Consider the following 288,358-nt stretch of genomic DNA (forward strand, 5'->3'; position numbering starts at 1 on the left):
CACACTGAAGTTATTAACATAGCACATGATAGTCCCATGGCAGGGCATTTGGGTGTTAAGAAAACTCATGAAAGAATTCTGAGACATTTCTGGTGGCCCACTCTCAGAAAAGATGTTTCTGAATATTGCAAAACATGTCACATATGCCAAGTAGTAGGGAAGCCAAATCAGAAAATACCTCCTGCTCCATTGAAGCCAATTCCAGCCTTTGATGAACCATTTAGTAGGGTTATTATTGATTGTGTAGGCCCCCTACCAAAGACTAAGTCAGGTAATCAGTACCTTCTGACAATTATGTGCGCGTCAACACGCTTTCCTGAAGCCATACCCTTGAGAAATACTAAAGCAGTGACTATAGTGAAAGCTTTAACCAAGTTCTTCACATTTGTGGGGCTCCCCAAGTCCATACAGTCAGACCAAGGATCAAACTTTACTTCTGGAGTATTTCAGCAGGTCATGTATCAATTAGGTATAGAACAGTATACCTCAAGTGCTTACCATCCGGAATCACAAGGTGCACTAGAAAGGTTCCACCAAACTTTGAAAAACATGATCAGAACATACTGTTTGGAATTTCAGAGGGACTGGGATGAGGGAGTACACTTGTTGTTGTTTGCTGCTAGGGAAGCTGTTCAGGAAACTTTAGGATTTAGTCCTTTTGAGTTAGTGTTTGGACACACAGTGCGGGCCCTTAAAGTTGTTGAAAGAAAAGTGGCTCAATGAGAAATCAGATATCAATTTATTGGATTATGTCTCCAATTTTAAGCATAGGCTTAACAGAGCAACTGATATCGCCAAGGAAAACTTGAAACAGGGTCAGGCCAAAATGAAACAATGGTATGATAAGCATGCCAAAGAAAGAGTGTTCAAACCAGGTGACAAAGTGCTAGTACTATTTCCAATTCCAGGACACCCATTACAAGCCAGATATCATGGTCCATGTGAAGTAGAGTCAAAAGTGGGTGAAGTAGATTATATTATCAAGACACCTGGTAGACGCAAGAGCAGGCAGTTATGCCACATAAATATGCTCAAAGAGTATGTTGAAAGAAGTGACAGTGGCATTTCAAAACCTGTGTGTACAGTAAAACATGCTGATAATGTAGACAAACATGCCGATGTAGACAAAATCGCCAATGTAGACAAGAGTAAAGATGACAATTCTGATGTCACATTTGACCAGGATAGAGAGCTGGAGCACAAAGAGTATAATGTAAAATTGAACAATTCTGATGTGCTCACTAATTTGGACTCAAAGTTAGGTCATCTTTCTCAAGATCAACAAAGTCAAATTGCAAATTTGATTCACAAATTGACAATATATTTCCTGATACGCCAAGTAGAACAAATGCTGCATTTCATGATGTAGATGTTGGTGATACAAAACCAATCAAGCAGCATCCTTACAGAGTCAATCCATTGAAAATGGAACATCTCAAAAATGAGATCAATTATATGCTAGACAATGATATCATAGAACCAAGTAGTAGTGAATGGAGTTCACCATGCATTCTTGTTCCCAAGCCTGATGGTTCATACCGATTAGTCGCAGACATGAGAGCTGCAAATGTTCATTCAAAGACAGACTCGTACCCAATTCCAAGAATTGATGATTGCATAGACAAAATTGGGAATGCAAAATTTGTTAGCAAATTTGATCTTTTGAAAGGGTACTGGCAGGTTCCACTCACAGACCGTGCCAAAGAGATTTCTGCTTTTTGTACACCATTTGGTCTTTACCAATACAAAGTCATGCCATTCGGGTTGAAAAATGCCCCAGCAACATTTCAGAGAATGGTGAACCAAATTGTGGCAGACATAGAGGGATGTGAAGCGTATGTAGATGATTTGATTGTTTACAGTCAAACTTGGGAACAACACATGGAACAACTCCATCAATTGTTTGAGAAGCTGTCTGAAGTACAGTTGACAGTCAATCTGGTAAAAAGTGAGTTTTGCCATGCCACAGTCACATACTTAGGATATGTTGTAGGTCAAGGTCAGGTGAAACCTATCAAAGCCAAAGTTGAAGCAATTGAGCAATACCCCACACCTGTAAACAAGAAGGCACTCATGAGATTTCTAGGAATGGTTGGCTATTATAGAAAGTTCTGCCCAAACTTTTCAGAGATAGCAAGTCCTTTGACTGATTTGTTGAAGAAAGATGCAAAATTCAATTGGTCAGAACAGTGTGAAAATGCTTTTCACAAAGTCAAATCTATACTCATGAGTTCACCAGTACTTACTGCACCTGATTTTCAGAAGCAGTTCAAGTTGACTGTTGATGCCAGTGACATAGGCTGTGGAGGTGTTGTGATGCAAGAGGGTGAAGATCAAGTAGATCACCCCATATGTTACTTTTCAAGGAAATTCAACAAGCACCAGAGAAATTACTCCACAATTGAGAAGGAGTGTCTAGCATTGCTATTAGCATTGCTACATTTTGATGTGTATTTGGGTACCACAGTATACCCTGTGCTTGTTTTCACAGATCACAATCCCTCACCTTCATCAACAGGATGAAGAACAAAAACCAAAGACTGGTGAGGTGGAGTTTGACCTTGCAAGAGTACAATCTGGACATCAAACATATTAAGGGAAAAGACAATGTAATGGCTGATGCCCTGTCCAAAATTGCATAAAAGGGGCTGATAAACAAAAATTCCTTTTAAAAGGGAACTTGTGTGACAAGTAGTCACTGTGTATGATGAGTTAAATACTCAAAGTTGATAAATGTTGAAGTTGATGTAAAAGAAGAAAACATTTAAGAAAGTTTTCATTACATTCGAACTTTCTTCTTTTAAGGGGGAGGTGTGATGTGCCCTGAGTAATTTGATTTAATTTAATTATTTAACTTTGTTTACAAGCTGAAAGTATTTCATGAGATGGGAAACCCCTTGTATTTTGGAATTCCCCAAATTATTGTAAACAAAGTCAGATCTATGTTTGGAACTTGGAAAGCCCCAGTTCATTATTGCACCATCAGGAAAACCCCCCAGGAAGTGATGTAATGTGAATGTGTATAATTAATCTTGGGAAATCCCAAGATTGCAGCAATGTTGTGAAAATGTGATTGAAGTAATGGTTTATTAATAGATGATGGGTTTTTGGCATGAGTACTGATATAAAAGCTGGAGGTTTTTGTTGGGACTTTACAGAATGTCATGTGAGATTGAAAACTCCACATGTGTGTGATGGTCTTCGTGCTTCAAAAAAGAAGTACATTTTAACCAGTTTATATAGCCAATAATTGAGCTAATTTTAATACAGCAACGAAGAAGACAGCGAGCACACAAAAGTGCTCTTCCTCATCAAAGGATTAAAAGTTCTTCTGTCAAATTGCTGGAGTTTGCTGGGTTTGTGAAGGCCACGCATCTGTCAAGAAACAGTGGAGCTGTGTTAAAGAAACCGGTTCCCTGGAAAAAGAGTGATTGGTGAAAGAAACACCATTTTTGGAGAAAGCAGCGCAAGGAGATATATTTGAGGAGAAAGCAGCGCAAGGAGATATATTTGTGGAGATAACAGCGCAAAGGAGATTGGAGAAAGCATCATCATTTTCGTATGAGGATTTTATACGCAAGGATTTATAAGCGCAAGTGTACACTGGACTTCGCAGGACAAGCGAATAAGGATATATTACATCAGTCGTCCAGAACATTGCAAGAACTCTAGGATCACCAACAAGAAGACAGCTGGTTAAGTAGTCATAGAGTAAAACTGTCATTGTGTGATTTTATTGTATATGCGATATTGTTATTATATGTACCAATCATACTCTGTTTTCAATTAAAGACTTAGATTTTGTTAGCTTAAATAAACAGTGTATTTGTGTTGTGCATTCGTGTGAGTTCGGGTAAAAGGTGATTTTGGCCTTGAGTCAAGTACGACTCGTAACAATATGCAATTGAATAATTTGTTAACTGAATATCCCAGTAGTCCGGTGAACTACTATTAACACATGTAAGTCGTTCAATTAAACACAAATCCGAAATACAGGGTGTAACATAATAAAGTATACAGTTGGGAAAATCCCATTAGAATAAAGTATGATGTATTTGGTCAAGCTGCAATATTTGATAGCTGAATCAACACTTTGTCCTCCCACAACTGTAAAATCACTTGCGTGTGACACAGTGGCTAAAAGGACTCATGACTATTTTTGCAAACCGTGTCAAAATGTAGTTGAAGGAGATGGAGAGTAGCTACAAAAATGAGAGAAAGGGACGGTTTAATCTTATTCAAACACACTGATAATCGACATACGAATCCGTTTATTTCATATGGAGCCGCACGAACAGGAAAGCCCACGCTTTAGCCATGGGAATATGACCAAGAATTCCGGCAAATATAGCACATGCATCCGATATCCGGTTTTAGCTGGATTTGCGCATCGCTCGTCACTTTTACATTTCCACTAAACACGGCCATCGCGATTGCAGACGACTGTTCAAAATAAAACAATATGCATTTTTAGGGCAGCCATCCAAGTTCATAATTATTGTTTTGAATAAATTCACTCCCGAAAGTTATTAATCAAGATTTATAAAAACAAATTAATTAGCAAAATAATAAATCTATTGGTAATGTAATAATTTATCAGTGCAGACTTCATGGACTCTTCGGATCAAAGTGTTACACTCCACCCTCACTATATATACTGTAACCTACGGGTTTTTCCATTCCAAGAATTCTTACATCAAATTGCTTGCTCAAGTGACTCCGGGACTAACCCGGAATGGAGAAGGGTCTTTGAAAAAAATTACGTGGATGTGCATCGCAGACTTTCGATTGCTGACTCTATTTGTGTCCACTGAAAACCCACCCATCGATAAACCAAAATCGCTGAAAAGGAACCAGCGAGCACCCCCCTCCCCCCCCCCGGATTTTAGTGCTAAAATGGGACATAAGCGTTCTAGTATAAACTCAGCTTTAGTACATCCCTGCAATGTCTAGATTTACTTGATCACAGACACTCTAAAAATAACAGCGGTTGATATCATCTGTTGATAAAATCAAGTAAGCCTCTACACTCTAGCCGCGCGTTTTACACTTTAAAATTATTGTCTAGTGGCTTTACAATTTATTATTTTCTCACACGGTTCCAAGTCCAAATTGAATCTAATTTGCCGGATGGTCATGTCAAATTTGACTACTTTTGGAAGGAAGTGAACTTATTGACAAACAAAATAATCAAAATCAAAGAAGTCCTCAGCGACAATAGTAAAACTGAGAAATAGACAAAATAAAACTAGCTCCATCATAAATTCAAAATGAAAGAAGACAGAATAGTCTCCTAAAACCACCATCAATATTTTGATCTCAGACGCATCGGATATTCCAGTTGAAACCCACACACCCCTTATGGAAGACATGACCATAATCTCGCACACAGGGGTGTAGAATTCAAGTGGAATCATCCATTCAGGTAACCACAGGATGTGTGGTTTTCAAATGTGGTTACCTGAATGGATGATTCCATTTGAAATCTACACTCCCTAAGGTCATGCCGTCCATTGGGGGTATGGATATATTTTTTTTAAATCTTTTGCGAATTATGTCGAAAACGTTTTGTGTTTGCTGGGTAAGTGAGTTGGTCAGTAATTTGACTTCATTGTTGCGTTTGGCGCATCACTAGCTGCCTCTGATTTCAATAACTTTCAATTAGCGGTTTCTAGATATGGCGGACACAATAGGATGGCGCTGCACGAAGTGGGTAAAATCTTTGGAATTTGCAGGGTTTTACCCAACTTGAAGACTGCCCTCCTATTGTGTTACTGTACGCCATACTTCGAAAAGGCTAATGCGGGTGGAGTGGTAATAATGGGCCACACTCATCAACTGCTATCAATAAAGGCTGGATATGGATAAGTCAATTATATGGAACACCGGGGCTTCAAGTGGTCTTTTAAAAAGCGCCACCCTTACTCATCGTAATAATTCGATTTTACTATTTTTATAGGCAGGATAGCCTACAACAGGTCTGAACTATGTCCGAATCAGATTGATGTTGAACTGCTTCATATCGTCGGACGCATCACATACTGGTCTATCTCGAAAAACACGTATTTCGAGAAAATCGCAATTGAAAATCTTCGTATTAAGTTTACTTTTCTATTATTTAATAAGACTATGGAGTTTCATGAAAGTGGTTTTAAATTAAATCATATACTAATTACTAATAAGATTTATTTAAGTGGAATCTTGAATTATATTTACGTATGCAATATTGCTTAAAACTACACTAAAGTTGTAGTTCTGTATGTGAAATAGTTAATTTCCCTATATCGTATTTAAAGTGCATCACATACTGGTCTATCTTGTGGGCTATCTCGAGTTCGCGATCGGTGACGTGACTTTAGACGCATCACATACTGGTCTATCTCGAAGCAAAGTGCAGTGTATACGCCTATAGGTTAGAAACACATTAATGATTCACCGAATGTATTCGTTCTTATCTCATACATATACTTATTTCAATACTTTAAATAAAATAAGGTAAACGAACTACTACGTAAAAAACCCAATGAGCCTCGATCGACCCACTTTCCACGATATTAGTATATAGCTGGGATTTAGGATTTTAGCTCTCACAGGTGCCTATGGCTACATGTTGTCTGATTGCATGGTTCTTAGGAAAGGCTCATCCTCTTTGGCGCCCCTAGCTATGATGTTAATGAAATTCTCAAGTGCATCATCGAATAGATGTACCGTGTTTGTCTGTACGTGTGCATGTATTTCAGCTTGTTATACATGTGATCGATATATCATCACGAGTACAGATGCTTACTCGGCTCGTTTCAAGATCTTAATGTAAACATTACAACATTCAATTTGTTCAACTTGACCTTATGTGCGGATTATGTTGTAATGTACATGATGTAAGATGATGAAACCGGAAACCTATTACTAGCCCAATATATAATCAGTCTACATTGAGCAGAAGTTACAGAACTCACATGCATATGCATTGAATAACTAGTGTATTTTCGCGACGTACTGCACTGTCTGATTATTGCACTGAATTATTCCATTAAAACATTTATATGTAAAGACACGTGGAATTATCTCAAATCAGATTACATTGTATACACCTTATAATAGATCCTTGGTTATACAAGATAATCACGGGCTTCAGTATAATACAAATGCTCGCTTGGTAATTGTTTCAACTACGGTGCCACAGTTCCATGACCTCCATTTAGTAATTATGATTCCAAACTTGACCTCAAGGTATGTTTGTATTTTTGTACCCAAATGCATGCAAAGGTCATTGAATGAATGTACACGCATATTGCAATCAGTGAACTGTGTCTTGACAGATGAGCATGTCTTATTGGTATCTTAGTGATATACGAGGATGTTAACCGGGGGATAAGTCGAATTCCTAACTAAGACAATCCTTTTACCTATTGCAATACATTCAAAAGTCCAAGGACATTAATGAGATGAATAATTCAAAATAGTTCCCAACTCGGGTACAAAGTTAATTTCATCCACAATAGTCTGATATGTCGACTGCTCAGTGCAAGAAGTGGGTAAGTGCAATAGCTTCCATGTGGTGCTGTCATGTATAGATGAGTACAATATAGTGTGTGTAAATTGTCAAATGTTCACAGGACAGCTATTGCACTTACCCACTTCTGGGACTGAGCAGTCGATGTTTGCTTTTGTGTCGTCATCCGGTATTGGGTAAACTAACATTAGTTGCATTGTTTAACGGCATTCGCTTAGTTGTACAAGCATTTTATTGACTATGATTGTCATTCCATCATAATCATCATTTTTGTGTGGGGTGCAAATAGTACATTTGCCTAAACGTCGATGATATTTATACCAAAGGACTTTAAAAAATTTCTGAAAAGTTTTTATTTAAATCAATCAATCCTGCAGGGTCTGAAAGAACTGTAGCGTCATAAATTGCAGTTTGCTATGCTGAGTATTTTAATTCATGATCCAAATACGATTGAACAATTTAAGCAAATTGCATCACAGGATAACTTTCATATGAGGGGCTCAATATAAAAACGACCTATCCCACATTTTGGTAAAAATAGAGGGCGCTGCTGAAAAATGTGAAGGTCACCAAAGGTCATTATTACAAACATGAAACATCATGAATGTAACTTAGTAAAGTTGTAAAATCAACGTTATAAGATGTGAAATTGTTATGTATTGTATTGAAAATTCGCACACAAAAGTGCAGTTTTCTCAAAATGACCCGAATGTGGGATAGGTCGTTTTTATATTGAGCCCCTCATATACATTTTGAGATTTGAAAATTGATTCCATCTTGAAATATGAGACCTTTATAATGATACTTGTATTTTCATTTTTCAATCCTTCGTCAACATAATCAAGCGAAGTACTCAGTGCAGTATTGTCATGAATGATTCAATACATGTTCCTTTTGACTTGTGAAATGGATTAAACAATTTCAAAATGTTGTGTAATTCAACCATGGATAAGTCCAATTACGAAATTCAAAAAATATCATTACTTAGAAACGAACACTCTTCCGTTCTGTTTCGTTGTGGCATTAAAATACTCAAAAATGTAATTTTCCGATGGCACGGTTCCCCTGTGACTTCGTGTATTCCTGACATATTTTATACTTTTGTACAATTAATGGTTTCATCGTAATTACATACTATTCTTGAGTATTAGTGCTATGTTATAAATCAAATAACAATAATACATGACAATTAAAGTATCACGAAATATGATCACTATATCATAATAGCGTCACTAGCATCCGAATAGAAATTTCATCTACACTCAAAAACTCAACAAGGGCATAATGTACCTTTCAGAGGAGACTAATTTGTATTTATAACATATCCGTAACATATCGAATGACAAATATGCCATTGGTAGAGCACAGGTTTCTTTAACCCTGAAACTACTATGTGTATACCAACCCCCTAAGATTTTTATCCGTCATAAAAAACGCACGCGTTTACATACGACCTAAGCTAATCGTAGATCCAACCATTGCGCTCATTTCATTGATAAAATTTTTACCCCATCAAAAATGACCGGGGGTAGTGGGGCCCACCATTGGTTTCTACAATAAAATCTCTGGAAATAAAATAGGAATAGATTAAATAACGAAGACATGATACATCGAATATTCTACATCCACTAAAAAGTTCTTTTGTCCGAGAACGCTTGGAGTACGAATCAATAGGGCATCCAATGGAATAAATTGCAACTTTTGAATTTGCATCTTCCTTGGTGGGAAACGGGGTCCTTGCCCAATTTCGTTTTCATTTATATCTTTTATATTTTATCGGGGTGGGTGCACTTGTTTCTTTTATTTTTAGTCAGGGGAACACTCTGTCCCCTGTCCCCCGCTGGGTACGCCACTGATCCTACCTGCTATATGGCTGCGATTACTGGATGATATCTACTGACATGGAAGATAAGATCAACGCTTTTTAATGGTACATCATGTTACAGGATAAGGCTGAATATCAAGCGCACTGACCATTTTGGTAATGAAAGGGTCTATACCTTCACCAACACTGTGCCTCTTATCAACGATTCCTGGGACATATCCTGAGGATGCAGGAAGATGAACCATGCAGAAGATATACTCTCTACCCCATTACATGGTAAAAGAAGACCTGGAAGGCAAATAACATCCTACTTGTCTTATGTGCAAAAACTGTTGGGGACTTCGACAACATTTTACTGCCAGATGCCATTACCACTAACTTTGGCTTCAAATCGTAGTACATGGAGAAAATTTGTAGTCGTCTGCTTCGCAGCCGAATGAAATGAATTTATTGTCTATTTTACTATTTCGGCTGTTTTGTCATACGGTTGTAAATTCAATGAACAATGACTTTGCTTCAAGAGCGCTTAGAAATTAATATGCCCCTCCCCCTTCCTTTGCACCCTCTGAAAAAGTCTGGCTGCGGCACTGGATCAACGTCAATCTACTCATACCCATGAACTTGCATGTCTTCTTCATCTAAATTTAATTAACTTCAACGTTGGTTTATGTACTAACAGGAATAAAACAGGTGCGGTTGAAAATGTACAAGGAAAAACAAATGTGACTATATTAATTGCGAAGTGTGCTTTATAAATTTCTTTGAGGTTAAAGGGACATAAAGATAGGAAACAGCGATTTAATTTTACACCCGATTAGTATTTACCGGAGAAAAGCTTCAGCTTTTTGGAACAAAAATATATGGTAACTATATTTAGTAAAGTTAACCTTATTGGTTCGGGCGGTACGAAAACGAAGTCAATTTATTGTGTTATTACTTATACAGGCTGTATCAAATATTAATAATATACGGTACCCGTTAGTTTCCAGTGATTATGGACAAGTGTACCCCATCAAAATGTAAATGTTGTACACTTTGTGCCAAAACAGTTTTAATCACAGTTTCACTATAGAAAACCGTCAAGAACCAAAGTGTCAGTGTTTACGTATTAAGTGTGGTTTGTAGTTAAAAACATCTAGAAATGTTTCACGTTGCGGTGGTAACAAACACCGAGTGCATAAAATGTAGGAATTCAACATGGCGATGTGTTACTCAACACATCTTAGAATAACATCCCAGGAATAACACGCATTTACTCATTAGATGCAAACTATACCTAATTATACTGATAATGTGGAACGGTTGTATTTAAAGAAGGAACATGACTTTGATTTACATTGGATACTCAATTTGATTTACTTGTAGAGCCAACTGTATGGGGAGCAATTTGAGGATCTACAAAATAAAAAGGGTGACAAACAAGCAAACATTTACCCGGGTAAATTTACTACACGAATTATGTGCTACTACTGAACTATTGAAAGCCTAAAGAGATTCAACAGACATGCCAGAGAAGTGTTAAACGCCGTCCCAGCAGGCAAAGCACATGAAGCAGAAACGCAATGTAATTTTGAAGTGTTTACCTTGTCAAAAACGTAGTGTAACTATGACTAACTGAACTCGGTTGTCATGGTTGTTGGTAAAATTATTTTGTGTTGCAAATGGGTAGCCTGCAGAATTTTTGACAGTCTAATTCTGGTGACGTAATACGCACATCTTCATTGCGTACATAAGTTGAATCACGCAGTAGCCTACACTGTTAGAACTGTTAACCAGCATAGAATACCAGGTGAGTCACACAACTGTTAGTTAAAATTTTTAACAAACAAGTTTAAACTTCTGGTAAAGTGGGTTACAATTTTTGGTTAAAATTTTAACCAACAATTGCGTGGTTCACCTGGTAATCCGTGTTTGTTAAGGGGACTGATTTAAATCGTGTGCATTAATTGTGACGTCGTTTTTCGTTTGGTGTACATTTTTAGAAGTGTATCAACATCTTCAAGATTCATTATGACATATGGTGTGCTCAGAAGTTAGAAATAAGTACCATAATTCTTTCTTTTGAATTTTCAACACACCAATTCAAAAATATTAGGAAATCGGCTCGCAGGAAATTTATGAGATGGCGTCTGAAAAAAGTGCGCAAGATGCAACATCACATATACAAGCCTATTTACATAATAATTACTTACACAAGTGATCATGCTCAAATGTTAAACTATAGAGTTTGTCCTTTGATATACACCATCCAATTTATACCTGTGATCAACATTTCTAGGGACAAATTCACAGCAAACATGCAAAAAAGTGCGCAAGATGCAACATCACATATACAAGCCTATTTACATAATAATTACTTACACAAGTGATCATGCTCAAATGTTAAACTATAGAGTTTGTCCTTTGATATACACCATCCAATTTATACCTGTGATCAACATTTCTAGGCACAAATTCACAGCAAACATGGCATCGGCAGGCTCCTCCCATTTCTACGAAATTTCAAGAAAAGTTCCATCATCTCTTAATATAATGTGGGAATTGCTTGTGAAAGTTTATACTGCATATTGAATTGGTGTGTTTTTTTCCTCACTCTAAGAAACTCACGACGTATTTATTGTACAAACTACAAAACGTCGTGATGTAAGGCGTAACTGAGCCGCCACGGAAAATTTGAAAATGGGAAAGGGGGAGATCCCGGGAGGCAAATTAAGAAGTACGCCTTGAAGGTTTGATAATACACTTCATTCACTACGAAAACACAAATTCTATCCGACCAGGGACCAAAAACCTGTGATTTAGTCGCATCCCTGCGGACGTCCTTAAGACTTTTTTTTATCGTACATACGGTATTAAAGTCTGTTTTGTGATCGCGTTGGTAAAAACCAATAGTGCCACTTTTCAGTTGGGATTTAAATCTTGAAATCGACTTTGCATGACATTCAATATAGTATTGAATGAAGCTTAACTGCTTAAAGCTGGTTTATCAATCAAACATGCTTTTCGACAACTCCTTGAAACTTAAGCAGCTCCTACAGCTGCTAATTTTTTAATGTAGACTTTGTTAAATTGTCTATTATTGAAAAGGCTACGTTAGTGCTGCATAAGTATCCCACTGACAGTTCTCCTGCAAATACTCGACACCTATTGTGTTCACTATCTAATATTTTAACCATGTCCAGAATATAAAGCAGTCAATGTATGTTTTCCGAATGGAAGTACGTGGATGTTGCGATTGCGCAGTTTGATCGGGACGCATATGACCGGTCAATAGTTCGTTTCCATGACCGGTCAATAGTTCATTCTTAGGGTATAGCTAATTCAATGACCGCACTTTCAACCAATCAGATGACATTATATAGTATATAATGCTATCTATAAAAGTCTGGTTTGCGTATGACGTCAGGGCAAAGGCGCGGCGTGATTGGTTATGGCATTTTGGCCTGGTTGACAGGACGTCATACGCAAGCTAGTCTTTTTCATTCGTCGGTCTTGGATTATACTAAATTATGACCAGTGGGACGTGTATTACATCTGTTACTATACAAAATGTTAAACTGAGGCTATATTTATACACCACAGTTTCAATATCTGTGATTGCACACGTCAAGCGTGTAAAATCGTAGAATTGGTTCTTACCAATACTTTTTCTTACATCTTTTTAGGTCTAATTTTCGTGTACTCCTCTTTATATTGATAACATTTTTATCGTTATCAATAAATTAAGAACGACGCACACGCTATACTCTGTGATATAGTGTTACACGTCGTGTTGGGATTCTATTCTATTCCCCTACTGTACAAAATGTTACGCTCAGGCTATATTTATACACTCAAGTTTTCAATATATGTGATTGCACACGTCAAACGTGTAAAATCGTAGAATTGGTCCTTACCATTACATCGTTTTAAGTCAAGCTTTTCGTGTACCCCTCTTTATATTTATAATTGATTCTTATTCAATGGGTGCGTCTTGTAAAGAATTCACGTAATTTGATTGGTTTTCTGGTGTATAATATCTCACAATAGTTGATAGTGATATTAGTCAGGGCGCGCGCCGCCACGCAACGGCGGCACGCTTGTTGCTCCTCAATGATCGCGCGATAATGCGTTCGCGTAATACACGTGCGAGAACTAGAACGCGATTCGGCGGCTTAGATTTTCGCGATGGTTTCGTTCATTTAAAACAACGGGGATGTCCTCCCAAAAGTAAATTTATTTTTGTCTGAAAAAGGCAGTTTTTCTCGCAAAAATTACATTAAAACTGAATAAGAATGAGAATAAAAGATAGGATTTTGTCTTTTGCCTATCAATATCGTGTCATAATGGATGGGGTGGCCAATATTTTTATCGTAGTGGATACCGGCTGCGCCGGCATCCACTACTCAAAATATTGGCCAGCCCATCCATTATGACACGATATTGATAGGCAAAAAGACAAAATCTATCATTTATTCTCTAATTAAGAACGACGCATACGCTATACTGTGTGATATAGTGTTACACGTTATATTGGGATTCTATTCTATTTCCCCAAGTATTCATACTAAATGGTGAATAATTGGACAAGTGTGATCACGTTGTTAAACTATCAAAGTATCTCAACTCTTTCATACACCGACATAGAAAGAGTATTAACGCCTTCTATAAAATCGCATTACCTCATATCGGCTTGGAGTGAATGACGTTTCAAATCCCCTTCAGACACTTTATTGAGGAGCAAATGTGATGCTTTAGATACATTATAAAGTGCGTCATGCATCGGATCTCTTTATTCCCACATAAGTCAAGGCAGGGACAGGCGACGGACAGTCAGAGTCCCGTATAATCACATTCATCATGTCCACACGGAGGGTGAACACTTAGAGTGTTAGAAAATCCAAGCAGATGTCAATCGAAGTTTAATCATGCCTTGTGCATGGTGTGGACGCAGAAAAATGACATTTTATATATATTTTTGTTTTCAAGCTCGAAGGTGGACACTTGACTCGGACACTATCTTAAAATCATTACTCGTTGACTGCCGATAAAACGCCCAATAAAGACTTAGTCACCGGACCGCGCCGGCCAGTTAAAGTACATGCCCTATCACACCACTCCACACCATACATAAATTCTCCCAGTCACATTTCCCAAATATGAAATTTAAAAAGTCAAATTTTAATTTACTTCTTTTAAAGTTTGGCAGAGGCGGGGTTCGAACTCACGGCGCAACGCTTAGTACTGATGAGCCTAGCGCCTTAGACCACTCAGCCACTTGTCTTGTTGATATTCATTTGAAACTTATTTAAAAATATAATCGCTACCACGTGACAAGCAAAGACAGAAAACGTATTATATTTTGGAATGTTATCATTAATGTGTATTATAATAGAGCTACCATTATTTATATTGTTGAATTCTCAAGCGCATCATTTCGAATTGGGTTTTTATTCCTAAAGCCCGATACTGACTCCACCTGTACATTTTAATTTCATCGCGGGATGCTGAGATGTTTGAAAAGCATCGCAGCATCGCATACCGCTGCGAAGTGGAGTCAGGATCGGGCTTAATTCGAACCACCAGCATCCATGGTTCGATGTAGAGAGTCTTTCCTATTCAGAGGAAATATTGCAATTACACACCTTATTGCCTTTTAACAATAACCAATGACACTAGCACGTAATTCCAGTCAAGCACCAATCTTTAATCCTATTGTTGAAGAGGATAATAAGCTTATACTTATGTATAGCATTCGTAAAAAAGCTTAAGTCTTTGTTTGCTTTGGTTAAGTCCTGTTCAAGTGGTGGATTAACCAACAATTAACAATGAGAGGACATTCCTGAACCTCGTTCAGTTGGCGATGATTTGAAGTGACCGCCAATTATGACCATTTGACATTTAATAGGGGCCTACCAGCAATGTGGAAAAAAGAAATAATGTAGTGCCAAAATAATGTACCCTTTTACGGAAGGAGCAAAGTTTAACAAGTTAAAACTCCGCTTCTGCAGTACGAATGTCAGCGGCGAATGTCAGGTTATTATTTCCCAGTCTTGAAAAAAAAAATTGCAGGCAGAGGTGGGAATCGATCTCGGTACCTCCCGGTTAAAAAGCACTGTGCAAAACCACTAAGCCAACTAAATATCTGCCGTGAGACGCTTGACATTAATCTTTGATATTGCTGAATGGAACAAATCGTGGAATTAAATCAGTAATAAAAGAAGTAGATTCTTATTTAGCGGCCAAATTGGATAAAGGGGAAATATTTGTCCCTGCTCTAAAGAAACTATAGGTTAGAAAATTATCAAATAAATTTAAATTAAAAATTGAGACTTTATATTTATTTATTTCACAAGGCGGCATTTTCACAGACAAACACTGTATATGCTAAAAACTCGACCCTTATTACTAGATGATGGCATAGCTCAGTGTTAGAGCATCAGACTGGTAATGTCAATATCGTTGGTTCGAATCCGCCTGCCAGCAATGATTATTATTATTTTAATGCTACGCTACAATTTGTTCAATTTTTTTCATTTATTTATTTATTCATTCATTCATTCATTCATTCATTCATTCATTCATTCATTCATTCATTTATTTATTTAAATAATTTGATATATTTGAAAGGGGTATTTGAGCAATTTGAAATTTTTACCCCCGTATAATCCTATGGGTCATTTTGAACCCACCCCCTCCCAAATTGCCAAAACCATACATAATGATCAGTACGTCAATCATGAGTGAACACCGGTTGGTCACTGCATTTATTTGGGAATGGGTAGGCACTGCAGCTTGATTCACCATCCACAACATGATAATGTGTGCACATGCTACATTATATACACTTGTAGGCCTATGTTGTTGTTGGTGTATAAGTAATGGGCCTTGCAATTGAAATGCCTCAAGCTTTTAATCCGATATGCAGATTATCTATTTGTTTTCATGAATTGGAAGACATTCTTTGATGTATTACTGAGCTCAATGATCTGAAATTACTGGAGTGTGAGGTCAGCATAGTATTTTATTAACAGAAAGTATAGAGGCCCTGCATGAAATTATCGATTGGCTCCAAACAAAGGATTTGAGCCGGTGTCCTTCACCGTAGTTATGGCGGAGTGCAGTCCATTCAATCAAATGTTGTCATCAACCTATTTGATTGCAATCATGCTTTTGTTGAATGCATTTGAGTAGTCCGCCATATTTACGGGATGATATGTCACATGCAAGGCCTCTATTCTCCAAATTCATTTCCTAATGTATGTGAGAATGATACAATAATGACATGATGAACATAGTCATTGATGCATCAGTTTTAAAATAGACTAGGCGGTTACCATATTTGGCGGTTCTCGGCTGGGCGCGATTACCAGGCTGATGGTGACATGTCCATATGACAGTTTTACTAATTTGACCTCAGATGACCCCTGGCGACCCCAAAATGACCTTCCAAAAATTTGGCTCTAAATGTTGACTGTACCCACCAAGTTTCATGCCCATACGACAGTTTTTAGTAATTTGACCTCAGATGACCCCTGGATGACCTTGGATGACCCCAAAATGATCTAAACTTATAACTCTAAATGTTGACTGTACCCACCAAGTTTCATGCCCATATATGAGTTTTACTAATTTGACCTCAGATGACCCGTGGTGACCTTGGATGACCCCAAAATGACCTTCAAAAATGTTGTTTTAAATGTTGACTGTACCTACCAAGTTTCATGCCCATACGACACTTTTTAGTAATTTGACCTCAGATGAACCCTGGGAGCGGACCCCGGTGTCAGATGACTTTAAATCGAACATAAACATCTTCTTGACAGGACAGAACTACACCCACCCACCGAGTTTGAGCCCCGTACGACCTAGTTTCATGCCCATATGACAGTTTTTAGTCATTTTACCTGAAATGACCCCTGGGAGGGGGGGGCCCGGGGTCGGATGACTTAACGAACATAAACATCTTCTTGCCAGGACAGAACTACACCCACCCACCGAGTTTGAGTCCCGTAGGACCTAGTTTCATGCCCATATGGCAGTTTTTAGTCATTTGACCTCAAATGACCCCTTGGAGGGGGCCCCGGGGTCGGATGACTTAACGAACATAAACTTCTTCTTGCCAGGACAGAACTACACCCACCCACCGAGTTTGAGCCCCGTACGACCTACGACGGCCTCACATTAGCAGTCACAGACAAAACCTAAATCTATACAGAATAATATCCATTACTCGTCTCGAAAGAGCTCAAAATAAATAACTTAGAAAATTTTCTTGATGTCCTTTAACATGTTTCCATAGTTAACCATCGTTAGCCATGGATATCTATGCTGTAGAACTGACCGGTGACTAAGTCCGATTTATTGGGACGTTTATCGACCATCAACGAGTAATGATCCCGTACATCGGTCTTTGATTTGACTTATTGTATTACCTATTTAATAACTTATACTTATCAATTCGATGATTGGGAGCTAAGGCTTTCTATTTCTCAACCCTCGAAATATGGTTTGAACGTTTTCATGCATTAATTTTGCACTGATTGACCGTGTAAAAAAATTCTTTCAACCAGGTGTTTGGCCATATGATGTGGAATAATAACCCCACTTAGCAAAATGTAATTGCAAATTCACGTCACCAAACCGGACTAAATAACCAAATTAACTCATTTAATCGAGTTATAAAACAGAACCTGACGTTACGGCGTCTTGTGTTGTGTTATGCTTTCATTTAACATGCTTAACTAGCTTTACGCGAGTCTTTGAATTGAATTAATGTCTGCAATTTGTTATTTTCTACCACAAATCATGCACTCTCTTTCAAAAGCACCGAAAATGATTACATATATGGTCAATTCCAGCCAAAGCGGGCCAAAATTCTCTCTGGGGGCCATTTTGAAAATGTTTTCCTTTTCAATTCTAGACTTATCAAATGAGACGATCATGTCTGGTGAATCATCAGGTGGAAGTGCCATCGGATTGAAAAATAACTTTTCTTGCTAGACCAAATAAAGTGTTAAATGCGCATATGCATGTTACCCACGAATTCAAGCATTTTTCACCTGTTGTACGCCATAAAATTTCACTTTCTTTAATATCTTTCAATATTTTATGTGTGATTCATATACACTAGAAATCGGTGAAGACTTTGAACGTAAAATAGAATTTTATTACATATATCTACAAAGAAATATTTTGGTTATTACAAATTTTAAGAAAGAACCGGGTGTACAGTTAAGATTGTGTCAATTCTTCGAACTCTTTCCAAAGTGGCTGTCATTTAACATTACTGTATTATTTCGAAAGATTAGAATAAATGCTTCATATAAATATAAAGTTAGATTTTGTATCTCGTCGCAGGATGAGGATCTCGGATGGATTCGTGGGTAACAGCGTCTGGAAAATAGCAATTCCTATTAATTTTTTAAATAAAAATAAAAATACTTTTCCGTATGTCAATAATTCAGGCTGCAATGGCACTAAAATGAATTTTAATCAAAATACAGACTACATGGAATATTTAGAATGGATCATTATGGCATTTTGGGTATAAAAATTTTGAGAATAATGAAGTTGCCAAATTCAAATAGACAGAGCAAACAGTTTTATATTATTATTTTAGTAAAATCATTCCATATTTTCATGCAGCAATATTCTATTAACTCGTGCTTGACAGTTCCTATGAACTAAAACACTATCAATACATTGTTAACTATAATTTAAGTAGGGATTCGTGGGTAACCAAAATGTTCGTGGGTAACACATATTTGAAGGTATGTATTGGTAAGCGGCAAAATAGAAAATATTACAGAAGGTTGGAAACCACCATGCGGTTATTCCTCCATTGTGATTCAATGATTCCCGTTTCTCTAACCAATTGCATTTACCCAAAAATGGTAATTTAGGATAATCAATCAAAACTTCATGATACAGCTTCAGTATACCTTCAAGAGGACGCTATTAAACAGGACTGTTTTGGAACCTATTTCGCATGTTTTCAAAATGTTAAGATGCATAAGAAACATATAATTTACGAGTAAATCCTTGGATTCGTGGGTAACGCCGAATTCGTGGGTAAAGCTATAAGTACTATAGTACCGTTTGGGGTTTGCGTTTCTTAGGTGTATAAACTGTAAGTACTGTCAAAATTATAGCATACCCATGGCTTGAATATGTGCTGATTTAAACTTAAAATAAACAATCTCCTTATTTTTCAAGGTTAGCATCTATTCGGGATTCGTGGGTAACAAAAGTTTAAACCGTCGTAGATTCTTTTTTAAAGCGGTGAACGTATTTTTACGATTTACAATTTTAAGCGCTTGTCAAACTAAATTCAGTGTCCAAAGTTATTAAATGTTAATTTAAGTTATGGCAATTATATTTGCTGGACTCGTGGGTAACAGTTGATACGTGGGTAACGTCAAATTTGATTTTATGGAATTTTATGGGTAAAACGTATTTGCATAAAATAATCACTTGGACCTCAGAATTATAGAACGAAACTTCGTTTCATGATATAGTCAATTATGGCATATTCACTTAACATTTTTCAGAACGATCATTTTATTTTTGATACGCGGGTAACAAAATTATTAGCCAAATTGACTTAATGGCCTCTAGAGTCCACAAACTTTGGTGGAATTCAATCGTTTTACATATGATGAGAGATCATGCAAACGTATTTCTAGCGGTAATAATTTCATTTTGATTGAAGGACATTCAATGACATATATGGTGCTTTATCTTTGAATTCGTGGGTAACGCCAATTCATTTAAGCTATCATAACTTGTCCCCTGGTATGACTTGCTAGTAAAGGCCTATATGCACAAAGAGAGCACATTGGACGTGACATGATATGCTCCATCAATAACGTGATTTCCTTTATTAATGACATTTTAAAGTGGAAAGTTAACATAGAGAGAATTTTGTCCCGCTTTCGCTGGAATTGACCATATACATGACATACATATCGGCTTTTTATAAAGCATCATTTCACAAGATTAAAGCGGAAGAAATGTTAATACTTTGCGTGATAATCTTCTACAAAATGTTTTTTTGATATGTTCTTACAATATCAAGAGCTATCTCAAGAACCACTAAACCAATACTGGGTTTGTTTAAACCCTTCACATGCATTTTTCATGCTGATTCCAAATAATGGTCATGAAAATGTACTCTCTTAAAGTAATGATTTTTTAGAAAATTTTGAAACTTGTATGAGATAACGCAAAATACATGGCAGACGGCAGTTTAGGGTTAATCAATATTTGGGACAACATACAGATATTTTTTGATTATTTGTTCTGTGACATGATTATAAAAGTGTTCAACTCTAACACTTACATTAACAAGAGAATTTTTTTTGCAAGCATGTCGCATCTCAGTATTTTCTTAATCAGGTTTGTTTTTAACACACGTTGCTTTGTAATTCAGTTTTTCTATAATAATAATAGGAAGACATGGTAAAGTTCCTGTAGCAACTTGATGTGAAATGCACATAATTATCAAAAACAGAAAGAGTTGAATAAACAAATGAGAACAATAGTGTGTTTCGTTTGAAGATGAAACGTTATGTTGGATTTCACAGCAGCAGATTCCACTAATTCCACTAATAATACTCAGATTCGAATCACGCGCTAACCTAATCCCGGGTGCGTCTAGATGATTTGTCCGTACGCAAGCAACGCAACCACATAAACGTCATTCGGGCGCTTGTTTGAGTGTATTAGGGCAACGGAGAAAAAATCTAGCTTATATATTAGGCCCCTTAGTAAAACGAAGTGATAACATATGAATCTTACAATGTATTGATATTGACCAATATAAATTTAGCATTAACACATCGATGAAACAGCATCGATGTTCGATCCAAAGATCGAACGAATTTGGTTCTAACACCCATCGATAAATTTGTGTCTATTTTTGCATTTTTCTCAAAAGCTAATAACACAGTGGTAACAAAAGTTATGTATATGATAGGGCAAGGAATCAATTACTACACTGGAATTTCAGTGACCCAAGACAAGCGGTTCGTTATTTAAGATAAGAAATAAGGTACCGCTAGGATGTACCTCATTTCCTATCATATATACTAAACCACCTGTCTTGAGTCACTGAAACTTCAGTGTAGTAATTGGATTCCTTTCCCCAATAATATACATAACTTTTGTTACCAGTATATTATTATTTTTTGAGAAAAATGCTAAAATAGTCACAAATTTACCACAGGGGTGTAGTACCCCCTTAAAGTACTGGTTTTATTTGTGTGGGGTGGGTGGATGTCCTTTTCTTTAATTGTTTGTTATTAAACTCATGACCCGTGGTGCCTTTCAATGAAACTGTCGCACTGTTTTATCATAGGTTGACATTTACACATATGTTTAATAAGTAATTAAATCACACGCAGCTCAAATTAATTACATTATCGTAATCAAATAATTGCATGTTACATCTATCTTTGACTACACTTTAAAAAATCAAATATAAATGACATTTAAAAAATGAACATAAATGAACTGATGAACGAATTGGTGTTTTTGTAATAAATAAGTAAACTCAAACATACCCAGTTGGGTCGTAACATAAACCTGCGTGATTCTTAAAGGTTGATGAAGTCTGGTGACTTCTTTGAAGGTATGAGAAAGATTTATAATAAAGGAAATTGTATATGAGTTACTACATTTTGTAGTGTAATGGGCTATTCAGATGTATTCCGCACCCCCCCTATGGAAGACACTTCCGGAATTCGGGGCTAAATTGACAGCCGGAATTCACATGTCAGGAAAACCCATGGAAGACCCTGCCGGAATTGTGGTAATATGGCCAGCCGGAATTCAAGTAAATGTAAATGTCTTCCATAGGGTTCCAGCTGGAATTAGAACATTTTTTCAGTTTCCAGCCAGAATTCAAGTAAATTATAAATGTCATTCATAGGTTAATCGAGATGGCGACCATAAGTGAAGATCCTGCCGGAATTGGAGCATTTTTGACCATTTTCTAGCCGGAATATTAAAAAATATGAATGTCTTCCACAGGCACATCATGGCCTTTCACAATCCTCACTCTTGTTTTTTTTTGTTAATTTTAGCAGCCGGAATTTCACCTAATCTCAATGTCTTCCATACCCTCCAGCCGGTATTTGTGTTAAAAATGACTGCTGGAATTCTAGACACATCTCAATTCCAGCTGGAATTGTATTGTTTTAAATGTCTTCCATAGGGGGGTGCGGAATACACCTGGAATAGCCCAATTCACTGTCTATTTAGAGCAAGATAGACAATACTCGTGTACCATAGTTAAGAGTGCCGAGTGCAGAATCAGCTCAGATGCACATCGCCTGTTCTATAGAAAACGTTGTCATTATTAACTTAATTTGAACATTGAGGGCGCTTTTGCTATACACCAATTATTATCGCTCAGAGATGTAGTATAAATTCCGCTTTAGCGTTAGAAATCGCAACTATTACAGCAAAAACACCTCAGAGGCATAATGTCCCGGGTGCGATCCGCGCTGGAGAAAATCTTAATGGCTACATTTGGAACCAGTTCTGATCCAGGTAATACCCGTCTGGTCATAAGTTATACATTGTGCATCATGAGAGAACAGTATCGGAACAAGCAAACAAGGAGAAATAACATCTACCAAGACTATATACCAGTGTCAACATGCCAGATTAAGAGTGTACATGTACAGATGCTTTTTATTGATGTTAAAATATAGCTTGTCCATAAGGCAGCTATTTCAACATCTTATCAGAAAACTGTCTTACTTCACCCTTAAGATGCGATATGATATTTCATATCACAAGACTCTATTTCCCCATAGAGTTACATCATATTGGGCTATTCCAGTTGAAATCCTTACACATCATATCGAAAACCTTAATCGTCCACACATATGAATTTCAAATGGGGTTACCTGAATCGGTGACTCCATTTGAAATCTATACCCCCTCTGTGGAAGATTAAGGTCATGTCTTCCATAGGGAGTGTATGATTTCAACTGGAATATTGTAATGTACACCGTGATTGTACAAATCAAACACGTTTTGTGATCAATGCTTGATTGAGCTTACTATAACACTCACTGGATCCTATAAATATGTAAAACATCATGATGGTTGTCGGCAATTGAAGTACAAGCAAATACGATTTGGAGCTTTGCCTACGGAAATTAATTATTCCTAAATCTTCTGAAACCGAAGTGCTTTGCACCTGTGAGCAAATGAAGGCTATTCAGTTGAAATCCATACACTTCCTATGGAAAACGTGACCTTAATATCCCACAAAGGGGGTGTAGATTTCAAATGGAGTCACCCATTTAGGTACCCCCCATTGAAATGTCCACTTCCTGTATAGGAATTTAAGGTTATGTCTTCCACAGGGGGTGTATGGATTTCAACTGGAATAGTCCAAATGTAGATGGCTTGGTATAAAGGTTTTGTATTACACAGGTAATGCTAAATATGATTACATAGCAAAATTCGATTTATATTCACAACTTTGTAAGTCTTCCGATTTACTGTTGGGATAGATTTCTGTAAACTCGATCAAACTATTCTGAATACCTTTATGCAATGCACAATCGGTTTAAATGACAGTCGAACAAGAATGTTTTTTCATAATTATAGCAATGATAAATTTATATTATGTACATGTATATTATATACATATTTGTTGCAAACATAACGAATGCGAATCATGTACCATAACACATGAATTAGCACAGACATACAGGGTGTCCCAGAAAAAATTACCGAGCAAATAAAATTGAACGTAAGTTGAGAAATAGGCATCGGAATCAAAAAGATTAAAATGTAGTGCATAGCTTATTTTGTTGTACATCACATACAAAACTTTTATTTGATTTGGTTGACTGGTTGCGAAGAAATGAACGATTACATAATGTGTGCATCAATTCAGTTCATTCCAAGTTTGATCAACAGACACTTTTTTCATACTCGCTCACCGCTGCCTAAAGTGTGTGTATCTCATTAAATTTACTCCATATTATCTATTTTATAATCGGACGGTGCTATGTTGTTCATGCATTCACTGAAGATGAATAACAGTTTGTCCATAAAACTTTGATTTCTGCAATTGGAAGCTTTCCAACTTCAATTCTTCATGTTGTGCAAATATGTTATATTTTAACTTTCCAAACAACATTTGAGACAAGAATAACAATGATCAAGTGCTTACAGCTTTACGTGTGATTTTTGATACCATGCAACATCATTACTGTTTAAGTTTTAAAAGATTTAAACTTTGCATTACAGTTTCTTGGAAATATTCCAAAAACATCAATGTGTGTGAGAAATTTTTAAGCCAGCTCGAATTCTTTATGCAATAATTCTTTATGCAACAGTATCATCATCAGAGCATCATCTTATATGCAAGCTTTCAATTTTCAATATCATGCAGGTTTTCAAATTTGAACAAAACCTAATTAAATGTTTTGCAAGAAACAGATTGTTTAAAAAAACGAGGATTTCACAGAAGAAAATATGGAGCCCATTGACAGTTAACAACTAGTGTGCATTATGTTGAACGATCTTTCTTTCTTTCAAACTTGGAATGAAGTGAATTGACACAAGCGTTATGTAATCGCTCATTTCTTCGCGATCAGTCAACCGATTCCAGCGAAATTGGCGTATGAGATGCAGAATAAGATGGGCTACACGCTGATGTTTAGATTTTTGGATTCTGATGTCTATTTCTCGACTTACGTTTAAATTTGTTCGCCCGGTAATTTTTTCTGGGACACCCTGTACATGTAAATTGAGTTTATTCACATTTGTAAACGTCCATACAGCGAACAAACCTCCAAATACGGCAACGCTAACTTAACCTTTGTACCATCACCATGATCACTACCATCAGAAATGTTTCGTGACGCTAATAAAGCATTTGCTTAAATGCTCAAATTTATCGCCAAAATACTTGGAGTAATGATGGGACAATCCTTTGTCCTCATTTTAGCGAAAAAAACCCACACCACAAATAAACGGGCGAAAACACGGGCGAAAACACGAGCAAATGAACGGGCGTATGAATGGGTGTATGAACGGGTAAATGAACGGGCGAATGAACGGGAGTATGTACGGGCAAATGAACGGGCGAATGGACGGGCGAATGAACGGGCGAATGAACGGGCGAATGAACGGGCGAATGAACGGGCGAATAAACGGGCGTATGAACGGGCGAATGAACGGGTGAATGAATCGGCGAATGAACGGGCGAATAAACGGAGGAATAAAAGGGGCGAATGAACGGGCGAAAAAACGGGCGAATGAACGGGCGAATGAACAGGCGAATGAACGGGCGTATGAACGGGCGTATGAACAGGTGTATGAAAGGGCGTATGAAAGGGCGAATGAACGGGCGAATGAACGGGCAAGTGACCGGGCGAATGAACGGACATTAGGCGCAATAAACTGTTGGGTAACAATCATTTTGATACAGCTTGCTAGCCTGATATAGTATTTTGTAGAACCACATAGCAGAGATCTTAAATTTAAATATTAAATTGTATTTTACCAACTTAAATGAAACTCGACACACGCATATTTAAACTGATTTTCGGCATGTTTATTATAAATTTATCGGGTACATGTAAATTGCACATTTCTGCCATCATTATATTGTTAAGAAGGACAAGATGAACGTGAAATGCACAACAGGTCTATTCAATGTTATTAATTCAAGTTTACTTTATTAAAGACCCATTCTCGTCATAAGGATTCAGAAAAAGTATGATTTGACCTATCTCCAATGTTCATTTCTTAAGTGATAGGGGGAAAGATCAAATTTCAAAATTTGGACTGTACATGGGGGCAAACAATTCTCCAGTTTTTATTTTTAAAAATGGTATCATATTGTTCCGCTTGCAAAAACATTTAATAAAAAGAATAGTTTGCCATATCTCAGGTGGATGGCAAACGATTGACCTTGACCTATTTTGTGATTTTACCTATATAATGACTTTTCTCATATTGATTTATTTTTGAGACCAGTTGGATTAAAATTTGAGCATATTTCCATTGTAAACGACTAAGGCACCTAAATTTGACCTTTGACCTTTTTGCCTATAACTCAAGAACTGTATGTCGGAGACTGGTCAAACTATATTTTGTCTCTATCCTTATGATGAGAGCCAGACATTGGTATGGTTTTAACAAGATTTGACCAACTTTGAAATTTCACCCTCTGCATAAGTGGCCATTTTGAATTTATGCAAATTAGGCACTGTTGGACTTTTGGGGACTTTTGAATTTTTTTTTTAATATACTTTTCTGAAGTAAATGGTGATTACATGGTTTCAGTTGCAATTAGTGGTGGGTTAAGCCCTGATTTTCCTTAATTTGATTGGCCTAATAGTTAAAACGTTTTAATCCATGTTCTGTGGGTGATTCTGTCGACATGGATTAACCCTAACGTTACTCGTCACAGTTATGTATTTTATTAAATCATGAGACCTGACCAAAAAGTTAGGTTAGACTTTGCGCAACCTACCAACAACTCTATAGGGTGAAACTTAAAGCTTGCTCCGAATGTGTTACAAATTATACATTATGTATTCATAAGGATTTAGACAATTATGGGCTCTTTATACGGTGTCAAAAGCGTGAAAATGCACTTATATTGACAAAAGAGATATAAAAATGTTCGCTTTGACATAATAATGTATTATACCAATCTAGTCACTTCACTAAAATGATCATATGAAGCATTATACAACTGGTCTTAAAATGATCATATGAATCATTTCAGTACAGTGACAGCGCCATCTGTTGTTATTAATCAATTAATTATTATGTCGTATATACAACATTTTGAAGATAAGTTGACACAATAGAATATAAAAAACTAGTAATTTAATAATTATAATAAGTTAAACTGGCCATATTCAGCAGTTTTAAAGCCATAAATCTAAATAATATCATTCCGTTATATACTTACCCTGTAATTTCCCTCCTTCTTGAAACTCTGCCCTCTATCGGGGTTAATTTATAGTTTAAGCTTGATTACTATTTGTTTCTTTGTAGCCCTGCCCGGGGTGCTCCAAGATTGACTAAAATAATTCCAAAAGTGTATTTATGTTATCATCATCATGTAATATGTTCCTCGGGCAAGAACGATTTTTTAGAGTAGTTGGTTAAATTTTTTTCTTTTATTTACAAATATCTGTGTGACAGAGAAAAAAAGTTTAACAAACTACAGTAAGGATTCGTTCTTCTCCGAGCAACTCGTTAATAAACACATAAAAATATGCATATTAACGAATTTGTACAGTAATAATAATGACTAGGTAAAAAAATTTAACTCAAATTGACCATGTTTAAGCCATAATGTACGATCTTGTAATATGAAATTGGTTAATTTTTTTCAAACCTGATTTTTTTTTGCATATTTGTAATGTTTACACATGTTCCAACTTGCACCTAAATGGAATCGGCCAAATTTGTTGTCTTTGTAGGTTAACAGAGCAAAGTTCGACATAATATCATAATTTAAAAATTATGATAATGTCCTCCCATTGAACTGCATGTCAAATGGCCAAAATAACCAGTGGGATTTCTTTCACTTTACCTTTTTTATTTCAACTTGAAATGGACAGCAACCCTTCCCGGCAGTTATTACTAATATTATTTCATCATTTTGAATGAAGAATAAAAAAATTAAAATTTGATTAAGGCTTTAACGAATTGCTTAGAAAAAGGCGGTAATCATTTGCCGTAGAAGTGATGTAATAATCGGATAAACTACCATAGCAATAGGTTAAAACAATTTGTGAATATATCGCGCTGCACTAAAAGCAGGTTGCACTCATCACCTGTGTATGTCTGCAATCATAGATTGTTTGATGTGATCATTTATTAGTTTTTCAAACAAGACATCATGTACAATACAATTTTACTAGTGTATACAGATGCTTTTGAGTCATTTTCAACTTTAATTATTCACTTTCACAGCATTTTAAAGCTGTTTCGGACAAGATTGGTGGCGCTATTTAGATACTGGAAATTACTCTTTCAGGCTTTTAATAAAAATAATTCCTTTTATTTTTTGGATGAAATATGTTTATAAAATGTCTTTGTTGCTTGTTTCACCTATTCCATCTGTTTAAATGGCAGCATTGATTACCTACCCCTTGCAAATTAAGAAATATGATTTATGATAAATAGCGCCATCTATAGTTTGCATTGTCTTAATAATGAAGCCAATTCTATATACATCGAACAACCGTGATACGACACCGCTCTTTTTAAAGATACTAATCTTACAGGTGTGAGTGATCAGCATGATATGGTTCAATGTAGAGGTACCGCGTGGTACCTAGTGAAGGGCAATATATTGAAAAATTGTTTGATCTTATTGCTATGGTATTTAATCCAATTATTACATCACTTCAACAGCGAATATCCACACACACTCTGAGACCAAGGAGAGTTATGAAATGGTATTTCCCATTTACTCTATACTCTTCATGTATTAGGCTACGTAGATTGGCTTTAGACCGTGCAGTTCGTAACTCTTCAATGTCGTCGGCTCCGTGAGAAAACGTACCTGGGTCTTGATGTGACCATGTAGTCAGCAAAACTGAAACTCAAACCAGGCTTCAAAAGCCTGCATTGAGTAAGATATTATACTTATCAGCTTTGACATTATAATATGCTTACAAAATCGATATATTTTATCATTATAAGCAGCTGATTATAGTGGAGGCCACTAATTACAAATTCTATATTCATTTTAAAACTTGAAAATAAACTACTGTACATAAATTATTACTCTGTGTAAACATTATAAATATTACTACAAAAACAAAAGCATTGTGGTACCTTCGTCACCTACCACTGTTAGTAAAACTATTTTCTTTATGAGAACTATTTGTTGTCGATCCCCCACGTGCATGAATATACCATTATCCAAATCATTGTGGCGCCGGCGATCTGATTTTTCACCCATCGTCATTCGACCGAATGACTGCGATCTAGTGTCAGTTATCGATCCGCGGTCATGTTGAGCAGCTTTGGAATGTAGTGACGCTGTGTGAGTTTTATTTTTTGATTTTGTCACTTTTCTCTCTCGATATAACTTCATAAATGGAGTGTCCAATTTGGACTGATTGTACACTTTGGCTTTCCATGATGGGTGCATAAATGTCATGTTATATTTTTGAGCCCATCGCCCAAATATGTATTTTTCAGTGACGAAAAGATGACCACTGGTAAGCCTTGTTTCGCTCTTGGTGTAGTATTCACACTCAGTCCTGGTCACGTTCTCGCCGTTGCCATAGTAATGATATGGCGTGGTGTCGTTGGGATGATCTCTGCACACACACAACAAAAATGAATGAATAATAAAGAAATTAGTAAACAGTAGGCTTACTACGCATTTATTTATAAACGATGGCTCGGTGGAGTGTTGGTAATTTCGTGTTATACCACCGGTTCAAATGTTGGTAATCTCGTGTTATACGACCAGGGACGTCATCATAATCACGGGGTAAAGATGTACACTATCGTAAACGTTTTGTTAATTCGATTCCGTAAAAATTCAATAATAAGCATATGTGCCTATTCGTTGCTCGAACAAGAATGAGTTTTTAGAGATGTTGCGTAAACCTTATAGATAGTAGTAAATTAAAAGAAACATAATGAAACATTATGAAAAAGTATAAACTACCCTAAAATTTCGTTTTTGTCCGAGAAACTCGTTAATAGGCACATATGATTATTATCGAATTTTGACGGTATTTCGTAAGCTTACCTGTCACAGCTGGCCGAGAAGACATCTTACCCTTCCCATAATGCATTTCTTACATACATTTCAATTTTTGTACTGATTTGCTATCTAATGCAACATAGTGTTTATTCTCAACATGAAAACAAAGGGAACTGTACTTAAAAGGGCACTTCGTGATCCACAGCATCATCCCCCCACTTTTCTCAAAAAAAGTTGAGATTTTTATATCAATGGAAATGTACAAACAATTTCTTGCAGATTCATTCGTTTAGCAAAGATATCGTGGAATTTGAATGAAAAATTGCAACACATTGTGTATGGAGCAGTGTAATATAGATAATCATGCATAACTTGCAAACGCAAAATCGGAATCAACTGACATTTTGGGAATAAGCTTTTTTCGTGGATATCTAATGACAAATGTCATAAAAAGATGATGCCAGGATCACGAAATACTCCTTTAAGTAGTAGGAGTGTCATTTGGGTTAATGAGGTGTTGCGTCATGTTGCAAAGGATTCTGGGAATCTCTGCACGGGTGGTATAATACGAGATTGCCCCAGTGTTTGAATATTTACACAATTAAAATAACAGGGTTTTTCGTTTTTTGTAATTTTTTCCGATTTTCCACAAAAAGAACTATTGGGCAAATCTGAAAGAGGACCAATCAATCAAACTGGTAATTCCAAAAAGACACATTAAGTAAGTATAAAGGAATCCGTTGAAATTCACCTTTGCACGTGTGCACGTTAGCAAATTTATTTGGGCAGAAGGCCCACATTTTGACAATTCCGCACCCCCGCGGCCCCACAAAAGAATCCTGGCTACAGGATCCCGGGCTATGGGCCTGATCTGATAAGGTCACCCTGGACAAAGTGCTGTAAGCTACACGGAAAACATTATGGGATGCTGTGTATAATCCATTGGCGTGTATTAAAGCAATCGAAAGACATTTTGATGGAAAGCTGACAATGTTTCACCTGTGTTATTGACGACGTGGTGTTGATGAACTTAATCGTGAAATGACAGGCAGAGTTTATTAACCTTGTCTGTTGCACATAATACATCTGGTTAGCTGGCTTCTGATACATAGTGATAATGTATTGAAAAGTTGGCAAACGCGGACCTTAATGAAACTTAACATTCTAGCCGGGAATCGTCCTAAAATGCAGAGCGCGTCCTCTATTGTTGAGACAAATATCAGTTCACTATTGATAGGTTAAAAACTGGTCAACGTCCAAGGTTATGCGCAGAAACTCCCGGTTTTTTTTCGTTTGCCGGCAAATACACGTGGGGTGCGCATGGATAACCACGCGGTCATAATGGCCAAAAGGCTCAAAACAATTGATACGCTAGGTTTTTGTGATTTCTGGACATGTGGTCCATTGGTTTAAGTTGGTTGCATCTTGAACTCGAACTATCGAGATTGCATCATGGACGTTCAACATTCCACTGACCTTGGACATTCAAAACGGACCAACGTCCCCGGATATGCGCAGAAAAAAAACCCGTCCGCGTTATATTTGGATAATAAAGATTCCCAGTTTTTGCCAACAACGGTTTTTGTGCGTATGGTGTTTTTGATAATCTATGGTGCAGGTGGTGGTGGTGGTGGTGGTGGTAGTTTTAGGGGTTGTACGTGTACTTACTTGCAATATTCATCATAAACCATGCCATATACTTTGATTTTGTCGCATACATCAAGCGCTAATAACATAGCGTGCCATCCTGTCGTCAGCCAGGTCTTCGCTTGTGTTCTGTCAAGAGTAATAAAAATTCAGATATAAGAAGTGTACGTTAAAATCAGCAATAGGTTTTTTATTTAGTTGGGTAGAAGGAAAAAAAATCAAACCCATCCTTAAGCAGATCATTTGCGTGGAAACATAATTGTTTTCATTAAGTACGTTTTGTTTTGTTTGTGTGTTTAAATGGGAGCTCCGTGTGGCGACACACTTGGGTCCTAACTTGGGTCCAAGCGCAGGCGTAATATACTAAAGTACTCACGCCAGGCGTAAGAGGTCTATAAGCATGTTGGTCTGTAATATTGAAAGAAACAGAATTGCCGAATTGAAAGTAAAGAACAAGAAAATAAAGGCCACTCTCAAATACTCACGTGAACAATTTAATAATTAGAGAAGAAATTATTATTCTAATCACAATTGTCATAGAGGTCTTTTTAGTTCATGTGACAAAGAGAAATGCTATTAGCTTAAAATGCCTTGATGGTCTAAAATTAGTCCTTGCAAATTGCTAATAGAGCACCTTTACATTTTACATTTGCTGAGCAAAACATGCTCAGTGAGGTTTATTAAACAAACTCTTTAGGCCACCGGCCCATGGAGAGAAAACTAAATTATACAGTGTTGTCCTTGGAGGACTTTATACAAAATGCAATATACAAGAATTTGGCTAAATTAACTGAGATTTTTACATTTGTGAAAAGCGAGTATAATTTATTGCGGTTTGGACTTTGCCAGAAGTGTGATGGCAAGAGGGTTTCTCTTTGAGCCTTATAGGCAGGACAAACGAGACAAAAATGAAATTCATCCTCAAGATCGTTTAAATCACACATCTGGCAAAGTCCATTTATTTGGTCTTTACATCTTTTGTTAAAATTCAAATTATGAGAGGATGTCCTTAAGAGTGTAATACATCGCCTGTGTTTGAAAACAGTTACATGCTTGATGTATTCTTCAATATCGAAACCAGTTTTAATTTTTAAATAAAAGCGGCAGTGTTCTGAGTCTGTTATAGCTCTCCAGTCTTGACCATAAACATCCTTACATCTCTGTTCAAAAACACTCAAAAAATTAAAATGATTTGCAACACCTTGATTCAACCAAACGTATCCAAAACCATGATAATTAAGAATTTTACGAATTTTTGAGACCCAATTACAATCAATACCGTTTTCATCCAAACGCTTGAGAAAAAGATAACATTTCAGTGGGATACGATTTGGGTCCATACTGGTGATTTTTAACCAGTAAGAAATCATTCTCTTATAAACCTTAATCCATAATGGAAATCGACCTAATTCGGCTCTTGTGCTATTGTTTGCAGTAGAGTACGGGATACCAAGAACATTTTTACAATATTTTTGTGTGAACAGTTTCATAGTTTTGACATTCATCTTGACCCCAAACCTCGGAGCCATAAAGTAAAATAGGCTTGACCATAGCATCAAACAGATACATTTTTGTCTCAACACCAAGATCAGGAATAGTTTGAGTGAAGTTCTTGATCTTAAAGAGGCCTTTACTGGCTTGATTTGCGAGAGTTTTAATTGCTAAGCAAAGTCCAAACCGCAATAAATTATACTCGCTTTTCACAAATGTAAAAATCTCAGTTAATTTAGCCAAATTCTTGTATATTGCATTTTGTATAAAGTCCTCCAAGGACAACACTGTATAATTTTGTTTTTTCTCCATGGGCCGGTGGCCTAAAGAGTTTGTTTAATAAACCTCACTGAGCATGTTTTGCTCAGCAAATGTAATAGAGCACCATCATGAGACGACGATATCCTTCCCGAAAAATAACAGGCTGGTTAACGGTAAACTACTTTAATTTCATGAGCGTTTGCAAGAAGCCAGAGACTGTTATGATTTGTTAAGTCAATTAGCAACATGGTAAGAATGGTTGTAAGAGGATTGAGTTTAAATCAAAAACACTGTAAGAAAGGTATCCGGAGGTTAACTCACATTGCAACAATACATAGTGACTCAGTGTTGTGTTTAAGACACCTCTTGCAAGATGGCTGAAGTGAATCTAGATGGTTCAGAGCCATAAAGCCTTATTTCACAATGACCAGCTCTCACAAAATGAGCACAAAGTTGACCAAATAACTTGATCAAGTATTCCCGATTTGAAATCCTTATTTTACACCCTTAAAAATCATACCAAACATGCTAGGATGGCTCTTTGCTTTGGTTTTAAAAATCAATATTCCTCCAAAATTTCTTTTGTTTTCTGTCGAATTTTGTCGAATGTTTAATGGACTGTATCTTTTATAGTGTCCTGATGATATTATGCTCATTTTGTGGGAACAGATGATGATAAGTTGCCAGTTAAGTTAAGCTTTCTGGCTCTCAACCCTCGATCTGATTATGCAGCTAAAAGAATATTGAATAAATTATAAATCTTATATTAAAAACAATATTAAACTCCAGAAAACATTTTCAGGTGTCTGTGTTGAACAAACTGGATCTTTCACACAGCAGAGTATAAATTAAACGATATCCGAAAATGCACGTATATTTCTAAAACATGTCTTTACGATAGAGATAAGTGAATTAATTTAGTCGAAATTTTAAAACACTTAAACCACTATCAAACTTCCTTACATATATTGATTTTAAAAACCTTAAAAGCTATATCTTATCAAACTCAAAATTCATATTACCTTCAACAATGTTCAAAATATCATCAATACAATGTATGGCACTTAAGTATAAATGCAATTCATCAAATGTCTTAACCCTCTTCTCACGGATGTCGACTACAGACAGGTTTCAATTTTCTTTTAAAATTATAAATAAAATCAGAATTGTATATTTTCATTACCATTTACAGTATAAAAGGTGCATAAATCAGTACAAACAAACCTAGTATTAGTTCAGTGGTTCTTGAGAGAGTTCTTGATATTTTTAGAAAATATCTGAAAACTTTGACTTATTATGTTGAAGACTATTATGACTACCACGCAGAGCATTAAGGTCGACACATTCTCTGAAAGTGTTGATAACATCCGCCTGTAACATGCCTTGATAATGCATTTGTCAAGTAAAATTGTCGTAAAGGAAGGAAGTTCGTGACAAAAATACTCCTTGGCAAGGGAGGTTATCATTTTATTTTGATAGTTATCGCATCTGTCAAGTGTTTGGAAGATACAAAAATATATCCGGTTGTTCTTTGATGTTTCCCTTAGTTGTATGATATGGTAATTCATCAAATCCATAAACAATAGAAGATATTTTGATCTTAACAGCTTCATTTCGGATAATGAAATAAATTTCAAACGCAGCAACCAAAATAGTTGTTGGTATACTATTTTAAGGTACTTCCTGGCACAGGAACATTGCTTTATTAACAAAAACAATAAAAAATGGTCTAAAATCAAACGCTTATTGCCGGCGCCCAAACTAAAAATACGTGTTCTTACCTTGTAATACCCGTTTCATTATGGAAAACTTCATTATTGTGTCTCATCATCGCCAATGTATGCATGTAAAAAGTCACATTTTTATACATCTGTGAGTAATTTAGCACCAGTCTATACGCAGTATTCTTGTATATATTTGTATTATACAACCAAGCAATCACCACATTCTCAGATCTAGTTCTTTCATCTTTAAAATGCAATTTTTGGATGGGTACTTTATTTTGGAAGATCAATCGGAAGTTCGAGTGTCCAACCACTCTGATCGTAGTTCGTGACCCTACGTCATCTTCGTAACCTTGTGTAGGGGCATCGTTCATTCGGATTACACATTGTGTGTTGTCGATTTCTCGTCCGGCTCCTTTGCCAAGAAGTTGACCGGAACTAGTGACCACTGCACACTCACTGCAATGGTAAAGAAATGGCTGAAATAGGAAAGAAATATATGCCAATATGTTAAATCATTATCAGAATTATAGGGTTCTTATCGCTCGCTATTTTTCAATAGCGTCTTTGAACACTTTTTGATACTTTTGTCTGCGAGAGTAACTGAGCTGTAAATGCATTGAAACTTCGATTTATAATGTGGGCCATTTTAGCCCATTGATTTCAGACATCAAACCATATGGAGGACATCATTTAGGGGCGAAACGCAAGTCCCTCAGAAGGCTATAAATAACGGTAACACAGCCCGTCACCCATAGGAAATGGGTAACGTCAGGTGTTAATGATGCAATTCAGTTTCCAAGTTCTGTGTTATGCTAGGGGCACGTATGACTGGGGTATGAGCTATTACAACCGTTAACCAGATAGCAAAATACTTACCCTATGATCTGGAACTGATATCGGTACTAAAAGCTGCTGTCTATGTCTTTGGAATGTTTCATTTCGGGCAGTGTAAGTTCTTTTCAGTAAGTGGGGATAGCACCTGGGAAACGGACAGGCGGCTGGCCCACGTGCAACAAACATGGCGCTCCCCGAGTGGGCGATACCAACTGTACTTTCGACATAGTAGAAGTAAGCGAAACAGATGAGGAAAAAGAGTAGAAAGAGGCAACGACGAGCATTCCACATGGACCCTGCAACGAAACAAGAAATATGAGACAAATTATTACTTGCTCATAATATTGCTAGTGGAAGCATAGTATCAAAATGGGGAATGAGTAATAGATGGGGGAAGGTGGGTTGTAGGCTACCTTTTAAAATGGCATACTTTGTCTGCATTGAATTTATAATTAAGATTTACGTGCACAGGAACGTGCTGTGTGAACACAAACAACAAGTTAAACCTGAATATACAGGAAGTCGCCGAGCGACTGATTTTTAACCAATAAGGTAGCTCGCTGTTCCCAGTTTCAGAAATTGATTGGTCAACAATTAGCCGCTCGTGACTCCGCAGCAAGTGACAACTAACAACACACCCAGCTGTAGAAACCCTTGAAGCTATCCATTTATCGTGTGTATATCAGCTAAACACATCTTTTAATACCGTGTTTACGAGGATTTCTAAAAGTGAAGTATTATTTTAAGAACGGAAATTGCTCTTTGTATGATCCCACTTTTACTGTCTAATAAATAGGAGATGTGTGGCGGTTTGCTAGTGCGCGCTGTCCTGATAGCCTCAGGAGGACATGCATTATTAGATATATCCTGTCTGAGGTATGAGAAAGCGACTGCATTAAAGACCAACATAGGCTCTATAGTTGCCTTAAGAGCTCTTTGTAACACTATAACCCCCGGGGACTATAACTTGTTCACTCATCATCCGATGGATTGGCGAGACGGCACCGCCTTTCCGTAAGTTTACAACTCTCTCATGTGCGCTATTATGGATTAAAGAAGCAGTGAAAATCAGACAACAGGGCACCATCATGAACAGAGACGAGGGGCAATACAACCTAACTCCTGAATAAACCAACTGGCAACTGCTTTGCTAAGCAACAACTAGTTGTACACAGAAGGTTGTCACAACAACATCAGTGTTGATAAAGAAATCTGACAGCTTTCTAAACGTCCACAGTATATGCTGTTTTATTGGACTAGAACTATGAAATTCGTCTATATTTTCAATAACAGTCCTGATGAACATGTTCAGTAAGGATCGTAAACTGTCTCATTTGCATAACAAGGAACAACATTAATAAGAGCCAACACCCTTTCAATCAATTTAGTTGATACCTGGTTTCTCATGTAGGCCTATGTTTCTTTCTTCTAGGAAGATCCGTAGCCAGGGGATGCGGGGATGCGACGCTTTCGCAAATTGCCAAAAAGGTCCACTATTCAGCAAAAACTATAAAAGATTTTTAAAGAGCCAACACACCTTTGAGCAAGTTAGTTGCTACCTGGTTGCGCATGTAGCAAGAGTCCGCTCTCAAGAAGCATATTATGCACCTGTATTAATGTATCTTCACACCATGATACAAATTGTGAAGTTCTTTGGTACAGGCCTTAAAAAGTGCTTATGTTGCTTACAAATTGCTCACAAATTGCTTCAAAATGGCTTCAAAATTGCATAAAATGAGATTATATAAAAGTCAAATAATTATAGTCATGAATGCTGCACGCTATAACGGCAAATGCTAAAACCGTGCCATTCTTTTGTCATCGTGGATGTATACCAAGTCTTGGTGTTGTAGACACATTAAATATCACTTTCACTGACGCTTTTTGATTGAATATTTTATTAACTCAGATTTCAATTCCTTTGTTGGTATAAGCTTTCTTTTCCACGAGTGCAAATCGAAAACATGTAATAGGAACCACGCGGCCTTTCGAATCAGTATGGATGTGCAACGTTAAACTTCGCCACATTTCATGAACACGCATATATTAATCTTGGTTTATAGTTTAATCGCACATTAATGAGCGACGCCAATGCACATGATTGTTCATTTAGCCACACAGAGTAAAACTACATTTCATTGGTTGGTAATCAATATATCATTGGAATCCATTTGGACCATTAGATTGAAGTATATACCACATAGCAGCTCTTTAAACAGATACACTTGATATTGGAATAAGTTGATTACATTTAAACAAAAACTATGAAAAAAAGTACATGGATTTTATTCAGTGGTACTGAATATTGCCACTTAGGCTGAATTATGGATACAAAACGTGGGGATGATCAAGGCGGAGTATACCATCCTGGCCGATATATCGACACGAACGATGAAGTCTTCTCCCCGATTAAAAACACATTATATGCTTTGTTTATTGCTATCATATACTGCCTTTTACTTTGAGGGCAGACTGTGTCAAAATATTTCGTCCCCTTCAGTACGTCAGTACTTGCTACTCGACTGCAGACGACAAGTTTCCCTCTTTTTTTATTTTAAAAATTTCAGAATTGTAAATTTTCATGACCATTTTGGAATCAGCATGAAAAATCCATTCAAATGAGTAGAAATAATGCTAGTATATTAGTTCAGTGGTTCTTGAGATAGCTCTTGATATTTTGAGAAAATATCTCAAAACTATGGCATGATGGCTAGCACGCAGAGTAATCTTGCAGGTACATGTATATCATTTTGAATGTGTGAGTACTGAGATTGATTCAAAAACACCTGTCTCCTTAGTAAGAAGACAGTATCTATGTTGTAATTTGTACACAGATACTATTCACTTGGTAGAGAAACAATGTTGTTATGGAGCTAAAGGTGCTAATTGAACATTGCTAATAATAATTATACAATACACCGCAGCTGGTGAATTGGCAATTTCGTAGATGAAATGGGCTATTTCAGTTTAAATTCACACACCCCTAAACGACTTTGAATCTCGCACACTATTGTGACGGTTAGATTTCAAATGGAGTCACCCATTCAGGTAACCCCATTTGATATTCACACTCCTTGTGTGGAAGATTAAGGTTATATGTTCCATAGGGGGTGTATGGATTTCAACTGGAATAACCAAATCTGACCAAAGAAAAGTAGACGACATTATATGGGTAACCAAAGGTACATTCAATAACCCCCATTCAACTTCCATAGCTCAAACTTTGACCTCAAGTGGTGGAGTATGAGTTTTTGTACCCAACAGATGAGCATGTTACAGTGATACTTCGGTGTTTACTTTCGGTAATCAAGGCATCGACTGCTCAGTGCCTAAATGTTCGTTATTATTGAGTGGGTAAGCGCAAGACCAATATTGTTGGGTCATTATAGTTAGGGGCTAGATTGCTGCCCTCAATCTATATGCCTATCCATATACAACTGACCAACAGAAAACTGTAATATCTTGATTGGTCTTATGTACAAAAATAGACAATAATACAAATCAAAAGGGTATATTGCAGATTGCTATCTATTCTTAGCTCCTGGTAGAAATACAAAGGTTCAATTTCCTAAGCACTATTTTTGGTTCGTTGAAAAAGACAATCAACAGGTATACGATTTCTGTACTTTACTTGGACCAAACACTCTTAGAGAAAAAATAAGGTTCGACTTGATCTATTTTGTCCTGTATATGGAACCCCTTTCCCAAAATGGTTGTAGACAATACTATTTTCTAAATTGAACCAAAAAGGTTCTATCAGCTTTGTTGGTTTTTATGGGTTTAAGAACTTTTTTGGTTGTATATAGAACCTTTAAAATGATTCTTTGTCAATTGACAAAATGGTTATTTCTAAAATAATTTCTAGAATAATTTTAGGAGAGTATACAGGACAAAAAAGTTTCAAGTCGAACCCTTTCGTGTAGCATAATAATATACCCCCGGAAATATAACACTGCTATAGCCCTATAATATCGATATTTTGAAAGACCAAACAGACAGTCAACAATGATTGTTACTCGTCGTAAATTAGTACGAGTATAATTATAAATATAGCAGCTCTCAAAATAAAATGAAATGGCGGTCACAGTAGCCTATAGTAACCTACTTTTTATTTTCCAAGAAATTAGGAACAAAGAATTCGGTATCCGTCCGTATCTTGTGGGCGAATCTTGCGTACTCAGGTGTCATGAATACTATAATAATCTATTACAGTTGAAATCCATACACCCCTATGGAAGACATGGCCTTAATGTCCTCCATATGGGATGTATGGATTTCAACTAGAATAGCCCAATTGTGATGACGGCATTTGTCTGCCCGTAACACTGATCCACATTGACCTTTAGGTCTTTGATTATAGTATGTGTTTAAAGTCAGTACAAAAACATAATCTGGATTAAAATGGTGTTATTCGTTTATCGTCACCAGAGAAGATGATCTTTTCTCATCATATCTGTCTTCACTCATAGAAATGACCCGCTTGCCTTGTCATTACAACTTATACATACTCTTGTTGATAATACTTGTCATGTATAATAAAACTTAAATATGAAAAAAGTTCATAAAACTGAGACGATTAAGCTCACCCAACAAAGATAAAGCTTTGGTATTTTTGGCTCGACTTGACGCGATTAGGTTTAAGCCAATTTTATTTAGCTAACATTACTGACTTTTTAGTGTTGAAAATACTTCGATCCTATAAAGACAGTTGTTAAAACTCAAGCAGAATGAATTAAAGCCATATTATAACATTTGCTGATGAGAACGCCCTCAAAATTTAAATTCTGGTTTGTACACGATTGTAATGTACTTTAGTCAATAAAGATACTCCGCAAAATTCAAGACTTTAGGTACTGCAGTTTTGTCAAAATCCGAGACTTTGAATAAAACGATGGAACCGGCGTTTTATTATTACGATGGAAATATTAGTCGAACACGTATGCACAGTACGTACACGGCGTGCGGGATACACATACACACACACCCCGAGGATCGTACCGTATTACAACCACGGGAGTAACATGCATGGGCGCTAGTCCAATTTTCTATGCTTTATATCACTTGTTCGGCTCAAAATTAAAAGGGAACATATTTGACAGTAAAAGCTAACATTTTATGGAAAATAAATACTAATCTATTTTTACAGAAATGTTATAATATGGCTTTAATCCAACTTAACCTCCATTGGACTTTGAATTTGTAGATAATTTACCACTTTTTTTCACCAAATTCAGCTTTAACTTTAATTTTCGTAAAACCTTCACCACTCTCTAATGAAGTTTGCTACGCTATGCTTCACTCAATATTCTAAGAATTAAAACAATTGCAAATTATTCTGTTGTAATAACCGATTCAGTTATGTACTATGTTTAAATTGCTTGCTCTTTAGAATTTATTTCCAAGTTAGTGAGTCCAATTAGCAGGCAGCACATAAATAGCCTATAGCTTGTACTCTACCTCAGACATTTCCATTAAAATGAATAATGGTTTCATTTTTTAGACATAGATGGATTTTATTGTCCGCTGACTTTGATTGAAACTCGCTATTTAAAACCATGTACATTAATCATAGTGGACAGTAATGCTGCAATTGATGGAGAGAATACCCTCAGGAGCAAAAACTAGAAAGGATGCTTTCAAATTTGATCGAAAATTGAGATTTTACCTAATTACTGCAAAAGCTATATTGTGTGTAGAATCACGCAACGGCACCACCGTTGAAAAAAGTTTAAAAGGAAGATACTAAATATATCTGGTTGTTGCCTCATGGTAAGGCAAAACTACCATGGATCCATCTACACGCAATACTTAATCCGTATCAGCGTGGTAATCTTAAATGTGGACTTGCGTAGTTTTAGGACTGTCGCATAATCACGCAAAACTACCAACGCACCATAGAGCCATCAGCCATCTGCATGGTATACTTTATAATCCGCATCATATCGGATATCAAGATCAAATGCAGACTTGCGTAGCACACCTTGAAATTGTTTAAAAAACCCTAAAATGGGTTTTTGAAAAGTAAAGGACGATTTGAAGGACTATACAATATTTCTCAGAGTGACCGAAGGTATATTAAATGTGTCCTCTCGAGGATAAAGACCACCCTAACCATTGGTTGGGAGCATGCAATTATCCTCCTTTTGACTGCACTTCCACACTGTTTATTCTCTCCACCGTCTGTGGTTCATCCCCTATACAGACACGACAGATGTAATGCGTATACTTTACATACACCTGAAATCAACTCTCTACCGTGCACTTCACTAAGACATTTCCCAACTAATGATTAGCTTGGCATTTGTCAATGGATTCAGTGCATAGAAACTAATGATTAGCTTGGCATTTGTCAATGGATTCAGTGCATAGAAACTAATGATTAGCTTGGCATTTGTCAGGCACGAATGAGTTTAAGAATCAATATTATCCAACGAATGAGCAGACATGATGCGGAAATCATTAACAGAATGAATTCTAATTTATGCGGCGGCACATCCTATTCAAGAAAACTGCATTATTGCGGAGCCACAGATTGAGTTCATATCTTCCCAACATCTATAATAGTATTCAAAAAGTTATATAAGCAAACCAATATAGTTTTTTAACCATTTGATATTTTACAGCATCCCCAGTTTGGAGAGATGCGAGATTACCTTTTCCATATTCTTTGCTGAATAAACAAAATTTTCAAAACGGGAAGCAGTACTCAAGAGAACAGAATAATAACCAGTATCCCATGTTCATACATACTCACGATATAACGACGTTTCTGATTGGATTTGGGCCCTTTTTTGCTGGTCATAAATTCCGTTTATGACCAGTACGCAGGGCATAAACAAGCTGCGTCACGCAGCGTTGGAACCCAATTAACACGATCCACGATTTGCTAGTGTTGCGCACACGCGTATGTCACCGCGCCCATCTCCCGCGGAGTGCAAAAGATAACGCGTATCACGCGTTGACTCCCGGCCGTTGACCTCATGAGCCGAGCTGCTTCCTGCAAGTAGGCCTACTCATTTCTTCCAATTTATGAAGGAAAACGGTATGGAAATGTTATTTAAACTTGTAAACCCTTATTATTTTCATCTGTATTGAATTGCTAAGAATGTTGGGTATGTATGAACGGGGTTCATTCGTTAGTATTTTATTACGTTACATGGGTTCACCGCCAGGGTGCAGTCACGTTTCTCTCATATAGACGAATCCAATTTCACGCATTCCTACACCTCAATGGCAGCCATAGCTGGGTCCCCGTCGGGTATATCCCACCCTAAAATATGAAATGATGCGACCTTAGTGGGCACTTTTAACCGCATTTCATCACCCGTTTTATACGTAGATAATAGAATGATGAAAGTTTACAACACAATACAACATTTCATCGATTTTTAAGCGGCTTTAATCCACCCAATTGGGCAATCACAACACCAGTTTTGTGCACCGGGGACCCAGTCATGGCCGACTAAATTCTGACCATCATTTGGCTCGTTGGATTCGTCTATAGAATTCATAGCTCGGGTTGAGCATATATAATAATTAATTTGGTTTATTTAAATAACGAACCGAACTTGGTTTTCTTTGAATCCACTTTTATGAATTTTCTTTGATTTCTTTACCTAATAATAAACAATTGTTGTTGTTTTAACACTATTTATCGTCAGCTAGGAAAATAAGAAAACAACATTACCCAGCAAACACAAAAAGTTTCGGACATCGTTCGCAAAAGGTTAGAAAAGGTTGCCAGAAAAGGTTTAAATGTCGGGTAATATAATAAAGGGCATATAAAGGGGGAAAATGTTTTCATAACATTTAAAAGCATTTGTTGATAATCTACTGCAAATATTCTAACAGATGTTATTTTTTTAGTGTTGACAAAATATTTTGTTTGGCAAAAATTTTTGTAAAACATATTTTACAATAACATTTAGAAAACATTTTTAAAATATTGTTGTATTGTGTTATCATACAAAACGCTTTAAAACGTTTTGTATGATAACACAATACAACAATATTTTAAAAACCTAATAACCCGACATTTAATGTTATCAAAACGTATTATCTAAACCAAAACCCAAAATATAACCTTTTTAGAACGGTTCAAAAATATTTTCGTGTTTTCTGGGATGGTCGGTTTTATCATTTTATTGAACATGGCAATGTTTAAATGAATATAACAGAAGGTGTCTTACTAACATTTTCTAATTATGATTGAATACCAGAATAAATATGAATATACCAGATGAGACTGTGACCTTATACGCTTGCATGCATTGACAAAATGATCACGTTATCTGGAGAAGTGAATGTTACCATTCATGATGTTAATCGAGAGAGGATTGAAAAGAGGAAAACGAGAAGATGACAAACAAGAAAAAAGGTGTTGAAGAGAAATAAAGTGAAGAGGAAGTAGAAGACGAAAGCCAAGAAGAAAACAATATATGATAAGGAAGATGAAGAAAGAGGAATAGAAGAGGAGAAGAAGAAGAAGAAGAAGAAGAAGAAGAAGTATGAGATAATATTTTAATTAAGTTTTCGACAGCTAAAAGAAAATTGATTATGTAACAAGTTATGTTGACATTATGACCTAATAAAATTTAAAAAAGTCCGAGTTGTGAGACATTTTCATAAAATATTACGATTTATTTTAAGAAACGCTGAACCAATACTAGGCTTATTTGTAGTCATTTTAATACTTTTTGCCCTTCTGATTCTAGATATGGCCATGATAATTTACAATTCAGAAATTTTTGAATTAATAAAAAATGAAACTTGTCGTCTGCAGTCGAAACCCGCGGAAAAGTATTGAAATGTAGGAAGATGTTTTATTGATTACAATTGCAACATAGACACGCGAGTTTGATGCTGTTTTGGCTGTCTGGGAAATGTAAACATAAGTTTATCCAACTGGGTCCCTAGGTACAATTTACAAAACACCAGCCGGATTACTTTATAAAAGAACTATAATGTCAAATTGCTATCACCTAATTTCTGTGACATTGTTCATACTGCCTATAGGGAAATATACTTTGTTGCCTCCTACCTAACTCAATACTTCATAGTTTATGAACAAAACAACCAGACTTGAACAAAACAGGTTTCTGTCAGGTTTCTGTCAAGTAGATAAAGTATAACCATGGGATAAGATTTTTTAAAATTATCGAAAGCTAAAAGAAAAGTGATTATATGAACGAGTTTTGTTGACAGTATGACCTGTTGAAAAGTAATGGGCAACATGATACTCATTCCAAAACTCTTGTTCTTGTTGCAAATTCTTTCTGAGGTATTATCCAAACTTATGTCCCATAAAGACCACTGTAAACTTGCATAATCATTTGCGTACAAAATCCTTACACAGATGACAATTTCTAAGATAGCGCTACTTTAACCATTTACTCACTCTCTGCGGGAACATTTATGCATCCATTCCGCTTACAAGAATACTTTAAGAAGTCGACAGAAGAGTATATTCCATTTGTGGAAAAGATTTGAGCTTTGGCGTACTTCAAATTTGCTTTGTTATTGCTCAACTAGTAGCACATTGTAGCAAATCAAAACAAACGCAAGTAACCTTTTTTGAATGGAATTAACGTGGCTGTAATCACATTAAACAACACAGTTATACATCTCCCTTTTATAGCGAACTAGTAAACTGGAAAGTCACATAGCTCATTATTTTGCATTCATATTTAGTAACAGAGTTTTACCTTATGATGCAATGATCACAATGTGTTATCAGCGAATTCCCAAGATAATAATAGATCTGACTGACTTTGTTACTGTACACCAACTTCATTACATGAGAGAGAATTCCCATCTCTCGTGAAATAGTTTGAAATGTAAACATATAGTAACTGATCAAATTAAATTACGCAGGGTACATCACAACAGCTTTCCAAAATAACCATTATCATGATTATGACAAACGCCCAACACCTAATTTCTGTGACAGTGTTCATAGTGCCTAGGGAAAGTATACTTTAATGCCTCTCACCTAACTCAATACTTCATAGTTTATGAACAGAGTTATTGATTCAAAAAGACTTCAGCAAAACAGGTTTTTGTCAGGTGGAACATTTAATATTATCATGCCATCGGCTCAGATGAAAAGTTAATGTTGACAAGCTTGGCAAGTTGTGAAGCAGGTACAGAATATCTAACCATGCATCTTCAACAGCTAAAATAAATTTGATGAGATGAACAAGTTTGTATGACAGTATATAGCCTGTTGAAATGGAATGTGTAATATTGAAAATAATGTGAAAAGATGTTTCGTTGATTAAAATTGCAACCTTGACAGCTAATCTAAGTTTGAGTGAATGGTGACATTGTACAGTTTTATTGCACCGTTTTTAAAACCCATAGTCGATACAGAATGAATATGGGACAAATAGTTCAATGGTCCTGAAGGAACAGATGTTTTCTCCCTTTGGGAGTTTGGTTATAGACCTTTTTTTTTTCTCACGAGGGGAAAAGAGCTCTTTGCTTGGAGCAAGAAACAAAATAATCGTTGTCAATTAAAGGAGTTATGAGTGATTCGCTACAATCTAAGTAATTGTCGAAAATCAGAAATTTTTTACACCTATTTGAGCTAGTCAGTGCACCACAAAAGAATATGTGGGTGTAGGGTGCTCTTCTGTCCCTATTATACTGTACTGTGGGATTAGTACAAAGCAGCAAATCAGTATCTGATGTGTTGTCGATACTGCATTAACCATTGTGACACTTAACGTTGGTCTACTTTTTGGCATAGTGGTAAAAGCCTAATAATTCCCAATGATTACGAGCTGATCAAAGTAGGCTATACACCGTTTGAAATGCCTCAATTTATGGTCAGACAAGTAGATAAACCAAACAGAGAAAACTGTTATATGATAATGTTCACATGGAACCTTCACGCCCTCTCTCTATGAATAGGGGATCAGCAGGGAATAACTGGAGTGATTAGTGGTTTTAGATTATTCCTTTTTCGTATGAAAACTTGACCATTAGCGAACGCAGGGGTCTTTCCTACAGGCGCCCTCACCCCCACCGGGTTACAAAACAATAACAAACAACAATCAAATAAAATCCTTAAAGAATACTTCGGAAAGGAAATTATGAAACTTTTAAACAGAAAATACTTACTAAGCTTTTCCCAGTAAAAGGATTTCGGAAGCACATGATTGCTCCCACTTGCACGAAATGGAGCCCGTCGCCTCCAAGCTAGTTGGGGCGATGCTGATGGTATATATGCATGGCTACGCTACGTAGATGATACATTCACATCGGTGGCATTGTACACAGAGTACTGATGTCTGTTATAACTTGTATTTACTGAGACGCATTGGTAAATCAGCATTTCTTTTTGGCTAGGATCTGAAACAAATAAACAGAAAAGAACAAAATACTTATGAGCATTGATTTATCGAAACATTTGAAATGCAATATTCTTCTTCACCCAAAATCAACACCATATTATAGGTGTATTAAGTTGATTGTAAGTCGTTGAATTAAACACAAATCCGAAATACAGGGTGTATCATAATAAAGTATACAGTTGTGAAAATGCCATTAGAATAAAGCATTGGTCAAAATGCAAAATTAGATAGCTGAATCAACATCTTGTCCTCCCACAACTGTAAAATCACTTGAAGGAGATGGAGAGTAGAAAAATGAGAGAAAGGGACGGTTTAATCTTATTCAAACACACTGATAATCGACATACGAATCCGTTTATTTCATATGGAGCCGCACGAACAGGAAAGAGCACGCTATGGCCATGGGAACATGACCAGGAATTCCGGCAAATATAGCACATGCATCCGATACCCGGTTTAAGCCGAATTTTTGCATCACTCGTCGCTTTTACATTTCCACTAAACACGGCGATCGCGATTGCAGACGACAGTTCAAAATACAACAAAACGCATTTTTAGGGCAGCCATCCATGTTCATAATTATTGTTTTGAATGAATTCACTTCCGAAAGTTGATGATCAGAAAGGCAAATTAATTAGCAAAATAACAAATCCATTGGTAATGTAATAATTGGTCAGCGCAGACTTCAGGGCCGGATTTACTCTTTGCTGGCCCCCTGATTGGCCCCAGGTTCTTCGGATCAAAGTGTTGCACTCCACCCCACCACTCTAACCTACCGTCTTTTTCAAGAATTCTTACTTCAAATTGCTTGTACACAAGAGATTTCCACCGTGACAAGCGCACGAAAATGTGCATCGCAGACTTTGGAATGCTGACTTTCTTTATATCTACCATCAGTATACCAATTTTCAACAAAAAACACCAAAAAGCGCCAAATTTACCTTGATTGGGGACTTTTAAGAGGACTTTTGCCAAAATGTGACGAACTGGGCGCATTGATCTCCACTGAAAACCGATCCATTGATAAACCAAGATCCCTGAAAATGTACCTAGGAGACACCCACCAGATTTTAATGCTAAGCATTCTAGTATAAACTCAGCTTTAGTACATCCCTGCAATGTCTTGATTTACTTGATCACAGACACTCTAAAAATAACAGCGTTTGATATCATCTGTTGATACAATCAAGTAAGCCTCTACACTCTAGCCGCGCATTTTACACTTTAAGATGATTGTCTAGTGGCTTTACAATTATCTTCTCACACACGGTTCCTAGTCTAAATATTTTGAATCCAATTTGTCGGATGGTCATGTCAAATTTGACTAAATTTGGAAGGATAAACAAAATAATAAAAATCAAAGAAGTCCTCAACGACAATAGTAAAAAACTGGAATAGTCCAATAGAGCATCAAAATCTGATTACAAACGGCACTCGTCTCACAATATTATTTATCGTCCATCGTATTAAAGAAAAAAGAAAAGACCAATATGAGAAACTGGTCTACCTCGAAGCAACTAATTATGTTTGTGTGACCCAGTTTTGTAGTTATACCCTGCAGATCGCACGGCTTATGACATGATTGTTTTTGCAAGAAAAGGTCGTTTGAATGTTATCCTCATGTCCACTATAATTGAAGCTTGTGTTTTAAAAAACAAAAAGAAACGTTTCCCAGTAGTGTTTTTGGCCAAATTTGACGTAAAATCTCTTGCGAGACCAAAATGATCTCTTGATAATTAGTGATATCGAACCTTAGAGATAGCGAACCTTCAATAAATTATAGTGATAGCGGACCTTATTCAAAATTAGTGATAGCGAACCTTATTTTAAATTAGTGATATCGAACCTTAGAACTAGCGAACCTTATTCCAAATTAGCAATATCAAATCTTAGAAGTAGCGGACTTTTTTAGGTATAGCGAACCCCTTTCTCCATTAGAGATAGCGGGATTCTGATCTCCATCGACTTTACACGTTAGTGATAGCGAACCTTAGAGATAGCGAACCTTAGAGATAGCGGTCCTTTAGAGATAGCGGGATGTCACTCTGTTATCTAGAGGCAGTATACGATCCATTTAGGGGAATGAGCCCGGGGGAATGAGTAATAATGACACTGTACAGCCAAGCTTGTGACTTTCGCATAATGGGTTGTCAAATGTTGACAATCTGTTACAAGTGTTATGCTAGGGCAATATTTGACGCCGGGACTCGACGTGGAGTCGTCGGCATAATATAGAAAACTCGAAATGTTGCGCCTGACGCCAGGGTAGAGGAGTACCGTGATTGGTTGTTAAGCTACACATAAACAGCATATTTCGTCTGATTGACATGATGTCAGACGCAACATTCCAAGTTGCCGTCGACTATTATAGTAGATGATGTTATACTTTATTTCCCCAAAAATCTACGCATTAGCGGTGTTGCTTCTTTCATAAATCACTAGCTATAAAAACAAAATGCAGTGTATACGCCTACATATTAATGATTCGCCGACATGTATTCGTTTTTATCTCATGCATATACTAAATAGTACTTATTTCTATACTTTCAATAAAATAAGGTAAACGAACTACTACGTAAAAAACCAATGTGGCTCGATCGACCTACTTTCCACGATATTAGTATATAGCTGGGATTTAGGATTTTAGCTCTCACAGATGCCTATGGCTACATGTTGTCTGATTGCATGGTTCTTAGGAAAGGCTCATCCTCTTTGGCGCCCCTAGCTATGATGTTAATGAAATTCTCAAGTGCATCATCGAATAGATGTACCGTGTTTGTCTGTACATACGTGCATGTATTTCAGCTTTTATTCTGTCTCGTGATCGATATATTATCAAGAGTACAGATGCTTACTCGGCTCATTTCAAGATCTTAATGTAAACATTACAACATTCAATTTGTTCAACTTGACCTTATGTGCGGATTATGTTTGTAATGTACATGATGTATGATGATTAAACCGATAACTATTCCAAGCCCAGTATATAATCAGTCTACATTGAGCAGAAGTTGCTTACATTGAAATCAGTGTACTTTGAAAACAATTCAAGACGCACTGCACTTATTACTATTCCAAGCCCAAAATATAATCAGTCTACATTGAGCAGAAGTTGCAGAACTCACATGCGTATCCATTGAGAATAATTGTATTTTTCGAGTCGTATGCACTGTCTGATTATTGCACCGATTTATTCCATCAAAACATTTATGTAAAGACACGTGGAATAATCTCAAATCAGATTACATTGTTAGACGGTATACACCTTATAACAGATCCTTGGCTATACAAGATAATCACGGGCTTCATTATTATACGAATTGTTCGCTTGTAACTATGGTATTTGTTTCAGCTACAGTGCCACAGTGCCATTGACCTCCATTTAGTAATCATGATGCCAAACTTGACCTCAAGGTATGGAGTACGAGTTTTTGTACCCAATACGTGCAAAGGTCATTGAATGAATGTACACACATATTATTGTCAATTAACGAACTGTATACAGGTGTATCATATGATGCTGACTGGGGAAAAAGTCGAATTCCTAACTAAAACGATTATTTTACCAATTCGACGGAGAAGTGACGTAATAATCGGATTAACTACCATAGCAATACTAGATGAATATAATTTTTGAATATGTTGCCCTGCACTACAAGTATTACACGTGCCTGTCTGCAATCATAGATCGGATTGAATGCAATCTTTTCAAAGATACCAACCTTACAGGTGCGAGTGATCAACATGATATGAATATTCTATAGAATTGGGAATTCCTTGTGAAAGTTTATACTGTATATTGAATTGGTGTGATTTTCCGCACTCTAAGAAATGTCTTTATTTTACAAACTACAAAACGTCGTGATGTAAGGCGTAAAACCGCCACGGAAAATTTGAAAATGGAAAACGGGGTGATCCCGGGGGGCAACTTAAGAAGTACGCCTTGAGGGCTTGATAATACACTTCATGCGCTACGAGAACAAAAACTCTATCCGACCAGGGACCAAAAACATGTGATTTAGTCGCATCCGTGCGGACGTCTTTAAGACTTTTATCGTACATACGGTATTAAAGTCTGTTTCGTGATCGCGTGGGTAAAAACCAATAGTGTCACTTTTCAGTTGGGATTTAAATCTTGAAATCGACTTTACATGGCATTCAATGGTATTGACTGAAGCTTAACTGCTTATAGCTGGTTTATCAATGAAACATGCTTTTAGACACTTCCCTGAAACCTAATCAGCTCCAACAGCTGCTAATTTTTTATGTAGACTTTGTTAAATTGTCTTTTATCAGTGGACTTCGGGTATATATATAAATGCGCATATATAAATGCGCACGTGACATCTACAAGTCGCCATACCGTGTTCAACGATGTAAGGTACCCGGATGTGCACAAATTCCACACGCAAAAGTATAGGCGAAAATGACAGGTTACAAGGAAAATTGTTTTTGCAAAAGAGTGGCATTGATTGCAAAGGGCAAAATAATTTGACCCGAAACATAAACTCTTTATTTGGATTTTCCATCACGGAAAACAAAAATTCATGACGGAAAAGCTAGATATAGCTGATTTCAAAACTTATATTTCATTATTTCCGTGCTAAATGGGCGTGGCAATTGGCTATATTGATGACGAAATGTGATTCTTACTGGCATTAAGGTCAGAACTGAGTAGCTGCCGATGATGTTATTTGATAATTTTTGCACGTAATGATAGGGAACTTAGCGGGCTGTCATTTTTTCGGAAGGAATGGGTCATGGATTTATTTATTTGGGAGTCACGATAAATATCCCCCACCCCCGTAGTGCCGCCACTGAACAATAACCCTGACCCTAATTTTAACTCTAATTTTAACGTCAATTGACGAAACTATAACTTTAGCCCTTTTCGGAATAATGACCCTCTCGAACTAATAGGGCTAGATGTCCCCGCCCGACCTCCTCAACCCTAACTTACTTATTCGCTCGCTCACATCACAGATGCTCACATCAAAAATGGACAAAAACTAATTCAAAATGTGTTTATAAGCACCTTTTTGTGTCCCCCATGCTAAATCGGTGATCTGTACACCCTTTGACCATGTTGACGTACAATTTAGAGTATAAACACGTAGATGACTGTACATGATCTAATCATCCCGGCTGGAAGATGTTTAGGAAGACTCGCATACTATACATCACGCTCATACGTCATGACGTTATAATAATTATGACAATTTGACGTACAATCACGTATGTGATGCATGGTTTGAGGTTTATTCAGCTAGTAAGTTAGATCTCGTCATACACATTATTGTCATGGTATTATATTGTAATTGTATACGTCAATATTTGTTCAGTTTGATTCAACCGGCTTATAAAGTTTTACTTTACACCGAAGGGGAAAGTTAGCAAAAAACAATTAATTTATGAGTGTAAAAGGGGGAGGTGGTTTTGGGGGAAAGGGGGGGCAAATAATATTTATAAAATTATAAGTAAGGCGAGAAAAAAAGAAGCCTTGTTCTACGGGCGGACGGACCTTTCAAGTAGGGTCGGTCGGTCGGTTGGTATTTTTTTCAATTTTTTTAAATAACCCAAAAAATCACAAAAATCTGTAAATAAATTTTGAGAAAATACCAAAAAAAATTATCCTGAAATTTCTGAAATTTGAGGTCGGCATTCATTAATACAGGAAAAATTTGTTTCCCAATTTGTTCAAAATTGTTCATTTTTCGTCGCCTAAGTACATAAATAAATAATTAAATAAATAAATAATAAATAAATAAATAAATAAATAAATAAATAAATAAATAAATAAATAAATAAATAAATAAATAAATAAATAAATAAATAAAAATAAATAAACATTAGTTATGTTTGTACATGGGGGGGGGGAGGTGCTGTGCAATCATCATGATCCTTCGATATCCATGATTTATCCTTGCAAATTTATAGCATCGAACCTCCAGCCAATGTTCCTTGCCAGTGCTAGCCACGAAACAAGGTCACAACTTTAGCCACTTCTTCAATGGTCGCCATTTCAGTGATTGACAGTGATGTAATGCAAATATGGCGCTGGCCATCTGGTCACGTGCGCATTTATAAATGCGCATTTATATATACAACCGAAGTCTACTGATTATTGAAAAGGCCACGTTGGTGCTGCATAAGTACCCCACTGACAGTTCTCCTGCAAATACTCGACACCTGTTGTGTTCACTATCTATATATAAACGGTATCTTCTCAGAGCCACACCAGGCCGAGTCAGCCGAGGAGATAGCCAGGCCGTGGCCAAAACATGATCCTCCGGCTAGCTGAAATCCTCGCATCCAGCCTATTCCCCATTGCCCAAGTTAGAGTGACCCATCCAGCACCGCGTGGAGGTTTGGGTTGAGTTACCCGCGAGCAATCTATGTGCTAGCTCTGCGGACTTTGCCGGAGTAGAAAGCAGTCAATATTTGTTTTATATACCGAATGGACTGTACGTGGATGTTGCGATTGCGCAGTTTGATTGGGATGCACGTGGCCGCTCAATAGTTCGTTTCCATGACCGGTCAATAGTTCATTCTTAGAGCATAGCTTGTTCAATGACCACACCTTCAACTAATCAGATGACAGAAATATATACATGAAGTATATAATGCTATCTATAAAAGACTAGTTTACGTCTGACGTCAGGGCAAAAGGCGCGGCGTGATTGGTTATGGCATTTTTGGCCTGGTTGAAAGGATGTCATACGCAAGCTAGTCCTTTTTCATTCGGTCTTGGATTATACCAAATTATGACCAGTGGGACATGTAGGGGTGTGTTACATTGTGTTACTGTACAAAATGTTACGCTGAGGCTATATTTATACACTAAAGTTTCAATATATTACGTGATTGCACACGTCAAACGTGTAAAATCGTAGATTTGGTCCTTACCATTATTTTTTAATCTTTTGTAAGTCAAGCTTTTCGTGTACTCCTCTTTGTATTTATAATTAATTAAGAACGACGCACACGCAATACTGTGTGATATAGTGTTACAAGTCGTGTTTGGGATTCTATTCTATTTGCCAAAGTATTCATACTAAATGGTGAATAATTGGACAAATGTGATTACGTTGACAAACTATCAAATTATCTCAACTCTTTCATACACCGACATAGAAAAAGTATTAACGCATTCTATTCATCGCATTACCTCATATCGGCTTGGAGTGAATGACGTTTCCAATCACCTTCGGACACTTTATCAAGAGCAAAATGTAATTCTTTGCTTGCTTACTTGCTTAAGTCGAGTGTTGTCCTCGAACTGTTATAGCCCTCCATATCTTCCTGTCTTGCATTGCTGTTACCATGTCAGTAGATTCAAGTCCTGTGTCTTGTCTTAGGATGTCGACAAATGTTAGGGCGGGTCTTCCTTGTTTTCTTTTCCCATGCTTTGGAATCCAGTGCACCAATTTTGATACAGGTTCTGTCTTGCTTCTGTAGCAGTGGCCAGCAAACTGTGTCCTTCTTTCCCTGATCTTGTCTGATAACTTTGGGTGGTCACCATACAGCTCTTTGTTTGTCATATGCTGCTTCCAGTGGACATTACGCATTGCCCTCAACAGTCTGGTGTAACAGCCATCCAGCTCCTTTGCCAGTTTGGAAGTGACTGTCCATGCCTCACACCCATAGAGCAGTACTGATTCAACTGTTGCTGTAAATAGGCGTTGCTTGAACCTTGTTGAGAGAGATGACTTCCAGATCTTAGCCATCCCATTGCAAGCTCTCCAGGCTGCTGCTTTTCGGATTTTAACATCCTTTTCTGAGCTCTGCATCCATGCCCCCAGGTACTTGAAATTTGTGACCTTCTCAATCTGTGTTCCACTGTTTGTCTTGATTGTGAGACCTTTGCTGTGGTTAAATGCCATGAACTTCGTTTTGCCAGCATTCATTCTCAGTCCGACCTTTCCTACTGATGTTTCTACCTGGCTGAGCAGCTTGCTAGCTTGATCTATTTCCTCTGACAATAATGCTATGTCATCTTTAGAAACATTGAAAAGTGCGTCTTGCATCGGCTCTCTTTATTCCCACATCTAATCAAGGCAGGGACAGGCGACAGACAGTCCGAGTACCGTATAACCATATTCATCATGTCCACACGGAGGGTGAACATTTAGAATGTTAGAAAATCCAAGCAGATGTCAATCGAGGTTTAATCATGCCTTGTGCATGGTGTGGACGGACGCACTTGGAGTGTCGCCTCTCGAATAAAATTCCCGGTGTCAGCAGGTGACAATAATTAATTCGCCCTCTATAAATTTTTACTTGGTGTGTCAGGCGAAATTCAGGTTCTCGGAAGTGGATCATGAAACTCGGGGTTTTAATTGCAGCTTGCGGAACCGATTTTTTTATCACTTGACTTGCACAGGCAGTATCGCCACACGATCTGGGTTAATGTAAGACGTTTTACGCCCGGGTTAATTAATTCACAAGCGACCGCCATTTCCAACGGTAGTCTTCAAGTCTTGCACTCCATGGCTTGCACTGCAACATCCATTGCACTGCAAGACATTATTTCCAAGACTCATAATCGGGATCGGGATCAATATTTCACCTTTTCGGTACATCCCATAATAAGGGAGCACGGTGGCCGAGCGAAACGGGCTCCGACTAATAATCGGAAGGTTGTGGGTTCTCGCTCCGGCGACGCCATCGTGTGGTGCCCTTGAGTAAGGTACTTTATCTCGATTACTCCTCTCCACTCAGGTGTTTAAATGGGTACCGGCATTCTTTGATGCTGGGAAGGTAACAAACTCGCTATGGGGGAGGTGCAGCGACCCTCCTACAGGGAAAAAAATTATGATATGAAAACACGAACAAAAGGATTAATCATGAGACAAGTGACCAACAATAAAACCATTGATTAAATCAAAATGATTAACGCCCTTAATTTCTACAAAATTAGTAAATAATTTGCAAATAAATAGATAAATATGTAGATACTAAAATGGAGCATCGTAAAATAACGTACAAATATCAGGTAGCATGAATTTGATAACTATAATCATTATAAAAGAGTAAATTTTAAAATTGGAGAACAGTATGAACAGGTAAATATGGCGAATAACATCTACCAAGACTATACGAGTACCAGTGTCAACCCAGATGCTTCTTACCCATATGGCCGATATTTCAACATCTTAGCAGAAAACTGTCTTACTTCACCCTTAAGATGAGATATGATATTTCATATCACAAGACTCTATTTCCCATAGAGTTACATCATATTGGGATATTCCAGTTGAAATCCATCCACATCATATGGAAAACATGACCTTAATCGTCCACACAGGGAGTGTGAATTTCAAATGGGATTACCTGAATGGGTGACTCCATTTGAAATATATACCCCCTCTGTGGAAGATTAAGGTCATGTCTTCAATAGGGGTGTATGCTTACAAACTATAATAGCGTAATGTACACCGGGATTGTACAAATCATACACGTTTTGTGATCAACGCTTGATTGAGCTTACTATAACACTCACTGAATCCTATAAATATGTAAAACATCATGATGGTTGTCGGCAATTCAAATACAAGCAAATGCGCTTTGGAGCTTTGCCTACGGAAATTAATTATTCCCAAATCTTCTGAAACCGAAGTGATTTGCACCTGTGAGCAAATGGGCTATTCCAGTTGAAATCCACACATCCCCTATGAAACACGTGACCTTAATCTCCCACAAAGGGGGTGTAGATTTCAAATGGAGTCACCCATTTAGGTACCCCAATTGAAATTACCTCTCCCTGTGTGGGAGATTAAGTTCTTCTCTTCCACAGGGGGTGCATGGATTTCAACTGGAATAGCCCAAATGTAGATGCCTTGGTATAAAGGTTTTGTATTACACAGGTAATGCTAAATATGATTATATAGCAAAATTCGATTTATATTCACAACTTTGTAAGTCTTCCGATTTACTGTTGGGATAGATTTCTGTAAACTCGATCAAACTATTCTGAATAACTTTATGTAATGCACAGTCGGTTTAAATGTCAGTAGCACAGGTATGTTTTTATCATATAGCAATATTAAATTTATATTATGTACATGTATATTACATTATTGCAAACATATCGAATGCGAATCATGTACCATAACAGAGAAATAATCACAGACATAAATTGAGTTCATTCATATTTTGCGGCTGTAATGTGTAAACGTCCATACAGCAAACACACCTCCAATTACGGCAACGTTGTGTTAACCTTTGTACCAACACTACCATCAGATAGTTTTCGGCACACTACAGAGGTTGTGCATATGACGTGTCATACCGTAAATATGGCGGACTTCTCAAATGCATTCAACAAAAACATGATTGCAATCTACCGCGGCCGCGAGAGTTCCTCTCACACACATAACAAATGCACTACGATCAAATAGGTTGATGCCCTTGATGACAACATTTGATTGAATAGACTGCGCCATGATTACGGTGAAGGACATCGGTTCAAATCCTTTGTTTGGAGCCAATCGATAAAAGCATGCAGGGCCTCTATAAAGCATTTGCTAAAACGCCCTAATGTATCGCCAAACAACTTGGGCTAATTATGGTGCCATCCTTGCACTTATTTTAAAATTGACCCACCGCCTTACTCTTAATAATGAATTATGCGAGGGGCGAGTTCAAACTATTTAGATTAAAATACCGTATAGGGAGGGCGAGTTAGCGCAGCGGTATTTCCCTCGCTTTGCACCACTGAGGTCCCGGGTTCAAGCCCCGGCGCGGCCCAAGGACTCATGTGCACTTGGTTTATCCCGATCCATGCTCGCTCTCGCAGGTTTTCTCCGGGATCTCCGGTTTCCTCCTGCTTTCAAAATCGGTGATTAGTTGTTTCGTTATCAAAACTTCCTTCACCCAATGGAATTTGGGGAGCTGCAGAAAATGGGTGGATGTTACAATCTAAGTGCGGATAGGTTTGCGCCAGGTTCGGCTGCAACTAGCCTAGTTGATGCGATCTGATTGTGATGATTCACCACGCAGCGAAATTACAGCGCTTTGAATCCTCTGGAAAAAGCGCTATATAAATTCCGAAATTTATTTATTTATTTATTTATAGACCGTGGTACTCATTTTGGTATCAATGGATAAAGGTGATTCCCATCTATACATTTATATCAAAAACAACAAAATAATAATGCTTAGACTCCAAGCTTCGGTAGACGTGTTACAAAAAATTACTTTGATAGACGAGAGTTACACGATAGCACCAGTTCATATTCACTCTTGATTCTACTGGCGCCCAATCAAGTCAGGGAATCACGTGAACTCGAAAATGAGTACCGATATATGACATGTATGAATATGCTGCATGTTGGTCCCGATTTAACATCTACATAAAAATCAACAAGAAACTAATCCTGGGTGCGACGGTTAAGCCTAAATAAGTTGGATTAGATTAATAGCTGCGTCTGAGACCTATATCCCTGGATTATTTATGAAGCCTCTTTAGTGACAAACAAAGTTTATTTAGTACAAATGGATTCGGCATAATTCCAGTATAATACCATTTTTTCAACTACAATAACTCTGATGCTAGCGGCTTTGTATACTTGGTATGAAATACGGTATCAAACATCAAAGTGTCTAGAATGCTTTTAAGTGCTATCCTTGCTGAAGGATATCCACTCATACCGTCATATTACTTGCAGTATGTATGAACCCGAACACAAATAGCAGAACGTGTTCTAAATAAACCTGTAGTATTTTTGAAAGCATGTTTTAAATCTTGACTGCGGGACTAGAATTGTATTTTGTTGAAATTATTGTCGTTGGTATTGAATCTACAGTCAGTGAAGTACTGGTGTAGGATTACTAGTCTCAAATGTTCTTGTGTCGCCTCATGTGCTTCCCTTTTAATAGCGATTCTAACCTATAAAATGACTCGCTTTAATATGTTCATAATACTTTCAGAATATGCTATTTAAGAAAATAGGTACATACCCACAGAGGAATTCCAAATTGATTGCTTCCAATCATGATTACTTAAAATTCGAATTAGTAGAAATCAAAATTATACACCTTACAAATCATCGTTCAAATTTAGGGGGATGGCAAGCATGTTATTTTGGTTTCGGTTTATTGGTACATTTGTGTGCGAAGCGCGAGAAGAATGTTGGACTATTCTAGCCCAAAAATGAAGGTGAGTTGTGTTGTTTGCTGGGTAATTGTGCAATAATTATTTTACCACGTAAACACGTTTTTTTTCGGGAATTAATTATTGTGGGGAAAAAGCAAATTGAGGCAGTGTGCAAACCATTGAAGAATATAAAACTACAAAAGTAAAATTGCAAAACCACATGGCTGGTAGACAAAAGCTAACAAAAAGGACGTTTGGAACAGATATACTGCTCTTCCTACAAAGCTGTCCATGGCATCGTTTTCTATATCATACGAATATTATATACGCGTAGTATTTAGTATAATATACAAAAATATAATACTGTACATTGTTTTCCCAAGTTAGCGACGCAAAAATATAGTATACATAAGTAAAAACGGTTTTTGCGTCAAGTTTGTCCTTTTGACCGCTCAATTTCTGGATTTACGATTTAAAAAAATATGTTTACCAGAGACGTGTATAGGCTCAGTCCATGTCAAAACAGACTGAGTGTACACCCACCCTCTTGGATTATGCTCTCCTTTGGCTCAGGGGTACCTTTCATGGACCCCTAGGTGAGGTCACAAGAAAAAAATTCAAATTCAATTTGGTTTCCGAATGGCGGGCCATCTAAGTTTGGCGACCTTGACCAAAATTGGGAATTTAAGGTGTCCAAATGACAAAGCGCTCTCTTTGAGAGGCATTTTCTTCTTAATTAAATCAGTTGTGACCCTCTTTTTGAATGTGGTCACTCACTGGCTGTGTGTGAAATGCCTAATGCCAAAAAAGATTGATTTCGGAATTTCGTTGGGATTTCAGGGGGGGTCAAAATCAGCACTTCATACTGTTCAATCAAATTATCTTTGATTTTGAAGGACCCATGATAATGCCACAGTGCACTTATAGGTCCTAATTATGTTCAGAATGGATTAACCATGTGCCAATGTCTATGAGCAATTCAAAAAAAGAGAAATTTCTAGACCCCCTACAGAATTTTAGGCCCCCTAAAGTGGTTCAGCCACAAATGGCGCTTAAAATCGGCAAATTTTGACTCCTAATAACTTTAGGTGTACACCAGATATGAATTTCTAGTCTTTTGCATCTGAAAGAATGTAGTCTAATGTTACTTGGAACATAAGATTTGTTTTGTATTTTTTGTGTTTTGATACTTTCAAAAAGGTCGTTGACCTATGGACATTTTTCGTCATAGCGCCCTCCTGAAAGGTCTGACACATAACAAACTATACATTTTGGAATCCTCATGACCATACGAGTAATTTGATATATTACTTGACATAATTGGGAGCATTCTGAAAATTTGACTCCCATAACCTGTACTTTGCATGTGCATCGTTGCCAGGAAGTGCATTTATAAAAAAAAAAAAAATCCATACAGAGGATTAGAAAGTAGTTTTCTTATTACTTGACTCAAGAGCAACTTGAAATATCAGGATAAATAATACAAATGGCTATAAAGTGATCAAAAATATAAAAAATATCATACTAAAATTGGCATTTTGTACCGTATCCTGTATGCATGGTATGTTAGGCAAAACAAATCTTATGTTCCTAGTAACATTAAACTACATTCTTTCAGATACAAAAGACTAGAAATTCATATCTGGTGTACACCTAAAGTTATTAGGGGTCAAAATTTGCCAACTTTAAGTGCCATTTGTGGCTGAACCACTTTAGGGGTGGCCTAAAATTCTGTAGGGGTCTAGAAATTTCTCTTTTTTTTTAATTGCTCATAGACATTGGCATATGGTTAATCCATTCTGAACATAATTAGGACCTATAAGTGCACTGTGACATTATCATGGGTCCTTCAAAATCAAGATAATTTGATTGAACAGTACGAAGTGCTGATTTTGACCCCTCTGAAATCCCAACGAAATTCCGAAATCTATCTTTTTGGCATTAGGTATTTCAGACACAGCCAGTGAGTGACCACATTCAAAAGAGGATCACAACTGATTCAATTAAGAAGAAAGTGCCCTCAAAGAGAGCACTTTGTCATTTGGACCCTTAAATTCACAATTTTGGTCGAGGTCGCCAAACTTTGATTGCCCGCCATTCGCAAACAAAATGGAATTTGAATTTTTTTCTTGTGACCTCACCTAGGGATCCATGAAAGGTACCCCTGAGCCAAAGGAGAGCAAAATCCAAGAGGGTGGGTGTACACTCAATCTGTTTCGACATGGACTGACCCTATAGGTCCCTAGGCATAAAAGTTACATGTGGGTTCTCAGATAACGGCAGTGATCAAAGTTTCGCCAGTATATTAATATATTATGATAAATTGATGAGTACTTGTCTGCAGTAGTAAAGATCTTATACAAAAGAGATGGCCAAAGTACAGTGCTAGTGGAAAGAATCTGGAAACAGGCGATGACCTTGATATTTTCAAACGTTTGTGTTGCTGTTTAGATTAACCTTGCGGATATTCGGGCGCATATTCCATGTTTTAACGTCCTGACCTGAAGTATGAAAAAGTTGTTGGTGCTCGCTCTGTTAATGCAAGGCTAACCATCGCTTATGAGACCATGCTAAATATTCGAGTTGACATTATGACATCTGGCCCCGCATCGTGTAACTATAAAGATCATGAACAGACGACGACAAATGACACACATGTCGAGACAAAGGGCACCTCGCAAAATGGCAGTATTTTAATCAAATGTGACATTTAGGCACAATTGCACGAGATATAACTACCCATTATAATTAATCACATATCGCTATTAGTCTACGACTATTGTGCCATAGTCACATAATGTTTGTTAGAATTGTAGCATTTCCAAAATCTTTAAGAAACATAAACATGGTAAAAACGCTCTTGGAGCAAGACAAAGATTCGATTTTTCTGTTAAAAATAAGGCAAGTTGAACGTATTGTAAATCAACTTATTCAGGGAACAGTCGTACATGTGAATTTGGTGATATGGCAAGGGATGGACATGATGAGGGGACGATAATAAAGTTAAGGGAGATAGAGATATATATATAAAGCGAGATACAGAGGGAAAAACAGAATGAGATAACGAAGGAAGAGGAGAAAAATAACAAGGAAGAAAGTTGAAGACGACGACGAAAAGAAGCAGATGAAGAAATAATGTATGTAAGGCACCAGAGCCAAATTAGTTTGATCTTTAGATCGACAGTCGATGCTACTTCGACGCTTGGTAAACAATGGAATATCAACTAATTAATGAGAATAACTGGTTAATTTGTATTGATCAATATCCTAACACAGAATCATATGTAATGTGTAATCACAATAATTAACAACAGTCAATTAATTAATTTGGTAAATAATAGGGATCGACCAAGCATCGATGGTTGATCAAACTAATTTGGTTCTATTGACTAATTGTAGAAGAAAGTGATGGTAGCAGAAAAAGCAGAAGAAGATAATGACAACGAAGGAGGAACAGACGAAGAAGGCTAAAGGAAAGAAAGAAAGAAAGAAACTCAAAGACCAAAACACGTACGAACACTACTTGACTTCTTTGGTGTCCTATATATGCTTCATATAATCCACAGGTAATTTAGATTGACTAATAATACCTTCGTTACCCCAATTTCTTTTCTTATCCGGTAACAAAATAACACATCCAGGATTATGCTGCAGACATCGGATATTGTTGACTACATCACATGAATTAAACCATTTGGGCTATTCCATTTACAGTCCATACTCCCTGTGAAGATTTTGAAAAAAACTTCCACAGGGGAACTATGAATTTCAAATGGAATAAGCACATTAACCAACTTTATTTGCAACTCACCCTTCCTCTGTGGAAGATTCAGGTTTAATATTCCTCACAGGGTGTATGAAATTCAAATGAAGCTGCGTGTGTTTATTCCATTTGAAATTCGTACTCCCCCCTGAGGAAGATATTTCTAAGATCTTCCACAGAGGCAGTGTGTATTTTAAATTGAATAGTCAATTGAAAAATCTAGATTTACACCGGCCTACTGATCTATTCAACGACCGACTTAAATGAGTGAAATTTAGCACCGTGTATCAACCCAATATTAGATACGTCAGAATGGGAGACAGAATGCTGTCAGATAAGATTACGTGCTTAATGTATCATCCTTGAGTTGACACAATTGGAGTACCTGTTTCCCGCCTAACGAGGATATCACGGGAATACAGGCTCTATCAAAATGATTTGTACCCAATCAATGTAATACACGGCTTTCGGCTTAACCACTAGCGGGCTATACATCTATGTTACAAACAAAACCGAATTTTGGTGATTTTTACGATCCTCAAGATAAGCAAATCACTGATTAGGCCTTAAACTACGTGGATATATTTAGGTGTGACTTACATTTTAGCGTGTGTTAAACAATGGAGGTGTTAACAGTTTTGGTGTTTTATTGAAAACTTCTAAATGCAACATTGGATCCCTTTGTGGAATTACCATAATTTATACATTCATAACGTACATGTTAACATATTTATCTTCACATTAGTTAGGTACCCAGCAAACACAAAAACGTTTTAAAAACGTTTTAAATAAGTTATATTTTGGCTTTTGGTTTAGGTAAAAACGTTTTAATAACATTAAAATGTCGGGTTATATAAAGGTCATGATAACGTTTTAAAACGTTTTGTATGAAAACACACTACAACAATATTTTGTTAATGTTTTCAAAAAATGTTCTTTTAAACTATTTTTGCAAACATTTTTGCCAAATATTTTGTCAATACTTAAATAAGATTATGTTAAAATATTTGAACCCAGCAAACACAGAAATGTTCTTAAAATGTTCTTTTCAAAACCTTTTAATAACATTTAAATGTCGGGTTATATAAAGGTCATGAAAACGTTTTTAAAACGTTATTGCAAATATTTTGGGCAAACATTTTTCGCAAAATATTTTTTCAACCCCAAAATAACATTCTGTTTAGAATGTTTTGTATCAAGTTTTCAAGAATGTTTTTGGAATGTTATTAAAACGTTTTTATACCCTTTATATAACCCGACATTTAAACGTTTTCTGTAAAACATTTTTTGTTTGCTGAGAGGTAGATTATCAAAAAATGTTTTTTAAGGTAAAGAAAACGTTTTATACTCTTAATATACCCTTTATATAACCCGACATTTAAACGTTTTATGACAACCTTTTGTAACCTTTTGCGGATGATGTCGAAAACGTTTTGTGTTTGCTGGGTAGGTAGTTGTATTGTCCATAATGAATGGTTGGTACTCATTATTTTGATGCATCCTGTATGAACTTCCACATTGTAACATCCACGCGTTTCAGCGGCGTGTACTGAATTAAAATTAATTATTGATCACGTGATTGATTACGGTTGACTTACCCGCCATCGAATTAATGATGTCTTTGACTGACTGATGGGTTTAACATAATAGTTACTGTAATTCAAGAATATTTTTGTGGGTTTCTAGTACTGGTTTTAATGTTGAAAGCAAATTACATGTAATACTAGCCGATCAATACGCTGTTTGTAGCAAGTGCTTGCACCAAAAAAAAAACGCGGGGAAATACGTAGATGGCTCCTCTGCTTTTTTTTTTCCATAGAAGTTAGGGTTTTCTTGTATTCTCTGCCTGTTTATCTGGTTATTAAGGCATTCATCATAACATTGTTAAACATTAGTAATTACGTGCTTTCAAAATAGCCCCTGGTTCATTGAAAAGCCCTGGTTCCCTGTAAAACCTCGTGAACCTGGGGCTATTTTTTACAAAGCAGCCCCTGGTCCGGCGCTTCTTATCTCCAGCCTGTGCTAGAGTACATATTTTGTTTAGATGCGTATCTCGGCGAGCGTGTTTAATAGTACTGTTGGTGTATACGGAAAATTTGTTCTGCAATATCCATTGATTTCACAATGCTAAATAAAAACTGATGAGTATAGTAAGCCAGTGCATCCGTTACTTACCGTATAAATACTGCGAAATCTAACATTACTGAACATGTTCATCAGGACTGTTATTGAAAATTATAACAAGGTTTCATAGTTCTAGTCCATGAAAACATTACTCACTGTGGACGTTTCAAAGTCTAGCATACTCCTTTTTCAACACTGTTGATGTTGTGACGATCTTCTGTCTACCGCAAAGGATGCTGGTTGCTTAGCAACGCGGTTGCCAGATGTATTTTTCTACTGTCAACAAATCGGCGATTACAGATCATGTGCTGAAGCAAGATCACATCATAGATAGGGATGAGGCTAGGGTACTGGGCAAAGAGACATACAGATACACACGTTGGATCAAAGAGGCAGTAGCAATATCAGAAAGCAGGGGACCACCATGAACAGAGACGAGGGGCAATACAATCTCAGTCACGTGTTTGACGATCTTCTCAAGAAAAATACATCTGGCGTTGCTAAGCAACCAGCATCCTTTGCGGTAAAACAGAAGATCGTCACAACATCAACAGTGTTGAAAAAGGAGTCTGCTAGACTTCGAAACGTCCACAGTGAGTAATGTTTTCTTGGACTAGAACTATGAAACCTTGTTATAACTGCGTAATCTAATCTAGTTATCATGGTAATCTTAAAATAAGGAATAAACAAAAAAGTGTGTGCACACAACAATGGACTGTTCCAGTTGAAATCAATACAACCCCTATGGAAGACACGAACTTAATCTCCTACACAAGGTGTGTAGATTTCAAACAGAGTCACCCATTCAGGTAACCCCATTTGAAATTCACACTCGCTGTGTGGAATATTAAGGTCATGCCTTGCATAGGATCTGAACTGCAATCGATGTGTGAGTATTTGTAAGTTAACATTGCCACTTTCAACATTGTTCATACTAAAATATTTATAAAATGGTTTTCTTCCTGACACAATAACAAAAATTGTTAAAAAGCTGGTATACCTGTTATCCGCCGTTGGAAATCCCCGCACAAATACCTAATTCAATCATTCTATATCTTCCAGATATTCTCAAAATGTAAACATAATCTGCCACTGGGTTTTGCAAGGCAACTTGTTGCAGCCGTTCAGCATATTCAATTTTATTCCATTTGGTAGTACGGGTAGGCATAGACGAAGGCACGGTCCTATGGCTATGTCGTAATGTAAGTGACTATGGCGTCGATCTGAAATTCGGGCTCCCGTTAAACATGAGCTGCATTTCAACTGGGCCGCCAGTGGGCTATGTCACTAAAGTGCCAATCTTTATAGTCAACAGTGTATAAATCCAAGAGGAAGAAAAAAGAGCTGCCACTTAGGGTGAGTAGCCTAATATCCACGACAGTCAACAGAAATGGACGAACGACAAAATAGCTGCCATATGGCAGGTGGCAACTTCTGACAGTCAATAAAAATCCACAAGCAACAAGCTACGAAATTGCCTTGTAGCAACATGAAAATCCATAAGCATCAAAAAATGGCTCACATCAGTGTACCCAAAGGGACATTCCTGGTAGTCAATACAGAATACGGAAACAACAAAATAGCTGCCGTGTCGTCCATCACTGTAGTGGGCGATGGGCGACAGAAAGTTTTCATCCATAATTTCTAGGCCATATATCGGAACATTTTCTTTAAAAGGATACTCGGAGGTTTTTCTGTACGGATTTGTTCAACTGCTCCACCCCGGGGCTCCACCAACCGATCAACAATCATGTAGAATCTTTATCAGAATATCTCACGTTTATTTCACAAAGCGTTGCAAATAACGTGTAATTGTTACACAGCGTGAGCTGATCACTCACACCTGTAAGAAAAGGTACCAGAAACAAATGTGTCCGATCTTTGGATCGACCGTTGATTCTGATTCGATTATTGTTTCAGACTAACACCTAATTAATCAGAATTAATGCTAAATTTATATTGGTCAATATCAATACATGAAAAGATTCATATGTTATCACAATTAACAATAGTCAATTAATTGATTCCATAAATAATAAGGATCGACCGTGTATCGATAGTCGATCAAAAGATCAAACTAATTTTTTTTATATATTGCCTTAGTATCTTTGAAAAAAGCGGTATTGTATTCAATCTATGATTGCAAACATACACAGGTGATGAGTGCAACCTGCTTGTAGTGCAGCGCGATATATTCAAAAATTGTTTTCACCTATTGCTATGGTAGTTAATCCGATTATTACATCACTTCGACCGCGAATTGTGACGTGGTTATGCGACATTCGCTACGGCCAGTCTGATCTTTCCAGACATAAACAAATCGTCGTCCGTATTCCATAGTGGCGTATAGTGGGGCGCCGCGAATAAACAACTTTTCGAGAAAATCGGGTTTGAAGAAATGCCAATTTAAAATCGAGTTGTGTAAATCAGACATTCATTATATTTTGTAAATGATGTGAAATTTCTGTAGTAAACTAAATATATTTTATTGTTATATATTTTTCAAAAGAAATAAATACATACTTTTGCTGGCAAACTGACAATAAAACTATACGTCACTATGGAAAACGAACAAAACGCAATACCCTAACCTTACGTTAACCGTACGCCACCTCGGTCGCCGTGTAATCCCTATGGCGTTACTTTTCGTCGTTCGTATTCCATAGTGGCGTATAGGTCCGATACGCGTACGCCACTATGACATACGATGTTTTTCATTTTGCCGATATTTCATAATTATAAAATGTGTATAAAAAGTGGCGTATGGTCGATACGCCACTATGGAATACGAAAAATGTAACTTTGTAACTATACGCCACATTTAATTAATTAATTACTAATTAATTAGCTAATTATGACTGATGAGACTTAGAAAAAATGAAAGAGAACATCATTAAAAACATATGTGCCAATTTTCAAAAAAATGACCAAAAATCACTATACGCCACTATGGAATACAGCCGACGAAATATGCTATATCTTATGGGTTAACCAAAACACTTATCGCTAGCGATACATTAAAGACATTTTGTAACATTTGCTGAGGAGGATGACCTCGATGTTTAGTTTTTTTTGGTTCATAGTCTGAATTTCACACATTGTTATGTACTTTTAGTAAACTAACATACCCTGCAAAAATCAAGACTTTAATGTGTCAAAATGCGAGTTTTTGAATAAAACGATGGATTACGTCATTTAATTATTACGATTGCAATATTAGTAGAACGCATACGCGATATTCATAAACACTGTACGTACATGGCAGAACGGTCGATTGCAGATCCGTCGGATAATACTTTTTCTATGGGAAAAGAACTTTGCTGCTTGGATGATGTCACGATGAGGTTAGCATTTATTCCGTATTGAAAAGCGTATCCCGACGGATCTGCACTCGACCGGCCTCATGGTACTAGTGCGGAAAGGTCATTACACATTAAAATGACCGACCTTTCGATCGACAGAGAGATACGCATTGGCCACATTGTGGGCTGGTATTTAATAGCGATTATCCTTGTTTTATCTATGTTCAGGTCCAAATTAAAGAGGGCATATCTGACAGACAGTGAAATACAATTCTATTTTTATAGAAATGTTACAATGTGGCTTTAAGTAACATCGTTAATTAACTGCTGCACTCTCCAAATGTGAAAAGATGTAAAAACAGACGATAATAAAAGGACATTAATGTTCACTGTATACATTAATAGAGCGGTAATGTGTTTTGTCTATGTTGTTTCAATAAATACAATTTTAATGACACGTTGCCCGAATAGTGTTATGAATGCATAAAACGTTTATCTTACTATGAATGTGAATGATAGACTAATGTTATGCTTTAGTCTGTGTTTTTCCAAGGTGTATATATTTAATAAATTGACGCTTTCGTGGCGTTTGAAATACTACAGGGGATCCCTTTTTTCGTATGGCCGCACTGTAATAAGTATATGGGTGGGTTGTTTTTTTGCAGTATCCGCTGTTTTTTTAAATTTCAAACTTGGCGTTTTTTAAATACACACAAAGAAGCTAGCTAAGGATATAACGTGGTCTTTATTATGCAAATAATTGATTACCACGCGCGCAGCACAGGTGTAGGGATAATCATTAAAGAACACAATGTAGCGTATAAATTGCCAATTGGGTTAAGATATGACCGCTCACGCACGATCTGTAAACATGAATTCATTCGCTCATGTCTTTCTGTTACAGGTAATTAAAGTGTAGATGCAGGGGAACAAAGTGACATTTTACTGGTAAGAATCTAACACGCATTCATGAATCGTTGATGAACTTTAAAGAAGTTTAGAATATATCTAAAAACGATACTATGCACCAATACACAACCCTTCCTATGCATACATGTACATGTACATCTACCTGCCTACCCAAAATACTAGGCATGTAATAGTCCATTTGGCTTCCTCAAAAGAGTGACGTCAGTAAGTGCTCCCGTGCTAGTAGTATTAATTGCCGCGTAGACTCAAAAACATGAACACGAGTGATCATGATCGCAGGCGGTAGAGTAGGGCCCAAGCCAACACACCACGCTTTCACGATGTTCACTGACGTTGTACTTAGGTTGTAATCAGGTAACGTCGCACAGTGACGTTTTTACAACGTTATTTTAACGTACCTGGATATGATCTAAAAAGTCTTTTTTTTAATATTCGGTAATGACGTGGTAATTACGTCTAACTTCGTACGTGTTTAAAAACACGTACAAAGTTCACTTTCTGTAATTTATACGTTGTTACAACGTTCGATCGGACTTAAAGCTACTTAATAGGGATGTTTGAATAATAACGTTCACAACTTGATGTCGAAACAACGTCATAATGACGTTATATCAATGTCCGAAATAACGTTGCCACAACATGAATACGAATTCACAAATATACGTTACAACGATGACTTTTACAACGATGACTTTTATACGACGTTGTAACAACGTAAATTTGTTGACTGGTGCATAGCTTTTAATGTGAGCCAGTAGCATAATACCTCTGTACTCAACATGGGATGCTATACCCCATTGTATAGAATATCAATTTTTTAGATATCATGTTTGGTACTGTATTTTGTCCACAATATAGTACTTTCCACAAATGCAATCATGAAAACAATCTAGTGCTTGGAACTTTCAAAATTGGCATGATATTAATTGGAGCAGAGTATTTCACCATGCTGTGCGTGCTTGAATAACATATCATGAGCCTATTTGTATTTTGAACATTTCAAATTGAATTAACCGAAACTGTAAAATTTAATACGTGATAAAAATGCACGGCATTGATGGAAATGACAAAGTACACGTACCGTGCTTGTCTCACTTTTTAAGAGATAGGAAATAAATATTTTGAGAATAATGGTTATTCGTTGCATAGAGCAGGGGCAAACGCTATTGCAATTTTCGCAAATATTTGAAATAGCAGATATAGCATAATACATTAAGGTATTTGACTATTTGTAGCACTGCGTTTTGCCTTCACGGTTGTTGGAACAAAACATTATATAATGTTCAATAATGTTCAATTCTAGACCCGGAGAATACAGCATAGAAGGGACCGTTCACAAACACTAGTAACGGCAGGGGCTGATGCTTAAAAGGTGGCCCTGAGTTTTAAAATATCACCTTATTTAATCTTGTAGAACATGAGTTTACACTATTTGTATGGGGTTGACGTTCATTTTTCATGGCCAAAGCGGAGGCCCTGAAAATAACATGTAATTCATTCTTTTTGCATCAGGCCCTCTGTTTGTGAAAGGTCCCTAACACACATATATTTGTAGCCATTTTTAACATAGATTTTCGTTTATATATCAAATCAATCATCTTTTTCTGCTTTATTGTTCTAATATTTATTCTATTAACTGTACATTTGTGTGAAAATTGAGGGCGCTATTTATATATATATTATACATTTATATTATTCAAATAATATGAGTTAATATTCTTTAAATTTCATGATAAAAAATTTTGAAAGCTTTCGGCTTAATCACTAGCAGGCAATGTTAGCACATGATTGTTGCGATTCTCCGTATGCGCAAATCACTGAATAGGCCTTTAAGGAGGGCTCCCTTTAAAGCCGAACTAATGTACAACCTTTTTAAATTTTTAGATTTTTCTTTTTTTCCTTCCAAAATGATAAAATAATTAATATGCATTCATTATTAAAGTTCCCAATACATTTGGACCCGAAAAACATAGAACATGTGTAAGTATTACAAATATACCCAAAAATCGGTTTTGAAAAAAATAAAGGTATATTCTGAAAAAAGATCGTACATTAAGGCTTTAATCTATAGTTTTTCCTCTTTACCTCTAACAAATTCCATAAGTTACACCGCAGCCATCTAATATTAAACTACACCTTTTTGCCCATAATAGGATCTATAATAATATAGAACAAGGTATGTAAATACCAAGACGTTCCTTCTCAGTTGGACTCATCGCAAACTTGTCAAAAGTGCTCCTAAGTCAAGGTAGGATCTATTTTGTTACTTATTGGCTGATACGTGTTCTTCCTAGGTAGGGCAGAGCTATGCAATTGCATTATTTAATTCTATGATGATGAACTTATAAAATTGCATTTTATAACCGAGAAGAGTACGTTTACCTATTGGGAATGTTTTTAAAAGTATTTGCAATAGAGCTCGTAAAGCTTATATAAGGTTTTTTTACAGTTCATATAATGTTCATGCAATATTGGAAACTCCATTAAAGCTCCAGTCGGAGAGCATTAGCTATTGAATAATCATGGAACCTCAAGTATTTGATGACATTTGAAATCACATCTTGTACGTGCCCGCAGTACCCGGCACACTCTTTGTTTAATCAAAGGTTTCAGGTAAAGCCCCCTTGATATTAAAAGGTTTTAAGTTGGTATGAACCACTCAGTGACGCTCGGTGGCTTACCGACAGGCGCAGACCCCTGGCTCGAAAACGGACAAAATTGAACAAAGTTTCTGATGTGAATCTTTCTTTGGGCATAATTAATGGCATTTTGGTACACTTGAACTATTTTACCGCCTTCTCTCTCCTGTTCGATCCACAGTAAAATTATGGACATGACCTTCTTTTCCTTGATCTTTATCCTCAATTCTGTTCATTTTCATTCAGTTTCTATAGGCCAGCATTTTTCTTGGCATTTTGTTTGTTTTGAAGCCTGCTGGTACCATTAGGACACTAGTGTATATCCCTATGGATCACAAACAAACAAGCATTTAAGTATATTTACAACATAATCGCCAGCAATATGGCAAAGTAAGGCATAGCATCGTTATACATAAACCACGACACGGCAGATATTAAAACTAACAGGAACATTTTAATTGGCTTAAAGGAGAGATGTATTTCTGAATGTGCTGATGTATACTATAGAATGATAGCCGCCTAACTATTGAAACACGCTCTAATGACAGCAATTACTTTGCATCTAATTGTAAAATCACATACTTTGATCGTTTGCTTGAATTAGTTTAGTGTATGCCATAATAATCGTTTTAATACGTTACTCATAGTATACCTTTCATAAACGATGTCTACAATGGTTCCGGAACAACCAAATTTTTAACTGGCAAGCAATTATGATCAAACTAGCACTTAAACATTTTCATTCGTTCTGACAGCACGAGACGTCAATGATAATGCAACAGTCATATTTAGCCACAAACCATAGTAACGTTGGAATTACACTTTCGTACCATTCATGTTTTTGAATAGAATCCCTACTCTTTTATTTTGATCCCGAAAATTATTATTTTGATGAGATATACTGTTCATTTTATTAGGTTTATTGTCACTTTAAGCCGACAAATCTTTTCAAAATGAATAGATTCCGTTAACAAGTAACTATTCAAATTGACAAGATCTCCAACTCATTATTTGGCAAGATTAACCATTTCATTTTGACAAACTTCTGTTATGTCCCCCCCCCCAATACAGAGTCTCCAGTGTACCCAAGCGAGACTGACTACAATAGTGTTTGTCACGCTCCACTTCACACGCTCCATTATGTTGGTGTATCCTTGGTGTAAGATATTCATGAGTTAGACTAGTGTAAAAACTCCATTGTGGAATTAAGCAGCTTACGGAATAAAGCTGTATAATCCTTCAATAAAAGATTGTGCTAGGCTAATTCCATGCAGACCATTATGTTGCATTCAATTGAGTTTGATGAATGACCTCGGTAAATGATCTCGGCATGTCATTTTGATGAGTGATTTTGAAGAGTGTTATGTCCCCCATTTGAATAGTTTCCTTTGTCAAATTTGACAAGTCTCCATTAAAAACTGGGTAGATCGTTTAAGAGTGTACGCTTCTTCTCAATTGTGAGGACTGCAGCGTCTGAGGCACTCGAAGAAGTGATTTCATACATGTCATACGCGAATCACACGAAAAAGAAAATATAAAAGATGTAAATAAAAGCTGAGACTTACAATATGACGGTATCATTCTGTATGTAGACAACACTGCATTACGCTCACCACTACACACCAATGTATTGCATGTGTTGAGTGTAATTGGGTTAGATCCCATTATTAAGACACGGATCATTTCACCATGTACTCGTTTTATATATAAACCCTCCTAACTCTGTGCGGTTGTCAGGCAGGAGATATTTCAAAATCTATTTTTATTTCGGAGAACAAAATTTATCTGTATACAATTTCAAGATGAACTTTACTTTAAACTGACTTTAAAATAAATTCAATTGAGTACAAACATACAAGCCTTGGTCTTGATTATAACAATCGCTGTAAATTTGCAAATCACATAACAATATCAACTAACACCATGTACAAATAACGTATACAGACTTATAGTTCAATGTAAGCGATAAGCGACTGCATTTAATTTAGAGAATAAACGATAGGAATTTTATTTTGCCTATCCTCTACCGTGTGATAGACGACAGGCAGGTCCAATATTTTGAGTAGTGGATGCCGGCGCAGCCGGTATCCACTACGATAAAAATATTGGACCTGCCTGTCGTCTATCATAGGTAGAGGATAGGCAAAATAAAAATTCCTATCGTTTATTCTCATTCTTAGTCAGTTAAATATTATTTTAATAACTGTAAACAATTTTTTTAAAGCAAAACTAAGTTACCGTCATAAAAACTCCCCTCATTATAAGATGAACGAAACTTGTTTACAACTTCACGTATTCTGTTGCGCGTACTGCTAGCGCGTCGCGTATTCCGCACTAGTCTACGCATACATCGCGATACATACGCGCACCTCTACAAGCGTGTAAGGCATTATCAAGACGCATGATGACGTGGGGTCGTCTACGGCCTGATAAACGGCACCCGAAATCTTGCGATTGTCCAATCAAAAATGTGTATACGAACTAGACCACTCCCACTGACTAAGAATGGTTGATAAAATACATCAAACCTTGCGGGGCAAACATTAAATAGTAACATCATCATTTAGTGGCAAATAACCAGAAGGGGATAGCGATTGGACTAGAAACTTGATGAATTTCCTCTTAGAAGTGAATTAGAGCGCGTAAGAGAAATTGGAACTCAGTGGAGCGACTGAACAAAGCGGGCTCCGATTTGGACAACATTTTAAAGTAAACATGTTTTCAAGATACATTAAGATTGCATCCGTCAACATGATGAAGCTGAAGTTTTTAACTCTTTTTACTTTTGTGATGAAAATAATATAAACTTGTAAAAAAGTGATGAATCAAAATAATATTACGGCATTACGCAATTTTAATTAAGGGCTCGGATAGCGACGTTTGCACTGTATTTTGGTGGGTCATGAGAGCACATTAGAAACACCAAATTGCAATCTGAATATCCTTCTGTTATCAAAATAATAATTTTGATATGTATAGTGATATGTTTTGTATAACAATGTACACTTATGTTTCAAGGTATGCACAGTTAACCCCGTATGAACTACCTGCCTATTGGTCAAAAAGAAGTTTTCATTATCAATTACACCAGTAAGCAACAATGTTAGAATAATTTCACCATGCAAAAAAATGGGGTGAATTATTTGGAAAGCTCTATTCTGATTGGTGATTAAAATCGTTGTTTTACTTTAAATAATGATGTGATGTCGCCCGTGTTATATGAGACGATAGATACACTCCAGCGACTAAAAACAATACCTTTATTCTCTAAGTAACCGCCAAACTATTAAAACACTCTCTAATGCATTTTGAATGACAGCAATTACTTTGCATATAAGTGTAAAGTCACATACTTTGATCGTTTGCCTGTCCTAGTTTAGTGTATGTTGTCGTTTTAATACGTTACTCATACTTAAACGATGTCTACAATAGTTCCGGAACAAACTAATTTTTAACTGGCATGAAATTATGATCAAACTAGTACTTAAACATTCTCATTCGTTCTGACAGCACGAGACGTCAGTGATAATGCAACAGTCATATTTAGCCATAAACCATAGTAACGTTGGAATTACACTTTCGTACTATTCATGTTTTTGAATAGAATCCCTACTCATTTATTTTTGATCCCGAAAATTATTATTTTTGATGAGATATACTGTTCATTTTGATTAGGTTGATTATCACTTTAAGCCGACAATCTTTTCAAAATGGATAGATTCCGTTTTATTTTAACAAGTAACTATTCAAATTGACAAGATCTCTAACTCCTTATTTGGCAAGATTACCCATTTCATTTTGACAAGCTTCTGTTATGTCCCCTAATACAGAGTATCCAGTGTACCCAAGCGAGACTGACTACAATAGTGTTTGTCACATGTTCACATTCTCCATTATGTTGCATTCTATTGAGTTTGGTGAATGACCTCGGTAAATGATCTCGACATGTCATTTTGATGAGTGATTTTGAAAAGTGTTATGTCCCCATTTGAATAGTTTCCTTTGTCAAATTTGACAAATCTCCATTCAAAACTGGGTAGATCGTTTAAGAGTGTACGTTTCTTCTCAGTTGTGAGGAATCAATCTCATATTTTTGCAGCATCTGAGGCACTCGTAGAAGTGATTTCATACATGTCATACGCGAATCACACGAAAAAGAAAATATAAAAGATGTAAATAAAAGCTCAGACTTACTATATGACGGTATCATTCTGTATGTAGACAACACTGCATTACGCCCACCACTACACATCAATGTATTTCATGTGTTTAGTGTAATAGGGTTAGATCCCATTATTAAGACACGGATCATTTCACCATGTACCCGTTTTATATATAAACCCTCTTAACTCTGTGCGGTTGTCAGGCAGGAGATATTTCAAAATCTATTTTTTTTTATTTCGGAGAACAAAATTATCTGTATACAATTTCAAGATGAACTTTACTTTAAACTAACTTTAAAATAAATTCAATTGAGTACAAACATGCAAGCCTTGGTCTCGATTATAGCAATCGCTGTAATTTTACTAATCGCGTAATAATAACAACTAACACCATGTACAAAATACTATACGTATGCAGATTTATAGTTCAATGTAAGCGATAAGCGACTGCATTTCATTGGTCTTTCCAGGGCAAACATTAAAGAGTAACATCATTAGTTAGTGATAAATAACCGAAATGGGATAGCGATTGAACTAGAAACTTGATAAAATTCTTCTTAAAAGTGAATTAGAGCACGTAAGAGAAATGGGAACTCGGTGGAGCGACTGAACAAAGCGGGCTCTGATTTCAACAAAATTTTAAAGTAAACATGCTTTCAAGATACATTAAGATTGCAGCCGTCAACATGATGAAGTTTTTAATTTTTTATATTTTTGTGATGAAAATAACATAAACTTGTAAAAAAAATGATGAATCAAACTAATATTACGGCATTACTGTGTCAAGTGTGCTGAGGCTTGTGGATCAACGTCTAGGCGTTGTGCCTGTGCGTAGCGCACTATAAATCACTGCGCTAATAAAAATAATAATAATTACGCAATCTTAATTAAGGGCTCGGATAGCGACGTTTGCACTGTGTTTTGGTGGGTCATGAGAGCACATTAGAAACACCAAATTGCAATCTGAATATCCTTCTGTTATCAAAATAATAATTTTGATATATATAGTGATATGTATTGTATAACAATGTACGCTTATGTTTCAAGGTATGCACAGTTAACCCCGTGAGAACTACTATGCCTATTGGTCAAAAAGAAGTTTTCATTATCAATTACACCAATCAGCAACAATGTTAGAATAATTTCACCATGCAAAAAAATGGGGTGAATTATTTGCAAAGCTCTATCATGAATGGTGATTAAAATGAAGATATCATGTAATTGACCAATCAGGAGCAATGTTAGATCGACAGGTAGTGCTCAGGGAGTTAAGCACCTGAAACACATACCAAAGGCGTAATAACCACTAATTCATTCATTCAATTTATTCACACATGATTTCACATATATATAGATAACAATATTTCCAAAATCATATATATATATATATAATATGTATTATATACAAAATTTAAGCATCAATAACAAAAACAAATTTAATTAAGTTGGTAACATAATGAAATGTATCTGAAGGATAATACAGAATTAAATGGTTATATTACAAATCACAATCGCAATTTCCGAAATTATATATAGTATAGGACAAATTTATATAAAAATATTTACACAGCAAGATTATGATTAAATAGCAATTCAATTAATGATACAAATTTAATTTGATACAAATTTAATTTGTACAAAAAGTTAATTAAAGTACCAGTAACTCAGTAGATTTTGAAAACGAAAGAGAATAATATGAAAGGGTGAAAAAAAAAAAAACATGTGAAGGAGAGGCCAAATAAGCCCAAAGGGCTTTAAGGCTGGTCCCACCTTAGCAAATTTGAAAGTGAAATATTAGAATAGGGAAGGGGTGAACATGACAAGACAGAACAGTACAAGACAGGACAAGACGAGACAGGGCAGGGCGGGAAAGGATCAATCAGGACAGGGATAATACAATGCAGTACCAGTCAAAAACCAAAAAAGTTGACAATGTAGTGGATCGATTTCAAATAGGCCTATTTAAAATAAGCGCACGTGCACGGTACCGAGGCCTATAGCCAAAACCAACATCGGGATTTGACGGCAGTATTTGTTAAAACATATTGAACTATTTATAAGATGAAAGAAAATGATATATGATACTTGAAAATTATATAATAGGTTTATTTTATTTAGATAAGTACTTTTTAATCAGGCGGTCCTTCAAGCTAGTTTTGAAGCTTAATATATTCTTTGAGTTTATTATATCTTTGTTTAATCCATTCCAGGTTTTAGGTCCAGATACTTTAATCGAGTATTTGATTAAATTAGATGTGTGTTTAACTGTAGTAAAATGCTCAGCATGTCTAGTGTTGTAGTTGTGAATGTCACTGTGTTTTAAAAGAAAGTTGGAGAATGATTTTGGAAGGGTTTTGTTCTCATAGCGGTACATAAAGAGACCTGTTTGTAATTTATTTATGTCAAAGATATTTAGTGTTTTTAACTTATGGAAAATTTGCTTTGTGTGGGATAGGTAACCAGAGTTGTTAATGATACGGATTGCTCTTTTTTGGAGCTTAAATAGTTTGTCCAATTTTGTAGAATTAGGAGAAGTCCATGGACAGTGGTTAAGGTCAAGGGTGTTGTCAGATATCGCCCATGCTATGTTGCTGTAGGATATGTAAGGCAGGATTAAGGTGTTGTAGAGTGAGAATAGTATATGTGTGGGTAAAATGTGACGAAGTTTTCTAAGAATCCGATGTTCCTAGAAATTTGATTTGTAATTTTGTGGATGTGGTCTTTCCAGGAAAGATTTTTGTCAATTATTACACCTAGAAATTTTGTGTTATCTACAGGATGAATTGCAACGTTGTCTATAATGTGTGTTGGTGGAGTGGCGTGCTTTTGCTTTCGTTTTTGTTTGGTGAAATGGATGTACTTAGTTTTGCTGACATTTAGGGATAGTTTGTTGGATTTGAACCAGTTTGAGACATTGACTAATTCTACGTTGAATGTGTTTATGAGAGTGTTAAGGTTTGGGTGAGATAAGAAGATGTTCGTATCATCGGCGAAAAGGACAAAAGAGAGGATTTTGGACGAAGTGGGGATATCATTAACATAAAGAAGGAAGAGCAAGGGACCCAGGATAGAGCCTTGAGGAATACCACAAGAGACTGGAAGAAGATCAGAGAAATGTGAGTCAAAGGAAGTGAATTGATATCTGTTACACAGATAGCTAGAGAGAAGATTAAGGGCTGTTCCACGAATACCATAGTGTTGGAGTTTGGTAAGAAGAATGTTGTGATTGATGGTATCAAAGGCTTTGGAGAGGTCGAGGAATATGCCAATAGTGTGATGATTAAGAGCAAGAGAGGAGGAAATATTGTTGTAGATATCTAGAAGAGCAAGATCAGTGGAATGCTGTTTGCGAAAGCCATATTGATTGTTGTGAAGAATATGAAAGTGAGAGAGAAATTTATCAATCCTATTGTAAATGATGCGTTCAAGGATCTTGGAAAAGCAGGGTAGAAGAGAAATGGGACGATAATTAGAGAAGGTGTGGGGGTCGTCTTTTTTGAAGACAGGGATGACTTTCGCAATCTTGAGGGCTGAAGGGAACTAATCATAATTTATTGTATGCATGCGAACATTCCAAGCAACACCCATAATATTATAAACTTTATAAGGCTGCAATCTTTGATTTTTATATCATTCGGTAAAAAAGCTATTAGCAATCAAAAATAGATATTAATATTACTCAGGCAATAAACATGGGTTTTCACTTAATGTATTTCTAATTTAATAAACCGATATATATAATGTATTTTAAAACGGATTTTCAATACTTAATTGACTGCCTCATATGATACTAAACCATTCCAATATATTATATAGCTGCAACTGTAGGTTGGTTCTGATATGTTCCGTTATTACCCTTTCTCCCGGGGGGGGCACTCCCATTGTGACCTGTACACCATCCGCGATAATGAAAACGCGTTAAAAGGGTAAGTGGGAAGGCACGATACGCGCGTAACGCGTTTAGGGTGTCAAAAACATGAAATATTGGAAAAAAAGGGTAGCAAAATTGCAATTGCTAATACGCGGAAATGAAATTTAGGGTATGAAATTTGATGCAAGGTATAAAATCCCTGTTTAGGGTATCGTTTTAGCCAAGAGTTAAATCTTTGTTTAGGGTGCTTTTCAAAAGTTGATTATCGCGGATGGTGTACAGGCCACAATGGGAGTGACCCCTCCGGGCCATTTCTGCCTTATACCGACAATACCCAAAGAAGATTATCACCACATCTCCACAATCATGACAATGCACCATGCACTATCATTAGGACATTCCTCGTATTCAGAATGCAATTTGGTGTGTCTGATGTACTCTCAGATCCCAGAAAAATACTGTGCAACGCTATCCGAGCCCTTAAGGTGGAGGGGGAGCATAATACTGTGTGGTCCAAAACAACCTTACCAATTTCAAAGGTTGATTTCTCATAGTTAAAATAATTAGTTTCAAGTCTTGTTTGCATATCCTAAAAGAACATCTTTCTAAAAGTATTTGGTGAAATATTGACTGAAAAAGACTGTAATTTTGGTAAAGGGTTACAACAAGGAGGAATACATACACAGGAGGAATGGTATTGCTTATATATATATGAACCCAAGGCTTTGACATATTAAGGGGTGTGACCCGGTCATGTGCAAGTTTTTCTCCAGGGGGAAAATGCGTAATATTTTCGCTTTTGGCGGAATATTATTAGCTTCAATTCCTATCAGATCGATTCATTAGTATTTAGGAGGTACACTGTAATAAAACTGGAAAATAGGGTTCCTGACATCCCACTCGCTTTATGCTATCAGAGTCTATCACGTTTAAACCCCACAGGAAAACAGAAAAGGAAAACTAATTAATTAAGCTTAAAATTGCTATGATGTTACAACGATAATCAGTGTGTACGTATATGAAGAGGTTATTTCCAAACCGTGTTAAGTCCACATATTGCGATGGGTTAATAGGTATTATAATTTCAGTTGGATGCACCATTACAAAGCAAACAGTGCATGGATGCACAGTAGTAACAATACTGTGTGAGGCTTTGATTCCAAATTGAGAACAATAGTCTGCATATTGTTAACCAGCATTGTTATGGTAAATAATGGCTTGTTGATGGTACAACTCGTTGTTGCTAATGGCAAACTTTTCAAAGTAAGTGTGATTGTATCACCCAAATAAATGAGAAACATGTGGTTGTGGACTTCACACGGTTTGGAAATAATATAAGCTCTTCAAAATGTTCCAAATTAAATGAAATGATTGATAAGTTTCACTCGAATTCGTGATTACAGCACTTCACATACTTATCATCAAATTCAATCAATTACGTTAACAGGCAAATTAACAACTGCTATTCAGACGGATGAGGTATATATTTTTACGCATTTTGTCTTCTCATGTACAAATGCAGTTTCTGGTATAATGGTACTTTGTTTTACGTTGGAACTAAAGTGACAGATATTATCCGGTGTATATGATTTTGACTGCTCAATGCCATAAGTGGGTAAGTACAATAGCTGTCCTGTGAAATTTACACATATTATGTAAATTGAATCATCTACATATGGCAGCTACACATGGCAGCTATTGTACTTACCCACTTCTGGCACTAAGTAGTCGATATATGATTTACTTCATCATTGTTCATAGTGCTTATAGATACTACTCTAGATTAAAAAAAACCAAATATATAGCACTAATTCTTTGGGATTAAAAAACTGTTATCCTGTTTTGCAAAATGAAACACAGCAAGTAGGCCAATCCTAATGTAATCCTTCAATCACTCCTAACTAGCAATACAAGTTTTTTGTATGATGTATGGCAATCAAGCCCAAAGGCTTATATACAAAGACTAATTTCATGTTATGCATTCTTTTGGAAAGCGTTCTAATATTTTTCATATTATCTAAAATAACATAATTTTATCAAAATTTATGAGTTAATTCTATACGCAAGATTTTGGATGCTTAGACATATGCCAAGTTTCAGAATTGTATGAATAAAATGATAAAAAAATATTTTTTAATTCAATGCAAATTAGTGCTGTATTTTTCTGCAATCGGGAGTACATCCGACTTTAATATGACTAAAAATAACCTGAGCTATAAGGCAGTATATATTTTGCCATTATTTACATATACCGCTTTTATACGTTAGGATGGCAACACCTATGTTATTTTAAGTCAATTCCGATCACATTTACTTATAGATCTTATTAACTTTAATTATGCATAATGGAGCTGTTACGGAGAAGATAAAACCACGCTAATACCTGAATACGCTCTCTGGGTTTCCCATGTCATCATAGATTTGCATGTTATAAACATTCGAGTGCACTTTACAGATTTTCCCATCGGCACTTTGTAACATTGTGTGACGCCAGATGAGAGAGCGGGATCCACATTAGTCCGCATCATTGCGATCTCCTGGGTTGCGCATCCATAAATCGAAAGTGTCCACAAGGTACTCAGATATTCAATTGTTCGATTGTGCCATGTCTAACAATCACGCCAGCGTTGCGCGTATACGCGATAGAGCATTGTGTGTCTTCGCGATTACGCGATAGACCGTAAAAATACGAGGTAAGTGCGTAGCAGTTTTGCCTGTCCCATGTCATAGAACAATCGGCCCTCACCGGATGATGCTGAGACTTTGACTGCTTGTACGCGGTCTGTTATCTTTTTTGTCCATGGTTTCAAGTGCGTTGCAGCACGTTGGGGTGTGTGCGTACAGCGCTCATGCCGCGATGCCGTGTGCGTGTAGGACGCCCATAACGCGATGCCATCTGCGCACACAAGCGGAGATCACAACCCAAGAGTTCGCATTAATTCGGATCCCACTTGCTTTGTAGAGTCACCTAATATGAATGTCTAATTCGTTGCTATCAAGTTTAACAACTCATTCAAATCCAATCAGGGTTATATCAATAGTGATATCATCCAAAGCACAAAGACAGTACCTGCTTTGCTTAATGCTAACATACACTGCCTTTTACTTTAAATGACAGACAGATTCAAATTTGCCTCCCAAATCAAAGAATACCATCTGCTATGTTATGTATTTGTAGATACAGCATTTTGACGTTGTTAACAGACTTATTCAAATACACCTGTGTTCTAAGTTAGAATGCAGTATACATTGTCTATTTTGTTCGTAGATACTACGTCTTTATATTGAAAGGCATAGCGGACCGATATAAAAAGCATTAAGAGTTCATTTGACTGTTTTTCGCATACATATTTACGGAACCTGTAGTCGTAATTAATTGAAATGCGCATTTACGCAATGGAGATAAGTGCTTTAGGTAATCTTATTTAGTATGTTTTATTTATGTGTTTTCTAATGCGTTGACTAGTTCAATTTATGCTCCTGAATGAATATCATTCTACAAATTGAGGTTGCTTCATTTGCTAAATGCACTACGTAAATAGTGGTGAACTTTAACATTTCGGTGGGTGAGTGTAAGAAGGTGCTATCTACAATAGCTGCCTACAGTTCTGCCTACAATTGATGCTCGTGAATGAATATAATTCTCCAAATTGAGTGTTACTGTATTACGTAGAGAATGGTTAACCCCATGTGAACTACCTGCCGATTGGCCAAAATGAATATTGTGTCCAGTTTTTAACCAATCAAGGAGGGTATTAATAAAATCATCTTCAAATGCAAGTTTGTCCATAAACAGTTTAAAGCCTAGTCATAATTGGCAAGTGAAATGAGCATTTCAAGTTATCAACCAATCAGAAATGCTGTTAGATGACTAGTATTGTTCAGGGGGTCAACTTTAACAGGGGTTAGCGCAAGAGTGTCCTATCTGCAACAGTTGTCGTATAGACATTGGATAAAGCGCAATTCCATGTATAGTTCTCTACATGCCAATTTGGACCCACAATTTTTGATGGCCGCCCAATATTTTCGGCCTTACTTACGGCCCTGGGAAAATGTCTGCATATTGCATACATAACATAACACCTGGTAGCTATTACGGATGAGGCCTTCTTGGGCTAACCCTCGATTTCATAATAGTTTATGATTCATATTTTCCTATAGGGCATGTGGCTCGTCATGATGTACTCCATTATCAAATTGAGTAAGACGTTATGCGATCAGTGGATAGATTACATTTATGAGTGCTTAGGAAAATCACTACCAATTCTAAATGGGCTACTAAGTATTCCATTTGAAATCCAAATAGCCTATAATAAGACATTTTTATATTCATGATCTTTATATAACTCGATGTTATAATGTCGAGTTATTAGAGATCATGAATATGTTTTTAATACGTTATTGTAAAATATTTTAGGCAAAAAATTCTGTCAACGTTTAAATAACATAATGTTAGAATGCTTTGTATCACATTTTCTAAAAAATGGTTATGTGGTTATAAGATTGTAAGAATTGCTAAAAAATACTGGCGTTTATTCTACAGGTAGACTGATTCAAAATATGTGTCTCCTAGATAACAAACTGAGTCAGAAATCCAAATAAAATGCACCTGTTTCAAGATACTGCATGCTTACTTTCAAGGTTATCTGCATTTGTCTGCAGGCTGGATTTCTTGGTTTGTATTTGGCCCTTTTTAAACTGCAACTTTTTAAAATTAAGAATAAACCAAATTGAACATTATTGAGAGAAAAATTGGTAAGTAAAACGACTGTGATACTGAGATAAAAGCAATATTATAACATTTCCATAAGAAATAGAATTTGTATTTCTTTTCCATAAAATTTTAGCTTTTACTGTCACATATGCCCCCTTTTAATTTTAAGTTGAACAACTGAGGTAAAGCAAACACAATTGAAATTTACTAAGAGCGCTGATGACGCTAATACGTGTCATTTTGTCTGTCGTGCTACGGTACGGTTGTAGGTACTGTGTTATGAACATCGCGTACGCGTTCGCTTTTATTTCGACTAATATTTCTATCGTAACAATCAACCGTAAAGAGTTCAGACGGTTTATTTTGACAAACCTACAGCATCTAAAGTCTTGATTTTTTGCAGGGTATGTTAGTTTATTAAAGTACATTACTGTAAATTGTAAGAAACAGAATTTCTAAAAAATATTGAGGGCGTCCTCCACAGCAAATGTTACATATGGCTTTAATGATCCGTAACTCCGGTACGTTGTTGTTGAGAAAAACTTCCGTGCCCTTGTTTTCGTGAAATATGAAATTGTTAGTCATGTAACTATAGAAGATACAAGCTATATTACCATATTAAGATCGAGGAGTACAAAATGACATTTCATTGTTTGGAACACATTAAAAATCTGCAAGTTGCACTATATGCTGCACGTACCTTTAAAACGTTTTTCGCTCAGTAAGCACGGGAAAAACACATTTCGATCGATACATTTTCTGAAGAACAACCACAGGCATGACATTTGCCTTATGTTCTACACAATGTCAATATTTAGTGTTTTTATATACGACAAGATGCTGAGAAACAGCTTGATTTCTTGGGGTATTTTGTTACAACATGTTTGAGACATTTTTATTAAAAACAAAATTGTTCTATAATTTACATTTTTTTCCAAATCACTGCAAATATTGGTAATCAATTTATTTTTTCAGTCATGTTCATAGATTAATGTAATATCGACTTGCGTTAAAGTACGTTTTTAATTTACATTGCACCTTTCAAATCCTTTCCGATATTCAAATCGTCAATATTTGAACATTCAAAACCGTTAATACAAGCATATTCTTGAATTTATAGTTGTACAATTGTGTTTGCATTAAAATATTGTGGTAAGCCTTCATAATACATAAAAGATGTTTAAATCTTATTTCAGGAAGATGACATTGTATGCAGCAAATATGATTCCACTTGTAAAGGGTTAACTCGTCACAACTGGGAACAAGAGGCACCCAAGACTTTTCCCTGATTATTTTGCGAGAGGCCTTGTTTACAGATGTGTAGCATTGCTGCAAATGCGCATAGTTTGCATGTGTTGCACCTTGACTCAAGCTTGTTTTATAATATTCCCTAGCTAGGAATGATGTGCGTACTTCAGGCTTTTAAGAAAATTAAACAAATTTGACAAATAGTTTACACACGTATTGGGCTATTCCACTTGAAATCCTCACAAGCACTATGGAAGACTTATAGGTTAATAAATGCGTATCACTTGTTGAGAGTGAAATTGTACAAAATAATGCACGCGTACGGAGATGGTAATGCGTCTCATGCACGAGCCCCGAAGGGGTAGTGCATTAGACGCTTCAAAATCGCAGGTCAAGTGCATTATTTTGTACAATTTCTCGAGCAACAAGTAATACACATTTATTAACCTATTTCATACACGAGAAAAAAGCCGTGATTTTGTGCTATTGTTTATAACAAAATTGTCACTAAAAATACGAGCAAATATGAATGCATCAACCCGCAAGAAAAATGAATCAATCCTACGCGATGCGAACGCGTGCGAAAGGACTGCGTGTAGTACGCGGAGTGCGCGCCCGTGCAATCATACAATATTAATGCACTCCGCGTATTTTTCTGACGGCTTTTCTTATTGGCTATGTGGTTATAAGAGTGTATGAAATATCTTAATATCCCCTAACAAGGGGTGTAGATTTCAAATGGAGTCACTCATTCAGGTAACTCCATTTGAAATTCACACTCCCTGTCTGGAAGATTAAGGCAATATCTTCCATAGGGGGTATGGATTTCAACTGGAATAGCCATTATTAGTGCACCTGTCCTCTCAAGTAAAAATGCAGTATCTGTGACAAAATATGAGACAGATACTGTCTTTTTTCTTGGCAGACAGGTGTTTCAATCAGCCTATTTACAACCCCCAGTATCAATGAAAAACCATCAAGGCCGCAAGGTCGGCAGGCCCGAGGCCGGAGACTCCCATACGACGTCTAAACATTCCAAGTGAGTCCCATAATAAAAGCTTCCAACAGGGCAAAAATGCCCAGTTACATTGACACCATTACATTGAAAGCTTCATAAAAACAGCAGATAGTGTATTTTTACGCGGGAAGAAAATATTCTGAATATGTCTGCTTTCAAAGTTAAAGGCAGTAAATATAAGTAATAAGCAAAGCAGATAATGATTTTTAACTTAGAAGTTCAGGGATGTACGATCTAGTATTCGGGATGTATCACGCCACACAATCATCACAATTTCCCACAAGGAGAGACCCATTTTTTTAAAGAACTGAGAATTTCCCGATCTGATGATTTTCTTCTCTCGCCTTTAAGGGTCTTGATTCTGAATTTCATTCAAAGGAGTGTTTAAAAAAACTGCACAGCACCGTCGAAGACCTTAGTCATGTTAGTAAAATGCTGCTGAGCTAGGGCACTACACGTGTAATGTAGCGTGACTAGGCGATGTACCAATACGCTACCGTGACCGACAGTGCCCAAGTTTGAAATTTCCTACATAATCGACCATTTTTGATTTATGCAAAGTAGGCACTGTTCCACTACTTAGTGTTTCGATGTGTTATTGTGTGAGCATTTGGGAGATTGGTTCAAGTAAAATGGATTCTGTTGCAAATGCAATAGTGGGCCATTTCATAGTTTGACTATAATATTGTATTATTGCCTCTTCGAATGAAAGAAAGGAACTCGTCTTTATCTAAATAAAGCTGCTTACGTACACGTAAGAGAGTAAACGTCCTGGGGAATATAGGTCAAGTTTCACGTAAATATTGTCTTAATTACTGTTGAGAACGATATATGTTTATCAAAATAGCACACACGGATTTACAAGACCCAAACCTATTTATTGGGGCGACAGGTACTGACGTGAATAATGTATTGCACGTGTGACATTTCACGGGCATGGAGATTGACAAATGGAAAAACAAGTATTTAGAGCCGATGTTAGTAAGGAAAAGGTGTGGGCTGATTGAAAACTTAATCAGTGGATTTAAAGGATATAAAGCATATAACGTGAACAGGTGAACTTCCTGCTTTGTGTATTTTCTGATAATATATAGATACTAGTTACACTTTTGGTACAGATAAAGGTATTTGACTCTAGTGCATGTGGTTCCGGGTTCAATCCCCAGCGGTGGTACCATTCAGGGACAAATTGTGAATTTAGTTTGGCACCATCTATATATTATTCATATTCTTACCATCCCCGTTAACATTTGGTAAATATAGCATGAGAGTACTCGGTCCTTCGGAGACCACATTATCTGATTATAGCAACCAGTGCCGCTTGACGGTGTTCAGTCAAAAGAGTTCAATCTAGTCAAACAGATTTGTCAACATACCTTGAAGCAGCCTAAGTTGTGGTCAGTACCACGGACCTTCGGATAAACTAAAGCGTATATTCAGAGAGTACAACATCACTTCCCATTTCAACACCCTCCAACATTCAAGTCCACCAGGACAAGTAATCCAAAAGCAGACAAAGTGGACTGGTGTACGGTACCGTAGTGCGTTGGGAGTTTTAACTGTACGGACACTTACCATGCTTACATAGGAGAAACATCCCAACCACTTAAGAAGAGGCTACAACAACACTGACGCTCTTGTTCGGGTCCCGCGGTGTCTGCTGTGCACATATCTAAAAGCTAGCAAACACGACCGCGAAGCACGCTGGCACGAACGAGGAGTAAGAGAAGCCATCTGGGTTAGGGCAGAACAACCGTCCCAACGGTGGAGGACTCGGAAACAATCTCTCACACGCCTGGGATAGAACACTCAGAACTTTACCTCGCCAAATGACGTTACAAAGGTACCGGGAATCAAGGTGTTTAACATCACAGCCCAGTGATGCTGACAGCATCGTTGGTTGCTCCAAAGTATGTTGGCAAATCTGGTTGACTAGATTGATTTTAATCTCTTGTTCAAAAAGAGTAGGATGTTTTTTATTTACCTCTGACTATCCCATCCATCCATATTGTTTGTTTATGGGGAGCTTTTAAACTTAGACTTGCTAGTTAGGAACCCGTCTGCTGATGCAGTCAAATTGAATTCATTAACATGGAATAAAAATGGGTACGTTATAAATGTTGATATAATTGATATGTTATGGCGTAATTCTAATACGAGAGAGAAAAATAAAAAGGAACAAGGATATAATATTGGTCTTCTATAAACCTCTTTTAACCAGAAATGCAGTAGCCGCTCTGCCTGGCTATACCTCCATGTCGATGACAATACCTTCCGAGTCTTCATCCAACATGTATAGCATCTGGGCTTTTTTGGTTTTTGTTTTCTTTTGTGATCTATAAAGAGAAAGTATACTTTCCGCAGAGTATAATATTGTCAAATGAACGGACTTCAGGACGATTACACCACTCATCACTCTTAGTTTAAAACCTATATTTAGATCAGATGTTAATAATAGAGAATAAAGGTTCGGTATAGAGGGGAGGATGGTAGGCCTAGCTGAATATTCACCAGCCGAAAGGTACCTTTAAGATTAGAACTAAAAACATTGGCAACGTTTGGTACCTATGAGCTATGGCTCTTATGATTCGTGATGAAGGCCCATGTGACTGGACATAAACATGATGAATGGGCAACTAAAATAACACTGTCTACCCGACTGACTGCTCATTAAGACGGTACGAAATTTAAAGGACAAGAACATTTTGAACACGCAATAAAAGCCCATCTCTTTTGGCGCTCGAGACAAACAGAATTCACGGTGGACTGTTTCACCTCTTCTTCAACCTGTTAAAGAAAACATGTCAACAATAAAGCAATTAAAAGCACAAGGGCTCAAAATGGTCGTTATCAGTGTGCAATGTATGTCATGGTTTACATGACGACTCCTGGGATACGACAACAAACATTGTGTCAGCCTGCTGGGTGGACTGAGGGATTGCAGAGTCAGCCACTGGCGACAGATTTAGATTAGATGCTGCTCCGGGTTTTACATTTGTTATTTAACTTTTTCAGACCACTTGGTCCACCTGAAAAAACCTTTCGTAAACTTTGCAAAAACAATATATTCTATTTACAAAATGGTATCAGCATGGTCATACAGGTATAAAGGTTACCTCTCAACAGAGGCTGTCCGAGCTCCGAATTCGAAAACCACGGGGGCCTACTATGTACAAATATGACAAGTGGGAAAACAAACTATTAATCATGGGACTAAGGGACTTACTTACAATCTTTTATGAAAGACACGTGAACTATTATCATGATTATGATTAAATAACTTTTTAAAGCTTATCTGGAGGAGCAAAATATTAATGATCTCGGTATTGTCCAGCTGGCTACCTTGGGTTGGTACGTGTACATCGCTTTCATGATTCCTGCCTAAAGAAGGCCCATATGACTGGATATAAATAGTAATGAATGAGCTACAAAAACAACGCGACTGCTCATTGAGACAGCTCGACATTTAAAAGGAGAATACTTCCGAACACATATTAATAAAAAGCCCCTCTTGAGGCTCAAGACAAATGAAATTCACTGTGGTTCGCTCTTCCTCTTGTTATAAAAAACATGTCAACAATAAAGCAATTAAAAACACAAAAGCTTAAAATGGTCGTTATCAGTATGCAATGTGTGTCATGGTTTACATGACGACTCCTGAGACACGACTACAAACATTGTTTCAGCCTGCTGGGTGGACTGAGGGATCGCAGAGTCAGCCACTGGCGACAGATTTAGATTAGCTGCTGCTCCGGGTTTGGCATTTGTCATTTAACTCTTTCAGACCTCTGCCTGAAAAAACAGGTCGTAAACTTTGCAAGAACGTTATATATTCTATATACAAATGGTATCAGCATGATCATGCAGGCACTACGGCATCCTATTATGTATAAATATGACAAATGGAATAGCTATTAACGATGTTATGGTCCACAAAGGGACATGCTTACAATGAAAGCATTATGAACTATTATGATCAAATAACTTTCTAATAATAAAATAAGCTATCTAATTATCTAGAGGAGCAAAATATTATGTGCATGATGATCTCGGCATTGTCCATCTAGCGCCTTTGGTTTGGTACACCATTGCTTTCACGATTCTTGCCTAAAGAAGGCCCATATGACTGGACAAAACCATGATGAATGAGCAACTAAAATAACACGACATTTAAAAGGCAGAATAATTCCGAACACATATTAATAAAAAGCCTCTTTTGGGGCTCAAGATAAACAGAAATCACTGTGGTTCACTCGCTCTTCCCCTTGTTTTAAAAAAACATGTCAACAATAAAGCAATTAAAAACACAAAAGCTTAAAATGGTCGTTATCAGTATGCAATGTGTGTCATGGTTTACATGACGACTCCTGAGACACGACAACAAACATTGTGTCAGCCTGCTGGGTGGACTGAGGGATCGCGGAGTCAGCCACTGGCGACAGATTTAGATTAGTTGCTGCTCCAGGTTGGACATTCGGTTCATTAACTCTTTCAGGCCACTTGGATCCGGCTCCAAAATACATGTTACAAAACAAAACGTTTAATATTTTGTTTATTTATTTTAATACTTTCACTTCCATTTATACAGCTATTGTTTGAAATTGATCAGAAAGTAATGTTAAAGTCAGTGATGTACTAGCTTGTGATAAAAAGTTATATTATTTGAAGAAAGAATACAATAAGAGCAGCATTGATTTTTCCTTGGCAAAGCAGATTGGAGGCTCAACAGTCAACATGGTAAAAAGGCAACTGTTGCCTAGAAGGTACGGACAGGTGTGGTTGCGATTAGCATTCAAAAAGCAATGTTGTCAAAATTGAAATTTTGAAATGATTTGAAATTGTGTAAAGAATTCAAAACGTGTCATAAACTAGGATTAAAATAATACTCTCAAGGGGTAAATGGTGAACTCCTTAACCAGCTATTAGATTATGAAAGAAGATAAAAGTTTCCTACTTTATACGATTTTCGGTTTATTATACTTCTTTTGGTAGAGAAACAGATTGTTGCTTCTGTTCTTTTTTTATTACTCCATTAATAGAACCGCTGATCCTCAATTTGAAAACTTTTTTTTTACCTTCCCTTGCCTTTTATGTTACGTGATCTCATTTTGAATAATGTTTTCAAAAAATAACAGAATTCTATAAAAGCCTATACGACGCGCGTTTCAAAATGTCTGTATAAATATACTATGAGCATGAAAAACAATATTACTGATGGTTTCGCTCTTAACTTATTACTTGACAAAGTGCACTAATTTGATATATTGCAGTTGTATCGACCATATCATGAGAAATAAAGTTCACGAGATGTCAAGAAAAGCTTTGAATGGGCGGAAATTCATTCTTCGAGTCTCTCGCAATTGCCTCAAGAAAATATGCACTTTGTAACCTTGGAAACTGCCTGTAGTTTTATACAATATTGCATTGATGAAAATTGCTTTAATTGGCATGAACAATATTACTTTTTCATATGCACGTTAAGTCATTGATTTGTATATTATATACCTCTACCCAAAGTAAAACGTAGTAGTATATGCTTTGTTAATCCTATGTGTGCTAGCCACGCTTCAACATAAAAAGTCAAAGTTTTGAGATATTTTCTCAAAATATCAAGAGCTAACTCAAGAACTACTGAACCAAAACTAGACTTGCTTGTACTCATTTTAATGCGTTTTCCATACTGACTCCAAATATGGTCATGAAAAATTACATATCTGAAATATTTGAATTTTTAAAACAAAATTGGAAACTTGATGGCTGCAGACGATCTTCACCCGCGTGAAGACTTGGAGAGATAACGTTCATTATCAGTAGATACGGCCGTTTATTTTAGGAGTAGTAAAAGTAAAACGGCGATATTTTATGTTGACTTAGGGGTAGTTCAATAATTATGTGCATCCCGGGGTAAATAATGGGGGGAAGGGGGTAAACATTTTTGAGCAAGACGAAAGAAGCGAACAGATTTTTGGCACCACGTCAAAAGGGTGGGGAAAGCGATTTTTTGCCAGTAAATGTTTGGGTGCCTTTTTGACATTATGCGTTACAAGTGTAGAAAAACAGTAATCTTCCACGATTTAGAATATTAAAAGAGGGGCGGGGATATTTTGTTGACACGCCAAAAAAAGGAGCAAGCGTTTTTCGGCAGACTAGTTTGAGAATTCAATACACATAATTATTGAAGAGTCCCTTTATAATCGTTCATATTTACCAAAGGAGTATAGCCATTAAAATATCAAAACCTAGTATCTCCTTTGCTTTTACTTCGCAGATACGGTCCTATAAATCGAGAGTGCACAGATATATATTAAAGTTCACGGGATGTTAAAGTAGATGGGCGGAAATTTTCTCTACGAGTCTCTCTCAACTGCCTGAAGAAAATCTTTGCACTGTAACCTCGGCAACTAACTATATTGTAATATTGCTTTGATGAACATTTTGTCTTCCTTTGGCATGAACTTTTTTTTTCAGATACACCTTCGGGCGTTCATACATGGACAAAAAATGATACTAGGCCCCCTACATAGGAAATTACAGCACTTTGAATCCTGGAAAAGGCGCTCAATTAATAAAAAATATATATTATTATTATTATTATTATTATTATTATTATTATTATTATTATTATTATTATTATTATTATTATTATTGTTATTATTATTTACATCTGCTTTTGGGTAGGATTGATTTTACTCAACCTATTACAGTGTTGAAAATAAATGAGGTATCTGCGATCCTTCCGTCCACCCAGCAGACTGACACAATATTTGTTGTCGTATCTCAGGAGTATTCATGTAACGACCATTTTGAGCCCTTGTGCTTTTAATTGCTTTATTGTTGACATGTTTTTTATAACAAGAGGAAGAGCGCACCACAGTGAATTCTGTTTGTCTTGAGCCTCAAGAGGGGCTTTTTATTAATATGTGTTCGGATGTATTCTGCTTTTTAAATGTCGAGCTGTCTCAATGAGCAGGCGGGTTGTTTTTGTAGCTCTTTCATCATATTTATGTCCAGTCATATGGGCCTTCTTTAGACAGAAATCATGAAAGCGAAGTGTACGTACCAACCCAAGGCCAATGCCGAGGTCATCTGTACATAATATGTTGCTCCACCAGATGTTTAAACAACAAGGTATTTGATCATTATCATCAAACAGTTCATATTTGATAAGTTCATAATGTAAATACGTTCTTTTTGTGGGTCTTAACATGGTTAATGCCAGGTTATCCCACTTGTCGTGTACATGTAGGTTACCGTGGTTTTCCAATTCGGACAGCCTCTGTTGAGAGGCAACCTTACCTAGGCCCGTACGCAGGATTTAATTTGGGGCCGGGGGTGGGGTGGTGCTGATTTTGAAAAAAAGGGACTTTTTTTTCAAAGGGAGGCGTGCAATTTTGTGACAAGTGGACTTTCTTCCCAAAATTCGGACCTTTTTTGTCAAGAAAAGGGTAAAAAACCTGACTTTTTTTTGCTCGGACTTTTCCAAATTTCCCCCCGCGTACTGGCATGCGCATGATCATGCTGATACCATCGTTTTTGCTAAGTTTACTACCTGTTGTTTTGATCGGATCCAAGTGGTCTGAAAAAGTTAAATGACAAATGTCAAACCCGTTACAGCAACTAATGTAAATTTGTCGTCAGTGGCTGCCTATGCGATCCCTCAGTCCTTCCAGCAGGCTGACAAGGAAATTATCAAACTACTTTTTATCATGAAATGAAAGGAATAACTTAAGGGGTACTACACCCCTGTGGTAAATTTGTGACTATTTTTGCATTTTTCTCACAAAATAATAACACATTGGTAACAAAACTTATGTATATTATTGGGGCAAGGAATCCAATTACTACACTGAAATTTCAGTGACTCAAGACGAGCGGTTCAGTATATGGTAGGAAATGAGGTACATCCTAGCGGTACCTTATTTCTTATCATAAATAACGAACCGCTTGTCTTGGGTCACTGAAATTCCAGTGTAGTAATTGGATTCCTTGTCCCTATAATATACATAACTTTTGTTACCACTGTGTTATTAGTTTTTGAGAAAAATGCAAAAATAGTTTTGGGCGTTTTTCCCTCCGAATGCGCATGCGCTGTTAAGCTGTTTGTAAAGGTCTAGAATTAAAAAATTATGTAATGTTTTTGTTAGAAATATCAATAAATGATCACATCAAACAATCGTGGGTTGAAATGTCAAGATTCATAAAAGGTCCGTGTTTGGCGGCAAGCACACCCACGTGATTTTCAAGATGGATTGACGCTTAAAATAAACAATTGCGCGCCTTAGTATTCTCTTTATCAATGTGAGACATTTTTGCAACAAAGTATGTTGTGTAGAAAACATGGTCAACTGGTGACAAGTGTGGTTCAACATGCATCAGTTACGTAATCACCCTAATTATCAACTGGTGACACAAAGTGTGGTTCAACATGCATCAGTTACGTAATCACCCTAATTATTTCGGATAATTCAGTTTCATTTGTATTATTATCATTATTTTGTTCTTATGCAAAGATTGGTGAATAAATATGTTTAAATGCATGTTTTTGTATTTTGTTCTCAAAATTACAAAAAAATGACTTAGGCAATTAGCGTAGCAGGCTGACGATATATATTTTGAGAGAGGTATAACCTCTTCTACAATTTCCTTCAAAAGGATAAAGTAATTTGACAGCAGCTTAATCAGAAGACTGACAATTAACGCCCGAGAGATGGAACATCGAGTTTGCTGTATTACGCTAAGAACATAACACCTTAAAAGGCGAGTAGGATGGCAGGATAGGTTTAACCATGTAACTAAAAAAACTGCTGTGTACGTCTTAATTTTAATACATTGATATTATATAGGAAGCCAATAATCGCATTTGTAATCCCATAGAAATATATAAAGAGGAAAGTTTTGGGCGTTTGTCCCTCCGAATGCGCATGGGGGAAGAAATGACACCCCCTTATATCAAACCTTGAAATCTCGCTTATACAACCGTACCATTCCTCATGTGTATCAGCTTTATTTGTCTCAATGCATGAGTACAAATACCGTTAGGTCATGTTCCCTTCCTAACCTAGAACTAGAGCCATTATATTGTAACACGGACTACGAGGGAGTGTTGCAACCCCTAATTTTCAATTAAAGGTCATATACCATTATATTTTGTACCAATGTATAGCTATGGGTCTCTTCTGTTAACTTACACCAAAATAACATTGGGAAATACTGGATATGTAGAAAATTTTAGGGAACATTGATTTTCGTTTAAAAATTCTACAAAAATGCGATTTTAACCGAATTTTCTCCTAAATACAAAAGGAAATTTTTACCTAACAAGTAAAAAGTTAGTAGCTCTTGTAGAAACTTTAGAAACCAATGGTGGGCCTCACCAACTTTCTCTCTATGGCAATCTTTGATGACCGGTCCTACCCCTAGGTAAGGTGCTGGGGTAATACTTGTATCACTAAAATGAGCGCAACGGATGGATTCATGATCAGCTCACGTCGTTTGGACGTAAACGCGTGTGTTTTTTATGAGAGGGTGGTACAACCCCTTTCGTAGTTCTAGGGTATTGAAAGTATTCAAGTAACAATATACATGTATCATGTACAAGCTTCAAAATAAGCAGGGACCTAGGAGCCATTTACCCAATGATCATAACATTTTGGCTCCTGGTCCACACCAAAATCATGTAAACCTGGCTCTAAAATTTTTTCAATAGAGCCTGGTAGTTAAAGCAGGTTTGTATTTAATGTGTACAATGGAAATTTAAATGACTCTTAGCTCTTTAAAAATCGCTCTTGGTTCAAGAGATAATCACAGGAACAGGAGCTGTTTTTTTCAAAATGTGTGGCTCCTGGTCCAGATCTGCTTATTTTGAGGCTTGATCATGTACAAATCTTATATCGTTATATTGATAGTTGTCTTTTAAAAATTAAGTAAACATTCACTTCTTTTTTCATAATTTTCTCCTCTACCTGGCATAAAAATCTACCATATTCCTATTCGTAAAATGTGTCAACCTCGTGTATCCTCGTCACCCGACCTTTGCACGTATTAAGCGCTGAAATCGGAAGCTGATTGATAAGCGTTTAAGTCTTACATTGGTAAACTCGTAAAGTAGGTTAATATGATATATCAACATTGACATATACAATTGGTCGCTACAAAATAGGCGTTTCCGTTAACGTATCAGTGCGTTTTACACGGCACAAATCAGTCATTTTTATTGTTTGTAAATTACAATTTCAAGAACTGCTAAAGCAATACTAGACCATGGTTCGATTTATTTTAATGCAATTTTCATGTAGATTTCAAATTTGGTGGTGAATTTAAAGAACTCTTGATTTTTTGGGTTTTTTTTTTGGGGGGGGGGATGTAATTGTTGGGCCATTCGGTTAAACCTGATGTTTGCTCAGAGGCGGGGACAAGGACCCGGGGACAAGGAACTGTAATTTCCCATGTATACCACCAAGCGGCATATTCCCATAATATAAAATAGGTCGGAGAGGCCACGATGTAAATACTTTATTTATAATGTTATAAAGATATGTTATATTATCAAATTGATATAGTATTAAATTTCCGGAAATTTATGGACGTGGTTTTGCCCTCGAGGTAATGTATTGTATCGATTATTTGATATTAAGTATCAAAGTAAGTGGTTGAAATTGTGTTTACAAAGAAATAGACGTTTGCTACATAATACATTAGGGAAACGAGATATTATACCTTCAACAATTTAGTTTGACCTGTTCTCGGAACAGCATTAATGAGCGCGGATGGTAGCCATATTTTTCCAGTTTTAGCTATTTACCTTAAAAACTGTAGTAAACTTCTAATATTGAAATGCTCTCTCACAGAAAATAACTCGAGGAAGCCAATAATCGCGTTTATATTTCCATGTACACGGGACGGAGGTGACACACGTTATATCAAGCCTTGGGATCGCCTTAAATATCATTCATCACGTGTGTCAGCTTTATTTGTCTCAACACGAGGTCATATTCCCTTTCGACTTTCCATAATGAAAAAAAAAAGATGAACTTATAATAAAATGAACCCAAGGCATTTGAGCGCCTTTTATATTTGAGCGGTTTAGCCTGTTATGTTACTTAATGTTAGCCTGTGTGTAAATTATGTTGTCTGATTGAAAACCCGTAGTTAACATACAAATGCATACAGTCGTTGAATGGGATAACCATTAATTGGAGTTAACAGTTAGACAAAATATTCTGTACAGAAAATTTGAACCTTTAAACCCTCCGAGATCTTTGAACCCTCCGAGATCTGGGAAAAGGCGCTATCATAAACACCGACATTTATTTATTATTTAAATATCTGATTATCCGTATGGGCTATTACAGCTATTACAGCTGAAATCCAAACAACCCTATGGAAAACATGACCTTACTCGTCCACAAAGGAGTATGAATTTCAAATAGAGTTACCTAAATGGGTGATTCCATTTGAAATTTACACCCCCTTGTGTGGGAGATTCAAGTCATGTCTTCCATAGGGATCTCAAATTGCCCAATGGTTTAATGAAGCTTGAAACTGCTTACAATAAGCACTGATGAGTTGAAATATTTTTTATTGCCTTAAAATCGTGACATTTCCACGATGCTAACTTTGATGTTCCGTTTAAAGGGGCATTTTGTGATGCACAACCTCATCCCCCAACTTACGCCAAAAAGGTTGTGAGATTTCTATTCCATAAGAAACCTATAGGAGTACATCCTGAATGTGTGCATAAGCTTTCAGGCAGATTTGACAACGATATAGACCAATTTATACTTCCGGGCTGTCAAAAACTTGACATTACTCCACAGTAGCCCAGAAAATACAAAACGTTTTTAAAACGTTTTAAACGAATTACATCTTGGGTTTTAATGTTGGTAAATTGGTTTTAATTGCATTAAATGCCGGGTTTTATAATGGTCATGAAAACGTTTTATACTTAGTGTACTAAAACACACTGCAACATCAATTTTAAAATGTTATAGAATTGTTATTGTAAAATATATTTTGCAAACACTTTTTGCAAAATATTTCGTCAACACTTAAAATACCATAGTTTGCAGATATATTTGTAATGTTGTGAAAACGTTTCATACACTCTATATTCCCTTTATACAATTCATTTACATATTTCTGGAAACTTTTCCAACCTTTTGCGAATGATGTCGAAAGCGTTTTGTAATTATACGTAACTCACAAGTCAATGTTCGAATCAACTGAAATTTGAAACTTTTTTTGCGGATATCTATTCCTATATAGGACTAAGAGAGTATGATAAAATCAGGAAATACCCCTTTAATGCAAGTCACCTGTCAGTGATTATATTGTCAGTGATGCATATTTGCCAGATCATATATATTAACCTATAATTATTAGATACTTAGTTACGGACTTTTCCGTATGAAAATAATCAAAATCCGACGATTTTTTTTTTTTTTTCACATAGGGCCATGACTCCAAAGCCAAATTGTGAATATATTTGTCGTAATATATAGCCTACATATTTCAATGGCATCAAAAAGTTAAAATTTTGCAATCCTTCAGCCTTTTCTTTTAACTTTTGGACCATTCTATAACGGCTCCCCACACCAATATGCACGGGTTAACGCATATTGCATGGAACCTATGGGCTTAATGTATTGCACGAGTTGATGTTTCACCAGACAAACGACTGATTCTACGAGTATCTTATTAGGAAATGAATTTTGAGAAAACCTTCTGACAATAAAATACTATGCTGAGCCATCAGCATGGGTGGCTCATGCTCCAGTAATTTCAGATGATTGAGCCCAGTAATACATCAAAGAATGTCTTCCAATTCGCTTACAGGGAAGGTCTTGCTGCTCAACGAGTGTTTGTAATTATCAGAAGGTTTTCTCCAAATTCGTTCTCTAATGTTCTATACTTGAGAAAATAAACTTTTCATATAAAGAGCAAAATGAAAATAAAAAATGTGCGTGCTGATTTGAACGTACCTTTCACCATTACTTTTAGCCTTCATAAATTCATAGCAATTGTTTAATTTTTGAAATATTATTATTGCAATAATTTTATTCACTATTTTGTAATATTTAATTCTTATATAATGAGCAGCCAATGTTTTACCAAATTTTCACCCTGTTCAAGGACATTATTGTTTATTATTATCGAAATAAACAAATTGACACAAAGATATTTTTTCAGACACTTCAAATAAAACACATCGTCACCGTTTCAAGATATTTGTCATGATGTGGAAAGTGACAAAATTGGAAACAAAAATAATATTTTTCTTGCAAATAATTGTTGGTGCATTTTTACACCTGCGGCGCGAACTACGCTTGCTTAGGGTTAAGCGTACTTGTAATAAACCACATTCTGTACTGATTTCTAATTTCGTTACCTCTTTGTATAATATTCTGCCTGGAGAAAAAAACACACGGAACCCTTTTCATCGCTTGCCTCAAAATGTCTGGAAAACGACAGCAGTTGGTAGTGATTGGCAATTTGAAATAAGAGAAATTTTACGGGGTCCTCACACGTAAACCCAATTCATCAATTTGTGTCATGAAAAGACTCAACGTATAGGGTGTTGGTTTGGTGCAAGAAGGTAGCATCTGAAATCGCTGCCAGGAGTCATATTTTTAAAGGTGTACAAAATAGAATGAAATATATACTGGTTGGTGTTGAAGGCCTATTCAATGATCCCATCGAAGGTGTAAAAAATGGAACAGTAGTATTGACAACGGTGAAGCCCCATTCAAATACATGAAGTTGGTTTCTCTACTTAAGGTTATTAATTATTTTAAACTGTTGTGATTTGGTAGTTCACAGCATCTTACGAATGGTAGTGAGCTTTGGCAAAAATTGCATTGCACAATTTATAGCGAGCGTGTAGAAGAATTAAAATATCACAGATATACTTTTATATTTGCTACGGTTTTTGAGTTACGTTGTGAAGAGGGCTGAAACAACAACACTTTTGTAAAACGTACATAACTAAATAACAACAATAAATTAAGCAAGTTTGCAGGGTATACGATTTGTAGAATGAACTTTTGCAAAACATCAAGGTGTTGATTTTCAATAATATATTGATCTAGATTATGAAAATCGATTTTTAGGTTGCTTCGACCAACAGTACCTCGTCTACCCTTAATTTTTTAAAGTATAGAAATGGCATCTTTTTATCCTTATCTGGTCTCGAATGAGGTCACTTCGGGGCCCAAAAAACATGTTTGGTTACTTAAGAGACTACCGTGATAGAATGCAGAAATTGTCCAATATCTTTTTATAGGGCAGCTTTTGCGGATAGAGCCTTCTTCCACCAACACCTCGGTATGTCTGAGATTTTTTTCCAAGGTAGTGATTTTGAAGAATTGATCACGCATCACGCTGAAGCATGAAATTTGTTGACATACTCAAAGAAAAGAGCAGATGTTTTAGAAGTACCTTGTTAAATTTCTGTCTCTTTTATGTGATGCATATTTGTTAGATAAGGTTATTTGAAGCATAGCATACTAAATCAGTTATGTAACTTGTGTTTATGGACAGCGTTAGCTTAAAGTAACAATCTGATATTTTATAAAGTAACAATCTGATATTTTATTTATCTACACATGGATTGGTGACTTTGACGTCGAATGATAATCTTAATAAGACAGGGATTTTAGTCTGATGGCTTTACTAATTATTTCCTAATATATGTCATATTTGGACAAATCTATCCCTTTCTATGACCAAAAAAACACATTTCTGATGTTTTTATTTACTGTTTTGTGGAACATATATGTATGGATTGACGTATGATATATCTTATACGGTTTACAATAATACTACATAAATGTAAGACCACAGTACATGGCTACATGACTACATGCTTTGCACAACCGGTTTATTGACATATTTGATATTTGTAATGGAGAAATCTATATAGTCAACAATAAGTAAAAACTGGGTTATAAAAGAAAACTGGGTTATAAAAAACCTGTTTTCCAATTCAATGCGCATACATCGACTATTCGCATAGAATACAATATTTCCAATTACATTTGGAATACTGAATTTTCTTGCCATTATCATTATAGTCACTTCTGTTCCGAGGAAACCAAATGGGCTATATAGACGAGTCAATTTAAGGGTAGACACGGTGTTGTTGGTCGAAGCAGCTAAAAATTGATTCTCATTATCTAAATCAGTATATTATTGAAAACTAACACTTTGATGTAAGATGTTTTGCAAAAGTTCATTCTACAAATCATACACTTTGATAACTTGCTTGATTTATTGTTGTTAATGAGTTATGTACGTTTTACAAAAGTGTTGTTTCAACCCTCTTCACAGCATAACTCAAGAACCACAGGACCTACCAAAGTATATCTGTGATATTTGAATTCCTTATACACTCGCTATGACATAATCACAATGCAATTCCAAATTTCACTACCATTCGCAAGATGCTGTGATCAACCAAAGCACAACTGTTTAAAATAGTTGCTAACCTTAAATAGAATAATGGGCGGACCTGGACAAAATTGGAACACCAATTTTTTGCTTGCTAGTGAATCTAAACACCATCTTGAACAACATATCCAAAAAGGACAAAGGGGATCATAGGGGGAAAATGGTAATTTGCATAATTTCAAAATGACCGCTAATGCAGGGCTTAAATTTCAAAATTGGGCGAATATGGATTTTAAAAAAATCTAATCGTATTCCTCTCATTATCTGGAATCAGAAAGTGTAGTTTGACATAATATCTTTGAAGTACAGTTCTTGAGTTATATGTATAGTAAATGCAACTAATGAGTATATTTTCGCGTGTTGAGCGCTATCCCGGTACAATTGGGCTCACTGAAAAGATGTATTTTCGGCCCCCACAATATGTCCAGGCACTCAACTAATAGTTCTCAGTAGCATTTTCAATGTCTGTGGTGATGGAACTGTGATCAAACGTGCTTGGCCTGAGATTACTTGCGAAGTTTGCGAAGTAATTCCAAATTGTGTGTCTGGAAATTATTTGGGGAACTGGTGGTGGTGGGTACTTGTACTTGTTACATCTTGTGATGTATTTAGTCAATTAGAATCTTCAGGACCAATGTTTCACACAAGGATCATGTAGACGCTACATTGTAAAGCTCTAAGGAACAAAGGTTTTGCGATGTTCATATAATTTGTATCAGACTACCTATTAAATAAGCTACTTGTATATCTACTATGGATGCTCTGTATATTGGCATTTCACCCACGCGCTTCGTGTGATGCGTCAAAACCAAGACAACACATATACCGATATTCCATCTCACCATATCACGATATCACCTACTATATAATTACACCTCAAATACATCTAGTCAACCTCCGAATTGCTTCTATAAATTACTCCAATCATTAACCTGACACTTTTGCAAAACCATTATATTGAGGGGCTAGTGCAAGAACGTCCCATCTGCAATAGCTGCCGGATGACATATTTGTAGATGTGTACAATATAGAATACAGAAATAATGTCAAATATGTAATAGGGCAGCTATTGAAAGTAGGGCTTTTTTGAACAAATCCAGATATTGCGAGCGTACACAAAAGAAACTTCGCGCGATGTCGCCAGGTCTAAACGCTGTACCGGCGTCAGCTGAATTCGAGTACGCTTAGAGGGCACAGGCATAAAAAATTCCAGTTGAGTCTGTTTATTTATTAATCTGTGGTTAGATGCATTTAGAACCATAGTCATAATTAACTAAATGTGAACACTGATGGCGCTATTTATCTTAAATCTTGCTTGCATATACAAGTGGTAGACACTTGTATACTGGCATTAAAACATCAGAAAATTAGTAATAAATAGTTGAAAACTTTTAATCATAAAATGAAAAGGATATTATTTGGCTTAATTAAATATAATATAAACATAAATAGCGCCCTCAGTTTTCACACAAATATATCATTTATAGAATAAAAAAGCATAAATGGATAAATGAAAGCTAAATCCGTGTTAAAGATAGCAAAAAATGTATGTATAAGGTATTATCCAGGTCTATATTTGAAAATTGTTTTGTCAAAAAACTAACTGTGTGTCGAGTACGTACTGCATAGGAATACATACCAGATACGCGTATGTAACTTGGGTGTCATTAATCTATTAAAAAAAAAGTATACATTTCTTTACCTAATCATGAAAGTCTTTAAATCCATTGTAATAATCTTGTGTGTATGGTTTAGTTTCTGGTTTCTCACAATGTATTTATAATCCGATCTGTCAAAATATACCCGGGAATATAATGGAACAAAATGGCGACGGAGCCATCACAGGCACTTATGAAGGAGGCTGGTCCGATTCCGGATTCTGATTTTATCAAATGCTGTTTTTACAATGGTGGAATGACCTTGCCCTCGCTTCCGGGATGGAGAGTTGATGTCCTCGTCGAAGGATGATGTGCTTTCATATCCTCTCCGAGGTATGGTGTGTTCTTTAATCCAATTTTATAGAGAGAGTGGAAAAATAAATTTAATCTACATTTACTTTTCTACCAATGCCCTCCTCCCTTTTTCTAGGCATGAAACAAAGATATATAAAACCATTAAAGAGGCTTCCTTCAGAGGCTTAATAAGATAAGTACACATTGGCATTTTTACTCACTGGCATTTTCATACATCCGATAGAATGTAATTTGTCCTTCCACAAAACACTACACTATGAAAGAGAAAATGTGGTTCGTATTTCCTTTGAAATCAGATATGCTCCACCAAGGCGAAGGTTACAACGTAACAATATAGATCCGCGAAAGATATCTCTTACGTTAGACTAAAATTGCTATGTGCATAATAGCTGCGGTCTTCCATTTTATATAAATAATTGCCAAAAAATACAAACAAATAGTGTTTAATCAACGATTGTAGTGTCAAGGCTAATAAACTGCTTGTGCAAGAATTTTATTTGATGTTAAGTACCATTACAAAAAGCCACTACCCAAAGACAGTAGGCGCTAAGAGTACCGACTCCCCCATAAATGCGTGTATCTCATGGAGGGTAAAATCCGGATTATATCGGTATACGTCCAATAAAGTGCATTCTTGTTTGCGCTGTGCATTATGCCGATAAAGCGCTCAAAGTACTACAATGAAGGCTGGCAAAAATTGAGCACAAATAACCATGACGTCATTGCCCTAGGTAATGATCGCGCTGGAATTTTGAATATCGTGTTAAGAGCCGGTTGTTTCGTGATTCGTGTTTGATAATTATTTTTCCAACATATAGGAGCCTAAGGCATAATGTTGTGATCGCCGGAGACTTCCTTTAAACCTTTGCAACGCTCCAGCTGGAAGGGCGCTGCAAACACACCGGGGAAACACAAACTATCATTCTAAATGGTCAACATGCATAACAAACCAAAATGGCGGATATATTAAAGTTTTGGTTTTTTAAATAGTGCACGGTACAATTCAGCATCTGTTCTCTAGTCTTCGCGTCTGATTTCTTTGCACTACCCACACATGTGAGGAAATGGAAATACACAAAATAGCAGCTTTAAACCTTTGTGACCGTTTCATTATGTACACACAGCAATCCGTTTTGTGCAATCTCTTCTATTTGGGTGCTAAGGTAGCATGCAGACGTTTCACGAGACGGTCTGCCTCAGGCACTCGGTCAAGAAGAGCTGGCGACAGAATTCTAATAATGTACTACGCGTATATATGCCTGCCCTGTCAACAAGTCAGACCTTTTAGTGTTACATGCGCCCATATAACAGTCGTTCCTACTATTTGATACACAGCTCATCAATCAGTAGAATTTGTGCAAACTTTTATTGCTTATTGGGCAAATATATAGACAGTACTATAGATTGATTTGCAATCATTCTTAATAATTGGTAATACTTATTTCAAACATGTGTTTTCATTAATCTTCAAACTTTTAACCATTTGGGAGGGTATAGCTGGCTGGCAATAGCATTCACATCATGACACCCATAATAAGGTCTTCTCATTATATTCTTGCAAATCATTGATTGACCCAATATTGGGCATATCAGGGATATGACATCTCAATAATGGAGTGGTTCAAAATGTGGTTCAAAAACTTAAATAGGTCTCCTAATAATTTGAATTCACATCAAAAAAAAAAACATTCAAATTCGGTACACGATCTAACTATTAATGGCTCTCTGAAGAATTTTATATTGCTTATATGACATGTTAGTCCTAATATGCAGCATCAGATAATGAACTGATATTTACATACAGCTACGTTACGCTGCTCTTACAGAAACGTTTCATTTTCACGTCACAACTTGAGTGCCTCTGGGATTGGGCTATTTCAGATTAAATGCATACACCCTCATGGAAGACCTTAATCGACCACACAGTGGGTGCAGGTGGAGTCACCGTAACCCCATTTGAAATTTACAATCTCTCCGTGGAAAATTTATAAGGTCATGTCTTCAATAGTGGTGTATGAATTACAAATGAAATAGCCCATTGTAGCAGATGACCGGGTTGCCATGCGCGATACACACAGCTTATTAGCCAATGTCTATATGGGGCCATCAGCAGAAATATTTTTCTAACATATTGGACTACTACCACAGCTATATGACAACAGTAATGGAAAGAAAAGTGCAAATGTTCGTAATTTTTCGGTACAAATAATTTTGACATGATATTCATCCAGCCAGCTCGTTAAAATACTAAAATCACTGCTATTGGTCTAGTTATTCATATATGATGTATCGAGCTAGTCGTGGGCGATTCAGTCCATTTCGCCTTCAATACAAATAATTCCCGTTTATCATTTCTTGTTTGAAAAGGTAAGGAAATTGAAGTTGACGATCTATGGTTACACTAAGCTACGGGCCGGTTTCTCGAAGCTTGGCTAGTGGTCAGTCTTCGTAAGCCATTAATCTTAAGCCTATTTAGTCCCATACTACCATTGCTTAAAATTTCACACCATACCTCACCTAGAAAGATAAATCAATAGAATAGATCCACATTGATAGGACTAGCCTACTGGCTTAGGCATGTTGTTAACACATTATCAACGTACCGTACATTTTACGGACCTTCATGTTATTGGACCGTCATTTGCGAGCGACAGGAGTATAAAACCAGTAACTATTTTGATCATACAAATCTTGCCTCCAAGCATAGATCATCGTCAAAACGATCTACGCATCAAGATAGTCTTGTTCGATTTATAGCTGACGATATCGCCCGTCGCTATTGTGGCTAGAGATTGAAGCCAGATGGCTTTCAAGTAAATGTTGACCCTCGATATTTAGCCAAATCACTGCCAAGGGAACTCTTCGACCGCTTAGCAAAACTGTTATTTCACTCCTTACACTATGCACTAACACAATATTATTGTACCCAGGTATCGTCATAGATTTTAAAGGGCATTGCTTATAAAGTTTTCATCTATTACATCAAGGCAATTGACGAGCAATTTTTCTGTGCTGTGACACTTTTGCGTCTAAGAGATATCCCCTGTGTACTTACATTATACATTCTTTCGATCAATCTAATCGGTTTTAACCTTCATGCAAAATAATGGCGGCAATGTTACTTTCGTATATTGATAGTCACATTGTGCAAATTGTGAATTTGAACACGGATACTAGCCACCATTGTAAATACAAAATTCAAACGGCGATAGTGACATAAATAGAATCGTACATTTAGGAAAAACCTACATGTAGGTTTTGGATGATAATCACCGCTTTGAATTCCCAAGGTAACGAGGCTCTATAAACGATGGAATAATATACTGAAATGTTTCTTACATTAATATACATTTTAGGTGTGAGTCTATAGTTGTTAAAACTTCTACATAGGTATAGGACTGTATGTGCACTTGTTTTATCCCGATTCCATGCTCGCTCTCGCAGGTTTTCTCCGGGATCTCCGGTTTCCACCTGCTTTCAAAAAAAATCGGTGATTAGTTTTTTGATTATCAAAACTTTCTTCACCCAAAAGAATTTTGGGAGCTGCACAGATAGTTGGTGCATGTTACAATCTAAGTGCGGATAGGTTTGCGCTGCAACCGGCCGCGGTCTAGTTGATGCGATCTGATTGTGATGATTCACCATGGCAGCGAAATTACAGCGCTTTGAATCCTCTAAGACTTGAAAAAAAGGCCCTATATAAATCCAAAAGTATTATTTCTTAAGAAAAAGTCATGTTTTGCACAATACAATCTGAATGAATTTGAACACAGATACATTAGTCCCCATTGTAATTGATCAAAAATGGTAAGTAGAAAGCAAGCGCGACAGTGACCCAAATAAAACCGTACATTTAGGAAAAATATTTAGGTTTTGGTGACAATCAACGCTTTGAATCCCCAAGGTACATTAAGGAGCCCTATAAGTAGTCCGTTCTTGCAGTAACTGATGTGAGTATTGCAATGTCAGTCTGCAGTTGATTTAACTTAATAAAGTGCTTCAGGATGACAGACAGCATACTAGTTTTTCTAACAACTTCATAATATCTGAGAAAATAAAGGGGGTACTACACCCCTGGCCAATTTTGTGCCTATTTTGGCATTTTTCTCAAAAAAAACCACATTGGTGACAGGTAAGATATGTATATTATAGGGGCAAGGACTACAACTACTGTACTGACAATTCAGCAACTCAAAGCAAGTAGTTATTGAGTTATTGATCAAATATTGGTTTTCCCTTATTAGTTACTGTAACTCCACAACTGTTGTCTGTGCTGAAATAAAATTTCCAGTTCAGTAGTTGTAGTCCTTGCCTCTATAATATCCATATCTTACTTGTCCCCAATGCGCTATAATTTTTGAGAAAAATGCAAAAATAGGCACAGAACTGGGCAGGGGTGTAGTACCCCCTTATGGTTGAAATCTTAATTAAAAGAGCAATTCAAAACCTATTCAAAATGTTCAGAATGTAAACAAAATAAGTGGGCAAACATTGCATGTAAATATTACTTTCATAACGTATTTAATTATGTTCAATATTTCGCGATCAAAATTACCTTGCTCTTTTTTTTTATATGTAAAACTTTTCCATGTCTCTCCTGTCATCCAAATTAAATATCTGGAACATAGAAAGATGCACCGTTGAGAAGCTCTAGATAATCTTGCTATTAAAAATCTAGCTAACGCGCATTAACAGTAGAATGCAAACATACCATTTTCTTTTACAAAATATTAAATAAAATTGGGGCAAAATACTAACGTATCCAAGTCGCTCAGAGACAAGTTTGTGATAAAAAAAAAGCGAAGGCATAGAGCGTGGATAAAGAGCAACTTGTTTGCAACGTGTCAAGAATTTTCTAGAACAAAAATTTCAAAAAAGAATCAATATACGTCACTTGTTTCGAGAGCACATGCAGGTTATAAAATCAATATGAGGCAAAAAGGGTAGAGATTTATTAAAACAATAAAGCGTCAAAGAACATTGATTTATGTAAATACCTTGTCGTTATTTGGTAACTTGACACAACGCTCACTGATTCTTCTAATGCGCCTGAAAAAGCTTTTCAATGGTTGCTGAATTTGTTGTAAGTGTATTTATTTCATCTACAAACGATCGAATCAAAAAGATTTGTTCCATAGGGAACCAGTAAGTGGAAAGTCTGCATTGCCAGCTTGTTTTGGTTTATTGCTAAAGTTGTTGTGCAGGTGGGTACAAAGTTCCTTTCAGATAAAAATGCAGCATATGCTATGTTCTTTAATTGTTTATACTGCATTTAAATCATGCAAAGACATAATTATAAAGAAGAGTTTGCGTCTGATGTCATCTGTCAATCAAACTCGGGTACGTTTTGTTTACGAGTGTGGTGATTGAGTCTAAATGTGGAGGTAAATCAGCTTGCCTTATGGTTAACTTTGCACCTTAAAGGACAGGTATATTGCAAAAACAACATCATAATATTATAAGGACAATGGGAATGACTCCTTTTTTGAGAAAATAAGACGTTTAAAATTGATATTCCGCAAAAACCAACTTAACTAAAAAAAGGTGACGTCATGAAATGAGATGTGCCCGCTTTGAGAAAAGGGACTATAAACGCTCTCAGTGGACAGAACGTATACTGTTGTTCACAGAAAAAAACCCTCTAAATTAAGAATGACAAATTTAATGGTTTTTAAACATATTGCATACGCATAAAGAAATTGCAACGAGTGTCACCTTGTAATCTAATGTAATTCTCTTCGAATAGACATAAACTTGTTTTTGCAATAGACTTGACCTTTAAAGCACCATGTCAACAATGCCTAGAAATTTTTTGACAAAAATGTATCGTAATTAATTATCGTAATGTATTATGAAATATATATATATAGGTCTAAATGGTTTTAAAAGATACAAGAAAGAGTATGGATTTCCTGGAATAATTAAAGTCATAATGTACGATCCTATAATATGATTTTCTTTCCAAACCTGACTTTCTCCTAATGGAATTAGCCAAATTCGCTGTTACTGTTAGTGTCAGTAAAACACCAATTTTGTGGTATTCCGGCATTCAAAGCCCCCCATAGAACGTTACGTTAAAAATCAGACAAAATATCCAGTGGGGTTTCGTTCACTTTACCTTGTTATTTTGGCTTAAAATGGGCAAACACATTTCCTGACAGTTATTATTTCAGTATTTTGAGTAAAGAATAATCACATTGAAATTGTACCGTTTAAGGCTTTTCAAATATTACGTACTTGAAAGTTATAATTTCCATATGTTCTCTCAATGCGTATCAGAATAAATAATAATATACTTCACTTATACATGTGAATCTATCGGGACATAGTTTGTTAATCCCAATATGCTTGTACATTCATAGAATGACCTTTGAATATTTAGGTACACAAACTCATCCTCCACATATTGAGGTCAACTTTGGAGCTACGATTGTTGCATGGAGGTCACCGAATTGTACCTTTGGGGTTGAGACTATTCTGGCTAACGCTGTTAGCTAATATATAGGCGTTTTACCTTTCTCACCAGTGACCTTTACAAGTACTCTTATGAATAATTAGAAGTGTAAAATGGAGTTGATGACTTACCGCTGTATAAACTATGCCACGTCTGGGTCAATGTACTCTGGTACGCCTTTCCATGAATTAATCTGTGTGAAGAAATAAAGAAGCCATTAGAAATGAAGTAAACACCATTTACAACGGAACTATTCAAACATGCCACTATATAATACACAAACTAGTGCTACATTATGTATGTACAGTATCCATATCACTCAGTCATACCTAATGAAGTCCTCCGATGTGAAGGACGAAATATTGCATATTTATTTATTTATTTATTTATTTATTTATTTATTTATTTATTTATTTATTTATTTATTTATTTATTTATTCACCGATTTATTTTGTTACTATTATTACTATTATTATTATCATTATGATTGATGATGATGATGATGATGAAACTGAACTTTGACCAAAATTGAGGTGAAATATGACAATACCCTTTTAGCTTCCAACACGTTTTAGAGACATGAACAAAGTTTTTAAAAACTCAATGTTCTATTTTTCTCTCTAAAATAACACTCATTATTAGAGCAAACCAGCTACATTACCAGTGCACTATGCACATCTAAGAATTCCCAAATACACTAATAAACGGCGCTAATGGCTACTGCTGTAACCTACTCTGATGTTTACGAATGACCCACTTTGTTATTTCCATTCGCTTTTAATGGATGGTAAATAAAGGAGAAAACACGAGATTTGATGAATTTCAAAGAGCAAGATCGAGCTCAGGAACTGTGTCCTTTTATTAACCCACTCCATACTGGGTGTCGACTGCAGACGACAAGTTATACAATATTTTCTTTAAAAATTCAAAACAATTCAGAATTTTTATGACCATTTGAAATAAGCATGAAAAATGTATGAGGACAAACAAACCCAGTATTAGTTCAGTACGTGGTACTAGAGATGTAGAGAAAATATCTCAAAATGTGGCCTTTTTATGTTGAATCCTATGGCCAGCACGCAAGGCATTAACGCTACAATGTAGAGTTTACATTACCACTGCACTAACAATTGTATTCAAACCGGATCTACGCGAAGCTACCAAATGACTCAAGCTAATCATAGCTAGGGCCATCCTTTGCCCTTATTTTACCCGTGGACAATGTGCATAACCCAATTTTGAGCGTGGGGTGATGATATCATGATCATGATGATTGTTTGAAACTCCTAGTATTACCAATGATAAGGACCTAAATTACAGATGTGATATTTAGATTGAAATTTTGGATCAAAAAGTGATTTTATACCAACATTTATACTAAATTTGTCTTATTAAAATGTTGGTAGTTATTACTTGGTTCTTAACTTGTATTTACTTTCTAAGATATGACAACATTGAAACCAGGCATTAACTATATGTAATCATTGCAAATACAGGTAGTATCAACCGCATGAGAATCCACTAATTTGCTATAAAGGACGTTGGCTCTCAAAAACTAGTGTCTTGTTATGTAAATCAGACAGTTTCACGCTCCGTAGCCTTTACACAGGATTTCGGAGCTTGATCTTTTGTTATGCTAAAACCTTTCCCTCTTTTATGTGCACAATGTCGCTCTTACACAGGTGAATGAACATGAAAAGGGTGTATCGCACAAATACATCGTGCGGATTAAATATCACATAAGTGTACTCAGGGAATGTAATAAATAGTGACCATGGGACGCTGGTTATTTTGATCTCTGGAGTCCAGCGTCCCATGTCAATTGTTTATTCCGTTGATAACAATTACTATTACATAATCATGCAACACAAAATCCAATCCATGATCATTTGCATGATTTGCAACTGCATAATTCATAAATGCGATTATGCTGCTGTATTATTATAATGTTGCTAGAATTGGGCCACCACTCACAGTAAACCAGAAACAACCAAGGAACCCTTAAAAATGGTCGCATTAGGCAACAACAAAAAATCAGTTTGTTTCCAGTGAGTAGCAGGTCTGAAAAGTGCAAGGCGCAATGCCGTTCTTTATTGTTATTTTTGAATACATAAAAATGCAATGCACAATGTAGTATTTCTTTTTATTTAAATAATAACAGAACAACACACGCAAACTATAATACCTAGTTTCAATTTTTGAACACAAATATTAAAATAAAACAACTCAAACACCACCAGAAAGCAATACGCGTGCGCTACTGAAACAAACTTGCTTCCTTTTTTGGCTTTATTATCCTTCGGGCGTAATTTTAGCATCCTGCAACCCAACCAGCATTAAAAGCAAACAGTCCACATTTGCATTAAGAAAACATGTTATTCCATAGAAAAACAGCTCTATTGTCAGATTAGAGCAAAGATGGGGCGATAATATATAACTTGTTGCAGACATACATGGCATACGTTACCATAATACGCTGAATGTAATATCTTCAATTGGCCAATTACTACTTTATAACGCCATTTAAGGCATTTTGATTTCTTGACTAAGTACTCCACCCATTTAGTCAAGAAATCAAAATAAGCAAATGCCTGAAATGGCGTTATAAACACGAATAAGTGAATACAATGTCTGACATAAGACTCCTATCAAAATATTACATTAGCATTGCGCGTCTCTCAAATTTGGTAGTCAAAGTTTTGAGAGTTCCATGTCTGCGTGTTGCCGACTAAATTGTTTGAATAAAGTCAAACATGTATATTAACAATCTTCAATTTATGATGCACCCACTTGATGCTACTCAAATTTCGAGATAAAAAATAGAATGGACATCGAAAGGTCAATCGTGCTTGCAAATTAACCAGTGACATGGCAATATTTATTTATGAATATTGCCCTGGTAAAGAGTGTTGAGTGTTTATCTGCGTTAAATGACACATATCTCAAGAACCCCAAACAATTTTTGAAAATGCAGGTTTTGCATTCCATACCCATTCAAATCTTTACGAAGTAACTTTTCATTAATCCATTAATCTATACAATGATTTCTTTTACGAGTTGAACGACCATGACTACTTCGACACGCCAAAGTTAAAGACAGTTGACTTGAATGTAAGATTTATACCCACAAAACGGTTATCTTAAGAACTACTGGTTCGATACTAGTCTTGTATGATTATTCCGCATTTTTTTGTGTAGATAATAATAACAGCCATGAAAACACAGGAGAATTTACTGTTTTAAAAACATTTTGAGACGTGACAACTGCCTTCGCAGTGGTGCGTCGAGGGTTATACTGCAGAAGACGTGTCAACTGCTGGAGAGGTCAAATGGGACTAATAAACCAGCAGATGACAGCAAACCAAACAAATCATGTTATCATAGGGCAAGTAGATTGCCCTTTACAACGGTAATTCTTTTCTCTTAAGGGTTTGGCTTTACAAACAGAGTGGGTGAACGAGGATAGATATTACGATTGGATCGGTCAGATTTTAATGGTGAAATTTGATCGATTGTATAGAGTGACAGTTTCTTTCTACGCCATGATAATTAAAATATTTTAAAGGACCGTTTAGTGATTCTAGCATCCTCTTTTTAGGGTACAATTCAATAGATTCAAACTTGCAGTTGATTCTAACATTGAATTGGTTAGGTTTTTTTTGTTTTATTTTGGTTGCAATTTTTTGTATTTTTGTCTGTCGACAAACAGAAAATGCAACTTGCAGGATATGTTTGTCGTATGACTAATCTGTAAGAAAGGCACACAAACATTATGTTTTGATGGTATAAAAAGCTCCTTTAACCATCTTTCACTTTCTTAATCGAAAATATATTACAAATTTCCATCACCTTTTTATATTCAAATCTTAATTTACCTAGTATATGCATATCTTTCATATGTCTCATTTCCATTCAACCAAACTTGCATATCACATAAAAACACAAAAGGGCACATTTCTATAGCACTCCTCCTCAGGGTAAGTTTTTAATATCAAAAAGTACTTTAAAACACAATGTACAAAATGACATATAATTTAAAATATGAATTCATTTTTTTTGTCATTAAACCAATAATAAAAAACACAACTAATATGAACTGCTTTGTATTCTAGCAAAATTGCGCTAAAGAGACTGACAGGTGGTTCAATTTATAAGTTAGTAATGTGTCACGTAGAACAGACTCTCCAAATTAAAAGAGTTTATTACTTTATTAATGACATAGTTTAATGAAGACATAACAAAAAGTTAATTACAAAATGAAACGTTTTTGTGTAAAAAAAAGCCCCATTGTCTGACAAATTAAGGCAACAGCTAATCAAACCCTTCAGCAGTGCATACAAATCTCTGTTCTCATGCAGATTTGCCAACACTTGTTGCGCCATAGAGAATGAGCGTCGTTGTATATAAATCTTTTAAGCCCAATTTTGAAAAGCGCCAAATTGAATGCATTTGCCAACTCGGATAACACACAGTACTTGCTATATTCTCCATTCCCACAATGCATCTTGATTTTAATACGTCACATATAAAACAATGGTGTATGGATATGATAAGTCAATGATTTGTACCCTTACGTGCCAAAATAGGTAAAGGAATCGAACCTGTATTTATTTATTTACAGACCGCGAGTACACGTTCACGCGGTACCTCTGCATTGAACCATATCATGCATGTTGATCACTCGCACCTGTAAGATTAGTATCTTTGAAAAGAGTGGTATTGTATTCAATCTATGGTTGCAGGTGATGAGTGCAACCTGCTTGTAGTGCAGCGCGATATATTCAAAATTGTTTTACCCTATTGCTATGGTAGTTTATCCGATTATTACATCACTTCTACGGCGAAATTTCCATCGAATTACGATCCAGACCTTTATGCATATTCTTTGATAATCAATGGCGCGATGCAGAGTTACAGTGTACGTCTAGTCCAGGGCAATACATTCAAAAAGTGTTTTCACCTATCGCTATGGTAATAAATCATGTTACATTACTTCTACGGTGAATTAATATATAGCCTTTCAAGTCCTCACTTTATATTCAACATCAATGTTATTCCTGTAATCGCCACATCTCTATAACCTTGGAAGGGATTATCCCCTATACAAAGTGTAAAATTTGTGCATGTTATGCGATTCACTATAATCCCATATGACGCCTTCTCTTGCAAAACAAGTTTTGTTGTTGTATCTTGGTACAAGATAAACACAAACTGTTATCCGGAAATCATCTACACATGATGTATTCCATATCACCCAACACTATCTCAAACATTACAATCCGCCAAGACAAAGTTCCTTAATCCTATATGCTGCTCTACTCATAGAATGTCTTTTTGTTGTATTGGGTAGCCCAAACCTACTCTGCACGACTTGATGTCAAATGTTGAGCTAGCTTGTCGAATGAACTATGCCGTTGACATTAGGCTATTGTGGCTTAAGTCGTGTTAGTGATACGACTGTCTTCATCAATGATGTATGATATCGAATATCAAATTGAATTCAATCATTTTATCCCTTTTAGTGTGCGCAGAGTGGCCTCTTGAGGGAACTACTTAAGACTGTACTCGAGCAAGCTGGTTCGCTTTAGGTCGCGGCAAGATTGTCCGTAGAAGCTCGACCCACCAAGCCGCAAACATAATTTCTGACTTGCTAATGTATTTGTTGTGGTTAATTTTCAACAGACCTTCCAGAAAATGTATAAGACCGCTTCTCAGAAGTTAAGGTGAACCAAATAATGGTACTTCCGAGTGATAGTAGTGAATTACAATGCTGAGTTATCCGGAATACCAATCACATAGTCACATTGTAACTTAGTCTCTGCTCTCTGCTACAATATCAGGTGCTTGTTTTGTTTTCAGCAAAACATCGGCACAGCACTCAAAGTTCTTTTATTAAACAGTGTTACATATTAGGCAATAGTAACCTTAAAAAGCGTTTTACACATTCGCTAAGCTTCTTACACTACCGGTATTATATACGATGCTTTGCGCAATAGAAAATTCAAACTTTGATATAATTTTCTCAAAATATAAAGAACTGTTTCAAGAACCACTGAACCAATAGTGTGCTTGTTTGTACTCATGTTAATAAATTTTTCATGCTGATTCCAAATATGGCCATAAAATGTGACATTTCTGAAATGTATGCATTTTTAAAGAAAAATTTGGAACTTCACGTCTGCAGTCTACACCGGAAGCGACTAGAGAGTTAATATGTTCAGAAATATGATTATGTTATCCCAAATAGTATCAAGTAATTTGGGTTTCTAGACTCGTGATTCAATTTACCATTCCCTCGAAGCAAAAGATGTCGCGTATGACAGTAAAACAAATATCATATGTCTAGCAATATCAATTTCATAAATTACTGATGTGTACCTAACATGATATGTTACTCTCTCAAATAGACAAGGTGTTCTCTCTTAAATAAATAACAAGCTACTTTTCAACACTGATGCCGCGGTAAATTTGCCAAGAGCAGCGTATCCAATGTATTATTATTGTGTTTAGTAGTTTTCGCTGCAGGCTCTCAACATGGGTGTAAGTTTCAATTCTGAGACACTGGTCTCTTATACTACCCTTCGAGTAAAATGCAGTATCCACATATAAACGGCACAGCAGGTGCTGTCTTCTTACGTAGGATGAAGGTAATCGTGAATCAGTCTATAACCAAAGTAAACATGCTGTATCTGCTTGTAAGTTACATATGAAGAGTTTATTTCCAAACCATGTTAAGTCCACAAACACATGTTTCTGATTAACATGTGCGATATTGCAATTGGTTGTGATGCTATAGGTATTATAAGTTCAGTTGGATGCACCATTACAAAGCAAACAGTGGATGGATGAACAGTAACAATACTGTGTGAGGCCTTTGATTCCCAAATGAGAACAATAGTCTGCATATAGTTAACCAGCATTGTTGTGGTAAATAATGGTTTGTTGATGGTAAAACTCATTGTTGCTAATGTCAAACTTGTCAAAAGTAATTGTGATTGTATCACACAAGTAAATGAGAAACATGTGGTTGTGGACTTAACACGGTTTGGAAATAAGCTCTTCAAGATTTATGCATTTGAATGCCAAAAAGTAGAGTTTAAAAAGTGACAAATTTGGATATTTCTGCCTGACAGATAAACACTGCTCAATATCTGCGTGCTTCGACGGAAAAGAAAGTCAACGTAAATTGTTGTCACTTTAAAAACCTCCTTTTTTATTCAATACCTATAAGTTGGAGAAATAAAATCGTATCGTGATGAATGAAGTATCAAAATCAATTTTACATCTATCGACCACATTTTCGTAATGTATATAATAAAGGCTTTTATGCCTGACAACTCGTCAAAAAATCTATCGACTACTGTATTTTAAATTTAGTTTTAGTGTCTTTTATTATATCATTTGGCTAATTTAAATTTAAAATATATGTAAATAGCGCCCTCAAATTTCACACAAATATGCAGGGTTTTTTTTATACCAATTTACACATAAAGCAGAAAAAGGTGAATATTTCATTTGATTAAACGAAAATCTATTTAAAAATAGCTAAATAATATGTGTGTATATTAGTGTGATAGCTTGAGCTTTTGGTATTGCCCGAGTCTAGAATTAAATATTTTAATTATATTCTTTGTTAGAAACATTAATAAATGATCATATCAAGCGACCCTGCAAGCAATATCGTCACCTAAATCTCCAGGGCATACGAAAAGGTTTGGCTACAAAACGATTCTCTTATAAACGCATCTATGCACAGTATCCACCTCAATACACCTGAGCACACAATTTCGGCCAAGAGCTTTCAAGGAAGAAGTGAATTGTCTCTGCACGGTCTTTATTTTAACTACACGGTTGAGTGCATAGCATCATAAGAGCTGTGAGAGCTTCTAGCTGGTGATTATAGTTGAAAATAGGCATATGTGATTGGTTTTTGTCAAAACCTCAAGTGTTCCCTTCATCCGATCAGAATTTTTCGAACGAAAGCGAATATTTATAGCAAGGCGAATGTGGTAAATCTGTTGAAAACGAGCTATTCACGCACAATTTTTGATTATTATTTCAAAACTTCAAGTGATCCTTAGAATATTTTTCTGTTTGTATATATGTCTTTAAATAAAAGAGCACACTTATATTGTCCATATACTAGCTTCATTTCAATGAGCAAAGACTAATTCTCTTTAAATTTAAAATCTTGTGCAAAAAGTTACTATATTTTTCGCCTGTTTTATCATACGGTTGTAAATTCAATGAACTATGACTTTGCTAAAGATTGCTTACAAATTGATAAGTGCAAGAATCAAAGTTCTTAATCAAAATACACAGAATGACTTAGGAATATGTTGGGTACTAAAATCCATACGACACAACAACTGCACAACGTGAGGTCAAAGGTTGATTGTTTATGAGGTTAATGCACTTTGCCGTTGGGTGCGAGGTCATTATGTCTTATAATGAATCCATCCTTGTTCACTTTTTATTACTTTATCGATATAAATGACAGCTTTGATATAACAGTCTCGGACAGAGGTCATTACACTTGTCTCGATGAACGTGACATAATTGTAGAATTTCTCTTACAGCATGACTGAAGCCAGTATACTATGCATGTAAGTGATACAATAAATGATTCTCATCTGGTGTGTGGCTCTGGAATTAGGGTTGTATACTTTCATCACGTTAATGTTTATTGAATCACAATGTGTTGGGTTAAATAACTCCGGGATGCGCCATTTGATTCGGGGAGGGGGGGTGGGAGAATGGTCAGGCAGAAAACATGGAAAAGCTCCTATCCCCCAGGGCCATCCCCCTGGAAATCAAATGGTGTACCCTTAAGTAACCGGGGTAAATAGCTCCTTTTGCCTTCGGATCAAGATAAGAACCACACAACGCACACTACAGTAGTACCCCGGGAGTAGTACATTTTAACATGAAATTACAATGGAAGCATATCACACACAATAGGAGGCCTGTTGAGTGCAGATCCGTCGCAACACGCTTTTCAATACGGAATAAATGCTAACCTCATCGTGACATCATCCAAGCAGCAAAGTTCATTTCCCATTGAAAAATCGTTATCCGACGGATCTGCAGTCGACCATTCTGATAGGCAGACAAAAAAAATCCGAACCTGTATGTGTGTGGGCTTAAATCCCAGACCTTCAATAGCAGGTTCGATTTTGCGTTTGGGGATTATTTATTTTTGTTTATTGCTGTACGCATGAAAATAAATAGGCTCTTTCGTAAAAGTGGATTGATTCTGAACGAGAAAACGCGAAGCAAATAAAACATGTCATTTTTGATATATCTTTATGATTTTGTGAGGACGTTTGAAAAAACAACGCCTGACCGACCGACCGTACTTGAAAGGTCTATTGAAAGGAACTATAGAGTTTCTAGTGTTGGCAATGGGTTATTCTAGTTGAAATCCATACACTCCCTGAAATTTACATCCTCTTCGTGGAAGATTAAGGTCATGATTGCTTCCATAGGGGTTGTATTAATTTCATCTGGAATAGCCTAAGTTAAGAAATGGGATACACTATGCTTCATATATGCATAGCATTGATATTAACTTGGCATTATGATATACATCCACCTTATACAAAGTTCAGTTCTGTTCTCTGAGGGTTTTATTTATCAGTCATTGTGATGACCACAAGTTGATAGCCAGAGGCGCTACATGCCTCAGATGTGTCAGTGAGTTAAATAACTTTGTGCAGAAATGTAATAATAAAGTTCCTAAAAGTAACTTTTGCCTGAGGCATTTGGTTGTCAACTTTGACGGTTTAACAAGACGGAATACTAAGATAATGCCATCAATTTGTTTGTGAATGTTCCATATTTTTTAAGGCGCTGTAAACGTATGTTAATTCCTTATTTTTACCAAAAAACAAACAAAAGAAAACAACAACATCTGGACGAGTACTGTATCATCCTAGTTTACGATCTTTTACACGTTATTTGCCAGTAAAGAACCTTTCCTACTAATGGTGGAAATAAGGTGACAAAACCTGTTAGTGTAAACTGGGAAAGGATAGCGTTAACTTAGGTTAAGATCCCCTGATATATTATACTTCATTTCTTGTTGCCATTTACCAAGCAGACAGGAATAAGCACCTTAGATTAACCACACAACACTTTGAATGGTATATACATTACAAACCTATTGTACAGAATATAGCTATCTTCACCACCGGTCCTGATTAATTAATGTGAAATGCATTAGCCAGGCAAAGTGATAGTTGACATTGTAGTACGCTACGCTAAAGAGCTAATGCACCATTAGTTGCTGGTGAACCACAAAAACAGAGAAATATCCCGCAAGGGTTATATTGTTGACAACGGGAGTATTGAAGTGCAAGGCAAAAAAGACGTCTTAGGTGACGAAGTACTTAATAATATGTGCAAAGGCTGTTTGCCCTAAAATATGTCTATTTGGAGATGAATTTTGAGTGTTCGCTCTTGAGCTGCGATCAAATATTATCTGCAAGAGGTCAAATATGAGCTTACTGTTTACCTTCAGGTAGCGGGTGAGATGTAAAAATTGAGTAGGATATCGGCGTTTTGTTTCGGGCTTTTTTGTTTTGTCTGGAACAAATATTGGTGTTAGGTTATGTAATATGTTAGTCGTAATGTTAGCGATGAAATGAACACTCCATTCATAAACAGGAATTATTGTGTAAACTCTGATTGCTAAATATATTAATATATTGTCTATTGGCAGGGACAATAAGTTATAACAAACATGATGAATTTCTTCATTAAATGGTTGAGTCTTTATCTACTAATTGTGGAAATAAGCTAACAAAGTCTGTTAGTGTAAACTGGGAAAGGACAGCGTTAACTTAGGTTGCGATCCCCTGATACATTATACTTCATGTCTTGTTGCCATTAGATTTTAATCTAATGGCAACATTTTAATCTAATGTTTCGTGGTTAAAACCACGAAACACTTTAAATGGTATATACATTACAAACCTATTGTACAAATTATAGCTATCTTCACCACCGGTCCTGGTTAATTAATGTGAAACGCATTAGCCAGGCAAAGTGATAGTTTACACCGGGAGTTTACATTGTAGTACGCTACGCTAAAGAGCTAATGCACCATTAGTTACAGGGGAACCAGAAAAACAGAGAAAATGTCCCGCAAGACTTATTGTTGACAACGGGAGTATTGAAGTGCAAGGCAAAAAAAAAAAAAAAGAAGATATCTTGGATGACGAAGTACTTAATAATATGTGCAAAGGCTGTTTGCCCTAAAATATGTCTATTTGGAGATGAATTTTGAGTGTTCGCTCTTGAGCTGCGATCAAATATTATCCGCAAGAGGTCAAATATGAGCTTACTGTTTACCTTCAGGTAGCGGGTGATATGTTTAAAATTACGTAGTATATCGGCGTTTGTTTCAGGCTTTTTTGTTTTGTCTGGGACAAATATTGATGTTAGGTTATGTGATATTTTAGGATGCGATGATAGCAATGAAATTAACCCATTTGTCAATGAAAAGTCTTTATTTACTAATTGTGGATATAAGGTGACAAAATCTGTTCGTGTAAACTGGGAAAGGATGGCGTTAACTTAGGTTAAGATCCCCTGCTACATTATACTTCATTCGATGTTGCCATTTACCATGTAGACAGGAATAAGCACCTTAGATTAACCACACAACACTTTGAATGGTATATACATTACAAACCTATTGTACAGAATATAGCTATCTTCACCACCGGTCCTGATTAATTAATGTGAAATGCATTAGCTAGACAAAGTGATAGTTGACATTGTAGTACGCTATGCTAAAGAGCTAATGCACCATTAATTACAGGGAACCACAAAAACAGAGAAATATCCCGCAAGGGTTATACTGTTGACAACGGGAGTAATTGAAGTGCAAGGCAAAAAAAGACATCTTAGATGACGAAGTACTTAATAATATGTGCAAAGGCTGTTTGCCCTAAAATATGTCTATTTGGAGATGAATTTTGAGTGTTCTCTCTTGAGCTCCGATCAAATATTATCTGCAAGAGGTCAAATATGAGCTTACTGTTTACCTTCAAGTAGCGGGTGAGATGTAAAAAATTGAGTAGGATATCGGCGTTTTGTTTAGGGCTTTTTTGTTTTGTCTGAAACAAATATTGGTGTTAGGTTATGTAATATTTTAGTCGTGATGATAGCGATGAAATGAACACTCCATTCACAAACAGGAAAATGTTACATTGCATTATTGTGTAAACTATGATTACTAAATATATTTATATATTGTCTACTGGCAGGGACAATAAGTTATAACAAACATGATGAATTTCTTCATTAAATGGTTGAGTCTTTATCTACTAATTGTGGAAATAATGTGACAAAGTCAGTTAGTGTAAACTGGGAAAGGATGGCGTTAACTTAGGTTAAGATCCCCTGATACATTATACTTCATTTCTCGTTGCCATTTACCAAGCAGACAGGAATAAACACCTTAGATTAACCACACAACACTTTGAATGGTAAATAGATACAAACCTATTGTACAGAATATAGCTATCTTCACCACCGGTCCTGATTAATTAATGTGAAATGCATTAGCCAGACAAATCGATAGTTTACATTGTAGTACGCTACGCTAAAGAGCTAAAGCACCATTAGTTGCTGGTGAACCACAAAAACAGAGAAAATGTCCCGCAAGGGTTATATTGTTGACAACGGTGTATTGAAGTGCAAGGCAAAAGAAGGCATCGTGGCGAATTACTTTAGTATGGGAAAAGCTGTTTGCCTTAAAATATGTATATTTGAAGAAGATTTTTGAGTGTTCACTTTTGAAGCTGCGATCAAATATTATCTGCAAGAGGTCAAATATGAGCTTACTGTTTACATTCAGGTAGTGGGTGATATGTTTAAGATTAAGTAGGATATTGGCGTTTGTTTCGGGCTTTCTTGTAATGTCTGGAACAGATATTGGTGTCAGGTTATGTAATATTTTAGGACGCGATGATAGCAATGAAATGAACACTCCATCCTGTTACGAGTCCTACTGACTCAAGGCCAAAATCACCTTTTACCCGAACTCACACTTTAATTGAAAACAAAGTATGCTTGGTACATATAACAACAATTACAATAAAATCACACAATCAGTTTTATTCTATCGGTACTTAACCAGCGGTCTTCTTGTTGGTGATTCTAGAGTTCTTGCAATGGTCTGGACGACTGATGTAATAATATCCTTATTCACTTGTCCTGCGAAAATCAGCGAAATCCATGGTACACTTGCCTTGCATTTATAAATCCTTGCGTATAAAATCCTCATACGAAAATGACGATGCTTTCTCCAATCTCCTTTGCGCTGCTATCTCCACAAATATATCTCCTTGCGCTGCTTTCTTCACAAATATATCTCCTTGCGAAAAAAAAAAAAAAAATGGTGTTTCTTTCACCACTCACTCTTTTCCAGGGAACAGGTTTCTTTAACACAGCTCCACTGTTTTTGACAGATGCGTGGCCTTCACAAACCCAGCAAACTCCAGCAATTCGACAGAAGAACTTTAATCCTTTGATGAGGAAGAGCACTTTCGTGTGCTCGCAATCTCCTTCGTTGCTGTATTAAAATAGCTCAATTATTGGCTATATAAACTGGTTAAAATGTACTTCTTTTTTGAAGCACGAAGACCATCACACACATGTGGAGTTTACAATCTCCGATGACATTCTGTAAAATCCAAATTTAAGCCTCCAGCTTTTTATATCAGTACTCATGCAAAAAAACCCATCATCTATTAATAAAGCATTACTTCAATCACATTTTCACAACATTGCTGCAATCTTGGGATTTCCCAATATTAATTATACACATTCACCTTTCACATTACATCACTTCCTGGGGGGTTTACCTGATGGTGCAATAATAAACTGGGGATTTCCAAGTTCCAAACATAGCTCTGACTTTGTTTACAATAATTTTGGGGGAATTCCAAAATGACTTTCCACACCATTATCTTGCACGTACAAGGGGCTTTCCCATCTCATGAAATACTTTCAGCTTGTAACCAAAGTTAAATAATTAAATTAAATTAAATTACTCAGGGCACATCACAATCCATAAACAGTTAATGTAACATTGAAATTGTGTAAATATTGTGTGGATAATGAGTTCAAAAAAACATGATGAATCTCTTCATTAAATAATTGAATCAATATTGTACATGCATAATAATATGCTGACATTTACGGTATCACAAGTCGCTTGTTTTAATTAATCGGATATGGTTTGCTCTGTTGCGTGGTGATTTACAAACTAAGAATTCCCCTCATCATGAAATAATTGTTATAATTTACAATTGTTTCCATCTTGATGAACTGTTAGAACATACTCACTGCAGTTTCATAACGTTATAGTAGGGGTGGGCACACAAGGACTTTTTTCTGCAAACTTACACAGGAACCAGTTTTTCTATGGCCAAATTGCATCAGGAAAAAGAATCTGTCAAAAAAAAATTCACCAGATGAAGTCTTAGGTCGGGTTTTGGCGAAAATTCCAAATGGCCACCAAAATAGGTGTTTTTTCAAGATTTTGCCACTTTCTGTATAGTTTTAGGCCAAATGCACCAAGTAATATGTCTTTATATATGTTTTTGAGGCCGCTGATTCCAAATCTGCCATTAATATAATGGCCATATGAATATCTAGATGGCTAAAATTCAAAATGGCCGCCAAAATAGGTTTTTTTTCAAGATTATGCCACTTTCTGTATAGTTTTAGGTCAAATGCACCAAGTAATGTGTCTTTATATATGTTTTTGAGGCCGCTGATTCCAAATCTGCCATAAATATAATGGCCATATGTATATCTAGATGGCTAAAATTCAAAATAGCCAAAAATATGTTTTTTCAAGTTTATGCTACTTTTTGTATAGTTTTAGGCCAAAAGCACCAAGTAATATGTCTTTCCATATGTTTTTGACGCCGCTGATTCCATATAATTTATATAATGGTCATATGAATATCTAGATCAAATATGGCACAAATTTTAAATGGCCGCCAAGATCACCTTTTTTAAAGAATTTGCTGACAGGGACCCATTTATATTGAGTAATAAAAATATGTCTTTTTAGGTGTTTTCATGTCGCAGACTATGAATCTCTACTTGATAATAATCACATTTGATTAATGATTGTGGCAATATCTGATAATATATTCATAATGGTACAAGAGGCACCATTATGGCACATGTACTGCACCAATGTTTTTTAGTACGCACAACTGTATGTCAATTGTGTAATTTCAGGTTCACCATAGCAGCTCAAAAACAAACATGAAGCCACAATATCGCTATTTAAGTCTTGCTGGGTTAGCGGGTAGATCAGCCCTACAATGAGGAATGCAAGTTCAAGTGTATCGCTAATTTAAGAAATGGATGCTTGAATTGTGCTCGGTAGAGTGATATTTCAGTGTCAAAGAGACAGTAGCCAATATTCGCAAATAATCAATGTCAGCCAAATTGTGACAAGTGAACTAACAGAGGACTGATTCAAGAAGAAAGTGTTGCTAAGAGCCTGCTGATGCAGGATGCATGCCTTGAATCCAATAAACAAGTTGGTATACCCTGACTTCAATATTTTGTCAGAGTTGAGCACTTTGAATGCCTATACACTAGCAATTGAATATATGAATACAAAAGCCACCTAAGTCCATACTTTGGCCAAATTGAGTTAAGCATGGGAAATTGTTGCTATACATAGGCCTGTCATATGCGTGAAAGAACAACTCAAATTCATTCTCTGTGTCTATTAAGCATGTGAAAAATAGCATGTATGAAAGAATCACCCAATTCCATGATTTGAGTCTTGTAACACATTGATTGAAATCCATTATGTATAAAAGTCCACTTGTAACACATTCATTGCTAGAGAGTGATTTTTGAACAAAAAATGGGTTTAATAAAGGAAAGTGTGTGGTTTATATTACATGGCAGAATGCTTATCAACATTATACATACCTGTGTGCTTTATTTTGTATTATCTTACTAGTGGTAATCTCATTCTAACATTGTTGTCTTTGTATATGATTCAAAAAACCACCTAAGTCCAAAATTTAAAATGAACCCCACGAAGTCCCTGAAATGCTAATCGCCATACCTAATACAGGTTAATCCACTCATTTGCACGTAAAACTTACCATATTGACCAGGTAAATCAAACTGAAGGAATTAAAATGATACACAGGTTTTTCTCTCAAAATCACTTCCTATGGACTTAGGTGGCTTTTGTATTCATGTATTCAATTAGACTACAAGAAGCATGCCATTAAGTACTCCGAGCTCTGTTAAGCTTTGGTAAATCAAATCCAGATAGATGGTCATGCCTACCAGACTATGAAGTCAGTCTGGATGATCTAGCACTAGCATCATATTTCACACATTGTCTTTGGTAAGGAGGAACAAGAAAATGTTGATTTTCCAAGTGACACTTTATTGACAGTGATGATGCAGAGCCTGAGCCAAACAGAGCTGATATTGCTTCCACTTGCAAACAATGGAGGTCAAATGGAGACCTAACACATATGTATTTTCAAGTCGCTGAACCATGAACCGCTACTTGGATGACATTATCTCAATCTCCAACACTCGCTCGATAGAGCAGACAATGTTGTCACCGCAGAACTTAACGATACACAAAAGCTGCTGGTCACAAGCTCAATGACATGATAGGTAAGTGTCCACATGGTCGATGGGTCTAGGCGTAGCGTAGCAAGAAATACAATGACCACTGGCTAATGGCTATGTCGAAAATTCAAGGCTTACATCTGCAGTCTCTTAGCAACACCTTCTCTCTCTCTCGCTCTCTTTCTGATTCTCGCATTTTTCTCTAGCCCTTCAGCCGATTCGGTTTTGGATGCTCCTTGTTTATTCTTTCGGATCCATGAGTTAGAAACAGTAGCATTGAAAGTAGCTTTGTAAAAAGTATTCCCCGATGCAATAGTCCATGTAAATTTCGTCCTTTATAGTCATTTTTGACATCAAATTCTGCTTCTGTTTCTTTTAGTAGGTATCTGTTTTTGCACGTATGTCAGTGTATGTCCTAAGTATTTTCGTTCATATCCCAATTGAATTGCCCGACTTTATCAAACCAATCTTCAGATTTTTGAGTAGAGATTTGAATTGGTCATAGTCAGCGTGGATTCCTTTGCCCAGAGATTATGCTGTCATCAGACACTCTCCTTGATCCAGTCCTCTGTCATTTCACTTGCCTCAATTTGGCTGGCACCATTTGCTTATATTGTTCCCCTTAGCCCTTGGACACTGAAATATCATTCTACCGATCCCAAAAGATCCATTTCTTAGATTAGCGAAAGCCTTAACCATGCATTCCTCGCTGTAGAGCTGAACTACCCGGTGATCCAGCAACACTTTAGCGATATTATGGCTTCATATTTGCTTTTCCGCTGTTATATGGTGAGCTGTTATGAAGCTGAAATGACACAATTGACACCATATACAGTCGTGCCTAGCAATGATATAAAAAACAAATGCCATGGTGCGGTACATTTAACATAATGGTGCCTCATGTACCATTATAAAATGTATTATCTGAGGTGATTATTGCCACTATTAATCATATCGCTTAATAAAGTAGAGATTCATAGGCTGCGAAATGAAAACACCTAAAAAGACACATTACTCAATATATCAAAATAAATGGCTCACTGTCCGCAGAAAGTCTTTTTTTAAAGGTGATTTTGGCGGCCATTTTGAATTTTTACTATTATCTAACCTAAATATTCATTTGGCCATTATAGAAATGGTAGATTTGGAATTAGCAGCCTCAAAAACATATAGGAAGACATATTACTTGGTGCTTCTGGCCTAAACCTATACAAAAAGTGGCAAAATCTTGAAAAAACACCTATTTTGGCGGCCATTTTGAATTTAAGCCATCTAGATATTCATATGGCCATTATATTAATGGCAGATATGGAATCAGCAGCCTCAAAAACATATAGAAAGACATATTACTTGGTGCTTTGGGCCTAAAACTATACTAATAGTGGTAAAATCCTAAAAACACCTATTTTGGCGGCCATTTTGAATTTTCGTCAAAACCCGACATAAGACTTCATCTGGTGAATTTTTTTTTGACTTTTGACAGATTCTTTTTCCTGATGAAATTTGGCCATAGAAAAGCTGCTTCCTGAAAAAAATTTGGGTCAGTGCCCACCCCTAGTTATAGTGATACATGATCAACGGACCTATTCGCCGCAGAAGAATAAGATCGATGGAACAACTTTTCACAATAATTTGCATTCCACATATACTCTAAAACATATTTCTGCTTCGAATAATGGAAATAAAGCTACGAATTATAGTGCGTTAAATTTTGGTAATTATGAATTCGAATGTAAAAACACGTTTTGAGCAAATTGCAATAAGTATTATGAAAAACCTTATCTCCAACTGTTTTAACGTGGTAATTTGGGAACGCCTGTTTTCAACCAAATTGATTGAAATCGATATCTTTAATGACATGTTTTCAACAAACTAAAATCGGTGTTTTCAGGCACAAACTTAGCACAAAACCGATTACTGATAGAAATTTAGTATACTAAGATTTGAACATAATACAATCAAGGATCATTTTACCTTTCAGCAAACGCAGTCAATTCCCGGAAGTGCAATGCTTCCCTCAAAATAAAGATATTTTTATATTCACTGTAATATCCTGACTTGCTTGCAATATCCGATATAATATAAGCAGTCACACATCTTGCATATGAGTCGTCAATACAATGCAAAGGTGTGTTATACTATACCGAGTAATTAAGCAACAGGATTCAAATATCTGAGAAAGCAAGATTTTCATTAAAATGGCTTTCCCCAAGTTATTGATTGCCGACACATAATCTGCAGTCAGAGTATTATATCTGGCTGTATTCTAGGTAGGATGTAATAAAATGGCTTATTGCAGTAGAGTCAAATGTTACGGTAACACCTGTTGCGGTGATGTGTAGATAAAGCGATAAAGTTTGTTTAAGAATGCTAATGTGTAGTATGTTGAATGAGAATTTTTAAATGAAGTCCATCGGTTTCTGGTCGCGTTATACACGTAAAGAGCCGATATATGAGATAACACGATGCTCATTGCTCGAGTCAATCGCCTTAGCCATATACAGAGGTTGGAACGTCCTCAGTGTCCTCTGACGTGTGCGTAATGTTCGCCTTACGTGACACCGGTACCCTGGCGTCCTCGTTCATTTGAGCGTACTATCACGGAGCGATTTATAGGGCAGCTTCATTTCGTGTACGCTCGCGCTATCGTAACGTATCTTGTAAGATAATAGAACCGTGGAGCAACTTTCGCATAAGAAAATGAACAATATTAAAAAGCATTGTGTGATCGTTGCGACTACATGGTTGAAAAGAAAACTCTTAAATTCAATTAGATCTGCATAACTTCTTGGTCCCAAATTATGGATTTTGACAGTTGAAATCCATAAACCCTCTATGGAAGATATTACCATTATCTCTCTCATAGGACACGGTTGTTTGATGTGATCATTTATTAGTTTTTTAAACAAAACTTCATGTACAACCCAATTTTTAGGCTTAAACAGCTTAAAGCGGTCAATATTAATGTATACAGGTGCTTTTGAGTCATTTTCAACTTAAATTTCCCCTTATTTACAACATTATTCACGTTTACAGCATTTTTTAAAGCTTTTTCGGATATAAAATGTATCTATTTATGACAAGATTGGTGGCGCTATTTAGAAACTGGCAATTACTCTTTCAGGCTTTTAATAATAATAATTCCATTTATTTTTTGATGAAATATGTTTACGAAATTTCTTTGTTGCTTGTTTCACCTATTCCACCTGTTTAAATGCCAGTATTGATTACCTACCCCTTGCAAATTAAGAAATATGATTTATGATAAATAGCGCCATCTATAGTTTGCATTTTCTTAATAATGAAGCCAATTCTATATACATCAAACAACCGTGAGGAGGTGTGAACTTCAAACGGGGTTACCTGAAAACGGATTTACTCGTCACCTCCAGTGTGGGGGAAGATCATGTCTTTCATATGGGGTGTATAATTTCACCTAGAATAGCGTATTTCAGGAATACAGAGTGTCAACATTTCCGTGAAAGTTGATTATCAGTATAAGTTCGGTCTTTATTGAAAATAAAAAACGTTTTTGATGAAAAAAATATATGAAATTGAAACTGAACCCGTTTGCTACAAATAATACAAAAAAAATTTAATCAAATTACAAAATTTAGTCCTTATAAATTCCAAATAGATTAAAAACATTGTATAAGATATTCCGCAAAATATTTACCCTGACTACTGGTTATAACAACTTCAAAATCTGTGCACACAAAACGATTCAAGTCCTCAGTACTAGAAATTCTATGATAATTGCATATCAAATGTCACTATACCTCATGCATTATAGGATCTCACATGACAATTTTTCTCATATAAATGATTTATATATATAATTATTCCTAATGGATCGGGGTCATTTACCCTCAAGTCAGGTATCACAGAGAGCCATCCCTAGAATGCCTTAAGCTATTACACCAATTCGTCGTACACGCATGACATACCTATGGATTCGTTATACTGTCTACGACTTGCTGTACACAGCTGCGTGTCAGTAGACATGTAAACATATAGAAAACCAATACATTAGTATACTATTGGTTGTAATGTAGATTTTTCACACATAGGTTATCAGCAAAATTGTATCATTAGAAAACCAATATATACTTGTGTATCTTGGTTGCAATGTAGACTTCCAGGATCGGGTTGTTCTCACAAAATGTTTATCAACAAAATGTATGTTAAATAACCCACCAGAGTCTGGTCCTAAGTCCAGAGACCTCAGAGAATCAATTGATGCCTTCCCAAGACAAGGAGATATGCAGTTCAAGAATACTTCCCAAGAAACCTTCAAAGAGGCATTATAATGGAGTGCTCATCTGTATAAGGGTCCGAAGGTGACTGCGCTGGTGCTCTACCAATGAATTACTTCTCAGTTATTAGAGAAAACCATTAACTATGTACAATCTTAATTGCAATGCACACGATCGGGTTCTTCTTACAAATTTTATCGGTGAATATTATTAAACGTGTAGAAAATACTATTTATTGATTCAAAATAAATATTTTTGATTAAAATGTAGGTACCCCTTAGCGACAAATTATGTAATTAAATTAATCAAATTACAAAACTTAGTCGTAAGAAGCTTTAAATAGATTAAATATCTTAAAAACTGTATAAGATATTCTTGGAATATTATTGCCATGACGACTGATGCTTGTAATAGCTTCAAAATCTGTACACACAAAACGATTCCAATCCTCAGTAGAAGTTCTATGATAATTGCATATCAAATATCACTACCTCGTGTATTATAGGATCTCACATGACAATTTTACTCATATAAATGATTTATATATATAATTATTCCTAATGGATCGGGGGTCATTTACCTTCAAGTCAGGTATCACAAAGAGACAGCCCTGGAATGCCTTAAGCTATTTCACCAATTCGTCGTACACGTATGACATACTTATGGATTCGTTGTACCGGCTGGGTCTTGCTTTGTATCAGCAAACATGTAAACATAGAAAACCAATAAATTTGTATAAGCTTGGTTACAATATAGACTTTCCAAGAATCGAGGTTTTCGTACAGAATGTTTATCAGCGAAATTGTACAATTTAATAGAAACCAATAAATGTCTATAATCTTGGTTCCAATATTCAGGATTGCGTTTTTCATGCAAAATTTTTATCAGCAAGGATTGTCATATAATATATAGAAAAGCAATACGTTTGTGGTTGCAATGTAGCCTTTTCAGGTTCGGGATGTTCTAACAAAATGTTTATCAGAAGCATTGTACGATCGGGTGTACAATATACATGATATATAGAAAAGCAATACAATTGTACAATCTTGGTTGCAATGTACACTTTCCAGGATCGGCTTCTTTAAATGAAAAGATCAGCATTTCATTATAAGATACATTCATCATTAAATTCATCCACATGCCTAGCTGCAACGCTTACAATATAGTCATAGAAAGAGCACAAAACAGGCTTCTCCTTTTTACGTCTTATGAAGACTGTTAAATTCCACTTAAAAGGGCATTTCGTGATCCACAGCATCATCACCCCACTTTTCTCAAAAAAAGTTGAGATTTTTATATCACTGGAAACCTCTGGCTACACAATGTTTATGTACAAAAACATTCTTGCAGATTTATTCTTTTAGCAAAGATATCGCGAAATTTGAATTTCGTTATGGTATACCAGAACGAAATTTGGAATAAGCTTTTTTCATGGGTATCTACTGAAAAATGTCATAAAAAGAGGATGCTTGGATCACGAAATACTCCTTAGAGAGTTAGAGTTAACCTGTTACCATTGTTACAGAGTCGTGGCAATATTTCGTAGTTTTAACTGAAGATTAGTGTATTTTAAAATCATTATTTCTTTCCAACCCAAAACTTAGCCAAAACGCTGTCAAACTGAGACGCATAACTGGGCGCGACCAATACGATCATTGCCGTAAAAGGGGAAGCTTTGGCATGCGGGGGTAACTTTGGCAGGGGTAATTTGGAAGCTTTTGAATGTAAATTTTATGGAGAAATACTCTTTTTTTTCAAATTCTTTCTTTCCAAATAAAATCAATTCTGATACATTTGTTTAAAGTTGTAGCTTGTAAAAAGTGACCTGCGAAAAGTTGCAATTTATCCTGCATGCCAACGCTACATAACATTGTACCTCAATATACTATAATAATTAGCCTATGCTGGGAAAACCTCAGGCTGATGTTGGAAAGTAATCAAAGTGCGTCATATCAACGTCGATGTATCATTAATTTGGCTCATTAGACATCATAAGAAAACATTGTTATTGCTTTTCTCTTTTGCGTGCAATGTATTTTAATACATCAGCACCTGTAAATAGTACTTAATTGCATAGCAACATTGGTGATTAGTATTACATCCATCGATTTTTAGTCGTGTTTATGTTAATTACCATACCCAGGACAACACCAAATATGGAGAGTATGACCTTTGACCTTCAGCATGTGGTAACATAATGGTAAATTGTACACATCGATCGAGAAATGTACGGCTCCTCTTGAATTGATATGAAAATATTTGACCATATCCAATAAACTAACCATAAAGTTACCTGCCGCAGTAAAGGATAGGGCGTATGTCCTGCACATGTTACTACACACCCTGGCTGGCCTTGTGAACGCACTAGTGCATTGTGATATATTCAAAAATTGTTTTAACCTATTGCTATGGTAGTTAATCCTGTTACATCATCACCACTTCAGCGAATTGGTTTGCATAATCGAATCGACGTACATTTTATGCTAACAGTGATTCAGTCATTTTATTTTCGTCTAAGCAAGGTCAAAATAATTTTTTTATGGAAATGTTATAACATGGCTTTAACTCTAGTCAAATCAAATTTAGAACTAGCAATAGCAAAAATGAAAAATAATCCGGTTCAAAGAGTGAGTGTTGTTGACCAGATTTAAAAACTACTTTTGATAGAAAAATGTGTTCGAAAAAAAACCCAGAACTTGCTCTCTCCAATTATTTCATGTAATATAACGTGAAAAAAACCAGAAGTAGATTGTCGACATTTTTATTAGAGAACTTATTTATCAATTCAAGAAGTATTTGAGATGGTTTCCCCTTCTCCGAGAAGGTTCCAATAATCTGAAGTAGCGTCGAGCACCATGTCTGTAACTGACTAGAATACTAATTGAGACCATGTCTAGGACGTAGAGCCGTGTCAGTTAGGTTGTCTACACGCTTCGGTCACGTCCAAATCAATGTCGTTCAATACTAACCTCTTTTATCAATATACATATTATGTTGTCCACTCGGTGTGTTCACACGAGCGAGTGTGAAACCGAATTGGATCCGATGAAGCCGTTTCGTACGTAAGGTCCTAAGCATTGGCATATAAATGATGTTACAATTTAATAATGTGGCCTGGATTTTGTCATTTCAGATTGGTTTGGGTTAAATATGTTTCGTGTAGTTGGCTCTTAATACTATATTCATGATCAAATCCGTATTCAAGTTTTGTTCTCGGGATAGCCTAACGACGCCTCGCCAAGACGAAGTATGATGGATCTATATTTTTTTCTTTTTCTCTTTTTTTTTCCTGAAAAGAATTCTGGAAATAAAACTGTAGCTGTTGATGCGTACATGCTGCATCCGTATTCTCTGTCGAAGTAACGTAATAATCGGATTAACTGCCAATAGCGATAGATAAATATTTTTTTAATTTATCGCCCTGCACTACAAGTAGGTTGCACTCATCACCTGTGTATGTCTGCAATCATATTAAAATACAATACCGCTCTTTTCAAAGATACTAATCTCACAGGTACGAGTGATCAGCATTTCTTTGGCATCTATGGTTCAATGCATAGGTACCGCGTGAACATTGTAGTGAAAGGCGATCTATTCAAAAATCGTATTCATCTATTGGTATGGTAGTTAATTCGATTATTATGTCACTTCGACAGCGAATACAAAAAGTTAGCAGTATCACTTTAGGAGGAACCTTTGTCTTCATCGGGGTCTTCAGATGGGGTGTTTTGTGTAGACATGCTTTACAACCCTCCTACAATGGAATTCATTGAAGTTGATTTCTTTTTTTGACATGAGGGGATAGATATAGTAAATCCAGCACCTTTTGGTGATAGAATTACTTTATTGCGATTGTTACCATCTGATGGTAAAAATCCAGACAGTATAACGATTGTATTACTACCATAGAATCTACCCGATAACGGATTTTGCTGTTTTATTCATTTCAATCGATTATATTACTTCAACATTATCATTTGATACACTATGATCTCAAAACATGACAATCTCCAGGACACAGTTCATGCTTCTACACTACGTAGAATGACCTTTTGATGTGTTGTGTATTAAAAATCATATTGCACAACTTGAGGTCAAAATATGAGCTTTGTTTGTTTAATGGAGGTCATTGAACTATGCCATTGGGGTTGCAATCATTATATGTATAGTCAAAGAGAACAACAATATCGCTTGCATCACAATGTCGAAATTACTTTTACAGGGTGACCCAAAACAGAAATGTACCGTCAGACACTTTAATTGATGGGTATTTTGATGCTTACGTTTCCTAATTTGCACAAAAGTTGTTTTATTTCTAGAACGGTTTGTAAAATTTTAAAATAGTAATTTTCAAGCAACGTTTGCCTGGTTCATTGACAACAAAATAACAAACAACGTATAAAAATAATATAATTTTATGTACGTTTTCTATTCTTCATGATTGAAAATTGATCCCAAGTAATCCTACATGAATATCGTTATGTTAAATTAGTCGTATGCTTCAAAAGCGTTATTACATTGCCCTCTCATATAAAAAGTCAATAGCGACTGTACTTCAACATAAAAAGTCTTTGTTTTGAGATATTTCCTATTTAGCGCAGTGATTTATAGTTCGCTACACACAAGCAAGCACAACGCATAAACGTTGATCAACAAGCCTCAGCACACGTTACAGGTTGTCGCTGACCACTACGGCCCCACATCATTCCATAAACCATTTAACAACAACACAGGGACTTTGCAGCTTAAAGAGCGCACACCCTAAACATTCCGCAAATGACCATCGCAACCAGGATCAGCTCTCCGATTTTCGTACGGGTTACAAAGAGAAAATTAGCAGTAAATTCCTTGTTCTGGGGAATTTCAAGCTAAATTTTTCCACGAGAGCGTACTAAACAACCGCCAGGGTTCGAACCATAGTGGAACACCTTATCGCTAACTTGACTGCCTAAATGCAAAATATCAAGACCTATCTCAAGAACCACTGTACCAATACTAGGCTTGTTTGTACTCATTTTAATGCATTTTTCATGCTGTTTCCAAATGTGGTCATGACAATATACAATTCTGAAATTTGTTGCAATTTGTAAAGTAAATTTGAAACTGCAGTGAAGAGGGTTAACAACAAGCAGCTGCTGCATTTTACTGGGGCAATAACAAAACACTTTCTTTTCTGAACATGATAGGGCCTCGTACTACATTAACTCCGCCCTCAGCCACATTGCTAGTGATCATGACCTTGAATTGTCGCGGCCAACACCGCTCCGCCATAAAACATAAAAAGTATCATATATCTTCACCATGCTATGTGCTGTAACCTTGTCTGACTATATAACCATGAATGTGATTGATTAAACGCGCTTAAAAGCATTCTTATGTCGCATTGCATCTCAAAACATGATATAAACCTTGAGGGGGAAGACAACCATGAGCTCAAACATGCTCATCCATCTGACAGAGTTCTTTGCCCTCAATATACTCGTATAATAATAGGATGACCTTTTGAATGTGCTAGATACAAAACTCATACGCCACAACTGAAGGTCAAAGTTTAATGCGTCAGTGTTGAATGGAGATTGATGAATTGTGTCATTGGAATGAGACTATTGTGGCTCATATAGCGTGAGCGATGACGCATAGAGTGATTTAAATACATTAATAGTTCATCACACTACATTATACTCACCAGTACTAGACGAAGATGATACGTGTAAAACATTGAGTGAATCAATTTTACTTTACGTCAGAATAAGCCTAAATGGAATTGACCATTTCGGTGTATATCCCGTAATCCTTTGCTAATGAAACCGAAACTACGTTACCAAAACAAGTGCGCATTCTCGACAACAGTGTGCATGTTCTAATGCAAATGTGTGATTAGTTATATATCATAAATATTCAACACAGTATCTGTGATTACATCAGGTGACCTTGTACAGTCCAGCTTTCCAGAAAGTGACCTTTGCCTGAGGCAATTGGTTGTCAAATGTTGACAGTTGGTAACAGGTATCATGTTGGTAGAGTTATTGCGCTTGTATAGGTATAATGGAAGAACGGATTAAAAAGACTAATTTGCGTCTGACGTCGGGACAAAGGCGCGACGTGATTGGTTGCTGACCTGTGCTCTACATCTTTTTTTTATTTGGTTGACAGGACGTCATATGCATACTAGTCTTTTTAATTCGGTCTTCAATTATAGTATAATTTTCCTGAAATTCTAGAAAGCCATGTCGATTGAAATTCCTGTCCTCTGACAATTTTCCAAACACTTGAAATTTCGTTGCTTATATGTATTCCAAACAGACATTGAAACCGTAGTTATCAGTCATGTCAGGGAAGGCATTTGGACATAACAAATATGCCATGCCAAGTGTTTTCTTGGGTAAATTTGAATTTGCTTAAAAGCAATGCAGGGAGTGTCAAGTAGCAGAGGGAAAAACACTGATCTCCTCCCAAGTAAAAACGCTGTATCTACAATTATGTTACAACACAGATACTGATTTCTTACTTGGGAGACAGGCGTTATAAACCAGTCTGCTCACAAAGTCAAAACGGTGTATCTATAAGTAAATAACAAAGCAGATGGTACACTTTGATATTACAGGTTAATTTAAACCCGTACACAAAAAGGAGAGTAGGACTGAGCTGCGTTGTAATATTACTTGAATGGACAGACTGACTAACTTGACATGTTTGTTTTGTCAAGAACCCTCATCTTATTCTTAATCTATATACCCCTATATGGAAGTCATTATCTTAATCTTCCACACAGGCAATGTTCAAATGGAGTCACCCATTCAGGTACAACCCCATTTGAAATTCACACTCTGTGTGTAGGAGAAAAGGGTCATGTCTTCCATAGGGAGATGTATGGACTTCCAATGGAATGTATGAGTTTTGTTATCCTTGTCAGGTGCAATATCACTTTGGGATAATGAAACAACACATTATGCTGCATCAGCACAACTACAATCTTGGACATAAGTACAGTCTGCCGTAAATTCCGTGCAGAATTTCTAATGATCATGGGAATGACGTATATTGTGCTTGGGAACAAACATGAAATCTACAACAATGCTTTACCCTTCCCCCCTCCCCATCAATCAATGTTGGACACATTGGGAAACCGCTGAAGACATTGGCATTTCTCAACATTGCATGGGGGAAGGCGTCACAGTTTTCCGTTATTTACATGCAAGCGTTCCAAGACTTATTTCCAAGATTGTAGGAAGGTATTTTGTTATATCTATATGCGGATTGGGCCGAGGTTTTTTTGGATTTATATGCGACCTGCTACTTCCAAACAGGGTACAAGTCATACAACGCATTGTGGTTTTTCGTGACGAAAGTAATTATAGTCCATTTGGCTTCTTCGAGAGAGTGATGTCAGTGCGTAGTATTAAATCTCCCGCGTTGACTCATAGAACTGGTCTGTTTACATACGAGATCAAAAGGAGGTGAATCTGTACACGTGCGAAGTAACTGCTACAAAGGACTGACGTCACTGTATCGAGGATCCCAAAGTAAATAAGTAATGACCGTGTTATTACAGTCTCAGCTTTCCACGACGTAACAAAGAAACTAAATAACGCGTTGCTGATAAAATTTCATGATGCGTTCAAAGTCGCCACGCGTTGTGAGCTAAATTTTTTCTACACGTTGAAGAAATGCAGTGAAGTTCCGATAGCTCAACGCGGTGTGGGTTGCTCGCAACCGTTACGTGTTTCAGAACGCGTTGCAGTGCGTTAAAATCATTATGGCTTGCGACATACTAACCCACAGAAGTTAATATATATTAACAGCCACATGCACCAAATCGATCACACCATCTCTGAATACACCGAGTAATTTATCTTGTATATAGGGAAATTCTGATGGATTCTTCGTTAGCGGTGTGGAGCTACATTGCGAGACTACGGATGAGAAATGGTTGAATGTCCGCTCATACATCGAATTTCAACCTCCCTTGTCACGTCACGAAGCCCCTTCGGCTGAGCATACTGAGTGCTTGAACAACATCATCTTGCGCTGAGAACCAGTGTTCGATTCCCCGCGGAATAACTTCTCCATTTCCTCCTTATGTTGACAACAAAGAACCTATTGAAACCTTGCCTTCCCCTTGACATGAAGTGTTATTACTCTATTTTAACCAAGAGACGAACTGTTTACAACATTTCATCTGAGCCTTCATCCACAGCCTTCATCCCAACACTATCCTTAGCACTTCCCTATCGTCAGTAGAGTACATGCTAATAAACATTAAATGCAGCGACATTTGAATCTACGCAGATATCTTTAGTATTACGATATTGAAATTGAATTTATACAAATATCCCCACAGATGAATTATTAAACATACTTGTCTCTCGGTTAATAATTTATATTTACTCTAAACCGCGTAATATAGACGTAGCTATGTAACCAGACTAGTTATGTTTTAAAGCAAAATATTTAAAGTAGTTCACTTTAACACACGATGTTAGTTATTGTAAAATAAGTAACAAATTCAGATAATTCAGATCAGAGAACGAGTTTGAAAATTGACGGGTTATGCGACGAATAAGTGACGACTTTGAAAATTTGATGTGATGAGACCATGTCTGCTAATAGCCAAAATAAAAATGTGTTGAGTACAGATGTCTGCTAATAGCCAAAACAAATATGTGTTGCTTATACCTGGTTTTCTTTCTTCTTTCTTTCTTTATATCTTACGGCGTGTCAGAGTAGTCATGGTTGTTTAAATAAAAAACAAACATTTTCATTGTCTAGATACACATTGAAGATTTGAATGTGTACGAAATGCAAAATATGCACTTTCAAAACTTGCTAAATTGTGGTTCTTGAGATGTGTCATTTATTCGATACTCTTTACATATAAAGTCAAGAAACCTACTAAAGTGTAAATGTGATATTTAAAATTATTCGTCAAACCCGCTTCAAAATAACTACACCTATACAATTTTCACAGGGGCACCGCATATTCACAACAGCTGACTACTCTTTAACTGACCTTAAGGGGGTACTACACCCCTGGCCAATTTTGTGTTTATTTTTGCATTTTTCTCAAAAATAATAGCATATTGGTGACAAGTAAGATATGTATAGTATAGGGTCAAGGACTACAACTACTGCGCTGAAAATTCAGCAACTCAAGGCAAGTAGTTATTGATTTATTGGTTTCCCTCATTTTTGACTGTAACTCCACAACTGTTGTCTGTGCTGAAATAAAATTTCCAGTGCAGTAGTTGTAGTCCTTGCCCCTGTAATATACATATCTTACTTATCACCAATGCGCTATAATTTTTGAGAAAAATGCAAAAATATGCACAAAATTGGCCAGGGGTGTAGTACACCCTTAAGGCATTAAAACATACAAAGATACATTCTAGAATGGTAATAACAGAATAGAAACAATTGCCAAGGATCAAGCAAAATGTAAATATTTTTATACAGAACAAAAAAACAACTATATCCAATAGAGGCCGTCAGCGTGACGTCATATGCCGCCATCTTGTGGGTACGCACTGCGATGGTCGTTCGATCTCCATGTGTGAACAGGAAAATCACCGCGTCGACGCGTGATAACAGCTGCGTGGTAAGCTGCGCCCTGCGCGTAGTGTCCGATGCATGAACACGCAGATCATTTGTACCCACAAGATGGCGAAAGGCTGACGGCCTCTATTACGAAATGTCTGCCCTTTATATCAACTTTCCATCTGTTATTTTCATCTGGTAAAGACATAAAGAGAACGAAGATGCTTGAATTACCATGTGTTTAATTGAACCTAAGTGATATGACATTGTGACGTCAACTTGTTATTGTTTGTTTGTCCGGCAGTATGCGCGCGAATCATTTTTCGCGCCAAATCAGATATTGGACAATTTAGGCGAATGAACCGGGAGGGCAACTAAACAGCAGCAAAGCGTAGTGTCATATACCGTTAACCTGAACCATATCGATAGACGGCTTGTTTTGTAGACTACAAAGACTACGCATACTACGATGTCTACAGTCGATTTGGATGATATTTACTGTATCATTAATCATGTGGCGTGTGATTCTACGGGTGAACATACTGCTAATTTAAGCTTATCTGTATGTCTGGATACATCTACAAACAGAACTGGCTATTCCAGTTGCAATCCATACACACCCTATGGAACACATGACCTTAATGTCACACACAAGGGGTGTCGATTTCAAATCAAATCAAATTACAGCAGGCTTAAGGGCTGGGGTATCAACGTTTGGACAGTATTTATTGTGGGACATTAGAGCACATCAGACATATCGAATTACATTCTGAATACGAAGAATGTCATTCTGATATCAAATAATTTTGATTTTTGAAATTCGCAATTTAATACACATTTTATGGCAAATCATTAAAATTGATATTTTTGATATTTAACAGTACTTGAAGTAAACTTTATAAATGTGATGATTTATACTTAAAGTGTATGTAGGTGGGATGAAAAGCCGACGGTCAATTGACAGTTTTGAACTTTCATATTGAAGATATGGATTTTTTTTCCAAAACACCAAAAAAATTAGGTCTTTTTGGGAAAAAATCCATATCTTCAATATGAAAGGTCAAATTTTCAATTTATCGCCGGCTTTTTCTCCCTGCTACATACACTTTAAGAATGTGTCATTAGATTTATATAATTTACTTCGAGGACTGTTATATATCAAAAATTTGAAAAATATCAAATTTGTATAATTTGTCATAAAATTTGTATTATATTGTGATTTTCAAAAAATGAAAATTATTTGATATCAGAAAGACATGCTTCGAATTCAGAATGCAATTCGATAGGTCTGGGTGCTCTCATGTCCCACAAAAATACTGTCGAAACGCAATAAACGCTCATTTTAGATCCCTTAAAGAGAGTCAGAATACAAATACTCATTGTTATAGTGCAAATAGGGCAAGTCATTTTAAAGATGAAAATATGCGTGTCAAACATGGATTATAGAGGATAAAATTCCAAAAACAAAAATAAATATTTGACCATTTTCATTAGCATTGACCATTTTCTTTAGCAAAAGATGATCAGGCATTTAGTGTGAGTACCTGTTCACAAACTAGATTTAGGGGCAAGATGTTAAAAGGCGTCATTCTGTGGCGCCATTTTGAGCACTTCGTAAATATTTTTGCCCAATACAACTCCATTAGCAGGGTACGAGACAGCTTCCTGTCAGTAAACAGTTTGATTCTTGCGCGACTGGAATAAAGATTAACTACTCGGGCCAGTTTCAGAAAGATACAACTCATCGTAAGGCTCTGCATTCAAATTGGTGGCGCGTTACAACTGGTTCAAAAGGCTTTGATAATTATAGGTTCGGGTCATGATGAGCGAAAAATCGTTACACAACAATTGACGACCTGAGCGCAAGAAGACCGTAAGTCCACTTGGCCCCTCAACATGTATACACTAAAGTTACGTATAGTTCCTTAGGGTTTTATAATGTTTAATACATGTTCCACGGTGAAAACATCATGAAAAGTTGTGAAAGATTTGCTTTGGCCCCTGAACATGTATAATACATTACCAAATTATACGAAACTATACGCAACTTTAGTGTATACATGTTGAGGGGCCAAGTCGACTGATGGTCTTCTTGCGCTCAGGTCTTCAATTATTCCAGGAAACTATAGGTCAAAAGAGCGACGCCAACGGCCACATTATTTATTAACGACGTCTTTACCGGCGATTTCGCGTTGCGACAAACGTGTTTTCTGTTCTTCCCCTTCGCTGACTGATTTTAACAATATATGGGTTTTATTCTCATTTACACGGCAAAGGTATAGGATAGCTTCACTGGGCTAAACACCTACCAAAACAATAAGTAGGGCCTAAACACAAACAGTAACACATAAGAACATTTTACACTCAGTACTTTACTGACCAGTATGGATATATATATAGCTTTAAAAAAATCTTGGTGTTAAAATTAGGCATGAAATTGTGTCTTTCACTGTAAGATTTTTGATTTTTACAGGCCTCAACTTCGCCCGCAAGCTTTTTTCGGAATTTTTTTGCGTTTCAAACTAATATAATATAGTTCGCTAAAGAAAGATATTTCCCACCTCTGCAAGGCACAATATCCGTCAGAATATCCGTTTTGATTTAACCTCTTTTCACTTGCGACTGCAAAAATGTCCAACCAATACTTGATATTTCTATTGTGGCTTGCAAAATCTTCCATTCATGGGTACATTCGCGAGTTGATTTTTACTGTTACTTTGAAAAGCAAAAACGTTGACCTAAAAAAACTCGCGGGGCAAGTTGAAGCCTGTGAAAATCGAAAATCTTACACTAGAAGCCTAAATTTTACACCTAAGTTTAACATCAGGGTTTGAAAAATTTACAGTACCAAGGATCATTGTTTTCTTCTGACATTTACCGAAGAAATGAAAATTATTATCGAGTGAGCTAAATTGACTGCACAAAGTACTTCACTGCAAAAACAGAATTTACCTAAAACTGCACATTTATGAGGTATTTAAATATTGGGGTACAATTTTACATAACGAGGTATAAAATTTTATATGAGTTTCCTCGCCCAGCTCTACGACTGATTTTCTTAATAATCTAAAAACACTTTTTGTTGATTGTAACACCAACGCGTCAATTGAGGGCACTGCTTGAACTCTGACCGAAGCTGTATTTATAGTTCAACCGCTTGAGACGAACGATTGCTAGTCGTAAGTGAATAACATCATTTTTTCACGTATAACTTCTCTCAATCGTCAATCAGTAACCAATCGTTCATCGCTACCAATATATATCGCCGATATTTTACGTGGGCGTTACCTAGGCAGGTGTTTCAAAGCACTTTGGCAAAACGTCAGGCTTTTAACATACTTCCCAGGACTATGTCTACAGTGTAACCGATAACGTTATCTACCTATTTTGACGAAAGCTTAAAAGCCTTTAGTGTAACTAATATCTCTATTTTGTACAGTTTGACTCACTTTATTATCAAAACACTACCTTCAAACTGAAGCGTTTGTCTGTGTCTGAAGATGAGTTGTTGACAAAGTATTACTCTAGTTTTATACGACTAAAGGATTTCACAATATCATCTACATAGACATACACTACTAAGTAATATCACTTGTTATTAAACATGGAGTGCTGGTTATTCTGTAACTCTGAAGTACATACATGTAACCTTTTTGTTATCGCGATGTGGTTTAACCCATAGCAAAAATGAAATATTCCGCTCGGATGATTTTTAAATTCAAGCGCAGTAAAATTCACATGATTTTTGCAATCTAGAATTACTGATGTGAAAATGAAAAAGGCACACATTATGAACCTCAACTATTGTTTTCATAGGTAGATAATTTACTATAGTACAACAAAATTTACTAGGAGTAACCCAATTGGGTAATATACCAATGGTATCGGCAACACCCAATTGTGATTCCACCTGTGTACGTGGAGTCATAACCAACTATAAAATGCTGAATTCAAAATACATTAATAAAAAATGTAGACGCTCGCGTCTCTGAGCGATGTGCAATTCTTTTGACCAATAAGGTACGACGCTTTCTGGTGAGTTGCAAAAGCACGCTGTTTCATTGGTCAAAACTCAGCGCGAGCTACTGTGTTCCCAGTAGATTGATTTCAAGTGTGTAATAGCAACCATAACACATACTCAAGTGAAATAAGACATGTAAGATGATTATACGAATAAAAGGTTATAGATCTCATCTCGCGAGCTGAAAGGTGTCTATGAACTTGTCAAGGATGGTTGCCTTGTGTGAAATGATATACTGCTTGGCAAGTGTTCCTCATTGATCTTGGATTTTTGACCTGAATAACAAAATATATATCACGAGTAAATTTTTGGCTCTATCTTTGGCTTCTTGACACACTGATGACCACTATAATAGACCTGTCTATTATTCCCTTACACATTAGCTGTGATTTGTTGTTCAAAGTCATTTGTTCCTGTGCCATTTTTCATAAAACAACATTATTTACACGGGAATGATGTACTCCGTATGACAGAGTCATCAGCATGATCCATGAGAGTGTCAAATATGGAACACCATCAGTATTGCATAACAATACCCCCATTCCAAAAGCTGCATTGGGTTAGTCCCAATCAACCAAGGTATGTACATGTATCCAGTACATGCGCAATATCCTTTACTATGGGAGATAACTTTATAGGGTTTTTAAATTTAAAATGGGTACGGTCAATATTCCAAAGCTTTATTCAAATGCAACTCTATGTGGATCCATATTATATTGACCATTGCAATGTGATTTCTTGATGCGTACAGTTTCCAATGATGCAATAGATTACCACAGGTTGCTGTACAGCCAAGTTCAAAGGTCATACTTTCCAAATTTGGCGCTGTTCTAGGACTGATAATAGGTGCTTCATCAAAAAAAATATTTTGTTGACATAATAAACATGGGAGCTACTGCACTTCAGCATGTTAAGAGCGGAAACATTTCCTTTGTACCCAGAACACGACCTACTTAACCCTGATACAGTGGCAGGTACACGGGTCGATTTCAGTTCTTCCTGACAGTCATTGCATAAATACCTTACAATGTGATAAAGATACCAATTTAAAACACCTTTTCCTTGTTGTGTATGCACAATGTTGTTATGATGGTGTAACTATAATGTGACATTATATCTCGTCCAATCAGGCTACAGTACTACTTAGTCTACCTGCCGATTGGCCATAAAGAAGTTTTCATTATCAATTGGACCAATCAGCAACATTGTTAGAATATTTTCACCACACAAAAAAATTTGGGTGAATTATTTGCGAAGCTCCATTCTGATTGGTGATTAAAATGAAGATATCATGTAATTGACCAATCAGAGGCAATGTTAGATCGGCAGGTAGTGCTCGGGGGTTAAAACACCTTTTCCTTGTTGTGTATGCACAATGTTGTTAAGATGTTGTAACTACGATGTGATACTATATCCCACCCAATCAGACCACAGTAGGTAAATTCGGCTATTTCCATTTGAAATCTTCCATACTGTACCCCTGGGGACAATTTTAGAAAAGTCTTCCCCAAAGGGAGTATGTTCTTCAGATGAAATTGGGATAGGGGTAATTATGAAATGAAATTATTAATTTTGAAACACATACTCCCTTTGTATTATGACTTCACCTATATCGTGCACAACTGGAGTAAGTATTTCAAATGGAAGTTGCCTATTCTATTTGAAACCCATACTCCCTTTTGAAAGACCTTGACTACTGTTAAAAAATAGCATGTTAGTTTACTGAATTACATTATAATCGCGTAAAACTCGGCATTTTGAAAAACATTGAGGGCGTCCTCCTCAGCAAATATCTTAAACAAACGAGGGAAATTCATTTGAAGCAAAATTGTTTAAATTTATCCAAATATTTTAGACTGTGGATATCAGACCCAACGTTGGACAATCCGTAAAGATAAGTATACAATTAATTTATCCATACTCTCCTGTATTAACTATGATTTTAACTATATCTTCCACAACTGGGGTAAGTATTTCAAATAGAAGTTAACCAATTGTCTATTCTATAGAAAATTCATACTCCCTCAGTGGAAGACTCTAGCTAAATCTTCTACAGGGGTAGTGTGGGTTTTCAATGGAATAGTCCAATGTATCCATGTCGACGTCACACAGGTGCTTCGGTTTCATTATTCAAACAAAAAATCAAGGACTTCTTGATGAAATCTTATGAATAATACTGGCTTTATTTATGTTTGACCGTCGCGTTGAATTAGCCTGAAAACATGTAAGAATTTACGTCACTCGCTGGCGATTCATATATTCTGTTCTTGTTACACTTTACCGGTTAAAATCTAATCGCTCTTTCTGAGTAGAGCACCTGAAGTATGAATTATACATCTTTCCTGCGTCAGATGCACCAGACCGTCTAATACAAAAAAGTACCAGCATTTTCAATTTTCAAAAGTTCAAATTTTGCTACCACTTTTAGAATTTATAGAACAGAAAATGTGTCTAAGGCAGTGCCACAAAGTTTATGTCCCATGTTTCATTAGAATCTCAATCATAATCATCCGTCACGACAACGTTCTTGAACCCCAATATGTTTTTTCATCCACAGAATGACCTTTGCGTATGTTGGGTACAAACAAACTAAATACTACACAACTTGGAGCAAATTTTGAGCCATGCTTTTAAAATGGCAGTTGGCGAACAACGGTATGTCATTTTGGTGGTTCAGGCCTATTACATCGAATCTACTGCGTGATATCCAAATCCGCCTGAACAAGTGTTTAATAGTTCCATACGTGTAATATGAGTTTAGGATATTATTCTGCGCACAAAAACTACCAATTAACTGAAAACAAAAGAGATATATTGAAAAACACTAAACTCACATTACCAAATGAAGTAGTCAATAGATGGAAAATGTTGTTTTCCGTATGATGCCTCATTAGGCAAGATGCGACTTTAATTTCCAAACTTAATTTGAAAGAAAAAGGAGAGTATTTCAAAAGTGACAAAGATTTACTTCTCTCGCAACACGTTAATTAGGAGCACAGTGAGTGAGAGTTGATATATCACACTGTAATGAGCCCGTTACAAAAGCCGATAGTAATCGCCCTGAAGGAAGAAATATCTAAAATGTAACACTTTTGAAATGCTCTCTTTATCATTCAAAACAATATTCCTCATCGATTGACTAATAAATTTGGTAATTTAAGATTTAGTGTCTTTCAGATATTGCATTTGCTTTAAGTGTACGGATACTGTTTGTGTGCAGCAAATATTAGTTTATACTACGCCAGTTTGCAACCTTATTTGAAACACTGACACGACTAATGAGATTATAAACAAAATCATCAACAGAATTTTTGAATATCAAATATATGTACCTTCAAGGTATACAGACAGGGTTACCAACGCTGCGATTTGCGGCCAAATTGGGCTACTTCTGTCAGATTTTCACCAGCAACTATACTTTTAACCATTTCCTGACCAATTGAAACATGTTAAGAGAATAACTGGGCTACTTTTTGATATTGGCTCCCACGACTTTCGATGTAATTGAAGACCGAGTTAAAAAGACTAGTTTGCGTCTGACGTCAAACTAGTCTTTTTAATTCGGTCTTTAATTATACATGTAGTTTCCTGTAGATTTGACCCACTATTTGGGTTTAATTTTAAGCAACCCCCAACTTTTAAGCAATCTGGTACAGACAAACACTCGAGATGCATGTAATATGGTAGCCTAGTTTTAGAAGTACTTCCTGTATGACCTCATACAATGATCATGAGAAATAAAGAATCTTCCTAATTATTTATAAGACGTATTATAAACGTATAAATTTTCCCGCTCAATAAGGATCTATTCTGTGAAAAAAGAGAACCTTTTTTAATCTTTAATTTGTCTTCTTTGTCCATTTATGGAGCACGCGAAATTATTCACGATGATCAGTAATATGTTTTCAACAAGTTTTGTCACCGATACGGTGTGATAATATCAAAGTGGATACGGTAGCTATGCGTTGCGTTGAAAGAGGATAACAATCAGCTACAGCCTTTTTGGAACCATATGGCGTCTAATCTGCCTAAAATATCACAATGTTGGTAAATAAAACAAGCAAATAGTTTACAACCTTTATGGATGCAATATTCAGCAAGTATGACCATAAAACAGAAAATGATAATACGTTGAGATCATTTTACTGTTTTGTAAACTTGAAGTAGACTGTTTGAGTCGAACAAATTAATGGAATACAAAACCAAGTGCTTTATATCCAGCGTGTTAGCGTCTTATTTATGCATGTGAAGAGACATTTAAGTCATATCCGATTATATATATTTTTTACAGAAGTATAGTTATGACGTCATAAATTACAAAGTTACATAAGATTCAAGAATTATTTATGACATTAATGTGACAAAACGAGTCATGTCAAAGAGGCACTATATGAAAAAATAATTGACGCCATCGGGGAGAATTCTCATAAAAATGAGATTTCGTCAACAAATTGCGCTCCTGGAGCACTAGAGTTAGGGTTATTGCTCCAGGATTTAGGGTTAGGGTTAGCGTGCGTACGTTGTTCTCCAGGAGCGCATGTGTTGACATTATCTCAATTTTGAATAAGGTCAAATTTGTCAAGGAATAATACTACAAGTCTTAATTTTCAAGAGCGTTTTGGCTTAAACTTTTAGAGAAACGTTGAAGCATGCGTTTGTTTTGTATATTGGAAAGAGTTAGCGTTGTAGTCTTAAACTCGACTTCCCCTTATTTATACGGAAAACGGTGCCTCGTTAAATACCCTGTATTAAAGTCGTGCCTCCTTCCCTGACACAATAAAAACATGTCTTTAAGCGATATAATTCTTTAAAATCACAGCCATTTTAAATTCGTGTTGAGTAGAATTTTTCAAAATCACAATAGTTTTAAATTTCTGTGAGGAGAATCTCTTTGGTGAGAAAGTTATGTGAGCAGAATTTCTCTTAACATATTATGGCACAGCAAAGACTCGGATCACAATCGTACCTTCTATATGCTGATGTTATGATGTTTAGATTAATTTTGATATGATCAGGTCAGACAGGAAATATTTTTCATTTCCCACAATGCATTTCTTCAATATCAATAATCTGTACTGATTTGCATTAGAATACTTTTGCATTTGCAAAAAAAAAAATGTTTTCGAATGTTATGAAAACGTTTTATACCCTTTATATAACCCGGCATTTAAAACGTTGTCTGGCAACCTTTTCTAACCTTTTGCGAATACTATGTCGAAAACTTAGTGTGTTTGCTGGGCAGATACTTCATTTTGCTCTGGGGCAGACTGATTCAAAATATTTGCCTCCCAAATCAAAGTGTAGTATCTGCTCTACTTAGTGCTATCAGATACTTCCTTTTACTTTGAGGACAGGCTGATTCAAAATATTTCTCTTTCAAATCAGAGTGTAGTATCTGCTATGTTATTTAAATGTAGAAGTTGAAGTTTGGACGCATTTGAAGTTTGGGCGCAAAGTGATAAAACACATCCCAAGTACACAGGCAGTATCACCTATGTCAATTATCTGCCAATAACTGCGGTTTGACTTGAAGGGGCCACATCGTGCTATTTAACAAGATAGTGAACCTCTCGGGGTTTACATGTATTGCATTTACTAGTGTAGTAGATTGTGAAATTATTAAACGTTGATGAGAGAAGAAAGTGAACGTGGGAATGTAAAGGGGGAAGGATGCTTTTGAATTTAATGCGAAAATTATGATAGGTGCGCATTCAATTTCAACACATTATGATTAAACGTGGCAGCTTGTTATAATCTTGATTGATATTGTGTTTGCACGACCAGATTCCTCCTTTCATGTGGTACCTCTCAGGATAGGAGCGCGCTTATTCTTAACTCATCACTTCCTTATATGGATGGTTTCATTTACATTAGGAATGATATTATTAAGGAGCAAATTTCGGTTTGTCCCAATATCATTCCCATCTTTCGTTTCGTAATAAAGTCTATAAGCACACGATATGAGAGCACATAAAATGTGTTCTCAGAAAAACTCATCAACGATCGGGCTCTTTAATAAAATTGCACATCAACTGTGTCTAATCAAGATTGCAGAAGCTGTTTAATTAAGGCGGTGTTAAGAACGTCGGTCTACTATTAATTTGTACACTATGGTTAATTACTGCAGGCAATTACGAGCAATCAACTTGAGTTAGTTACGATGTGTTAAAGCTGTCATTTCAGGAAACGGGTGATTATAATCTGCCATCCAAAACGAATTATTTGCTATGTTAATAACAAGGAGATGCTGCCCTTTACTTTGGAAACAGACGGATACACACTATCTTGACTCCCTAGCTACTAAAATACATATCGACTGCTCAGTGCCAGAAGTGGGTAAGTGCAATAGCTGCCATGTGTGAGGCCATGTGCAGATGAGTGCATATACTCTATGTAAATTCCCCAATGTTCAGAGGGCAGCTATTGCACTTACCCACTTCTAGCACTAAGCATTCGATATCTGCTATGCTTTTACTTTAATATACTACATCAGTTTGGGAGAAGACTGTATCAAGGACACCTGTTTTTCAAGTAAAAGGAAAGTAACTGTTTTGTTATCATATTTGGCAGATATACGTTTTTACTTGGGAAGACAGAGTTTTTGGTGATGATATTATTATAGTTACGAGATTGATACTGTAAAAAATGGCCAAAATAATATTCTTGTTTTCTGTGTTACTTACATAAATTCATGCTATAAAGTGGTTCCTTTAATTTTAGAAAATAAATTAAGCACCACTCTGGACTTTTCGGACTGATCAGACTATAGATGTTCTGATCAGACTATAATGTTTTGATCACACTATATATTAGACCCTCCCTCGGGTCCATGGAGAACGACTGGTAATGTAGATTACATAGCATTAAAAATCAACCCAATACATGGACCCTCCTAGTCTGTAAGCAATTTGACTTCCAGTTCCCACAAAATGCTGGGAGTTCACTTTTACGGATTTGGAGTCACGCAATCTTTCTATATACCACGTCCATGTTTTCACTACATTAACGTTTGTGTAAGCGACTAAACAACGATATTGTATCCGACCAATCAACGCAGCTTGGCAGCGCGGGGATATTTGAAAAGGCTTCCCTAGCTAAATAATGTGCAAACATTTGCAAACCGCACGCGATAATATACGCAATATGGACAATAGGCCTAAGTCCGAGTCGAGTGGTTGCCTTTTATTATTGCGCGTACCATGGGTCTATCAGACGCGTGCCACTTGAGCTCAATACCTCTCAGTTGTTGACAAGTGTCCCATCCGATCTTGCGTCACATCCCGCGGCATAGCTTTGTGCTACCATATTTGAATTGAAACTGGGGCGGGGCTTTCGTAATTGACATCGGAATCACCGTGCTTCGTTGAACGAATATTTGGAAGTGAGATCTCTAACAGATTGGACCAGTCTCGGAATCAGCGCTCAATGGACTTTCGCGTTCACTTATAATACGAGTATATTTCTATATTGCTGCATGGTTGACTGTGGTGGGTGTAATTAGTGGCGTCGATTTGTGGATGAAGAGGAATGGGTTTTGGCATTGAAGAAAATAAGGGGGAGTTGGCATTTTTTTTCATAGGGCATTACGTAATTATTTATTGTTACATTATCCAGAGATGGAACCGAACCGAGACTGGGGCCAGTCTAACTATATATGAGTTGACATGTCACGTCATTGCCGGGGAATTTGTCTGTATCATGCCCATTGTTCCTTGTCCGGTAATATGTGCGAGCAACATGTTGTGTTCAGGGCCCGTGGTTTTAAAACTCCCGCCACATCAGAATCACCTGTCGTTTGATATGGTATCTATGGTTTTAGTAAAGTCTAGAGAACTAATGTGGCTAGTTTATTTTTGGTTTACAAACCGTTAAAAATATTGCTATTTACACAAGCGACCTTTGATGTAGTGTGTGAAAGAGTGCATAAATTAAAATCGCAAACAGTATATCAACCATAAATCTCTACATTCCAAGCGGAAACGCTTTTTAAAAACGCGTCTCATGCACATTATGTCTTCAAGCAAGATACAGGGTCCTATTTTGTATTAATTTAGTTCTTATTTTTATGTTGAAGACATGTTTGAAGTTGCGAGACACTATATTGCTTTGCTGAGATACGAGTTTTTAGCATAGTAACTTTCACGCATCTGAACATTAGAAAACTCCTTGTCTGTCATGATTCATTCTCGCTAATAGTTGGGAGGCCGACCTAAGACGCGTGAAAAACATCACCCGACTCTAAATGACTTAAACGTACATCGCAAATTCACATCATTTACCTCTAAGGGGTTATCAGCGGTCGCACGGCTTACATTTTCTTTCAAACTTATACACTATATGAGCGAATTCACGTCGGTAGATCTAGTAATGGAGATAACACGTATTCTAATAGGTACTGATATATGAAGCAGGTTGTCGAATTTGGAGATCTTGTTTGTTGATACAGTACTAACTGAAGATAGAATTCCATATTATTTAACATATTTAAGAACGTGGTTAAATCCTATTCTCAAACATGTCAAATGAGCGAAAGCATATGTATGATGATTGTAGCGATTGACTCGAGGCTTAGCGCTGTGAAAATCACACGTTCAACATGATACATTAAATCGTATATGAAACGATAACGACATATTACAAAATCCGCTATCGCGTGTCGAATCTATGGAAAACCGTTACCTAAAAACTATTCTATAACTCGAATGTTCAAGGTTACATGATTAAGTTTTCATATATTTCAGCGCGAAAATCGTGCACTATTAAATTTTCAATGCTACACTTCGTGGTAACCATGGTAACCCATGCGAAATAAGTCTTGCTGGTATTGTGTGTTTATTGGTTATTAACTGTGACACAAGTTGTTTATTATTAGTTCTAAATAAATAAATAGCAGGTAATTTACCATATAAGGTAAATGTACTTCGGTGAACTTTGAAATAAGTGCATACTATGTTTTCTCTTGTTGTGTTTCACGTATAAAATATTTCAATCAAGCAACTCGTTTATTAGAAAAGAGAGTAGAAAACAGTTTCAGTAAATGGCTTATTGCTTAATTTAAAACTGTCAGTTGGAGATAAGCTTGTCACGTTTCAAAGTGATTACATATGAAACTCATGGAAAATAATCGTATGTAAGATCAGTTTCTTTCCGTCAGGAACAGATAATAATTGCGTGATTGTGAGAGATTTATAAACTGCATTGATTGCCATTAAGAGAACGCATCAACTTCAAAGTTTGCCTCTACATCTTCAAATGCCTGGAAGGATCCGAACCTCAATACCTCGTTGATTTAGTTTCACTAAAACAACCCCATTCCGGACTCGTCACAAGATCTTCAATGGACGTAACTCAAATAACTCCTCATGTTGGCAGAATTCAAATTGGCGACAAGCTGCTGCACCGGCACTGTGGAACTGCCTCCCACGTAACATCAGGGAGGCACGCTCAATCACAAGTTTCAAGAAACTCTTAAAATCTCATTATTATGTTTATCAATTTTATGCTTTGTTTACTATTTTGTATGTTCTTGTCATTCACTGTTATGCGCCTTGATCTATTTGTAAAAGGCGCTATATAAATCATGTATGTAACAAATTCAAAGTATAGACCTCTGGCAAGGCAACCGTTACTTAAAGTTTCACGGAATACCCTCACTTACGATCATTAGGTACACCGATCATCAGACGGATAATTTGTCATGATTTCAAATTTACAGAAATGTTTATACAAGTATATACATTCTGTGGTGTCGAAAACATGACAAACCAAGCCAACCAGAACAGTCTCTACTCCAAAAGTAGTCGAGAGTGCTCAACCACTAAAAATAGTGGGGCGTATTATAACAAGTTAACTTTACAAGTGACTAACTTTAGACTTTAGAGTGCTCAAACCCATTACAGGTGAGCTATAGAAACAAAATCATGTATGTAGGGCCTATGTATGTATGTATGTAAGTTATTCACAATTGGAAATCTTATTTTGTTAGATCTACTATCATGTTTAACAAAAAAAGTTTTAAGTTAATACAACTTTTTTTCCAACAAAACATGAGTTCTGATTATAGGGTTTTATTATAGTGACATAGAACGTGGTATACTTGAAGCAATCAGACCTGGTAAGTGAGCTTAATTGGTCATTTGGTTCATTCATATTAGATCATCTAATGATCCATGGTTCATACATAGATGATCTATGGTTCATGTCCTAGTTTGTCAGTGAATTATCCTTAACATTCCCCTGGGCAAGGACTTACGGAGCTGATCTTGGCTGCGATGGCTTATTGTGGTATGTATAGGGTGTGTGCTTCTTAGCTGCAAGTCCACGATTGTTGCTAAATGTTGTGTATTTTGGGCACATTGCTTACCGGATTATGGCGCCGTACCAATTGAGCTACCGCTTAAGCTTACCGTTCCAACAACCGTGACAACCGTTCGAATTCAATATATTGCATTCTGTCATAAAACACTCTGTGAAGTACATGATCACTACATTAGTGTTTGACATTGATATATGCGTTTAAAAACATTATTGTATTATACGGATAATTATAGAATGACATTTCAATTATATACATTAGAGGTACCCAGGGATATGAGAAAAGTCAACTGAACTCTGTAACAAGAAAATTTTTAAGGTATTTTGTTGGGGGTGTATATCTTCAATACAAAAGATCAAAATTTCAAAATGATAGATTGGCTTTTCTTCTAGCTACATACGTTAGATTTATTAAGTTTACTTCGGGGACTGTTAAGAAAATATCAAGTTCTTAAAATTTGCCATAAAATGTGTATTATGTCGCGAATTTGTAAATTTTTAATTATTTGATATCAGGAGGACATTCCTCGTATTCATAATGCAATTTGGTGTGTCGTACATTGTAAATGCTTCCTATAACAATTTCACAATGTGAATTCGAGAATATCATATTTTCAGCAAATTCTAATTTGGTAAAAGCCAGGGATAAAGCCCCATATTGAAAATCATCGTTTCCCAGGAAAACATCACTGAGACAATGGGCTAGACAGTAACACGAGTGGGTTATTTCACCTTGAAGGCATGGATAGTCTTACAAATGTGGGTTAATTTCCCCCGAGGCCATCCAATATGCCTTGCGTTAGTAGGACTACAGCTGGTATATATTAATTTATACTCTCATTTCCGCATCTGTGTGGTTTTAAATGGGTTGTGGTGTTCCTCTTCTTTCCTAAAAACTCAACAACGATGTCGTGAATTTCAAACACATCTCTCCAACCGTGGATGTGAGAACACTTATATTATGTACCCGCCTAACAAACAATTCTTCAGTTAGTTTCCACTTAATTCGCAATAGCGCTGCCTGACCGTGAAGTAAGCATTAATAAGCAAAAGCATATATTTTTGCACCACAATATACAGTCTTGATTGGCCAAAAAGTAATTTGTATCATCGCAAGCGACTAAAGTATAAATTGAGTTTTCTATCAACAGGCAAAATCAACGTGTAAGATGTTGGTAATACAAGTCCTAGCCTAGGGTAGTTTATTTTAAATTTCCCTAAGGAGCGCGCGAGATGAATTTATGAAGCTTTCATCCAGTGTTGAAATGCTTTTATTATTTATTCAAATAAATAACAAAATGCCATATGAAGAAGTGAAATACGTAAGAAAATAATAGAGTCGATGGAAATGGCATAGCTTAAATGTAAAAGGTCTGCGAGAAATTGGCGGACTATATACGCATTACTATAAGGAAAGACCGAATAAAGGTATAAAAACAACCGCAATAAAATAGCCAATTTCACTTTTTTATTTATGTATGTTGTTGCTACAGAAATGTAAGATAAATTGATTTGATTTTAAAAGGTATTTGGAAACTTTGAAGGGCAAAACAACATTAGTGTATAATATTGAACACAAGGTAGAAACAAAAACGAAATAGATGATGTAAATGGTTTTGCGTGACATTAATGTAGTCTTGAAGTAAAGATGCTTCCACACACTCTCAGAACATTGGATAAAAAATGAATGGGCAGAAAACAGTTAGTTAAAAAATGCCCAACAATGGTTAAGATTCTTGAAGTTGGGCAAAATACAGTTTAATACATGGATGGTCAAACCTGTCAATATGGTATTTACACAGGTTGGGTGAATTCAGAGTTCAAAATTACCAATGTTGGTTAAAAGTTAACCTTGGTAAAGAACCTCCTTTTCCCGCCAATAAAGTTGGGCAAAGTATGGTTTTGCCCAACCATGGTCACATGGTGTTCCTTTGCTAACTGTGATTGGTCTCTGTGTCGGGCAAAAATGCATTTCAAAAAACAAGATGGCCGATGAGTGGCTTGCTGCAAAGCTGTGGATTGGGGTTTTCAAGATCTGTTGGATACATTTGAAGGTAGGAAATTATATTATAAAGTATATCATTTTATCGGGTATAACACTTGGTTTAAGTGTGTGCGAGGCCAGACTCTGAGCAAGACTTACGATGCTTTATCGACAACAGCCACCACCACAACCGGTAAGCTTAACCAACTGTTAAGCTTACCGGTTTTTCGAATCTAAAAACAAGATTTATCGATCGAGAAACGTGATTTATCACCGAAGAAAACTGCTTTTGCTTATTGTGCAAAACTCGTGCCACTGATCATACAGGTATTAGAGTGCTATATACTGTCTTTTAAATTTAGGAGCAGACTGACTCAAAGCACCTGTCTACCAAATAAGAAGACAGTATCTGTTTTGACGTCTATTTACAGATACCGCCGTTTGGTGAACAGAATTACGATAATGTACAAAAGGCTATTCCAGTTGAAATCCATACACCCATGGATCACCCATTCAGATAACTTTATTTGAAATGTACACTCCCTGTGTGGAAGATTAAGGTCGTGTCTTCCATAGGGGGTGTATGGATTGAAACTGGAATGGCCCAATATCTTCGTCGCAATCTCTTTATATAGCACTGAAGCTCAAGGCATATCCTATCATACGCGTACATCCAAGTCCACAAGGTAAACATTCATCACCCAGTTGATTTTGAAATCCAAGAATTCGATCTTCATAACCTTTCCAGAAATTTTGCCTGAAATAATTGCCATTCTTGCTTCTCTTGTTCCCTTGAGTCTGGCTTAACAGGGGGAAAAATACACCGAACAATGTTCCACTTCAGGCATCATCTGGTACCGTCTGTGTCAATAAAGAAAGAGGCAGAGCGGGTGATGAGAGAGATAGAACGGAAAGAAAGAGGTGGGAAGCGATGCAGGAAGAGAGAGAGAGAGAGAGAGAAAAAGAGAGAGAGAGTGGGTAAGAGAGGGGAGGAGGGGGAAAGATAGAGACCCAGCAAACATAAAACGTTTGACAGAAATCCGGGACAGAAAACGTTTAAATGTCACGTTATAAGGGTATAAATCGCTTATAACGTAAAAACATTCTCGACAATTTAGCGCAAAATATTTAAAAAATAATGTTATTATTAATTAAGTTTTATACAAAATGTTTTTTCATGTAAAAATGTTTTCACGACCTTTATATAACTCGACATCTAAATGGTATTAAAACGTTTTAACCAAAACCAAAATAAATACGTATTTAAAACATTTTGTTTGCTGAGGACATGGAATTGAAGAGATAGCGTTCACATTAGATTTGAAGAATATTGCTTAACTTCTAAAACATTATCGTGAAAAACGAAACCGTCAGAGCTGTTAAAACAGTTCAAATGTTGTTTTGCATTTCTCCTCATATAAAAATAATTATGAAAACCTTTGATTAACCACAAATTCGTTTTAAAATTTTCATTTGAAATTGCCAATCATGCTGGAAGGGTTTTATTCCTAAATGAACTCAAATGTATGAGAATGTCATCTGTGAAAAAAACAGCGTTTTCACCAGTCTCTGTCATCGTCACCATCAACAATCTTACAAGCCCTCTTAAGCAAAATGGGTCATTTATAGGGCAAAGCCAAAATTCATTTTGAAAGTTCCATTTATGGGCCATTTGCAGTCCTTTATTTAGATGAAAACCCCATCACAATTGGAATAGCGATTCCACAGATATGACCATTTTAGTGTTGCTCAGAACAATAAAATACAAAGGAATTGAGCACGATTATTGGCAATATCTCAAAATTAATATTAGCTACAAATGGCTTACTTACCTTAATCACATTTATCCCAAGCAGGAACGCTATATCTACAAATATAATCCAAAACAGATACCGTCTTCTTACTTGGGAAAACAGGGGATTTGAATCAACCTGCTACCAACTAAGTAAAAGGGATGTAATTGCAAGTAAATAACATAGCAGATACTACACTTTGATTTGGAAGGTGAATATTTTGAAACGACTTGCTCTCGAAGTAAAGGGCAGCATATGATATCAATAAGCAAAGCAGATATAGCCTTTTTACTTGGGAGGGTAGGTATCTTCAATTCATCTATGCACTTAATGCAATTTTTCGGTTTGTTCCCGTGTCCCATCCGTAATCAATATAGCTCATTAGCACGCATAAGTCATTGGGAAAGTCCCTTAAGCAAGGTTATTCAAATGCGAGTCGAATAAAATCTGTTAAATTTTACGCCGTCTTTGTTTCTCTGATCACATCTGTCAACTGTGGACAAACGGGACAAATTGTAACACAATGCAGACACGTCAGGTGCTAAAGACAACGCATTAAGACGACTAAATTGCGTGCCACAATTGAAAGTTTATTAATTTGTCCTCAGATAAAATCAAGATTGTGTATCGCATTGTAACGTGCTGCTAGGATGGGGCATTATTCATCGGATAAGATTACGCCACTTATACCTCTATACACAAACACACAGGAAATAAAATCACAAAACATAATACACACATGCCACCTCACCCCACACACACCAAGCCAGCCCCAGCCCCCCCCCCACACACACACACTCACACACCCAGTAAACACCGTCTTATTTTGGAACATTACATAATCATGATAATACGTACTACCCTCATGCAGCATAACCTGATATGATAAAACAACCATAATAGCAATTTGGATACCAACGTTAACTTTCCATACTTTGGACCTCCGTGCAATATAATTTACCCCAATCTTTGTAGTGCATAACTGTCTACTGCACTTGCCATCCACTTCCGAAAAGGGTTAAATTAGCTATAGAATGTTGCCTTGAATACGGGTCAACCATTAGAAGGTTATTTCAAGCCAATAATATGGTAGCTTTTCCGTTCTTCGTATACACAAAAACCCTTATCCATTCAACCATTCTATACCTCTGGCCAGGCTGCTTCCGAAGTGGTCGCTCTTTAAAATGATTTTTCCCTTACGTGTGCATCAAATTACTGAACAGATATATCTATGACTTTCATAAGGCGTATATTAAATATGGAAGTCCCCAAAGGGATGAAAGTAAAATCTTATTCCCTATTTTCTATTGACAGAATAACCACGGTCTGTTTTTCTTCATTACGTGCTTCAGAACCGACGAAATGAACACTCCAATTTAGTTTATTTTCAGAGCTTAACGTATATTGTTTTCAGTCCAACCCTTGGCATTTTGATAGCCCCTTTAGATAAGCGCCCCAATATATGAAATTGAGGTATTTCATTATATGGCCAACTTTACAGAAATAGATTTACTTGATTATCTAAATGAAATGAGACATACGGCTATTCCAGTTGAAATCCATACACCCCCCATGGAATGCATGACCTTAATCTCTCACACAGGGGTGTATATTTCAAATGGAGTCACCATTCAAGTAACCCCATTTAAAATGTATGAAGATTAAGTGCACATCTCTTCCCTAAGGGGTGTATTGATCTCAACTGGAATAGTAAATTTGGTGAAAACAAGCTTTTAAGTGGTGCCTCCTATGGTCTTGTATTTAAATTTAGTTAATATTATCTAACAAAATGTTATCATGATTAGGAAAATAGTCTATTACATCATTATTCAAACAGTTGTCAGTACTAAAGATGGGAAAAGTGTTTTATATGAGCTATATTAAGTGATGATCTAATGTTACATGATTTGTGGAGAAATTGATGGAATGTAGGGTATAGACGTTGGTAAATGGGGCGCACCGCGCATGCAGGTATCGACAAGTTAATATACAATTTGAGCGGTGCCGTCTCATTTCTGCACCTCTTTTCTCTCTCTTCTCACCCGCACCTACAAGCCCCCACACACACCACACACCCCACCCACACACCCCTTACATACCACACCCCTCACTTGCTCGTTCATATAGTCACCCACTCACTCACTCACTCACACCCCCACTCACTCACTCACTCACTCACTCACGCATTCATTCACTCACTCACTAACCCACTCACTAATTCATTCGTATGCACTATTTAATTAGACACAAACTCCCCTCTTCTAAGTTGTGCCTCTTACAACACGCACGAGCCTATACCGTATAATAAATTTCATCGAATAGAACCGAATGCAATGGGCTATACTTTGGCTTATATTCGCATCTATGTTTTTGTCCCGTACTACATCCGTAGTACTGTCTAGCAAAGCTGAGGGAAATATTACAGTACTCCCACAATACATTGCAACAAATACGGTTAAAAAGGTTTAAAACAAATCTGCGTAATTGCTAATTTTCGAATAAAACCTCATGAAATGAGATTGGTTTTTAAGAGCAGACACGCGATAAACGATTTCTGTGCCACAGCAATGAGTCCTAACCATACAAGTGCGATTATTTGGACCAATGTACTTCAGTTCAGTACACGAACGTGATTATTCTTCATATACTTCAAGAGTGAATCAGCGGATAACCGTTTACTAGAAGTACATACCAACAAGCTATAATCAAACCAAAGGAAACTGGTTGAAGGCAACGATAAGCTACGATAATAATCATCTTGGTCAGGTCTTACCAATACTATGAAATAGCAAATAATATATTCACAGCTTAACTGTATTTCTGGTCCAGATGTTTCTGGACTAATTTTTGTCTAAAATAGTGGAGCTCGTAAATTATTGAACATAAAAATGTTGAGGTTTGAAGGTACGTTGTGTTATCGCGATGCATGTTGGGGTGAAAGTGGTTAGTCCTCTGAGTAAAAGCGTGCAGACGCCAGGAAGGATGATATTTCTAATCAATCTTAGGTTAGAGTCTTATCTAATGCCGCAAGGTAATAATATAAACAAGGGGTAAATAGGTTAAATAATATCCTGGTATTAGATTTAATCATATTACATTGAAAATAATTATTAAATCATTTTGTTTATTTTTTTTTTACTGTATAGGGATGCCTATAAGGCTTACGAGTATTGTTAGAAAATTATGGAACATGGAACTTCAAGTCAAATGGTCTATAAATTGAAAATAATAAAGAAATTAAACGAGGAAATGAAATGTGTGTTTTTCGTGGGGGTCCAAGGTTAGCACGTTTGAAGGTATGGGTATAAAGCCGAATCTCGGACAATTATTTAAATCACTACGATAAAATTGTTGGGGTTTTTTTTTGTGTAAACTCGATATTTGTCCAATATTCTCTTCGTTTCCAGGTAAATGCGTACAAACTTTTCAGTTTTCAATTAAAAAACACAAACGGAAAGCTTGAAAAATCTGAAGAAAAAAAAACAAATCTAAAAATACTTTGCAAACATATTTGGAAAATTTTCTGAATTTTTTCAGCAAATCCCCAGACACAAAATCTGGGTCGTTCTGGCAGCGGGCCGTTTTTTCGTCACCTGAACAGTTTACTGGTCAATATCGTGCCATTAGCTTCACTTTTTTAGCAAAGGAATCTAAAATTGGGATCCTAAAGGCGGTCCTTGATGTTGGGTGAAATCCCGGGAGCTGCAAGTGTTTCAGATAATGTAAAGGGGTGTGGTGTGTGTAAATGTATGCCATCATTGAGTGCAACAGCTAAAATGAACACACAATGTAGCATTGAAAAAGTGCTCTTAACGCTACCATCCACACAATGTATCCATCTATAGCTCTGGTATTCATCCACTATTATACGTTAGAATTTAAAAGGTAGGGCTATAGTATTTCCATACCCGGCCACTCCGTACAAATCCATCAACGCTGTTCGTTCTAATGAGCTCATTCCATCACACCTATAAAAAGACGCCCTATATATAGTTACACATTTTCCTCTCGTAACCAATTACGTCACACACATGTGATCCAGATTTTACAATACGCTTTCCAACTTAAACATATACTGCGGGCAAAAAGTATCCATACACTTCAAACAAAAGCCAAAACAATAGAACTAAATTTAAAAATAAAGTGGTCTATAGATGGAGAAGTTTGTTATGCATATTTTGATACCTTGCTCGGCACGACACGACTTTATTTTCCAACTTACAGCAATTTGAATAAAAAAGTGAACTTTCCAAAGGTGACAAAAATTTACATCGACTTTTCCCTCGAAAAAGTGAACATTGTGGAGCTGTGCTGTAATGAGGCCCGGAGCCCGTAACAAAAGGTGGCGGAAATCGCCTTGAAGGAGGAAATGTCCAAATTTGTCAATTTGGAACTTTGTCAGTCAAATGCGTATACCTTAGTGGATTAAAGTCGCATCGTGCCGAACGAGGTATCAAGTTACGCAGAACAAAATCGACCACTTTATTTTGTAATTTAGTTTTAGCGTCGTTAAGAAATTGCTTTTGCTTTAAGTATTATAATACGGATACATTTTGTGCGCAGGATACTTCAACATGCCCTATAAGCCATAATAATCTCGACTCTAATGCCACAGTTCAGCTCCAATTAACAAGTAAAGACCCAATTTGAACTACCACTTGTGGAGTATGACAGGGATCTACACGAAGGGATAAGCATCCTAGACTGCTGCCCGCATTCGGAATATGTATCCTAGGTCTAGACAATAGGCGGATTAGCGGCCATTTTGTCTTCGACATGATTTTATTCACATGTCCTTATACTTTAGTACACAAATATATAAGTTAACAGGTTTACAATATTAAAATTATATTTTGAATATATTCTGTAGTAAATCGATCAAATGACGGTGATTGTTCAGGTATTATATGCTTGATAAAATTAAACTGTCTGACCAGCTAGTATTCTCCTCCGCCGTCAGTGTGATTCCAGACACTCCACGTACCGTGTTGCGAAGGTGGAGGAGACTAAAGCTGTATTGACGAACACGCATGCGTTAAAAAATATGTAGCCTAGGTCGAACAATAGCGTGACGTAGTTTCCGGCATTGTTCCTATGCACTTTCACCCTCCTGAGTATGAGTAACCGTACCCAATTCATCCAAAGGTCATTCTATGAATGTATAAACATATTCCGGTTGAAGAATTGTTCCCTAAAAATGAGCATATTTGAGATATACAGTGATGCATGGTCTCTTACAATCTTTATACTTCGAAGAGAATGCCTAGTATCATCGAATGTATTCCAATACTATCTTCATGTTTAGTTTTATCGCCACGGTCCCATAAATACGATTTAAAAGTCGACCACATCTGGTTTTCTTTAGTGCAATTATATTTTGGATTTACCTAGCGGACAAACAGAGATTTTAGATCCAAGGAGCATAATATTTACTTTTAATTTCGCTTTATGCTACTTGTAAGAAGACATTCATTGTAAATAGAATTTATTAGTCCTCCCCGGGGGAGTCCCCGTATTGTTCTCTTTGACGAAATCACGTATTTGACACCGGGATTTGACAAGATTTGGTTTCATGCGTGGCCGCGGTACACGTGACATCATCGATATTTCTGTAGGTACACCAAAACCATATAGAGCCGCAATACGCTAACACTAACTCTAAACCTAACCCCTCGGACCCTAACCATAACACTAAACCCCAAACCCTATTAAATTTACCCTAAGGGTTAGTGGTATACCAGCCAACTCATGGTTAACAAGAGTCATGTAATGATGAAAGCTTTCTGGGGTATATAGACAAAATTTGATACGTTATTTTGACCTTATATATATTTTTTTCGTTATAAATTGACAGACACGTCGAAGTATCGTAAACTATGGTCAGTTGTAAAAGAATGTCACTGCGTCACCTAAAATTGACATTTCAATGATGTCACACGTTCTTGTACCGCGCCCACGTACGACAATCTAATCCTGTCAAATTGTCTACACGTGTAAGCCATCACATATAATACTGGGTAATATTAATCAATGATTCACAACTAGTGCACCATCGACCCGAGTAGCCATACTCGAGTTATATAATGAAATATGTAAGCCTATGGCTACATATCTGGCTTATATTTATTCGACAAACACAGTGAAGACGTTACCCTAGAGCCACAGTGATCTAATTTCCAAAGGCGCAGTTCATTAAACTCCCTAACAATCACAGCTCAAAATTTGACCTCAAATTGCGTGTTTATACCCAACATACTATAGGTCATTCTATGAATACACAAAGACAATGGGGGTTAAAGAACTGTGTAGGTATGAGATCTTAGTGAACGATTGTTGTATTTTAACATTATGTTGTTTTGATTATGTCGTTTTCATCAACGTAATCATCTCGAATAAACTCGTTTGAATTGGATAATTTAGATGTGAACGAGGCTGACAAAAAAGTAAAACAAGCGATTGTTTGGGTAAATCCCATTAGCCTTTGTGAGTAGACCGGGGATGTCATGGATGTTGTCATTTGACGTCACTGTGCACTTTATGGCTTTGAAATGCACAATAACGATGTTCATTTAACAAATGTGCTCATCGGCGAGACGTCAAGTCTACATGTCAGGTCTACTCGCAAAAGCATATGGAATTGACTGAAAAGGTCAATAGGTAAAGGCGCCAACGTTAGTTGGGTGGCAGATTTTTGTGAACGAGGCTGACAAGTAAAAAACGATTTTTAAAAAAAAGGCGCCAAAATTTTATATTCTGTACACAATTTCAAACTACATCTCAAGAACAAACCGTGTATATTCTGAAATCAATTTTTAAAAAAAGTTTTCGCCCATCCCCAGAAAGTTCTTGTCCATGGCTCATCACTCGCATGGAGCGGGTATACGACTAGAAGCCTAACTCATATACCAGAATCCAAAGGTCGACATATAAACCCATCAGCTACGAACAAACCTTATTATAATTTCTATGATATTATGGTGATTAAAAGAAGAACAAGCAAGCCAAATGACCTGAGTAACATCTTGAGGCGTTACGATATTAAAAAATAATATCGACTATGGAAGTACAAAGACATGGTGGATTAATTCAGTTATTAAAAAATATGGAGCTCGGGGTTATTAGGATAGGGACTTATTGTATAGCGTCGGGAAAAAAAACAGGGACGGTTTGTCTGCCCTCCAAAGTAGAAAACGCAATAACTCTTTTGTTTATTAAAGCCATATGCCATATTGTAACATTTGCCGCGGAGGACGCCCTCAATATTTATCAAAAATCTGTTTTTTACATGATTGTTATGTACTTTAGTAAACAAACATACCCTGCAAAACCAAGACTTGAAGTGCTGTAGTTTTGTCAAATTTGTCAGATTTTGAGTAAAACGACTGACCAAGATGTGTTCATAACACAGTACGTACCATACATGGCGTGTGGGACGGTCATAACATATCAAAAGAACCGATCCGGGTCACGTTCGACGGAGTGGCTCGCATTAGCGACATACACGCTAGTATTAAATGGCGATTTTTTCTGTATAGCCACATCTGTTTAGGTCAAAATTAAAGGAGGGTATATCTGAGAGTAAAATTTAACATTTTGTGAAAAAACTACAGTTCTATGTTTTAGATCAAGCAGTACAAAATGTTGTATGACTATCTCACGGAGAAGCTGATGGTAAAAAATAATAAATGGCAATCAACCAATGAACTGTCTAGAATTTATGTACGAGTAATATAAACCCTCATTATGTCACAAAGTATCATCAAAAAATATCGAATACCAAATCATTTTGTCACCCTTACATAAACATGAAACATAAAGTTGACATTTAACTGGAAAGAGTAGTCAAAATATGTTTACTGTTCGCGGACTTTGATACCAACATAATGTCAAAGAAATGTCTCTTTAGCGTAAAATGTGCAAGGTATAATAAATACTGGGATGTAGTATAATAGTCTACCGACAACTTATAATATAATGATAAATTTCATTGTAAAATATTCCAACAATGTGATTATGTTTCGATTGTAGTTATACAATATAACAATAACGTAAGGTACCGCACAATATTTACGCCAGGGGCGTGACAGTTTTAAGGGGAAAGTCGGAATTGTTTTGGGGTCTTGTATGATGGGTATGGGATGTGTATAGTGTCTTGTATGGGTTTGGGGTATGAGGGGGAATCTGAATAGTTTTAAATAGAGAAATAAGAGGAAAATTTAGAGCGGGCACGAGGGAGTATATACCCAATTTGTTTTTACGTATTTTTTTAGTCAACACTCCCACTCCCTCCTTGGCATAAATATTGAACGGTCCCGATGTACAATAAAATGCAGTTCCTAATGTAAAACAGGACACACAACATCTGGGGTATAACCTACTGATTTCAGGTTTGCAATACACCATTGCGTGCCTCATGAGCATCGTATTCAATCTACCTCATGCAATCACACATGCTACTCTTTATTCAGTAATTCAACAAACAAGTTCTCTGAATGAGAACTCGGAATGTATGCTAAAACAATGCGTACCTGGTTTACATACCAAACATGCACCTCTAATACGGATTTGACTTCAAATTCTTGAAACTATAAAGGCTTTGTCACATTTTGTGCAAAAGGAATGAAGATGTTGTGAGAATTTTCGGCAAGTGGGATGACAGAAGATTTTAGCCATTTGACTAAAACCATTACCGTGTATTTTGTACATAAAATACTAGTACATTGATTTTCCAGGAAATGAGTCAAGTTATAATCACATTTATATTGTCATAAATCTTTTGCTTCTTAAGTCAATAATGTCAAGAAGGAAAATTCGGGAGTTTTCGCCCTCCCGAGAAAAATCATGCACATGGGTGGAAATGACACACCTTATATCAAGCCTTGTGGTCTCCTTTATAGAACTCAGAACATTATTCTTATGTGTCCGCTCCATTGTTAGCATGAGATGTTGCATGCCTTAAACCAGAACAACCAGCATCCACTTTTATTGTCATGCGGTATAGTGGATTTTTGTCGGATGCATAAGTCAACTTGTCGACGCTGCTGTTTCATTCACGCATGCGGCATCTATAAAACGCACATCCTTGCAATATCAGATCTTACACATAAGGGACCAATATATGTAACGCTTACACATAACTGTACGCTTTGTACGCATAACTACTGTTTCGTAAAATGCTTTAAGTGAACGCTCAAATTTTTAAGTTGCGTCTAATAATATTCGTACTGACGTCAATTACTGCACTTAGACCAAAAGCATTCTACCTAAAATATACTGCGCGTCACCTCGAGATGGGTAGAGATGTTAAAATGGGTCTCTGTATGCGAAAGAGCATTCCGATTGTGCCGCCTTTCCACGCGATTATACTGTGATTCCGAGAACAGCGCGCGCTTTTCATTCAAGCCGACGTAACCCAAAACAAGACAAGTAGTATATTACTTGCAGGCTTTTGAGACAAAATTGTAAGTTCGTACTATGCCTGACAATCGCTTTAAATTATATATAAAAAACTCGCATCTGTCCTGAAATGTCAAATCTTACATTTTGTAAATTTACGCGTCGTTTCAAGTGCGCTGAGTTGATGTTGATAATGCCCATACATGTGCAGTCTAACATTATAAAGGGTCTATGTCTACGTCAACACTTACCATATATTGCCACTCAGACTGTCGACCTTTACATAACAAGACTAACTGTATTACCATTGACCCACTAAATAAATAAAAACGCCCGATTCAAGTATTGGACACTGTGATTAGAATTCAAGATCGGACCGTTGACTCGAGTGCCTATAGTCGTGTGGACTGAGCTGAATTTTTATCAAAATAGAAGGTTATAGTGTTGGTATGTTCTCTCACTTCTTTATTATAATGTGTCTCAAAAAATATTGAACATAGCACATAATGTGACCAGACCAGAAAGATCTGGTCTGGGTGGCGAAATTTATATCCATTCAACGTCTTAAGGGGGTAGTACACCCTGTGGTAAATTTGTGACTATTTTTTGCATATTTCTCAAATCCTACCACATCATTGGTGACCAGTTTATATTGATGACAAATAGAAAACACTCACCATAAACTACGTCGAAATATTAGTGGCAATGATGATAATAGCACAACCTTACCACATTCTGGGTGACCAGTTTATATTGATGACAAATAGAAGACACTCACCAAAACCTACATCGAAATATTACATAGTGGAAATGTTGATAGTAGCGCAATCTTGCCATATCAAGGGTGGCCAGTTTATATTACCGACCAAAAGAAGACACTCATCAAAAATACATCGAAATATTAGTGGAAATGGCTATGTAGGCTCATACGTTCCGGTAGTTAAAATAACCAAGAAAATTAGTGGAAATTATGATAGTAGCGCAATCTTACCATATCCTGGGTGACCAGTTTATATTGATAACGAATAAAAAACACTTGCCGAAAACTACATCGAAATATTCGTAGAAATGATGACAGTAGTTGCATACTTTTATCACATCATGGATGACCAGTTTATATTGATGACAAATAGAAGACACTCACCAAAAACTACATCGAAATATTAGTGGCAATGATGATAGTAGCGCAATCTTGCCATATCAAGGGTGGCCAGTTTATATCGATGACAAATAGAAGACACTCACCAAAAACTATATCGAAATATTACATAGTGGAAATGTTGATAGTAGCGCAATCTTGCCATATTAAGGGTGGCCAGTTTATATTACCGACCAAAAGAAGGCCCTCATCAAAACAATTACATCGAAATATTACTCGTAAATAAGAGAAATCGGGATAATAACGCGGACTTAACCAGAGCACGGGTGACTCGTATAAACACTTTGATTTTGTGATTTAATAAACATGTGATCAGAAGAAGGCGTTCATAAAAACAACATTACATCGAAATATTACTCGTAAATAACAGAAATCGTGACAGTAACACGGTTTTACCAGATCACGAGTGACCCGTATACACTAGGATCCACAACATGCTCATCTATCAGGGTACATTTCTTTAACCCCAATTCAGTTGCACATTCATTGAATGACCTTTGGAAATTTGGGTACACAAACTCATTTTCCACAACCTGAGGTCAAATTTTGCTCTATGATTGTTTAATTGAGGTTATTAAACTATGCCACTGGGATGGTTGTGGTCCATGGTGATATATTGATTTTGTGATCTAATAAACAGGTGGTAGTTTTAATTTAAAGAAAAAGTTGGCCTTAAATGAGATACACTTGGTATCACATTAAAATGAGTCTTGGCATCTGGCGACAGGTGGTTTATGGATTTAGAATCTTATTTATATTATGTGTGTACTGATTGATACGATAGTTTATATCATCATGATCATGTTATTATAAGCTTGTACCCAAACAACTAAGCCCAAGTAAAGGCGCTCAAATGGTACTATACCAAGCCGACAAGTTTTAAGAGAGTAAAATTACATTTTAACGAATCATTTTGAAGTTTAGTTATCGTAGATGCAAACATTGCCTGAGCTACATCTGCAATGTTTTACGCAGAATATCTATAATACAAATAGTATGATCTACCATTCTTTATTATACAATGCTATACTATTTCATATAGAAAAAATGACAATGCATCTTCCTTCTTCTGCTTATTCTACATGTATACTTCTAATTCTTCTAATGTATTTTTGTATTTGCCAATTGTGGTTCTACTTCTTCTTCTTCTACCTTTTTCCTCTTCCTTTCCTCCGTTTTTCTGCTGAGGATGTGTGGCTTACCATCGAAGTAATCATCTCAATCTATGAGGTGAATGACTCACTATCTAAACTCGCTTAAACTGAACAGATTATGGTCTTATCTTAGCATACTTAGTGCGAGTTGATATTATTATTAAGGTATTATTAGGCCATTCATTTATAAAATATATTGACAGCAGATCATTTATGTTTAATCCCGGGTGCTTTAAATATTAAAATCATCATCATGGGTAACCAAATCAACGTGTTAATCTGTATCCATCTTATTTACTAAAAGCTAAACTGGGAAAATATTGACAATTTTGTTGTTGTTGATTTTGTTAGCGGGTATGTTTTGTGAAAATCCTTACCGCATATCAATATGTAACATATATGTTCTATTAATTCCCTTACGTATAATATTGATTGATTGGACAGATTCATCAGGATCGGTATAGTAAACTGGTTAACAAAGTTCTTTGTATCTGATCCAGAATGTTCACTTACTTGTGCACGTTTCAACAACACCTATTGTCTTCATCAACACTTGATGGGTAGTGACTGCTATTGACAACCGACGCTAGAAGTAGTTCCAGCGTTGATCTTGGAGTTGCCAGATGGTTTTCCTCAAAGGGATTTTTTGAGATCCCTGTTTCAGAAACTCATCATATAGGCTATGTGAGATAGTTGGTACTATCCTTCGTCTCTCGAACAGCAGGCGATCGCTACGGCACCCTTAAATTAAAGTAGAAAGGGTTCTTTTTCAGATCCAATTATTCTGGTACTTACTCAGAAATATTTCAATTCCTATCAGGAATCTTGATCACTCTGTTGTGGTGTTTCTAGATGTTTGATGAAACGGCAACACTGTTTGGTCTTGATGACGTTTCCAAACTTCCTGGTTGCCGTTTATTGATGCTTCCTGGTTGCCGGTCTACCCTTAAATTGTAGACCGAAGCTATGGCTGCGTTATGTGGATGACGTTTTGGAAGTTATTACCAAAGACTGAGTCCAGCAGCTTACTGACCACGTCAACCCAGTTGACAAATTCTGGGTCAATAAAGTTTACCTTTGAACAGGAATCCCAAGGTAGCCGTCCGTTCCTGGACACATTGATAGTTAAGAAAGACGACGGCACTGTAAAGCTACTGGTCTACCGTAAGCCAACACATACAGACCAATATCTCAACTATCAGTCTCATCGCCCTTTACATCAAAAACTTGGTGTGACACGCACATTGTACGACAGGAAAGATAGCGTTGTGACTGAAGAGGATGACAAATATTGGAAGAAGAGGAGAAAGTCGACGAAGCCTTAAGAACATGTGGACAGTACCAACTATCTCACATAATATGATGAGTTTCTGAAACAGGGATCTAAAAAATCTCTTGGATGAAAACCAATAGCAACTCCAAGATCAACGCTGGAACTACTTCTACGTCGGTTGCCAATAGCAGTCACTACCCTTCAAGTGTTGATAAAGACAACATTTGTTGTTGAAACGTACACAAGTAAGTGAATATTCTGAATCAGATACAAAAAACTTTGTTAACCAGTATCTATTGATTATACTAATGGGCTTTTGACGAGATACATCTGAAAGAGTGTACATATTCGGCTATTCCATTTGAAATCCACGCTCCCCCTGTGGAAGATTTAGCTAAAGTCTTCTACAGAGGGAGTATGGGTTTCAAATAGAACAGACAACTTCCATTTGAAATTTTCACTCCAGTTGTGGAAGATGTAAATCCTTAATACATGGGGCGTATGTGTTTCAAAATTACAATTAACCCTAGCCGATTCCATTTGGAAAACATATTCCCTCTGTGGGAGACTTTGCTTAAATCTTCCACAGGTGTATGGCAGATTGCAATGGAATAGCCCATTTTGTTATCCTAAATATTAATGAACTTACACATTGTACCTTGCAACAGTAGCATATTGTGTCTTACACGCCCGTATCTGTTTAGTTCTGATTTGAGGATTTGTGTGAAATGGGCGATCTTGACAGATTATTGAAAAAGAAATCCATGCATACCCATCTGATTCATGAATTCTGAACATACAATTCCAATGCTCTTATTTGCCGTTAGAACCATACTTTAATGGAAGGCATTATGAATGAATTGTAAACCCTTTCTTCGTGTAATATAACTTGACAATTACTTTAATAATCTTTCAATATCAACTTAATTTTGGGGTTTTCAATGTTTTCATTTCATTTAAGGCTAACAAAACGATAAACTTATGTGATTCAAAAAATGCATTAAAGATGAAATTGGTTTTCGCTGCAGCTATAAATAGCTAGATTGAATTAAAAATGCAATCTTCATGAATCATTTGTTGAAGTGTATAACTCCCTATATTTTGCTCTTAATGCCCTTCTCCGTCGATATACTCCAGTTAGCTTGCAATCTGATTGATACACAACTTCATCTTATCGCAGCGTCTTAATGCCCGAGTGCCGTTTTATGAGCAGGGAACCAATTTAGCGATCCTATGATACGATACAATGGTTTTTCAATTATTTTGCAATCAAGGTTCTTCATAAATCCATTATACTGACAACCTAGACTCTCTCGATGCTCTACTCACAAATTATCTTATATTTTATTTAAGCTTAACTCTTTCCACGCGGGTGTTGACTGCATATGACAAAATTCAAATTTTGTGTCAAAAATTCAAAAATGTCAGATATGTACATTTTCATGAACATATTTGGAATAAGCATGAGAAATGCATTAAAATGAGTACAAACAAGCCTAGTATTGGATCGGTGGCTCTAACGATTGCTCTTAATATTTTGAGAAAATGTCTCAAAACTGAGACTTTTTATGTTGAAGGCTATGCAGAGCATTAAGTACCAGCAGATAACTCTCACCACGCGGGGTGTCGACTGCAGACGACAAATCTCAAATTTTGTTTCAAAAATATGTACATTTTCTTGAACATATTTGGAATCAGCATGAAAAATGCATTAATTAATGAGTACAAACAAGCCTATTTTTGTTCAGTGGCTCTACATATTGCTCTAGATATTTTGAGAATATATCTCAAAACTGGGAGATACTCTGTAGATACTCTGTTTTACTTTAGGAACGGTAGACAGTATGTGATGTGATATTTACATGTTGATATTGTATTTCTACTTTGGTATATAGCAGAACGATTAGTAATTTGCATACTGGCCATAGGCACTATAGGCTTCAACATGAAAAATTCAAGGGACCTTATTTTCTCAAAATATCAAGAGCTATTTCAAGAACCACTAAACCAATATGCCCTACTAGGCTTGTTTGTACTCATTTTGATGCATTTTTCATGCTGATTCCAAATATGGTCATGGCAATGAACAATTCTGCAATGTTTAATTTTTTTAAAGACAATTTGGAGCTTCTGCAGTCGATGCCCGTGTGAGAGGGTTATATCTCAAGACAAGAGGTCGTATCTACTATGCTACTTATATGTCTCTTGCTGCAGGACATCTGCTAGAATTGGCTAGATTTCGCGTTACTCAAGCCCACTCATCGATCATCTGGTATTGCGTTTAACCTACATACTCTTAATTCTGATGAAGTCTGATAATGGCCATTAGTGATATATGTAACATTCCTAATTGGACCCACATTATAAACCAGTCTTTGCTATGGAAGTTTCCGCGTTCGTCGCTGTCGCTTCCTCGCGCTTGATTAAAGTATCAAATAATTTCAGTTCGGGGCACTGTGAATTCACATGCTTCCCTGAATGGGCTATTTCATTTGATGCAGTCTTCAACAGAGGGTGTATGAGTTTTGAATAGAATAGACAATGGGTAACTTGGGTAACTTCTATTTGAAATGCTCACTCCAGTTGTGGAAGATATAGGTGAAGCCATAATACAGAGGGAGTATGGGTTTCAAAATGATTAAACCTGACCAATTACATTTGAAAAACATAATCCCTCTGTGGAAGATATTTCAAAAATCTTCCACAGGGGTAGTGTGGATTTCAACTAAAATAGCCCAATTCACACACCTGTCTGTGAAATCATATACCATCAGCCTGTGATTTCACATACTTTTCCACTTATTTCAATGTCGACAACAGGTAAGGCAACACTACGGCACACTGTGAGTACATTAGATTAATGCTTATTTGCTTCAAAATCACCTGTGCAAATTGCCAAATTGAAATTCGATGTGTGCAGTTTTTTGTCATGACATTAATGCAGCGATAAAGCAGAATTGTCCACCAACTAATTCTTAGTTTTGTCCATTGCTTTTTAAAGATGAGCTAATAAATGTAGTATAGAGTCTGTGATTTCCCAGACTTGTCTATGAAGTCAGAGAAGTCAAACTTCACAGTGTCCCCGAACTGATTTAGTAGCTTCCTCCGACAATACAATAGTATATATATATATTAAAGTTGAAGGAACAACTAAAACCATATACCTCTTTCTCTACGTTGACTTATACACCTACAATCCTCCAAATTGATCTGAATATTTTTTCAGTGTGACATACTCTTTTTTAATAGAATAAGAAGATCAAGAGGTGTACTTGCTTTTTTGGTCAGAAAAATGCCTTAGAAAATGTAGAACAAGACTTGTGCGAATTTTTATGGGACCGACAATAGTGAATCATCGTCGCTCTTAGTTAGAAAAATGACGTAGAACAAGACTTGTGGCATTTTTATGGGATTTGCATGTTACTGATTGTAGCCGACCACAACGAATCATCGTCGTTTCTTAGTTAGAAAATATGTATTAGAACAAGACTGGTGCGTATTTTTATGTTACTGATTGTAGCCGACCGCAGTGATTCATCGTCGTTTCTTAGTTAGAAAAATGCCTTAGAACAAGAGTATTTTGATGGGATATGCATGTTACTGATTGTAGCCGACCACAACGAATCGTCGTCGGTTTACAGTTAGAAAATGCCGTAGAACAAGACTTGTACGTATTTTTATGGGATTTGCATGTTACTGATTGTAACCGAACACAGTGAATCATCGTCGGTTCACAGTTAGAAAAATGCCTAAGAACAAGACTTGTGCGTATTTTTATAGGATTTGCATGTTACTTATTGTAGCAGGCCACAACGAATCATCGTCGTTTCACCGTTAAAAAAATGCCTTAGATCAAGGCTTGTGCGTTTTCTTATGGGATATGCATGTTACTTATTGTAGCCGACCACAGTGAATCATCGTCGTTTCTTAGTTAAAACAATGCCTTGTGCGTATTTTTATGGGATATGCATGTTACTGGTTGTAGCCGACCACAGTGAATCATCGTCGTTTTACAGTTAGAAAATGCCGTAGAACAAGACTTGTACGTATTTTGATGGTATATGCATGTTACTGATTGTAACCGAACACAGTGAATCATCGTCGGTTCACAGTTAGAAAAATGCCTAAGAACAAGACTTGTGCGTATTTTTATAGGATATTTGCATGTTGCTTATTGTAGCAGGCCACAACGAATCATCGTCGTTTCACCGTTAAAAAATGCCTTAGATCAAGACTTGTGCGTTTTCTTATGGGATATGCATGTTACTTATTGTAGCCGGCCACAACGAATCGTCGTCGTTTATTAGTTAGAAAAATACCGTAGAACAAGACTTGTGCGTATTTTTATAGGAGTTGTATGTTACTGATTGTAGCCGACCGCAGCGAATCATTTTCGTGTTACTGTTAGAAAAATGCCTTAGATCAAGACTTGTGCGTATTTTTTATAAGATTTGCATGTTACTGATTGTAGCCAACCACAGCGAATCATCGTCGTTTTACTGTTAGAAATATGCCTTAGATCAAGACCTGTGCGTATTCTTATGGGATATGCATGTTACTTATTGTAGCCGGCCACAACGAATCATCGTCGGTTCACTGTTAGAAAAATGCCTTAGAACAAGAGTTGTGCGTATTTTTATGGGATATGCATGTTACTTATTGTAGCCGACCACAGTGAATCATCGTCGTTTCTTAGTTAGAAAATGCCTTATATCAAGACATGTGCGTATTCTTATGGGATATGCATGTTACTTATTGTAGCCGGCCACAACGAATCATCGTCGTTTCACCGTTAAAAAAAATGCCTTAGAACAAGAGCTGTGCGTATTCTTTTGGGATATGCATGTTACGTTACTTATTGTAGCCGGCCACAACGAATCATCGTCGGTTCATCGTTAGAAAATGCCTTAGAACAAGACTTGTGCGTATTCTTATGGGATATGCATGATACTGATTGTAACCGACCACAGTGAATCATCGTTCACAGTGTTGTTATCACTCTACGTCTTTATATGCAGTATTTGTTTCTTGTTGGATTGTTATTCCTATATCTATCTTGTCTTGAGTTGATAAAGTTCAAAGAATGAATAATGAAGTTCTTTCCGAACTAAATCTTGATCCTCCGATGCTAAAATATACTATTTCATTGCAGTTTAGAAATATATATGTCTATAAATGATTTGTAACATCCAATGTGTTTCGCGGTAGTGTTATATCGTAGCTCGTGTTTCGCTTCTAACTATAATATGCATTTTCCTATCAATGTTCTGTTTAATAAATAACATTGTTTGTCAGAGGTACCACGTTTCTCACCTTATCAACTACGACGGTATAACATTTCACTGCTGTTATCTACCCCGTAACAATTGCAGTACTAGTAACGATTTTACATTTCATACGCACACATTCTTAAATTGAGTTATTTGATGACAAAATTCGTTTCTCATGGAATATCTAGACACTTTGCATTCATTTAAATGTACCTAAATTAGTTTTATTGTGCAAATACATTTACTCAGTCCAAATGAAGAAATGTGAAGTCATTTGGAATGAACAGTATATTCCAAAGATATATATCCCGGGCCTTAGACACCGTGTTCCTGCAACATATGGTCATTTGAGTTGAGAAATAATCCAAACAACAGAGTCATTGTAAGCATTCACTGAATGTTATCCATGGGGAAACATACATCACCACAATGGGCGCACCCAGATATTTTTGGCCCTCCCCCTAAAGAAGACATGGGAAAATCTTAATCTTTTTTAAGATCTGACCTCGTAAACAATGAGGTCAGATCATAGCCAGCAGTAGTGCATAGAGTATCATGCCTACGGATTTCATCACAGTCTTACCTTAGCACGCTGGTAAGCAGCGTTTGAGATGGTGTTAATCGATAGTCGATAACCGATAATCAATGATCAATCAGCTATGAATATTTAATTGGATTCTAAAAATAATGATCACGGACTCTCATGTTCAAATGTGTGTGTGTGGGTGGGGGGGTGTTTACCCCCCTCGCATGTTGGTGCTCGCAATTGCTGAGGACGGCTTTTTACCCCTAAAGAAGACATGGGAAAACTCAAACTTATTGGGAATCCCATGTCTTCTTTAGGGTGGTGCCGTTAATTTCTAAAATAGCCCAAGTCGGTCTGCCCCCCAACTTTATAATCAGAAGCTTTTCCCACCACGCTATATACGATTATAAATTCCCCTCACCAACCCCCCCCGCAGGAGATCATCCTTAGCGATTCCTAGTTTTGTCGGTTGCGGAGGCCTATACATTTTTCAACAATGAATATGGATAAACTAATGATTGATTATGGATAATTAATCATCGATAATCGATAATCGATAGTCAATAATCAATTATCGATTACTCCTCGCCCACCACCACCCCCCCCCCACTACCCAGAAGGAAATCATCCTTAGCGATTCATTGATCATCACTTGCGTGTTTGGGTTTAACTGAACGTTTAAAACTGATTGATCATTGATTATCGGTTATCGACTATCTGTAATTATATATTCTCCCCCACCGCACCAACTCTAGCACTACTTTACAATGGCATCTACTAGCGTGGTGGGAAAAGCTTCTGATTATGAAGTTGGGGGGGGGCAGACCGACGACAGACATACGATGTGCATAGAACTGATCAAAGAGTGTGCTTTTATAGCACTTTGGAGAAAATCATTTTTTCAAATTAATGCAGATATCCCGTTTTGGCGTTTGTGTAGGCCTATACATTTTCAAACATTGAATATGGATATACTAATGATTGATTATCAATAATCGATAATTGATTATCGATAATCGATAATCGATAATCAATAATCAATTAACGATTATAAATTCCCCTCACCAACCCCCTCCCCCTCGTAAACAATGAGGTCAGATCATAGCCAGCAGTAGTGCATAGAGTATCATGCCTACGGATTTCATCACAGTCTTACCTTAGCACGCTGGTAAGCAGCGTTTGAGATGGTGTTAATCGATAGTCGATAACCGATAATCAATGATCAATCAGCTATGAATATTTAATTGGATTCTAAAAATAATGATCACGGACTCTCATGTTCAAATGTGTGTGTGTGGGTGGGTGGGGGTGTATACCCCCCTCGCATGTTGGTGCTCGCAATTGCTGAGGACGGCTTTTTACCCCTAAACAAGACATGGGAAAACTCAAACTTATTGGGAATCCCATGTCTTCTTTAGGGTAGGTGCCGTTAATTTCTGGAATAGCCCAATACGTGATAGCTTAATACAGAATAATCCAAGAGGACCACAATAAATGAATCCAAGCAAATGCGACAAGCCGGGCGACAAGATAATCTTTCACTATAGTGTTATCGATGAGAAACATCCGAAAAAGGACCACAATAGGTTATAGCTTAATGCGAAATAATAGCAGCAACTCAGACATGGATAGCCTAGTGTTATCGATAAGAAACATACACATATCCCTTACAAAAAGGACCACAATACAGGATATAGCTTAATACGAAATACTCCAAACAAATTGTGAAAAGTATCATTTATCACTAGTAACAAAATATCAGTGTAAAATATACATATTATCTCTTGCTCTGCATGCTAACCATAGGCTTCAGCATCAGCAAGTTTTGAGATATTTTCTCAAAATATCAAGAGCTATTTCAAGAACCACTGAACCAATACTAGGCTTGTTTGTACTCATTTTAAAGCATTTTTCATGCTGATTCCAAATATGTTCATGACAATTTACAATTGTGAAATCTTCTAATCTAAAACCAGATTTAAACTTGTCGTCTGCAGTCGACACCCACGAGTTAAGAGGACCACAATAAAATAATCCAAGCTACTGCGATAACCTTTCAGTGTTATCGATGGGAACGTATTGAGGAGGCTAACCAGAGTATTCCTTAAGAAAAGAGACCACAATAGATATGAGATCTTAATACAAAACAATCCAAGGCAATTGTGACAAGTATCAGTTATAACTAGTATTATCAGTAGGAAAAACACACAATCCTTTAAGAGGACCATGTAGTAAAATAATCCAAGCAAATGCGAAAGGTAATCTTTCACTAGTGGTATCAATGGGAAACATACAAATATCCCTTATTTTTATAACACATATAATAACATGAATAAGGAAAAAAACCAAAATAGGTGAGGTGATCGCTTTAATACAAGAAAATCCAAGCAACTGCGACAAGTATAATCCTAGTGTTATCAATACCCACGTATATATCTACTTTATATTTTGTAGCATTCAATGAGTGGGTAGTGATATAAAACCCGTCTGAGATGTAAATTCTACGTATAAACGTCGCAATCTCTCTCTGATCACCACCATAGCCAATCTTAATAAAACGTTTTCCTTTAAAATGAGCAACCAAAACACTTTAATAAACGCACCTGATTATTGCCCAAACAGCCGTGCTCTAAGTGTATTGATAGATGATCTCTCTGTTGTAACTAAATTTAAGCTGACTAAATCACGGAATGACCAGTCATTAGTAGACTGTGTACTTTGTAGGTTATCAATCACACGTAGCGAGCTACGCCAAGGAATATTACTGTACATTTGATACCTGCAAGCGTGGCCGGTCGTGTGTATGGGGAAAACGTACATTTACTTGAGGAGGCTTGCCAGACATTGAACCGTAGTTGGGGCTTCTGGTTGCATGTATCATTATAAAGAATTCTTTTAGACACAGAGCTCTCATAAGCTTTATAAAGAGGACTGTACACAGTATTTGTTTACTGCAAGTATGATATAGCGTGCATTACATGAGTAGTAATCATATGTTTTCAAATCAAATCAGGAAAAGATTCTAAGTATTAATGGTAATATCTTTGTAAGTAAAGTGTTACTAGCATACAAATTCATAAGGGCCCGTTACTGTATCTAAATCTGAGCTTTTTCAAGACGTTTTCTGCAAATTATGTACATTACAGTGTATATTCGTGTGTTATGCTTATTCCAGCCTGCTCAGTTGCAATGCTCACCTAATACTGGCTATCTACAACATGATCTTAGGAGATGCAATTCAAATAACCAGGTGATTTGACCATGTGAGATTAGCATCACATATCTTATACACAATCAACAGCATTATACATTTTTTGCGATGCTGTACTCCAAGGAACAGAACACAGCATCTCACATTGATTGTATTCATAAGGAATACAGTATATCCTACTCTTCATAATAAGTCAAGTATGCGTATAGATTCTTAACATATTCCTTGCACACACTAGCTTCAATCTTAATCTTTCTATTAAGTAATGGGCTATTCCAGTTGAAATCCATACAGCCCCTATGGAAGACACGACATTAATCTCTCACAAAGGGAGTGTATAGGGGGTGTAGATGTCAAATGGAGTCGCCCATTCAGGTAACACGATTTGAAATTCACACCTTCTATTTGAAATATTAAGGTAGATATCTTCCATAGGATAGATCTCATATGGAATACCCCAATGTACTAGATAACACTTATATGTGGTAACAGTTGCTTACAAAAATGTCCACTTTCAAAATGGGACAATCATAAGACGAAGTTCAAGATCTCAATATTTGCATATTGGTCCAAGATACTAAAATTCTAACATAAGAGAAACATATTTGACATGATCAAGGAGAATGAGTCGGATGTCGCTAATATTGTTTTTGAGATATTGGCAAAAACAGTGTTAAAAAGAATTATTGTGTTTTAAGTTGTTTTCAGCCATTGATATATGGCTCATAACTCGGTATTTAATAAACCAGATGTATAATTTTGATGGGGTTGTATCATTCATAAACTGCCAGAAAATGATGCAAAAACGTTTATAGTTGTAAACGACTCATTCCTCTTGATCTTGCCACATATTAATAAACTTTGTATCTTACCTTGTGCAATTAAGGTCTCCTTTTAAATTCAAAAAGTTGATTATGTACTTCGTACCTGCTGTTCCAGCAGCTAACTATCCTGACTTTCGTATTGTACAAGCCTTAAGTTTGTGTATGAATGAAGATGATAGCAATACTCAGGTGTTTATCACTAACTGATGCGCACAGAGATCAAGAATGTATAATAATCCACAAGAAGTCGGTTATTCTTTAAATTCACTCAACAGGTGGTAAATCCTGGTACAAAAGATAAAGTAAATAGCATAGGTTTAAAGGTGGTGCAATGCAAAGAAAACACGTTCTGCAGTTTTAATGTTGAAGCAGAAAATGCCGCTACAAGCGTATTACAGTCTACCCGTTGAATTCCCTAGACGTAATCACTCCACGTGGTAAACTAGCATGCTAACTTTCAATTGCCCATGCACTCCATACTACCAGACCATACGTAGCTTGATGAATCCTGTATGCATACTTTGTTAAGTATCACTCTCTGTGAGCAGACTACATTATATGTCTATACATTTTTATATCACTGTGTGCTCGCACGTTGATTGAAACACTTCACACGTCACAATCATCTGTGTCTCATACCATCGAGGCAAACACCTCATGTCTGTCTAATATGTAACATCCTCAAACACGGGTTAACATTGCATCTCAGGTATTCCTTTTGCCCGCCTCACGATTCAATATTACGCTGGACTGACGGCATTTGCAACCAACCTTATAACGATGCAGTGGTCGCTTGCTGCACAGACGTATCATGGGTATACCGGCTGTGCCATTTTTGTGACAGGGGTGTGAAAGTTGAAACTGATTTCATTCTGTGTAGCTTAGAAAGTGCAAAGCAGTATACAAAGTGATATATTCACTGATATAGTGTATTGAATTGTATGGCTTATATTACCATTAAGTGCATCCAGAGACAGGAAAAACTGTATTAGTGTTATCAGTTGAAGGAAACTGGGCAAATCGGCAATATGTTATGCACAAATGTACATAGGCGCCTATATACATTCTCTTATATAATATAGATATTGGGAAATAGGGCAATCAATATATAGTGTCATCAGTGTATCTTACTTTAGCATGTATACAAACGTCATTATTGTAATAAGAAAGAACTGTTAAAACATACAGACATACAAACACAAACCTTACACCCTCACTCAAACCACACACTACCACCACACCCACCCTTACACCACGCTGACCCCCCCCACACACACACACAGCAGAAGCAACAATAATAAGAAAATCAAAACAGCAACAGCGCCAAGAATACATAGTATTCAACACTAACATATTATTTTTGCGAGTGTAACCAGGAGCAGGAAAGCCTACATTGGCATCAAGTTTGCATCGCGAGGCGCAAAAGAGGAATAATCTTAATGCGTTGTAGCCATGTATACAGGGTGTTGCATGATGAGTTTCCCTTGTAAAAGAGGGAATTGCAACCAACCCAAACAGTATGTCTAGTATGTAGTAGTGACCATCGTAGCCTCTAAGGATAACAAATCATTGTGCAAGTTTAGCCAGAAGCAGGAAAACCGACATTGCTAATCACTTTGCATCGAGATGCGTGCAAGATGAATAGTCTTAATGCATTGTAAACCCGTTGCAATTTTACGATGTTGCGGTTAAATCATTTACATAAACACATTAATGACGGCGATTTCGCGTTGCGACAAGTGTCGTGTTTTCTGTTCTAAATGTTCATCCCATCCCCTAAGTGATTTTAACAAAATAATGGTTTACATTTTCATTTACATAAATGTACAGGATAGCTTCACTGGCCTAAACACCGACCAAAACATAAGTAGGGCCTAAACACAAACAGTAACACATGAGAGAATTTACATTCAGTACGGTACTGACCAGCTTCTATTGTTATGCATAGTCGCGCTAAAAGTCGATCGATACATGTTGAAATCAGCACAATTCAGAGATACACCTTTTGCTATGAAATTCATTTTCTTGGTCAAATATAAGGCAATAATTGTTTTTCTTCAGTAATGTCAGTTAAAAAACACAATGCTTGGATATACCTTTTTTTTTTAAATCTTGGTGTTAAAATTAGGCATGAAATTATGTCTTTCAGTGAAGGATTTTTTCGGATTTTTTGTGCGTTTCAAACTTATATATATAGTTAGCTAAAGAAAGATATTTCCCACCTCTGTAAGGCACATCGTGTGAGTATATGTATTAGTTTGGTCAGAATATCCGTTTTAATTTCACTTCTTATCACTTGCGACTGCCAAAATGTCCAACCAATACTTCATTTCTAATATAACCAGCAGAAAGAATCGATATTTCTATCGTGTCTTGCAAAATCATCCATCCATGGGTACATTCGCGAGTTGATTTTGACAAAATTGGTTGTCGGAATTGAAAAATAGTGCAATCAAAACCGAAATTTTGACAAAAACTATGACATAGCTTTATATGATGTGTTTTAGAAAGCGAATTATGTTACTTTTATCGAAGAAATGAAAATTATTATCGAGTGAGCTAGTTTGACTGCACAAAGTAATTTCACTGCAAAAACAGAATCTACCTAAAGCTGCACATTAATGAGGTATTTAAATATTGGGGTACAATTTTACATGACGAGGTTTGAAATTTAATTTGACTTTTCCCCGCCCAGCTTAATCATCTAAAAACACTTTTGGTTGATTGTAACACCAACGAGTCAGTTGAGGGCACTGCTTGAACTCTGACCGAAGCTGTATTTATAGTTCAACCGCTTCAGACGAGCGATTGCTAGTCGCAAGTGAATAACATCATTTTTTCACGTAAACACCTCTCTCATTTGTCAATCAGTAACCAATCGTTCATCGCTACCAATACATATCGCCGATATTTTGTGTGGGCGTTACCTGAGCAGGTGTTTCAAAGCACTTTGGCAAAACGTCAGGCTTTTAACATACTTCCCAGGACTATGTCTACAGTGTAACCGATAACGTTCTCTACCTATTTTGACGAAAGCTTAAAAGCCTTTAGTGTAACTAATATCTCTATTTTGTACAGTTTGACTCACTTTATTATCAAAACACTACCTTCAAACTGAAGCGTTTGTCTGTATCTGAAGATGAGTTGTTGACAAAGTATTACTCTGGTTTTATAAGACTAAAGAATTTCACAATATCATCTACATAGACATACACTACTAAGTAATATCGCTTGTTATTATACATGGAGTGCTGGTTATTCTGTAACTCTGAAGTACATCACCTTTTTGTTATCGCGATGTGGTTTAACCCATAGAAAAATTAAATATTCCGCTCGGATGATTCTTAAATTCAAGCGCAGTAAAATTCACATGATTTTTGCAATCTAGAATTACTGATGTGAAAATGAAAAAGGCACACATTATGAACCTCAACTATTGTTTTCATAGGTAGATAATTTACTATAGTAGTTCACTAGGTAATTCACTAGGAGTAACCCAATTGGGTAATATACCAATGGTATCGGCAACACCCAATTGTGATTCCACCTGTGTGGAGTCATAACCAACTATAAAATGCTGAATTCAAAATACATTAATAAAAAATGTAGACACTCGCGTCTCTGAGCGATGTGCAATTCTTTTGACCAATAAGGTACGACGCTTTCTGGTGAGTTGCAAAAGCACGCTGTTTCATTGGTCAAAACTCAGCGCGAGCTACTGTGTTCCCAGTAGATTGATTTCAAGTGTGTAATAGCAACCATAACACATACTCAAGTGAAATAAGACATGTAAGATGATTACACAAGTAAAAAAGTTATAGATCTCATCTCGCGAGCTGAAAGGTGTCTGTGAACTTGTCAAGGATGGTTGCCGTGTGTGAAATGATATACTGCTTGGCAAGTATCCCTCATTAATCTTGGAATTTTGACCTGAATAACAAAATATTCCATATCATGAGTAAATTCTTGGCTATCGTGGTACTCTTTAGCTCCTTCGATGACCCACACGTATGCCAGAGACACGAATCTCAGACGTACACATAATTGTTGCCGTATTATTCGGTCATTTGTCACAGCATTCCACGCAGTCTCCATTTCAGTCAGTTACTGTCTGTCGATCTTAACAAACCGTCTGCAATTGAGCAGAAACAACGACTCATGTGATTTGCCCCAGCATGCACATCGACCTTCTACCCATATGACACCTCGATATTATTGGCCAATTATGAACGATCTTACATAGTATACAGTTTCCGTTGATGTCAGTCAAAATCAATTGGCTCATCACCGTATGTTCGCGATCGACACACATGCAGTCTGTGCCCCAGACTACATTCAATTCACCCACGCGTCGTACCAAAGACAATAAACAACACTAGCTGAATGAATGTGAACGCGGTACGCAAACACAAGAAACCACGTGATGCAGCTATAGCCAATCGACACTCATGAATGGCACCAAATTTTGCGAGTACACCCGAGATGTCGTCATTTGACGTCACGCCGACTTATAATGCGCAGTAACGATGTTCGATAAACGATGTGCGCATCGGCGCAGATCGGCGTGACGTCAAATGACTAAATCTCAGGTGTACTCGCAAAGGCTTATGGGATTTACCGAAAAGGTCAATAGATCACCACAGACTACTGTGCAGCCAAGGTCAAAGATCAAACTTTCCAAATTTGGCGCTGTTCTAGGACTGATGATAGGTGCTTCATCCAAAAAAATATTTTGTTGACATAATAAACATGGGAGCTACTGCACTTCAGCATGTTAAGAGCGGGAACATTTCCTTTGTACCCAGAACACGACCTACTTAACCCTGATTCGTGTGGCAGGTACACGAGTCGATTTCAGTTCTTCCTGACATTCATTGCATAAATACCTTACAATGTGATAAAGATACCAATTTAAAACACCTTTTCCTTGTTGTGTATGCACAATGTTGTTATGATGGCGTAACTATAACGTGATACTATATCCCATCCAATCAGACCACAGTAGATAAATTCGGCTATTTCCATTTGAAATCTTCCATACTGTACCCTGTGGACAATATTTTAGAAAAGTCTTCACCAAAGGGAGTATGTTCTTCAGATGAAATTGGGATAGGGGTAATTATGAAATGAAACTATTAATTTTGAAACACATACTCCCTTTGTATTATGACTTCACCTATATCGTTCACAACTGGAGTGAGTATTTCAAATGGAAGTTGCCTATTCTATTTGAAACCCATACTCCCTTTTGAAAGACCTTGACTACTGTGAAAAAATAGCATGTTAGTTTACTGAATTACATTATAATCGCGTAAAACTCGGCATTTTGAAAAACATTGAGGGCGTCCTCCTCAGCAAATATCTTAAACAAACGAGGGTAATTCATTTGAAGCAAAATTGTTTAAATTTATCCAAATATTTTAGACTGTGGATATCAGACCCAACGTTGGACAATCCGTAAAGATAAGTATACAATTAATTTATCCATACTCTCCTGTATTAACTATGATTTTAACTATATCTTCCACAACTGGGGTAAGTATTTCAAATAGAAGTTAACCAATTGTCTATTCTATAGAAAATTCATACTCCCTCAGTGGAAGACTCCAGCTAAATCTTCTACAGGGGTAGTGTGGGTTTTCAATGGAATAGTCCAATGTATCCATGTCGACGTCACACAAGTATTTCGGTTTCATTATTCAAACAAAAAATCAAGGACTTCTTGATGAAACCTTATGAATAATACTGGCTTTATTTATGTTTGACCGTCGTCGCGTTGAATTAGCCTGAAAACATGTAAGAAATTACGTCACTCGCTGGCGATTCATATATTCTGTTCTTGTTACACTTTACCGGTTAAAATCTAATCGCTCTTTCTGAGTAGAGCACCTGAAGTATGAATTATACATCTTTCCTGCGTCAGATGCACCAGACCGTCTAATACAAAAAAGTACCAGCATTTTCAATTTTCAAAAGTTCAAATTTTGCTACCACTTTTAGAATTTATAGAACAGGAAATGTGTCTAAGGCAGTGCGACAAAGTTTATGTCCCATGTTTCATTAGAATCTCAATCATAATCATCCGTCACGACAACGTTCTTGAACCCCAATATGTTTTTTCATCCACAGAATGACCTTTGCGTATGTTGGGTACAAACAAACTAAATACTACACGACTTGGAGCAAATTTTGAGCCATGCTTTTAAAATGGCAGTTGGCGAACAACGGTATGTAATTTTGGTGGTTCAGGCCTATTACATCGATTCTACTGCGTGATATCCAAATCCGCCTGAACAAGTGTTTAACAGTTCCATACGTGTAATATGAGTTTAGGATATTATTCTGCGCACAAAAACTACCAATTAACTGAAAACAAAAGAGATATCTTGAAAAACACTAAACCAACATTACCAAATGAAGTAGTCAATAGATGGAAAATTTTGTTTTCCGTATGATGCCTCAATAGGCAAGATGCGACTTTAATTTCCAAACTTAATTTGAAAGAAAAAGGAGAGTATTTCAAAAGTGACAAAGATTTACTTCTCTCGCAACACGTTAATTTGGAGCACATTGAGTGAGTGTTGATATATCACACTGTAATGAGCCCGTTACAAAAGCCGATAGTAATCGCCCTGAAGGAAGAAATATCTAAAATGTAACACTTTTGAAATGCTCTCTTTATCATTCAATGACAATATTCCTCATCGATTGACTAATAAATTTGGTAATTTAAGATTTAGTGTCTTTCAGATATTGCATTTGCTTTAAGTGTACGGATATTGTTTGTGCGCAGCACATATTAGTTTATACTACGCCTGTTTGCAACCTTATTTGAAACACTGACACGACTAATGAGATTATAAACAAAATCATCAACAGATTTTTTGAATATCAAATATATGTACCTTCAAGGTATACAGACAGGGTTACCAACGCTGCGATTTGCGGCCAAATTGGGCTACTTCTGTCAGATTTTCACCAGCAACTATACTTTTAACCATTTCTGACCAATTGAAACATGTTAAGAGAATAACTGGGATACTTTTTGATATTGGCTCCCACGACTTTCGATGTAATTGAAGACCGAGTTAAAAAGACTAGTTTGCGTCTGACGTCAAACTAGTCTTTTTAATTCGGTCTTCAATTATACATGTACAGTTTCCTGTATAAACTAATCGGGCGGTTTTTCTTAGATTTGACCCACTATTTGGGCTTAATTTTAAGCAACCCCCAAATGTTAAGCAATCCGGTACAGACAAACACTCGAGATGCATGTAATATGGTAGCCTAGTCTTAGAAGTACTTCCTGTATGACCTCATACAATGATCATGAGAAATTAAGAATCTTCCTAATTATTTATAAGACGTATTATAAACGTATAAATTTTCCCGCTCAATAAGGATCTATTCTGTGAAAAAAGAGCACCTTTTTAAATCTTTAATTTGTCTTCTTTGTCCATTTATGAAGCACGCGAAATTATTCATGATAATCAGGAATATGTTTTCAACAAGTTTTGTTTCGATACGGTGTGATAATATCAAAGTGGATTCGGTAGCTATACGTTGCGTTGAAAGAGGATAACAATCAGCTACAGCCTTTTTGGAACCATCTGGCGTCTAATCTGCCTAAAATATCACAATGTTGGTAAATAAAACAAGAAAATAGTTTACAACCTTTATGGATGCAATATTCAGCAAGTATGACCATAAAACAGAAAATGATAATACGTTGAGATCATTTTACTGTTTTATAAACTTGAAGTAGGTAATTGAGTCGAACAAATTAATGGAATACGAAACCAAGTGCTTTATATCCATCGTGTTACCGTCTTATTTATGCATGTGAAGAGACATTTAAGTCATATCAGATTAATTTTTTTACAGAAGTATAGTTATGACGTCATAAATTACAAAGTTAAATAAGATTCAGGAATTATTTATGACATCAATGTGACAAAATGATTCATGTCAAAGAGGCACTATACAGGGTGTCCCAGAAAAAAATACCGAGCGAATGAATTTAGATTTAAGTCGAGAAATAGACATCAGAATCCAAAAATCTAAATATCAGTGTGTAGCCCATCTTATTCTGCATCCTATACGTCAATTTTACTGGAATCGGTTGACTGATTGCTAAGAAATGAGCGATTACATAACGCATGCGTCAATTCACTTTTGAAATCCAAGTTTGAAAGAAAGATCATTCAACACAATTGCACTATAGTGGTTAACTGTCAATGGGCTTAAAGTTTTGTTCTGTGAAATTTGAAAACCTGCACGATATCGAAAATGAAAGCTTGCATGTAAGATGATGCTGTAAGATGATGATCTTTTTTTGTTAATGTTGATATAAATGTTGCATAAAGAATTATTGCATAAAAGAATTCCAGGTGGCTCAAAAATTTCTCACACACATTTAAGTTTTTGGAATATTTCGTAGAAATTGTAATTAATTTTGTAACATTAATGTTGCATGCAATCAAAAATCACACGTAACCTGTAAGCACTTGATCATTGTCATTCTTGGCTTAAATGTTCTTTGTAAATATAATATATTTGCACAACCTAAAGAATTAAATTGGAAAGCTTTCAATTGCACAAATCAGAGTTTTCTCGGACAAACTGTTATTTATCTTCAATGAAAGCATGAATAACATAACACCGTCGGATTATAAAATAGATAATGTGGACTAAATTAAATAAGATAAACAAACTTTAGGAAGCGGTGAGCGAGTAAGAAAAAGCGCCTGTGACTGTGATCAAACTTGTCAACCGAATCAAATAAAATTTTTATACGTGATGCACAATAAAATAGGCTATGCGCTACATTTTACATTTTTAATTCTGATGTCTACTTCTCGACTTACGTTCAATTTTATTCACTCGGTATTTTTTTTCTGGGACACCCTGTATAACATAAAATAATTGACGCCATCGGGGAGAATTGGGTTAGGGTTAGTGCACCAGGGTTTAGGCTCGGGTTAGGGTTAGAGTACGTTGTTCTCCAGGAGCGCATGTGTTGACATTATCTCAATTTTGAATAAGGTCAAATTTGCCAAGGAATTTTTTTTTTGTCTTAATTTTCAAGAGCGTCATAAGTTACAAAGTTACATAAGATTCAGGAATTATTTATGACATTAATGTGACAAAACGAGTCATGTCAAAGAGGCACTATAATTGACGCCATCGGGGAGAATTCTGGTAAAAATGAGATATCGTCAACAAATTGCGCTCCTGGAGCACTAGAGTTAGGGTTATTGCTCCAGGATTTAGGGTTGGGGTTGGCGTATGTTGTTCTCCAGGAGCGCATGTGTTGACATTATCTCAATTTTGAATAAGGTCAAATTTGCCATGGAATAATACTACAAGTCGTATTTTCAAGAGCGTTTTGGCTTAAACTTTCAGAGAAGCGTTGAAGCATGCGTTTGTTTTGTAATTGTATATTGAGTTAGCGTTGTAGTCTGAAGTATTAAACTGGACTTCACCTTATTTATACGGAAAACGGTGCCTCGTTAAATACCTGTATTAAAGTCGTGCCTCCTTCCCTGACACAATAAAAACATGTCTTAAAGCGATAGAATTCTCTAAAATCACAGCCATTTTAAATTCGTGTTGAGTAGAATTTTTCAAATTCACAATCATTTTAAATATCTGTGAGGAGAATCTCTTTGGTGAGAAAGTTATGTGAGCAGAATTTTTCTTAACATATGGCACAGCACAGACTCCGATTTTGATATGATCAGGTCAGACAGGAAATATTTTTCATTTCCCACAATGCATTTCTTCAATATCAATAATCTGTACTGATTTGTTGTTAGAATCTTTTGCATTTGCAGTACGTTGTCAAAAAAATGTTTTCGAATGTTATGAAAATGTTTTATACCCTTTATATAACCCGGCATTTAAAACGTTGTCTGGCAACATTTTCTAACCTTTTGCGAACTATGTCGAAAACTTAGTGTGTTTGCTGGTCAGATACTTCATTTTACTCTGGGCATGCTGGGGGCAGACTGATTCAAAATATAAGTTTGGACGCAAAGTGATAAAACACATCCCAAGTACACAGGCAGTATCACCTGATAATAACTGCGGTTTGACTTGAAGGGGCCACATCGTGCTATTTAGCAAGATAGGAAACCTCTCGGGGTTTACATGTATTGTATTTACTAGTGTAGTAGATTGTGGAATTATTAAACGTTGATGAGAGAAGAAAGTGAACGTGGGAATGTAAAGGGGGAAGGATGCTTTTGAATTTAATGCGAAAATTATGATAGGTGCGCATTCAATTTCAACATATTATGATTAAACGTGGCAGCTTGTTATAATCTTGATTGATATTGTGTTTGCACGACCAGATTCCTCCTTTCATGTGGTCCTCTCAGGATAGGAGCGCGCTTATTCTAAACTCTTAACTTCCTTATATGGATCGTTTCAATCACATTAGGAATGTTATTAATGGGGGAAAATTTCGGCTTGTCCCAATACCACTCCCATCTTTCGTTTCGTAATAAAGTCTATAAGCACACGATATGAGAGCACATAAAATTTGTTCTCAGAAAAACTCATCAACGATCGGGCTCTTTAATAAAATTGCACATCAACTGTGTCTAATCAAGATAGCAGAAGCTGTTTAATTAAGGCGGTGTTAAGAACGTCGGTCTACTATTAATTTGTACACTATGGTTAATTACTGCAGGCAATTACGAGCAATCAACTTGAGTTAGTTACGATGTGTTAAAGCTGTCATTTCAGGAAACGGGTGATGATAATCTGCCATCCAAAACGAATTATCTGTTATGTTAAATAACGAGGAGATGCTGCCCTTTACTTTGGAAACAGACGGATGCAAACTATCTTGCCTCCCTAGCTACTAAAATACATATCGACTGCTCAGTGCCAGAAGTGAGTAAGTGCAATAGCTGCCGGGAATAGCTGCCATGTGTAGATTAGTACATTATACTCTGTGTAAACATAGACAGTAGTTCCCTCTACTGTCTATGGTGTAAATTGCCAAATGTTCACAGGCCAGCTATTGCACTTACCCACTTCTGGCACTGAGCAGCCGATATCTGCTATGCTATTACACTATAGATGGGTTGGCATATGACGTCATTGCCAGGGAATTTGTCTGTATTATGCCCATTGTTCCTTGCCTGGTAATATGCGCGAGCATCATGTTGTGTTCAGGGCCTGTGCGTTTAAAACTCCCGCCACATCAGAATCACCTGTCGTTTGATATGGTATCTATGGTTTTTGTAAAGTCTAGAGAACTAATGTGGCTAGTTTTTTTTTTGGTTAACAAACCGATACTGTTAAAAATATTGGTATTTACACAAGCGACCTTTGTATTGTGTAAAGGTGCATAAATTAAAATCGCAAACAGTAATATCAACCATAAATCTCTACATTCCAAGCGGAAACGCTTTTTAAAAACGCATCTCATTCACATTTTGTCTTCAAGCAAGATACAGGATTTCTTATAAAATGTTGAAGACATGTCTAAAATTGCGAGACACTATATTGCTTTGCTGAGATACGAGTTTTTACAGTGTAGCATGGTAACTTTCACGCATCTGCACATTAGAAAAATCCTTGTCTGTCATGATTCATTCTCGCTATTAGGTGGGAGGCCGACCTAAGACGCGTGAAAAACATCACCAGACTCTAAATGACTTAAACGTACATCGCAAATTCACATCATTTACCTCAAAGGGGTTATTAACGGTCGCACGGCTTACATTTTCTTTCAAACTTATACACTATGAGCGAATTCACGTCGGTAGATCTTGTAATGGAGATAACATATATTCTAATAGGTACTGATATATGAAGCAGTTTGTCGAATTTGGAGATCTTGTTTGTTGATACAGTACTAATTGAAGTTAGAATTCCATGTTATTTAACATATTTAAGAACATGGTTAAATCCTATACTCAATCACATGTTCAACATGATACATTAAATCGTACATAAAACGATAACGACATATTACAAGATCGCTAGTTCGTGTCGAATCTGTGGAAAACTGAACAGTTACTTATAAATGTGCTTACACAATCACTCAGGCTATCTTTTAAAATAGATGAGCATATAATACCCCAATTTAAAAGCACCAAATGAACAGGAAGCCGTAGCGCCTTTAAACATTGATACAATTCAATACAGCTTGCTTATAATAGCAGAACAAATTAAATTCGTGAGGTGTTTTTTTAGGTTTTTTGTTTTTGATTTTAAAGAGGATTCAACAGAACAGATTTATTCATAAAGTGTTAAAACAAGCTAAACATATAATGGCAAAACATAATCATGATAATTGAAGTGCCCAAATCACCAGAGTTAACACAACTTACGCCTAGAACTTCGAAGGGTTGTACCAACACCTCTCCCCCCTAAGATAGTTTATCTGTCATAAAAAAACCCGCAGGCGTTTACGCCCAAACGACTAATCGTAGATACATCCTTTGCGCTTATTTTGGTGATAACATTTTTACCTCAGCACCTTACCCGGGGGTAGGACCGGCCATCAAAGATGACCATAGAGGGGGGTGGCCCCAATGATTTTCATTTTGCTATTGAGAAATTATTTCAAGAGCTACTTTTCCTTGCTAGTTAGGTGAAAATAGTCATTTCCTTTTATATTTAGGAGAAAATTCGGTGAAAATTGCATTTTTAGACGAAAATCAAATTTGCCTATACTTTTGTACACAGCCAGAATTTCCCAAAATTGCATGGGTGCCCTCACATTATGACGTCATAGCGACATAATGTGGGGAATGTTTGTACTTATGTTGGTATCACTGGATAGAGGAGACCCGTAGTTATACATTAGTACCAAATATAACAGTATATGACGTTTATAATTGAAAATATAGGGGGGTCGTAACAACCCCCTCTTCGTAGTTCGTGTTACAAAATATGGCTCAGTAGTTCTAGGGCTATATTACGCATTAGTTAGATTTCATGCAATCGAATACATAAACAGAAATAAACACAACACAAAAAGAAAGTCCTCACTCCAATGACCCGTCAAATCTACCTGGTCATGCTACGACAATTTGATGACATGGTCGTATGGATAAACTTGTTAGCTCTAATTTAATACCACATTTACTACCAAAAGCTCTAAATCGCTAGGTAATATCGATTGCACCAGCCAAGACAATCTATCTCTTCTGCCACTATGCCCATGCATGTTTCCTATAAAATTATGTTGGGTTAACCCATGTGTCTCAAATAAACAATTGAATAAACCGCGCTCTGTACGGGCACTTTGGGTAACTAACCGACAGCGGCTCATTACGGACAAGCAAGCTTGACCACGCCTAGCAGTCTCGGGTTATCGTTTTAATTTGAAAAACTTTTGAAAATGCACCAACTCTCAAACGAAGAGCTTGTTTCCAAACCATCTTAAGTCCACAACCACATGTTTCTCATAATTACTACTTAACAATATGCAGACTATTGTTCGCATTTGGGAACCGAAGCCTCACACAGTATTGTTACTGTGGATCCATCCACTGCTTGTAATGATGCATCCAACTGAAATTACTATACCTATAGCATCACAACCCATTGCAATATCGCACAGGTAAATCAGAAACATGTGTTTGTGGACTTAATATGGTTTGGAACATTGCAAGCTCTTCAAATACTGGTATCTATCTTTGTCAATTTAGAGATTTTGGTAGCAAATGTGGTAAAAAAATTAGAGCTACCAAGATTCTGCATACGACCGTATCAATCAAATTGTTAACACACGATCAGATGTAGTTCTATGACGGATTATTTGAGTGAGGACTTTCTTTTTGTTGTATTTAGTATAATATTAAGATGCGCGACGGATCATTTGAGTGAGGACTTTCTTTTTGTTGTATTTAGTACAATATTGAGATGCGCAATTAAGACAAATTAACGAGACTGACTCACTATTTCTTTATAAACATTCTGAAAACATTAAATATTCCACTGCACATACAGTCATGAAAAAACCCGCTTTTTGTGGGGGGGGGGGGGAGTGGGATGACACGTCGATATTTTCAAAAAGGTTATTTTGAAATTAAGGGGTCATAAGTTGACACGGCCTTAAAGGAGATCCTGCAATAATTATTTTGATATGTTAAGCTTAAGGGGTCAATTTTAGTGACATATCATAATAAACAGACATACAAAAAAGGATATAATTGACTAAAATAAACGAATTTAAAATAAACGAAGTATTCAGTTACACTTTTGGCAAATATATGCGCTACAGATGCACTATTCTATAACTCGAATGTTCAAGGTAACATGATTAAGTTTTCATATATTTCAGCGCGAAAATCGTGCACTATTAAATTTTCAATGCTACACTTCGTAGTAACCATGGTAACCCATGCGAAATAAGTCTTGCTGATATTGTGTGTTTATTGGTTATTAACTGTGACACAAGTTTGAGTAAACTTAATTAAGCATTGCTTAATTTAAAATTGTCAGTTGGAAATAAGCTAGTCACGTTTCAAAGTGATTGCATATGAAGCTCATGGAAAATAATCGTATGTGAGATTAGTTTTCGCCAGGAACAGGTAATAATTGCGTGATTGTGAGAGATTTCTATAAGTTTTTATAATTGGAAGTCTTATTTTGCGAAATCTACCATCATATTTAACTGGAAAATTCTAAGCTAATACAACTTTTATTTCCAACAAAACATGATTTCTGATTATAGGTGGTATACTTGAAGCAATCAGAGCTGGCGAGTTAGCTCAATCGGTCATTGATTCATTGGTGTTCGGGTATGCGAGGTCGGTTCGAGCCCTGCTGCAGTCCCGGTTTTTTTCTCATGAATTAATGGAGCTAACTTGACATTCCTCTGGCCAAGTAACTATACAACTGCTTATTGCCTCGGTTACCTGTACGATGATTCTAGGAGCTGATCCTGCGATGGCTTATTCTTGTATGTATAGGGTGTGCGCGAGTCCACGATTGTTGCTAAATTATGATGGTGTGTCTTTTGGGCACATTGGTTACCGGATTATGACGCCTTACCAATTGAGCTACCGATTAAGCTTTTACCGTTCCAACAACCGTGACAACCGTTTTAATCCAATATATTGCATAAGACACTCTGCGAAGTACATGATCACTACATTAGTGTTTGACATTGATATGTGCTTTGAAAAACATTATTGTATTGTAACTATATAAGGATAATTATAGAATGACATTTCAATTATATACATTAGAGGTAACCAGGATATATGAGAACAGTCAACAAAACTTTATAACAAGATAATCTTAAGTATTTGATTTTTTTTGGGGGGGGGAAATGTATATCTTCAATACGAAAGATTAAAATTTTCAAATGATGGACGGCTTTTCTGGGAGCTGATCCTGTCTGGCTTGTTCTTGTATGTATAGGGTGTGAGCGAGTCCACGATTGTTGCTAAATGGTGCATCTTTTGGGCACATTGGTTACCGGATTATGACGCCTTATCAATTGAGCTACCGATTAAGCTTACCGTTCCAACAACCGTTATAATTCAATATTGCATTCTGTCATAAAACACTCTGCGAAGTTCATGATCACTATATTAGTGTTTGACATTGATATATGCTTTTAAAAACATTATTGTATTATAAGGATAAGTATAGAATGACATTTCAATTACATTAGAGGTAACCAGGATATGAGAAAAGTCAACTAAATTTTATAACAAGAAAGTATTTTTTTTTGGGGGGGGGGGCGTATAGCTTCAATACGAAAGATCAAAATTTTCAAATGATGGAAGTTTTTTATAAATTTTATAAATTTTTAATAATTTGCAGTAAAATTTGTATTATATCGCGAATTTCAATTTTTTTAAATTATTTGATATCAGAAGGACATTCCTCGTAGGGACTATTCATAATGCAACTTGGTGTGCCTGGTGTGCTCTTAGGTCCCACATATAAAATACTGTGAAACGTTGCTATCTGATCCCTTAAAGAAACCATTACTTTCAACAACTGATTCTCTCTGCAATAATTATTAGCCAAGAATTCTTGGCCTGCCAAACATACACGAAATTTTTCTCCATTCCGCAAAAACATTGCAACTCAAATTAAGCAATTGCTTTTTGCTTTTGGAGTTTTAGTTTTGGTGGCTAGCAATATATCATGTAGGCCAATAATTTAAGTAAAATAATACTCCAGTATTCATTAATCTGTTGTAAAATCTAAATATATAATGTGTCTATTACTTCCAGTAAAAAGTCTTAAAAACCAGCTGAATATAATTTCCAAAAAATGTTGAAATTACTCGTATGTTATACATGCTTTAAATTACATTATTTAAGACTCCTATGACAATTCCACAGTGTGAATTAAAGAACATCATAATTATTTCCAACAAATTCTAACATGGTAAAGCCAGGGATATGAAATTTTTCATATCCCTGGTAAAGCCCCATATTGAAAATCATCGTTTCCCAGGAAAACATCACTGAGACAATGGGCTAGACAGTAACATGAGTGGGTTATTTCACCTTGAAGGCATGGATAGTCTTACTAATATGGGCTAATTTCCCTTGAGGCCATCCAATATGCCTTGCGTTAGTAGGACTACAGCTGGTATCTATCAGTTATACTCTCATTTCCACATCTAGTTGTTCAAAGTGTGGCTTTACAGGGGTTGTGGTGTTCCTTTCCTTTCCTAATGATTCAACAACGACACCTGATGTCGTGAATTCCACACGCATCTCTCCATCTGTCACTAGGATCCACAACGTGCTCATCTATCAGGGCATAGTTCTGTAACCCCAATACATTTGCACATTCATTGAATGACCTTTAAAAATTTGAGTACAAAAACTCATACTCTGCAAGTTGAGGTCAATTTTTTGCACTATGATTGTTTAATTGAGGTTATTGAACAATGCCATTGGGATGAGGCCATTGTGGTCCATAGTGCGTGGATGTGAGAGAACCCCTATATTATGTGACCGCCTAACAAACAATTCATAAGTTAGTTTCCACTTAACTCGCAGCGCTGAACAAGTAACCATTGATAGGCAAAAGCATATATTTTTGCACCATAATATACAGTCTTCATTGGCCAAAAAGTAATTTGTATCATCGCAAGCGACTAAAGTATAAATTGAGTTTTCTATCAACAGGCAAAATCAATGTGTAAGATGTTGGTAATACAAGTCCTAGCCTAGGGTAGTTTATTTTAAATTTCCCTAAGGAGCGCGCGAGATGAATTTATGAAGCTTTCATCCAGTGTTGAAATGCTTTTATTATTTATTCAAATAAATAACAAAATGCCAGATAGAAGACGTGAAATACGAAAGATAATAAAAAAAGTAGATGAAAATAGCATAGCTTAAATGTAAAAGGTCTGCGCGAAATTGACGGACTATATACGCATTACTATAAGGAAAGACCTAATAAAGAAAAAACAGCAATAAAAAAGCCAATTTTACTTTGTTATTTATGTATGTTGTTGCTACAGAAATGTAAGAGAAATTGATTTGATTTTAAAAGGTATTTGGAAACTTTGAAGGGCAAAACAACATTAGTGTATAATATTGAACACAAGGGAGAAACATTTATGGCATAGATGATGTAAATGGTTTTGCGTGACACTAATGTAGTCTTGAAGTAAAGATGTTTCCACACAGGGAGTGTGAATTTCAAATTGGATTACCTGACTGGGTGAATCCATTTGAAATATACACCCCCTATGTGAGAGTTTATGGCCATGCCTTCCCTAAGGGGTGTATGTATTTGAACTGGAATAGCCCATTTGTGACAGTCAAAGGCTTTGGAAGATTATAAATATGGGGGGATTGATTAAAGGTCCTCTTTTTGGTGACAAGATGTCCAAAAAGCCCAAAACAGGCATAGGGGTAGATCAATATTTTTTTTTACAAACAATAGTTTGTGCATGCACACTTTTCATTCGAAAAAGGTCCACTTTTTGGAAAACCAAGCTTTTTAAAAACTTTGCTTATCGAATTGATAAACCCGGTTTTTCAAATCGATAAACAGGTCTATCAGATTCAATAAGCTATGTTTTGTTTTGTTTTTAACTAGGTTTACTTTACTTTTCGAATTGATAAACCTGGTTTTTCAAATAAAAAAAAAACAGATTTATCAAAATCGATGAGCTAGGTTTTTGAAAAACCTGGTTTCTTGATCGAAACACCATGCAGGTTTCTCGGTCGGCCGAGAAACCAAGTTTTTCAAAACTTTGTTTCTCAAATCGAGATACGTGGTTTTTCGAATCTAAAAACCAGGTTTATCGATCAAAAAACATGGTTTAATCACCAAAAAAAGGGTTCTCTCATTGTGCAAAACACCTGCCATCAACGCCCCGCGAAAGCGAGCTGGAATATCTCATCATACAGGTATCAGAGTCTAATGCAGCACAGAGCCTGTGTTAGATCATACTTTGGTTACATACTGCCTTTTAAATTTAGGAGCAGACTGACTCAAAGCACCTGTCTACCAAATAAGAAGACAGTATCTGTTTTGACGTCTATTTACAGATACTGCAGTTTGATGAACACTATCACGATAGCGTACAACGGGCTATTCTCGATAAAATCCATACACCCCCTATGGAAGACATGACCTTAATCTCCTACACAGGGGGTAGATATTTCAAATGGAGACACGGTACCCAGTAAGGTAATCCCATTTGAAATTTACCCTCCCTGTGTGGAAGATTAAGGTCATGTCTTCATAGGGGGTGTATGGATTTCAACTGGAATAGTCCAATATCTTCGTCGCAATCTCTTTATATAGCACTGAAGCTCGAGGCATATCCTGCCATACGCGTACATCGAAGTCCACAAGGTAAACACGCATCACCCAGTTGATTTTGAAATCCAAGAATTCGATCTTCATAACCTTTCCAGAAATTTTGCCTGAAATAATTGCCATTCTTGCTTCTCTTGTTCCCTTGAGTCTGGCTTAACATGGGGGAATAATACACCGAACAATGTTCCACTTGAGGCCTTTATATGGGTATCATCTGGTACCGTCTGTGTCAATAAAGAAAGGCAGAGCGGATGATGAGAGAGAGAAAACGGGGAGAGAGACTGAGGTGTGAGAGAGGGGGGAGGGGAGAGAGATATATGGGAGTGAGAGGGGAGTGAGTAGGTGAGAGAGAGGAGAGGGAGAGAGAGACCCAGCAGTTTCAGAAACCGGTTAAAAGTCAGGTTATATAAAGGGTATGTAACGGCTTAATTCTATGTAAAAACATTCTAGAAAACTAGGCACAAAACATTCTAACATGTTATATAAGTTTTGACAAAATGGTTTTCAAAAATGTTTGCCAAAAATATTTTACACTAACAATATTTAAAAATTTATTTAATGAAAGATTTATGTAAAACGATTTCATAACCTTTATATAACTCGACATTTAAATGTTATTAATACGTTTTGACCAAAACAAGACTGTAAAAAATTTATGCGTAAAGTTTTTAAGAATATCAGAACTTAAGAAACATTCCTTGTGAAAAAACGATACCATCAGAGCTACTAAACCACACCAGTCTCAAATATTCTTTTGTATTTTCTCCATTTACATCTCAAAATATTATAAATATGTGTAAATCTTTGAATAACCACAAAGTCGTTATAAAATTTTTGTTTGAAATTGCCAATCATGCTGGAAGGGTTTTATTCATGAACGAACTCAAATGTATGAGAATGTCATCTGTGAAAAAAACAGCGTTTTCACCAGTCTCTGTCATCGTCACCATCAACAATCTTACAAGCCTTATCAAGAAAAATGAGTCATTTGTAGGGCAAACCCAAAATTCATTTTGAAAGTTCATTTTATGGGCCATTTGCAGTCCTTTATTTAGATGAAAACCCCATCACAATTGGAATAGCGATTCCACAGATATGACCATTTTAGTGTTCCTCAGAATAATAAAATACAAAGGAAATTGAGAACCATTATTGGCAATATCTCAAAATTAATATTAGCTACAAATGGCTTACTTACCTTAATCACATTTATCCCAAGCAGGAACGCTATTTCTACAAATATAATCCAAAACAGATACGGTCTTCTTACTTGGGAAAACAGGTGTTTTGAATCAACCTGCTACCAACTGAGTAAAAGTGATGTAATTGCAAGTAAATAACATAGCAGATACTTCGCTTTGATTTGGGAAGTGAATATTTCATGTATTTTGAAACGACTTGCTCTCGAAGTAAAGAGCAGCATATGATATCAATAAACAAAGCAGATATAGCCTATTAACTTGGGAAGGAAGGTATCTTCAATACATCTATGCACTTAATGCAATCTTAAGTTAGTTCCCGTGTCCCATCCGTAATCAATATAGCTCATTAGCACGCATTAGTCATTGGAAAAGTCCCTTAAGCAAGGTTATTCAAATGCGAGTCGAATAAAATCTGTTAAATTTTACGCCGTCTTTGTTTCTCTGATCACATCTGTCGACTGTGGACAAACGGGGCAAATTGTAACACAATGCACACACGTCAGGTGCTAAAGACAACGCATTAAGGCGACTAAATTGCGTGCCACAATTGAAAGTTTATTAATTTGTCCTCGGATAAAATCAAGATTGTGTATCGTATTGTAACGTGCTGCTAGGATGGGGCATTATTCATCGGATAAGATTACGCCACTTATACATCTATACACAAACACACAGGAAATAAAATCACAAAACATGATACACACAGACCATCCCACACCCACATCACACCCTTTTAAGGGTGTGTGCCACACACCCCCATCCCAAGCCCACCCCCACACCTATAATTTTATACATACACATTTCGGTAAACACCCGCTTATTTTGGAAAATTACATACCTACTTACATACCTACGTACTACCCGCACGTAGCATAAAATATGATGATAAAACAATCATAATAGCAATTTGGTTACCAACGTTAACTTTCCATACTTTGGACCTCCTTGCAATATAATACCCCTATCTTTGTAATGCTTAAGTGTCTACTACACTTACTATCCACTTCCGAAAAGGGTTAAATTAGCTTTAGAATGTTGCCTTGAATACGGGTCAACCATTAGAAGGTTATTTCAAGCCAATAATATGGTAGCAGTTCCGTTTTTCTTATACACAAAAACCCTTAGAATCCATTCATCCATTCTGTACCTCTGGGCAGGCTGCTTCCGAAGTGGTCGCTCTTTAAAGTGATTTTTTCCCTTACGTATGCATCGAATTACTGAACAGATATATCTATGACTTTCATAAGGCGTATATTAAATATGAAAGTCCCCAAAGGGATGAAAGTAAAATCCTATTCCCTATTTTCTATTGACAGAATAACCACGGTCTGTTTTTGTTCATTACGTGCTTCAGAACCGACGAAATGAACACTCCAATTTAGTTTATTTTCAGAGCTTAACGCATATTGTTTTCAGTCCAACCCTTGGCATTTTGATAGCCCCTTTAGATAAGCGCCCCAATATATGAAATTGAGGTATTTCATTATATGACCAACTTTACAGAAATAGATTTACTTGATTATCTAAATGAAATGAGACATGCGGCTATTCCAGTTGAAATCCATACACCCCCTATGGAATGCATGACCTTAATCTCTCACACAGGGGGTGTATATTTCAAATGCAGTCACCATTCAGGTAACCCCATTTGAAATGTATGAAGATTAAGTGCACATCTCTTCCCTAAGGGGTGTATTGATCTCAACTGGAATAGTAAATTTGGTGAAAACAAGCTTTTAAGTGGTGCCTCCTATGGTCTTGTATTTAAATTTAGTTAATATTATCTAACAAAATGTTGTCATGATTAGGAAAATAGTCTATTACATCATTAGTCAAAGGAAATAATTATCAGTACCTATGATGGGAAAAGTATTTAGTAGCTACTAAGTGATGATCTAATGTTACACGATTTGTGGAGAATTGGTGGAATGCAGGGTATAGACGTTAATGGGGCGCACCGCGCATGCATGTATCGACAAGTTAAGATACAATTTGAGCGGTGCCGTCTCATTTCTGCACCTTCGCTCTTTTCTCTCTCTTCTCACCCGCACCCACCCCACACAAACCCCTTTTTGTAAATACCTCCAAACGAGGACCTCGACTTAACGAGGATCTAACCGAGGACTCACACACCCCGACAGACCGTGGACCTCACACAAACGCACCATGTACCAGACAACTTACTATCCAACTGTGACCCGTCCTATACCCGCTATGGGAGACCTATCTTATATGCAATCTTATCTTATGCATATTTTGTATCATTTACGTCATTCTGGTCATAGTAACAAACCGAGGACGTCCTCTTTTGCAGGTGTGTCCTCATTCTATGGTGTGTATCCATATGTAGGTCCTCGTTTGGATGTATTTACAAACGCATCCCCACCCCCTAAATGCCACACCCCCACTCACTCACTCACTCACTCACTCACTCCTACACAAACCCCACTTACTCACTCACTCACTTACTAACTCACACCCCCACTCACTCACCCCCTCACTCACTCACTCACTCACTCACTCACTTACTCACCTCACTCACTCACCCATTCATTCGTATGCGCTATAATTTAATTACAAACTCCCCTCCTCAAAGCTGTGCCTCTTACGTTAGTATACAACACGCACGAGCCTATACCGTATAATAAATTTCATCGAATAGAACCGAATGCAATGGGCTATACTTTGGCTTATATTCGCATCTATGTTTTCGTCCCGTACTACATCCGTAGTACTGTCTAACAAAGCTGAGGGAAATATTACAGTACTCCCATAATGCATTGCAACAAAGACGGTTTAAAAAGTTTAAAACAAATCTGCGTAATTGCAAATTTTTGAATAAAACCTTATGAAATGAGATTGGTTGTCAAGAGCAGACACAAGAGAAACTATTTCTGTGCCTCAGCAATGAGTCCTAACCATACAGTGCGATTATTTGGACCAATGTACTTCAGTTCAGTACACGAACGTGATTATTCTTCATATACTTCAAGAGTGAATCAGCGGATAACCGTTTACTAGAAGTACATACCAACAAGGTATAAACTATAATCAAACCAAAGGAAACTGGTTGAAGGCAACGATAAGCTACGATAATAATCATCTTGGTCAGGTCGAACCAATACTATGAAAGAGCAAAGAACATATTCACAGCTTAACTGTATTTCTGGTCTAGTAGTTTCTGGACTAATTTTTGTCTAGTGGAGCTCGTAAATTATTGAACATAAAAATGTTGAGGTTTGAAGGTACGTTGTGTTATCGCGATGCATATTGGGACTAATAGTCCTCTGAGTAAAAGCGTGCAGACGCCAGGAAGGATGATATTTCTAATCAATCTTAGGTTAGAGTCTTATCTAATGCCGCAAGGTAATAATATAAACAAGGGGTAAATAGGTTAAATAATATCCTGGTGTTAGGTTTAATCATATTACATTGAAAATAATTATTAAATCATTTTGTTTATTATTTTGCTTTACTGTATATGGATGCCTTTGAGCGAGTAACGAGTATTGTAAGAAAATATGGAACTTGGTCAAATGGTCTATAAATTGAGAATAACAAAGAAATGAAACGTGGAAATGAAATGTGTGTTTCTGGCACGTTTTAAGGTATGGGTATAAAGCCGAATCTCGGACAAGTATCCAAGTTACGACGATAAAATTGCTTTTTTTTTCAGTATAGTATAAACTAGATATTTGGCCAATATTCTATTCGTTGCCAGGTAGATGCGTACAAACTTGTCAGTTTTCAATTAAAAAAACACAAACGGAAAGCTTGAAAAATCTGAAGAAAAAAAACAAATCTGAAAATATTTTGCAAATATATTTGGAAAATGTTTTGATTTTTTTCAGCAAATCCCCAGACACAAAATCTGGGTCGGTCGGGCGGCGGCCCGTTTTTTCGTCACCTGAACAGTTTGCTGGTCAATATTGTGCCATTAGCTTCACTTTTTTAGCAAAGGAATCTAAAATTGGGATCCTAAAGGCGGTCCTTGATGTTGGCTGAAATCACTCTCCTTTCTTGCAAACACATTGAGTTTAAGTGGCTCCCGGGGGTTGCACGTGTTTCAGATAATGTAAAGGGGTGGGTGTGTGTAAATGTATGCCATCATTGAGTGCAGCAGCTAAAATGCACACACAATATAGCATTGAAAAAGTGCTCTAATGCTACCATCCCCACAATGTATCCATCCAGAGCTCTGGTATTCATCCACTATTATACGTTAGAATTTAAAAGGCAAGGCTATAGTATTTCCATAACCGGCCACTCCGTACAAATCCATCAACATTGTTCGTCCTAATGAGCTCATTCCATCACACCTATAAAAAGACGCCCTATATAGTTACACATTTTGCTCACGTAACCAGCTACGTCACACACATGTGATCCAGATTTTACAATACACTTTCCAACTTAAACATATGCTGCGGCCAAAAAGTATCCATACACTTAAAACAAAAGCCAAAACAATAAAACGAAATTACGAAATAAAGTGGTCGATAGATGGAGAATTTTGTTATGCATATTTTGATACCTTGCTCGGCACGACACGACTTTATTTTCTAACTTTGATTAAAAAAGTGAATTTCCCGAAAGTGACAAAAATTACATCGACTTTTCCCTCTAAGCACACATATATTGAACACTGTGGAGTTGTGCTGTAATGAGCCCCGGAGCCCGTAACAAAAGGCAGCGAAAATCGCCTTGAAGGAGGAAGCATCCAAATTGACAAATTTAGAAATTTTGTTATTCACATGCGTATAGCTAAGTGGAATAAAGTCGCATCGTGTCGAATGAGGTATCAAGGTACGCAAAACAAAATTCTCAATCTATCGACCACTTTGTTTTGTAATTTAGTTTTAGCGTCTTTAAGAAATTGCTTTTGTTTTAATTATACAGATACATTTTGTGCACAATACTCTTCTAGATGCCCTATAAGCCATAATAATCTCGATTCTAATGCCACTGACTTACATGCTTAGCCCATTTAACAAGCATAGACCCAATTTGAACCACCAATTGTGGAGTATGAGCTATCGTACCCAATATCATCCAAAGGTCAAGCTATAAATGTATAAACATATTCCGGTTGAACAATTGTTCCCTAAAAATGAGCATATTTGAGATATATAGTGATGCATGGTCTCTTACAAGCTTTATACTTCGAAGAGAATGCCTAGTATTATCCAATGTATTCCAATCGCTATCCTCGTGTTTGGTTTTATCGCCACGGTCCCATAAACACGGTTTAAAACTCGACCACATCTGGTTTTCTTCAGCGCAATTATATTTTGTATTTACCTAGCAGAAAAACAGAGATTTTAGATCCAAGGAGCATAATATTTACTTTTAATTCAGCTTTTTGCTACTTGCAAGAAGAGATTCATTGTTAATAGAATTTATTAGTCCTCCCGGGGGGGGGGGGTCCCTTGTATTGTTCTCTTTGATGAAATCACGTATTTGACACCAGGATTTGACAAGATTTGGTTTCCTGCGTGGCCGTGGTACGCGTGACATCATCGATATTTCTGTAGGCACACCAAAACCATATAGAGCCATAATGAGCTAACACTAACCATAAACATAACCCCTGACCTTAACCATAATCCTAATCCCCAAACCTTAACCCTAAAGCCCGATCCTGACTCCACTTCGCAGCGCGATGTGATGCTGCGATGCTTTTAAAACATCTCAGCATCGCGCGATGAAATTAAAATGTACATTTTAATTTCATCGCTCGATGTTGCGATGTTTTAAAAGCACGTGGGGTCTGCATTTCCTTTTAAGGTCATTCTACCAACCTTGATTTTCCAGCAGCCAATCACAAACGTGCACGGCTGCGATATCGCAGCGCGAAGCGAAAAAGTTGAACATTGTTCAACTTTTTCGCGGACCCAAATTTCCACCGCGCGATGAGAATTTTCACCGCTGAGCTCGTAAAAACCTGGCTCAGATTACAGTTTTTATAGCATCGCAGCATCGCATCGCGCCGCGAAGTGGAGTCAGGATCGGGCTTTAGGGTTAGTGGTATCCCAGCCAACTCATGGTTAAGAAGAGTCATGTACAACAGACGCCCTAGGTTCACTGTGGAATGTAGTTATGATTGGAGGACAACATAATGATGAAAGCTTTATGGGATACATAGACAAAATTGTGACCAATAAAATATATTTTTCGTTTTAAATGACTGATACATCGAAGTATCATAAACTATGGTCAGCTGTGAAAGAATTTCATTACGTCACATAAAATTGACATTTCAATGATGTCACACGTTCTTGTTCCGCGCCCACGTACGACAATCGAATCCTGTCAGATTGTCTACACGTGTAACACGGCCGTTCGCCGCCTATGCGTGATGTCTACTTTTATCTAGAGCGCCCTCAGTTTTGACTTAAGGAGTCTTATTTGGTTTAAGTGGTGTTGGGCGATACAAAGAGTTATAATTTAAAACTACCGATACCAATTAGCACACAAAAGTATAGCGGTACTGTTGACTCAAAATTCCCATACCGCCCAACCCTACATAGTTACCGAATGTAATCGGTCGCCGATAATGGCGACGAAATGTCCTTTCGAAGTTGAAAATAGCCCATTTTGATCACTAGAATAGACCCACAAAAACACTCCCAATTATATTTTATTAATTTTTCAAGTAAACCAGAAGCTTTAGATAAAAATGCTATCCAAGAGTTACCGTTCACACTCCTTAGATGCTTGATAATAGACAACTTCTGTCCGTACACCATCGCTAAATTCACTGCACAAAATGCGATTCATACCGTACGGTATAGCGTATTTTAGTCAGAATATTGGAACATAAAAACAGTTAATAATCATCATCGCTTTATTTACAAGTAAAACAGATGCTAATAATAATAATTTGTGCGAGCATAACAGTGTCACAGTCCATATACTTTGCAGAAATGATATGACATGTACTGATAATACACGCACTATACTACTGTACTACAGTACATGTAGCCCTACATGCAAATTCTACATAGAAACCCAAAAGTATAATATGTAGTGTGTGTGCGCCGACTGAAATCATTGCGAGTTGCGATTTTGTTGTCAAACCCTTACGAAGCATTAATTTGGTTCGTGTGAGATACGTAACGATACGCTATGACTTTTCGCTTGTTTTTACCAATCTCGATAAATTCTCCATTTTTTAAATTTACGGGTTCCGTAGCAATTTACGGGTTCCGTAGCAATTTACGGGTTCCGTAGCAATTTACGGGTTCCGTAGAAATTTACGGGTTCCGTAGCAATGTACGGGTTCCGTAGTACGGGTTCCGTAGCAATTTACGGGTTCCGTAGCAATTTACGGGTTCCGTAGCTATTTACGGGTTCCGTAGCAATTTACGGGTTCCGTAGCAATTTACGGGTTCCGTAGCAATTTACGGGTTCCGTAGCAATTTACGCGTTCCGTAGCAATTTACGGGTTCCGTAGCAATTTACGGGTTCCGTAGCAATTTACGGGTTCCGTAGCAATTTACGGGTTCCGTAGCAATTTACGGGTTCCGTAGCAATTGACGCGTTCCGTAGCAATTTACGGGTTCCGTAGCAATTTACGGATTCCGTAGCAATTTACGGGTTCCGTAGCAATTTACGGGTTCCGTAGCAATTTACGGGTTCCGTAGCAATTTACGCGTTCCGTAGCAATTTACGGGTTCCGCAGCAATTTACGGGTTCCAATCTCGATAAATTCTCCATTTTTTATATTTTGTCCTTCCGTAGTTCTTTACGATGCCGAAATAGTGTATCGGTATGTTCTGATATCATCGTCGCACTCTTCCGAAGAACCAATTTGGTCCGATTTACAAATGTAACGCTACGCGATGAGTTTTAGCTTGTTTCAACCAGCTACGTAACTAAATGCTCTACGGGCCAAAATTTCCGATAAAATTCTACATTACATATTTAATATAATTTTATGTACCGGGTTCCGTAGAAATTTACGGGTTCCGTAGCAATTTACGGGTTCCGTAGCAATATACGGGTTCCGTAGCAATTTACGGGTTCCGTAGCAATTTACGGGTTCCGTAGCAATGTACGGGTTCCGTAGCAATTTACGGGTTCCGTAGCAATTTACGGGTTCCGTAGCAATTTACGGGTTCCGTAGCTATTTACGGGTTCCGTAGCAATTTACGGGTTCCGTAGCAATTTACGGGTTCCGTAGCAATTTACGGGTTCCGTAGCAATTTACGCGTTCCGTAGCAATTTACGGGTTCCGTAGCAATTTACGCGTTCCGTAGCAATTTACGGGTTCCGTAGCAATTTACGGGCTCCGTAGCAATTTACGGGCTCCGTAGCAATTTACGGGCTCCGTAGCAATTTACGGGCTCCGTAGCAATTTACGCGCGCCGTAGCAATTTACGCGTTCCGTAGCAATTTACGGGTTCCGTAGCAATTTACGGGTTCCGTAGCAATTTACGGGTTCCGTAGCAATTTACGGGTTCCGTAGCAATTTACAGGTTCCGTAGCAATTTACGGGTTCCGTAGCAATTGACGCGTTCCGTAGCAATTTACGGGTTCCGTAGCAATTTACGGATTCCGTAGCAATTTACGGGTTCCGTAGCAATTTACGGGTTCCGTAGCAATTTACGGGTTCCGTAGCAATTTACGCGTTCCGTAGCAATTTACGGGTTCCGCAGCAATTTACGGCTTCCGCAGCAATTTACGGCTTCCGCAGCAATTTACGCGTTCCGTAGCAATTTACGGGTTCCGTAGCAATTTACGGGTTCCGTAGCAATTTACGCGTTCCGTAGCAATTTACAGCTTCCGTAGCAATTTACGCGTTCCGTAGCAATTTACGGGTTCCGTAGCAATTTACGCGTTCCGTAGCAATTTACGGGTTCTTCTTTACGATGTTAAATAGGCTAAAATAGCGTACCGGTATGTTCAGATTCACAGTCACAGTTTATGTTTTGGTGAAAAAAAGACCGAATTTTTCCACCCGTCTATTTACATTCGGGCCACTGACTGGGTCTTCAAGAATCGGACTTTCACTTTGGAATAGATTCAATTAAACTTACATTAATTGCTTTAGCTTAGAGACAAAATCATTGTTAAATTGAAGGTATTGGACACTTTAACTATTATATAACCATGATCTAATGGGATTTTAAGTCCCGGTTTTAAGTAAGCTAAAAACTTAACTTTCAGTAAGCTTAAAAACTTAACTTTCAGTAAGCTTAAAAACTTAACTTTCAGTAAGCTTAAAGCGTAATAATTATGTATTACGTGTCCATATCTTCAACGTACTCATCAGTAACGGTGGGCATTCGCTGTGTAGGCGTCTGACACGCCACAAACGTATATACGAGACTAATAGTTTACCCCCTCAGTTTTCGTTGTTTTCGATAAAAGTAGACGTTAAAAACGGCCGTGGTAAGCCATCACATATAATACTGGGTAATATTAATCAATGATTCACAACTAGTGAACCATCGACCCGAGTAGCCATACTCGAGTTATATAATGAAATATGTAAGCTTATGGCTACATATCTGGCTTATATTTATACGACAAACACAGTGAACACGCTACCCTAGAGCCATAGTGATCAAAGTTCCAAAGGCGCAGTTCATTATAAACTCACCAACAATCACAGCTCAAAATTTGACCTCAAATTGCGGAGTATGAGTGTACCCAACATACTATAGGTCATTCCATGAATACACAAATACAATGGGGGTTAATGAACTGTGTCCTGGTAAGCGAGCAGGAATAAGATCTTTAAAGTGAACGATTGTTGTTTATTTTAAGAAACTTTATTTGAATTATTTAATTAACTACAAACGATTACATTTAATATTTTTTCCAATCATAATCATTATTTTTTGTAATAATTATTCTGTTTTGATCATGTCGTTTTCATCAACGTAATCATCTCGAATAAACTCGTTTGAATTGGATAATTTAGATGTTTGTGAACGAGGCTGACAAAAAAGTAAAACAAGCGATTGTTTGGGTAAATCCCATTAGCCTTTGTGAGTAGACCGGGGATGTCATGGATGTTGTCATTTGACGTCACTGTGCACTTCACGGCTTTGAAATGAACAATAACGATGTTCATTAAACAAATGTGCTCATAACGAAGCTGACACATAAAAAACGATTTTAAAAAAAGCGGCAAAATTTATATTCTTTACACAATTTCAAACTACATCTCAAGAACAAACCGTGTATATTCTGAAATAAATTAAAAAACGTTTTTGCCACAGAAAGTTCTTGTCCATAGCTCATCACTCGCATGGAGCAGGTATACGGCTAGAAGCCTAACTCATATAGCAGAATCGAAAGATCGACATATAAACCCATGAGCTACGAACAAACCTTACTATAATTTCCATGATATTATGGTGATTAAAAGAAGAACAAGCAAGCCAAATGACCTGAGTAAAATCTTGAGGCGTTACGATATTAAAAAATAATATCGACTATGGAAGTACAAAGACATGGTGGATTAATTCACTTATTAAAAAATATGGAGCTCGGGGTTATTAGGATAGCGACTTATTGTATAGCGTCGGCATAAAAACAGGAACAGTTTGTCTACCCGTAAAGTAGAAAACGCAATAACTCTTTTGTTTATTAAAGCTATATGCCGAATTGTAACATTTGCTGAGGAGGACGCCCTCAATATTGTTCAAAATTCTTGTCCTTTACACGTTTGTAATGTGCTTTAGTAAACTGACCTACCCTGCAAAAATCAAGACTTGAGGTGCTGTAGTTTTGTCAAAATCCGTGATTTTGTGTAAAACGACTGAACAAGATGTTTCGATGGAAATGTTAGTTATTACCTGAATGGTGAATCCATTTGTCTACAGTCCCTCATCATAAATTTAAATTTCATTAAATCATAATTATCTTCCATACGTTTTTACTTGGGAGGGAAGGAGTTAGACCATGGAGAAGCTGATGGTAAAAATGATAAATGGCAATCAACCAATGAACTGCCTAGAATTTATGTATACGAGTGATATAAATACTCATTGTGACACTAAGTACCATCAAAAATATCGAATACCGAATCATTTTGTCACCCTTACATAAATATTAAACATAAAGTTGATATTTAACTGGAAAGAGTGGTCAAATATGTTTACTGTTCGCGGTCTTTGATACCAACATAATGTCAAAGAAATATCTACATTTGGCGTAAAATGTGCACGGTATAATATATACTGAGAAGTAGTATAATAGTCTACCGACAACGTATAATAAACATCTCAAAAAGTAAGTACCCCCCTCCAATAATGACCATTATTCAAAAACGGTTGATTGTATTACAAATCTGTAAAATTTTGTGCAAAACGAAATGAAGATGTTGAATTTTCTAATTTTAAGGCGAGTTAGATAACAGGAGCCATAGTGTTTCAGTTTTACCTCTGTAGTGTATTTCGTATAAATAAATTGATCTTTCAGGAACGAGTCAAGTTATAATCACTTTATATCGTCATAAACCTTTCGGTTCTTAATCTTCCACACATGGAGTGTGAATTGTCAATGGGTGACTCCACTTGAAATCTATACCCTCTGTGTGGGAGATTAAGGTGGTGTATGGATTTCAACTGGAATAGCCCATTGTTAGCATGGGATGGGATGATGCATGCCGTAAACCTAGAGGACAGAACAACCAGCATCCAGTTTTATTGTCATGTGGATTTTTGTTCGATGCATAAGTCAACGGGTCGAGGTTGCTGTTTCACTCACGCATAGGCCCCATATGCGGCGTAACACGTATCCTTGTAACATCAGATATTACACATAAGGGACCAAATACATGTTATTTGACACCAAAACATTGAAAACACTCGGGTCAAAATCGTACGCTTTGTACGCATTGCTACCGTTGAAATCCATATACCACCTTAATCTCCCACACATTGATTCCGAGAACACCGAGCGCGTTTCATTCAAGCCGACGTAACCTAAAACAAGACAGGCAGTATATATTTAAACGCTCAAATTTTAAAGTTGCGTCCAATGAAATTCTCACTGACGTCAATGACTGCACTAAGCATTCTACCTAAAATATATTGCGTGTCACCTCGAGATGTGTAGCGCTGTTAAAAAAATGGTCTCTGTGTGCGAAAGAGCATTCCGATTATGCCACCTTTCCACGCGATTATACTGTGATTCCGAGAACACCAAGCGCGTTTCATTCAAGCCGACGTAACCTAAAACAAGACAAGCAGTATATTACTTAGATGCTTTTGAGACAAAGCTGTAAATTTACACTATATTTGACTTATAATCGCTTTAAATTATGAAAAAAAACTCGCATCTGTCCTGAAATGTCAAAAATCTTACATTTTGTAAATTTACGTATCAAGTGCTCTGATTTGATGTTAATAATGCCCATACATGTGCAGTCTAACATTATAAAGGGTCTATGTCTACGTCAACACTTATCATATATTGCCACTCAGACTGTCGACCTTTACATAACAAGACTAACTGTATTACCATTGACCCACTAAATAAATAAAAACGCCCGATTCAAGTATTGGACACTGTGATTAGAATTCAAGATCAGACCGTTGACTCGAGTGCCTATAGTCGTGTGGACTGAACTGCATTTTATCAAAACATAAGGTTATAGTGTTGGTATGTTCTCTCACTTCTGCATTTTATTTGAAGTTTGATTATAAGCGTTGGTGAAATGTCCAAAAGGGGGTTCTATTTGCAACATACTCGTAGTACAGTATGTAACACTGTTAAAATACTGTTAAAAAGGTTGTCTAAAACTCAGGTTGTTTTATAGGTGGTATGCTTTAATGACAAACAGAAGACACTCACCAAAAACTATATCGAAATATTAGTGGCAATGATGATAGTAGCATAATCTTACCACATCTTGGGTAACCAGTTTATATTGATGACAAATAGAAGACACTCACCAAAAAATACATCGAAATATTACATAGTGGAAATGTTGATAGTAGCGCAATCTCGCCATATCAAGGGTGGCCAGTTTATATTACCGACCAAAAGAAGGCCCTCATCAAAACCATTACATCGAAATATTACTCGTAAATAACAGAAATCGGGATAGTAACGCGGACTTAACCAGATCACGGGTGACTCGTATAAAAACAATGATTTTGTTATTTAATAAACAGGTGACCAGAAGAAGGCGTTCATCAAAACAACATTACATCGAAATATTACTCGTAAATAACAGAAATCGCAATAGTAACACGGTCTTATCAGATAACGGGTGACCCATATACACTAGGATCCACAACATGCTCATCTATCAGGGCACATTTCCTTAACCCCAATTCAGTTGCACATTCTTGAATGACCTTTGGAAATTTGGGTACACAAACTCATACTCCACAACCTGAGGTCAAATTTTGCTCTATGATTGTTTAATTAAGGTTATTATACTATGCCACTGGGATGAGGCCATTGTGGTCCATTTATAAACACACTGATTTCGTGATCTTATAAACAGGTGGTAGTTTTAATTTAAAGAAAAAGTTGGCCTTAAATGAGATACACTTAGTATCACATTGAAATGAGTATTGGCATCTGGCGACAGGTGGTTTATGGATTTAAAATCTTATTTATATTATGTGTGTGCTGATTGAGAAGATAGTTTATATCATCATGATCATGTTAACTATAATAAGCTTGTACCCAAACAACCAAGCCCAGGCGCTCAAATGGTGCTATAGCAAGCCGACAAGTTTTAAGAGACAGAGTAAAATTATATTTTAACGAATCATTATGAAGTTTTGTTATCGTAGATGCAAACATAGCCTGAGCTACATCTGCAATGTTTTACGCAGAATACCTATAATACAAATAGTATGATCTACCATTCTTTATTTGCATTATACAATGTATACTATTTTATATAGAAAAAATGACAATGCTTCTTCTTTCTTCGACTTATTTCTATACTGCTAGTTCTTCTAATGTGTTTTTGTATTTGCCAATTGTTCTTCTCCTTCTTCTCCTTCTTCTTCTACTTCTTCTACTCTTTTCTTATTCCTTTCCTCCTCTATCAGCTGAGGATGTGTGGCTTACCGTCAAAGTAATCATCTCAATTTGCGAGGTGAATGACTCTATATCTAAACTCGCTTAACCTAAAAAGATTATCTTAGCATACTTAGTGCGAGTTCATATTATTATTAAGCTATTAGGCCATTCATTTATAAAATATATTGACAGCAGATCATTTATGTTTAATCCCGTGTGCTTTTAATATTAAAATCATCATCATGGGTAACCAAATCAGCGTGTTAATCTGTATCCATATTATTTACTAAAAGCTAAACTGGTAAAAATTTGTTGTTGCTGATTTTGTTAGCGGGGTATGCTTTGTGAAGATCCTATGTAACATATAGCCTATGTTCTGTTGATTCCCTTACGTATCTATTGATTGATTGGACAGATTCATCATGATCGGTATAGTAAACTGGTAATCAAAGTTCTTTGTATCTGATCCAGAATGTTCACTTACTTGTGTCCGTTTCAACAACACCTATTGTCTTTATCAACACTTGATGCTAGAAGTAGTTCCATCGTTGATCTAAGGGTTGCCAGATGGTTTTCCTCAAAGGGATTTTTTGAGATCCCTGTTTCAGAAACTCATCATATATGTGAGATAGTTGGTACTGCCCTTCGTCTCTCGAACAGCAGGCGATCGCTACGGCACCCTTAGATTGTAGACCGAAGCTACGGCTGCGTTATGTGTTATGTCAACCAAGTTGACAAATCGGGGTCAATAAAGTTTACCTTTGAACAGGAATCCCAAGGTAGCCTTCCATTCATGAACACGCTGATAGTGAAAAAAGACGACGGCACTGTAAAGCTACCGTAAGCCAACAAATATACAGACCAATATCTCAACTATTAGTCTCATCACCCTTTACATCAAAGACATTGTACAACAGGAAAGATAGCGTTGTGACTGATGAGTATGACAAAGTGGAAGAAGAGGATAAAGTCAACGAAGCCTTTAGAACATGTGGGCAGTACCAAATATCCCACATATATAATGAGTTTCTGAAACAGGAATCTAAAAAATCTCTTGGATGAAAATCAACTGACAACTCCAAGATCAACGCTGGAACTACTTCTAGCGTCGGTTGCCAATAGCAGTCACTATCCATCAAGTGTTGATAAAGACAACATGCTTTGTTGAAACGTACATAAGTAAGTGAATATTCTGGATCAGATACAAAGACCTTTGTTAACCAGTATCTATTGATTATACTGATGGACTTTTGACGAGATACATCATATTCCATTTGAAATCCACGCTCCCCCCCCCCCCCCATGTGAATGATTTAGCTACATGTTCCACAGAGAGAGAGTATAGAACAAACAACTTCCATTTGAAATTTTCACTCCAGTTGTGGAAAATGTAAATCCATTATATAGGGGGTGCATGGGTTTCAAAATAGTTAACCCTAGCCGATTCCACTTGAAAAACATATTCCCTCTGTGGGAGACTTTGCTTAATTCTTCCACAGGGGTATAGCAACTAGATATCATATGGAATATCCCATTTTGTTATCCTAAATAAATTAATGAATTACACATTGCACCTTGGAGCTATATAGTTCAGATTTGAAGATCGTGTGAAATGAGCGATCTTGACAGATTGTTGAAAAAGAAATCCATGCATATTTTCCATCTAATTCTATTCTGAACATCATGCCAATTCCAATGCTCTTATATATTTGGCATTAGAAACCATACTTTAATGGAAGGCATTATGAATGAATTGTAAACCCTTTCATCGTGTAATATAATTTGACAATTACTTTAATAATCTTTCAATATAAGCTTCATTTTGGGGTTCCAATCTTTTCATTTAATTTAAGTCTAACAAAACAATAAACTTATGTGATTCAAAAAATGCATTAAAGATGAAATTGGTTTTTAACTGCAGCTAGCTATAAATAGCTAGATTGAATTAAAAATGCAATCTTCATGAATCATTTGTTGGAGTGTATAACTCCCTATATGTTGCTATTAATGCTCTTCTTCGTCGATGTACTCCAGTTAGCTTGCAATCTGATTGATATACAACTTAATCTTATCGCAGCGTCTTAATGCCCGAGTGCCGTTTTATGAGCAGGGAACCAATTTAGCGATCCTATGATACGATACAATGGTTTTTCAATTATTTTGCAATCAAGGTTCTTCATAAATCCATTATACTGACAACCTAGACTCTCTCGATGCTCTACTCACAAATTATCTTATATTTTATTTAAGCTTAACTCTTTCCACGCGGGTGTTCACTGCAGACGACAAATCTCAAATTTTGTTTCAAAAATTCAAACATTTCAGATATGTACATTTTCATGACCTTATTTGGAATAAGCATGAGAAATGCATTAAAATGAGTACAAACAAGACTAGTATTGGTCCAGTGGTTATTGGGATAGCTCTTGATATTTTGAGAAAAAATCTCAACACTTGCTAGTGCTGAAGCCTATGGCCTTAACTTTCTCCACGGGGGCGTCGACTGCAGACGACAAATTTCAAATTTTGTTTCAAAAATTCAAAACTTTCAGATATGGACATTTTCGTGAACATATTTGGAATCAGTATGAGAAATGCATTAAAATCAGTACAAACAAGCATAGAATTGGTTCAGTGGCTCTAAAGATTGCTCTTAATATATTGAGAACATATCTTAAAACTGGGAGATAATCTGCAGATACTCTGTTTAACTTTACGGTAGAGAGTAAAAAGGTAGTATGTGATGTAAAATTTACATGTAGATATTGTATTTCTAGTTTGGTATATAGCAGGACGATTAGTGATTTGCATACTGGCCATAGGCACTATAGGCTTCAACATGAAAAATTCAAGGGACCTTATTTTCTCAAAATATCAAGAGCTATTTCAAGAACCACTAAACCAATATGCCCTATTAGGCTTGTTTGAACTCATTTTGATGCACTTTCCATGCTGATTCCAAATATGGTCATGGCAATGAACAATTCTGCAATGTTTTTTTTAAAGACAATTTGGAGCTTCTGCAGTCGATGCCCGTGTGAGAGGGTTAAGCAAACATCTCAAGACAAGAGGTCGTATCTACTATGCTACTTATATGTCTCTAGCTGCAGGACATCTGGTAGAATTGGCTAGATTTCGCGTTACTCAAGACCACTCATCGATCATCTGGTATTGCGTTTAACCTACATACTCTTAATTCTGATGAAGTCTGATAATGGCCATTAGTGATATATGTAACATTCCTAATTGGACCCACATTATAAACCAGTCTTTGCTATGGAAGTTTCCGCGTTCGTCGCTGTCGCTTCCTCGCGCTTGATTAAAGTATCAAATAATTTCAGTTCGGGGCACTGTGAATTCACATGCTTCCCTGAATGGGCTATTTCATTAGATGCAGTCTTCAACAGAGGGTGTATGAGTTTTGAATAGAATAGACAATGGGTAACTTGGGTAACTTCTATTTGAAATGCTCACTCCAGTTGTGGAAGATATAGGTGAAGCAATAATACAGAGGGAGTATGGGTTTCAAAATGATTAAACCTGACCAATTATATTTGAAAACATACTCCCTCTGTATTCAACAGGGGTAGTGTGGATTTCAACTGGAATAGCCCAATTCACACACCTGTCTGTGAAATCATACACACTTAGACTGTGATTTCATATATTTTTTCACTTATTTCAATGTCGACAACAGGTAAGGCAATACTATACGGCACACTGTGAGTACATTAGATGCTTACTTGCTTCAAAATCACCTGTGCAAATTGCCAAATTGAAATTCGATGTGTGCAGTTTTTACCATGGCATTTATGCAGCAATAAAGCAGAATTGTCCACCAACTAATACTTAGTTTTGTCCATTGCTTTTTTAAGATGAGCTAATAAATGTAGTACAGAGTCTGTGATTTCCCAGACTTGTCTATGAAGTCAGAGAAGTCAAACTTCACAGTGCCCCCGAACTGATTTAGTAGCTTCCTCCGACAATACAATAGTATATATATATTTTAAAGTTGAAGGAACAACTAAAACCATATACCTCTTTCTCTACGTTGACTTATACACCTACAATCCTCCAAATTGATCTGAATATTTTTTCAGTGTGACATACTCTTTTCTAATAGAATAAGAAGATCAAGAGGTGTACTTGCTTTTTTGGTCAGAAAATGCCTTAGAACATGTAGAACAAGACTTGTGCGAATTTTTATGGGACCGACCATAGTGAATCATCGTCGTTCTTAGTTAGAAAAATGCCGTAGAACAAGACTTGTGGCATTTTTATGGGATTTGCATGTTACTGATTGTAGCCGACCACAACGAATCATCGTCGTTTCTTAGTTAGAAAATATGTATTAGAACAAGACTGGTGCGTATTTTTATGTTACTGATTGTAGCCGACCGCATTGAATCATCGTCGTTTCTTAGTTAGAAAAATGCCTTAGAACAAGAGTATTTTGATGGGATATGCGTGTTACTGATTGTAGCCGCCTGCAGCAAATCATCGTCGTTTCACAGTTAGAAAAACACCGTAGAACAAGAGTTGTGCGTATTTTTATGGGTTTGCATATTACTGATTGTAACCGACCACAGTGAATCATCGTCGTTTCTTAGTTAGAAAAATACCGTAGAACAAGTATTGTCCGTATTTTTATGGGATATGCATGTTACTGATTGTAACCGACCACATCGAATCATCGTCGTTCTTAGTTAGAAAAATACCGTAGAACAAGACTTGTGTGTATTTTTATGGGAGTTGTATGTTACTGATTGTAACCGACCACATCGAATCATCGTCGTTTCTTAGTTAGAAAAATGCCTTAGAACAAGAGTTGTGCGTATTTTTATGGGATATGCATGTTACTGATTGTAGCCAACCACGGAGAATCATCGTCGTTTCTTAGTTAGAAAAAGTCCTTAGAACAAGAGTTGTGCGTATTTTTATGGGAGTTGCATGTTACTTAGTGTAGCCAACCTCATCGAATCATCGTCGTTTCTTAGTTAGAAAAATGCCTTAGAACAAGACTTGTGCGTATTTTTATGGGATATGCATGTTACTGATTGTAGCCAACCACAGCGAATCATCGTCGTTTTACTGTTAGAAAAATGCCTTAGAACAAGAGTTGTGCATATTTTATGGGATTTGCATGTTACTGATTGTAGCCGACTACATTGAATCATCGTCGTTTATTCGTTAGAAAAATACCGTAGAACGAGACTTGTGCGTATTTGTATGAGATTTACATGTTACTTATTGTAGCCGACCACAGTGAATCATCGTCGGTTCACCGTTAAAAAATGCCTTAGATCAAGACTTGTGCGTATTCTTATGGGATTTGCATGTTACTTATTGTAGCCGGCCACAACGAATCATCGTCGGTTCATCGTTAGAAAAATGCCTTAGATCAAGACTTGTGCGTATTCTTATGGGATTTGCATGTTACTGATTGTAACCGACCACAGTGAATCGTCGTTCATAATGTTGTTTTTACTCTACGTCTTTATTATGCAGTATTTGTTTCTTGTTGGATTGTTATTCGTATATCTATCTTGTCTTGAGTTGATAAAGTTCAAAGAATGAATAATGAAGTTCTTTCCGAACTAAATCTTGATCATCCGATGCTAAAATATACTATTTCATTGCAGTTTAGAAATATGTCAATAAATGATTTGTAACATCCAATGTGCTTAGCGGTAGTGTTATATCGTAGCTCGTGTTTCGCTTCTAACTATAATATGCATTTTCCTATCAATGTTCTGTTTAATAAATAACATTGTTTGTCAGAGGTACCACGTTTCTCACCTTATCAACTACGACGGTATAACATTTCACTGCTGATACCTATTCCGTAACAATTGTAATACTAATAAAGATTTTATATTTCATACGCGTGCATATTTGAATTGAGTTATTTGATGTCAAAATTCGTTTCTCATGAAATATCCAGATACTTTGCATTAATTCAAATGTGCCTAAATTAGTTTTATTGTGCAAATACCTTTACTCAATCAAAATGAAGAAATTTGAAATCATTTGGAATGAACAGTATCTTCCAAAAATATATATCCCGGGCCTTAGACATCATGTTCCTGCAACATGTGATCATTTGAGTTGGAATAGTTTCAAATTGTTAACAAGAATAGTCTTTTCAGTATGCAACCAGACATATGAGAGGCTGAACACTGAGAAAAAAAATTACAACAGAATACGGTATCTTAACTGCTGCGAAGCATTTATGTAGCTTTTATGCATTATGTATCACTCAAGAGACAATTCATTGAATATACTTAACAAATATTAGGTTAAAGCTCGTGTAATAAGTCGACAACAAAAATCAATTAAGATAAACTGCCAAGAAGATCACAAGCAACGAAAAATGGGTTTTTTATAACTCATACAAAGTTTCTTGTCGTTTGATTGGCCAATTATTATTGATTATTTCTGCTATTTTTAGCAGCCAGCTGCAAAAGTACTATTGCACTCCATGCGAGTGCAATAGTCATTTTTCCATTGCACTGACGCGGAGCTACCATAGCAACGCTGACAGACGCGTTCAATTCCCATTCGGTGAAATATGAACTGTTCCATTAAACTCGGCAAATCCTCTTTGAATGGAACAGTCCTCGTTTTACCTCATGGAAATATTCTTTACATGAGTATAAACTCATAAAGATTCAATATAGTAGAGAAATGCGACGACCTCAAAATAGACTGATAATGAATGGTCTCACTCTCTGCTCTTCTGTAAAAGTTTTGGTAGGTCGCAAAACAGCTCTTTGTTCGCGATGTGCTGCTTCTATTGATGTTGTATACTGCTCTAAGCATGCATGGTGAGTGGCACAGGTCAAGAACTTATATAGGCACCTAGGCACTATAAAAGACAACCACATGGGCCAATCAGTGGTTCACAGCAGTGCAGGGACACCAAGAGTGAAGGAGTACAGTAAAGCATCAGAAACGATGTTTATAGACTGCTTATGCACTCTGCTCTTGAAGGATGGTGCATCGTTGTCAGACATGTCTCCGACTACTCCATCTGGTAGCCTGGTAGGCTATTCCAAACGATTACGGTCATGTATTCCATTTTGTAATATACCTGGAACAATTCCAATGTCCGTGTGTTGCGGTTTTTCACTTTACATGGGTGGATTTGCCATAGGTTAGGGTTAGGGTTATAGGGGTTTTTAAACCCTAACCCTATATTTTTTTAAACGTAAAAGTTTCTCTTATTCAAATGTTAATTACGGGAAAATAGTCATGTTCTACTGTAATACTCGTACTGTAATATGCCTCTGCACATGAACCGTATTGAAAATAGGCCTATTGATCCGATGAGATGCACCTGCACGATTAGCCACACTGTAATGCTTTCCGATGCTCGCACTGCACCCGTCGGTAATCCGCGCACTCACTACGCGATAGCGCATCGCGAGCACATGATGCGCACCACGAGCACGCGTTATCGTACCGCGCGCACGCGATAGCGAGCGGACAGAGGGACGGACGGACGGACGGACACGCCGTGATTAGTATTATGATAATATGTTCTCACCTTGTGGCTAAAACGTCTCACTCATGATTATAACGATATGGAAAACATAATGACAGCGAAAATGCGAAACAATCGTTCACACAGTGTTAGTAATATGGGAAACACACAAAACCCTCTAACGGAAAAGGACCACATTAATGATAGCTTGATACTACAAAATATTCCAAACAAATGACGACCAGCATGATAACCTTTCACTAGTGTTATCCGTGTTGTGAACATACAAATATCCCTTATACCATTATGTGATAGCTTAATGCAATATACGCCAATCAAATTGCGACAAGTATTATTAATCACTAGTGGGAACACACATTGTGTCTTTAAGATGTCCACAATAGTCAATAACATAATGCTAGCAAACTGAGACATGTATAACCTTTCACTATCAATGGGAAGCATTCAAATATCTCTTACGAAAAAGGGCCACAATATGTGATAGCTTAATACAAAATACTCCAATCAAATTTGTGGGAACATACATATCTCTTTAAGATGACCACAATAACATAATCACAGCAGCTGAGACACGCATAACCTTTCACTATCCGTGTGAGGAACATTATGTTAAGATGACCCGATGCAAGTTATTGCAACAAGTATACCTTTCACTACATAGAGTTATTTGTCTGAGGAACATACATGAGTTCATTTATCACTAGTGGGAACACACATATGTCTTTAAGATGACCACAATAACATCATGCTAGTAACTGAGACATGTAAAACCTTTCACTAGTGCCATTGATAAGAAGCATTGACATATCTCTTACGACAAAGGACTACAATATGCAATAGCTAAAATAATCCAAACAAATTACGACAATTAGTATCATCACTAGTGGGAACATACATATCTTTTTAAGATGACCACAATAACATAATCACAGCAGCTGAGACATGTATAACCTTTCACTATTCGTGTGAGGAACATTATGTTAAGATGTCCCGATCCAAGTTACTGCAACAAGTATACCTTTCACTACATGTATAGCGTTATCCGTCTGAGGAACATTCAAATCTCTCTTAAGGAAAAGGAACACGTTAGGTGGTAGCTTTTAAGCTACGATATAATACAAGCAAATTGCGACGAGTATTATTTATTACTAGTATTACATTAAAACAATACACATTATCTCTTTACAATGACCGCAATAAAAGCATCCGAGTTAGGCAATGCAACCAAATTAGTTTGATCTTTCGATCAACAGTCGATCTTTATTAATTTATAAAATCAATCAACTGACTATTGTTAATTGTGATTACATATGAATCTGTGCATGTAATGATATTGCCCAATACAATTAACAAATGTACCATTAATTATGATTAATTAGTTGATAGTTCATTAACCTTAAGCATCGAAGCCGCATCGACGGTCGATCCAAAGATCGAACCAATTTGGTTCTGGTGCCTTACTGCGACAAGTATAACATTTCAATGGCGTGTTCCATGAAAACTCTCTACAGAAAGAGGACCACAATAATAGGTGATAGCTTTTACAATCCACACATTGAATATCCCCGTTTTCCAGGAAAATTTCACCTTGAGCACATGGATAGTCTTGCAATTAGGGTCGGATTTCCCCTAGGCCACCCAATCATAGACAGTACTACTGTCTATGATCCAATACGCTCCACATAGTAGGACTGCAACTGGTCAGTTAAAGGCGCACATAAAAATAACAGATGTGGAAATAGGAGTATAAACTGACCAGTAGATACCAGTTGTAGTCCTACTAATTCATGGCATATTGGATGGCCTAGGGGAAAGTTTACCCATATTTGCAAGACTATCCATGCCTTCAAGGTGAAAGAAACCTACTCATGTTACCCATGGCCATGGTCCGGTCTGCTGTCAGATCTTACCCAGGGAAATATGACATTCCAATATTCCCCTTTAAGACTCTCACTTCCACTTCCGTTTTATTTTCAAGTAATGGATAATATACAAATAATCCAAATTACAGCGTTATTGTAACCATTCACTGAATGTTATCCGTGGGGGAAACATAAAACAAATCTCTTAACGCAAAATCACCACAATACGTGATAACTTAATACAGAATAATCCAAGCGAATTGCGACAAATATAATTTATCACTATAGTATTATATTATAAGTGGGAACGTACATAACTCTTTAAGAGGACCACAATAAATTAATCCAAGCAAATGCGACAAGCCGAGGCGACAAGATAATCTTTCACTATAGTGTTATCGATGAGAAACATCCGAAAAAGGACCACAATAGGTTATAGCTTAATACGAAATGATAGCAGCAACTCAGACATGGATAGCCTAGCCTAGTGTTATCGATAAGAAATATACACATATCCCTTTCAAAAATGACCACAATATAGGTTACAGCATAATACGAAATACTCTAAACAAATTGTGAAAGTATTATTTATCACTAGTAACAAAATATCAGTGGAAAACATACATATTATCTCTTGCTCTGCGTGCTAGCCATAGGCTTCAGCATCAGCAAGTTTTGAGATATTTTCTCAAAATATCAAGAGCTATTTCAAGAACCACTGAACCAATACTAGGTTTGTTTGAACTCATTTTAAAGCATTTTTCATGCTGATTCCAAATATGGTCGTGACAATTTACAGTTATAAGTCTTTTAATCTAAAACCAGATTTAAACTTGTTGTCTGCAGTCGACACCCACGAATTAAGAGGACCACAATAAAATAAGCCAAGCTACTGCGATAACCTTTCAGTGTTATCGATGGGAACGTATTGAGGAGGCTAACCAGAGTATTCCTTAAGAAAAGAGACCACAATAGATATGAGATCTTAATACAAAATAATCCAAGGCAATTGTGACAAGTATCAGTTATAACTAGTATTATCAGTAGGAAAACCACACACACTTTTAAGAGGACCATAGTAAAATAATCCAAGCAAATGCGAAAGGTAATCTTTCACTAGTGGTATCAATGGGAGACATACAAATATCCCTTATTTTTATAACACATATAATAACATGAATAAAAAAACAAATTAGGTGAGGTGATCGCTTTAATACAAGAAAATCCAAGCAACTGCGACAAGTATAATCCTAGTGTTATCAATACCCACGTATATCTACTTTATATTTTGTAGCATTCAATGAGTGGGTAGTGATATAAAACCCGTCTGAGATGTAAGTTCTACGTATAAACGTCGTAATCTCTCACTGATCACCACCATAGCCAATCTTAATAAAACGTTTTCCTTTAAAATGAGCAACCAAAACACTTTAATAAACGCACCTGATTATTGCCCAAACAGCCGTGCTCTAAGTGTATTGATAGATAATCTCTCTATTGTAACTAAATTTAAACTGACTAAATCACGGAATGACCAGTCATTAGTAGACTGTGTACTTTGTATGTTATCAATCACACGTAGCGAGCTACGCCAAGGAATATTACTGTACATTTGATACCTGCAAGCGTGGCCGGTCGTGTGCATGGGGAAAACGTACATTTACTTGAGGAGGCTTGCCAGACATTGAACCGTAGTTGGGGCTTCTGGTTGCATGTAACATTATAAAGAATTCTTTTAGACACCGAGCTCTCATAAGCTTTATAAAGAGGACTGTACACAGTATTTGTTTACTGCAAGTATGATATAGCGTGCATTACATGAGTAATAATCATATGTTTTCAAATCAAATCAGGAAAAGATTCCAAGTTTTAATGGCAATATCTTTGTTGAGTAAGTAAAGTGTTACTTAGCATACATACCCATTACTGTATCAAAATCAGAGCTTTTTCAAGATATTTACTGCAAAATATGTACATTACATCGTATTCTTGTCTTATAATTATGCTTATTCCAGCTTGCTCAGTTGCAATGCTCACCCAATACTGGCTGTCTACATGTACATGATGTACAACATGATCTTAAGAGATGCAAATCAAATAATCAGGTGATTTGACCATGTGAGATCAGCATCCCGTATCTTATACAGAATCAACAGCATTATTCATTTTTTTTGCGATGCTGTACTCCAAGGAACAGAATACCCGCATCTCACATTGGTTGTATTTATAAGGAATAATACTACAGTATATCCTACTCTTCATATTAAGTCAAGGGAATGTATGCGTAAAGATATTCCTTGCCCACAATAACTTTCTATTACGTAATGAGCTATTCCAGATGAAATCCATACAGCCCCTATGGCAGACACGACATTAATCTCTCACATAGCATGCATAGGGAGTCTATAGGGAGTGTAGATCTCAAATGGAGTCACCCATTCAGGTAACCCGATTTGAAATTCACACCCACTATTTGAAAGATTAAGGTAATGTCTTCCATCTCAAATGGAATAGACCAATGTACCAGATAACACTAACGTAGCCTACCAGTGGTAACAGTTATTACATGAATGTATGTCCGCTTTTAAAATGGGACAAGACTTATAAGACTAAGTTCAAGATCTCAATAGGCTATTTGCATATTCTGTTGGTCCAAGATACTAAAATTCTAATATAAGAGAAACATATTTGACATGATCAAGGGGAATGAGTCGGATGTCGCTAATATTGTTTTTGAGATATTGGCAAAAACAGTGTTAAAAAGAATTCTTTTGTTTTATGTTGTTTTCAGCCATTGATATATGGCTCATAACTCGGTATTTAATAAACCAGATGTATAATTTTGATGGGGTTGTATTATTCATAAACTGCCAGTAAATGATACAAAAACGTCTATAGTTGTAAACGACTCATTCCTCTTGATCTTGCCACATATTAATAAACTTTGTATCTTACCTTGTGCAATTTACGTCTCCTTTTAAATTCAAATATTTGATTATGTACTTCGTATCTGCTGTTCCAGCAGCTAACTATCCTGACTGACGTCTTGTACAAGCCTTAATATAAACGTCTCCACATGTATATCACTTCCAAGCCATGAATATCTGCAGAATACAACATTGAAGATCGTGTATGAATGAAGATGATAACAATACTCAGGTGTTTATCACTAAATGATGTGCACAAAGATCAAGAATGTATAATAATCCGCAAGAAGTAGGTTCTTCTTTAAATTCACTCAACAGGTGGTAAATCCTGGTACAAAATATAAAGTAAATAGCATAGGTTTAAAGGTGGTGCAATGCTAAGAAAACACGTTCTACAGTTTTAATGTTGAAGCAGAAAATGCCGCTACAAACGTATTACGGTCTACCCGTTGAATTCCCTAGACGTAATCACTCCACGTGGTAAACTAGCATGTTAACTTTCAATTGCCCGTGCACTCTATACTACCAGACCATACGTAGCTTGATGAATCCTGTATGCATACTTTGTTAACTAGCACTCTCTGTGAGCAGACTACGTTATATGTCTATACATTTTTGTATCACTGTGTGCTCGCACGTAAAGAGTTGATTGAAACACTTCACACGCCACAATCATCTGTGTCTCATACCATCGAGGCAAACACCTCATGTCTGTCTAATATGTAACATCCTCAAACACGGGTTAACATTGCATCTCAGGTATTCCTTTTGCCCGCCTCACGATTCAATATTACACTGGACTGACGGCATTTGCAACCAACCTTACAGCGATGCAGTGGTCGCTTGCTGCACGGCTAGACGTATCAGGGATATACCGGCTGTGCCATTTTTGTGACAGGGGTGTGAAAGTTGAAACTGATTTCATTCGGTGTAGCTTAGCATTATACAAGGTGATATATTCACTGATGTAGTGTATTGAATTGTACGGCTTATATTACCATTAAGTGCATCCAGAGACAGGAAAAAGTGTATTAGTGTTATCAGTTGAAGGAAACTGGGCAAATCGGCAATATTTTATTCCAAAAAATTATATAGGGGCTATACATTCATTTATATAATATAGAGATTGGGAAATATGGCAATCAATATACCTATAGTGTCATCAGCGTATCTTACTTTAGAAGCATATGTACAATCGTCATTATTGTATTAATGAAGAACTGTTAAAACACACAGACATACAAACACAAACTTTACACCCTCATTCAAACCACACCCCACCCCTACACCATACCCCTACACCACACTATGCTGAACCCCAACCCACCCCCACACAACAGAAGCAACAATATTAAGAAAATCAAAACAGCAACAGCGCCAAGAATACGAAGTATTCAACACTAACATATTATTTTTGCGAGTGTAACCAGGAGCAGGAAAGTCTACATTGGCATTAAGTTTGCATCGCGAGGCGTACAAGAGGAATACTCTTAATGCGTCGTAACCATTTATACAGGGTGTTGAAAGATAAGTTCTCCCTTGTAAAATGAGTGAATTTCAACCAACCCAAACAGTATGCCTTGCTGTAGTGACCATCGTACACTATACTCTAAACATAACAAATCATTATGCAAGACTAGCCAAAAGCGGGGAAACCGACATTGCTAATCAGTTTGCATCGAGAGGCGTGCAAGATGAATAGCCTTAATGCGTCGCAAACCCGTTGCAATTTTACGATGTTGCAGTTAAACACAATGAGAGGTTTTCCTGTAAAAGAGTCAACTCTAACCACCATATATAATAGATGATCTATTTGCAACAGTGTTGTTAGAATATCGAAGCATAATATTGAAGCAGATTATAACTATAAAATTAAAATTAAAAGCACTTGCAACGAATTTTCATTACTACTGATGACATGAAACTATATTAGCCTATACACGCACGAGTAAATATACTTTAGCAGCATCAAAGATGTTCACCCATTGCACGTATGATCTAGACGGACAAATACTAGAGAGATTGCGAGAGATTGAGATTGCGATTTCCAAACGTAGCATCGAACGTACGTTGATTCTATTCAAAATCCCGTCACATGAGAGTGATTTTGAATAGATTCCACGTAAGTTCGCTACGTACGTTTGGGAATCGCAATCTCTCTACTAGAGAGATTGCGATTGGGTACGTTTGGGAATCGCAAACGTACGTTTGGGAATCGCAATCTCTCTACTAGAGAGATTGCGATTCCCAAACGTACTTAGCGAACTTACGTGGAATCTATTCAAAATCACTCTCATGTGACGGGATTTTGAATAGAATCAACGTACGTTCGATGCTACGTTTGGAAATCGCAATCTCTCTACTATTTTATTTCTGACGTCAAGAAATAATAACATTATACAGATCAAAATTCAATATTCATAATGTGAATTGAAAAAAGTGCTTCAGGTGGTTCGCCAAGAGCGAGTTGCGATCAAGTTTTTGTATTGTTTTATCCGTCAACAGAGAGCGACTTTAGTGAGTTTTTACCAGCGAATAGTTCATACTTGGATTCTATTCGCCTATAATGACAGACAAAGATAAAAAGGCCTTATCGCGTCTGACGTCTCTCGAGCACGGTTTGTTTACAAGAGTCGTGATGATGACTTGCTGAACGCGGCGAAATAACCGGGCGCCTTATTGTTAATTTTGCACCTTCAAACATACAAACCATCTCAAAAGTTAGGTCTTTATAGTAGGAAACGCTCTTTCCCGAAGGCACCATGTCAACAATGCCTAGAAAAGTTGCTTTTTCCTTGTAAAAGTACGTACTAAATGTTCGCCATTTTCTGCTATTCCTTTTCTCCGATTAGCACCAGATATATCGGCCTTCCTTTAACGCGCTATTAACCACTGATCGTAGGGAATTTGATTGACAGTGACGTCAGACGCGATAAAGTCTTTTTATCTCTGTCTTTCATTATACTAAACTAATCACTCGTCTACACTGCGCATGCTATGCTTCGTTTGACGGTTGACGAATGAGGGCAGCAGTCTATTCGGCTTTCTTTTGTTTTTATCCGTCAACAGAGGGTGACTCTATTGAGTTTTCACCAGTGAATAGTTTATACTTGGATTCCATTCGGCTACGTGCGGTGACGCCCTACATTTCTTTTGTTATACCTGCCAGAAATTTTCCAATGGATTCATATATTCGACACAGTTTCAAAAATAAAAATAATAATCCCTAGATTTTTGTTTGTTGTTGTTTATTCCATTCCTACAATATTTGCATGCAAAAATCAACTGTGAATATTGTCCAGGCTATTGCTTTGAGTGGGTCCATTACAAATTCCAGACAAGATAAGTTGTCAGACTAGACTAATTGTGGTATAGGTTTTTAGTGATTGGCTTCTTCAGTGAACGACTCTTTTCAGAGCCACCAAATATTTTACATTTAGCAGATAGGCGAGATCTGCTGGTTCTCTGTTGACAAGGGCAGTCTTCAGTGAACGACTTTTTTGTTGTTGATATTTTATTGGTAGGAATGTCAAGTTATTGTTTACTTATAATTAATGATTGTATTTAAAATAAAAATGGTTTTTCCCTCATTATTTTTTTAATTTCCCCTTTTTAATGTATTTTATTTAATATTGTATGAATTTTATATTGTATTGTATGTTTTTTTTTTCTGGCAAATGAAATGAAATGAAATGAAATGAAATGAAATGAAATGAAATGAAATGAAATGAAATGAAATGAAATGAAATGAAATCCTTTAAACACATTTTCTGGGAAACGTATTTTGTATTATCCTGCACATTCGCCATTATGTGTTGCGATCGACACGACGAAATGCTACTTAAAAAAAAACCCTCTAGGATTCAGAAAAAATATATTTTTACCTTTGACAAACCGGTGCCTAGTTATAAGGACCTGTGCAATAGTAAACACCTACCGTTGTTTTATCTATACTACAATATACATGTATTGAAATAAATTGCAATTATGATATAGCTTGAAGGGCTCTTCCAAAAAAGTATCTCGGTTCGCGAATCTATGCACTGATGTTTCTTATAACATGATTACCAACGATACAGATAGAATTTGAAATGTAAATATACAACACAATATAGTACTATGTTAATAACCATCCAAATTAATTTAAGCAAAAAAAAAACAGTTTTGCTAAAAGGCAATTACTGAAGAATTACTAATTTAATAAGCAACCGTATTTCCTAATACTAACGTCAACAAAAAATACATGCGCATTTTAATTTCCTTTCTATATATTACATCAGCCAGTCTATTTGTGCGTCACTGTTATCTTTACATAACAACAGTAAGATACACAACATACTTCAGACAGAAAAGTTTTCTAAAGATACATCTATTTTAAAAGCGTTTTTGCCACAAGACATAAAATACTTATGAAAACAAGAAACGACAGTAGAAAAATACATCGTTTAGCTCTCTTCTATTCTGTACACGAGAGTGCATTAATATAAAGGCACTTTACGCGGAAGAAATCTCGCAAAAGAAATATACCTATTACCGAGATTCATTTTGCCATAAGACAAGAAATCGCTTCAATAAACAAAGCTCAAGAGGACAAGAATAAACAACAAAGACATTCGTTATACCTTTCGAAGTAGATCTTCATTTCCTTTTTAACACATTTCTCGTTGATTAAGTAGTAAAGGAATGGAACTTACATGGTGTTTTTGTTAAGTCTGTGACGCAGTTCCAAACGCAATGTGTCCTATTGTCTCGAGCTAATCAAACCCAGAGTGAGTCTTGTTTTTATCATGTTAAAGGCTCGTTCAGCCAATTTGCTAAACGAGAGCACATTAAAAGTGATCAAAATTAGGCATTTGTCCATTTGGGAACATGCATAAAATGTGCTACTGAAACGGGCAAATGGTAAACGTAAAATAATAAATTCGGACATCAAAAGGAAGATAGAAAACTTACACTTTAAAGGCGGTGCGTCCAAACATGCCCGCAACGTCTTTCGGAAAACCGAAAAGAAACCTGCAATATGAAACCCCGAAAAATAATAAACCCGCAACTTTAGTTTGAACAGTACTTATCAGGCTTCATTTCCGAAAGCTTGGTATCCGACTTGAAGAGATAACACCCAAAACCCACTTCAGAAACCAGACAACACAATTAGCTCTATTGTTGTCGAGCGACTATAACATCGTCTCACAGAGGTTTTATTATTTGTTTGTTTGTTTGTTTTATTTTTTCTTTAACCTGGGACACTTAATCAGTTGAAAACACAATTAATCATCTGTTCTTCCTGGATGTCCAGGGATCAATACAACATTTACATCACATAATTATTGTTCGCTGTCGAGAGTAAAGTCAAGTGATAGTTTCTCATGTGTTACTCATCTTGTTTTATTTCCAGGCGGGTATCAAAAATTTAGATAAAACAAACAAACACAATTAACACCAATTTTATCTGCAATTACGATCAAAATCGGCATCAAAAATAGGTATAGAAACATGTCCAAACATTCTGGTCCAGGGATGGGAGTTGTCTCATATCCCTGGCTGGACCAAAGCTGCACAAAGACCCACATAAAAGACGTTTATCAACACCCCCCCCGTATTTAAATAAATACAAGTATTGACAATAATGCAATTAATACTATCATCTGAAATTCACGGAAGAACATATTTCTGAAATTTTTCCTTCTTCATTTCGTTGTTAGTAAACAATAATGGACTGCTTGCTATCTTCATTCAAGGACTGTCACTTTCTTGTAAATACCTGACATGCATGAGAGTAACACTTCAGTTCTCAAAGGACGGCGATGAGGAAGACATGGGCATTTGTTTTCTACATAATTCATGTCATAAAACAATGTAGAAAACCCAAATACTAAATCATTAATGGAAATATCATGGTCCAATTCTCTTCTGGGTCCATTAACCGCAATGCTTATGACAAGGTCTCATAATTATTTCAATTAATATTTTAAACGTTATTTAATCATCCTTAACCAAGATCGCTTAACCAAATGGTCACTAACAACACAGCTCTTCGTAATTTTCTTTAAATGGTACGCCTTAACCCCGGAATTATGGAAACGTTTGTGTCTCATAAGGTATACAGAATGACAAACATTTGGAGAATCCATCTGTGACATCCTTTTTTTAGATGCTCAGTTTTGGAGAAAATCCAAAGAAAATATTATTTTTACCCATATATATTTGGACAGCAGAACAATAAAAAAAATCTTCAGTATTTTTTTTAATTAATTTTCAAAAGCTTTTTATTTGTATGAATTTTTTACACACTTTGAGAAATATTTACACTTATAACACATGTATCTCCGGAAACCCAAAAGAAAAACAGATAATTCCTGATGCTTATTTCATACTACAGTCCCAAGCGCCACTACTGCAATCGCCAACGACAAACGAGTAATAAATAACCCAATGAAATGAATTGTTTCTTAGTGCGCCATATTGTATGATGAACGCCACTGGCTTAGCTGGCCTAGTTACAGCCTTTGGAGGTGACTATAATATAGGCTTGAAATAAATAACTGGGTCTCCTTTATGATTAAATTCTATGTAATAACTTAGTCTGTGAAATTGGTTTATAAAAATATCAGCTTAGTCCGCTTCAGGGAAAAGTATAGACAGCGTGTCGTAAATATGTAGTCCGTACGTCTAGAAGGACCCTCGAGCTCCATAAGTCCTGGCGGCGCGACTTTTATTGAGGAACGATTTGAATATGTCTAATTACTGTACATAGCTATGGTGTCCAGAAATGTCCATGCATGTGTAAAAACTGAACTATTTATGCTTGATTCAAAACCAACACAAATGAACTTTTATAAACAAAATGAAGTGTATCTGCTACACTTCTCAATTCGTTGTGTAATAATGCAATAAATACAATTAATGTAAAATATTATTGTTACAAAATGTGAGCAATTGATAGACAGCTTCTGACATTTACTTATAAAAAGGAGATTGAGAGGAAAATCATGACCGAAATCCTAACCCATAATACGGTACCCAACCCTGATCAGTGGTGGCGCCAATGAGCATGGATTCCCCCTTGAGAGTTTCCCATCGTTACCCCCCCAATCAGAACCAAAGATTATCAAATATTCCACTTTTCATATACCCCTCCCCCTTGCTTCTCCCCTCCCCTGGAAATAAACCCCTGGTCTATGGAGTTCCATGTTTGTTTTTGTTTTTTTTGTTTTTTTGTAATCATAATTTGTTTTGAGAGACGGCAATTTGCAATTGAACGCTATTAGACAAAAATGTTATTGTTACATTTAATGTGAGCCAGTGATAGAAAGCTCGTGGCATTTACTTTATAACAAGAAGATTGAGAAGGAAATAAGGACTCAAACCCTAACTGAAGGGTATTAGACACGTGTTTAATCAACGGGTTCATCTATTTTTCAGTATCAGTATCAACAAAAACGTCAAAGGCCGGCAGCCGGCAGGCCTGAGCCCGGAGACTCATATAGTTGAGTTCTTTACTAAAGTTGGTTCGGCTTATATAAGGCAGAAATTATGTCGGGTACTGCGCGCGTCAATCAAGTCCCAACTCACGCTCACGTAAATTCACATATAAGCGTGTGCTAGACACGCATTACGCAATGAACAACTATAGCGTAAGCATTGCCCCCAACTGCGTGCATGCCATTCTATATTAATACACGGTGTTATGAGTTTTATTTTTCCGCCTTATGCAAGCCTTACAAACTTTATTTAATAGAGTTCCAATATAGAAGGGCCCCGCAGGGCAAGAAAGCAAGGGTAACCTTAATGTAACATTGACCAACAGAGGGCCTGTATTATATTATTTTGCCGACAGAGGGCGTCGTTACCGATATTTATCAGTGAAAATCTGATTTGCCTTGGTCGCTATACTCACGCGAATCGCGTGAATGTTTAAAACATCACGTGTCAGATAAAGACCGGGGTTCTTCGAAAATGTTGTACGGGGATGTGCCACGCAGACTTTTGGGTGCAGGCTTTCTCTATACCTACTTTTTGCTGTTTTTTCAACCCATCAGTATAACAATTTTTTGACAAAAAGCACCCAAATTTGTCCAATTTTGGTGCTTTTAAAAGAACTTTATGCCCAAATGTGGCATTCGGCATTCTGCAAAAATAACAACAACAAAGGTGGAAAAATTAAAATAAATTATAGTTCTGTTAGCTTTAATGGTTGATACAAATAGAGACTGCCAATAACCATCCGTACATTATTTCTAAATTTATAAACAGAAATCAAGACTTGAATAGCGCAAATAATCTTGTCCAATATAGCGTGTAATGTTAAACTCTGCGTGCTAGCCATAGGCTTCAACATAAACAATCCAAGTTTTGTGAAATATTTCCTCAAAATATAGAGCTATCTTAAAAACCACTGAACCAATACTAGGATTGTTTGTTCACATTTTAATGCTTTTTTCATGCTGATTTCAAATAAGGACATGAAAATGTACAATTCTGAAATTTTTGTAAAAATTGAAACTGGTCGTCTGCAGTCGACACGTACCCGCATAGAAATGGTTAACCTTGCAGAGCAACGAGCAATTCCGCTGTTTGTGAGTGTGCGGTATCAAGTACAAAAAAAGACTCAAATATATCCTAATAAATGCCAACTTACCTCACTTAAATGTAAAATTGAACATGAACAATATTTGGCAAACAGCATTAAAAGCTTTTAAACCTATACAAACGTGTAAGGTTATTTTTAAAGCAATCTTAATTTGCCCAAAACATCATATAATTTTGTAATGGCTTTATGTGTGCATTGGTGTGCAATTGCTTCAATATGTCACTGACTCACGTCATGATGTTTATGGATTTGATCGCAGCTTGTACACGTTTCAATGTTTGTAAAGTTGTTCACAGGAATGCATTAGAAAAATCTAAATCACCACAGAACAAAGACTAGCAATGTTTGTACTCATATAAATGTGGATTTCGAATAATTGTGGACAATTCAAAATTATGACATTTTTTACAATTTTCAAAAAAAATTATGTGCGGAGTGCACGCATGTGGCAGACTCGCGGATAAGGGATTGAAAAAATATGTATGTCATTGACCCGCTTATGTCACAAGGGATTTTTTAAGTTGTTTCTACATTGGTAGCTTTGGGCGTTTTACTAATGTAGTCTTCATTAGTAGAGTCAAAAATATTATTGCATTTATATGATTACCTTGATGTTTGTGTATTGTTATATCATTTTATTGTAATTTGTACATATAAATTATAATAGAATTTCAATTATGTTTTAACATTGTTAGTATTTGCGCTTGTTTAATTTTCAAACTTGGTACCGTAATGATATATTTGATTATTTTAGCATATTATGTGCTTGTGAACCACAATGTATATTACAACTGGACAAATTGATAAATCAGCTATGATATGCACAATCACAATTTTGCAAAGATTACACAATGACAATTTTGAAGAGGTACAAAATAATATTAAGCGCAAAATATCACCAAATACCATACCCAAGATATCAGCTTAACATGTAATTGGTTTTCTTCATTTGTCATAATTGTTCAAAAGTGAGTACATTTATTGAAATATTACAAATCGCAGCACCTACATTCTACTGCTCTTACGACGGCCTTGCAATCTACCTACGAAATGTAGTAATGTAAGAAACCGCGGGATGGATTTCACACTGAGTTAGAGATGGGTTCCGTCTCCGTGTTCCATTGTTTAGATCGATAGAAACCGGCTTCAACCGGATGGAACCGGGCCGTGCCGGCGGGCCACCGGCTGTTGAAGAAGTCCCTTACGAAGCATCGTAAAAGGTGATCTATTGTAAGTCCAAACCCCGGGGTCCAAACCCATCTCAAATCTAATCCTTTGATGTATCGGAACTCTTTGGGAAGCCTTCCTAGATTTTGTCACGATAGGGACAACGCGAACTCGAGAGGAGAACGCCAACTTCCGAACGAAGATGTTGTGAATTTATTTGTTGCAAACCGGTGTCTAGTTATAAGGAACTGTGTTATAGTCATGATAGTAATTAAATATCGAATTGTTTTATCTATTCTCTACAATATATTGTAATAAATTACGCAATTGCAATTATGCTATAGCTTGAAGGGCTCTTCAAAAAAAGTATCTCGGTTCGCGAATCTATTACCGATACAGATTAAAGTTGAAATGTAAATATACAACACAATATGGTACTATGTTAATAACCACCCAAATTAATTTAAGCAAAAAAAAAGGCAATTAACAACTGAAGAATTACTAATTTAATAAGCAACCGTACTTCCTAATACTAACGTCAAGAAAAAATCCCAGCACATTTTAATTTCGTTTCTATATATTACATCAGCCAGTCTATTTGTGCGTCACTGTTATCTTTACATAACAACAGATACACAACATACTTGAGACGGAAAGGTTGTCTAAATTTTAAAAGTGTTTTTGCCACAAGACACAAAATACTTGTGAAAACAAGAAACGACAGTAGAAAAATATATCGTTTAGCTCTCTTCTATTCTGTACACGAGAGTGCATTAATATAAAGGCACTTTACGCGGAAGAAATCTCTCGAAAGAAATATACCTATTACCGAGATTCATTTTGCCATAAGACAAGAAATCGCTTCAATAAACAAAGCTCAAGAGGAAAAGAATAAACAACAAAGACATTCGTTATACTTTTCGAAGTAGATCTTCATTTCCTTTTTAACACATTTCTCATTGATTAAGTAGTAAAGGAATGGAACTTACATGGTGTTTTTGTTAAGTCTGTGACGCAGATCCATACACAATGTGTCCTATTGTCTAGAGCTAATCAAACCCAGAGTGAGTCTTGTTTTTATCAGGTTAAAGGCTCATTCAGCAAATCTGCTAAACGAGAGCACATTAAAAGTAATCAAAATTAAGAATTTTTCCATTTAGGAACATGCATAAAATGTGCTACTGAAACGGACAAATGGTAAACGTAAACATAATCTGGTATATAAAATCGGACATCAAAAGGAAGATAGAAAGCTTACACTTTAAAGGCGGTGCGTCCAAACATGCCAGCAACGTCTTTTGGAAAACCGAAAAGAAACCTGCAATATGAAACCCCGAAAAATAATAAGCCCGCAACTTTAGTTTGTACAGTACTTATCAGGCTTCATTTCCGATAGATTGGTATCCGACTTGAAGAGATAACACCCAAAACCCACTTGAGAAACCAGACAACACAATTAGCTCTATTGTTGTCGAGCGACTATAACATCGTCTCACAGAGGTTTTATTATTTGTTTGTTTGTTGTTTTATTTTTTCTTTAACCTGGGACACTTAATCAGTTGAAAACACAATTAATCATCTGTTCTTCCTGGAGGTCCAGGGATCAATACAACATTTACATTACATAATTATTGTTCGCTGTCGAGAGTAAAGTCAAGTGATAATTACTATGTGTTTACTCATCTTGTTTTATTTCCAGGCAGGTATCAAAAATTAAGATAAAATAAACAAACACAATTAACACCAATTTTATCTGCAATTACGCGTTTACGATCAAAATCGGCATCAAAAATAGATATAAAACATGTCCAAACATTCTGGTCCAGGGATGGGAGTTGTCCCATATCCCTGGCTGGACCAAAGCTGCACAAAGACCCACATAAAAGACGTTTATCAACCCGGTAATTAAATAAATACAAGTATTGACAATAATGCAATTAATTTTTCCTTCTTCATTTCGTTGATAGTAAACAATAATGGACTGCTTGCTATCTTCATTCAAGGACTGTCACTTTCTTATAAATACTTGACATGCTTGAGAGTAACACTTCAATTCTCAAAGGACGGCGATGAGGAAGACCGGGCATTTGTTTCGACATAATTTATGTCATAAAACAATGTAGAAAACCCAAATACTAAATCATTAATGGAAATATCATGGTCCAATTCTCTTCTGGGTCCATTAACCGCAATGCTTATGACAAGGTCTCATAATTATTTCAATTAATATTTTAAACGTAATAATCCTTAACCAAGATCGCTTAACCAAAAGGTCACTAACAACACAGCTCTTCGTAACTTTCTTAAGATGGTAAGATGGTCTTTTTAGTCTCCATGTGGGAAGAAGAATTTTTTCACAGATCACCGGACGTGAGAGAATGATTTTATTATATGAAACACAGCTTTAGACAGATAATATGATAATAAATAATATATTTTTTATAAAGCTTGTGTCTTTGTTTGTTAAGAGATATTCGGAGATTTAATAGGGCCGGTCAAGGTAATTTTGTGAATATCACTGAATTGATATATTTGTACCATGCATGCACGTGTAGCTTTACATGAAGATCAAATCTGTCGTCCACAGTATCTGCTAGGCAATCGGTCTAATTATAATATATTCCAGAAGCTTGATATATTGCCTTTAACTAAGGCGTGTGGGAGAAGTCACGGTCGTTCAACTCCAAACAATCAATCTCATTGTCTAGATTAGGATATTAATGAAAAGTTACACCTGCAAGATTTGTATGGGTACGGAATGCAAAACATGCACTTTAAAAACATGGCTTAATATATTGTGGTTCGTGAGATATGGTTGTGTCGTTTTATGAAGATGTTTTGTCTCGGCACTTTTTACATCATAACCCAAGAACCGCAAGACCTTCGAAAACATAACTGTGATATTTGAATTCTTCGTCAAGTCCGCTTCAAAATAACCACAACAATTTAGCCAGAGATCATTACAATTCACGGGATACAACGATTCGACCAATTCACAACAGCTACATATACTCTAAGTGGCCTTAACCCCGGAATTATGGAAACGTTTGGGCCTCATAAAGCTTCATAAGGTATAGGCCTATATATTTAGAATGACAAACACTTGGCGAATCCATCTGTGACATCCTTTTTTTTTTGGTGCTCAGTTTTGGAGAAAATCCAAAGAAAAAATTATTTTTTACCCTAATATGTTTGGACAACAAAACAATAAAAAAATTCTTCAGTATTTTTTTAAATTAATTTTCAAATGCTTTTTATTTGTATGAATTTTGACACACTTTGAGATATATTTACACATATAACACATGTGCAATGTATGTTTATCTCCGGAAACCCAAAAGAAAACCAGATAATTCATGATGCTTATTTCATACTACAGTCCCCAGCGACAATGGGACGACAATACTGCAATCGCCAGCGACAAACGAGTAATAAATAACCCAATGAAATGAATTGTTTCTTAGTGCGCCATATAGTATGATGAACGCCACTGGCCTAGTTGGCCTAGTTACAGCCTTTGGAGGTGACTATAATATAGGCATGAAATAAATAAGTGGGTCTCCTTATGATTAAATTCTATGTAATAACTTAGTCTGTGAAATTGGTTTATAAAAGTATCAGCTTAGTCCGCTTTAGGGGAAAGTGTAGACAGCGTGTCGTAAATATGTAGTCCGTACGCCTAGAAGGACCCTCGAGGTCCAAAAGTCCTGGCGGCGCGATTTTTTTATTGAGGAACGATTTTAATATGTCTAATTAAATAGCTATGGCGTGCAAAAAATATCCATGCATGTGTAAAAACTGAATGATTTATGTTTGTATCAAAACTTTAAATCATATATCTAACCACACAAATGAACTTTTATAAACCAAATGAACTGTATCTATTATACTTTTGCAATAAATACAATTAATGTTTACAAAATATTATTGTCACAAAATGTGAGCCAGTGATCGACAGCTCCAGATATTTACATGATTAAATGGAGATTGAGAAGAAACTCATGACCCAAATCCCAACCCTAAGCCCTAATACGGTACTCAACCCTTATCAGTGGTGGCGCCAAAGGGCTTGGGATTACTTTGAGCATTTTTCACTGTCGTCACCCCCCAATCAGAACCAAAGGTCATCAAAAATTCCACTTTTTAGATACCCCCCTCCCTTATCATATTTGTTATGAGAGACGGCAACTGTAGGCTATTAGACACATGTTTAAACAACGGGGTTCAACAATTTCAGTATCAGTATCAACAAAAAACGTCAAGGCCATACAGAAGCCGGACGCCAGAAACTCACATAGTGGAGTTCTTTACTAATAGAGTTCAAATATAGAAGGGCCCCGCAGGGCAAGAATGCAAGAGTAACCTGTTTTATATTATTTTGCCAACAGAGGGCAGTGTTACCGATATTTTACAGTGAAAATCCGTGCATTTTTAAGAACATCACGTGCAGATACGGACCGGGTGTTCTTCAAAAATTTTGTACGGGGATGTGCCACGCAGATTTTCGGATGCTGGCTTTCTCTATACCTACTTTTTACCCATCAGTATACCAATTTTTCACAAAAAGCACCCAATTTTGCCCAAATTGTTAAAGAATCTTTTGCCCAAATGCAGCATTCGGCATTCTGTTAGCTTTAATAGTTGATACAAATAGAGACTGCCAACCATCCGTACATTATTTCTTAACTTATAAACAGAAATCAAGACTTGAATAGCGTAAATAATTTTGTCCAAAATAGCATGTAATTTCTTGATGTTTAACTCTGCGTACTAGCCATAGGCTTCAATATATAACAATCCAAGTTTTGAGATATGTTCTCACAATATCAAGAGCTATCTTAAGAACCACTGAACTACTAGGATTATTTGTACTCGTTTTAACGCATTTTTCATACTGATTCCAAATATGGTCATGAACATTTACAATTCTGAAGTTTTTGGGAAAAAAATGAAACTTGTCGTCTGCACCCGCATGGAGGGGGTTAATCTTGCAGAGCAACGAGCAAATTCCGCTGTCTGTGAGTGTGCGGTATCAAGTACAAAAAAGACTCAAATATATCCTAATAAATGCCAACTTACCTCACTTAGATTTAAAATTGAACATGAACATTATTTGGCAAACATTATTAAAAGCTTTTAAACCTGTAACAAACGTGTAAGGTTATTTTTAAAGTAATCTTAATTTGCCCAAAACATCATATAATTTTGTAATGGCTTTATATGTGTATTGGTGTGCAATTGCTTCAAAATGTCACTGACTCACGTCATGATGTTTATAGATTTGATCGCAGCTTGTACACGGTTCAATGTTTGTAAAGTTGTTCACAGGAATGCAATAGACTGATAGAAAAATCTAAATCACCACTGAACAAAGACTAGTAATGTTTGTACTCAAATAAATGCATTTTTTCTGCATGTGGATTTCAAATAATCGTGAAAAATTTAAAATCATAACATTTTGTTTACAATTTTGAAGAAAAATTATGTGCGGAGTGCACACAGACTCGCGGATAAGGGATTAAACATTGTAATATTTATGTCATTGACCCGCCTATGTCACAAGGGATTTTTTAAGTTGTTTCTACATTAGTATATAGCTTAGGGCGTTTTACTAATGTAGTCTTCATTAGTGGAGTCAAAAATATTATTGCATTTATATGATTACCTTGATATGTTTGTGTGTTATTATATCATTTTATTGTATGAGTTTAAATTTGTACATACAAATTATAATAGAATTTTGTTTTACATTTTAGTATTTGCCCTTTTTAATGCAAGCTTGGTACACCATTATGATATATTGGATGATTTTAGCATATATGAGTTTGTGAACTACAATATTACTGAATATATTATAAATCAGCTATGATATTTCATAATCATAATTTTGCAGAGATTGCACAATGACAATTTTGAAGAAGTACTAAATAATATTAATATAAACGGAAAGGTCACCCAAGATATAACCTTTACATGTAGTTGGTGTTCTTCATTTGTTATAATTGATCAAAAGTGAGTACATTTATTGAATATTACAAATGGCAGCTCCTAATTCTACTGCACTTAATACGACAGCCTTGCAATCTATCCACAAAATGTAGTAATGTAAGAAACCTCGGGTGGATTTCACACTGAGTTAGCATGGTTAGAGGCGTCGTCAAAACTCGACCGCCGATTGACAGGCGGTTGATGGCGGTTGAACCGTGTTTCATTGTTTAGAACGATAGAAACTGGCTCCCAAATGACGAAACCGGGGCGAGCTGACGGGCAACAACCTGTTGAGTTTTGAGGCCGTCCCTTACGAAGCATCGTAAAAAGTAATCGATTGTAAGTCCAAACCCATCTCACAGAGCTTACAATGTGTCGGAACTCTTTAAGAATCCTTCCCAGATTTTGGGAATCCACAATTGTAGGGGGAACACAAACGCGAGAGGATGACGCCAACATTCCTCCAAAGATGTTGTGAATTTCCCCTTCCTCCCCTAGCATCAAATTATATTTTAATCCGTCCCTTGTCACTTTTAAAAGTTGTCTCTGCTTTAAGAATTCACCCCAGATTTTGGAAATTCACAATAGGTGGAACACAAACGCGAGAGAGGGACGCCAACTTTAGTCCGAAGATGTTGTGAATTTGCACAAATGCACATTTTGCGCATGCGTTTGCAGGGAAAACCTCGTTTTCATCGTTTTGGTAGCAAGATGGCGGATCCGTGCAAAGGGCAAATAACTTACTTCTAATTATTAAAGCTAAGGTAAGCTTTTCCGTCCTCGGGCTACCCATTCTTGTCTGTATCTCAATATGCTATTTGACGCAACTAGTGACCTTTTCCATCAGCCCCAGCCACACAACGCTTTCGTTTTCCTGCATACTAAAGACTCCTTGCCAGTTTGTACGTATTCCAACTCAAAATTGTGGTCTGTTTCAAATGATATCATTACAGCAACTTTCCCGTCCCACCGTATCCTACTTGTATCACGCCCAGCCGCCGGTAACAATAACATTAATGGCACATTCTCCTATCCCGGGACGTCCTTTTTATTCCTTCATTTTGTTTTCTGTACCTCTGAACCACATCAACGCTTCCGTGCATCTTTCCCGTCCCGAGGCAGCCCATCACTCTTTTTCTTTGACTTGGCTTGCGACTCATACTTTGTACAGAAAAAAGGAATTGATTGAAGCCGGGTCGCAATACGTCACCAATGCCTCAGGACATTACGTGTACTGACTGCCATCACCCCGCAATGTACATCATAACTCTTTCTACGCGAACATCACATGGTCATTCAAGGTCATATTTTCCAAAAAGAAAATATAAAAACTGGAGCATTGTGGATCTGCAATTCAGATATGACTCAAACCATTTAGTGGAGTTCATTCCCAGAGCTGTTAGCTTTTGACATAAAATAGAGTGATTAACACTGTCGAATGCTTTCTGGATGTCAAGAAGCACCATTCCAGTAAACAGACCAGCACTGATTTGGTTTCTGATATGATCTTGAAGATAGATAAGACGTGTGTCTGTGGAATATTTACCTCTAAAACCTGACTGAAATTTAAATAAGATGTTATTTTCCGTGTGGTACCTGTTAAATTGTACAAACACTGCTTTCTCCAAAATGTTGGAGGCCACAGACAAAATACTAACAGGTCTACTTCCAACCTGCTCTTCTTTTTATATAATGGTTTGACCTTGGCAATTTTCATTTCACTTGGAAACACTTCAGTCCTGATAGAGAGATTCATAATAGATGTGATTGGAGTTTTAATGACCTCTGCAGCATCTTTCAGAAACGAGCCGGCAAGCCATCCAAGCCAGTGTCATTTAGCCATATATCTAGTAGAGTGTTTTAATTGAGGGTTATATCCAGATCATAGACATCCGATATGGTTAATTTCATTTCATTAAACTTATACGAGAACAAGGAATACAATAATAATTATGTAGGCAATACGAAGCTACCTTATAGCAAATTGTGACTGGGTTTTATCAACCTTATGGACAGAAACGTGATACAAGAAGATATGGAATAATCCTATATAACATGATATGATTGATGTCTACAGTGTGCTTTCAATTATCCTACAATTATCAAAATAAATTCAACAGCTATGATACAGATCCCAGCAAACACAAAAACGTTTTTAAAATGTTTTAAACAGGTTATATTTTGGGTTATGGTTCAGATAAAAACGTTTTAATAACATTAAATGTTTAGAGAATAAAGGTATTGGTTTAAGCCACTGGAGTGCATCTATCGTCTCATATAACACGGGCGAAATCATTATTTTAAGTAAAACAACGAGGCGAAGCCGAGTTGTTTTACGCCAAAAATAATGATGTCGCCTGTGTTATATGAGACGATAGATGCACGACAGCGGCTAAAAACAATACCTTTATTCTCATTCAATATCATAAGTATTACAAATGTTGATCAAATTAGGGGTACTACACCCTCGATAAATTGTGTCTATTTTTGCATTTTTCTCAAAACTAATAACACAGTGGTAACAAAAGTTATGTATATTATAGGGTCAAAGCAAATTCAATTACTAGACTGGAATTTCAGTGACCCAAGACAAGCGGTTCGTTATTTATGATAAAAAATAAGGTACCGCTAGGATGTACCTCGTTTCCTATCATATATATTGAACCGCTTGTGTTGAGTCACTGAAATTTCAGTGTAGTAATTGGATTCCTTGCCCCAATAATATACATAACTTTTGTTACCAGTGGGTTATTATTTTTTGAGAAAAATGCAAAAATAGCCACGAATTTACCACAGGGGTGTAGTACCCCCTTAAATCCTACATTACAAGGAAATACCTAGGGCTTAACATCGATCAGTCCCGTTGTTGCTATGCGCCTCCGATTGGTTCAAATAGCGAGTAAGCGTATCGCGTTGATGCACACGCACTGACCCGTGCGATATCGTGTCATATCACACGGATAAGAACCAATAAGATTGCAGGAACGTTCTCAAGTGTTTAAGAATGGGTTATATAAAGATTAAGAAAACGTTTTAAAACGTTTTGTATGAAAACACACCAACCAAAATATTTTTAAAATGTTTTCAAGAAGTTATTATAAAATATTTTTTGCAAACATTTTTTGCTAAATATTTTGTCAACAATTAAATATCATTATGTTAGAATATTTGCAATTGCTTATCAACAAATGTTTTTGAATGTTATGAAAACATTAATATACCATTTATATACACTTTATATAACCATACATTTAAACGTTTTCAGACAACCCTCTCTTACCTTTTGCGAATGATGTCCAAAACGTTTTGTTGTGTTTACTGGGATATTGGAAGTGTTTGAATAAATGGGCTATTCCAGCAGAAATCCACTCTATGGAAGATATGACCTTTATTTTCCACATAGCGAGTGAGAATAACGGGGTTACCTGAATAGGTTTTCTCGATTTGAAAGCTACACTCCCTGTGTGAGAGATTAAGGTCATGTCTTCCATAGGGGTGTATGGATTTCAACTGAAATAGCCCAATGCCACCTTACGGCGAGTGGGATGACAGGAGCCACATTTTCCAGATTTAGCATTTAAGTAAATAAACATTGCAGTGTACCTCTAAATATTGATTTGATTCTGTAGAAAATAAGTAAAGGAAGCAAATAATCGCATTTCCATTTCCATATAGGTCTTGGGTTCTATCAAAGGATGATTTAAGCACTTCCCACCACGCCACTGTGTTGACTTGCGGTTAACACAGCTGTGTGAGTGGACATGATACCACTGCTCGCACATTGCATTGACGGGCATGGTTAAATTTGAATTTGGACTGATATATTTACAATAAAAACGCATTCAAAATGCTAGTCGATTTCACATTTTATGTTACCTACAGAAGGTGTGAATTATCCTTTATGCATACATCACTTTTGTTCTGAAATCGACCAAGTAATAATGACACACGCACAATTCTTAAACAACATATTTTGCACAGAATTCAATGGAATTTGAAAAGTAAAGTGGCACTTGAAACTCTAGTGATAACACGTTTGCAGTGCATGATGGGGCTTCCTTAAATCATCCTCTGGGGTTCTATTAAGGCCAATAATATATCAAAACAAACGTTAAAACAGCCATATTTCATATACTGGTATCAATCTTTGTTAATTTAGAGCTTTTGGTAGCAAATGTGGTATTAAATTTGAGTTAACAAAATTCTGCATACGACCGTATCAATTAAATTGTCATTTACATAAGTGAGGTCTTTCTTTCTGTGTTGTGTTTAGCTCGATTTCTAATTTAGTCATTGTGAAGACATTTTGCGTACAAATAGGGCTATTATCATAATTATACACATACGCGGCATTCAGAATGACAAGAGAGAATTGAAAGTGAATTGCAAAACTTCACAAGATATCGTATATATATAGTTGTGAGTTTCTTCGAGTATGGAACACATGACGTTCCCATAAATGTGATATATTTAGGGATTAGGGAAGGGACTTGCGATAACTAAAATACAAGAGCTTGGATGAGAGTACGTATTCCTACTCAAAAATTGTGGTCTGTTTCAAATACTACCGCATCCTCCCAGCCGCCGATAACAATATAACATTAATGCATATTTTCCTATACCGGGACGTCCTTTTACTCCCATCATTTTCTTCCTATACCTCTGAACCACATCAACGCTTCCGTGCATCTTTCCCGTCCCGGGGCAGCCCATCACTCTTTTTCTTTGTTCTGGCTTGCGACTCATACTTTGTACAGAAAAAAGGAATTGATTGTAGCCGGATCGAATACACCACCAGTACCTCAGGACATTACGTGTACGGTCTGCCATCACCCCGCTAAATATACAGCATAACTCTTTCTATGCGAACATCCCATGAACATTATGAGGTTCATCTTCTTTAAAAATATAAAATATAAAATATAAAACGTCCGATGTTTACGATACCATTGGATACATATGGGTCTCATAATTTTGTCATTGATACCATGAGAATTTAAAACATCAAATTGATACTAAAGTCTCGAAAATCTATGATTTTCACACTCAAAATATGCATTTATCACTGAAAATGATAGGAAACCACTTATAACAAGTTTCGTATTTTCGTGCCCATGATATTAAAATATCTTAATACAAAAATGGACAAAAATAAGTACCGGGGCTTCAACCATCCTCTCTCTTGTAGTTGGGTATTCTTCCCTGCCCCTGTAATCATGGTAATGGATAAGGAAGTATGTGGTCAAATTGTTTTTGCTAGAATGAGCACAAAGGATGATCGGACAATTTATTAGATGAGGGTGTAATTTTTTGTGAAAGCAGCCCTGCAGGAACATGAATTTTGAAGCGAACGCAAGAGGGGATCGAAAGTCAGCGTCCAAAAAAATGTGAATTCTGTCATTGTTCAGCTTCTTATCACTTCAGCCATCTTTTTCCAGAAAACAAAGCTACACTAGATGAAATGTAGCTACGCTTTCATGATCCTCGATGACCTATAATTTGAATTCTCAAGTGTGTTCTAACTTACATCCAAGCAAATGTAAGCTTTTCTGTCCCGGGGCTATCAATCTGTAAAGCTATTCTATTCTTTGTCTGTGTCTCAATTTGAAGAAACTGTGACCTTTTCTATGCCACTCATCCAAACATAGCTTTTAGTTACAAGTTACAACTAAAGCCGCCTAGCCAGCTTTTTGTGACGTATTCCTACTCAAAGTTCTGCTCCGTTTCAAATATTATCATTACAGCAACTATTCCGTCCCATCCAACACATCCTACTTGTGTCACGCCCAGCCGCCGGTAACAATAACGTTAATGCATATTTTCCTATCCCGGGACGTCCTTTCTCCCATCATTTTCTTCTTATATCTCTGAACCACATCAACGTTTCCGTGCATCTTATCTTTTCTCTTGTCCTGGCTTGCGATAGGAGAGAATTGATTGTAGCCGGATCGAAATGCACCACCAATGCCTCGGAACTACGTGTATACTGCCCTGCCACGACAAAAGGAACCAACTGACGTTTTGGCGAAATCGAGTTATTACCTTAGTGTTTATGGGTAGCGGTAATGACCGACATGTTCGGATGGAACAAAACAATTAAGAAGAGTTTTGCATAAAAATGGGCTATTTATACATGTACACAGGTGGCATTCAGAATTACCAGAGAGAATTCAAAGTGAATTGAAAAACCTCACAAGATTGAAGATATCGTATAAGTTAATTCGAGTATGAAACACAAGACGTCCCCATATGCGTGATATTTGTATTTAGGGAAGGGAATTGCGATCACTGAAATACAAGATGAGAGAAAACCAATAAAGTTCAAGTTAAGGAGAGGCACTGGAAGAGTCGATCCAAATGTGTGTAATCAGGGTGATATGTGTTTTACCCGCATGATTATATTTGGAAGGGTCGTTTGTCTTCCCAGCAAACACAAAACGTTTTCGACATCATTCGCAAAAGGTTATAAAAGGTTGTCAGAAAACGTTTAATGTCGGGTTATATAAAGGGTATATTAAGAGTATAAAACGTTTTCATAACCTTAAAAAACATTTTTTGATTATCAAATGCTCAGCAAACAAAAATGTTTTACAGAAAACGTTTAAATGTCGGGTTATATAAAGGGTATAAAAACGTTTTAATAACATTCCAAAAACATTCTTGAAAACTTGATACAAAACATTCTAAACAGAATGTTATTTTGGGGTTGAAAAAATATTTTGCGAAAAATGTTTGCCCAAAATATTTTCAATAACGTTTTAAAAACGTTTTCATGACCTTTGTATAACCGACATTTAAATGTTATTAAAAGGTTTTGAAAAAACATTTTAAGAACATTTCTGTGTTTGCTGGGTTCAAACATTTTAACATAATGTTATTTAAGTATTGACACAATATTTGGCAAAAATGTTTGTAAAAATAGTTTACAATAACATTTTTGAAAACATTTAAAAATATTGTTGTAGTGTGTTTTCATACAAAACGTTTTAAAACGTTATCATGACCTTTATATAACCCGACATTTTAATGTTATTAAAACGTTTTTACCTAAACCAAAAGCCAAAATATAACTTATTTAAAACGTTTTTAAAACGTTTTTGTGTTTGCTGGGGATTAACAAGCATTTTTAAAGGAAGTTCATTAATCTGTTAATCCAAAAGGTCGTTTGTCCCAAAGAATTTTATTCCGAAGGGTCGTTTTTTTCTAATTCAGCTCTTATTCCAACAGGTTATTGTTCTGAAATAATATTTACCGTGAATTTTGTTATTCCGAAAAGTTCATGGTCTTTTATTTGAATTCTCAAGTGTGTTGTAACTTATACATTCAAGCTAATCTAATATTTAACTTTTCTGGTCCTGGGCTGGGCTACCCATCTGTAAAATTAAGTTATTCTAGTCCTTGTTTATGTCACAATCTGTAGCAACTATAACCTTTTCCATCCATCCCAGTCATGCCAGCAATACATCATTTTTTGTTTTCCTACCACTATTACCTTCATCATGTTCATGCTACCAATAAAAAACTCATACAGCCATTTTCTGTACGTATTCGCTCATCTGGTGTAAAGCATGATTGTTCAGCTTCTTATCACTTAAGCACATATTCTAGAATATCTGTCCACGACAAATAGTTACACTACACGAAATGTAGCTACGCTTTCATGGTCCTCTATGACCTATAATTTGAATTCTCAAGTGTGTTCTAACTTACATCCAAGTTAATGTAAGCTTTTCTGTCCCGGGGCTATCACTCTGTAAAGCTATTCTATTCTTTGTCTGTGTCTCAATTTGAAGAAACCGTGATCTTTTCCATTTTACCCCAGAATAACATCGTTTTTCGTTTTCTTACCTACAACCAAAGGCTCAAAGCCAGCTTTTTGTACGTATTCCTACTCAAAATTCTACTCTGTTTCATATGCTATCATTACAGCAACTTTCCCGTCCCACAGCATCCTACTTGTATCACGCCCAGCCGCCGGTAACAATAACATTAATGCATATTTTCCTATCCCGAGACGTCCTTTTACTCCCATCATTGTCTTTCTATAACTCTAAACCACATCAATGTTTCCGTGCATCTTTCCCGTTCCTGAGCAGTCCACTACTCTTTTTCTTGTCCTGGCTTGAGATTCATACTTTGTACAGAAAAAGAAATTGATTGTAGCTGGATCGAAATACACAACTAATGCCTCGGGACAATATACGTGAGCCGACTGCCATCACCCAGTAGTATATCATAGCTCTTTCTACGCGAACATCCCATGGACATATATATACAAGGTTCATCTTAAAAAAGAAACTATCAAAACTGGAGCATTGGGGATAGGATTTTCTTTTGTATTTCGGAGTCAAATTGAACTAAAACATTCCTGTTGATTTCTCATTGGTTCTTGAATTAAATTTTGCTTGACAGTGTATAAAGATGCCTACCTGTATTAGTTGTTCTATATAGCCATAATTATGATATGATAAAATCGTTAAGTGCTTTAGCCATTACATAGTAGAGTATTTTTATTAATTGAGGGTTATGTCCAGATCATAGACATCCGATATGGTTAATTTCTTTTCTGTGATAACTCAACATATACGAGAACAAGAAATACGATTATGTGCAGAGAATATTGAACTGCATTTCATATTGCAAATTGTGACTTTGTTTCAACCTTATATGAAAAGAAAACATGATGTGGGATGACCTTATTTGACATGATATCTAGAGTATGTTTGCATTCATCACATAACTGTGAAACTAAACGTTACCAATTGTAAGATAAGCTTTTACGACGGGCGTTCATAACAATTAGTATGTTTTTAGCGGGTTCCCAGTCGTACAAGTTTAGAACTGCCAAGCTTTCGTCAGGAGTAACTCTGACTTCTTCAGGACAAAGCACCTTAGAATGAGACATGTCGGTCGACCCTTGCCTACTGATAGCTCTGAAAAGAGCCGTTCACTGCCTGTCCCTGATCAACAGAGAACAGGCAGACCGCGCTTATCTGCTTATGTTAAAGGTTTAGTGGTTTTGAAAAGAGCCGTTCACGGAAGACTGCCCCATGTCAACAGAGAACAAGCAAACATCGCCTATCTGCTAAGGTTTGGTGGTTCTGAAAAGAGCCGTTCACATTAAGACTGCTCCTTGTCAACAGAGAACAAGCAGACCTCGCCTATCTGGTAAATTTAAAGTTTGGTGGCTCTGAAAGGAGTAAATGTTACCTTTAGGTGAGTGGAGTGATAGGAGCCAAATTTTTCTAGTTTTTTCTGCATTGTATCTCGTAATACATTGATCATATAGGAAATGAGTCCAGGAAGCCAATTATCGCATTTATATTTCCATAGTCTTGGGTTCTTGATTTAAGACCAATAATAATATTTAAACGAAAGGTTTGGGTATACCCCCCGAAGAATCATGCAAATGAGGAGGAAATGGCAATCTTTGAATCAAGCCTTGGGATTTTCTTTATAAAACCCATACCATTCCTCTTGCGTGTCAACTTTAAAACTAATAGTTCGATCTCCAATTTAGCCATAGTGAAGACGAGCGGTAGGTAATACCCGTATGTTTGGATGGAACAAATCAGATCGAGAGGTTTTGCATTAAAATAGGGCTATTTATACATGGACACACAGAGAGAATTCAAAGTGAATTGCAAAATCTCACAAGATTGAAGATATCGTACATAAAGTTCATTCGAGTATGAAACACAAGACGTCCCCATATGCGTGATATTTGTATTTAGGGAAGGGAATTGCGATCACTGAAATACAAGATGGAGTTTGGATGAGAGAAAAGTAATAATGCTCAAGTTGAGAAGAGACGATGGAAGGGTCCAAATATATGAGGTCAGAAAGATATGCCGAAGTGTTTTGGTTCCGAACGGTTTTTATTTGGAATGCTCGTTTCAACTTGTTTGTCCCAACACGTTATGGAGGTTTAAAAACCTTTTGTTTTTGTTCCAAGGAGTCACTTTTTCCGAAAGTCTTCAATTCCAAAGGGTCATTTGTCTGAAAATGTCGCCTCTTACTCCAGAAGCTTAATGATTTTGAAAAAGTATTTTATCCAAAAAGTTGATTTGAAAGAGTACTTTTTATCCAAATGTTTGTTATTCCGAAAGGCATTTTTCCGAAATGACTTTAGTCCGAAAATATTATAAACTTCATATCCATACCGTTCTGTCATAATTGTTTCTTTCTTAAAAAGTAACAAGGTACATTTTGATTTGGATACAAAAATAACAATTTCACACGTGCATGGTATTGGTAAGCATTCTACTTGTTATGCAGTACAAAAGTAATATGATCGAGAAAGATATTAACTTGGTAAAAACGGATATGAGAGAGAAAATGAAAGCGGGGAAAGATACGATGTGTGGGCGGTGAAATTGGGACAAAATGCATACAGTAATCATGATATAGGTTATGTTTTCCCAAATGGAAGATTAGTATGGCATCTACTGGCAGAATAGGACATATTCAAAGGAAGAAAACATGACAGTATCATTTTTCAACCGATAAGAAATCAGATCATAATCCGTACATGCAGGGTCTATTATTAATGTTGTTGATAATTATGTGTTTTGTTGTTTATCTATTGGAGGAACCAGAATAAAATACATTCTCATCTGATCACCCACCCGACGTCTAAATATCATGATTTAGATATCCATGAATTGCCATCAGAGATAACCGTTATGCCATTCATTGTAATGTAAGTTGGCCTGGTTATCAATGACATGTGATTTATGATAAGGGGGTATCTACACGACAATAAACCAAATCGGCATTGGAAGTTTGCAAAACAAAACCAAAAAACATGGTTACTTCATAAATTAATTGTTTAATTATTTTTAATGATAACATTATTACAATAATAAATTAATTAACTATAATTACAGCAATTTTTCCGATATGTCAGAGGTCAAAGTGTCCCAAAACTGCTCTCAAAAACCGAAAGTTACAATGCCGATTGGGCTTATTCCTGATCCAGTTTAACAATGTTCAACTAAACTTAAAGACGCGCAAACTTTGTATTTATGATTATTGTGGAACAAGCACATCTAGCCTATCTGCTAATGTAAAAGGTTTGGTGGCTCTGAAAAGAGCCGTTCACATTAAGACTGCTCCTTGTCAACAGAGAACAAGCAGACCTCACCTATTTGGTAAATTTAAAGGTTTGGTTGCTCTGAAAGGAGTAAATGTTACCTTTAGGCGAGTGGAATGATAGGAGCCAAATCTTTCTAGCTTTAGCCTAAAAATCTGCATTGTATCTCGTAATACATTGATGATATAGGAAATGAGTCAAGGAAGCCAATTATCACATTTATATTTCCATACTCTTGGGTTCTTGATTTAAGACCAATAATAATATATAAACGAAAGGTTTGGGTATACCCCCCCGCGAAGAATCATGCAAATGAGGAGGAAATGGCAATCTTTGAATCAAGCCTTGTGATTTTCTTTATAGAACCCATACCATTCCTCTTGCGTGTCAACTTTAAGACTATAGTTCGATTTCCAATGTAGCCAGAGTGAGGACGAGCGGTAGGTAATACCCGTATGTTCGGGTGGAATAAAGTCAGAAGCGAGAGGCTTTCCATTAAAATAGGGCTATTTGGACACACGTGGCATTCAGTATGACCAGAGAGAATTCAAAGTGAATTCCGAGAAAAAAGATAGAGAAGCGACACTCTGTACAATCTACCTATACCATGCTATACAGCAGTTGAAGACAGGCAATTCGCAAGCGTCGTCGCCGGCCAAGTCTTACTACGAACGTGTAATGAGAAGATACCATAGAGTCCTACATAGAGATCTGAGGAAGAGACGGTCCGAATTGACCTAATGACCCATAATTTATAGGAGAATCACATTTTTAGAGTATAAGTCCGCCCACCGCTGTCAATCATTCTAATGAACAAATAAACAAGCTCTGGCAATGACGTAATCCTAATTATAAATGAGAGAATCACATTGTACATGTACTGTCTGCTGTACTAGATGTCTTCCAACAAGTGCCGGAGTGTCGCGGTCCTGGTGAATTGCAAAATCTCACAAGATGGAAGATATCGTATAAAGTACATTCGGGTATGAAACACAAAACGTCCCCATATGCGTGATATTTGTATTTAGGGAAGGGAATTACAATAACTGAAATACAAGATGGAGTTTGGATGAGAGAAAAGTAATAATGCTCAAGTTGAGGAGAGGCGATGAAAGGGTCCAAATATGTGAGGTCAGGGCGATATGCCGAAGTGTTTTTGTTCCGAACGGTTTTTATTTGGAATGCTCGTTTCAACTTGTTTGTCCCAACACGTTATAGAGGTTTAAAAACCTTTTGTTTTTGTTCCAAGGAGTCATTTTTCCGAACGGTTTCAATTCCAAAGGTCATTTGTCTGAAAATGTCGCCTCTTAAGAAGCTTAATGGTTTTGAAAGAGAATTTGATACAAAAAGTTTGTTACTTTGAAAGGTTTTTTTTCCCGAAATGACTTTTATATCATATCTATACCGTTCTGTCATTTTTGTTTATTATCCTAAAAAGGAACAAGTTGCATTTTGATTTGGATACAAAAATAACAATTTCACACGTGCATGGTAAGCATTCTACTTGTTATGCAGTACAAAAGTAATATGATCGAGAAAGATATTAACTTGGCAAAAACGGATATGAGAGAGAAAATGAAAGCGGGGAAAGATACGATGTGTGGGCGTCAAAATTGGGACAAAATGCATACAGTAATCATGATATAGGTTATGTTTTCCCAAATGGAAGATTAGTATGGCATCTACTGGCAAAATAGGAGAGATTCAAAGAAAGAAAACATGACATTATCATTTTCAGCCGATAAAACAATATATCAGATCATAATCCGTACATGCAGGGTCTATTATTATGTTGTTGATATGTGTTTTGTTGTTTATATATTTGTAGAACCAGAACTAAATATATCCTCATCTGATCACTCACCCGACGTCTGAATATCATGATTTAGATATCCATGAATCACCAAATATACCCGTTATGCCACTCATTGTAATATAAGTTGGCCTGATTATCTATAACATGTGATTGATGATTAGGGGTATCTATACACGACAATTCCTGATCCACTGAACTTAAAGACGCGCAAAATGTGTGTTAACAATCATTATGAGCCAAAATCTTCCACGTGAGAAACTCAAATTTGGTTTAGGTAAGTAGCTGCCTCCGAAAAAGAAAACACGACACTATACTGCCAATATCTAAGAAAATTGGACCAATCGATATCATAAAGTAAGCCCAAATATTCCGTCAAATATCAAACAAATTGCCACAGTTTCACCAAATTTCACGTGGTATATTTCAAAAACATTGGATACAATGAGTTAAAATTGGACAATTTACCCCAACATGTTTGAGAACAATATTAAGAAATAGTCAATCAATATACCAAAAAAGTGAATCTACTGCGGATAATGGTATGGATGACATACTGTTATTGTATGCTATCTACTGCTGATAAGGGTATGGATGACATACTATGATTATATGTTATCTACTGCATGCTGATAAGGGTGTGGCTGACATACTATGATTGTATGTTATCTACTGCTGATAAGGGTGTGGATGACATACTATGATTATATGCTATCTACTGCTGATAAGGGTAGGCCTATGGATGACATGACATACTATGATTGTATGCTATCTACTGCTGATAAGGGTGTGGATGATATACTATGATTATATGCTATTTATTGCTGATAAGGGTGTGGATGACATACTATGATTATATGCTATCTACTGCTGATAAGGGTATGGATGACATACTATGATTGTATGCTATCTACTGCTGATAAGGGTGTGGATGACATACTATGATTATATGCTATCTATTGCTGATAAGGGTATGGATAACATACTATGATTGTATGCTATCTACTGCTGATAAGGGTGTAGATGACATACTATGATTGTATGCTATCTACTGCTGATAAGGGTATGGATGACATATTATGATTGTATGCTATCTCCTGCTGATAAGGGTGTGGATGACATACTATGATTATATGCTATTTACTGCTGATAAGGTTATGGATGACATACTATGATTGTATGCTATCTACTGCTGATAAGGGTGTGGATGACATACTATGATTGTATGCTATTTCCTGCTGATAAGGGTGTGGATGACATACTATGGTTGTATGTTATCTACTGCTGATAAGGGTATGGATGACATACTATAATTGTATGCTATCTACTGCTGATAAGGATGTAGATGACATACTATGATTGTATGCTATCTCCTGCTGATAAGGGTGTGGATGACATACTATGATTATATGCTATCTACTGCTGATAAGGGTGTAGATGACATACTATGATTGTATGCTATCTACTGCTGATAAGGGTGTGGATGCCATACTATGATTGTATGCTATCTCCTGCTGATAAGGGTGTGGATGACATACTATGATTGTATGCTATCTACTGCTAATAAGGGTGTGGATGACATATTATGATTGTATGCCATCTACTGCTGATAAGGGTGTGGATGACATACCATGATTGTATGCTATCTACTGTGGTTCAAGTACAACTTGGAAGACCAAATATTTGAGTTCAGCATACCCAGATTAAAAAGTTATCTGATTTTACATAAACTTACCGATTGACCCTAAAACAAGCATATGGTTATTTCCAACATAGAAGAAATCAAACAGATTTCCCACAACCTGACCCTCCCCTCATACCCTCATAATAGATCTCCAGTGCATGGCCTCAATATCTCAGAAAAAGTGATCATTTCATAGCTTCAACTTCCTAACAAAACGCACTTTTCAAGCCTCAACTTCCTGAAAAAACAGAATATTCACATTCATATCCACCATGAAACAAGCTTCTTTGCAAGATAAATATTTATGAAAAGGAAAAAACAATCATATAATGAAAACATTGCACTTAACGTGGTAAGAGAAATGACGCATGTTATATCGAGTATTACATGAAACATGATCCGTTGACGGCAAAAGCCTTCAGTCTTGCTTCTTATTTGAGATATCGTATTTTTTCGGCACTGATTGAAGATCTCTCTCGTTTAAGGCGAATCGAATGGCAGGAGCCAATATTTTTCCAGATATAGCCATTTAACTAAAAAACTACGATGTAGTTCTTAATATATGATTAAGGAGCATTGTTGGTCGAAGCAGCCAAAAAAATCGAATTTCATTATCTAAATCAATATATTATTGAAAAACAACACTTGATATTTTGCAAAAGTTCATTCTACAAATCATACACTTTGGCAACTTGATTTATTGTTGTTAATGAGTTATGTACGTTTTAAAAAAGTGTTGTTTCAGCCCTCTTTGCAGCATAACTCAAGAACCACAGGCAGTGGCGTAGCTAGGGGTGGGCAGGGTAAGTGACTCGCCCACCCTGGAAAAATCTGGGGGAAATTTTGGAGGGAAGAGGGAAAAAAGGGAAAGCAAAAGGGGAAAGAAAAAAAGAAAAGAAGGGAAAAGGAAGGAAAAAAGAAAGAAGGGGGAAAGGAAAGAAGAGAAAAGGAAGAGGGAAGGGGGAAAGAAAGGGTTATGAGGGAAGGAAAATCAACAGAGAGGAAATGTGAATAAATAAAAAAGGAAATGAAGAAAATCAAAGGGAAGCCTATGAGGGAATATGGAAAGGGGAACAAAAGAGGGAAAAAGAGGTAAAGAAAACAACTTGCATGTTTATTGTGGGGAAGCGAATCATGCACAAGGGGAAGGAGTGTAAGAAAGGGGAAGAAATTTAAGAATATGAAGGACAGGCAATTTAAGGAAGGGAACGGAAAGTGATTTCAGTGGAAGTAATTTAAGTGAGTGTAATGGAAGGGGGAAAGAATGAGAGGGGAATAAACTGAAGAATATGACGAAGACGGAAAGAGAAGGAATGGAAACTTAAAGTAGAGACGGGGAAGTAATTTAATGGAATGGGGAAGGAGTGAGAGAAAAGGGAAGAGATTGGAACATAATGAAGAAAAAAGAGAAGGAAGGGAAACTTAAGGAAGAGAAGGGGAAGTACGAGCGTAAATTAGGGGGAGTAATTTAAAGGAAGGGGAAAGGAATTAGAGAAGGGGGAAGACATTGAATGTAAAGAAGAAGGAAATAGAACGAAGGGGAGAAGGGGGAAATATTTGTTTGTTTGTTTTTAAATCAAAACTACATTTTTTACATGGTAAAATGTTCACATAAAAACGTTACAAAAGTATGCAATGAGGCTTGTCCTTATGGTATAAAAATGCCCAAAACCCATGAGCTTCCGGAGGCCCTAAGGGGGCTTGCTATGTTTGCTTCGCTTTATTTATTAATCAACTTGGGGGAAATTCTTTGAGCCTTGCCCACCCTGGCAGAGAGGGCTGGCTACGCCCCTGACCCCCGGGCCCTGACCACAGGACCTACAAAAGTATATCTGTGATATTTGAATTCTTCTACACGCTCGCTATGAAATGATCAATGCAAGTTTTGCCAAAGCTCACTACCATTCGCAATATCCTCATATACCACCTTAAATGTTGTCAATCCTGTTTTAAACATAGTGCACTTCCAGGTTAAGCCCTTGTCTTTCCTCATTTTTGCTGTTCCACAGGGCTCAACATTGGGACCCTTGTTATTTATAATATTTGTTAATTCATTGGCAGAAGCCATAGATAATAGTTGTAAGTGTGTAATGTATGCAGATGATACTACTCTTTTAGTAAGCTCATCTGCCCCCACTGTTCTGGAACGTAAAATAATCATTAAACTGATTAGCAGTTTCTTTATCATTGCACGTAATACCATCATTAGTTTGAACATTAGTAACATTGGAACATTAGTAACATTGGAAACATTTTTTGGAATTAATTTTCTTATAGTACCCCAAAGCTTCTTTGAATCATTTACATTACTATTAATAGCATCTGTATAGTAAGTTTTTTCAAAGTCTTATTTCAAAAACTCAAACCAAGACTGGGGAATTCATGATGCATTCAATGCATATTGCACAGTTATATTGATATCATGTGACACGGGAAAGCCAATTAAAACATGAGTTATTAAAAATCAAAATATAAATGACAAGTCGTTAATGTTGTCTCCCCTATCTGCCTATCTACTTCAACCTGCTATGTATTGTTTATTATAAATGCCAAGGAAGATAACATTCATATAACCTTGAGGCTGATGTTTCAAACATGCTAAAGCCTATATTTGAAGTTGAACCTCTTAATTCACCTATTAATATTGACATTGTTTCACTCGTTTGCTCAGCCACTCCATTTTAGGAAGCAAGAAGGGAATAACTGATGACGTCATTTGTTTGATCTCATTTGCATAATTTTGGGTGTGAGGATTCCCAGGAACTACTTGCATCACTGTTTATCAACTTTAAGGTTACACGAAGAAACGTATAAAAAACGTATAAAAGACGTATAAAGTTGTTCTTTAAAACCGCGTTTTCTCAGCAATCAAATATCGCAGTGAGTCAAATGTTGGTGCATGGATGTATCTTTACATTATTTTTGTGTGTTTATAAAAATTTTTGATTGTTTTCTCCTTTTTTGTATTGTACTACAAATCGATTAAAGAAATAATGTTGCCATGGGGAAGAACCAAATACAGTACCGATCAAATTTAAAAAGCCCGTTTTTGGGGAACATTTTCGAGAATCTTGTCTGAGAAAAAACTGTTTTGTGAAATTATCGATATCTTGATAACGGGGCGTTAATTTAGACATCTGAATACCTACATTATTTCTCAACATTCTGCCAATTGCTATCCCATTTGATTTTCACTCCAAATTGAAGCTAGTATTGCAAAAACGAGGTTTTTCCTCCATCAGTTCGTTCAAAATTTCAGCGCCGACATGCGTGTTTATTCTAAGAGCCATTGTGCGGACGCGATTGTAATCAAGTAATTACATCAAATTATAGTTACATATCCGCTTCGAGAATAAGAAATTGCGTAAGCTGATGTATGGTCCAGTGGATAGAGCGTTGGACTGGGAATCTGTTATGAACAATTTTTGTGGGTTCGAGTCCCCATGTGGCTGAATTTTCTTTCCTTTTTCTCTCTTTTCTCATTTTTACTTCCTTTTTTCCTCTTTTCTTTTCTTTTTTCATTTTTTTTTCATTTCTTTCTTTCTTTCTTCCTTTCTTTTCTTTCTTACTTTCTTTTTCGTTCTTTTCTTTTCTCTCTCTTTCTTTCTCTTTTCACTATTTCTTTATTCTTTCTTGCTCCTTTCTTTTTAGTTTTATTTGATTGATTCGCTGACTGCAGTGAATCGTGATTGATTGTTTTTCACTTTATATAATTCAGAAATTTGTAGGCCTGCTAAGTCTGTCTTTTTGAATATTCTTCCCAAATTCGATTTGCAAATAATTGCTTTTTGATATTGTTGTTGATGTTATTGTTGTACCCTATTATAATGTAATCAGGGGAATAGCAGCATTGATTTATTTCATCAAAGATATCAAGGCTATAAATTCAAAATCAACACATTTTCCAGGGCGTAGCTTGACGAAGTGCCCCAATCAATTTTAAAATTTATAAAATACTTATGAAAATTGGCGAAAATGGCTTGTACCCCTCCCCCGGCATCCGACCCGGCATGTCGCCCCTCATGTAACCCCCGCCCTCCCCCGACTCACGAGCTCCGGGAACGAGCTAAGCCAAGTTTCATGTCTTGATAGTGGATCAATATTCTATTGTAAGTAGGCCTACGTCCCAGTACGCTTGTTCATTTTCTGCATGGCTGTTTCTGTTATGAACTTACGCCCCTCTGAAATCAAGCGCATGAAAAACTCTCGGCTAACCTTAAGCGTTTTAATTGTATTTGCATGAGTCGAGTATCAAAGTTTAAAAATACGAAATGAAGAAGCGCTGTTATTCTTTTTTCGGTTCTGTAGGATTCTATATTGAAATACTAATCTGCGGGCAAACAGTACCATTAGTCATTACACATATCAAGAGAATGAAGACACATGAGAACGGCACAAAGCTCTATGAAGGAAATTGGCATTATTTCATCAGAAAAGCCTCTGGTTTGCGTTTGGTCAGTTTTTTTTTTTTTTGTGAGCATGAGAGCACATCAGACATATCTAATTGCATTCTGAATACGAAGAATATTTTAATGTTTTTTTACAATCTATTCATCTAAAAACAAGCAAAATCAAGCACTTTGTCTCTTGAAATATATTTTGCTTGGTACACCACAGGTCTCGAGTCGATTTGACCAAATTGACGAAGGAAGATCGAGATCTTCATTACGATTAAAATAATTGTAAACTAAGCACCGCACCGCAATCGATTTAGAAATGTAAAAAATACCACAGTAAAATTACTGGAAAATGTATTGTGCCCCTCAGCCCCTCCCCATGACTCACGCTACACCCACATTTTAAAATCCCACATTTATATCAAGAGGGAATTTTGTTCTTGAAAATGTGGCCAAAATGAGGGAAAGTTGCGACTGGACAACACTGTTGATATGGACCGTCACTATATGGTCGCCTATAACCTACACACACGGTCAAGTGCATGCAACCTGATATGACACCATCTTGTCACCATAATGTTCACTAACATGTCTCATCTGTCACTACACAGTTCTTTAACCTCAATTGGTTTCTATATACATGATATAAGAATCAATGACCTTTGAGTGTGCATGCTGGGTACAAACACTCATACTCCGCAAATTGAGGTCAACTTTTGAGCTGCGCTTTTTAAATAGAGTTTATTGAACTTCGCCATCGGTGATGAGATAATTTTGGCTCGTAGTCCCTGTCATTGAAACCATGGCGACTGTCAAGTTGACATTCTATGGACATTTTATTCTTGTGTTTACCTTTGGCCAACCCGAACAAGAAGTGAAGAGGTAACTCAAGCCAGGGAAGTGAGATTGCTCAAGCCATCAATTACCGTAAAGTGACCAGTGCAGTGACCACTGCACTGACCATCCACTGTATGTTATTATTAAGCAGAAGGAATAACCATCATCTAGATTTCCCGGTTTATAACCTCAACATGTTCATTAGCTTTTAAGGTAATACACTATTTTTAATTGTTGCGATTTGGTAGTTCACAGCATCTTGCGAATGATAGTGAGCTTTGGTAAAAATTACATTGCTCAATTCATAGCGAGGGTGTAGAAGAATCCAAATATCACAGACATACTTTGTAGGTCCTGTGGTTCTTGAGTTATGTTGTAAAAAGGGCTGAAACAACAACACTTTTGTAAAACGTACATAACTCATTAGCAACAATAAATTAAGCAAGTTTTCAAAGTATGTGATTTGTAGAATACACTTTTGCAAAACATCAAAGTGTTATTTTTATATAATATATTGATTTAGATAATGACAATCGATTTTTTGGTTGCTTCGACCAACAATACCTCGTCCACCCTTAAGGCGCATCTCTTACTTTCATGGTCGGATGATGAAATATTTGGGAACCACATGAACAAGAAAGCAAGGTCCATATGTTTTTAGTTGAGACAAAATCACTAAATTTAGGCATTTTCGGGTCAGGTTTTTAGGATTTTTTTTGGGGGGGGGGGGGGGTTGCATGCTGTCACAATCAAACCCAAGATTTGTGCAAAGAGTATGCGCATCCTAATTTTGGCAAACACATAAATCAATTATCAAAATTATAAAGAGAGTGCCTATATCTGCTGTGTCCTAGCAGCGCATCAGTCAATGCGAGACATTAAATATCAAATTGTACTGTAGGGCCTATTTGTGTTGTAAACTTTAATCATTCTTTTGTCTACCTGTGTTTTCGCGGAAGATGTAAAACGGGTGATGAAATGCAGTTTAAAATTTCCGCCAAGGCCGAATCACGCACATTTTGGGAGTATTGGAGCCGACGGTACCCAACTAAAGGCTGCTAGTCAGGTGTAGGAATGCGTGGATTTGGATGCGTCTATAATACTCAAGGGGCGCAACACTAAATAAGCGTCCCATAGGATAACGTGTGATTTTGGCCTACTTCGAGCGCCATTCCTGGCGTCCCTGCAATACTTGGCGAAATAAATTTGGTATCAAATTAAAGCTCTGTTTTTGTAGATTCCAAAACTTTTGTCGGCATATATCGATGACCGTTGACTTTTTTCGCTATTTCGCGGTGCAAAGAATATGGCCTATAGAGAAGATTTCAGGTATTTCATGTGAAATTCATAAGCTTGCTATAATAGGCCTATCATGTAAAACTTACAAAAGTATCCAATGGTGAACAATGGTAAATAGAACTATCTAATATTTACCCACCTGTGCCTATTCATAAACATAGTTTCAAATAATACCATTATAAACAGGCTTGTTCAGTAGCTTTCAGTAACAATAGAAACTCGATTGATCAATTATTATAAGGGCAAGGTCGATAATAATAGATAAAGCAATAGACCTATACCATAAGGGGTGGGGAAGGGGTCACAGGCTACTTTCAAGGTGGGGTGTTGATGAAAATGGTCAAAAATGGTTAAAAAGTACAAAAATGTGCCTTCAACTCATAAATGCGGTCAGCTACAGCCCAAAGGGAATACAATCCGTGTCCAACATGTCCAAAGCCGCTGAGAAGTCTTTGCTTTTATTATTATTTGTTTTTGTATTTAATTCCCGAAATCGGGCTTTTATTTAAATCATTTCGTGCGTTGCAAATAAAAACAGTACAATAATGATACAAGCACAAAAAGAATATACAATAAGAATATACAATACAGACAAGTTCCAGAGGGGTAATATAATACAATACAATATTCAGGCCGAGACAAGCATAATAAATGGGGTCATGAAATTAATATGAATTTTAATTTTTTTTTTATTATTATTGTTTTTCTATTTTCTTGCTAACGTCATCAGTATAGGCCAGTATAGGCCTATCAGGCCAAGGGTTCACAAAAAAGTACCAAAATTTGCCAAAATTTGCCGCTTTTATTTCTGATTGGCACTTTTGACTAAATGCGCCACCCCTTATCACCCCCATCACCCCCTATCACCCCTCATCACCCATCGCTCCATCCATGCACCCACTCTATAAGAATACAGACCGACGGATACCTGAAATAGAAAGAAAGACAGCAGCCCTGGAATTAAGAAATAAAGGGTAATGCATGATCCTTTACACGCAAATAATGTGTTCCGAGGCAGTAAAAACGTAAATAATGGGTGAGGCGCAGCCGAACCCATTATTTAAACGTTTTTACTGCCGAGGACACATTATTTGCGTGTAAAGGATAATGCTGCACCCTTTATTTCTATTCTATTACCACAAAATAGTGTGATTTAAAGAGAAAATATCAAATTTTTTGCCCAAATATTTCAAGTTGTTTACCTCAAGGTGGAGCGCATACGCGTAGCCAAAGCGTATGCACATTCCAATAACACAACCTAACATTCCATTCTCCCCTATAAGCAGGTTTGCACATACAATAACACAACCCTGACATTCCATTCTCCCCTACATAAGCAGGTGTGCTGTTCGCTCTGCTGTGCGCTGTGATGATAGAAGAACATGAAGTTCGTTGCCCTTGACACTTTATCGCTAATTAATGGTCTGTCACGTGAAGCGTTTCAACAAATCACAGTGCGCGATTTTGAATAATGGGTCGTGGGGGTAATAGAATACAATATCCCGGGTGTAGAACTTTTGCTAATACTTCAGGTCCCTGGTGGAATTATATCAAAATAGGGCCTGCGTATCCGTCACTCTTCGAAAAATTAATGATTCAAGATAAAACTAAGAAGTAATCATAACAAAAGATATTGAAAATAGACCTTCATGTCCCTGCATATACCTTTATGAATCAGGGCAAGCAAGTTATAAAAGCAAATTATATGTACTTACTTCCTATTTGATGTGTCGGTGTCTCTTCCGCAGTCACTGGAAACAGGGAGCACAACAGGAACTCGAACCTGGAACCGATAATCGCAGGTCTCGAACTTTCAGCCTTTCTATGTAGCAACAGTATACATGTTCACGAATACAACCGGATGTCCCCTTCTGACCTTTTATGTTCAGAGGTTTTCTGTATGACAAACGAAAGTTAGTGCTGACGAGTGACGAGGAGGTATCACCACCGTGAATTAAGTTCAATGAGCAAAAGTCCCGCTTGTTCGAAAAAAAAAACTTTCTGAGCAGTGTCTCTACACGGTCTAGTTTGAGCGAATCCCGCTTGTTCGGAAGAAAACTTCCTGAGCAGTGTCTCTATAGTTTGAGCGAATCCTGCTTGTTCGGAAGAAAACTGTCTTTCTAAGCAGTGTCTCTAGTTTGAGCGAATCCCGCTTGTTCGGAAGAAAACTTTCTGAGCAGTGTCTCTAGTTTGAGCGAATCTCGCTTGTTCGGAAGAAAACTTTCTGAGCAGTGTCTCTAGTTTGAGCGAATCCCGCTTGTTCGGAAGAAAACTTTCTGAGCAGTGTCTCTAGTTTGAGCGAATCCCGCTTGTTCGGAAGAAAACTTTCTGAGCAGTGTCTCTAGTTTGAGCGAATCCTGCTTGTTATCGGAAGAAAACTTTCTGATCAATGTCTCGGTTTGAGCGAATCCCACGTGTTCGGACGAAAACTTTCTGAGCAGTGTCTCTAGTTTGTCCTATCCCGGGTGAATCAGTGAATCAGTGGTATTTGACGTGATAATGTCCGTATTCCTTGATCCCATACAGAAAGTTGAGTCTCCGGTAGAGTCCTGGATATACAAAACTGTTTGACGAGTTGAGGTCCTTTCCTTCCTTCCTTCAAGTGCAGACTTCACAAGTGAATAATATCGCACTGTCCTTATTCCATTCGAGACCAAGGTAAGACCCCTTCTTTGACTATAGCTATATGCACAATGTACCAGTTCAGAAACACCAGGTAAGACTGAGTATTAAAGGCCCTGGGTTCGGTATGGGGTTGAAGGTCGGCCTGTTCAATAATAATAACAAAAACGAGGTGTGCTGTATCTATACATGTAGTTTATATAGTTTATTGACATATAATGACTAGAAATAGATCATTGATAATTTTGCCCCCTTCAACGTTCAGCTGTATAGAAGATCGATCACAAGTATTCCATTCCAGAAATTCAGCACTAATACTTTTAGATTTTAAAATATTATCAATTTCTGCCAAATGAAACACAGCTCAATCCTATACATATAGTATCAACTAACAATAAAACAAAAGTTAAATTTCACTATTTGGCTAAATTTATGAATTAAGGGCCAAAACATGCATTTTTATGGTGTTTTTCACATGCTATGACAATCCAGTCTAAAGACTTGTACGAAGTCTAATTTCAATTTATGCATTCTAATTTTTGAACCAGAGAATCATTTAATTAAAAATAACACCAAAAAAGTGAAAATCATAGTAAAATTTCGGGATTTTGAATGCTTAGACTTGTTCCAAGTCTTTGATTTTTGTGAGAAAATGCATGTTTTTGGCTTTTTTTCAAGAAATTAAGAAAATGCGTATTTTTTTTTTTTTTTTTGCTCTTATCTACAGTTAGTACCAAATGAATGATTTTGATTGAGCTATGTTTCATTTAGGAGAACTTGATAATATTTTTAATCCCAAACTAGAGCGGTTACCGCACCATAGCTGAACCATGGGGCTTCGGTAGTATAGCCCCACCGCCCATTGTGGTATACCACTGTCACCCGGGCGTCATACCTTGAGGAAATTATTTTGATTATTATTCTGAACTTTTTTCTCTTTCATTTGACACCACTCTGGATGTTAACCAAAAAGTTATATCGTCATCCCCCATAGTGATACCATAATATTTATTGATATTGGCTCCATGTAAAGAGTATGTTTCTTGATTAGCTAATTATACCTTTATATATAACCAAAACATTAAATATGTCAAATATCAACATTGTAAATTGTAATAACCTATTGTATAATAAAGCTAACAAAAAGTATGAAACATTCTTTTCCATTAAGAAAACATTGATTTTACTAGCATTATAATAGCACCACGTCATAATATGATTTTAGCTGTCATTATGCTTTTCATTATAATCATATTAATAGCTGGCTAATTTCGTTATTGAGTAAATTCAATAAACTCAATATCGAATTTATTGTATTCTGTGCAACCCTTTATCTGTTGGGATATACATATTGATCAAAACGACCCGTTTACCCGGTTGGTGGGGTAATCAAACTCCCGGGCCATTGGCTTATCATGCAATGAAGGGTCAGAATTGGTGAGGAGGGGGCAAAGATAAACAATTTCCCAATGTCTCTGTCAAGCATAGACGGACTGTACAAAAATATTTTATCCGGAGGCGAAATCACCAGTTCGGCAGAAGATTTGGGGTGTGAGCATTTAATAGCAACGATCATGGCTCGTTTCTCTAATATGCCCGGGAATAATCCTGCATGCGTCCCATTTCATTCCCATCTATTCGTTCATCGTCCGGTAAATGATCCAGAGTAAATGACCGGTGAATCTGTCGCGTGTTCGCCCGATTCATCCGTCGCCAGCAGCATGAGTGAACCAAAGTAGCATAAGGGATCGTTCACAAACACTTGTTGGGGCTGATGCAAAAAGGGGGTCTAAATTTTTTTGAACCCCCTGGGGGGCTGAAAAATGACCACAAATCATGGAAAAATTGAGTTTATACATGCTTCTCTATGGGGTTGACACATAATTGGCATGTCAAAAAGGGGGGCCCTGAGATCTGAAAAGGTGTGTATTCGGCTCCGATGAAGTTTTGAGTAACACAAAACGCATTTGGCGGACATAAAAACAACATAAAACGAACACTTGACGAACAACAACGGAGGCCTAGTAAACACCACCCGTTTTCTTGCACGTAGGGCTAATCCGGATATGTGACAGGAGCATTACCGTACTCCCGGCATTCAATATCTCAAAATTTAGTATAGTGCCCTCTATTGAATGCAGTTAAATACTGTTACATTAAGGTTACCAACTCTTTTAAACTGTTGCGATTTGGTATTTCACAGCATCTTGAAAATTGGTGGTGAACTTTGGAAAAATTGCATTGATCATTTCATAGCGAGTGGGTACAGAAGAATTCAAATGTCACAGATATCTTTTGTAGGTCCTGTTGTTCTTGAGTTATGTTATAAAGAGGGCTGAAACAACAACACTTTTGTAAAACGAGGATAACTCATCAATAAATAAAACAAGTTTTCAAAGTGTATGATTTGTAGAATGAATTTTTACAAAACATCGATTTGTTGTTGTTGGGTTTTTTTTGGGGGGTTGGTTTTTGGGTGTTTTTTTTTTTTTGTTGTTGTTGTTGTTGTTGTTGTTGCTTCGACCAACAATACCTCGTCTACCCTTAAGGTTTTGATCACCTTGTGAGTCATGCTGGTTTTGTTGTTGTTGTTTTGTGTTTGTTTTTTTACATTATAGTTGCAAGTCATTACTGTTTAAGTAAGCGATTGGGGTTAGGGTCCGGGTTATCATTAGGGTGGTATAGGCCGCTGACTTCCATAGTAGTGTCCTGCAACTAGCCTTTATATAACAGCATGAAAGCAAGGTGAACGTAACCTTAAAGTGCACTTTTTTTGCATCCCATTAATCTCTGTTGTTTTTTGCAGGTTTAACAATTAAATTCTGTGGGCCTTGGAATTGGTCACTTTTGGCTTTCGAACTTTACCTACTTCTATGCCTACATTTGTTGTTTTTTGTCCCCCTCTGAGTACCATGTAGCATGTATTTTACTCAGTTGTTTCCTTGATATTCAATCAACGTTCATTCATTCATTCATTCATTCTTTCATTCACTCATTCATTCATTCATTCATTCATTCATTCATTCATTCATTCATTCATTCATTCATTCATTCTTTTTTGTCTGCAATATGGAAGGCATTAACGGTTGCAACCATTGCGATAGCGCTGATGGGTTGGCGCCAAGATAGTTGTTTTAAAACCCGCTTGAAGCTCAGCCGATTCTGGTTTGAAGTAAATTGGGCCAGGTAGAGCATTCCTGTCATTAGTGACCTGATCCCCCAAGGAATTTTTGGTAGGTAGCTGACCAGGTTGGGATATTGGAATTCTGACAGCTTGGTCATGTGATTCGATGGATGGAGAGCCACAGACGAGGATCAATGATCATACGATCTGGTAACGGGTGTTGAAGGAGTTTCACCATAGAACATCCTATGAAATAGAGTAATGGCTCCCACTGCTCTTCTATGTCTCAAGTGTTGTACTTCCATCTTCCTATCCTGTCTTCTTACTTCTTCTGAGATCCAATGATACAAAATGGAAATGAATCCATCAATTTAAACCTGATAAACCTGGGCAATTTTTCGGAAAAATCAGGAAATTATGAAAAAATGACCCATGCATAGGGGCCTATATACTAAAACTGGTCTAGTAAAAGGGGTAATTGATATACCCCGGTGATATACCAAAATATCGAAAATGCGACCCACGTTTGCGGCACATCCTCATGGTCATGTGATCATCCCACCATCACCACCACCACCACCACCACCACATCCACCACATCCACACCCACACCCACAACCACCCCTAACCCTGGGCCTGGAATACGTGGAAAACTTCCAGATGACTTCACATCTCCGGGGGGCGCATCAAACAAATTTGGGCACATACCGTCACTCCTAAAGTTGAGTGCCCCCGGGTCAAAATCAAGGGTCTTTCTTGGCTGGTTGAAAATCGCCTAAACAAAAATACGAGGAATGAGCAATATTTGGGTCTTTTACAGCTGAAATTATCAAAATAAAAGCACTTGTTCTTTTTTACAAGTGGAAAAGATAACAAAAAATCAAGGGTTTTTCGGGGCTCTATTTTTGTCAAATAGGGGGTCTTTCGGATCCCCCCTCCCCTTCACATCTCTGCCATGTGCAGTGCCATGATGCCTAATACCTATATAAACCCAAATACCCCTTTACGGCCTATTGAATCAACAAAAGATTGACTTTATTGTAAACACTATACTTATTACCTAAAGTGCTTTTAAGTGGTCGGTATATATAAGAACACACACACGACCGATCAAACACACCGTCCAATTTTATGACACCTCATTCCATTAATATTAATGCTCCGTATGAAGTCACCTACATCTTATGAATATTCATATCATCATTTCCATGTCGTGTATAACCATTTAGGGAGCCGGCGAATACGAATAGGGTGCAACTCTAGTCTCATTACCCCAACCAAAAACTCTAAACAGTATTAGCGTATACAGCCCTATTTAAAAACACCCACCCCCATCACAAAAAAAAGAAATTGGAGAAAAAGAGAAGAGAAACGCCTGCGTGCCCGCTGCGTGCACATGATTTTAACGAAATTAATCTCAATTTTGACCATTTCAGCTTCAGAAATAAAATAAAAAAGCAAATTTAGGTGCACCTCACTCTAATTTGTTCCGATTTAAACCATATTTGACCATTTAGCTTCAATAAGTTTCATGATCCTTTCTTCTCACCAAGAAATTCGCGTCCTCGGTTTCTGAAGATCCTGCTAACCCTAAACTCCGTAAACGAAGACGATGTGTATCCAATTTATAAATAATGATCAACCATTTTCTTCCGAGGCCTTATCGTTCCTGAATTTTATTTAATTCGTACATCCAAAAATTGTTATCTAGTTAACAATTGGGATAATTATGTGCAATGGTGGGCCTTGCATAACCGTTTAGAAAGTTAAATGTTTAGCATTTAAACATTTGAATGTTTAGATCCCAAATATATTCCATATGATTTTGTGTTTAGAAGATTATGATCTAAACATATCAAGTGTTTAAATGCTAAATATATAAACATTCTAAACACCAAGCTGATAGGTAACGGACATTCGTGAACAAGTTTGTTTTCTTTCTTTTTTTAAACACGTTTGATTTGATTCTAAAAGAAAATGGCAAATCCCCGTACACCCCAGCCCTCCTTCACCCCACTACCCCGTATACCCCCAGCCCCCTTTCAACCCCCCCCCCCCTAAACACATACATCCAACGACCTGGGGTATTAAAACCAAAACAGTGTAGTTCGATCATGCATGCCTTGTAAACTTCCGATAATGGTTTAACTATAAATAAACACACTTAAGTTTAACCATCTTCTCTCGTTTAACTTTAGCTTTTTAGCTAGTTAGAGCGTCGCGATATTATAGGCTTTAATTTTCCAGCAGTTAAAATACATCCCACGTTGTAAATAAAGTAACAAAAGAACTTATCCAAGTTCAAATAATATGATTTAACTGTCTAAACGATCGTAACCCACAATTGGTCGATTTGAGCTTCAAGTGTATGAGTGTCAGGTAAATAACACCTGTGCGCAGCGAATTAAGGGCATAAAAATAAACCACGCCCCTTAAGTTTTGACTTGGTGACTAACATAAAAGCATCATAAAAAGACGTCATAAAAGTACTTCAAAGAGTAAACTTTACCTGGAGTGATTGGAGAAGCTATAATGACAAGTCACCCGAGAAATGGGACAGTTCATCACAAGATACGCTCAAGAGTAGACCGTTCTTGTATCATCTCTGATAGATCGTGTCAAAATACATAACCAATTATTCAAAACCACGTTTCGGTCACGAAGGATATTCGTACTGCTTTGGTACTGGTAGATTTGTGAAAGTTTTCGAGAATTCCTGGCTGGACTTGACGTTCTGCAAGCACCGTATAGCTGTCAACCACAGTTCACCGTACAGACGGATTCTTTGATATAACCTGCTTCAAGATAGGCATAACACCTTGGTGGAAAGCTCTATAGGACATGCATTGTTGACATTTTTCATGATACCACGTTGTTAATCAAATCGAGCATCGCATACACCAGAAACTTTCGTGTGAACTTTTTTCATCATCATTTTCGTCTATCGACCATTTTAGGATAACTTTATTTTGTATATGCGTGATGAGCGTGGGCACGATGAGAGCACCAACATACAACATCACCCATCTGATGAATGCCGTGAGGAGCGAGATGACGGAAGGAAGCGAGAAAGGGGATCCAAGTGAACAGGATCTTAAGGTGACTCTTGAAGACTCGGATCTATGGAGAAGATTTAACAAACTTACGAATGAGATGATTGTGACAAAAACTGGCAGGTAAGAGCTGTCCTCCCATGTAAGAACGAAGTATGTGTTCTGCTTAGTGCTATCAGATACTGCCTTTTTCTTACTTCAAAATTGCCTATCAAATCAAAGTGTAGTTTCTGCTATGTTGTTAGTTACTTGTAGATACAACATTTTGACTTGGTGAGGAGACTGATTCAAAAACACCTTCTCCTGGGCTCCTAGGTAAGACTGTATATGTATAGCATATCTGCTCTTTACTTTGGGAGCAGGGGTCAGTCAAAATATTTGCATCCCAAATCAAAGTGTAGTATCTGCTATGTTATATACTTTTAGATACAGCATTTTGACTTGGTGAGCATATTGAATCAAAAGCCCTGTCTCTCAAGTAAGAATGTAGTATCTGCTCAGTGCTAGCAGATTGAGAACAGAATGAGTCAAAATATTTGCTTCCCAAATCAAAGTATACCTTGTAGTACATGTATCTGTTATCATCATGACATTGATCATGGTTATGCTGCATATATTAAATTATTCGCATGCATTTAGATTTAGAAAAGGTTATAAGAAACATTATTGGGTTATATAAAGGGTTTATAAAGGGTATAAAACGTTTTCATAACATTCAAATACATTTGTTTTAACTTCCTGCAAAATATACTAACATAGGCCTACAGTTCTTTGAGTGTAAAGTACAATGTTTTTAAGTGTTGACAAAATGTTTGGCAAGCAATGTTTCCAAAAACTATTTTGCAATAACATTTCGTCATCATTTTATTGCTGTTGTGTGTTTTCATACAAAACGTGATTTGATCTTGAAATAAGATACATGTACAAGGGGAAAAGATATGCCCAATGTTGATGCTGTTTCAAAGAGAAAACAAGTTTTGAAACTTTTGAAACGAACAAAATTGATTAATATTACTTTCAATTTGAGATTTTCTTCTAAAATTTGAACAAGAAATATATCGATCAGGTCTAGTAAACAGGATATTTATTAGTTCAAATATTTCTTCTTCAAGGCACTTTTATTGTTATGTTTATGTATTTGGTATGCGTGGACCTATAAAAGAAGTGAATCGTTTATGGACACTTCATATTATATGAAGTGCCTATCTTCAATTTTATGCTTTATTTGTAATGATAGTCACAGGTTAACAGATAAACAATTCACATGTATGTAAAACGTCAAAGCCCCGTGTTCAATAGAATTGCGACTAGTGCAAGTTGCTTTAAAAAGTTGTAAAAATGGGCACGTGGACCATCTTTAATTAAAATCACCATGATCACCAATGTTTCATGTGCAACGTGAAAAAACTAACATCTGAACGATGATAAAGAAAAACGATACACGATGTTTCACATGGGTGCTCAGCACACAAAACATTTTACACAAAAAACGTTTTAAAAAGGGTACACAAAGGGTACAAAAAATGTTTTTATATAACATTCAAAAACACTTTCTAGCATAATGTTACTCTGTGATAAGAAGAACTCGCTGCCAAAAAAATTAAATTGAATATTATCACACTCTTTACTTGTTTTAGTTGTTGAAGCTTAAAACCACGGTACCAAATCCTGTGATTGCGCTTTCGAAACTATTGTTTGTGTCATGGGATCATTGGTCCATTCCAGAAAAAAAGTGCACACTCCCTATAGAGGAGAATTACTTTTCTGGATTTTCAAGTTTGCTTTTTGGAAACGACTAGAATTCCAGTTGCCAATATTACTGGAAAAAGCTTTAAAATGCAATTAAATTAATGAAACAAAATCATGGGATTGTCCAAAATGAGTTCTCAAATTGAAGAATTCCGATTTTGATTTATGTTTCTGTTGTATATTTCTGTTTTGCTTTTGGAAACTTAAAAAGTCTGGATTTCTATACAATTTAAGACTGAACGAAAAGTCCCTAAATCCAAAAGGGGTGTGCATCTAGGCCTTATGGAATAGTCTACTGTCAACTTCAACATTATCCAAATATGATGGACCTGTTAGGTCCTGGGATGTTTTTTTTTTTTTGTTTGTTTGTTTTGTAACTCAAGTTTTTCATCATTACCATTCACAGACGTATGTTTCCCGTGTTATCAGTCTGCATCTCCGGCCTCAACCCCAACTCCATGTACTCCGTGCTTCTCGACTTCGCTCCGGCTGACGAGCATCGCTGGAAATACGTCAACGGCGAATGGGCACCGGGAGGCAAGCCCGATAGTCCACCGCCAAGTACGGCCTACATTCACCCCGATTCGCCCAATTTCGGTGCACATTGGATGAAGCAGTCGGTAGGATTCAGCAAAGTGAAGTTGTCTAACAAGCTTAATGGAAGCGGACAGGTAAGTTTATGCCCGTGCTTACGGACTCTAACCCTAATCCTAAGCCCGTCCCGTGGCACTCACATGTAAAAGTGGGTATGTGCGTTGGTCAAGGGCCCTCTTTTCAAGCTTTCTGGCAGATTTGGATCTGCTCCAGTTCTTTGAGCCTCACTGACAATTGTAGCTCTAAGCTTACGTTTAGATTTTTGTGAATTTTTTAGCTCCACAGCCTATAATTTGGCCCTAATTTCAGTTCATCAAGCCCCTACTTTGCCCGAAAATCAGTTCTTAGTTTACCAAAGTTCGGCGCTCCGCGCCGCACACCCTACCAAAATTTACGTTGAGTGTCCCCGACCTAACCCTAACCATAAACCTAGTCCTAACCGGCTAACCATGACCCTAAACCTAAACTAACCCTTTTCCCGGACCCTAAACCATATCATATATAGCTGGGCCTAACATCATTTCATATTAGATATATATCCTATAGCGAACTTTATAAGTTATTGAGCGAATCTTCGACATAGTGATCGAAGATCAAGTTGCCACTAAACTTAACAAGTTATCTTCCAATTTTATTGACATTATTCATGATCTTTATGGAAGGTGCCATTTGCTAATTAGTGTCACTTTTGGATGCAGTTAAGACCTTACTCTATCCAAAACTGACTGAGTGTCATGTATATATCGTGGCTCGCTGTGTGTGCATGGCTCCAACGGTTTAACGACTCCTCCGAAGGACTGTTTGCGCTCATGGTTCATTTATCCAATTCTAAATGTACCATGGGGAGAGCGGTCTGAATCCAATCCAAATGTTTTCGCTACTTGCCCCCTCCCAGTGAAAATCATGCACATGGGGGAAAATCAACCCCATTACAATGGGCCTTGTGAACCAATACCCTTCCTATATCATTATAAATTTGTTGTTATCTCTTTCACAGATCATGCTGAATTCCCTTCATAGATACGAGCCACGTATTCACATTATAAGGGTTGGTGGTCAGGAGAAGCAGAGACTCATTGGAAGTTTCTCATTCTCAGAGACGCAGTTCATTGCAGTTACAGCGTATCAGAACGAAGACGTAAGAATACGAGTTATTTGTTTTTGTTACCTTTTCTATTTTGTTTGTTTGTTTATTTCTGATTTATTTTTTCTCCTTCCTCATCTCGTTCGTTTGTTGTTATTTAGTAAAATACCCAGCAAACACAAAACGTTTTCGACATCATTCGCAAAAGGTTATAAAAGGTTGTCAGAAAACGTTTAAATGTCGGGTTATATAAAGGGTATATTAAGAGTATCAAACGTTTTCATAACTTTAAAAAACATTTTTTGATAATCTACTGCTCAGCAAACAAAAATGTTTTACAGAAAACGTTTAAATGTCGGGCTATATAAAGGGTATAAAAACGTTTTAATAACATTCCAAAAACATTCTTGAAAACTTGACACAAAACATTCTAAACAGAATGTTATTTTGGGGAGTTGAAAAAATATTTTGCGAAAAATGTTTGCCCAAAATATTTTCAATAACGTTTTAAAAACGTTTTCATGACCTTTATATAACCCGACATTTAAATGTTATTAAAAGGTTTTGAAAAAACATTTTAAGAACATTTCTGTGTTTGCTGGGTTCAAATATTTTAACATAATGTTATTTAAGTATTGACACAATATTTGGCAAAAATGTTTGCAAAAATAGTTTACAATAACATTTTTGAAAACATTTAAAAATATTGTTGTAGTGTGTTTTCATACAAAACGTTTTAAAACGTTATCATGACTTTTATATAACCCGACATTTTAATGTTATTAAAACGTTTTTACCTAAACCAAAAGCCAAAATATAACTTATTTAAAACGTTTTTAAAACGTTTTTGTGTTTGATGGGTACCTTCTTGACATGCTCATCGTGATCAAGTACACTCCTTGTTGCAACATGTTGTTTCCACTTATTCTGAAATTCCAAAATTATATCCAACTTTCTATAGTTTTACAACAATTTTACATGCACAATTAAAAAAAAAAAAAGATCAATTTTATGCAGCCAAATTACAGGCTTTTTAAGCATACAAAATACTTACAATATTATTGTGCTACTGTTGGGTTTACGCACACAAATCAGAAAATAATTTGAAATCATTATTTTATGATTCCATCCATAGATTACTCAACTAAAGATCAAGTACAATCCCTTTGCCAAGGCTTTCCTGGACATCAAAGAAAAGTAAGTACACCATCAGTCATCACCAAGGTCCTTCCCCGCCTTCTCTCCTCTGCTATCTACTGCAGATAGTAACTGCTATCTACCGTAGATAGTAAGTCATTACTACTATATAGCATGTGTTTGTAGGCCTAGGCTATATACTAGTATAATTCAGTGGTAAGTTTATACCAGGAGGAAAGTATACAGGGTTTAAGGTTAGCAACTATTTTAAATTGTTGCGATTTTATAGTTCACAACATCTTTCGAATGGTAGTTGGGCATTGGCAAAATTTGCATTGATCATTTCATAGCGAGTGTGTAGAAGAATTCAAATATCACATATAAACTTTTGTAGGCCCTGTGGTTCTTTAGTTATTTTGTAAAATGGGCTGAAACAACAACACTTTTGTACAACTTACGTAATTCATTAACAGCAATAAATCAAGAAAGTTTTCAAAGTGAATGATTTGTAGAATGAACAAAACCCCGGTATTTCCGCAATTGCCCTTTGGAATCTCCCAATAAACTGGCATGAAGTTTATGAGGCTTTTTTACTAATGAAGAGGATAGGCTTTCCCATGGTATTTATAACATTCTTGGACGTTTCAAAATTATATTTAACCTGGTTTAATATTTCTTGTATCTTGTTTCATCAGTAGGACAGATCACACTGATTTACTGGACGACTGCCATGATCAACCAAGATATCCACAACGTAAGTTGAAAAAACCTGAATTGCAGTACTCATAATGTGGTACTACACCCCCTGATAAATTTTTTGACTAATTTTGCATTTTTCTCAAAAAATAACTACACACTGGTACAAATGTTATGTATGTTATAGGGCAAGGAATCCGATTACTTCACTGAAATTTCAGTGATTCAAGACAAGTGGTTCAATATGTGTTAAGAATTGAGGTACATGTATGTATTCTAGTGATACATCTTTTCTTATCATAAATAACATACCGCTTGTCTTGAGTCACTGAAATTCCAGTGTAGTAACTGGATTTCTTGCCCCTATAATATACATAACTTTTGTTTCCAGTGTGTTATTATTTTTTGAGAAAAATGCAAAAATAGTCACAAATTTATCAAGGGGTGTAGTACCAACTTAAATAAAGTTAGCTTTGCATTAAGCCGAATAATTTAATTACTTGCATGCATCATTTATAAGATAACAAAATATTTATTAACTTTTGTCTTTTCTTGTTCAATGTCGATCGGTAACTAAAGTCTTTTTCTTTCTTTCTATATCTAGTAGGTGGGTGGTTCTTACCAGGCACAGCTGGTACTTTATGTGCCGCGGCAGCAGCGGGTGGACCCAATGCACATCAATTCACCTCATCTTATGGGCTTCCTCCGGCAGCATCTCATGGTTGTGAACGCTACAGCAGTCTAAGATCACATAGAACATCACCTTATCCACCTCCACCGTATCAAAAATACTCAAGTGGTAAGTTAAATTTCAGTATTTGTTAAAATTTTAATCAATAGCTCATTCTTAATTTCAGCTTTTTGGTCACGGTTTTCAATAAGCTTTCTTCCCTCGTCCTGTCTATAATGGACCTAGTTTTCTTCTTTATTTTAACTTCCTCTTCTTTCATCTTCCTACCCCGCTCCATCATCATCATCATCATCATCATCATGATCTTCATCTTCATCTTCATCTGCATCTTCATCTTTATTAGCATCACCATCTTCCTCATTTTCATCTTTCTCTTTCCGCAACCTGTCCAGTCTTTTCCACCCAGTTGCGTGCCTGGACAGTTAGTCGTTTGTCGGGGCTAGCTGGGGGAGGGGGTATGACAAAGAAAAATATTTGCCAAATGAGAATTATTTTGGCCAAATTTTACTGGGATATCTGCGTGCGAAAACAATTTACACCCAAATCAAGGTGTTTACCAAATGTGTGCGTATTTGCAGTTCTAAGAACAAGGTTTTTTTTTTAGTTTTCAGAGGCCGCCCCTGCCCCCTTCAAGCCCGCCACTGATCTTTTCGTTTTGAGCTTACTCTTCTATACATCTTCCTCCTATACTCGACCATCCTCAAGTTCACCATCGTCGTCATCATCAGCATTAGCATCACCATCTTCATTATCTACATCATCATCTAATTCACCCTCATCCCTGGTTCATCTTCGTCTTTATCTCCCTTATCTTTGTATTTTCTTCTTGCTCTTCTTCTACTTATTTCTTCTCCTTCGCCTCCTCTTTTTCTCTCTTTCTTCACCTATTTTCGGCAGGGAAATATTTCTATTTTAACTTTCGGATCTGTTTGAACAGTAGGCTTCATGGGGTACACTACCAGCAGTTAAGTTGTTTTCAGTGCATAATTTAAACTTGGAAAAACTCTTGTTATTAAATCTATCTTTATTCTGAATACCCTTTCAATACAAAGTACTGATCTTCCAAGAGATCTAGGTGATCATACAGTTTGAAAAATAAAAATTAGTGAACACTTATTGACAATTATCATTTTGCAAAATCAGAAATTTTCTCATGATAAATTTCCCACGAACGGTGTAGAATGGAAGACCACCCATTCGAACAACTCAAATCAAAGCTATAATTCGCTGTGATCACTTCCAACCAATTTATTATCAATAGAACTGTTTTGATCTATTAAATGCTATTCCAATACTATATAACTATAAAACACACATAATCATTACGAAGTTATTGTAAGCAACACCTTTATACAGATCTTAAAAGGCACCGCAAGATCTGATTTCATCTCCAATTTAAATTATTATATGTTCGTATTGACTCTGATTGAGTAATATAATTGTTAAATTGAATACATTATATTGTCTCTTTTTATTACGCTCATTGACAGCGGTAGGTTTAAAAACACATAAAATTCATTTCTGTAGATTTATTTTATAGATCTTCCAAAATATAGCCATAACATGGTGACTCATTGTGAACATATTATACTTTTATTTTGACCGGAAACACTTCAATTCAAAAGTGGATCTTTTGCAAATAATTTTATGACAAGATAAAGCCAACTTCTATGTGAAGTTTTGCCGGTAAAACAAACTCAAATTAATTTAGAGATAGATAAAAACACCTTGACTGTTGCTAGTTTGTACAGTGAGCATAGTATGGAGAGGGTAGTCCTGATGCGGTGATGTGAGGTTTTTTATGTTTTGTGCGTCATAATGGTCATATTATCTTAAATGTTTCTTTGAAGTGTCGGCTTGTTTTTTGATATACTTGGCGGATAAGTTTGCTTTTAGTTGTCATAAATGTATTTAATTGTTAAATAGATAAATATATATTATACCTTGGTAACTGGAACATAAAGCAGGATAATATAACATATTTATACATTTTGAAGTGTTTTTCTTTCTTCAAAATTGCTTTACTCCTTTCATTTTTCAAAATCAAAGTCAAAATGGCGTCTCAGAATTAAGATTTCTGTTATTTTTATGCGTATCTAAAAATAAAAGTATGGACGACGTTGCTTTGTCCCATAGCCATAACATTGGTCACATTGGTTGTGCAGGTTCGTGTGGTACTTGGCGGTTGGTGTCTGATGTGTTGTATTTGGGACCGGATTCTGAGATGGTTTTATAAAGCATATAGCTAAAAGCAAGGGCCAAAGCTCACTTTAAGCAGAAATGAAATTGGTAGTGTCTTAAAATGTTACCGGGAAGTAGGGGTTGCAACCAAATATACGTGAGCAATGAGTTATTGCGCTTTGGTTTTCAGGACTTCAATAAATATAAATTTATTATTATTAATAGTATCATATTAAAAAAATCAAAAAACCAAACAACAAACTTTTTGTTTTGTTTTATTGTCCAGGATGTCCATCTGTAACATAATATATTCTGGATACATTTAGCCCGTCAAATAGTACTCTCGTCACCACGCCCAACCGAGTACCGAGCAAGATGTGTTCGGGTGGGCGGGCTGGCTATTATATGCATTAATTATTTTCTTTGCAACGTAAATCTATTAAAATGTTCCCCCTTCTCTTTATCATACTACAGGTACCAGTTATCCCGAGTCTTCCAGCGCCTTATCCCTGCAAGATAGCTGGTCCTCTCTCGCCGCATCCTCATCTATGTCACCACACCATACCTCCATACAAAGCTCATGTGCCCAATACAACTCTTACTGGCCAACTACAGTCTCTGCATCAAGCTACTCACACGTCGCCACAGCGTCTTCCTCATCACCCATACCGACATCACTCGTCAGAACGTCGGAGCCGACAAATTCCCCATCTCCGACACCAGTTCCTATAGGCTCTCCATACCATCATTCATCCACTTCAAATAGCCCGGTTCCAGCGATTTCAAGCGGCGGATCGACTTACCAAGATGTTTACCAAGATATGTCGGTATTGAATGCTGCGTCGGCACCACAAGATGCGTATGCAAATCAGATGACCATGGCGTCACATCATCATCATCATCATACGTCGCCAAAGATGATGACATCTTCACAGTGGAGTCCGTTAACACCGCCATCAGTCTAAACTAAGTCCTATGAACATTGAGGAGTGATGAGAACACTTGAACCATTTCAATGCCATTGTCTTGCTCATTAAGAGATGTTACCTAGTTTTTTTATTGTATTGGCATTTGACACAAAATGTGACTTATTAAGACGTCTAAACATCAATCATGTCAATATTTTGTAAAAAATGTACAACTTATACGCAGCTAATAATAAAAAATGCTTGTTAGGGCCTAAATAGAGGATACATGCTTGATACAAGAGATTTATTTCTTCTATGGTGCATGCGTGCGTGCGTGCCTGGGTTAAAATAACGTATTCCACGACAATATTGTAAGGGTTTTCAACGAATGATTTTAATTAGAGAATAGTAGTTTTTTGACATCGAGGCCAAATATTTACCCTTTTTGCAATCAACTTTGTATGTTATGTGCAAAAGTTTCTGCGCAGAACTATAAGTTATTGTCCCACTTTACGATGAACATTATAGGGCCTAAATGTTATCATGGTTATAAGGCCTACATCCAAGAGTTGATTATGCATGTATGAGTCCGAACAATAATAGTTTTGCTTTTATATTTTGCATGTTTTGTTCGGTTTATCATTTTTATGAAATATATTTTGTATACCTTGACGACAGAAAAGTGGAAAGATCCAGATAGATAATTACATTATGTAGTGTATACCCCCCCCATTTTGATAAGCATCATGACTAAAGCTGAACTTATATACTTCACCGCTGAGCGACGAGCAATTGGTAATATTTTGACCAATAAGGTATGTCGCGCTTTTCCCATCTTCTATCTCATTGGCTAAAAATCAATCGCTATCTGTCAGCGATGTAGTATAATTTCAGCTTAGGATGACCATTTTGTGAAAAGGGATGGGTATATAAAAGTGAAATGGTTATGTCCCCGGGACTATGTCTTATGTATATTCTAGTTATTGTAATACCCGGTCATAATTATTATGTTTCAATGGTGTGATAACACAAGCCAAAGTAGCGGGCTACGGGCTTCGATATTTTATAAATTTTGTACCCCTTGTAGGCCTACTCAATAAGTAGGACATACTTGTATAAGCATTGCGCTACGATGGTTCCACGTGAAGTTTTATTAATGTATTGCAAGTTGCGGGTGTTCATACGACATGATGCTATATACCGTAATAATACGGTATAAAGTACCACGGTTTATGCACTGACTTATAGACTAAAACAACGTAGGTGTCTTTGGGTTTTTTTTTCAGAATCAGGATAGGTTCCACATGCCTCAGATCACTTTGTATTGTCAAATCAGTACAGATATATAAAAATGGAAAGTTTTAGAAACATTCAAGATTTATTTTCATGGGATATTTAGTGATTTCATGTTGCTTGTATACAAAATGAATGGGGAAAATATTTTGAAAATTGCTTGAAAATATCATTTTTTTTCTGGCTTTCTCAAAAACAAATTTCACGCTACCGTTGTACAAGAAAGAAGCTTTTTTTTTGGGGGGGGGTGGCTTTTACAAGAAAAAATACCATTCTTCAATTCAAGTTCATGAAAAAGGAGTAATCTTAACTTACCTGACACGCTAATTCTGTTAGTCATGATGGAAGAATAACATGATTAAAGATATAATTTGTTACCATATTTTATACCAAAGTTTAGCAACAGCTCAAATGAACATATCAACTGAGTGAACTGACGTAGGCATTAATAATATGACTTATTTTGATGTTTATATATTTAGGCTAATCAAAATACAGTTTTACCATGATGTTGCTTAAAATAAGAAATAATTGGAGAAGGTGGCGAGTTTTAGTTTACTTCAGTTTACCAAAGTTTGTATATAAATAGTGTAAATATTAAAATAAATATAGATTTTAAACTATTATTATTTTGTATATATTTGGGCTATTCCAGTTGATATTCATATGAAAGACACGACCTTAATCTCCTATACAGGGTTGTACATAATTTCAAATGGAGTCGCTTATTTAGGTAACCCCATTTGCAATTCACACTCCCTGTGTAGAAGGCTAAGGTGAGGTCTTCCGTATGAATTTCAACTTGAATATCCAAATATCGCAGCTTTTACAGCGTTTGTACATGTAGAAAATAAAGCTTTTCAAAGATAAGACAGATATAAATGTGTTTTGCTAATTTAATTCTTATTTCACCTGCTTAGACCACGATCTGCTTGATTCAAATGAAGAACACTCTTGTTTGTTACAATTTCGCGATGTCAATGTGTTTTGAAAAATAACCCTTTTTTGAGTGTTTTGCGAATTGCGTTTCATCAACCAAAGTCACATTCCTCCGTCTTTGCCCCATTTGTATATAGATCCACACATTTTTGTTTTTTCTTTCAAGTTCCACCTCATTATAGCTTTAAGGGACCGTTCACAAACACTTGTTAGGGGGGGGCCTGATGCAAAAAAAGGGGGCTGAAAATATTTGACCCTCCTGGGGGGGCCTGAAAAAAATGACCACATATTTTCCAGGGAAAATTGAGTTTATATGCTTTTCTATGGGGTTGACCCATAATTTTCATGTCAAAAAGGGGGTGGGCTGAAATTTTTGAGGTCTGTAAAGGGGGGCAAAAAACATTTCGCGATGATTTTTTTTTGCATCAGCCCCCCCAACAAGTGTTTGTGAACGATCCCTATAAGCTTGTTTCCCTAAAGACATTTTTCCGTCAATTCATTTTTCCCCATTTTGCATCTTTCATTCCCTCAAAAAAACCCAAATAAACAAACAGACAAACAAAAACACACACACCCCACCCCACCCACCTCCCAAAAAAACCCACCAATAATAATAAAACCAGAGTCAACATTTGAACGAGGAGATATTCAGGCCAAATGCAAGTCAGTCAAAGGCATGAAGCGCAGTGGTGTAGTCAGGACTTTTTAGAGGGGGAAAAGTGGACAAGGAAACTTTCAAAGGATATAAAATTGGTCAAAAACGGGCTAAAAAGTAACAAAAAAAGGCCTAAAAATCTTAAATATTAGGGCGGCCAGCATACCGATAGGGGAAGGGAAAGACTTCTCAAGGGTGTAGCTTTCCCCGGCTACACTCCCTGGGCTACACCACTGCTCAGTGAAGCGAGCATCCTTTTAAAATATGCCTACAATTCTATTTAAAGCCATCCCACTCGTGATCCCACCCAGAGCTAACACAAAATGCTTTTAAAACGTTTTCGTTTCGTTTGATCGCATATCGGGTTATAAATTGTCATGAAAACATTTTAAAAACGTTTTGTGTTTAAAAAAATTATTACAAGTTGTCAAGATTTTATTGTATAATATTATCGTATTATTGCAAATATGTATTTTGTCAACATTTTTAAGGAACCATTAAGGGATGGGGTATGAACGTTTGGACCGTATTTATTGTGGGACATTATAGAGCACACCAGACATATCGAATGGCATTCTGAATACGAAGAATGTCCTTCTGATATCAAATAATTTTGATTTTTTTGAAATTCGCAATGTAATACACATTTTATGGCAAATGATTAAAAATGGATATTTTTGATATTTAAGAGTACTCGAAGTTAACTTTATAAATCTGATGATTTATACTTAAAGTGTATGTAGGTGGGATGAAAAGCCGACGATCAATTGAAAATTTTGACATTTCGAATTGACGATATGGATTTTTCCCAAAACACCCAAAAAAAATTAATATGAAATGTCAAAATTTTCAATAGATCGTCGGCTTTTCCTCCCAGCTACATACACTTTAAAAATATGTCATTAGATTTGTAAAATTTACTTCGAGGACTATTATATCAAAAATGTGAAAATATCAAATTTTAATATATAATTTATAATATTTATAATTTGTCATAAAGTTTGTATTATATCGTGAATTTCAAAAAATGAAAATTATTTGATATCAGAAAGACATTCTTCCTATTCAGAATGCAATTCGATATGTCTGATGTGCACTCATGTCCCACAATAAATATTGTCGAAACGCTCAAAACGCTCATTCCAGATCCCTTAAGTTAGAATATTTTACAGCACCTTTAGAAAACTATTCTTAAAACGCTGTGAACCTTTTTATATACCTTTTATATTATATATAACACGACATTTGAAAGTTTCTAGATCCTGGCAACCTTTTCTTACCTTTTGCGAATGTTTATAGACATCGTATTGTGTTTGCTGGAATATATACAATTTCTGTCACATTTCAATTTTGCTATGCTACAAATAAAATGATAAAAAGAAGTTTCCTACACATAATGAGAAAAAAAAAGAAAAAAAATACACACAAAAAAACCACTTATACATCTTGATCAATCATGGGAGATTTGTATTCGTAATTGTGCTATTCCATTTGAACTCCACAATCCCCTGTGAAAGATTTAGTCTTCCAAGCCAGAGGAGTATGGGTTTCAAAGTAATTAACCCTGTACAATTCCACTGAAAATAACAACAAACAAAGAACATAATGTGAAAGACTTTTCTTAAATATAATTCCACAGGGGTACGGCATATTCAAAGCCATACCCCACACCGATGCCTTCAATTTTTCTCGAATTTCTACTTTTTTGCATGATTGTAATACCCAATCGTGTACTAAAATAAATACCATGCGAAAGACTAAACTTGAATTAGTTTTAATTACATGATTACAGTGAAATTTTTAGTTTTATAATAAACCCAGGGATCTCCGGTTTTATTCACCGATCGAGTGATCATGGGGATGGCTGTCACGTCATGTGTATCATTGACGTATACTTTTCGTCTTTAATTATACGTCTACGTCCCAGTTGCGTGAAGCTCCGCTCAATAACGATCGGCAAGTTAATGCACGCATTGACGATAATTATAGGCGCTGGAACTTACCAAT

The 288,358-nt window shown here is 36.5% G+C and overlaps 2 protein-coding genes across 5 annotated transcripts; one reads left to right on the forward strand and one right to left on the reverse strand.

Annotated features, from left to right (window-relative positions):
• Nucleotides 1-28,014: 28,014 nt before the first annotated feature.
• Nucleotides 28,015-229,582, reverse strand: LOC140140883 (alpha-N-acetyl-neuraminyl-2,3-beta-galactosyl-1,3-N-acetyl-galactosaminide alpha-2,6-sialyltransferase-like). 3 transcript variants are annotated; one of them, XM_072162633.1, is made up of 7 exons: nucleotides 228,784-229,582; nucleotides 111,240-111,301; nucleotides 47,133-47,363; nucleotides 36,051-36,304; nucleotides 35,229-35,650; nucleotides 31,717-31,824; nucleotides 28,015-29,653 (listed from the first exon to the last, which is right to left on the reverse strand). In XM_072162633.1, the coding sequence occupies exons 4-7, from the start codon at nucleotides 36,297-36,299 to the stop codon at nucleotides 29,137-29,139; spliced, it is 1,296 nt and encodes a 431-aa protein (XP_072018734.1). In that variant the 5' UTR covers nucleotides 36,300-36,304; nucleotides 47,133-47,363; nucleotides 111,240-111,301; nucleotides 228,784-229,582; the 3' UTR covers nucleotides 28,015-29,136. The 3 variants fall into 3 exon arrangements, with proteins under 3 accessions (XP_072018734.1, XP_072018733.1, XP_072018735.1); XM_072162632.1 differs by lacking the exon at nucleotides 228,784-229,582 and adding an exon at nucleotides 182,519-182,624; XM_072162634.1 differs by lacking the exons at nucleotides 111,240-111,301; nucleotides 228,784-229,582 and adding an exon at nucleotides 66,350-66,471.
• A 44,295-nt stretch (nucleotides 229,583-273,877) lies between these two features.
• Nucleotides 273,878-285,179, forward strand: LOC140140885 (T-box transcription factor T homolog). Of its 2 annotated transcripts, none has more exons than XM_072162636.1 (7): nucleotides 273,878-274,547; nucleotides 276,580-276,844; nucleotides 277,765-277,905; nucleotides 278,987-279,048; nucleotides 279,687-279,742; nucleotides 280,289-280,483; nucleotides 283,031-285,179. In XM_072162636.1, the coding sequence occupies exons 1-7, from the start codon at nucleotides 274,354-274,356 to the stop codon at nucleotides 283,519-283,521; spliced, it is 1,404 nt and encodes a 467-aa protein (XP_072018737.1). In that variant the 5' UTR covers nucleotides 273,878-274,353; the 3' UTR covers nucleotides 283,522-285,179. The 2 variants fall into 2 exon arrangements, with proteins under 2 accessions (XP_072018737.1, XP_072018736.1); XM_072162635.1 differs by having other exon boundaries at nucleotides 273,879-274,547; nucleotides 279,684-279,742.
• Nucleotides 285,180-288,358: the final 3,179 nt, after the last annotated feature.

Source organism: Amphiura filiformis, chromosome 19 (assembly GCF_039555335.1).
Source record: "Amphiura filiformis chromosome 19, Afil_fr2py, whole genome shotgun sequence".
Classification (NCBI taxonomy): Eukaryota; Metazoa; Echinodermata; class Ophiuroidea; order Amphilepidida; family Amphiuridae; genus Amphiura; species Amphiura filiformis.

Coding starts and splice junctions, on each gene's coding strand:
- LOC140140883 (XM_072162633.1), bottom strand. CDS start 36,299: ATGTGGAATGCTCGTCGTTGCCTCTTTCTACTCTTTTTCCTCATCTGT. Junction 35,651..36,050: donor TATCAGTTCCAGATCATAGG/GTAAGTATTTTG, acceptor TTCCTATTTCAG/CCATTTCTTTACCATTGCAG. Junction 31,825..35,228: donor AATGAAACGGGTATTACAAG/GTAAGAACACGT, acceptor TACTCTTGACAG/AACACAAGCGAAGACCTGGC.
- LOC140140885 (XM_072162635.1), top strand. CDS start 274,354: ATGAGCGTGGGCACGATGAGAGCACCAACATACAACATCACCCATCTG. Junction 274,548..276,579: donor ATTGTGACAAAAACTGGCAG/GTAAGAGCTGTC, acceptor TACCATTCACAG/ACGTATGTTTCCCGTGTTAT. Junction 279,049..279,683: donor TTCCTGGACATCAAAGAAAA/GTAAGTACACCA, acceptor TTGTTTCATCAG/TAGGACAGATCACACTGATT.